This window comes from Drosophila persimilis, unplaced genomic scaffold, assembly GCF_003286085.1.
Source record: "Drosophila persimilis strain 14011-0111.01,24,50 unplaced genomic scaffold, DperRS2 tig00000124-arrow-pilon, whole genome shotgun sequence".
NCBI lineage: Eukaryota > Metazoa > Arthropoda > Insecta > Diptera > Drosophilidae > Drosophila > Drosophila persimilis.
In genome coordinates, this window is record NW_020825294.1 from 5,706,005 (window position 1) to 5,977,646 (window position 271,642).

The 271,642-nt window shown below is 42.1% G+C and overlaps 50 protein-coding genes, 1 long non-coding RNA gene, 1 other non-coding gene and 1 pseudogene across 72 annotated transcripts; 30 read left to right on the forward strand and 23 right to left on the reverse strand.

Moving 5' to 3' along the window:
• The first annotated feature begins 15,156 nt into the window (after window positions 1–15,156).
• On the forward strand, window positions 15,157–15,994 carry LOC6593951. The gene has a single exon (XM_002018601.2). The coding sequence runs from the start codon at window positions 15,254–15,256 to the stop codon at window positions 15,821–15,823; it is 570 nt and encodes a 189-aa protein (XP_002018637.1). The 5' UTR covers window positions 15,157–15,253; the 3' UTR covers window positions 15,824–15,994.
• Window positions 15,995–20,883: 4,889 nt separating this feature from the next.
• On the forward strand, window positions 20,884–22,066 carry LOC6593950. The gene has a single exon (XM_026987456.1). It carries the CDS (start codon window positions 20,957–20,959, stop codon window positions 21,932–21,934), a length of 978 nt encoding a protein of 325 aa, XP_026843257.1. The 5' UTR covers window positions 20,884–20,956; the 3' UTR covers window positions 21,935–22,066.
• On the reverse strand, window positions 22,004–22,947 carry LOC6593711 (mitochondrial import inner membrane translocase subunit Tim21). The gene is made up of 3 exons (XM_002018599.2): window positions 22,814–22,947; window positions 22,337–22,752; window positions 22,004–22,274 (listed from the first exon to the last, which is right to left on the reverse strand). The coding sequence occupies exons 1-3, from the start codon at window positions 22,941–22,943 to the stop codon at window positions 22,092–22,094; spliced, it is 729 nt and encodes a 242-aa protein (XP_002018635.1). The 5' UTR covers window positions 22,944–22,947; the 3' UTR covers window positions 22,004–22,091.
• A 655-nt stretch (window positions 22,948–23,602) lies between these two features.
• Window positions 23,603–24,465, forward strand: LOC6593710 (thioredoxin domain-containing protein 17). The gene is made up of 3 exons (XM_002018598.2): window positions 23,603–23,893; window positions 23,973–24,054; window positions 24,227–24,465. Exons 1-3 carry the CDS (start codon window positions 23,749–23,751, stop codon window positions 24,378–24,380), a joined length of 381 nt encoding a protein of 126 aa, XP_002018634.2. The 5' UTR covers window positions 23,603–23,748; the 3' UTR covers window positions 24,381–24,465.
• Window positions 24,390–26,983, reverse strand: LOC6593709 (vacuolar protein sorting-associated protein 52 homolog). The gene is made up of 7 exons (XM_002018597.2): window positions 26,687–26,983; window positions 26,022–26,623; window positions 25,731–25,946; window positions 25,511–25,666; window positions 25,335–25,453; window positions 25,153–25,273; window positions 24,390–25,088 (listed from the first exon to the last, which is right to left on the reverse strand). Exons 1-7 carry the CDS (start codon window positions 26,838–26,840, stop codon window positions 24,459–24,461), a joined length of 1,998 nt encoding a protein of 665 aa, XP_002018633.1. The 5' UTR covers window positions 26,841–26,983; the 3' UTR covers window positions 24,390–24,458.
• A 263-nt stretch (window positions 26,984–27,246) lies between these two features.
• LOC6593708 (putative elongator complex protein 4) lies at window positions 27,247–28,775 on the forward strand. The gene has a single exon (XM_026987345.1). The coding sequence runs from the start codon at window positions 27,297–27,299 to the stop codon at window positions 28,671–28,673; it is 1,377 nt and encodes a 458-aa protein (XP_026843146.1). The 5' UTR covers window positions 27,247–27,296; the 3' UTR covers window positions 28,674–28,775.
• A 144-nt stretch (window positions 28,776–28,919) lies between these two features.
• On the forward strand, window positions 28,920–39,189 carry LOC6593706. Its single transcript, XM_002018594.2, has 7 exons — window positions 28,920–29,634; window positions 35,594–35,880; window positions 35,949–36,767; window positions 36,832–36,995; window positions 37,058–38,247; window positions 38,307–38,578; window positions 38,652–39,189. The coding sequence occupies exons 1-7, from the start codon at window positions 28,920–28,922 to the stop codon at window positions 39,066–39,068; spliced, it is 3,864 nt and encodes a 1,287-aa protein (XP_002018630.1). The 3' UTR covers window positions 39,069–39,189.
• Window positions 29,767–30,644, forward strand: LOC113565577 (cytochrome c oxidase assembly protein COX11, mitochondrial). The gene has a single exon (XM_026988006.1). The coding sequence runs from the start codon at window positions 29,853–29,855 to the stop codon at window positions 30,588–30,590; it is 738 nt and encodes a 245-aa protein (XP_026843807.1). The 5' UTR covers window positions 29,767–29,852; the 3' UTR covers window positions 30,591–30,644.
• Window positions 31,255–33,975, forward strand: LOC113565576 (glycosyltransferase 25 family member). The gene is made up of 2 exons (XM_026988005.1): window positions 31,255–31,702; window positions 31,760–33,975. Exons 1-2 carry the CDS (start codon window positions 31,491–31,493, stop codon window positions 33,426–33,428), a joined length of 1,881 nt encoding a protein of 626 aa, XP_026843806.1. The 5' UTR covers window positions 31,255–31,490; the 3' UTR covers window positions 33,429–33,975.
• On the reverse strand, window positions 33,883–35,450 carry LOC6593707 (ubiquinone biosynthesis monooxygenase COQ6, mitochondrial). Its single transcript, XM_002018595.2, has one exon. It carries the CDS (start codon window positions 35,422–35,424, stop codon window positions 34,006–34,008), a length of 1,419 nt encoding a protein of 472 aa, XP_002018631.1. The 5' UTR covers window positions 35,425–35,450; the 3' UTR covers window positions 33,883–34,005.
• On the reverse strand, window positions 39,127–40,153 carry LOC6593705. The gene is made up of 2 exons (XM_002018593.2): window positions 39,928–40,153; window positions 39,127–39,876 (listed from the first exon to the last, which is right to left on the reverse strand). Exons 1-2 carry the CDS (start codon window positions 40,130–40,132, stop codon window positions 39,191–39,193), a joined length of 891 nt encoding a protein of 296 aa, XP_002018629.1. The 5' UTR covers window positions 40,133–40,153; the 3' UTR covers window positions 39,127–39,190.
• Window positions 40,154–40,790: 637 nt separating this feature from the next.
• Window positions 40,791–42,649, reverse strand: LOC6593704 (glycoprotein endo-alpha-1,2-mannosidase). Its single transcript, XM_002018592.2, has 3 exons — window positions 41,555–42,649; window positions 41,274–41,502; window positions 40,791–41,200 (listed from the first exon to the last, which is right to left on the reverse strand). The coding sequence occupies exons 1-3, from the start codon at window positions 42,514–42,516 to the stop codon at window positions 40,928–40,930; spliced, it is 1,464 nt and encodes a 487-aa protein (XP_002018628.1). The 5' UTR covers window positions 42,517–42,649; the 3' UTR covers window positions 40,791–40,927.
• A 155-nt stretch (window positions 42,650–42,804) lies between these two features.
• Window positions 42,805–45,382, reverse strand: LOC6593703 (ATP-dependent RNA helicase WM6). Its single transcript, XM_026987153.1, has 7 exons — window positions 45,128–45,382; window positions 44,844–45,067; window positions 44,593–44,776; window positions 44,406–44,524; window positions 43,529–43,660; window positions 43,035–43,437; window positions 42,805–42,975 (listed from the first exon to the last, which is right to left on the reverse strand). Exons 1-7 carry the CDS (start codon window positions 45,324–45,326, stop codon window positions 42,962–42,964), a joined length of 1,275 nt encoding a protein of 424 aa, XP_026842954.1. The 5' UTR covers window positions 45,327–45,382; the 3' UTR covers window positions 42,805–42,961.
• A 728-nt stretch (window positions 45,383–46,110) lies between these two features.
• On the forward strand, window positions 46,111–49,453 carry LOC6593702 (lamin Dm0). Of its 2 annotated transcripts, XM_026987555.1 has the most exons (3): window positions 46,111–46,173; window positions 46,782–47,239; window positions 47,328–49,453. In XM_026987555.1, exons 2-3 carry the CDS (start codon window positions 46,789–46,791, stop codon window positions 48,728–48,730), a joined length of 1,854 nt encoding a protein of 617 aa, XP_026843356.1. In that variant the 5' UTR covers window positions 46,111–46,173; window positions 46,782–46,788; the 3' UTR covers window positions 48,731–49,453. The 2 variants fall into 2 exon arrangements, with proteins under 2 accessions (XP_026843356.1, XP_002018626.2); XM_002018590.2 differs by lacking the exon at window positions 46,111–46,173 and having other exon boundaries at window positions 46,702–47,239.
• A 1,867-nt stretch (window positions 49,454–51,320) lies between these two features.
• Window positions 51,321–54,163, forward strand: LOC6593677 (glucosamine-6-phosphate isomerase). The gene is made up of 5 exons (XM_026987344.1): window positions 51,321–51,494; window positions 51,856–51,960; window positions 52,029–52,156; window positions 52,218–52,759; window positions 53,919–54,163. The coding sequence occupies exons 2-5, from the start codon at window positions 51,863–51,865 to the stop codon at window positions 53,967–53,969; spliced, it is 819 nt and encodes a 272-aa protein (XP_026843145.1). The 5' UTR covers window positions 51,321–51,494; window positions 51,856–51,862; the 3' UTR covers window positions 53,970–54,163.
• A 97-nt stretch (window positions 54,164–54,260) lies between these two features.
• LOC6593676 lies at window positions 54,261–55,232 on the reverse strand. The gene has a single exon (XM_002018587.1). The coding sequence runs from the start codon at window positions 55,230–55,232 to the stop codon at window positions 54,261–54,263; it is 972 nt and encodes a 323-aa protein (XP_002018623.1).
• Window positions 55,233–55,868: 636 nt separating this feature from the next.
• LOC6593672 (protein MCM10 homolog) lies at window positions 55,869–84,624 on the reverse strand. 3 transcript variants are annotated; one of them, XM_026987694.1, is made up of 3 exons: window positions 83,415–84,624; window positions 82,167–83,348; window positions 55,869–55,922 (listed from the first exon to the last, which is right to left on the reverse strand). In XM_026987694.1, exons 1-2 carry the CDS (start codon window positions 84,568–84,570, stop codon window positions 82,177–82,179), a joined length of 2,328 nt encoding a protein of 775 aa, XP_026843495.1. In that variant the 5' UTR covers window positions 84,571–84,624; the 3' UTR covers window positions 55,869–55,922; window positions 82,167–82,176. The 3 variants fall into 3 exon arrangements, with proteins under 3 accessions (XP_026843495.1, XP_026843494.1, XP_002018619.1); XM_026987693.1 differs by lacking the exon at window positions 55,869–55,922 and adding an exon at window positions 64,035–64,169; XM_002018583.2 differs by lacking the exon at window positions 55,869–55,922 and having other exon boundaries at window positions 81,468–83,348.
• On the forward strand, window positions 56,603–57,875 carry LOC6593675. The gene is made up of 2 exons (XM_002018586.2): window positions 56,603–56,637; window positions 56,716–57,875. The coding sequence occupies exons 1-2, from the start codon at window positions 56,603–56,605 to the stop codon at window positions 57,431–57,433; spliced, it is 753 nt and encodes a 250-aa protein (XP_002018622.2). The 3' UTR covers window positions 57,434–57,875.
• On the forward strand, window positions 60,155–61,180 carry LOC6593674 (annotated as a pseudogene).
• Window positions 62,474–81,314, forward strand: LOC6593673. 2 transcript variants are annotated; one of them, XM_026987692.1, is made up of 7 exons: window positions 62,474–62,557; window positions 66,702–67,163; window positions 75,295–76,064; window positions 77,707–77,872; window positions 77,934–79,663; window positions 79,884–80,024; window positions 80,082–81,314. In XM_026987692.1, the coding sequence occupies exons 2-7, from the start codon at window positions 67,079–67,081 to the stop codon at window positions 80,934–80,936; spliced, it is 3,747 nt and encodes a 1,248-aa protein (XP_026843493.1). In that variant the 5' UTR covers window positions 62,474–62,557; window positions 66,702–67,078; the 3' UTR covers window positions 80,937–81,314. The 2 variants fall into 2 exon arrangements, with proteins under 2 accessions (XP_026843493.1, XP_026843492.1); XM_026987691.1 differs by lacking the exon at window positions 62,474–62,557 and adding an exon at window positions 64,728–65,172 and having other exon boundaries at window positions 66,774–67,163.
• Window positions 84,625–86,610: 1,986 nt separating the features above from the next.
• Window positions 86,611–90,158, forward strand: LOC6593671 (GMP synthase [glutamine-hydrolyzing]). Its single transcript, XM_026987492.1, has 10 exons — window positions 86,611–86,687; window positions 86,874–86,981; window positions 87,046–87,350; window positions 87,579–87,879; window positions 87,949–88,045; window positions 88,108–88,477; window positions 88,537–88,729; window positions 88,789–89,190; window positions 89,279–89,470; window positions 89,547–90,158. Exons 1-10 carry the CDS (start codon window positions 86,655–86,657, stop codon window positions 89,646–89,648), a joined length of 2,103 nt encoding a protein of 700 aa, XP_026843293.1. The 5' UTR covers window positions 86,611–86,654; the 3' UTR covers window positions 89,649–90,158.
• Window positions 87,383–87,519, forward strand: LOC113565584. The gene has a single exon (XR_003408694.1).
• A 354-nt stretch (window positions 90,159–90,512) lies between the features above and the next one.
• On the reverse strand, window positions 90,513–91,648 carry LOC6593670. Of its 2 annotated transcripts, XM_026987624.1 has the most exons (3): window positions 91,176–91,648; window positions 90,884–91,118; window positions 90,513–90,814 (listed from the first exon to the last, which is right to left on the reverse strand). In XM_026987624.1, the coding sequence occupies exons 1-2, from the start codon at window positions 91,608–91,610 to the stop codon at window positions 90,933–90,935; spliced, it is 621 nt and encodes a 206-aa protein (XP_026843425.1). In that variant the 5' UTR covers window positions 91,611–91,648; the 3' UTR covers window positions 90,513–90,814; window positions 90,884–90,932. The 2 variants fall into 2 exon arrangements, with proteins under 2 accessions (XP_026843425.1, XP_002018617.1); XM_002018581.2 differs by having other exon boundaries at window positions 90,513–91,118.
• Window positions 91,649–92,210: 562 nt separating this feature from the next.
• LOC6593669 (probable aconitate hydratase, mitochondrial) lies at window positions 92,211–96,850 on the reverse strand. Its single transcript, XM_002018580.2, has 4 exons — window positions 96,725–96,850; window positions 93,304–94,941; window positions 92,734–93,237; window positions 92,211–92,669 (listed from the first exon to the last, which is right to left on the reverse strand). The coding sequence occupies exons 1-4, from the start codon at window positions 96,755–96,757 to the stop codon at window positions 92,478–92,480; spliced, it is 2,367 nt and encodes a 788-aa protein (XP_002018616.1). The 5' UTR covers window positions 96,758–96,850; the 3' UTR covers window positions 92,211–92,477.
• Window positions 96,851–97,315: 465 nt separating this feature from the next.
• Window positions 97,316–98,959, forward strand: LOC6593668 (phospholipase D3). The gene is made up of 2 exons (XM_026987703.1): window positions 97,316–98,542; window positions 98,597–98,959. The coding sequence occupies exons 1-2, from the start codon at window positions 97,316–97,318 to the stop codon at window positions 98,864–98,866; spliced, it is 1,497 nt and encodes a 498-aa protein (XP_026843504.1). The 3' UTR covers window positions 98,867–98,959.
• A 45-nt stretch (window positions 98,960–99,004) lies between these two features.
• Window positions 99,005–99,565, forward strand: LOC6593667 (NADH dehydrogenase [ubiquinone] 1 alpha subcomplex assembly factor 2). The gene has a single exon (XM_002018578.2). The coding sequence runs from the start codon at window positions 99,026–99,028 to the stop codon at window positions 99,479–99,481; it is 456 nt and encodes a 151-aa protein (XP_002018614.1). The 5' UTR covers window positions 99,005–99,025; the 3' UTR covers window positions 99,482–99,565.
• Window positions 99,508–101,934, reverse strand: LOC6593402 (nucleolar complex protein 2 homolog). Its single transcript, XM_002018577.2, has 2 exons — window positions 100,890–101,934; window positions 99,508–100,818 (listed from the first exon to the last, which is right to left on the reverse strand). The coding sequence occupies exons 1-2, from the start codon at window positions 101,928–101,930 to the stop codon at window positions 99,550–99,552; spliced, it is 2,310 nt and encodes a 769-aa protein (XP_002018613.1). The 5' UTR covers window positions 101,931–101,934; the 3' UTR covers window positions 99,508–99,549.
• Window positions 101,935–102,399: 465 nt separating this feature from the next.
• On the forward strand, window positions 102,400–104,739 carry LOC6593401 (exonuclease mut-7 homolog). 3 transcript variants are annotated; one of them, XR_003408568.1, is made up of 4 exons: window positions 102,400–103,222; window positions 103,285–104,270; window positions 104,347–104,600; window positions 104,663–104,739. XR_003408568.1 is itself a non-coding variant. In XM_002018576.2 (3 exons), the coding sequence occupies exons 1-3, from the start codon at window positions 102,465–102,467 to the stop codon at window positions 104,478–104,480; spliced, it is 1,878 nt and encodes a 625-aa protein (XP_002018612.1). In that variant the 5' UTR covers window positions 102,400–102,464; the 3' UTR covers window positions 104,481–104,739. The 3 variants fall into 3 exon arrangements, 1 of the variants encoding a protein (XP_002018612.1); XR_003408567.1 differs by having other exon boundaries at window positions 104,668–104,739; XM_002018576.2 differs by having other exon boundaries at window positions 104,347–104,739.
• Window positions 104,740–104,812: 73 nt separating this feature from the next.
• On the reverse strand, window positions 104,813–106,574 carry LOC6593400 (phospholipase D3). Its single transcript, XM_002018575.2, has 2 exons — window positions 105,265–106,574; window positions 104,813–105,206 (listed from the first exon to the last, which is right to left on the reverse strand). The coding sequence occupies exons 1-2, from the start codon at window positions 106,477–106,479 to the stop codon at window positions 104,946–104,948; spliced, it is 1,476 nt and encodes a 491-aa protein (XP_002018611.1). The 5' UTR covers window positions 106,480–106,574; the 3' UTR covers window positions 104,813–104,945.
• A 141-nt stretch (window positions 106,575–106,715) lies between these two features.
• On the forward strand, window positions 106,716–107,904 carry LOC6593399 (ubiquinone biosynthesis O-methyltransferase). Its single transcript, XM_026987145.1, has 4 exons — window positions 106,716–106,792; window positions 106,857–107,036; window positions 107,096–107,628; window positions 107,698–107,904. Exons 1-4 carry the CDS (start codon window positions 106,764–106,766, stop codon window positions 107,814–107,816), a joined length of 861 nt encoding a protein of 286 aa, XP_026842946.1. The 5' UTR covers window positions 106,716–106,763; the 3' UTR covers window positions 107,817–107,904.
• On the reverse strand, window positions 107,842–108,418 carry LOC6593398 (M-phase phosphoprotein 6). Its single transcript, XM_002018573.2, has one exon. It carries the CDS (start codon window positions 108,378–108,380, stop codon window positions 107,901–107,903), a length of 480 nt encoding a protein of 159 aa, XP_002018609.1. The 5' UTR covers window positions 108,381–108,418; the 3' UTR covers window positions 107,842–107,900.
• Window positions 108,419–108,637: 219 nt separating this feature from the next.
• On the forward strand, window positions 108,638–110,319 carry LOC6593397. Of its 2 annotated transcripts, XM_026987668.1 has the most exons (3): window positions 108,638–109,371; window positions 109,484–110,090; window positions 110,152–110,319. In XM_026987668.1, the coding sequence occupies exons 2-3, from the start codon at window positions 109,488–109,490 to the stop codon at window positions 110,308–110,310; spliced, it is 762 nt and encodes a 253-aa protein (XP_026843469.1). In that variant the 5' UTR covers window positions 108,638–109,371; window positions 109,484–109,487; the 3' UTR covers window positions 110,311–110,319. The 2 variants fall into 2 exon arrangements, with proteins under 2 accessions (XP_026843469.1, XP_026843468.1); XM_026987667.1 differs by having other exon boundaries at window positions 108,638–110,090.
• A 525-nt stretch (window positions 110,320–110,844) lies between these two features.
• LOC6593396 (transcription factor E2F2) lies at window positions 110,845–112,491 on the forward strand. Its single transcript, XM_026987501.1, has 5 exons — window positions 110,845–111,231; window positions 111,291–111,400; window positions 111,461–111,719; window positions 111,791–112,130; window positions 112,200–112,491. The coding sequence occupies exons 1-5, from the start codon at window positions 110,920–110,922 to the stop codon at window positions 112,301–112,303; spliced, it is 1,125 nt and encodes a 374-aa protein (XP_026843302.1). The 5' UTR covers window positions 110,845–110,919; the 3' UTR covers window positions 112,304–112,491.
• Window positions 112,492–114,259: 1,768 nt separating this feature from the next.
• Window positions 114,260–119,642, forward strand: LOC113565498. 2 transcript variants are annotated; one of them, XM_026987706.1, is made up of 12 exons: window positions 114,260–114,419; window positions 114,479–114,568; window positions 114,628–114,786; window positions 114,845–114,958; window positions 115,001–115,111; window positions 115,177–115,338; window positions 115,398–115,490; window positions 115,550–115,702; window positions 116,348–116,416; window positions 116,476–116,604; window positions 116,676–116,954; window positions 117,018–119,642. In XM_026987706.1, exons 1-12 carry the CDS (start codon window positions 114,294–114,296, stop codon window positions 119,049–119,051), a joined length of 3,519 nt encoding a protein of 1,172 aa, XP_026843507.1. In that variant the 5' UTR covers window positions 114,260–114,293; the 3' UTR covers window positions 119,052–119,642. The 2 variants fall into 2 exon arrangements, with proteins under 2 accessions (XP_026843507.1, XP_026843508.1); XM_026987707.1 differs by having other exon boundaries at window positions 115,019–115,111; window positions 116,676–116,960.
• A 72-nt stretch (window positions 119,643–119,714) lies between these two features.
• On the reverse strand, window positions 119,715–121,650 carry LOC6593393 (probable ATP-dependent RNA helicase DDX47). The gene is made up of 3 exons (XM_002018569.2): window positions 121,391–121,650; window positions 121,071–121,329; window positions 119,715–120,873 (listed from the first exon to the last, which is right to left on the reverse strand). The coding sequence occupies exons 1-3, from the start codon at window positions 121,610–121,612 to the stop codon at window positions 119,798–119,800; spliced, it is 1,557 nt and encodes a 518-aa protein (XP_002018605.1). The 5' UTR covers window positions 121,613–121,650; the 3' UTR covers window positions 119,715–119,797.
• Window positions 121,651–122,211: 561 nt separating this feature from the next.
• On the reverse strand, window positions 122,212–123,550 carry LOC6593392. Its single transcript, XM_002018568.2, has one exon. It carries the CDS (start codon window positions 123,492–123,494, stop codon window positions 122,274–122,276), a length of 1,221 nt encoding a protein of 406 aa, XP_002018604.2. The 5' UTR covers window positions 123,495–123,550; the 3' UTR covers window positions 122,212–122,273.
• A 240-nt stretch (window positions 123,551–123,790) lies between these two features.
• Window positions 123,791–131,778, forward strand: LOC6593465 (intersectin-1). Of its 3 annotated transcripts, none has more exons than XM_002018567.2 (12): window positions 123,791–123,808; window positions 124,059–124,567; window positions 124,704–125,111; window positions 125,183–125,616; window positions 125,680–125,953; window positions 126,017–126,164; window positions 126,224–126,487; window positions 126,557–127,483; window positions 127,666–127,941; window positions 128,028–128,301; window positions 128,370–128,543; window positions 131,561–131,778. In XM_002018567.2, exons 2-12 carry the CDS (start codon window positions 124,404–124,406, stop codon window positions 131,677–131,679), a joined length of 3,462 nt encoding a protein of 1,153 aa, XP_002018603.2. In that variant the 5' UTR covers window positions 123,791–123,808; window positions 124,059–124,403; the 3' UTR covers window positions 131,680–131,778. The 3 variants fall into 3 exon arrangements, with proteins under 3 accessions (XP_002018603.2, XP_026843071.1, XP_026843072.1); XM_026987270.1 differs by lacking the exon at window positions 131,561–131,778 and adding an exon at window positions 129,079–129,534; XM_026987271.1 differs by lacking the exon at window positions 127,666–127,941.
• A 1,975-nt stretch (window positions 131,779–133,753) lies between these two features.
• On the reverse strand, window positions 133,754–156,771 carry LOC6593464 (sodium/hydrogen exchanger 3). Of its 10 annotated transcripts, none has more exons than XM_026987262.1 (19): window positions 156,351–156,771; window positions 154,080–154,320; window positions 151,474–151,737; window positions 149,112–149,311; window positions 148,713–148,972; window positions 148,433–148,650; window positions 148,081–148,373; window positions 147,893–148,018; window positions 147,430–147,587; window positions 146,909–147,044; window positions 146,313–146,327; window positions 144,694–144,750; window positions 144,483–144,569; window positions 144,333–144,414; window positions 143,358–143,480; window positions 142,343–142,552; window positions 139,605–139,817; window positions 138,679–139,060; window positions 133,754–134,511 (listed from the first exon to the last, which is right to left on the reverse strand). In XM_026987262.1, exons 1-19 carry the CDS (start codon window positions 156,753–156,755, stop codon window positions 134,001–134,003), a joined length of 3,981 nt encoding a protein of 1,326 aa, XP_026843063.1. In that variant the 5' UTR covers window positions 156,756–156,771; the 3' UTR covers window positions 133,754–134,000. The 10 variants fall into 10 exon arrangements, with proteins under 10 accessions (XP_026843063.1, XP_026843062.1, XP_026843064.1 ...); XM_026987261.1 differs by having other exon boundaries at window positions 143,358–143,450; window positions 147,400–147,587; XM_026987263.1 differs by lacking the exon at window positions 146,313–146,327 and having other exon boundaries at window positions 133,755–134,511; window positions 143,358–143,450.
• A 1,821-nt stretch (window positions 156,772–158,592) lies between these two features.
• Window positions 158,593–158,865, forward strand: LOC113565397. Its single transcript, XR_003408578.1, has 2 exons — window positions 158,593–158,671; window positions 158,736–158,865. It is a non-coding gene; the product is annotated as an uncharacterized LOC113565397 (long non-coding RNA).
• An 11,918-nt stretch (window positions 158,866–170,783) lies between these two features.
• LOC113565396 lies at window positions 170,784–171,242 on the reverse strand. The gene has a single exon (XM_026987272.1). It carries the CDS (start codon window positions 171,199–171,201, stop codon window positions 171,070–171,072), a length of 132 nt encoding a protein of 43 aa, XP_026843073.1. The 5' UTR covers window positions 171,202–171,242; the 3' UTR covers window positions 170,784–171,069.
• Window positions 171,243–171,616: 374 nt separating this feature from the next.
• Window positions 171,617–173,466, reverse strand: LOC6593463 (malectin). The gene has a single exon (XM_002018565.2). It carries the CDS (start codon window positions 173,196–173,198, stop codon window positions 172,062–172,064), a length of 1,137 nt encoding a protein of 378 aa, XP_002018601.1. The 5' UTR covers window positions 173,199–173,466; the 3' UTR covers window positions 171,617–172,061.
• Window positions 173,467–174,562: 1,096 nt separating this feature from the next.
• LOC6593461 (WD repeat-containing protein 75) lies at window positions 174,563–182,868 on the forward strand. Its single transcript, XM_002018563.2, has 7 exons — window positions 174,563–174,764; window positions 174,822–175,202; window positions 175,269–175,923; window positions 175,982–176,160; window positions 176,215–177,374; window positions 177,430–177,803; window positions 182,399–182,868. Exons 1-7 carry the CDS (start codon window positions 174,673–174,675, stop codon window positions 182,756–182,758), a joined length of 3,201 nt encoding a protein of 1,066 aa, XP_002018599.2. The 5' UTR covers window positions 174,563–174,672; the 3' UTR covers window positions 182,759–182,868.
• Window positions 178,238–180,683, reverse strand: LOC6593462. The gene is made up of 2 exons (XM_002018564.2): window positions 180,285–180,683; window positions 178,238–178,615 (listed from the first exon to the last, which is right to left on the reverse strand). Exons 1-2 carry the CDS (start codon window positions 180,375–180,377, stop codon window positions 178,472–178,474), a joined length of 237 nt encoding a protein of 78 aa, XP_002018600.1. The 5' UTR covers window positions 180,378–180,683; the 3' UTR covers window positions 178,238–178,471.
• A 648-nt stretch (window positions 182,869–183,516) lies between the features above and the next one.
• Window positions 183,517–185,402, reverse strand: LOC6593460. Its single transcript, XM_026987910.1, has 3 exons — window positions 185,368–185,402; window positions 183,756–183,981; window positions 183,517–183,683 (listed from the first exon to the last, which is right to left on the reverse strand). The coding sequence occupies exons 1-3, from the start codon at window positions 185,379–185,381 to the stop codon at window positions 183,591–183,593; spliced, it is 333 nt and encodes a 110-aa protein (XP_026843711.1). The 5' UTR covers window positions 185,382–185,402; the 3' UTR covers window positions 183,517–183,590.
• A 3,675-nt stretch (window positions 185,403–189,077) lies between these two features.
• On the reverse strand, window positions 189,078–190,413 carry LOC6593459. Its single transcript, XM_002018561.2, has one exon. It carries the CDS (start codon window positions 190,396–190,398, stop codon window positions 189,118–189,120), a length of 1,281 nt encoding a protein of 426 aa, XP_002018597.1. The 5' UTR covers window positions 190,399–190,413; the 3' UTR covers window positions 189,078–189,117.
• Window positions 190,414–191,362: 949 nt separating this feature from the next.
• Window positions 191,363–193,284, forward strand: LOC6593458 (sodium channel protein Nach). The gene is made up of 7 exons (XM_002018560.2): window positions 191,363–191,572; window positions 191,644–191,770; window positions 191,822–192,106; window positions 192,166–192,253; window positions 192,435–192,520; window positions 192,577–193,058; window positions 193,117–193,284. Exons 1-7 carry the CDS (start codon window positions 191,410–191,412, stop codon window positions 193,248–193,250), a joined length of 1,365 nt encoding a protein of 454 aa, XP_002018596.1. The 5' UTR covers window positions 191,363–191,409; the 3' UTR covers window positions 193,251–193,284.
• A 447-nt stretch (window positions 193,285–193,731) lies between these two features.
• Window positions 193,732–195,767, forward strand: LOC6593457. Its single transcript, XM_002018559.2, has 3 exons — window positions 193,732–193,983; window positions 194,553–194,694; window positions 194,755–195,767. Exons 1-3 carry the CDS (start codon window positions 193,837–193,839, stop codon window positions 195,636–195,638), a joined length of 1,173 nt encoding a protein of 390 aa, XP_002018595.1. The 5' UTR covers window positions 193,732–193,836; the 3' UTR covers window positions 195,639–195,767.
• A 50-nt stretch (window positions 195,768–195,817) lies between these two features.
• Window positions 195,818–197,457, forward strand: LOC6593415. Its single transcript, XM_002018558.2, has 3 exons — window positions 195,818–196,398; window positions 196,459–196,733; window positions 196,793–197,457. The coding sequence occupies exons 1-3, from the start codon at window positions 196,044–196,046 to the stop codon at window positions 197,444–197,446; spliced, it is 1,284 nt and encodes a 427-aa protein (XP_002018594.1). The 5' UTR covers window positions 195,818–196,043; the 3' UTR covers window positions 197,447–197,457.
• Window positions 197,458–197,896: 439 nt separating this feature from the next.
• On the forward strand, window positions 197,897–199,377 carry LOC6593414. Its single transcript, XM_002018557.2, has 3 exons — window positions 197,897–198,235; window positions 198,301–198,569; window positions 198,624–199,377. Exons 1-3 carry the CDS (start codon window positions 197,920–197,922, stop codon window positions 199,284–199,286), a joined length of 1,248 nt encoding a protein of 415 aa, XP_002018593.1. The 5' UTR covers window positions 197,897–197,919; the 3' UTR covers window positions 199,287–199,377.
• Window positions 199,378–199,598: 221 nt separating this feature from the next.
• LOC6593413 lies at window positions 199,599–206,403 on the reverse strand. The gene is made up of 8 exons (XM_026987305.1): window positions 206,083–206,403; window positions 203,015–203,160; window positions 202,658–202,944; window positions 202,455–202,592; window positions 201,955–202,109; window positions 201,212–201,878; window positions 200,523–200,621; window positions 199,599–200,454 (listed from the first exon to the last, which is right to left on the reverse strand). Exons 1-8 carry the CDS (start codon window positions 206,094–206,096, stop codon window positions 199,906–199,908), a joined length of 2,055 nt encoding a protein of 684 aa, XP_026843106.1. The 5' UTR covers window positions 206,097–206,403; the 3' UTR covers window positions 199,599–199,905.
• A 6,803-nt stretch (window positions 206,404–213,206) lies between these two features.
• On the forward strand, window positions 213,207–232,714 carry LOC6593370 (estradiol 17-beta-dehydrogenase 11). The gene is made up of 8 exons (XM_002018555.2): window positions 213,207–213,722; window positions 224,587–224,740; window positions 224,799–224,923; window positions 230,225–230,335; window positions 230,421–230,546; window positions 230,629–230,750; window positions 230,852–230,968; window positions 232,365–232,714. The coding sequence occupies exons 1-8, from the start codon at window positions 213,477–213,479 to the stop codon at window positions 232,639–232,641; spliced, it is 1,278 nt and encodes a 425-aa protein (XP_002018591.1). The 5' UTR covers window positions 213,207–213,476; the 3' UTR covers window positions 232,642–232,714.
• Window positions 232,715–233,670: 956 nt separating this feature from the next.
• LOC6593369 (integrin beta-nu) lies at window positions 233,671–239,210 on the reverse strand. Its single transcript, XM_002018554.2, has 6 exons — window positions 239,114–239,210; window positions 238,967–239,043; window positions 238,178–238,367; window positions 235,780–236,530; window positions 235,524–235,719; window positions 233,671–235,463 (listed from the first exon to the last, which is right to left on the reverse strand). Exons 1-6 carry the CDS (start codon window positions 239,154–239,156, stop codon window positions 234,363–234,365), a joined length of 2,358 nt encoding a protein of 785 aa, XP_002018590.2. The 5' UTR covers window positions 239,157–239,210; the 3' UTR covers window positions 233,671–234,362.
• Window positions 239,211–239,871: 661 nt separating this feature from the next.
• LOC113565541 lies at window positions 239,872–240,338 on the forward strand. Its single transcript, XM_026987843.1, has 2 exons — window positions 239,872–240,050; window positions 240,099–240,338. Exons 1-2 carry the CDS (start codon window positions 239,901–239,903, stop codon window positions 240,312–240,314), a joined length of 366 nt encoding a protein of 121 aa, XP_026843644.1. The 5' UTR covers window positions 239,872–239,900; the 3' UTR covers window positions 240,315–240,338.
• The last annotated feature ends 31,304 nt before the right edge of the window (window positions 240,339–271,642 follow it).

The following is a 271,642-nucleotide window of genomic DNA, read 5'->3' on the forward strand; positions in this document are numbered from 1 at the left end:
CGTTCGCAGAAATTGATTTTTAAACCGCTTTCAAAGCCATAAAAAGCCCATTCCCTTCCATTCGCATACAAAGTCTGAAAATCGGCGAAATTTATTCCCAAATTTAAATGGTTTTGGCTTACTGATTCGTAGAACATTTGCTAATAGATTTTTAGTATATTTTATTCAGAGAAAGAAAGAGAAAATATTTTATTACCTAAAGGTATACCGCAATCATGGACAGTCATTGTTGAATAAAATCTTGGAATAATAGGTTTTTCAGATCGTCTTAATACAAAGAAACTGCTGAGAACAGTAAACTATGGCGTTGAACAAGTAAAGCAAGAAACATGCGAAATAGTAGAGCAGAAAGAATACACGAACAAATAATTAAAATGTGCGTGTGAGCACGTCGCAATTTCAGGAATCTCAATCACAAGAGGCTCGAGACTAACAAAAAATAAAAATTACACTCTTTAACAGAACTCCACTCTATTCCATCATTCCATTGATCATATTTTGGATCCCCAAAAATATCTCCGATATACTTATCCAAAGTATAGTCCAAAAAAATTTAAAAAATCACTTAAATTCCGAAAAGAAACCAGTTTCCAGGCCAGAAAGTGCCAGGCCAAAGTGTTATCCGAGCGATCGACTCAGACACCAGCACAGACAATCGTGGAGATCGAACAGCCGATATTTTAACACAATATCAAATTACGATCAAACAGGGGAAGCGGAATACGAGGGCACACATATGTACGTTGAGCATCCAAAGCGGCCTTTAATCAATATCAACTAGTTAGCGTTCATTTCAATACGTTTTATGATTATTAATATTATATGATTATTTTCAGCTTGATTATCGCTTTGTTCGGAATCGGAATCGGAATCCCAATCCAAATCGAATCCAGACAACACACGCTCCCCACAACCCATGCATATTATATCGCTTGGATGGAAACAGCAACGACAGAGATGAGGAGGAGAATATATCAAGAGTCATTAGAATTGTCAACGCATAAATTAATTGCTCGTAAAGTGGCAAAGTTATGGATATTGTATCAGTTTTTGTCTCTCCAGGTCTCTGTCTATTTTTTCCATTATTATATTTATTAATCTGGGTGAAAGGGATTGTGTCCGACAGACCCTTCGATACTATTTGTATGATTATTATTATTACATTTTTCAATAAGTGCAACACTTCTTTTTCTTATTTCATTGACTGAATGGGAAACGCGCTGGTATTTTGAAATTTATTGCCTTTGTTCGAACCATTTCTGCGCTAAACACATGTCTTTTGTGCCATTTGATATGCGGAAAGATTGCCAATTGAGACGCACATAAATTAGCTGTGTTCTACATATCTAATTAAGTAATCTGAAAACTGGAATTCCGATTAAACTGGATTGGCCATCAATGGCATTCAATGTTATGATCTGTCAAAGAAAGGCGATACGCAAATGAATTCCATGAGAATATGATTGAAAGATGATGGCAATGAATTGTTAAATAGGTAAGGAGATGCCATTAAATGAGATAGAATTGAGTTATAGAAGCGATCGAATGGCAAAGCATCTTAAAGATGAATATCGAAAGCGGGTTATGAATGAATTTTAATTTTGATTTAAAGGGGCAACCATCATTTGACCTTTCAATCACCGGACATTTGACACGAATGACGCCATGGAGCCACTCAATTGCTCACTAAGTCCCCATTTCAACACATTATCGGTAGTGTTGGAAAACAGACAATTTTCTTCACGTCACTAATCAAGATAATTGCACAACAATTTTCAATGCTGGCAATTACGATTTCACGCGCATTTTGCCACGCACAATTTGAACCATCTTCAAGACTCTCTAAGATGTTTGTTGGCCAAAACACGAGTTGCTGCCAACAGTGGCAGCTGCATTCGACATGGCCTTGGCTGGGCAACCGAAAAAAATGCAGCGTTAAATGTTCAAATTTATGGAATTTTGATTAGCCTGGAGAGTGTCTGTCTGGCTTTGAGTTTTGAGGCAGCTCCAATTAGTGGCACGCCGGCGGAGTGATGCAGATGGAGATGGTTCAATCGGGGGGCTTCAACACAAATTTACGAAATTACATTTCAATTATTTTTGCTATTTTATTTCTCACTGCCAGACAGACCAGAAAAAAAAGGGAGACGGCGTTCATCACACCTACTTTCTGGCACTGATAATTGTGCATAATTCAAGGGGTTTATGCCGCACTTTCCAGTCGGCAGTCGCCAGTCGACAGTCGACAGTCTCCGGTCTGCCTGTCAGAGTCCCAGTCCCAGTCGAGTCTTTCCTGACTGTCCAACACGTGCAACATGCCAGCAGACAGCAGCCAGCAGACAGCAGCCAGCATCTCTGCTGAATCTGTGGCACACAAATTAGCTTCGTGCTTAATGATTGCGTAAATGGTTGCAGGAATGCGTGTAGTTAATGCCATTAACTTGGTAGCACAGCTCCAGTGCCTGGAGCTCCATCCTGATCCCAAGTGCGAAATATTTTCACTTTTTAGATTATGAAATTAAAAAAAAAAAAAAACAAAAACGAATTCCTGAAATTTCTTAAATATTCATTTCGCAAATCAAATTCTAACCTGCGCGCCCACCTTTTAAATTATTTTGCGACACGCATATCCCTCGAATAACTTCTCGAAAGAATACCTCACGAAATACCTGGCTCTGGCTCTTCTTTTTATATAAATTAGCTGTAAGGTGCCTATATGTCTGCCATAAAAACGAAAAGCCATCAGCATTGACCCAGTCGCCAGTTGCCTGGACCCGTCATCAGTCCCTGGCCCAGACATATTGAAAATTAAAGCGAGCGCACGTTTAGCCCCTGGCTGCTGCCAACCCAAGAACCCGAACCCGAACCCGAGCCAGAACCAGAGACGGAGACGGAGACAGCGTCATAAACTTCAACTGGAAGGGAATGAAGCACTTTGCAGATCATTGATCATCATCACACAGACCCAGAGATCGAGAGAGAGGGAGAGACAGAGATCCAGCGACGCTGAGATCGGGCGAGGAAGACCCAAAAGAAATTGTGATTATGATTCATAAGCGTCTCTGTCTCTGACTTTGGCTCTTCTCAGTTCGCTTCGGTTCGGTTCATTTTGAATCTGTTGTGATCTGTTTTGGGGGTTTTCGAAAATTACCGGAATTACTTTTTCCCTCCTCGTTTTTTTTGGTTTTGTGGCCTCCAGCAACGGCCAACACCTTAGAATTGGTTGGCGTGTCTGTTGCGGTGTTCTTTTCTTGTTTTTTAGATAAATGAATTTGCGCTACTTCAAGCGGCTGCCGTGCAGATACAGATACTCGCAGCATACCCGGATCACGGGTCTGGGTCGCCCTCTGTCTCGGCTATCAACAGCAGCCACTGCGACTGCAATCCGTCAGTGGCTCTGATTGAAGCACTCGCCCCAGACTGGACCCAAACGCCGAGCCCAGAAACCCCAAACTCAAACTCGAACGATCCCTGGCTGCAATTATACCGAAAAACCATCCATAATTATAGAGCGGCAACATATTTCGAAGTTAACACTTTCGTAGCATGGCTTTGGGAACTTGGCTGCAGGCAAATTTTATTGATGCATCACAATTTAATGTGCACTTGGTCCAGAGCTCTCTGACTTTCTGAGGGATCGACATCGCATGGGATCGGATCGGATCGCAGCGGATCGCATCGGATCGCTGGTCAGATCATCATCAGACTGGCCCAGACCCAGACCCAGAGCCTCGGGAATGTATAGTAATTTTTTAATAAACATTTTTGGTTTTCTTTTGGTTTTCATGTTGTTGATTGGTATCTCGTGGAACTAAGAGAGTGTGTGTTTGTCAAGGCACGCAAGTATATCGGCTCTTTATATAAGAAATTGAGGTTATGTTTTGGACCAATTGAGGTTAAGTTGAAACACGAAATATGTGTGTCAGAATTGGAATCAATTTTGGAGAGTGTGATTGATGAATTGGATGGGATATTGTGGTTAAAGGGTATGAAAGTGGATGAAAGTGGCAGGAACGCGTTTAACAGAGATTCATTTTTAATGTTTGATTATATTATAAAAATGTATATTATATTTAAACTGAAATGAATATAAGGGTGTTCGTTATTTAAGCAAAAAACTGAATAAGTAACTTATTTTCACGCGGTCGTTTACGTATTCTTTTGAAACTAAATACTACAGGTGTATTATGTCATGAATCAGTTGAAGTTTGGAATAGGGAAGCTCATGAGGATAATCGATGGATCAGGGGAGTGTAAGGCCGATTGGTATTGACTGAATGAAAGGTGGGCCTTTTAAAAGATGATACAGAGCTGCTACCAGAAAACTGCAATATGACATTCCTTAAAAAAGTTATTTAATTCAAAGAAGAAGTTCTTTCTTTTATGATTAAAAAATTTCAAAAATTATGAGATGTACCAATCATTCTACTGATTCCCTATAAATCAATCTTTGAATCAATCTTCAGGCATCTATTCTGGACCTTTTAAAGCATTAGTCAACTTTTAGTCAGGTTAATAAATAATGGCAATATTTACATACATAAACCTTTACAAAAACCCATTTAAAAATCCTCCCACAATAATATTTTTGTAACCATAACTTTGGCAGCATATTTATGCCAGGACAAATCACACACCACCAACAATCCCAAAATTATTATACACATTTTTTCAACCTCAACCAGGAATAAAAAAAGAATGTAATCAAATTTGTTTTTACCAACAATCAGAAACGCCAAAAAAAAAACTCTTTATCAACAGACAATACACTGAGAAAAATAAGTTTGTTTTAGGGATATTATATGGCAAATACTTTTAACAGGAAGTCCATCCTTTCTTCGTACAATTGCGACTTCTTGGTTTTTTATAAAATAATAGATAAATGATGATGATTTTTATCAAAAATATTAAAGAAAAGATTGGAAATTTAATTACTATATATATTAATTCAAAGAAGTTTCCATTTTACTATCAATTTATGGATCCCTTTGGATAGCTAGAAACTTTAGTTGAAATGACTTGAATTTTTTGCTAGTGTATGAATAAAAGAGTAGTATGTGAAACTGGGGGCATGCGGGCAAAACCACAACAACTCATTATTTTGCATATCACACATATTTTGACATGGCCATAACCGAGAACAAATAAATTGCAGCCAATCAGGTTAGGGGCTGCCTGCCACCAATGACCACCACCGCAGTGGTTCCACAATTCTCTGGGTCATAAATCCCAGCCATGTTCAATAATTCAGTGCCCGGAAATTTGCTTCCCCACACATCCCCTGCCATCCTCTACGAGCGAGCTCTACCCAGCTATACCCCCAAGAAGCAGAAGAAGTTGGTTATACAAATACAAATCAACCGCGGAAAAAAACGCGTAAAAATCTGTGAGGAAATTTATGAGGCAAATAACAACGGGAGATGACAAGGGCCAACACAGCAGAGGCCAGTGGTCAGGAACCACCTACAGTTCAATTTGTTTCGACCTGGTTATGGGGGGAGCACCTCCGAATGCTTTATTTCACTTTGAGTTCCCTCTTTTTCTGGTCTTCTGGTCAGTTGTAGAGTGCACTCTACACACACACACACACAGAGAGAGACACACAGAAAAAATGGTGATAAATATTTGCGTTTCATTTGTGCCTTGTGGTAGGAAGATATATAAATAATATTCGCACGATATATGTCCCCTTGGCAGGAAGATTCCGAGTGTAAAGCGGAAAGCGGTATGGTGTGTGTCTGCGCAGGCGCGAAACCGACTAAACTGGCGCCCCCGGGCAATACTACGAGTATCTCTTGTGTGCCTCTCTCGCCTCTTTAACCTCGACGTGGGCGCCGCATTCAAAAAATGAACAAAAACCACAGAGCCTGGTTACGAAAAGTCGAAGCTTAAGATACTCTGAAATGGGAAAAGATGAATATTGATCTTTCCTACTTATAACCTTTATTGGAGCTGTCGAACCCATGATAAAGAAACATAAGTAGCAAACAATTCATTAAATTTCGTAGGAATATCCTTTTACTTGGTCCCAAATAATCTTCACTGAGATATACTCCTCTTAGAGACGAGATCATTCTTATGAGAGTTCCTAATATTAAGATGTCAAAAGAGGCTGATAGACAGAGGATTTATGTATGTACTCTTTACGTCCGATACTGATATATTTTCCTCAAGTTGTCATACCCTTTCGAAGAGCACAAAAAGCAAAAACTTTATGTGCGGAATTTTCATATTGGCTTGGCCCCCAAACACCGAATCCGCAACTCCCGAGTCCGTTCCGTTCCAGTGTTTGCTCCAACTTGATATATGCGCTGCCTGCTCATAAAAATGTCAAAAAATTGTGTGTTGCATACAGGGCTTTGTGTCGTACACCATGGCACCTTCGGGATCTGCGGTCACAGAGCCAGATCCAGAGCCAGAGCCAGAGTGAGCTGCGCATGCGCGAATATTTCGCTTTAATTGGCAAGCAGCAAAGGAAAAGCAGCAAAAAAAGAAATACTATAGGAATATGCCCAGCTCTCGGGGCACCTCCAACGATGACGCTAAATGTGCCAAGCACACGCACCCATAGGTGGGCCCCGAGACCCGGGAACCTGGCTCAGACTCTACTTGGGATCGGGATCGGAATCGGAATGGGTACCCGGTTTGTTTAGCGCTTTAAGCGCATTTAATGTGACACAGAACGAACAGGATAACGACGACGACAGCAGGCGCAGCCTCTCGGCAGCACGTGACACAAAGGTGGATGTGGATGAGGTAGTGGTAGTGGTAGTGGACAGACCGGCAGGCGCATGCGTGCCAAAAGCAAATTTCACGCAAATCAAAATGTCATAAATTTGTGGCTTATCCCCTTGGGTCCAGCCCTCACCCTCACCCTCGCCCCTCCCCACCCCTTCAGGCAACCCTCTCTAGTGCTATATATTTATAATGAAAATGATACGACTGCGCATTTCTGATATTTCTAGAAGAAAGAGAGGGAGACGCACGCAGAACGAGGGAACGAAGGAGCGAAGAGAGAGAGAGGAAGAACAAGCGAATGACAAGTGTTAAATTGGCGCGCGAATTTCAACATGTCGTCGCCGGATCTAACAAAGACAACAACAGCAACGAGCATCCAAAGAGGCGAGTGGAAGGGGGACAGCCAGAGTGGCATGCCATATGTGGGTGTGGACTTCCAGAGACGATTATGATTGCCAGTGGGTACATCTCTACTTTGTGTGCGTCCAACAACATTGTAATCAAAGGGGGCAACCAATGGTTGAAGTTCCCATGAATATAAAACATATCTACCTGAAACGATCTCGGTAGATGGTATTCTGACGGAAGTAAAAATTCCTCTTTAAATACCTCTTAGGTCTAAACAACATAAACATAACTCAGACCACAAATAATTTTTAAATTCTGTAAAAGAATGACATTTTGCGACAAAATAGCAATATTTCAATGTACTTTACACGTGATAAAAATAAGGTTGTAAGCCTTCCTCATAGATATTGCAATGTACCGCCAAAATATTTTTGAAAAATTCAATAACCGCGATTTTGTTACTGCGAATTTTCATAATTTTTACTAGGAATAAGCAGCTTTCAGACCATCTATAAAAATGAATGAATTGAAGAGAGAATCATGCAACCTGCTACAGAGTTTTCGATTTGTGTCGATAGAGTAGATATACCTGAAGATACAGCGATCCAAAAAAAAGTTTTTTAGATGTTAGTTCTTTAGAGGCAATAATTAGCTAATAATCATTAAAATTATCCAAAGAGTGTCAAAGGTACCAACACACACCTTTCCCCTACTTTCTAAGCAGACTTCATTTCATCCTATCCAGCATTCAAGTTTCTTGATAATCCCAAAAGCAGATACCCTCACAATATGAAAGCACAACCATATGCTATCCATAAACTATAGCCCACTTCTAATACTATTCGGTGGCGGCTGTTTAGCCCCCTCCGATGGCTTCTACTTAGGCAGACACGTACTGTACCTTCTGCGTAAGGAATTACCCCATTAACAATTTAACAGCCTCCATTTGGGGCACAACTGCTACGCTCCAGTGTGTCCGTGTCCGTGTGTGTGCCTGAGAGTGTGAACGCATTTGGTATTGGCAACATGGCAATTGCACATTAACGACATAACACCGTTATAACGGCAGCACACCTCATCGCCACAATCCCAATCCCCCACAAACCGTGGCTCCACTATCGCACTGATTACGCTGATTATGCATATTGATCGGGAAGTGCCGTGGGCACGTCCCAGTCATCAATCGGGAGAGCTTAGTTCCTCCAATTAGTGTGAAATTACATGGACACTGTGCTCTTAGGCCGCTTGTTCGAGAGCCAAAGAAAGACCTGCCTCCGATTGATTTTCCAAACATTTTTGACAGCCCACCAATCGTAAATATCTCCTCCGTCCCGAGTCCGGCGCTATAAATGCTAATGAGAGAGGAGGCACATACTCGTACGAGTATATATTATTACTTTTCGGTTATGTCGGGCCTTCTCTCGTATAACATTCATTGCTTTACGGCCATTTCAACACATACATCCTGCGGGGTCACCCAGCGGGTGCAACATTCTCCACTGAAATATGTATATAAAAAAAAAACCCAACTTAAAATTTGTTGGTGGGGGGAGATCACACAACAATGCCGTTTTAATTTCGGCGTTTGGCCCAAGGATTCATGTTGCTTTTTTTATACGCTAGCAGCTCATCCATGAAGAGAACTCTTGAAGTGGTTCCGAAATTTGTTGGCCTTTTTTTTATGGGTTTCTGTGAGTCTTTGAGCTATTTGATATTTTTCTTCACACTTTCCGCCTCTAATGTTTTTTTCTCTCTCGTGCATATTTTATCACATATTTCTGTGGTCATAACTATTCGTTTTCTTTCTTCGGGCTGCTCTTAATGTTTTCCACACTTCTAGGGCCGTTTATGATGGATATTATAAATTCATTGATTGGGCTTTATGATCGCCATTCGAATAGATCGGAGATATGGCATCAGACTGGCTTCTTTTCAGTCTAACAAAAAGATTGGAATAATCATGGAAATATTTAATTTAGTCATTTTTAGAATGGAATTTTTCAGTTCGACGAGGGCCCCGTTGGCTGAGCTCTTTGTTTGTTTAACTTATAAATATTTCGAATATACAGATACGTATATCCCTGTGACTCACCCATCGATGATGATTCTCATGTATCGACATCATTTATTATACAAATCTTCCCCTGCAACCTGCCACAAAAGTGGAAAAGAATTTCCCACCCACACCAGAGATCCAGAGAGACCACGTCAAACCGCATGGAACAAAATGCAATTGATATTCCGTTGTACATATCAATTTGCCACACACTCGGAGGACATTTATTATATGCCTATATGTGATTAATATGTCCACCAATTCCACCCTTGGGCTGCAGCCTGAGCTCGAGCCCAGGGCCAACCCCTATGGTCGTTGGATGCACAAATCCCCAGAGGACAAATATCAATAATTGGCGTAACAAGTGCCAATTTTATGCCCACAATTTTTGGGCACAAGTAAAGTGAAATAAACCTAATCAACCGCATAGCGTTTTTCCAAGATTTTCCCATCGTTAAAATGGGACAGGCCAGAAAAAGGTTCTCACAAAGAAAAGTGAGCAAAAGTTTTCGCAAATTTTCCAAACAAATTAATTTTCACTCAGCTGCAGGTACCCCAACAAATACAAAAAAAAAACAAAGCACTCCTTCTAGTATCCCCAGAGAGACAGTCCTCCTCCCTTGTGGAAAAAGTTGAAAAAGTTCAACCCTGTAGCTCATCAATTAAAATTTAACCATCCTGAAAGTTTCCTTCGTTCTTCCGTTTCGTTCATCAGAATATTAAGGATAATTACATTTTAATCATCTTTATTGCTCTTTCACAAGTTTACTGTTATGTACACGTCGGTATACACATACATATATATATATGTACAGATACATAGGTACATGTGCCACAACAATTAGGGGTTGGCCAGCCAATGCGGTTGGGCTTTTTATGGGCCAGCAAAAAAAAACCCCCACAAAATAAAAAGAAGAAGAGCTCACCGAGGTCCAAGCAGACCGCAGACATTTTTCAGAAACGGTAGCAACCACAAAATTTCATAAAGTTTTCGGTTATTTTTTTACCATCGTGTGCGCTTCATCAATTGGTAATGAGTGGAGTAAAGTGGTTACTGGCTGGAGAGCTGGAGAGCTGCAGAGATGGAGGACTTTAAAGGGAGACCCTGTCTCTCTGACTCTGGATCCGACTCGTACCAGCTGTTGTCATTTACTGTGGAGCTGTTTGAACGTTGAACTCGTCGGTCGCCGGTCACTTGAGTCACATTCCATTTAATTTGAGTTGAATTCAATTTGGTGAAACTTTTCGGGCCGGGCAGATGGGTTGGGCAAAAGGAAAATGAATTAACTGGCAAGAAAAAATGCAATAAAGGAAAGTTTAAAGATAATTTAGGAAATATACTCCATGGAATACTGATAAAGTACTCAATAGAGTTTTATTTTAAGGAGTTTCTTAACTTTTGGAGTCTCTTGGAGAGCAATATTTCTAGGTTAGAAGAAGAATTTTCCTTATAATCCCTTATTTTGATTGGTTGGAGGTTGATATTACTTACTCGAGAGTAACAGAGTCTTGACACTCACCGAGAATATGGCCGACAACGGCAAAAAGTAGAAGTCCTTCTTCTCGCGTTCAAGTTCGATCCAAATATCAAATATTCCGCTCATCCGAAAGTGCTGATTGGACAAAGAATGTCTCAATAGAACTGTGATCTGCAATACCGCTGAAGCGATATCGGAAGCGATACCCTGTTGGCCCCTCGGCGCTCTCCCTTGGCTGTTCTCAGCCACGCTGTTCTACGTAAATAGGGATACCCAATGGTAGATTAGGTCTTCCAATACCTATGCTATTAAATATTTCGTAATTTGTAAAGCGTTCGAGAGGGAGATTCTTGGATTCATATTTACAAGTCTTCTAAATTTACGATTCTTTCGGAGATCCATAAATAGGCAGCATAAACTAATCAATATAAAATCGATGCCCGTATATGGCAGTGCTCTAACGATGAATTGCAATTGAACAATTTTTGGAAGAGCCGAGGGAATCGTCTTGCAACTCATCCTTATCTCCCAGGAGCTGCTGTGGCAGTGGCTGCTGCTCAATACACAAAAATTGAAATCAATTAAAATGACAACAAAAGTGGCCATAAATACTCATGTCCAGTTGCGCTGCTTTTTATGGGTTTGCCGATGCTGTTGCTGTTGCTGTTGCTGTTGGTGTTGCTGTTGCCATTGCAGCCTTTGGTCACTCTGGCAAATCTAATGAAGATTTACTTTAGGCCATAACACACATGGTGGAGGCGGCAGCGAGGCGCTTAAGTGGCAGCAGCAGAGACATGGTTAGAGACCGGCGCAGTGGCAGGGACTGGGGGAGCCTCGTGGCCATTTATTTGGAATTTTACATTTTACAGCACGCCGTCCGAGTGTGGGAGGCCCTGGTGTGGCAGATAGAGATGCGTGCTCACCGAACGTTGCACCAGCAGCAGGGGAAACAGCAACAACAAGCAATTATAAGCGTTGTACACACAGCAATCCCCAACAGCTCATCCCCTCCAGCTTATACAGAATCACACTGGGCAGAAAACTTTCGTATAAACTGGAGAACATGTTCAAAAAATCAAGAATACATTGTTACGAAGTTATGATGAAGTCTAACAGCAATTCATAAAACTCTCTTTCCATAACTTTCGATACTTAGAAATGCTGTAAATATATTTCTATAGCTTTACCAAATAAGAGCTCTCATATTTTTAAAACTGGAACAAGAACACTTTTCCTAGATAATTGACGGAACAACAGTCATTGTAACGACTTTGAAACAATGTCATTATCATACAAATTGGTTCCCAATTTGAATATTCTATGTCATATATGTCCCAATGAACCAACAAAGACAATTGTTGACGACGGTTCGTAATTGACACTCACAGAGAAAATGGCAGACAACACCAAGAAGTACATCAAGCATTTACTTCCGCTTTCTTCCTTTGTCTCCCTTCCGGTAAGATCCAAAAATTGCGATATTCCGCTCAACCGAAAGTGCTGCTTTGTACTTTCAGCGGGGAAGAATGTATTCTGTTCCAAGAGAGATAAATCGCATCGTTTTCCCCAAGATAAGATTATTATTCGCTCTCTTACCAATTCCTATTCCCAACTTTTGGTGGCCTCTTTTTCTCACAGTGCAACCAATTCCAATTCGAATCTCTGGCAGCAATTTCTAACAGTGGCAATAGCTTTGGCGACAGTCCCACCGAAATGCTTCCAGGGCTTGGTTGTGGGTGTGGGTTTTGTGTGTCTGGGGCTAAGGCTGGGGGCGTGGCAGCATATGGCCATGGCCAACCATTGCCATTGCAACACATAAAGTTCGATTTGTCGTTGGCGTTGCTGCTGCTGCTGCTGCTGTTGGCTGGTCCTGGATTTATGTGCGCTATATGCGGTTATAAATTCCAAATACATGAACGACTCCTCTTGGCCAGATCTACGGGTATGCGCCAAATTGCAGCAGCAGCGGCGGCAGCAGCAACAATACCATCGACAGTGGCAATAGCAATAGCAATGGCAGGAACACCAGTGACAGAGTTTTCTTTTTAGAATCGTAATCGGCTGTGCCAATCGGTTTGTGTGCATTCCTGGACTTTCTCATAATGATACCGTGTTTTGAACAAAGATATATCAATGGAAAGGAACGAGCAGTGATATAATCTAGAACAGCAAGCTAGGTCTTTCATGGACAAATTATGATCATTTATAAAGGTATTTATCAAAGCATGGCAATAAGCATTTGAAACCTAAAGAAAGTTTCAAGATCTAATCTTAGCTCCATTAAATCTCCGAAAACAAGAGACAGTAGAAGGGAGATTTCTTGTTAATTTAAGTTTACATCCGCTTCGTTCCTTTGTCTCACAATCGAGTGGGAGACAAATATTGACTATTCCACTCATCCGAAAGTGCTGATTGGTGCTATGGACAAAGAATGTCCCCGTTTGTTAAGCGCTCAAATTAAACCATGAGTCTCCAGATTAAAAACTGTTCCTAAAGTCCCACCGCACATTCAATTCATGTTTCCAAATGACATTATTAGAAGCAACAAAAATGGTTAACAGTACTACGGAAAATGGTGAACAAAACTAACATAATTTTGTATCTATTTAAATATAATCAAATTCTCTCCATATCTCCTCCAACTTATAACCTATAGGGTACGCCCTAAATCGACTCCCTACGCTGCTAAATCTTCTCTTATGTTTTCAATTAGAGCAACTACAACAATCTGAAGCCGGAACAGCATTGGGGACAGAGCAACGAACAAACACACTAGAAAATGGCAAGTGATTCTTCTAAATTGCTTCACTGCCCAATTATTTCAATTTCGAGTGAGGCGGAGGCTAAGCCAAAACCACCAGCACCACCAGCAGCTTCCGGATGAGACCGGGGACCAACCCTAACCCTAGGCCACTTCCAGCCACTTTCGTGGTGGTGGTCGTCGTATTGTCGTTATTTTGGGTTCCTTGGCCCATAAATCAGTTTGCTGCCTTTTTAATCCATTTTAATTGCTGTTCGTTGGTCAGACACTATGAATGTCGCAGGACGACTGGCATAAGGATATACATAGTTTCCATTTCTCTTGTTGTAACTATTCTCGTTATTGTTGCTACTGTTGTTTTCAAGGCGATTAAGAGAGCTGGAACACGTATCGCAGATGAATCTTCGTGCTTTATCCTAAGCGCTTTTTGGCCATTATAAACGTTGTACGCAGTCCGAAAAGGATTTACCTTTATGTCTTTGTCTGCCAATTGGCGAAATGTGTTTCAATTTTAGAGACTTTAAGGTGGAAAATTTCACAAATTTGTGTGTTTTAAAGAAAGATAAGATGTCTAAAGTGTTCAGAGATTCTTTAGTATATTGGTTCAAACCCTGTTTCTGCTGTTTCTCCGAAAGAGTGTTTTTCGAATGCATTCCATTCCATTTCATAACGGACATAAATGCAGCATAATTGCGGCTGGCACACCTCCTTTTTTTGGCTACACCTAACCGCAAGTCCGCCTTATCCTTCCACAAAAAATTCAAATTAATAATTACAACCCAACAAAAAAAAACAATTAAAGTAGGGCTTACCACAGGGGAACCCAAAATGGATCGATCCCATCTGCCCGTCAGGAAAAGGTGAGAAAAGTATTACATGCAATTAGCCAAACAAAAAATTAAACGGAACCAAATGTTAAACGGAACCAAAAGTGGTTTTCGAAAACCGCAAAATTACAGGCATCTGTTTAAATGGTTTTTTGCCGCTCTTAAGAGAAATACGAGTATATGGACAGGCCATCTCTATAGGGAATGTGGGTCAGAAACTGTTAGATCATTCCAGGACAATGCTTATCAGGCGATGGCTCTCGAGAGAATCGTTTAGAAAGTGTCGCCTGTCGCTGGTGCCGCTGCTGTTGCTGTCTCTGTCCCCTGCCTCTTCGGAGCTGTCACTCTTCCAACTTTAACAGGTGCACACTGGGGGGGGCGGGGGAAAGTAACCAGCTAAATTACAACGCCAACAAAAAAACTCAACCAAATACGAGGAAAAAAATCTGAAAAAAAGAGCTGGACAAAAAATGGAAATGAAAACTGCAAGCCACGAAACAAATGCGGATAACAAACTGTCAAAGTTGTACGCTTATTACAAGCAACATGGCCAGCGAAAAAAGAGATGAAGCAACTGGACCCTGTTCGTATTCGTATGACAGAGTGTCGCCCAATGGACTGTGGTGGCAGGTTCCAGGGACCACGACTCTGTACACAGTTTTGGTCGACGCCAGTGCCCCAGCGGGAAGCGCCTGCTGCTTTTGTGGGTGTACTCCATAAATATGGTGTGTCTTTTATTTTATTTAGTCTTCTAAGAAAAGTAAAGTGCTCTTGTTGGTGTTTCATCATCTGGTCTGCAACTTCCTTCCCTTTAGTATCTACATATTCCCGATATGCTCAAAACTCCCAGGCTTTCCGGGCATTCCGAAGCTTTTATATCTCTGATTTCTCTGGTTTGGCTTTGCCTTAACAGTCAGTAACAGTAAAACGATTTGGCTAATACAAAATTGTCCGTGCACACTAAAAAATCCGTAGCAAACCTCTTAAGGCGAAGGAAAATCCGAAAGGACTATGCGACAAGTTCTCTCTGGAAGGAGTGGTAACAATGCTAGTGATCGACGCCCTGTTCAATAGCCTGCTGGTGGTCAGCTCCGGCTATGCCATGTACACCTTGCATCCGACGAAAACCCCGTACGCCTATGGGGTGGCAACCCTTAGTCTGATACACGGACTGCTGGGCGTGGGGCGGGCCGCTTGCAACGATCACGACGAGTGCAATCGGGTGCGACTGATCACATCGGGTGTCATGGAGATTGCTCCGCTGCCACTGGTCAACATCGAACTGTACCTGAAGTCGAATCCCAGTCTGGCCTTTGCCCACAGCTTCTTTTTGGTGCCGCTTGCCTTCGATATAGTGGCCAAAATGACCGATACCGAGGACATCTCCACGGAGTCGCTCAAGGAGCTTACACTCTTGGGCAACCTGGTCTCACTGCTCTTCCTGGGCGTCAATCAGTCGAACAATATGTACGGAGCCATTGCCACTGTGGCCTTTGCGGCCCGCTACGGATCCTTGATAATCGATCACTACTGGGAAGGACGCGGATCTGACTTCAGGCTGTTGGCCAATTCCCTTTTCATTGTATTGATGACCCTCACCTTGTCGGCCAAGTAAAGAGGGATCCTTCCATCCATCAAATTATCAATCAGCATCTAAATTCTAAAAGTCTCCCTCATCTCTAACATATTAAACTATCTAAAAAAAATGCCAGAAAAATTATATTTTTAACCTTTATCAAGCCAACACCTGGGAAATGCCCATATATAGATGTAAGGACTAGAATCATCAAGTTAGTAGACACTATTAGAGCTGGTTATATAGCCATAGCTATAAAAATGTTTCAGGCTACAAATTAATAAGTTTAGAGATCCAAATATATATCTCATGGGTTCGAAAATGTTTCTGTGTCTCTGTTATCCACATTTTAAAACCATAGAGTATTAGGAGAAAATATTTCGAATAGTCAAACTCTCAAATCAAAATGGATTATCCCCTTACAATAGAAAAGCCTTTCGAGTGAGTAAGTTGTAAACTTTCAACAGATATGGCGTGATTACAGTTGCCTGCAGCTAGTACTCGGCAATTTTCATTTATGAAATGAGAATTCTGAACATAAAACGAAAGGAAGGAAAAACCCACACAAGTGTAGAGACAGAGACAGAGGGAAAGACAGTAACTTTTCTCGAGCTCATCAAAATATGCTTTTCCACACGGACACACACACAAAATGGCGACAAAACGACACACACGCACCAAAAGAACATTAACTCACGCACACCAAAACAGCGAGAGAGAGATAGAGAGAGAAAGAGAAAGCTGAGGAAAAATGAGTCCCATGTCTTTCATTAAAACTTTCGGCAAATTATCGGGTAACATATGCTTGCGGCTTGATTGTCAAATATAGTTCAGGAAAGGAAAGACAAGCAACGGAAACGAAACGAAACGAAAGGAAAGGAAAGGCAAGGAACCCACCAACTGTCTGTGCCACCCATGCCACATGCCACATGCCACATACAGATGTACCTACATACGAGTATGTACGAGTATATTCGAGTGTGCCACACATTTCCACTTGAGTGTTATAAGGGGAATTTCTCTCTATATACCCGCAGACCCAGACAGAGACATGAACTCTGTATAAATATTAGAGCAACTTCAACACAGACTCCATACGTTGTGTGTTTCCCTTTGATTTCCTCTGGGACGTCGAGCTAAGGGAGAGACAAAAAGCTTAAGGGAAAGCGGTTACATTTCCCCTTTTTTATTCCAGCATCCAATAAAAGAGGGGTTGGCCCGGCCCAAGTCCCCACCGAAAAGAATGTAAATCCGCGCAGGCGTTGTAATAATTTGTCGTTGAGCAACTTTTCAGCTTGGAATGTTGAATGCTCGTTGGGTTTTTGGTGAGTTATTTTATGAGAAGAAATAATACAATAGCTATCTGATCGGTTGGTTGTTTGAAGGATTGGTACACAATATCTGTTGAGGGCAGTCCCATATCACTAAAATGTAGCGGACCATAGTATCTTCTTGAAATCAATCCTATGCAAATTTTTTTAGTTGCTAACTGGGAATCAGGACTTCCATTGACAGTTGATGGAAACTGTATGGAAATATGTGGTCTAGAGGATAGCATGTAGAATATATCAAATGGCAATAACATGTGCTTAAGTACAGCAGGATAATTGAGGATAATTTTCTTAAAAAGTTGGCGGAGAATTTACTCAAGAGTATTTGAACAATAAATTATCGAAAAACAAGCCTTTGACATTAGAACTTACGAGATTTGTAATCATCTTAATCGCCTTAAAAACGGCAGTGCAAAGTCGGATGACTATATCTCACATAAATGTAGCCATCGAACAACATAAAGAACAATTTATCAAGTATTTTCCACAGCTTTAGATCCCAAAGTAGTGTTTCCTTAGTGTAGATTTTGATCAAATCGATATAATTGTAAGATATATATGTATATACCATAAGAAAGATGCTATATACCCTTTTTGGGAACCAACTTAACAGCCTTCCCAAGGAGTGACTAGCTCCTGCCCCGAACTGGACCACCTTCCACTCCAACACGTGGGCGCTCTGCCGCTCAGTTAGTTTGCCTTGGCGGCAGTCATTAGTAGTCCTATGTTAATTTGGTGAGCCTAATAAACTGCTACTTTTTGCCAGCACCCCCCCACACCCGTATCCCACCTGGCGCGCGGGCCCCAACCAACAGTCTCCATCCCTTACAGCCATTACTCTGCCACCAGCCTCCACCTCCCTATCCTCCTCCTACTATTACTCCTCCTGCTCCTGCTTCTGGTGGCGCTGTGCGAATTTGCCACTTCAACAGCTCCTTGGTGGCAACACGGTCACGTACGCGAAACGAGTGAAAGCTGAAATTTCGTTGAAAAAGGATATATGGGCCCAGAGCTGGCATTGTCCTGGGGCCGTGAGCAGAATTCCAACTAAAACCGTATCTGTATCCGTGTGTCCGTGGGGCTGTGTGTATTCTCTCCGTCTGTCTGCCCGCCATCTTGGCTTTTCCGCTTTTTCTTTTTCTTTCGCGTTTTCTTTTTATTTTTCTGTAAAATGGCGTGGCAATGTGCGGGAGACGCCAAAAAGTTCGTATGGCAAAAGAGAAAAATGCAGAAAAATTATTGATTTTTTTGTTGGTAGCTGTTCTTCATACGCGGATTTCATCCTTAAGCTGCTTAAAGCCTCGAAGGATGCTCGGAGGATGTATGGAGGGACCTGCTGCCAGGCGGAATCAGTCAAACTAATTTCAGTACCACTCTGTCCAACTGTCAAAGAGCTGTATGTACCTGTCAAATCGGGATATATAATTTTATTTATTCATCGTTCGGCTGCCAACTCGTACATTATTTTCATAGTTGTGACACGGCATGCCCATCACTTTTTACCCACACGTTTTTAATATTCACAGAAAAGCACATGTCACAACAAAAGTCAAAGAACAAATCAGAAAAACTTCTGCCCATCCTCCCCCCCGTCATGTCACGCTGCCGCAGGTGAAGTGAGGAATACAGCCATCAAATTTTCAGAACTTCATTGGAAACTTTCGAAGGTGACAAGTGACGTTGGTGGTAGGTGGGGAAGGACTTCATTAGAAGCACTGTTCTGCGAGAAAATCTCAAAGGAATCCAGTCTTTTTATAAAAATCTATTAAAGAAAATCATTGTAAAAGCCCAAAAGATTACTAGAGGTAGATAAATGGCTAGATTGATTTATAATTGTGGCAAGTCTTATATCCTTATCATACAAATTGTAAAAAATACAAAAAATAAACAAGCCCATCCATTTTGCACTCCATTTTTATATATAAAGATATCCTAAATATTTGGAAGTGATGCTGATGATCAATAAAATCTCCGAAAAGCAAAGAAAAAACCCGAAAAACCACTATTCCCCAAACTGTTTCACTGATTACCCGTACTGAAACTCACCAGCCAAAGACACACACGATGATCCCCGGTCATCCGAACAAACAACCAGTGGAACGTTCTGCAGGATCACGCATCACAGATAGATTCGAATCATTGAGAGGATGGATTCAGGAAAGCCTAGTCTCCCTGATAGTCATTTTCTGAAGATCGTGAAATATATAAAGTTCTCTTAGATAAACTACCTCTCAATACACCCCACGTTCCTGAGCATCCAGAGCGAAGGTGACTAGCAGGAGATGAAGATGAAGGAGGCTAAAACACATTCGATCTGCACACCATCACTTCATCACAAGTGAATTTCAATAATTTTCATGCATTTTTACTTAATTTTGCATCAATTTGTGGGTCATTCATTGTGGGTCTGAAAATCAAAAATTTCTCTTACTCTTTTTATACAAAATCGCCAAAAAGTTCCACTATGCGATGTTTGGAAAATTGTGCCAAACATTGCATTAACTTTCTCGTAATATTTTTAACCATTTTGTTTCTTGCCTTTAACACTCTTTTTGGTCGTCTGCACTTGTCTTTATATGGTCTTTTTTGAGGGCTCCGCTTTCAACACTCTTTAAAATAAGCGCATTAAATGCAAAGCTGCAACTTCCGATTTTTATGCGGTGCACACGAAAGCACTCCGGGGCACCATCGAGGGAAGGGCAATGCTCGAAACCAGTTGTCGGTCTTAATTATGAGCAAATGTTGGTCAAGTTATGCGACCGTTCTTTATTTATTCCTTTTGCTCCTTTTTTGCAGGTTCACTTTTCATTTTATTCAAAGCTGAAGCTCGAAGGCGGCCTCGTATCGAAATCCTATAATTATGTGCAATCAATACTTTTTCAGCATCGGCTTAAAGCCGGAACGGATGTGCCCTGGACCAAGGCATCAGCTTGAGCCTCGACTGGAGTCTGCTGGAGGAGGGTTCCGCAGAGTCTGAAAAGGCCATGGCTAATAGAGCGATTCTGCAGTCTTTTTTACAGCGAAGGGGTTTCCTAATGCGGAAGCAGTTTTCCATTGTTTAAAGTTGAACGATACCAAAAACGAATGCTGTATAGCTTATCAGAACAGGTGGAGAAGATTCAATAATTCTTAGACTGTTTAGGCTAAAAGTCTGTTAACCAGTTTCCAATTTAAATATTTACTTATTCCTCACATTTTTAGACCATCTTTTGCATTTTCAAATAATTTTTAGACCATTTGTCAGCGCTACAGGACATGTAAATGTAAAATATACATCATATATGTAGATACATGTCACACGCGACTTTCATGTGAGAAAACCAAAGACCAATAATTAAAATAAAATATTAATGTGCACAATTGTCCTAAGTGGAAGTTTAACGCGCGTGTATCCATATATATTATTTTTAGCAAGAAGATTTGTTTGCAGGAAAACAAGAAGTGTAGACAAAATGCATGTAAAATGTCAAATCACAATGTCGCCAGGTGGCGTCTTGTCCATCAGAGATGTAAGTATCGCGTATACAGTTTCAACTGAATTTTAAATCTTCGTAAATTGTTTATGTTTTGTTTCACTTGTTTATCATGCTTAAAGCTTTAAAGCATCAAAATATCGCTGCAATTGTAAAAAAAAAAAGAGTTTCCTTCGCTTTCATTTCAGTTTCATAACGAATCAACCCGGTTGAAGGCCTACTACGATTATATGTGTACGTGTGGCACCAAGGCAACGAAGCAACACACACAACAATAATTGCACACAACAAAGCAGATGACAAGTGTCAAAGTGAGGCAGCAAGTGAAAAGAGAGAAATTCGAAACGGGTGAAAAGTTGTAATCCAAAATGAGATTCATTCCGCTCCATACGACCAACACGGCGATCGTGTACAAGAATTCGCTGTGCTCGTTCGCCTCGCTACTGGTCCTGGCCTTCATCGCGCTGTCGGTGATGCTGCCCGTTCTGCTGGTCTCCCTGCTCAGCCCGTACTCGGGCATATCCGAGTCTCGGGTGCTGTACGAGCAGCCCAATGTGGCTTACAACTACCAGTACATATTCGTGGGCAGCACGGAGCCTGGAGTGGATGGCGAGCCAGAATCGTTGGTCGCGTGCAGCAGCTTCAGCTATTTCAATGCTCAAATGAGACCCCACACTAACAGCTGCTCCGCCAGCAAGTACTGGACAGAGGACGTGGACTATGATACGGTCACGGATCGGGCACACTTCCAGCTGGAACTACAGGATGTTCCAGCACGCCTGATGCACTTTGATCTGGTGCTCTTCTTCGACGCTCATCTGCAGCACAAGTGCGATCTGTCGCCGCCTTCGGTCCTGGCCTATCAGCTGCAGTTGCCGCCGTCAGGACGCTTTCGTAATGGTCGCATCCAACTCAAGGGTGAGCTGCAGCTAAAGCAATACGTAGAGTTCACCTGCCCCTTTCCGGGGCGCGACATCAAGACCAAGTTTCGTCCCGTCCATGTGGAGACGAACGCCAGCTATGCGGACATGTCACAGTATAAAATAGAGTCACTGATGGCTCAGATAAAAGCAAATCCAGCCTACTTCCAGTTGTCCATCGAGGAGACCTACTACCGGCCAACGTCGCCACGCCTGAATCGCCTCAGCATCGAGCTGGAGCTGGATGTGCTGCAGGTGCCAGGACGCTATCATCTGAGCATTTGGGAGCGCCTCGGACAGTTCTGGCTGTACTTTGCCTCGTTCTTTGGCATTTCATTCTACATCGTGAACAAGGTGAAGGACTTTCTTTTTGGGCGCCACATCATCCGCTCCTGGGAGATCATACCGTGGAAGAAGCTCTACTGACACGAGTCGGGCGCCATTCTGGAAATGGACAACTTCTCGATTGGCGAATGAGGACTGCTATACCACAACTGGGGTTTTCCAATGGGATTTTCATTGTCAGTCAAAAAATAAATACAACAACTAAACAGAGAATTTAAGTGCAGTGAAGAATAATCAACTATTTGTCCTGACTATTGGACAAAAGGGCCAGACTTCCAAACGATGAAGAAGATGTGGCAGGGGTAGTCTCTGGCTCGGGAATAGAATCAAGGGCGCGATTGTCTTCCAGCACGATAGTGGTTCGGGGATAATGATCCAATTGCACAAACAAATAACGATATTCCAGTTTACCTGTACAAGACTGTGGAAAAGATGGATTTTCATATAAATAGAAATAAATTAATTGTTATAAATAGATCTTACCCTTCTCGATTCCAGTTGCACGGTGGCACGGTTCCTTAGTCCTTGAACATAAAACTGCATCCTCATATGTGGTTTTCCCTGTCGCTCGTAGCTCGAGTGCGCCACATGCTGACGACGTCCGCGTCGCGATGTCTCGCCAAAGCCTTTGATGGGAGCTCCAATGGCATCCTGAACACGTGGATCATCAACCACACGTTTCAGGGCATCGGCATAGATATTGTTAGGACTTTCACTAGAGAAGAGCTCGCGGAAAATAGCATAAAACATGATGCCGGTCACACCCAGACCTGCCACAATTATCGCCGTATAGCTGGCCGTCTTTGTGTTCTCCTTGATCTTCTCACCAATGGGCCGTACATTTGTGGAGACATCGGCGCCACCCTTTGACTGTTGTAGGGCGCCGCCTCGACCACTGCCTGGATGCATGAACAGGGGATTAATTAATGTGAAGATAACTGTATTTAATAAAGTACAAACCGCGCGACGCTTCCTGTCGCAGGCAGGGGCTCATATGCAGCGTGGCCGCACATTGCAGGCGCGCCACTGCTTTGGGCAGTAAGTTCTGCCTATGGAAGAATAGGTTGCGCAATAAAGCTAATCGCGACATTGTTTGAACCAAAATCAATGGCCAAAAGAGTAAATAATAGCAGTTTTATAAGAATGAATAATTAACAACAGCTGTTATTCCTATCGATACATCGATAACGTTGTGACACTCGACATCTCTAGAAATTCGAATCGTTTCTACATTTAAACATTTGTTTAAACCTTATTTGACAAAAAATGCAATACAAGGGAGTATTTAATATTAGCCAATTGTGTAGAAAATGTATTTATATATCGAATAAAACTATGTGTTCACTATTGGGGGCACTAGCTAGCGAGTAATATTAAGCCGAATATAAAAATCGAGGAATATGATTTTCGATCATGAACAGATATTAACCCATTGCTGACCAGTGGGTTTTAAAAAGCGCTTCACGAAAATTAAGAATTGAAGAATTTTATCGGAGATTACATAGGTGAAAGATATCGTGATGTTTTGCTTAAGTAAAGATAAAGGATAGGATGGGCCTATAAGAGAATGTATTATTATTCTTACATGTATTATATTATTATATTATACTCCGAGGATTAACTCAAGTTATTATACTGTTTAAATAAAGGGGGCTTAAGTGGGCTAAGTATATCAGCAGGCCCTGCAATAAAATTTATAGAAGAAAAAGTAGTACAAATACAAACTCATATTTGCTAAATTGACTTTAGTATAAAGTTCGTATAAGAGCCGTACCGTGACTTTTGAAAGCCAGTTATTATAAAAGTGCCCCATCACGTCGGTCACACAGTTGTTCGGTCGCCTAATCAGACGCACATACGCGGTCGGTGTTAATAAAGCGGATCCCAATAAAATTATGGTCGTCACACACAACGTGAAGGGTTTTGAGGAGTTCTCCAAGAAAATGGAGGAGCTGGAGACTGGAAACAATGCAGTGCATGTGTTGTTCAGCGGCGGCAAGGACGAGAACGGCGAGAGCTGGTGTCCATACTGTGTCAAGGGTGAGTCAGCCCCTTTGTGGTTTTCCCCCGACTATCCAATTACTTTATTCATTCCCAAACGACGCAACTTTTATTGCAGCTGAGCCGGTGATACACGATGCTTTGAAGAAGGCCCCCGACAATTCGCACTTTGTGCATGTGGATGTGGGAGAGCGCGCCTAGTAAGTATATAGTGTGATGAAATAAAATATTCTAAGTGCCGCCCAGAACATTCACGATAAAAGCAATTACCGGCTTATCGCTGATCGATTTTTATGAGGGTCATTGGCACTTGAGTTGCCTTATCGTCATCCAGCGTAAACAATAAACTAATTCGAATTCTTATTCGTTTAGCTGGAAGGATTTGAACTGTCCCTTCCGCAAGGATCCCAATACACACTTGATTTTCTTGCCCACGCTGCTCCGCTGGAAGCAGCCACAGCGTCTGGATGGCGAGCGCTGCTCCAACAAGGACCTTGTCGAAATGATGTTCGAAGACGAGGATTAAACGGAGTACTTACAATTTTGACTTATATATTTTAGAACACGCATACATACATACAACACTGATTAAAGGCGCCTCCTCTCAGTAATTACTCTTGTACTTTTTGATTTCCACCATCACCACATGGATGTTAGTCAACTGTGCGCGCGCGTTTGGCGTGAGGAGCTTGTGGAAGCGATGATAGTATTGCACTAGACTGGCCAGAGCCAGCTGCAGCAGCTGAGATCCTGTCAGCAGCGAGGGGAATGACAAAAGTACTTCGCGATTAAGTTCCTCCAGCGATTTCTTCCAGTTGGCCGAGAAGCTGGCCACCAGAGCAAGGCTGCGACGCTCCTGCTTGCGCAACTCATCCATCTGCTCCTTCTCAAAAAAGTGCTCGCACTCCTTGACAAACTGTATGATGCCCCCAAAGTGCGGGGCCAGTATTTCCTCCACATACTCGTTGCTACGGGCATTCAGCTGCTCGCGGAAGGCCTCTGCCTCCTTGGAGTTGTCGCGCGTGTGCTCCATCAGCACGCCCAGGACCAGGTCATAGTTGTTAATGAGATAAATGAGCTGATCCTTGCGGGTGGGAAATATGGCAGCCATGCGCAAAATGAAACACTCCACCTCATTCTGCAGCTCCAGCAGCAGCCTGCTAACCAGCTCGTTGGGAAAATGCTCCGAGATTCCCACAATGGCGGCACTAAACTCCGCATAGCGTCGGGTTATCTGCAAGGCAAACGGGTTGTTGATTGTGATATGGCATAATCATTAATCAGATTATAAGGTATACATAGTGCGGTCCCAACTCCTTGTTGAACTTGGTGGGATCACAGTCATGGATGCTCTGTATGTTTAGGCGGAAAACATGCTCTAATCGTGGCCAGATAACCGATTGCAGCGAGTCCCAATATCTGTTGGGAATCTATGATTAAATCGGTATCTATGTAGATATGCCCAAAAGATAAAACTCACTTATCGAGGGCGGGCACACAGCGCTTGTGGCACATCAGTTGATAGCGGAATATCAAATGGATGCAAAGAAACATGGCTATGGTGTCGTAGCAGTCGTGTATGGACGTCTCCAGGGTTTTCTACGCGATCGCAAAATAAACATTAATTCCTTTAAGAGTATAGCGGACTTTACTTACAATCATCAGAGTCAAAGTTTTGCCCATTATCTGATTGAATAAATCCTGCGCTTGGCTGCCACGCACCATGAAGAATTCGGTCACAAATAGATACTCCCGACAGGCATTGTCCACCAGCGCATATTGCTCGGAACGAAACAGAGCCTCTACTGTGTACTGCAAATAAAAATCATCTTGGATATCAAGGTCTACCATACCATGGAGCATTCACAAATCTCACGCGATTCTTTAGCTGGGCATGCGGAACTATGATGGGAGCCTCCAGCTGCTGGTTAAGTATGTCTCCCCGCTTGCCAATTGTAAAGATGGTGCTCTTGTGCTTTAGGCTGGTGGTCTTGGAGAACAATCCTTTGGAGGCATTGTCTTCAATGCCCATCAGATCGTCCTTGGTGCAGGATTCCTCGAATTTGAGACTGGTCAAGCGGGTGGAATAACTCTGCAAAAATCCATGGGTTCGGATTAGGTTTGCAAACTACGATCTCTTGAATCTCTTGAATTAAATGAAGCCTACCTTAAAATAACTATAGTAAATCTTGCCCATGGTATCGATATACTCGCTGCATATCTCCTGGGCCACGTGCCGCTCATTGGACAGAATGAATTCGAAGAAGAATTTATGCTTGAGCATGGCATTCTGTGGTATCTGATAGTTGGTCATGGGCTTGCGGAACTTGTAGATTTGCTCAAGCAGATAGCTGCGGATCTTTGTCATGGCCTTCAGTCGCAGCTTGTGCAGGACATCGCTCACATCGCTGGTGGACTTGGACTCCTTGAAGCTGAGCTCCTTCACCAGGGACAGCTTGTGATTCAGCACGTTCAGTTGACTGCTGAAATCACGTTCCGTGACCGGAGTCTCCATGATGATGGTTATCATCTCCTCGGACACGGCCATGTCCTCAATAAACTGCGACAGCTGTGCCTTCACCGACTGTCGGTTGGTCAACTGCAACGACATGGAGACGGATTTCCGTTGCAACTGGGTAATTTCGGTGCTGATGTTGTTCAGCACGCTCTGGAAGCTCATTAGCATGTTCTCCATACGTTCAAGCACATCGTCGCAGTCGTTTATCTGATTGTGCAGATTCGCAATGTTCTGGGACTCGGCGATGTAATCTAAATGTTGAAAGAACCCACTAAAGTTTGTTGTAATTGTGGAATTGTATCACCAATACCCACCCTCAATGGATTTATTCTCCACTTCCTTGAATTCCTTTTCAATCTGACGGGAGTACTGGCGCAGATCGGTGGTGTTTTTCAGTATTTCCCGAACTTCTTCATTGTCCAACTGCTCTGTCATCTGAGGCGACGCCACTTCCGAGTGCGTGGCCATGGCCTGGCTTTTAAACGTATTTAGCAATTTAGCAACTCAACGCTATTCAGCGTTTGTTTATGATTTTGGGCTTTCCAATCCAGTGTGACCACGGCGGCTGCTGATCATAAAATCGATAAACGGTCTTTTCTCAGCTGATTTTAGCCCGATATACAAGTTTTGAAATTGATAAAAAGAACTTTATGCATATTCTTTTTCCTTTATTTTCCTATAACTATGTCATCAAATTGGAATTTGTAAACTTTTGCAATCAAACAGCTGGTTTCGGTACCGATATACCTCGAAGAATACCCTTACTGCAATAGTGTCGTCACAAATGCATCCGCACACAAAACAAACAGCTGAGAGAGCGTCTATCGATACTATTAAACTTGCAGGAGTACCCCTACCGGCTGCACAAGTTTACGCGAAGAGAAGCTAAAAAAGAAGGTTAATTCTGATTGTACAAAAGAAAAGATGACCAGCTTTCGCAAACGCAACGTGCAAAAGCCCATCCCGGGCACTCGCACCAGCCCCCACACCGCCCAGATAATAACATCGAGCGGTAATCCGTATCTTGACGTGGTAATCGGCGGCGGCCTGCCCGTGGGCTCCATTTGCCTGATTGAAGAGGATCGCTTCATGACCCATGCCAAAGTGCTGGCCAAGTACTTCCTGGCCGAGGGCGTGCTCTCCAAGCAGGAAATATTTCTCGGCAGTCTGGACGATATCCCCGCCGAGATGTTGCGTCGTCTGCCCCGGCCCCTGACCGAAGTGGAGCAGCGCGAGGAGCAGATAGCCAGTGAGCAGACGGGCGAGACAGGCGAGAATGGGCTAAGGATTGCATGGCGCTACAATGATTTACCGTTGGTGAGCTCGGAGCATGCCACGGCCAAGATTGGACATCATTTCAATCTGATGGAGCAGATGGACTCGCGAATGCTGTACTATGCCAACACCGTCATTTGGGATGATAGCCACAAAGACAACTGGATTGGTGACGGCGAACTATCCAAGAGCAGCTCTCCATCCATCTCCATGGATCAGCAGCCCATGGCCGAGGCTATGGGCGAGGAGGATTCGACGGCTGTCGAACCCGAAGCCAATGTTGAGGCCGATGCCGATGGTGATATAAAACCCTTGGACAATAACGCCACCACTGCAGCTACCGATAGCACTGCCAACAACACCGCCACCGTAACGACCAACACGAAAACGGGCAGCCAGCCAGCCGTTTGGCCCCAGAATGTCTTCCATAATACGCGTTACGGCGGACTCCTCAACGATATTCAACAGCAGCTGCGCGACGAGAGCTTCATCACCGGCACCAAGAAGCATCTCTGCCGCGTTTGCCTCACCTCGCTGGGCTCACCCTTGTGGTACGACGATAACTTTGGTGAGGATCTGCTCAAGTTTCTGACCCTGCTCATGGCCAGCGTGCGCAACTGCAACTCAGTTTGCCTTATAACAATGCCAATGCATCTGATTGCCAAGTACGATGCCAGTCTAGTGCCCAAGATACGTCAACTGGTGGACTATGCCATCGAACTGGAGTCGTTTGCCGGCTCCGAGAGGGAAACGCACCCGGCCTTTAAGGAGTACAGCGGCCTGCTCCATCTGCACAAGATGTCGGCCCTAAACACCCTGGCCGTGCATATGCCGGAAACCACGGATCTGGCCTTCAAATTGCGCCGCAAGAAGTTCGTTATCGAGCGCTTCCATCTGCCGCCAGAGCTGCAGGAGTCGCCTGCCAATCCACAGTCTGCGCTGGCTGCTGATGATATTATGGCCTCGCCCAAGTGCGGGTCCAACGTGTTGATCAATTCCAATGCCTCCGCCTCGTTGGATTTCTAGCTGTCAATGGTTGCTACGCACACTGCAGTGGAATTAGAAATTAAGTATGTATCCACAAAACAACAAAATTGCATAATAATAAGCCAAGTAATTGCATTAATATATCAACTCTGCATTTTTCCTCCCACTTTGAATGTCAACCGCCTGCATCTGTGTGTGCTCGATACCTTTCGTTTCGATAGCCATCAGCATCTGTTTCGTCGCTGTATCGACTATCGATAGTGACAATAGCAGAAAAATGTAAACATGTCCGAGTTGAATCGTATTTTTAGTGATTTAAGAGAGAATTATGTTCCCGGCCTGCAGTGGGTCGATGTGGAGGAGTGGCTGTACGGCGAGATAGCAAGTCCGGATGAGGGCAATGAGCGCGGCCGCGAGTTCTGGTCGCTGCCAATATGGAGCCGCCAGGAACAAATGCAACAACAACTGCAGACGCTACGCGAATTGGCGGGCGTCATACGGTCTTTGCGCGACGACGAAGGCAGTATATCCACCAACAGTTATAGCAATACCCACGACAACTGGTCAAACATTATAAGTTTCTCTCCGGCCAGTGCATATCTCGCGTACATCTACACTGTCGTGAGCTTGTCCATTCCGCCCGCCCATATACTGGAGGCAGCTCCTGACGTGCTCAATCAGAACCTCAACCTGCAGCTTTCCCTGAATGCGGCCAGCACGTACCTGCTGACGCTTACCATTCCGGGAGCCAAGCGCTATGCTATCTTTGACGAGGACGTCATCGAGCAAGTGCTGAAGCTGTTCGTCCTGCTGGAGCAGAATGCGGACCGCAGCGTTTTTGCAGACACCATCTGGATGCACTTTCTGACGATGTGCGATGACCTGAAGCTGGTCTTCCGCTATGTACATTTCAAGGAGCATGTCAAGATAAGGGACAAGATAATCCGCTGCCTCCTACAGATTCTCTACATGAATTTCCAAAAGGGCTATCAGAATTCTCGTAAGTTCAAAACATAAATTTAAGTCCAATATTGCCGTTTTTGCCGATGAGCGCCAAATGACTATCGATAGTTGTGATAGCTGGTGCCAAACAGCTGATAGAACTTTGTGTGTACACACTGAAACGTATCAAGTGCCTAGGAAGATTATACAAACAGTGGGTTTTAGATGAAAACAACTAGGATTTACTCATTGTACAGACCGGACGAATAGTTTCAAATGCTGCGCACCCTTTTCGCCGTGCGTGGTCAGTGCCAGCAGCTGCTGAGGAGAACATTCACCCCCCATTGCAGTGGCCAACGACCACAACAGCTCTTGCAATGCCGCATCCGGATGAAATCCACCGATTCTCCCGGCGAGGCAGCGCGAAAGCTACGACTCAAGAGTACCTTGTACTACATCACAGCCGGAGGGGTTCTCATTATGGGCCTGAGCTATGCGGCCGTGCCGCTGTACAGCATTTTCTGCCAGGCCTATAGCTACGGAGGAACGACATCGCAGGGCCACGACGCCGAAAAGGTGGAGCATATGGTGAAGGTGAACGATCGTGTGCTCAAAATACGCTTCAATGCGGACATTGGCTCCTCCATGCGCTGGAACTTCAAGCCGCAGCAGTACGAGATCAAAGTGGCACCCGGCGAGACCGCCCTGGCCTTCTACACGGCCAGAAATCCCACGGACAAGGCCGTGATTGGCATAAGCACCTACAATGTGATCCCCTTCGAGGCTGGCGCGTATTTCAACAAAATCCAATGCTTCTGCTTCGAGGAGCAACAGCTAAATCCTCACGAGGAGGTGGACATGCCCGTCTTTTTCTACATTGACCCCGAAATAACCCAAGATCCGGCGCTAGAGCATTGTGACACCATCACCCTGTCGTATACGTTCTTTGAGGCCAAAGAGGGTCTGAAACTGAACTTCCCCAGCTATGCCAAGCCTCATACGGCGGCTGCCTAGTGAAAGTTTTTCATCCCTTTGTTAATAAGCAATAAATATTTGTTACGTTCTGTATTTACTATTTTTTAGTGCACTACAACAGCTGTGGTCAGATTTATTGATCAGATAAATGAATGATGAAAATTAGAACAAAACTAACTAAGAACGATCCACACATGTGATCACACGTGTTACTACTAATTAGAGGAAAGCTATTTTAGTACCTCAGCAGTGGAATTCTAATCCAAGCATAAGACCCTAAACAGCTCATGCAAAGAAATACTTGATCTACAAAGCCAAAGGAAGAATGGTGTAAAGTTTCTAGGGGATCTAATAGAAACTGATAACTTAATGCGGCTCCAAAATTCGGATTTGAGTACAAAGTAATAAATATCTTATAGAAAGAATTAGACCGGAGGAAAGTCCGATTATGCTATGGAGCCATTGTATAAAGTTTTCCATCAAAATCACACCATGTTTGTGACTAAGATTAGTCAAAGAAGATACTAGACTATCCGATGTTGGGGATATTTAATTTGCATTCCACTGATGTTATACGGTGTTCTGTACAGAAGAGAAGTATTCTAAAAACGGATGAACTAGTAAGATATAGCTTACTTCTTGCTGGTCAGGAATCCTGTGTACATTCAAAATTCCAACGAGCCTCAAACAGCTGTTGCTGCAGTTTGAGAGCGATAGATATGTTATCGCCAGAGCGCGTCATATGGCGGCTGTGCTGGAGGAGGAGGAGGAGGCTGAATGCTGGGACATTTAACGCTCGTCGTTTATAAATAGATTAAAGAACTCTTATTCTCCAGCATCAGTTCGAATCGAGCAGACGCTGCTTCCGTTGTGTGGCAGATAGTGCCTGTGCGTGTGACCTCCTTGAACCGACAATGTGTGGCATGTAATGACGTGGAAATGTTGAAGAAGCAAGTGTTTTTTGGCATCCTCCTGATTTGTGCCTTTGTGTGCATCTACGGCGAGGATGAGGATGAGAAAGAGGCTCAAGATGAGTATCAGCCCCCGACAGTGCTTGTGGCACTGCTGGTTCGCAACAAGGCGCACATTCTGCCCATGTTCCTCAGTTACTTGGAGCAGCAGGACTATCCCAAGGATCGCATAGCCTTTTGGTAAGGACAATACAACGTTTGAAGGAGTCTCTCTGTCTCAACTATTTGTTATCCCAGGCTACGGTGTGATCACAGCAGCGATGACAGCATTGACCTGCTGAAGCAGTGGCTGAAACACTCAGGAGATCTCTATCACAGCGTGAACTACGCCTTTGACAGCGATGGGCCGCATGGCTATCAGAACGAGAGCTCGCCTTACGACTGGACGGTGTCGCGTTTCAAGCATGTGATTGCCCTGAAAGAGGAGGCATTCACATATGCCCGCGATATTTGGGCTGACTTTGTGTTTTTTCTCGACGCTGATGTCTTGCTAACATCGCAGCAGGCACTGCGTACGCTCACGGCACTGAGGCTGCCAATTGTGGCACCCATGCTGCTGTCTGAGAGCTTGTACTCGAACTTCTGGTGTGGCATGACGGAGGAGTACTACTACCAGCGTACCGACGAGTACAAGGAGATCTATCATGTGAAAAAGCAGGGCAGCTTTCCGGTCCCCATGGTCCACACTGCTGTTCTCGTGGACATGAACCACAAGGGTTCCCGTAATCTCACCTTTGATCGCCAACGTTTGCGGGACATACAGCAGAGCAACCAACAGCTGGATCAGCCTCTCTACGAAGGCCCTGCGGATGATATCATTGTGTTTGCCATGTCTGCCAACAGCTCGGGCATTCCCCTACATGTCTGCAATGAACTGACCTTTGGGTACATCCTGCAGCCGCTGGAACCCGGTGACACCCTGGAGCAGGACCTGCAAATGCTATTAAACATCAGAGCCAGCATGGTTAGCGATTTGGGTGCGGTGCCCCCAGTCCTGGAGTACTTTCAGCCTCTGATCAAGACGCCCGAGAAGACAAAGCTGACCCTCGATCACATATTCATGATCAATCTGGAACGACGGCCGGAGAGGCGTCAAAAGATGGAGAATATGTTTGAGGAAATCGGCCTGCAGGTGGAACACTTTCCCGCCGTCGATGGCAAAGAACTGAATGCGGATCGTGTGCAGGAGATGGGCATACGATTCCTTCCCGGCTACGAGGATCCCTACCATCATCGAGCCATGACCATGGGCGAGATTGGCTGCTTCCTCAGCCACTACCGCATCTGGGTGCGAATGGTGCAGCTCGAGCTAAAGGAAGTGCTCATCCTCGAAGACGACATACGTTTCGATCCGTACTTCCGGGCCAATGCCGTGCGTGTACTGAATCAGGCAAGGAGCGTGGTGGAGTACGATCTCATCTACTTCGGACGCAAGCGTCTCAAGGAAGAGAGCGAACCGTGGGTAGCCGATGCCGATAGTCTCGTCCATGCTGGCTATTCCTACTGGACCCTCGGCTATGTCCTCTCTCTCCAGGGCGCCCTGAAACTGCTTGCTGCCAAGCCACTCGAGAAGCTAATACCCGTTGATGAGTTCCTGCCGGTGATGTTTGATCGCCATCCCAACAAGACCTGGACCGCTGCCTTCAAGAAGCGCGACCTCATCGCCTTGAGTGCCGCCCCCTTGCTGCTCTATCCCATACACTACACAGGCGAATCAGGCTACATTTCGGACACGGAGGACTCCCAGCAGATAAATGTGCAAACCACTGAAGGTGTGGCGCGTCTGAAGAGCGATCGCGAGCAAGTGTTTGTGAAGAAAGGCGACGACGGCATACTCGAGCAGCAGTTGAAAATGGGCGAGAGTTTGTCCAATGTACTGCCAGGCAAAACTCACCAAGAGCTCTAAGAAGAAGACGGAAAAAGCTCTCTAATGAATTTCCCAAGAATTTTAGCATGCCAAATGTTTGTAGATTAAGTTATCCTTAAAGAGAAAAGCCAAAAACGTGCCTTAAAACGTATCCTCCACCAACAGAAAACTATTCCGCAACGAATGATCAAAAATTAGTTTTAAGACTTTGTTCTGCTCTCTAGATAAATTCTGTGGACTTAAAAACGCGTATAATCAGAACAATTAATTAGTACTTTCAGCCAACTGTTCCCACATGATGCTCGATACGCAAAAGTGTATGTTGTAAAAGAGAATCCCATAGAATTGAAAAACGAACAAAAGTCGTTTGTTTTAAAAACATTCCGAGAAAGAGAATGAACAGATAGAACCCACAAAAGCAATTATCCAACAAATTAATACCTAATTATTTGCACAAAGTATATATACATATTACTAAAGAAAACCATTGACATAGCTCTTAAGGAGTGTTTTCTAAACTGACCATGGACTCCATTAACTCGATTTTATTTCGTACTATAAAAACTGTAAACGCTTAAAATTTAAATTCCCCTTGGCGCTTGGCGTCTTCATTTATTTAACCCATGGCCCCCTTCATGAACAGGTTCTTGATGGGTGGTAAATTCTGTGTGAGTTGGACTCCCAGACTTCGCAGCAGGACCACGGGACTGAACTCGGTGGAATAGAGCGCGTGCAATCCATGGACGCCCAGCATTATGGGCACATTCTTGGCCAGGCATTTGCGCTCGTACTTGATGAGATGCTGCTTATCGCCCAGCTTAAAACCAGCATAGGCGCCGGCGGCCAGAGACTCCACGAGATAGCGCACATCACTGAAGCCCAGATTGACGCCTTGGCCGGCCAGGGGATGGACCCGATGCGCGGCATCGCCCACTAGAGCGGCACCACTGCACACATACGAGGAGGCATGCAAAAAGCCCAGCGGAAAGGTAGCTCGCGACCCATCCTTAACGGCGCACACTCGGGGCGGATATTGCAGCTGGTTCTGCGTGGCCTGCTGGCCGAAAAATGAGTTGAGCGCCTGCACAGCCTTGTCAGCCAGCTCCACGCGGGCATACTGACGGCAGAAGGCTTCGTTCAAGGCATCCACAAACTCTGCCGGCGGTAGGTCCTTAAGATGCTTGGCCTGCGACACTGTTGTGCTCCACACCAGGGAACTGAGTTTTTCGTTCAGCGGAAGCAGAGCCACAGGTCCATTGGGCAGGAAACGCTGCCAGGCCACAGAGTTATCGCAGACATCGTCGCCCAGCTCCAGAGTGGCCACCAGGCCCATGCGATCGTAGTTCATCGAGAACACATCCACTCCCATTTCCTTGCGCACAATGGAGTTGGCTCCGTCGGCCCCAATGAGCAGTTCGCACGAGAAGGAGCGTCCATCCTGTAGCTGAAGCTCGGAGTGGCTTCCACTGGTATCCTTCGGCAAACGCACACACTCGATCCTGGCTTTATTTAGGATCTGGACATTGGCTGCCTCTCGGACGCGAGCATATACCGCATCGAGGATCAGATCATTCTCGATGATGCAGGCCACATCGCTTGCAAAATTGTCGTGCTGGAACTGGATAAGTGCATCGCTGTTGGACTCCCAGACCTGCATCTGCTTCACGGGCTTGTAGCGGGCCGCCTCAATATGCGACCAGGCGCCAATCGACTTGAACAGTTCTATGGAGTTCCTGTTGATGGCCGACACGCGGTTCTGGTACGGACCACTGGCATCGAATCCCTTAAATTCACCAGCTCCCTCCAGCAGCAACACCCTCTTATCCGCCAGTGTGTCATTCTTGGCCAGAGCTGCCGCCAAGGTGGTGCCCACTAGACCGCCGCCTCCAATGATGATATCAAAGTGTTCCGATCCCGGCGTTGTCGTTGTTGTTGGGGCATTTGTGGTCGCTGTCGTGGACAGAAGACGTGCCACAACGCACCGCAGCTGCCCTTTGGATGCCGCCCCTCCATTGTGCAGAAATAAGCTTAACATGAGTTCTGCAAACAAACAAATTGTTGATAATTTCGCAATTATTTAAGTTATTTCCTGCCTTTAGTTTTTTACGGCGAGGTGGAAACTCTTTGTCTTGAATGTTGACAGCTCTGCGAATGTCAGCTGTTTTGTTATCGATTACTTATTTAAATTTGTTAACGCTTTTTAGGTGCTCCTGCACTGCACGCGAAATGCTACGAACTATTTGGCGAAATAACCAACGAGCACAATGGCGACGTCTATGACACACTGCATTTATTAATGCGGCAATCGTTCCCCATGCACATATTCACGGACAGTCCGCAGAACATTGGCAGCGGACGACGGGCCGGGCCCATGCAGACTGGCGAGCACATATCTGATTGGTTTATTCAGCTCATAGACAAATATCCCGACATATTAGCCCAAATATTGCACGTCTATATTAAGTGTGTGGTGTCCAATCCCCTAAAGGCGGTAAGTAGATCAGATTAAAACCAAATTCAACGAAACGACTAAAATTGCGTTTGTTTTGCATTTTGCAGTGGAAAGCTAGTGATGAGAAGATTGCTATTGGCTATGCGGCCAAATACGACAGAATTCTCTATGCCAAATGCAATAAGTCATGTGCAGATTTCCTCTTGGAAGCCGTTAAAGCAGACGATGCGGTGGGCATCCAAACCCGTGCCCTAGATCTTATTGAACGCTTCCTGCTCCAACAAACCGAAGTCGAGTGGAGCATTTTTCGCCACGAGGTGTCCAAGGTTCCGCGAGAAGTCCGCCTGCTGCAGGAAGTGATACGTTGCCTCAACGACAGAACCTTCAGCGTGCGCCGGAAGGCCTGTCAAGTGCTAATTTCGGCGCTGAAGCAGGGATCGCCTAGGACTACCAAAATACTACAAGAGAGCATCCGTTTCGTTCAGTTCGATGCCACTGATGTGGAGACCCTGGCCGAGCCGTCTGCTGAACAGCATGAGCTGCGCTTCGAGAAGCCGGCCATTGTGCAGGGTGCCTACAGTTTCGAGGGCTATGAACAACTGGAGGCAGAGGTCAAGAATCTCCCCAAAATAGTCTACGAGCGCTTCCTGGATGCAGACAACGGTTTGGCCCGTACCTCGGGCATAGCTCTGCTCGAACGCTTGGTGCTGGTAAATCCTTTGATCATCTACAATACGAATTTCGTGCGAGAAACCTCCCTGTTGGCAGTGGACGGACTGGCCTCTGTGCGAAAAGCGGCTCTGGAATTAATGCAAACCCTCCTGGAGGCCTATTCCAATTGTTTCGCTTTGATTTGTGTGTATTGTCGCATTTGGGCATGTCTGCTTGGCGACGAGGATGTGGCTCTGCAAAAGCTAGCCATTCAGGTAAGAGAAATCCCCTAAATAAACCATAGGTTCGGTTCCCCTATAGATGTTCGTTTCTTTGCAGAGTTTCGATAAAATAGTGCTTAAGAACATCCAACCGATGGAGTATTCGAATGAACCAAAGCATTTTATGCCATGGCGTATTGTTAATACGCTGATGATGACGCAGCCCCGAGCCTATCTGCAGGAGCGATTTGCTATGCTTTTGGAGAGGGAGACTATCGTCACGTAAGAAAGTGGCTGCTCTAAGAAAATGTACTAGAATTTAAGGCATCTTCCATTCCTTACAGAACTAAGCTGGTAAATATAATCATATCGCATTTATCCACATCAACGGACACGGATGCCTGGGCCCTGTTGCTACTGCTCTCCAGCCGCATCACCAACAACATGGATGCCCTGATTGTACTTTTCAACGGCCTCTCCTCGTACAACATGAAGGCCAACCAAGTGCTGGCCCTGCAGCTGATCATTTGCTGTCTGTCCAACTTCTCCAAGCCGGCGTTGAATCAGCTCTTTCAGCGTCTACTCGAGGCCTTGCGAACGGGCAATATTTGGCTGGGTCTCATTTCGAGTGCTGTGAATCTGATCAATCAAATCCATCATTTGTCCGACAGTCAAGGGCCGTCCGCTGAATCGGATGCCCCTCCAAACTGGCAGCTGACATTGCTGGATGATCTCACGGAGGGCATCTTGGAGAGCGCCAACAATTTTCAGCATGAGCATACGCGTTTGCAGTGCCTGTTGGGCGCGTACACGGAAATACTGGTAATGCTGCCGCAGACGGTAGACACTCGCATCAAGGAGATCGTATTCAAGTACCTGCGAGAGTGCACCAAGCTGAAGGAGTCTGGGTTCGACACGGATAACGAACGCATGACCAACTGGATGATCGTGATAGCTGGACGTCTGTGTCTGCGAGAGCATCGTCTGGCCAGCGAGGTGTCGGAGCTCTATCAGACCATATTAACCAAGAACGACCGGCCGCAAATTATCAATACAACCCTCATAGCCATCAATGATCTGGGGAAGAAGCATCCGAACATATTGGAGCGAAATTTCCAGTGTATTCTAGCCAAAATGCACTCAAAGTATGCGATGACACGGGTGCGAACATTCCGCTGTGTGAAGGACGTGATTCTCTCGGGCATCATTAAGCTAAAAGGACCCATTCTCATTTCCATGCTGGCCGCCCTGGTTGACGACAGCGCTGAGGTGGCCCGAGAGGCGGATGCATTCTTCATTCGCTACAAACGGCTGTACGACAAGACAGTGTTTGTTCATTGCCTCAGAGAATCTCCGTTCTATCTCAATGGCCAGCCCTATCTGAAGGGTGTGGATCCGATTAACAAACGCTACCAGTCGCCGCTGAAGGGTGCCAAGATGGTAAAAAGCCGCAGACTGCTCTATAACCACATTATGTCCACGATAGATGAACACACGCTGCTGCTGTACTTTGGACAACTTAAGCTGCTGGCGGGTAAGCTGAAGGTAGCTGTGTGTGTCTCTCATTTAACCCTGGTGTTTCTTTCTATTCAGAGAAAAGCAAGGATGAAGCATTTGTGAGTGCCCCCGGCGCCTTGGCCGTGGTCCAGGACATCCTCTTCATTATGCGTCGCATTTGCTACCTCACCAAGGGTAAAGGCAGACAGCAAGGTGCCCGTCCTGATGGTGAGAATAGCGATGAAGGAGAACAGGAATCAGAGGCACCAGCACCTGCCCCCAATCCTTCAACATCATCAGCAGGAGCAGCTGCTGGGGCACCCCCAGCGAGAGGACGTGGACGTCAACGTGTCGACTTGGATGAGCCAGTGAGCCAGATTTTGATTTAGAAATCAGCATTAAATTATTATAGTTCCTCATCATATATATTTCCGTATGCAGCTCAAACAATTGGAACGTTGTCTGCGTTATGTGGAGGAAACATATAGCAACCTTCAATCGGTAATGAGCCCCGAACTTCAGCATTCCTTTGACAACTTGTGCCAGGCTTTGGCAATGCGCTTTCCCAGCTACATTGACTTTGCCCAGCCGGCAAAGTTCTGGCAAAAGTATCGCTCTTCGAAGCCAACCAAGACACGAGCCAAACAACGCAGGCGGCGCGCTGCGGACGATGAGGCTGAGGCCGATACAGAGGAGGAGGATGATGCGGCCGAGGCCGAAGGAGAAAGCGACAGTGACAATGAACTGCCATTGGAGCGGCACAGGGACACACCAGCAACCGGATCGAGTCGGGCGCAGCGTAGGAACAGCTGCGACAACCTCGTAACGGAGCTGATATTTCAGCCGCCCGACTGGTAGCTTAGAGCAAAGTTTTGGCCACCACAAAGCACCCATAACGATGATTGACTTTGTTCAATTCTTAATTAATATTTCATTTTATAAATTTGATAATTGTAAATACAATCATTTCCCAAACGTTTCTATTCCGCCTTCTTGCCACAGGAGGTATCGTAAATGAGCTGCAAGCCCTTGAAGAATTCGCTGAGGACCAGTTGGCCCACCTGGATATCACTCAATCCCAGCTGCTCCGCCTCTGTGGCCTGGATCAGCATGCACTCGAGCAGTGTCGTATTGACGGGCTGTATGAACAGATTGAGTTCCTTGCTTTTCGTCTCTTCCGTGTTCTCCTTCTCTGCCTCCGTTACCTCGCAACTGGGCGAGGAGACGATAACTGAAGACTGAGGCGGAGAGCCACACCATGCCTGGCTCTCAGGCATGCTCTGGCTCATCAACCTGTCCTGATCGGGACGAAACTTGGGAACGACATGATGACGAGGTTCATTTGTTAGCTGCTTCAACTGATGCTGTGGCTGTGGCATTTGGATTAAAACCGGCTCTTGGGGCATTCCACGTGGTTTGTCGGGCAGCAGTTTCATGGGCGTGGGCTTCGGGACAATACGTACTCCTAATGGGATGATGGGCTGATCTCCAGGCTGGTTTCTTTTACCCTGTACGATGACCTTGGACGGCGTTGTAGGTGCCGGCTTTAGGCCAACCTTCAGGACGCCAGCCTCGACTTTGGCAGCCACTGCGCTAGCACGTTGCCGTCTGGAGTTCTTTGGCAGATTGTCGGTAACAAGCGGACGCTCCACCGAGTTTTTGCAATCTGAGTGATAGAGTGAAAATATATTGTGGAAAAAGGGATTGACTGACTTACCAACACATTTGCAAAACTCATGGCAAATCCTCATGGACTGATAGCAGTCGCAGTAATTCTTAATGCACGAGGTACGCTTGCACGCACATCCCTTGATGGTGGACTCCTTCGGTGTCTTTGGTGTCCGAGGCTGGCGACGTCCTGCAGCTGTTTTTACCGGGGCAGCTATAACTCTTGTTGTGAGCGCACTTGGAAATGGATTCATTTTGCAAAATCTTTAATTTATAAGCACCACAAAATGGAGTTTCTATAGCTGCTGTCAAGGAACGATGGGAATGGAACAGTTGACAGCTTTAATGACAGTCTTAATGACAGGACAAAAACAGGGACATGAAACATTCCATATCGGATATTCGCTTCCGTTTCAATTTCCTGAGAGCCATCGATAGCGGATAGCGGGAAATATCAGGTATCAACATGCTGCCCATAAAAATAAATAATAATTTATATTATAATCATTTTGTTGGCACTAAACTATTAAAGCTTAGATAAAGTAATTTAATTATATATTTTTACTGGTAGTAAAGTTAAAATTTGTCAAGTACCAATTGTTTAACAAGTGTTTTAGTATATATCCGATATAACATAGATAATTGGTTTTCATTCATTTGATTTCTATATAATATGGCATGGCATTATGTTATGATATTGTTGTTCCATCATCATTCGTTCATCCTCTTATTATTGTTACAATAATCGAAAGCTAATAAAGTTTCCAAAAAATGTGTGGCTCTAGCTATGGATATAATTTGAGCATAGTCTCGTACTAATGTTAACCACTCACTACTTAAAGATATATTGCTTGATCTCTCTCTATATATCTATATATCATATATATATATATATATGTAATAGTTGACCGATATATGGCTGTATTTATTTTTTTAGTTTGGAAAGTAATTGTGTGGCCTGCAATCTATAGATATATTGCTTCTAAAGTAAATACCGACTTTGCACTAGTATTATCCATATATGGAAGATTTCATTGTGTGGAACCTCTCTAGCAAATTGTCCCATTGAGGAGCTCGTAACAGTTCTGGGGCGATGCGGGGGCAGCTGCTGCAGCCGCCTCCTGACGTGTCTTTAGAAAATTACCGACCCAGTGGGCCGTCAGATCCAAATACTTGGTCCTCGAACCAGGATTGTAGTCCAGGAAGCCGGCACGCGGCATCACCTCCTCAATCTGGCTGCCATCGGGCCAATTGTTATAGCTGGCTACATTGATGAAGCCCACATGATTGAGTATAGCCGTACGCCAGGCCACGCCATAATACTGAGACGAAAGGAACATATTACAATATATGTATATAGGCTCAAAGAAGAGATCTCGTTCTCCTCCCACTTACGCGTCCATTGCTGCGATGCCTCTGTATATCCCCATGGCGGGGGAATTTATTTCTTTCCGCAAACCCGGGACCCACTGTCGGCACAAACATCATTTTGTATGACTGGGCATACGATTTCAGATACGACCAGTTCTTCCAGGTGCTGGCGAATACAGCTCCATTGCTGGGCAGTTTGCTGTAGAAGCCATCGAAGCAGAGGCGACGCATCACATCCGCATGACTCTTGAGTCTATAGAGAGGATTCAAATTCAGCATGTAACTGGAACAGGACATACTCTCACCTTATGTGCCCTATAAAGAAACCATCCAGCACTCGCCGCAGTCCGTCGGGATCCACTTGCGACGGTGTCCGACATAGCAGTCGTCCCAGGCTGTCGCTCAGCTTGTAGGCATTGCTCACATACAGAACGGGCATGGCGGCCCCACGCGACTGACTCCACACCCGATAGAAGCCAGGTAGGCTGGCGAAGCCGGCAATCTCCTGCAACTGCTGGCGCACATACTCCACACTTTGATTCCCGGCCACGCTCAGTTCAAAGGTAACGGTCAGATTGTGCTGCGGGGCCAGGTCAATGATCTGATGGAGAAGGGTCGTCTCCGCCGGCTTGCCCGTGAAGCTGAGGATGAGCACGCCAATGCCGCAACTACGGATGTTCTCAAAGTGCTGTGAGAGCAGCGACACGCTGGGCTTGTACAGACCCAAAGCCGGATAGAAGGCAGTGTTGAGTATTCGCACCGCCTTGGGTGTCGTCGTCAGGGGCATATCATTCGGATGCTCAGCGGGCGGTGGCTTCTTGGACTTGTACCAGGGCACTGGGGCCGTGTAGAATATGTGCACGGCCGTGGTTGCCACCTCCAGGGTGGTACGCGACTGCTCCGCCTCGTGGTCGTGCTGCTGTTGCTGCTTTATCTGGTCCAGTCGGTTCTGTATGATGCGCGCCTTGATCTTATGTTCGTCGTACTTTTCCGGCACAATCACACCATTCTCCCTCTGCGGCTGCAGCAGACCCACCGCCGCCACAGGCGGCTGCTTTTGCTCCTGCAACGGCTGCTGCTGCTGTTGGTGCTTGTCACCAGGCCGATATGCCCGTGCAATAAATCGTTCGTCCAGCAGCAGCTCGATGGCAGCATTGCGGCCAGTGGAGCCCAGCACAATGATGGTGATTACGAGCAGACCCACAATCGCCAGCAGCAGCACAATCTTCACCTTGCGTCGGGTTTTCACATACTTTTTCAGCAGCATTTTCGTTTGCCATGTGCATTTTTATCCTCACATTCTGTTTGGGGTCGCGTTTGGCCTGCCTGATGTTTTCGTCCTTCCGTTTCACTGCTGCTGCTGCTTGATTTTTCACACCCAGCCCCTGCCCAATAGCAGCAGCAGCCGGAAGCTCCATAGCCATTGCGCATGTCCTGACAAAAACGGACACTCGCTCGCTTGCAAACTATTCCAGTGCTGCAGCCTGTTCCGGCTTTCGATTTCGACGGGAATGTTTTTGTGCAGACAGGAATACATAAGTGGAACACACATCGATTAGTGTACGTCAAAACAAAGTCTGAAAGGTTTTTTTTTATTTAGTTATAAAGTAGAGTTTTATAAAAGATGGGGTTTTAGGGTTATTTGTATCTATTCAATGTGCATTTTTTTGTATTTTGGGTATCCGTGGTATCCCCATGCACTTTAAAATGTTCTAGCGTCCCTCAACTGGAAAGGAAAAGGATAGTCATTAGATTTCAATAAATAAGGATAATGCTGTGTCTTACTGTATGTGGACAGGTCAATCTCCTCCGGCAGCTCACTAATGTTGACATCGAAACGATCCTGTACTTCGTTAAGTATCTTCGCATCGTTATCGTCCGAGACAAAGGTAATGGCCAGACCCTTGGTACCGAAACGACCCGCACGGGCAACACGATGCAGATAGGTGTCGGAGTCCTCGGGCATATCATAGTTGAACACAATGTTCACACGTTCAATGTCCATGCCGCGGCCAAACAGATTGGTGGCCACCAAAATGCGCTTTTGGAAATCCTTGAATTGCTGATACCGATTCAACCGTTCCTCCTGTGTCATGCCGCGATGGATTCCAATGGCTGGGAAATTCTGCTCGGTCAGCAGCATCGCCAGGGCCACACAACGTTGTACCGACTTGACAAAAATAACCACCTTTACGGAATGGGTGTGTAAATAACCTCAAGAAGTGTGAGCATCGGGGGGAAATATGAATCAAAGGGAGGGGCGATTCGTTGCGTTTTACCTGGTTGAACTCGAGCACATCGAGCAACTCGAACAGCTTCTTGTTCTTCTCGTTCTCCTTGAGATTAACGTAGTGCTGCTGCAGGCCATGCAGAGTCAGCTTGGCCTCATCGTCGACGTACACCTCCATGGGCTAGATATCGGAAATAGATTGTGGCGCAGCACATTTTGAAAGGGAAACGATTAGGGGATATGAAAAGAAATACAACTAAAACTAGGCTCGCCTCAAAACATACAACAAATATGTTTAGAAATTTCTACATACGGCCACGCTACCACCATATCTCATCAACTAGTAGTACTCTGGACCGTGCCGGGACTGCTCCCGAAGACATAGATAGATATTCAATCAATCAATCAATCACTCTGCGGCGTGAAGTGAAGTGTGCAGCTTGCAGTTGAGCGGCATTCGCATAGTCTCTCATCTTAACCAGTCCACGGCTGTTGCTCTCATTTGTTTTTTCTCTGTTCTTGTTATATTGGTTTTCGCTTTTCCGTTTCGTTGGTCGTTAAATCATTGCGATTGGGTGTATGATGTGTGTCGCGGATTGCAGGTTGCATATGTGGTATTTGTTATATTTCGTTTACGTTTGCATTCAACGCGTTTAACCATTTAGAAAATGGTTTCTGGCAGTCATTCGTCTAACATTTCTTTGGGTTTTAGTTATGCTCAAGCGAGCCGTTTACGTTTGGGGGAGTTTACGCGTTTAACCATTTACAAATATGGTGTGGTGGCTTATGTAGCAATTGTGGAGGAGGGTGTACCGGATACGTATCGATACTGAATAGAGTTTACAAAAATAATAACTAATTGTCGTGATAGCAGTGGATGCGAGGAGAAGTACGAGCAGTTGGGTTATGAACACGTTGATATTTACATCTTGCATAAACTTTTTGCACACGGGACGTATGTCCTTGCTCAATGTGGCAGAGAACATCATCACTTGCTTTCCGTGGGGTGAGCTACGGAAAATTTCCTGCACATCCCTGCGCATATCTGAGGGGAGGGAAAAAATAGTCAGCAAAAATTTAAGATCAGGGATTGGGAACTTGTAGAAAACGTACCTAGCTGCTCCAGCATCTTGTCGCACTCGTCGAGTACAAAATGCTTCAAATGCTTCAGATTCAGTTTCTTGTTCCGTATCAGGGCCAGAATGCGACCGGGTGTGCCGACCACGATATGAGGAGTGCCGCTCTTGAGGGTCTCCTCGTCCTTTTGTATGGCCAAACCGCCAAAGAAGACAGCCACCTAGCGCCACCAAAATAACAACATTCAAAAGATGTGCCATTTTAAATGGTCATCAAAGCAAACATACCTTGACTGTGGGCATATACTTGGAGAAACGCTCATACTCCTTGCTAATCTGGAATGCCAGCTCGCGTGTGTGACACATGACCAACACATGACAGGTGTTGTTGTCGGCGGGCTCGAGCTGCTGCAGCGTGGCGAGCACGAAGACAGCCGTCTTGCCCATACCTGACTTGGCCTGACAGAGAATATCCATGCCGAGTACAGCCTGCGGAATGCACTCGTGCTGAACTGCAATTGCGTGTGCATATTGTAAAAAACTGTACCGGGCAAAAGGCAGGGAGTACTTACCTTCGGATGGATGCTCAAAACCACAGTCGACAATGGCACGCAAAATTTCTGGTTTCAGCAGAAAATCACGGAAGCCAGAACTGTGTATGGAGACGTAAGTGCCCTTGACATCTTTCTTTGGCGCCTCCTGGTTCTCGACCGCAGTGGTCTCAGTCTGCTCCTCATCCTCGTAGTCGAGAAGATCGTCATTATCGGCCATTTTTGTTTTAGTTTGAGCTTTACTTTACGTCGCCTAATACAGATTGGTTGCAAATGCTGCGGAAAAATCAATCGAAAAGATTCGTGTAAATTACATGTGTTTTTTCTGTACGAAAAAATGCCGCTTTTTGCGGGACCGGTGCCGGCGTACCATCCGCCATCTTGTTTTTCCGCCAATCATGTCAATTCTGTTGCAAAATATCGCGAAATACCTCAACTTTGCACACTTCCCATTTACAGTAAACACATTGCAATCTCGACTCACCTATTTCACACAAATACTCGCTCTGAAGTTTAGTTTTTAAGTAATTTTCTGACAACAATAAAAAAACCTTTAACGTGACGCAGAGATGAGTGTGACCGCAGATTTATCGTTAAAATATACCGTCTGACCCTTATAAATATACCGAAACATACCGTCGCATTAAAAAAAATATACCGTAAATATACTGACGAATTAGTTCTATTTTACATATTCCTCGTTTTTGATATTCCGTCGAATATTACTAGCTATATAGAACATTTAGCCATGCCATCATAATTTTATCCGATTAGTGAATCAATTTTCTACAAGATATGCGTATTTTAGGGTCTTCTTGTTATTAGATTGTGTCTAAAACAAGGTTCAAGTAAAAAATGTCTACAAAATGTAAAATAACATGATCGGTAACAGAGCTGGTACTATCGGTGTCTTTCCAAAAATACCCTCTGGAAATGCGGTTATCGGTAGCCACAACGATAGTTTTTCTATCAATCGACCAATTTCAAGTTCACGGGCCGCGTTTTTCCTGCAGCGAAATAATTTAATTTTCCAATTTGTGCATATTTTGTTCTGTACTAATTCACACGTAAGTCAGCTACTTTACTTCCGCAACCTGCAACATGTAAATTTGGTCGAAGTACAACGTTAATCAGACAAATCGGGTTGTGAAAAGTGCACGGCATTTTCACTCAAAATCGAAATCCCCCCCGCTTGCATCTGCAGCAAAATGCCGCAAATATTGAATGAAAATCGCCATATTGCTGAAAACCTTTTAATGCGTTACGAGCCGTACAGCGGGCTTAAATAAAGAGGGAATAAGTGCAATGGGTTAAATTCATGTTTGGCAGCCGCACCCCCACGCCCATAAACAAACGCCGACAAAACCACTCACTCCATTTTTTTTCGTCCGCTTTAGTACAGTCGACTGAGTGAAAACATGAGTGTCGGTGAGAGCGGGAGAGAGTGTGAGAAAACTAGTTCCCTCTCTGCCTCTTTTGAGTTGTTTGTTATTTCGAGATTTCTGTGTGCTGTTTGGAATTTTATCAGTGCTCTCTTTACTGCTTTTGTCGTTCGTTCCGCGCAAAAGTTCAACAAATAGGAAATAAAACAGCTGAAAGCATACGCTAACAGCATATTGAGGTCGTGATCCGGTCCCAGACGAACTCACGTGTTTCTTGTTTTCCATTTTAACAGCGCAAAAATGTCGAGCAAAACCCGACGTGCTAGCGCCGCCACGCCGCAGCCCGGCAGCACCTCGACCCCACTGCCGCCCAATGTGGGACCCGTGCCTCAGCAGCAGCAGCAGGCCTCGAGCCCACTCAGTCCCACACGGCACTCCCGCGTGGCTGAGAAGGTGGAGCTGCAGAATCTGAACGACCGCCTGGCCACCTACATTGATCGCGTTCGCAACTTGGAGACGGAGAACACTCGCCTCACCATCGAGGTGCAGACCAGCCGCGACACCACCACCCGGGAGACGACGAACCTCAAGAACATCTACGAGGGCGAGCTGGTCGAGACGCGCCGTATGCTAGATGAGATGGCACGGGACAAGGCCCGCGCTGAGATCGATCTCAAGCGGATATGGGAGGAGAACGAAGAGCTCAAGGCCAATTTGAACAAGTTGAACAAGGAGTGCAGCACGGCCGAGGGTGAGTTTCCAGCAACCGCAGCTGCAGTAGCAGCAGCAGTATCTTTAAATTGAATCTAATCAATACCATCCCTCCATTCCATACGCAGGCAATGCCCGCATGTACGAGTCGCGTGCCAATGAGCTGAGCAACAAATACAACCAGGCCGCTGCCGAACGGAAGAAGGCTATTGATGATCTGAAGGAGGCGCTCAAGGAGTTGGAGCGGCTACGCAAGCAGTTTGATGAGGCGCGCAAGAACCTGGAGTCTGAGACCCTGACTCGCGTCGACCTGGAGAACACCATCCAGAGCCTGCGCGAGGAGCTCTCCTTCAAGGACCAGATTCATGTGCAGGAGATCAACGACTCGCGTCGCCTGCGGCAGACGGAGTATAGCGAGATCGACGGCCGCCTTTCGTCCGAGTACGATGCCAAGCTCAAGCAATCTCTGCAGGATCTGCGTGCCCAGTACGAGGAACAGATGCGCATCAATCGCGATGACATCGAGAGCCTGTACGAAGACAAGATCCGCCGCTTGCAGGAGACCGCTGCTCGTACCAACAACTCCACGCACAAGTCCATCGAGGAGCAGCGCACCACTCGTGTGCGCATTGACGGGCTTAATGCCAAGATCAGCGATCTGGAGCAGACTAATTCAATGCTGAACGGACGCATACGCGAGCTGGAGCATCAGCTGGATAACGATCGCGAGCGTCACAGCCAGGAAGTGGCCATGCTCGAGAGGGAGCTCATCCGCTTGCGGGACGAGATGACCCAGCAGCTGCAGGAGTACCAAGACCTCATGGACATCAAGGTTTCGTTGGATTTGGAAATTGCCGCCTACGACAAGCTACTTATGGGCGAGGAGCATCGCCTGAACATAACACCGTCCAACACGGCCACCGTTCAGTCCTTCAGTCAATCGCTTCGCAGCAGCACCCGCGCTACGCCGTCGCGCCGCACACCATCTGGTGCGCTGAAGCGCAAGCGCACTTTTGTGGACGAGTCGGAGGATCGCAGCGTCTCGGACTACTATGTGTCGGCCAGTGCCAAGGGTAATATTGAAATTAAGGAAATCGATCCGGAGGGCAAGTTCGTGAAGATCTTCAACAAGGGCAACGAAGAGGTGGCCATCGGCGGCTGGCAGCTGCAGCGCATAGTAAACGAGAGTGGGCCATCGAACACGTACAAGTTCCATCGCTCCGTGAAGATCGACGCGAATGCATATGTGACTGTATGGTCGGTGGACAGCAAAGCCTCGCACGAGCCGCCCACCAACATTGTGATGAAGCAACAAAAGTGGATAACCGGCGACAACACCAAGACGATTCTGCTGAATATTGACGGCGAGACTGTGGCCAATTTGGATCGCATCAAGCGGATTGTTTCCACCCATGTTTCCTCTTCCCGTCAGAGTCGCCGTCGCAGTATCAGCGCGGTCGATGGCAACGAGCAGCTCTACCACCAGCAGGGTGATCCCCTGCAGTCCGCCGAGAAGTGCGCCATTATGTAATCTTTCGCGCGAAAGCACACGGATTTATCTATCATACAGACAGAAAAACACCGCAGCAGCACACACACACAAACACACAGAGACAGATTTGTAGTAATACTAAGTTATTTTTTGTGGCCCGTGTCGCCGATAATTGAAACAAAAAACATTTGTGTTGATCTGCTCCACCAGCCATGAGAGCGATAATCCATCGTCTTCGTCAGAATACACCAAACCCAATCCTATCCACGTTTACCGTTTCCATTACATATGTTTCCCTTTTATAACATTTCGCTTTAATTTCCCTTTTTAATGTTTCTAAATTTCATGTTCTGTGTGCTCCCCTTTGTTCAAAGACATTCATTAACTACTTTTTGTAAGCTTTATTTGGTATATATGGACCGATCGATATCACTCTTGTATACCATCTAGAACATACATGCATAAAACACACTTTTTGTATTTGAATTTGTGCCATGAAGAACATTGAAGATATTGGTAAGAAGACAATATGTTCGATGGACTTGGGCGCACTCTTCTTTCTCCATAAGCAATTCAAGTAGATATTTAAGGAAACGCTAACAAGAAAAACAACAACAACGAGCAAAAATTGCATAAACCAGAGGAATACCAAGATGCTCCTGACAACAGAAATATTTATTTAAGTATTTTTTGTACAATCCGCATAAAATACAATATTACTTTATATACTATAGAACAGATAATACATACGAAAAATGACAAGAAGCCCGGCAATATATATATATTTTTAAACATATAGATACCCCCAGATCCGGGTCCAGACTCAACCGACGCTTTCTCCCAGGCCCAGACCGGTTCTATTGGGCTTCCTGCAGCCGATTCTAGAACAAGAATCACATTTACCAGGAAAAAAACAATACAATAATTAAAAGCAACACCAACAAAAATGTACAACTACAACAAGAAAAAACCGTACGGCTAAGCGATGCGTTGCATTTTCTATGGCTGGGGCGTGGTCGCCCCTAAAAATGTATCATCGCCGCGACGCAGCAAAAACTATTTTAAAAGAAAAGATGAGAAGAAACGTGCAGAACGGAACGTAAAATATAAGTACATTTATGTTTATGTATGTAATTTCTATTTGATAAAACAACAAAAATAAAGAAAAACCATGTTTATTGATCAACATGTATGGGTATTAACTTGTGAGTAAGGCATTTCTCATATGTATAAGCTTTGAAGTCGGGGAAAAAGTCTGTAAATCTGCTCATTAGATGAAAAAAAGATTGTACAAATCATACAATACATATGGTGTGTCCCATTAAGAGTATAATATTCCTGTGAAACCTGGCAAAATGTTGTGGATATATCTTAACTTTCGCTGCTTTTGTTATGGGAACTTAAGTTTATATAGATCAGATAGGCGAATACAGACCATTCTGTAGTTTAATAGCATATAACTTAAAGCGTTTTCTCATATTAAACTAGTTTTCTTCAAATCGTTGCCATGGAATATATGTAATTGAATAAAACGAATGGACTTTTTAGAGCAGTATCGAAAAATAGTTTGCGTTAAGTATCTTTTAAAACTGTGGTATGGACATAGTACATATTATGTACTAAATACTATCTATGGTTAAGTACACGATCCTTCAAACTCTTATAGTGAATCTATATATTTTCCTGTGTAACAATTCCTCAACAAAAAAATAAATGAAGAAACTGCTATTAAACTTATATAAACTATATGATCTATCTCTCATATGTGTAGGGTACGCATTTCAATTTCTCATTTGGGCCCTTCTTTCGTCATCTCTTTTGTATGTTCATTCGCCGTGACGAATTATTTTTGGAATTTGAATTCCTATGTCGAACGGGCGATGTGGTAATCGAGGTGTCACTCAAAAATATGTATAATTGAGTGAATTATCGGTAGATTAAATAACGCTTTGATGTCATTGGGCGTGAGCGCAATTGCTAATGAATATATGTATTTATATTAATTTAAATACGAGTTTTTTTCATGCGGCGATCGATTTAAATAATGTGTGTATTCGACAACCCTGAATAAACACTCAAACACAAGCCACTCAAAACTGACAGAGAGAGAAAGAGTTCATTAAACTGCATAGAGTTTTCTGGAGTCACGCTGCTGCTCTCTCCTGAAACGAAAAAATGAGTCGTAATTTTGAATGGGCTATAAAAAAAGGTAGGACAACAGGCAAAAACGTCAAGGTATATAGGCAAAAGGTGGATTTTATCTTGCTTGCGTTGTACTTTCCGGGCCTATTCGCCCACTGTCCATACCCTCATTTCCTCCCAATATGTAGCAAATGAGTAGTTGCCATGTAATAAATGAGAAAATTCAAAAAACACAATGAAGGTTCGTGTGTTGGGGTCATTAAACTGAATGTAGGAGGGGTGAGGGAGAGGGGGAGCTGACGTTTCACAAAGGGAAAACCGATGACCGATGAACTGCGATAACAGAAAGTATCTCAAGGTTGCTGCAAATTCTTTTGTTTTCGTTGCAATTATGCCTGTACTTCCCTTTATCAGCCAAGCCAGAGAGCGCCGGAGTAGCAACCGCAAACACAGGCTAATCGCCGCTCAAACGCAATGCATAAATTGGCAGCCAAATTAAAGCGGCAGGCACCAGTCTCGCACCAGACAGACCCGCTCCAAGTTCGACGCCTGCCCGGCACTGTCAAGCACCCGCAGAATATATACAGATATAGATACGCCTCTATTTGAGCAGTAATAAGCATTTAATAGGCAGCTGTTTGCAGTAACGACCGATTCGGAGGTGAGTGAGTGTCCGTGAAACTCAAGTGCAGCCAGGTTTCAAAGTGAGAATGAAAGTGCTTTGTGTATGTGTGTGGGGCCAGCTCCATAAATGGGTTAATCATCGGACTGGCTTATCAGTTTCATTGAACTATTCAAAAACAATCTTTACAGCCTCGCCCTCCCCTCTCTCAATCTTAATCCTGGCCAGTGTTACCAGCCGTGTTGTTTGGGGTTTTAATGCGATAAGTGATCGTTATCAATTGTTTTCAAACCCCGTATGAGATTGTTTGTCGCTTCATTTTATTCCATATGGTGTTACAGACAGTAATACATATTTCGACCTAAAAAATTGCTTAAAATTCTCTTGAAAATTATTTCAGCTAAAATATGAGATTGGTTATATTGGAAACGAGCCAATCGGTTGGCAAGTGGGCAGCCAAGTATGTGATGAAGCGCATCAATGACTTCCAGCCGGGTCCGAACAGGTAAGAGGGGTGTTCAGATTTGACATCATTCGAGTATGACAGTTAACGATATGATCTCTCATTTGCAGATACTTTGTACTGGGCCTGCCTACTGGCTCTACCCCGCTGGGAATGTACAAGGAGCTCATTGAATTCCACAAGCAGGGAAAGGTCTCCTTTCAGTATGTAAAGACCTTCAACATGGATGAGTACGTGGGTGAGTCTTCGCAGATGCTGACAGGGAATCAAATAAACCTAAATACGCTATCCCATCACAGGTCTCCCCAGAGATCACCAGGAGAGCTATCACTTCTTTATGTGGCACAACTTCTTCAAGCACATTGATATAGAACCACAAAATGTCCATATATTGAATGGAAATGCTCCCGATCTGGTGGCCGAGTGCAACAAGTTCGAAGAGCAGATCAAGGAGGCCGGCGGCGTGGAGCTGTTTATTGGCGGCATTGGTCCTGATGGTCACATCGCCTTCAATGAGCCGGGATCGTCGCTGGTCTCACGTACGCGTGTGAAGACCCTGGCGCAGGATACGCTGGAAGCGAATGCCCGGTTCTTCGACAACGACATGAGCAAGGTGCCCAAGCAGGCTCTCACAGTTGGCGTTGGCACTGTGATGGACTCTAAGGAGGTGATGATTCTCATTACGGGCGCCCACAAAGCCTTTGCCCTGTACAAGGCCATCGAGGAGGGCGTCAACCATATGTGGACGGTCAGCGCCTTCCAGCAGCATGCCAACACACTGATGATCTGCGACGAGGATGCCACGCTGGAGCTGCGTGTCAAGACTGTGAAGTACTTCAAGGTATGCCCGCCCTCGACCCTATCTTCTGTAGAAACTTTCGCCTAGATTGGTATGAGGGAAGACGATAAAGGTGCTGGGATTGTTAACCCATTTAGAGGCGCTTGCACTAGTTATCTTTGTACAGTTTGTTTTTGGTTACATATAAGGGCTTTAATGGTTGCAGTTTTACGAGTAAACGAGCTGATTAAATTAAGTAAACAGAACTTTGTTAATGCCTATCTGGCCTCCCACTTCCACTTCCACCATTCGATTTGACAATTTCACAGGGCATTCTTCGAGATATAAACGAAGGCGCCGCCATACAGGATGGTTTCAAAAACTGAGATATAAGTAAAGTATCGCCCCCGATATCCACTTAGATTCAACACTGTATTTACATTTAATTTAGTTAAAATTATGCAATTTTTGTAATGCTTGCCGCAAATTCTAGATGATTAAGCAAAATGAAATATAAGACTGCGACATTGGGAATATAATATAGTCAGGAGGCTCAAAATTGCCAAAGAGATGCAAAAATTAATTCCTTAATGAATATTATATAAACCTGACTGCAGCGGAAATGTGCTTAAGAGATGGAAAATCGGAGAAAAAACTGACCCTCACTGATGATCGTTTTCAAATATTTCAAATTTAGGATTTTAATCGAAGACTGGACCTCCAATATTCTGTATAAATTCATAACATCCAGAAAATAAGTACTTGTAAACACTTTTCATGATGCAGATGCTGTAAGTATCAATGCTTTCAGATTGTTGAGCAAAATGCACAAAAACTTGGACAATAACAAAAATAAAAATCCCAAAATCCAACAGAAATGTAAATCAAAAGAACTAAATTAATAAAACTAGTATATACATGGAAAATCGTTTTCTGAACATATTTTTGGCTGTTATAAATCTGTTAGAATAAATGGTCCTTATAATCAATAATTAAATATGATCTTATATGATATGTTATGAAGTCAATCTTACAATTAATATAAGCACAAAAATGTAGGCAATCTTAAAGGCAAAAATACGAGTTTTAAGCAAACAATTTTTAAAACTCTAAAGATCTAAGTTAGAAATTACATGTTATAAGAATTCATACGTTGGGGCAAAATAATAGACGTTTTTACACAAATTCTATAACTAATTTCACATATTAAACATATTTACAGAGCCTGATGGATGTGCATTCCAAGTTAATAGAGCAACAGAAGACGACGTAACCTTCGAACCTTCATTCCTTTTAGGAGGAATTATATTTGGACAGGATCTACAAAAAAGATCAACATTTTATCAACTTGCTTAGACATTTAAGATGAAACTAAAATCTGTAAAAGTTTAACTGCCGTGTAAATTGTCCAGAAATCTGTAATCTGTTTTTTTTTTATGTATTCCTAATTATTTTTAAAATTTTTTAACAAATCATGCATTATATATAAAGTTTATACAAAAGAAATGAGACCTAGTGGAAGAAGCGTGGCTATGCCAATTGCTCGTAGTACGATTCTATCTGCTCAACGCCGACACAGTATCTGTTTGTCGGTGCAGACGAACTCCTCGTGATCCTCGATGAGGCGAAACAGTTCCTTCGCATAGAAAATCGAGCGAACCGACTCCTCCAAAATGAGCTGATGGTTCTGGACGGCGCGACGCACCTGTTCGTGTATGAACATTTCCTCCAAACGCTTGGCTCGCTGCGTGAGCCGACAGGCCTCATTGTTTCTCAGCCTCACCTGTCCGGATGTAAGACGGCACTCCACGGCAGGCTGATGGCGGGCCGCATTGTTGTGGTAGCTGCAGATGTCGCTGATGACGCTTGCGTTCACATTGAAGATGCCCTCAGCGGCACTTATCACGGTCTGGCAGACGGCCGGCGAGCAAACCATCTCGCGCTTCAGGTTCTCGCAGATCATTTGCTGGAGCACCGTCTGGCGGGCGGGCCTCAGGAAGCCACGACGTATGTGTCGCCGTCCGATCTTCTCGCGCATTGGACGAAAGCTGAAAACCTGGGTGCCCCAGACCTTGCCGCGCACCGGCTTTGTGGTCTTGCGTCCACATCTTGGCTCCCGGAACAGTTGTCGCTTCACCCGCTTCAGGCTCTCGATCTTCTTGGTGATCCGCTCTGGCTGCAGACAACTGTCCACCTGGTGCCACAGCTCTCGAGGCGTGGCCAGCGAGGCACTCGAGGAACCCCAGTACAGCTTGTGAACCAGACCGTTCATCAGATACAGCTGACGGATGCACTCGTTGAGGAAGCTCCTCTTGGTGGGGCTCTGGAAGTTGGGCGGATTGTTCAGGATATAGTGATCCCGCTTGTAAACGACACAATAGCCAAAGCCGTTCTCTCCACACAGGACGCCTGGACGCTGGTACACAATCAACTGCTGGTCCTTATAGTCAATCGGAGAGTTGAATATGAAGATCTGATTGTGCGCCTCATTGGGCGTGCGGTACATCAGCAATTGCTTGGTCTGCGCTTTGTCCATGGCCGATAAGAGTTGATAAACGAGTGATGTGGCTGTGATCACGCACTGGGGCTTATATATGTCGGCTAGGACTTCGGCAGGTAGCCAGATAGGACCACTCTAATGACCTGCCCACTTGTCAATCCTGTCGTGTCATGATACCAATGTGAGGTCAGGCATAGCTCTTTTGGGGTATTCCCAAAACAGGGTATTCTTATCTGTAAATTTAGGGTTCTTAGTTTTCAATTTACCTGATGTTTGCAGATATTTTTGGGATGCTCAGATGGGTGTATGTGATCGCTGTATTGTAAGACAATTTGCATTCCTTTTAGGGCGTTAGTATCTATACGGCAATAGTTTCAGCCAGCAGGTTGCAGAAAGTCACATCTGAAAATATCAAAAACCTAAGAAGCAGAACAAATTAAAGCTAACGAATGCTGCCGCATCGGAGTCGCCATCGCTTAAATTTGTTATTTTACAGAAAAGTTTAATTTCGTGTGAATCTGTTGGACTGTTCACATTTTGAAGTTTGGCCAATTTTATTGTAGTTTCAAATACGAATAGGTGCTTATCTTTATTTCTTTATAATTTATGTATAAAAACAGACTAAAAGGAGTTATGTATAATAACACTAAAGCGTTATAATATTAACGTCACTAGAGACTGAAGACGGTTACCAACATTCATTGCGATTCGACTCAAATCGATATGCTGCGAACAAGAGCAAAGAATTGAAATATTCATATTCAGAATTGTCAATCGTTCTCCGGCTTTCGAAAACCGAAAAGTGGGTGTTTTGGTTTTCGCAAACCGTAGGATTCTTAAATCGTAACATAATCCGAATGCAAAACAAAAATTACATATGTATTTAACTAAAATATTTAAATTTCCAAACAAAATACAGATTTGTTCATCAAGTGAAATACTGCAAAACAATTTGGTGAAACACTATCGATAATTTTTATAAATTATAAGCTTTTTGTCTTAATACTAGATCCAAATCGAACATCTAATATAAGCTAAGATATACATTGAAATTGAAGTCAAACAGCTCTCTTAATTTTGTCAATTGGGTATTTTTAAGCAATGTAAAAGCAGAAACACTCTTTGTTGGCCAAGTGTTTAGTGTCTATAAGAGTTCCAAGCCCCAAGTCTACTATCATTAGTGGTCAGAACCAGCACGTGCCTTTTCTTTCAGGTAAAAGCTACACGAAACAAAATCCCAACTATCTGAACTGAATCAGGCTCAGGTAGGTGGACTTAATTTTGGGTAAGTTTGCAAGAAAGGATTTAATGTTGTTATGGATCGCCACAGGCTTATGTAATTGCATTTTGTCAACGATAGTAATCCGTGCCAGGTGTTGACCATAAAACATCGACCAAGACAGGACATGAAAGAAAGCGATACCATAGAGAAGAAACGCAGGTAAAGCTCGAGTGATCTAGGCTCAGGTAAGAAAATCTTTACGGATGCTTTTGAAATATAAAACTGAGTGAGCATCAGTTGCAGCTGTCACAAACATATTAACCAGCAAATCAGCAACAACATGGGCAACAGTATCGATCGCAAGGTATCACCCACGCCCACTCCCAGCCCCATCGAGACCATCAAGCCGAAAGAGCAAGAACAAGTCGTGGAACAGCAGCCGGAGGCGCCAAAGCTTGATACCAATCTGCCTCTGCAACTGTTCTGCTATCGCCAGCAGTTGCCGGCCAAGAACCATCATACGATGAAGTGGGCCACAGCCAAGCTTCTGCTCACAGAGGAGCTGCTCAAGCTCCAGCAGACCCATCGTCCCAGGGCTCCCCGCTGTCCCTGGGAAAACTATGAGGCGACGATGCTAACGGACGAGGAGGATGCCGATGGCAACCAGGAGAACAGAGCTCCCAACAATGATGACCTCTCCCGAGAGCTGACCACTTTAAAGAGCTATCGCATGGAATTGCGGGAAACCATCCTCAAGGTGGCCCACAAAAAGAAGACCAAGACCTCGCAGAAGAAACTGAAGCGTCTGAATCGCCGCACCCTGATCTCCTCGAAGAAGCCCAGCAACAAGGCGAAGGAGCCACATAAGCCTCTATATAATGAATGGCTCCTGGGCGAAGACGAGCCGGAAAGCCCCCTACAAGCAGACTCACTGCAAGATGGGAGTCCCGTGATGGTGGACCTCCCTGCAGCATCAGCAAGGGACTCCCTCGCATCTGGGGGTCATCCCCATTGACTGAGATCCCCTACCTGATCGAACTGAAAATAACCCCCCTAGATTTAGTTCACTTAGCTAATTTTGTCGTTACATTAATTCTAATTGTACATATACTGTTTTTATTTCCATTAAATTAAACCCAATCTGCAAACGCCTCCTATTTGGCCAACTGACTGGATGGTCAATGCTGCTCCCGAGTCCAGACTCGGGACTGGCCCAAATCAAAGTTCAATGCGCCCGCCTCCAGCATCACTTTTTTGCTTGTTTTGTTCGCCTCCCTGTCCCTGGCTGCCCATTTAAGCCAACCAACGTATTGAATAATTAAGCTGCCTCGATTGCGGCCGGCCCGTAATTGATTGCGACGACTTCCGCATCCGTGTCCTGTCTCCTGTGGCTGCTCCTGTGTATGCTCCCCAGTATGTAATTCGGGATCCTGCTCTGCCTTGCCTTGGGGCTGGTTTCTATAAGAACATTTTTAGGTTGATATTTAATTCTTCCTTTGAGAATAAAGCTGGAGTCCAGTTCTTGGATGTTCTGGTAGTTCTTCTGTATTTATTAAAGTGTCTTTCTCCACGGAAATCTTTATTAAAAGGCGAAATGAGTGATACAAAACTGATTGAACCTCGCTTAAACCTCGCGTAGAAAACCACTCCAGAATGTACATTTCTTCTCCATAATGTATACTCTAAATCTTCTAAGACAATTGTCAGTTACAAATGTAACCCAAACAATACACGCACATATTTCATTATAGTATTGTATATCCCCTAAATCTGCTCTGACAATGGTCTTTCTGTGATAAACTGCCACAAACCATTTCAGCACTTTCCTAATCTAATCTTTTGACTAATTAAATTTAGGAAAAAATACGAGTAGCTCTCCCAAATGCAGGGGGAAAAGCGTCGCCGTCGTCGTAGTCGTAGCTCAACCCAAATAAATGATTGTGGGTCATGCAACTGCGCTGGCAATTACCAACTGAAGTTGGAGGGATATTTATGTTGCCCCAAGGGGCAGCAGCAGCAGCAGCACTTTGAACTTGTCCCAGAAACGTGCCAAAAAGTTGCACCACTTGCATTTGGAGCAATTAAAAAGTGCGAAGCAATTATCGCATATTAACATGGTGTAATATTTAATAAAAATAATTATGGGCCAGGCCCAGGTTAGCCTGGATCCGGAGTTGGAGTTGGGGAGGCACACGCACTCCGCATACGCAGACATCTGCAGACGCGATGCGACGCCATCCCATCCTGACACAAATTCCCTTTCAACTTACATAACAAGCTCTCCGCAACCATCGGATCCAAATGGCACCCAAACGGGGGCGCCCGCTGCAATTTGGAATTCCTTGCAACGCATCAAAGCGCAAAACCAAATTGTGACATGTCCTGCCACCATTTCCACTTCCATTGCATCCCCACAAACAATGCCCTGCCCCATCGAGTCGGGGAACAAAAGAAGTGGCACATACCACACGATGGCCCTTTCGGGTGCCACCACCCTTTATAGAAGGAGCCAGGACTAGGACCAGGTCCCCTGTTATGCCACTTCCACGCATGTGTAGCGGGGTGTTAATTGCGGACTAAGCGGGAACTCCTAAGAATTTCTTCTTTAATTAAATTTTTTTCATATAAATGTAGAAAAATATTTTATTAATTGCTAACATTTTTAGCAGCGCCTTCTAGGAATTGCAATCTCTCGCATTTGCTTCCTAGAGAGGGTTTTGCAACCCTTAAGGGCTTGCGCTTTCCTTCCCATCTTGAGGCAATTTGTTAATGGTTGATGGTGTGACTAATTCGAGAGTTTGAATTTCAAAAAAAAGCAATGGTCATAAATTATTTATAAAAAAAATAAACCATGCCTGAAGCAACCACCAAAATTTGATTTGATTGTGGGGAATTTAGATGAGGATGGTATGACGTTGTGGCAAGCAAGTTCGGGTATATCCCATCGAAGAGTAAGACAAATCACGCACAAAGCTCAATTCCCAACAGTAATACGTGTATTCTTTGGTGGGGAGTGTATTCTTAGTTTTGGGACAATTATTCTTGAAGTAATTCGATGCAAATAGGACCTTTAAATATTTTTTTAAGAATATTGTTCAAGTAGCATGACCTGGGACTTTAGTTAAAGTTCTCAGAAAAATCCTTTGAAGATTTATGACTTTTTAAAAATTTTAGAGGATTATTAACTTATTATGGCCATGGTCATGGTCCCAGCATATACATGGCTCTAATACATATATAGAGTGTTTTCCATTACAATTTCAAAATTAAAAATAATTGTATTTGATTCATTACATATATTGCAATTCATGATAGATATGTGCATACAACGACAGTGACTTTACTATCATTTTCAAAATTGGGGAAAGCGAAATACTCCTGCTGTTTAGTTGGAATTAAACTGATCCACAAAGTAGGCTCTATCTAAGAAAATACAAATGAAAATTTGCCAAAGCCAGTAAGTCATTCACTCAGATTGGATCCACTTCAAACAAAGCCGTATCGTTTCGGAATATATTCGTAGTAAACATATCCCCAAAGTAGGCTCTATTCGAAATGAAAATTTTCGAAACCCAGTAGGTCATACCATTTCAAGCGAAGCCATATCGTTTCATGAGAATTTTCTCATTCAGTTTTCGAGTCTCACCAAATTCATATGTTCTGTTTTCGCTCTGTAAAAACAAAAAATTATCAAAATTAAAAAAAAAATTTTGTATATTCAGTCTGATCTGTAGTTCTGTGAAATACTTTTCATCTTTCGTAAACCCAATCATTTTGTTGGCACTTTTTCGAAACGACACACTACAGAAGACTGAAGGGATCCATAACCATCCCACACCGTTGAAGAAGAGACCGAAGATACAGTAACAGATATTTTCCGTGCAAGGAAAAGCAGCGAAGCAGCCGCCAAGATGACTGAGAATATTGTGTGCCACAAGTGCAACCAGGCCATCACCAAGCGGATGGTCACTGCCTTGGGCAAGACCTGGCATCCGGAGCACTTCCTCTGCCGCCACTGCGAGCAGCCGATCGACGATGCCGCCTTCAACATCCAGGACGGAGAGCCCGTCTGCACCAAGTGCTTCATCGAGCGTTATACCCACACCTGTGCCGGCTGCAAGAAGCCGATCCTAGAGCGCACCATCGTCGCCATGGGCGAGAACTGGCACGAGGAATGCTTCTGCTGTGGCGGCGCCTGCAAGAAGCCGCTGTCCAACCAGCCCTTCTTTGAGCGGGGAGGCAAGGCCTACTGCAAGCAGGACTACGAGAACCTCTTCGCCGACAAGTGTGCCAAGTGCGAGCAGCCGATCACCACCAGCGCCATCGTCGCCATGAACGTCAAGTGGCACCACGACTGCTTCCGATGCAACCGCTGCAGCAATCCTATTACCACACCGAACTTCACCGTCGAAGGGGGCCAGCCTATCTGTCCCGCCTGCGACTGATTCCCGATCCTTGCATTCCTCACCGGCGCATGGATGTTTGCTGGCATCCAACCTGTGGCTCACAACTTAAACCACCAACAAACAGGATTGAAATACAACACCAATCACCGTCACCCTCAGCAATTGTTATTGCTGCTGTAAGCATTTATAATTCGATGTTCGTTTCAGAGTTGAACAATCGGATGTTATAAATGCTTGCATTTTCACACTCGACGCCGTTGTTGGCAGTCAACCACGGAATACATTTGCTGCCAACCTTCAACCTAAACCACACCCAAAAGTACACTACACTGAATAAAGAACCAAAAACAACACGACTCAAATGAAGTTTTAATAACTCACGACGATCTATAGAGCTTAAGTATTGACTACTCAAAAGAGTAATATTCCTCCTAGTAATTTTAATATTCCAGATCTCTCGGTTCATATTTTCGTACCTGTACATGAAGAACAAATTGACAGCTTTTTTCTAAATTAAATCAAATCGAAGTCTCTCTCGAGGCATACTTTGTGAGAATACAATTTGTAAAAAATCTCTTTTAGGCGAATTACATCTTGGAAACAAATATTTTCCAATTCATGGAAACAAGCGATTATCCTACAACTGTTGGGGTTTGCTGTAGAATGAGACAACTTTGAAATTCAATTTGAAATAACTTCTGCGCGTAGATCTGACTCATTTTTTAATTTGACCGAGTGATAATGTGGACATTCTTTGTCCATAGCACCAATCAGCACTTTCGGATGAGCGAAATATTCAATATCTGGCTCGCACTCGAATGCAAGACGAAGAAACAAAGCGGGTGGAAGAAAATTAAAAAAAAGGCAAATAAAACCATCACAGAATTTTAACTTCCAGACATTCAAGAATCTTCTACATCCCCAAGCGAGCTCTAAGAAAGTAATATATGAAAATACTTTTAAATAAAGAAAAAAACTCTATTCTCTTCTCAGAGCTATAGCCAATCTATGATCTATGCAAACAACATAATCTTAATTACAATTCAGCCATTGAAAATTCTTTGAGACTGAAATATTTGCTCTCAACCAACAGTTCCCACAAATGAGGGGTGAGGGACCCATCATCGCGATAAGAGCGAACGAAGAAACCCTTTCCCAATTGTGGGCAAATATTTGCAGAAGCTCCCTCCGTTCAAAGAAGCTGCTGCACTGGCACTCGCACGTCAAGGAAAGTGCTTGACACGAGATCATATTTCCAAAGGTAGCTCTCCCACACACACCCTGATATGGGAATCCAAATGAAATCATCGCGAGGGCAACTGCAGCACACATGATTATCTCATGTTCATGTCCACTATCACTCGGGAGTTAGTAGGAGGATGGGCATGAGGATGATTACAGCTAAACAGCAGAGGCAGCAACAGTGCCGAGGAAATATGGAAATGGAAAATTCTACGAGGGTGGTTCCACGCCGAAACCTGATGAAAAACCACATCGGCCCAAAACCCGATGCGCTGTCGTCGTTGCAACAGCAACAGCAGTTTCTCGGTCGGATTTCTGTGGTGTTTTTGCGGCTTTGGAGTCGCCTGGCTGCCGGTTTCGGTTTCATTGGTCCGACAAGGCGCGTGCGAAGCGGTTCAGTGGCTCAGCGTTTAAGCGGTTTCTTATAGCGCTACTAACTAGCTCTAACCCGTCATACGTTCGGTTGGAAAACTCTGGCAAAACGCGAAAAGGTGGCTAATTAATCGCCTTGTTAAACTGTCCAATAAATAATTGTCATTCCATGCCATAGGGGAAACTGTCAAGCCACACAGTGATTAAGGAGTCTGAGCAAATCTTTATTTTTTGGGACTGCAGCCGCTGCCTGCACCTGCAAGGCATCCATAAATTGAAAATCAAGATCGTGTTTTCGTGTGTTGCTCAAGCAGAGTCTATGTTTTTTTTGGTTTAATTGTGGCCAGAGTTTCCTTCTTTGGATTTTTGTTCAATGGACTGATGTCTCAATAAAAAGTTGTGAACATTTTTATATGGATAATGTTGATTAAGATTTGTGGATTTGTGGAAAATGTGAGAGAGAATAATTAGGAATTTATCCAAGTTGAAGAATCTACTACTAAATTGGTGAAACGTCACTAATTATGGGTATTTTTCAACGAATTTCAATCAATTTCAAATTATTTCAATCCAATGCCAGTCGAAATATTTACAGGAAAATACAAAAATATATGGTCCAGAGTCCTCCAGCGATTTGTTGGTCATTATATGTTCATGTCCGTTTATTTGCCTTTGTCCTAGGAAGGAAGACATTATTTTATACGTAATTTATATTTAGTTTCCGAATGAGCTGACACTGACCTTAGTAATGGTCCTTAGTAATGGTGTGCATTCCAAGTCTCTTCAGTGGAGCTATCCTGAGGATCTTACCCGAAAACCTTCTTCAGATGTTCTCGGGCGTCCACCTAGGACTCTGATCCCCGTCTCTGCTTCTCTAGGGCCTCTATCTTTAACCGGTCCTCTGAAGACTTGAATTCGTAGATTAATGTCGCCCAAAGCTTCCCCTGATTCTTCACTTTTCCTTTCCCTATAAAATCTTTGTTATATCTTAGAGCTTTCAGGGAAGTTTTCTTTGGGGTACTACCTGCCATGCCTCGAGTATATTCAAATTAATGCAGACCTTTAGCTGAAATAGATGATTGATTGACACTGCAAAAATGTTTCATGCTCCTCAAAGAACTGCCCCAAGGGCGCTTTATTGTTGGTTGGGATATGATCAATTTTCTATACAGTGGATCTCAACTTGGCAATTTTTTGTACATTTTGTAAAGTAAAAACACGTTTCAAAGTGAGTTATTTCTGTTCGTAATTTGTGATTTATTATTTTTCTTTGGATTTATACTTTGCATCCTCTTTCTTGACCAGAATAGCCTAAGCTTTATTGATTTTCATTAGGTTCCATTTTATTATCTACTATAAAAAACCTAGGTAGTCCAAGAAATTATTTCTCCACTTAGAAAACATAAACGGATGCTTAATGCACGTTTAGAAATTTACTACACCGTAAAAATGGCATAAAAAATACAATTTTTGGTTAATAAAAATACTTGTGCAATCCATCAATTGAATAATACCGATGTTGATGGTTTTAGAGACCTGTCAGTACACTTGCGAAAAGCTTATTAAAATGTGAATATATGCATATTTCTCACATACACGCATTCAATCATAAAAACATATAATTATAAAATTGCTTCTAATTACATTAGTGACAGAATATTAATTGAAAATTTATGCAAATTTCAAGCGATTCCAACAAGTGGCCAAGTACTCGGATCTCGGATCTCGGATCTGGAAACACAAACAATAAGATCAATTACGCGAGTTGAATGTGTTTGCTGATACAGTTTCTATTGTTGGCCGATTCTGGGCAAACATCACGCATACGCCACCTGAACAGAAAGCTGACATTCCTGAACCCTTTTTCGTGGAAGCGAAACGTGAACCAGCCACCAAGAATTCTAAGCTCGCACAAAGGCCAAGCACATGCCATATTGTGGATGCTAAAATCGAATTCTTCTTATACCCCGTTATTCTTAGAGTAGAAGGGTATGTTGGATTCGCTCAGATGTACTATATGCTAAACAAGCAGAAGGAGGCGTGTCCAACATCAGAAGCGATCGACGAGACGATCTTGCAATGTCTCTCAGTCCGTATGTGGCTTTGGGTCTGTAGAAAAGCGCTATATGTCCTGTATAGTCGTACACTCCAAAAGATCCCGCGAGAGTAGATCGAGAGACCACTTGGGCAGTCATTTATAGAGGTCTATGCCAAGCCTTTAACTTCCGATTTACCTAAACTATAAACGATACGGTTTCTTGGCTGGTTTTTCATAAAGATCATTTGCTACTTAGGAAAACACACAAATGATGGGTATCCGATAGTCGGAACATCGAATGTAGCCAATGACAGCAACGACAATGAAGAGACACCAGCGGGGCAGGGCAATCAGAGGCAGACACAGTCAGGGGCACACAGCGAAGAGCCTCCACAGTCGTACTTTGACTTTTGCGTGTGCCGGTCGACGCTTCGTCGGTCGTTGGTCGTTGGTCGTGGTCGTCGGTGGTGGATCGTTAGTCGGATGGTTACCGCCAGTTCTGAATAAATTTTTATGGTCATTTGCCTTTTTCGGCGCAACAGGATGGCACGGGACGCACCTTAAAAATGCGCCAAAGTATTCGATGCGCTGCGCTGCGGTTTGGCTTAGTCTTTCTAACCTTTAATTGGAAAAATCGCAGGCATAACTGCCGCCTGACATGGGACTCTAAAATTGGCAACTCTCCGGCTGCGTGGAGTACGTGGAGTGAGTGGGGACTGAATGGATTGGAGTGGAGTGGAGTGGAGTGTTTTGTGTGTGCAATGCTTAAAGCCTCTTTGTGTCAGTCTTGTGTCATTAGCATCCACAGACTGCACCGTGCACCGTGCACCGTGCTCCGAGTGTGTCAAAAGATTTGAACTTTAAAGTGCTCAGGTGCTGGAAGTGCTTAGACAGACAGAGAGACAGACGTATAGGCACTCTGACAGTCAGTCAGTTGGTCGGTGGGTCTGTGTCTCTCTGCGTGTACGAATTGCTTATCATGTTGTTTGACTTTGAGCCTCTTTTGAATTATGCGTGCTATCTGCCATTGCCATTCCCCGCAGTCTGCCCTTCTGGGCGCGTAATTCATGCCACAATTGTCTCTCTTTTGGGTTCTTTTTATCACACCTGCTGTGAATCGCTGGATACTCGTACCACACACACACTCACACTATACTCCTATATCGCAGAGTTCATAGTGTAGAGTGTAGACTGGAGAGGAGCACGACGAGTACACGTACTTCCACTTCCACTTTGTTTTGCTCTTTTCATGGCACGTCCTCTCCAAGTGTTTGCCTTGGTACTTGCATAGAATTCGTTAGTTATGGTTTACCTCATGGCTCGGTGTATAGTTTTTTTGTTTTTGGTCTTTTTTCAAGTATCAAATTGACTGGCGCTTGCCCTGCTCTCAGACAATGTTTTTGTATAGGTTGATAGTTTACCTATGAGAAAAAAGTTTCCCTATTGCTAATCCTACAATCTTCTTCTCAGTAGAGTCCTCTCTCTTTTCATGGACAAACTGAAACCCATAGGGCATCAAACGCCTAAAACCCTCGTCCGAAAGGGTATACAGCGACAACACTTGAAGTAATTGCAAAAGTCCGTCGCGTCGTCACAAATTATTCTCCCCCAAATAATAATTAAACAGAATTCTACCATTTAAAAACCAATTGAGCCGCCGTCGAAACCGAATCGCTGTGAAATGAATTGGCAAAAAAAAGAATAACAATAAGAACAAAACGACGAAACTTGTGGGTGTCTGAGGTTGACCTTAGAATACCCATAAGAAGAAACGAAAAATGTGCAAAATAATTCGTAAATAATGGCAACAAATACAAGAGCAGTCAAGCATATAATCTCCTGAGCTGGCGCTGGGCCAAAAATAGAAATCGAATACTATTTAATAACAATATCAATAATATTGTAATCCCAAACACAGAAATCAAATTCAAAGCTCATTTTTAATTGCAATAATCAGGAATTCATAGACCCCGCGGCTCTCGTGAATTTCCTACGGCATTAAGTGTATGATAAATTGATAAATTTATAAGGGGTTCGGGGGGAGAGTAGTAGGGTTAAGAGCAATGGCAGTGTGGGCGCCGCTATCAATAAAAAGAATTTTATTAATAATAGAGCAGCCCGAAAAAAAACAACTGTTGGTGTTGTACTACGGAGTGTCTTCCACACTTATGGTTCATGACTTTTTTTCCGTTCTATCTTTTTCATATTTTCCTGTTCTGTTTTAGTCACATTTCGCACATTAATTGATAAATGCTGCTTATCAATTTGTGATCAAAGTAATTAAGTTCGCCCTGCAGTCGTCGTCATTGAAGGAACACTAAAGAAAGAAAAAACTCAAGAAAAACCCAACAAAAAAACTGCGCTCAAAATGTGTAAATGTGTAACGTGTGGACGGAGTGCTGCCCCAAACAACATAATTGTCAATGGAATTAGCAATTAAATGAACAAAGAACCAACAAATAAACAGCAAACAATTTGCTGAGTGCCTGGGCACGCAGCAACATCAAAAAAAGAGCAACAACTCCACTCACAGCAGGAGCAACAAGAACAGCCACAACAAAAGATAAGCATCAGCTGATCTGATCGGAGAGAATCTTCAAAGATGGCGAACAAATGGCTTGCCGTTAGCTGGGCCATCGTTCTCTCTCTGCTGATAAGTGTCATACTGCAGCAGCACACCTGTTTGGGTAAGTGTGTGACACCCAAAATATAATGGTTTTTATGTTTTGTAATTGTTATACAAATGTTTGATCATATGGTAATTTAAATAGCTTCGGGGGCTGTTAGATATGGGTTTTGAGGTAGCTGATGAATAGAGAATTGACTTGATAAGAGTTGGAGTACTATATAATACTGTTCCATTATGAGAGGCAATTACTAATTTGTAAAGAAATTCGTCTAATGCCTGCATCTATAATTTGTTGATCCTTAAAAATTAGTTTTAAGAGAGTTATGAGAAGGATAGTCCCATATTTAAGAAATTAAGCAAAAACAATATTCTATATACTATAGAACAACAATAATAACTCCCAAATTACCCAATTTTTGTCCGCAAGTTTCCACTTGTACAAAAATTATGTATGTATATATCATACAAATTTGAAGAATTCGTAGCTATTGAGGTTTGTATTTAAATAAGGATTTAATAGAAGTTCTCCTTATTGGAAAAAAATAAATTTTAGAAAGGAAATGTTTTTAATTAGACGAATTTAGGTGTGCTTTTTTGTACGATTTGCTTTTGATGTTCGATACGTGTTAGGCTTTCAAATGGTTTCGGCCTGCTACGAGGAATGCTAAGAGAGAAATTGTAGCTTACTTACAATTCAATTATTTCTATGAGAATGGCTAATCTATTAAGTCATTAAGAGCAGTCATCAAAATGTGTTAAGCTGGTAAATTAGGAATACATGTGTATATAAATAAATATTTATTTTATATATTATATAGATATAAACTCAGTCAGGGTCGATTTGTAAAACAATGGCATTGCAATACGACTCGCAAAAATGGGTTTTCATCAGATAACAGACGAGTTTTTGTGATGTTTTGTATTGTAGATCTTTGCTCGAGATAAACCATCGGGTCGTTCTAGCAATGATGTACGAACACCTGTATCTTGGAGACTTTATTAGATGGGAGTATTTACTGTTCAGACTTCTGCGATACTTACAAAGATAATACCTATTGAAAGTTTCGTCTTACTCCATTAAAACATTGAGAAATATTGGTAAAACATTGCGGTATTTTATGGAGTCAGAATAAACAGAAGATTCAATGCAATCAAAGTATCTGGTTTGTATTTTCTTATCTTCTTACTCGAATTGTTCAAATAAACCCGAAGTGTCTCATATTCCAATAGTGCCTATACTTTTCCCAGTTGTATTGTGTTTGCTTTGTAGAACATTCATTGTTAATTGCTTGGGACATTTAACCTGCTGCTCATCTAATCGACTTATCATAGCCATTAGGTAAACATTAACCCCCTCTACTGGGCCTGGGCAAATAAAGAGCTCATAAATGGCAATTACACTAATTTGCATCGAGTGGCAGTGAACAAATCTCACAGATAACTTAAACTCAAACAGTCCGTGGACGCACCGTGGGAATGCAGCCGAAGATATGGGGACCGTTTATGACCTCAACATAAAGGGGGATAGCGTTCGGTTCTGTTCTTTTATGTGGTTTATGATGCACTGCTTAGGGTTTAATTATATGCCCAAGCTTTCGTTCTATGAGGGCAGCTCTATCACAGGTGTGAACTGACGTTTGACTTCGCAGACAGCTTTGACATAGCCGTAAGCGATACGTACATATGTATGTGAAGGTGGGGATGGCTGACGGACCGGGCCTGACTGACGGTGATGGACTGGACTGGCCCCTGGGGGCGCTACATCAAACCGGAGTATGACGGGCAAGGCTAGTGAGACAGCACACGCCCAAAAAATTATTTCATCACGCAGGCGAAGACATATCAAATTTTATACCCACTGTCCATACGTTTTTTTGGGGGTTGACCACAGCTGACACGCGGCGAGAGAGAGACTCTGTTCTTCTCTGCACTTTGTCTCTGTCAAGTTGAATGCACTGTATGCATGGTGGCGACGGGGACTCCTTCATCAGTCGGACAGTCAGTCCAGTTCTGTCCAGGCTGCCAGTGTGTCTTTCAGTCAGGTTAAAGGTGTCGAAATGCCTGCCAGCTGTCGCTGTCGCTATCGCTGTCGCTATCGCTGGAGCTGTACCCTCGCGGAACTCTCATGAATTCATGTGCAATCAATTAAGTCAATAGGTGTGTGCCCCTGTTCGTTTGGTTTTATTGTGCTCCGAAGTTTGCTTCCAATTTTTGCTCACTCTGCGAGGCATTTAAGTGGTTCGCAGGTCGGGGCTCCGCCAGGGGCTCTTTCATGACTTCAATTAAACTATTTGATGTAATAACTGTCTTTAAGTTTCAGCTGTTCAAAAGCACAAACTTGTCTTACGAAAAGAATTCAATTGAATATATAAATAGATTCTTGAAAGTATTTTAGAATCACACCCATGTTTTTGTGTACTCTCTAAGAGCAGGAATGAATTATAAATCCTTCATGAACTTACATTTGAGAACTCTTAACTAAAGTAAGAAATCCCTAGGGGTAGAGCTCTTTACTACCTTAAATCTCTTGTATTCTCAGGTCTCCTTAAAATCTATGAAAAATCTCAAATTACCTCACGTTCCACTCAAATTTTGCAAATTATTTGTAATTTTACTCACAGAAAGATATTGTGCTTAGATTTACGAGCGAGCTTGACACATTTATCAGACACTCAAGGCTGTTCTGTTTGTCTTGTCTTACAGTTTTGCATACAAATAATAACGAAACGAAAAACGAATAAACGAAAACCCATTTGCAGTTATGAGATCTGTCTGCCACTGTGTGTCCGCACCCAGATCCAAGGAATGAATCGACTCTTTTTCTGCGACAGAATTCCACTCAATAATGCATTCCCATTCAGTTGTGCACTACCTCCTACTCTCCTACTCCTCCTTCGAGTGGGTGTCTGCAAATCTGCATTCATTTATTCGATTTCTCTCTTTATTGGCTCGCTTTCCTGTGGGATGCGAATACAGTACAGTGCTTGACATGCGTATAGCTCTTAGCTGGAATAATTGTGGGTTTTATTAATTAGCATACATTTAAAGAGCCCAAAACTAGCGGTGACTTTGACTAATGTGCCCCATGGTGACAGGAGCAATTAGAGTGGCCGCCCATCGATCACCCCCAGAGGGTCACAATTTTCGGTGTGTTTGTGTGTGTGTCACAGTTTCTTGTACGCGGGTGTCTGAGGGGTTTTTTTTTTGTTGAGTCCCATAGACAAAGTCTTTCAAGTTATTTTCTGAAGTTTTAGTGGGTTTGGCGGCTTCTTGTCTGCATTTATTCTGCAATTTCCCTTTTTTCCTTCTAGCTTCTATCTGCTATCTGTGCTTTTCTTTGTGGCAAACTGAAAAAGGAAAACTTTAAAGCCAAAACTACAGCTAAATCAATAAAAACAAATTGCTTTTGTCGAGCATTACCCTGTATTTAGACGGCATAGATGAGGAAAGGGTCTCTAAGGTTAATAACTAGCAAATGATACCTGGGAATTTTTGTGATTTAATTTTGGGAAGATTGAAGAACAGTTTCTTTGAAATAGGAACATTTTTTCCTCTTTTTTTTATTGGCAGAGTATACAATCTTCGCTAATTAACACCTCCACTCTCCTTACATATGAATCCATGTACATGGACATTTTTCTTCCCTAGCTTTTTATTCAATTTGCTTTGGCTCTGTCAGCGACTACATTTCAGAGACAGTACCCCGGACAGGAAATAGAAAAAACATTCAAAGACACTTCCACAGACAACTGCCATCTAGTGAAAGTGGAGAGGAAAACGGAACGAATTTAATAATGCGAATCCACTGCAGCCAGACAATAGCCAAAGCCAAAGATTGGCCAATGCCAGCTGCAGCAACAGCAGTCAGTGCCAAGCCAAATACGAGTGGAAACCAAGTCTGGCATACGAGACGTATGAGTAATGAAAAAAACAATGCAACAGACACTGTGGCAAGAATGGGGCAGGAAAAGTTACAGGAAAAACTAAAACCCTGACAAAGACAAAGTTTTTCATTACGCAGCAGCAGACAAAACATAATGCGAGACGGATGCTGTGGAACACTGAATTTTCCACACACAAAATGAGTCACGCGAAAACACCCAAACAAAAACAGTGAACTCTGTAAACAGTTAAAGGCGGGCCTATAACTACATATACATATGTTAAACATATCGAAATTATGATATTATAATGATTTTATGATACGAAAAGATATGGACAAAACTACTGCCATATACGCTCCGGCAGACGCCGCTAATATTATACGACTCGACATTGTCTGAACACTTTATTTTATAATTATTATTTTGGATTCATTATGTATATTTATTCAAAAAAATCAAGAATAATAATTATAATAATAATTATTCATTAAAAATCGAAAATAATAATTATTTAATAAAAATCAAGAATAATAATTATAATAATAATTATTCAATAAAAATCAAAAATAATAATTAATTAATAAAAATCATTCAATAAAAATCAAGAATAATAAATATTCAATAAAAATCAAAAATAATAATTATATAATAAATGTTTTGATCCAAAAATAATAATTATTCAATAAAAATCAAGAATAGTTTAAGTATTTAATTGGAAACGCCTGCCACTATTCCACCCAGCCTTGTACCCCACGATTACCGGATATAAAAAACAGGGCAATAAACTCTGGTGGGAGGATGGCAGCAGAGTAACCAAGAGTAACCAGGATCAGGTGGGGGTACGAGGCAGGAAGCCAACAGGCAAACAACTGTCGACCTAATTCGATGCAAAGTCAATTAATTCGGGCAGATTAATTAGTTTATTCGAAACTAGTTGACATTCCGTCCACACCGGGCTCGGCCGCACCTCATTTAGTAGAGTCTCAGTTACAGTTCTACGCTGGGCATTACCTTTACCGTTAACGCTCGTTTGGCAGGCCATCCAAGTTCAGGTACAGGTACAGGCCGAACTAATGGCCGTTGTCATGGCCCTCGTCCCGTCTCATCAATTGTTGACAATGCTGTCATTAACGCGACCAAAGGCGTCTAGGTCCAATCACCCCCCAGTGGAGTCTACCTCCCGCTCCGGGATCATCCTATGTTGTCCGCCTCCCTTTTCGAGCCATGTTTTATCAACTGTCGGTTCGAGTTTTTAATGCGCCATTCGCTCGCTTTTTAACTGTCCTCATGATAGATAACCTAATAGTCGTAGTCCTTCCCTGTTTACGTCCTTTTCGCTCTGTGGTCTCTCGCTCTCCTTCTGTTTTACGGTTGTTGACTTTTGGTCAGGGTTTTTTCTGGGTGAGTCTCTCTTTTTTTAGCACCATTTTCCGCCCACTTGCCGCTGGGAACCTGGACCCTGGGGACTGGATGAGGTCAAGTTGAGCTCACATTGAGAACTGATTGGGAGAAATCGTTGGGAAGTTGTGGCTTTTAAAGCTGTATTTAAAGGGTATTTAATGCTGGATTAAAACTTTTCAGTTATGGTGAAGATTAAATGATAATGGGGACACCCTCACAGAAAGGCACTTGGAGATTTACTTATAACCCAAGAACTGGGCCCAAAAGCATATTATTAATTGGTTTTTTACAGATAGATTCTGAAAGAATTCTTAAGGATTGCACGAAATGTTATCTCTTTTATATTCATTCAATATATTCAGGGACTGAAACTTCAAGGTGGTCCCAAACGCGAACTAGAACGCGGCAAGGGCCGCGGCTCTACTTTTATAACCGGTACTCATTACAAATACAGTGAAATACACTTGAAACAGCGTGATATCATAGGAGTCTTGATACAAAATTTGGTTATATTAGCTCTTAAAGTCTCTGAGATCTAGGCGCTCATCAAGACACACAGACAAGGCTATATCGACTCGGCTATTGATCCTGATCAGGAATATATTTATATTATCCATATAATAATCTTCCATCAGGGTGTTACACGCACATAAAATATACCTAGGCTCGACGAGTACCGGGTATCAAAAATTATTAGCGCCATTTCTAATTAAAATTTTTCTCCATACGCTTTTTTGTAAGCACCTAATGTTTTCCCAAAACATCAGACGAAATCCTTAGGAAGAAATTATGGAGAAAATATTATATTTTTCCGAATCCGCACAATCACTGATCGGTTCTTTGGATAAGTTATCTGTCACCAAACCTGTCTAAAATTGCAATCATCTCCCCCTTATTGCTATATCCTTAACCAACCTCTATGCTCCGTTCTTTGGTTTGGAAACTTCTTTTGGCAATGGTAATCACGATTGCCCCCCACCAAAGTACCAGGTATGCCTCACACCTCATAGAGGGGGAAGTGCAAACAGAGGAATAAATAAAAGTGCCGCTAATTGGATGGCCATAAGCCAACGCTAAAGCCAAAGCCACCGCCACCAGCGGCCGCACTAAATGCCTGTCATAATTATGGGAAGGCTTTCGAGAGGTAAATCAAATAGACGGACCCCGCCACAGTCCCCAACCATTCTATACATTCCGGGGGTAGTGGGCGCTGTGCCTGCTCTGACTTAACAACGATGTGGGGGAAATGTGGTCTCCAGGACACACACACACATATTTTATAAATAATATAAAATGTGTTCATTACAATTGTTGACGTTCAGGCATGCGAAAAATGCTGATAAAATATGTAGATGAAGCCGGGGGCGAGTCGGAGTACACGAGCGCGCATTTATAATGACATTTTAAATGCTTCCAACGAGCGTGTCCTTGGCGCCCGCCAAAAAGGGGACACCACCCGAGCAAGAAAGGACACGCACCCACTCACCCACACAAATACTCGTATTATATATATTAATGCTGTCAGCGTTTTTAATGAAATACGCGTATGTGGAGGGGACAGAGAAAAGGGTGCGTGAAGGGCGATGGGGGAAGAGTGAGGAGTCCCTAACAGGATTATGCGGCCATCCCATTCCATCGATCCCTGGCCAAATGGCGGCGCCAGTCCTGTTTATGTGGCGCTGCGAACCGTTTTGCCGATGATTAAGTACCAAGTGCTTCACTTTGCAAGGAATCCCAGTGAGTAGGAAGGAATTGGATGATGATGCTTGTGCACACTAATCAAGATCTTTCAAGGATAAGTAGGAAATATTGCTTAAACGAATTATGAGCGGATTGAGGAAGCCCCAAAGGAGTCAGAGTTCATTTTGAAAAGTTATTAAAGTTTTAGAAATATGTTTAAAGTGGATTTAAGACAAATTCAAGCAATTTGTTCAACAAAAATAATTTATTGATTCATATAATTAACAGATCAGATAAGAAAAATGAGAACGTGTATATCAAATGTGAATATGATTGTTGATCAATCAATTCCTATTCTACACACCCAATAAATCTGTGAAATTTCCATGGCAAGCGTTCAACTGTTTACTCTGTATATTATGCTGTTCGACCAACCCATACCCCATCCCCCATCCTGTTCGAACCATAACATTACAAGAACTAGGACTCCCTTTCCCCCACACTTATGTTGTTCCGAATTCTGTGGCATAAAATTGGGCGTTGAAGAGGCACAAATTTGTAACCAATTATACTTGGGGTGCTATTGTGTGTGTTTTTTTCCGGGCCCGAAATAAAGCGTTATCGTTATCACAAAATCAATACGCAACTTGATGACGCCGACACTTCCATTCGAGGAATAGGAACAGAGCAAAGGGCCGGAAGGCCAGAGGGCCAGGAGGAGGAGGTCTGATAACCCATATGCTAATAACTAATATCTGTATTATATTTATTTATTATAACGCTTGTATTGGACTCGCAGCGGACTCGTATGCAAACACACGACCGCAAAACAGCCAGCGACAACAATCGTGTGTCATTAGGAGAGAAATCTTATCATATTACGCATACGCCCTGTCCTGTTCGATTTGGTAGATAGGTTAGACCAGGGGTAGGGATGGGGGTAGGGGGGTGGGTTCTCCACCTCTATTGAGGTCACAGCCGGCTTATTAAACCAAATAATTTGAATGGATTTGATGACGAGTGTCTGGGTCTGTCTCCTGCACTGATGCCAACCCCCAGGAAAATAAATAATTTTATTTTAGTGGTGGGAACCCTCTTCCATTGAGTGGGTCAATTGTGGACCAACCACTTGTGGACGGACTTCCCTTTCCCCTTCACAAAATCCCCCATGATGCCATCCACATTAACTTGATGCTTTTCTGCCTCTCTCTCTCTCGTTGACAGCCAGCGATGTTTACTTTCCCAGCACATCCGTGAAATTCAATCTGCCCATCAACGAGGAGTCGGAGAGCATCTTCTCGAAGATACCACTGGCCCAGTTCCAAGTGCTGCGCCTGGAGGACAACCAGCTGGCCAGCGACTACATCTACAGCCTCGAGCAGAATCCCCTGCTCCGCATCAATGCCAGCTCCGGCGAGGTCTACATGCGCACCGACTACCAGCCGCTGAATTCGAGTGCCAAATATGTGGTGACGGCTTTTCCCAGGGATCAGCCGGAGGGCCAACTGCTGCCCGTGTCCCACCTGACCATGGAGGTGACACCACAGGCGCTGGAGGAGTACTGCTCGGAGCTGGAGCACATTTGCTTCTGGAGTAGGGCAGACTACAGTATCTCCGAGTCGTCACAGAGCCAGCGCGGAAGAACCTTCGAGCCCGTCCTGATTGGTGCCCTCAACTCAAGGGCTGCCAAGTACCTGTGCCCGCACCGCACTCTCGAGTACTCGCTGACGGCGGGCAGCTCCCACTTTGTCCTCAAGCAGAACCGTCTGTACACCAGGCACCCACTCGACCACGATGAACTGAATGGATTGATGGCCCGTGCGGGCCAGCTGCAGGCCAGGATCAGTTGCACCGTCAAGCTGTCGGCGCTGGAGCAGCGCAAGTTCTCTCGGAGCTTTGACATCAAACTGCTGGATCGCAACGACAATGGACCGCAGCTGCAGGAGCGCGACTCCCGGTTTAACTTTTACCTGGATCAGCCCTACTTTCAGGCGGTAAGTAAGGGTTGGTGGATGGACAGAGACAGAGACAGAACCAGACCTGGCCCAGACAATCGTCTGCCGGCTGTCTGGTCTGACTCTGGGTGCGGGCTTATTGAATTCGTCCATGATGAACGCCCCGCAGACACGCAACAGAACCAAAGACCCTGCCAAAGAAAGACCCTGCCATTATTTGGCCATTACCGCGTCGCGTCTGGCTCTGGTTCTGGTTCCACAAGTTCCGTCCTGTCTGGGGCTGTCTAATAGATGGAGTTCCTTCTCCCACTACTTTATCATATGTTGCCATTAAAAACGCGTAACGTTTATGGGCTTTTATGATTGGAGCATGACAGCCCAGGAAAGGAACAGGCCAAGACACAGAAACGGGCACGAGGTGGGAGTCTCTTAAAGCTGCCACAGAACTTTGCCATAGCCGCAGTAAATTATGTTGTCATGTACGAACGGAGCCAAGCCTATCCCCAAGGATCTGCTGCAAAGTGTGTCAGGTTCTGCTGCTGATAGTGCCGGCTGCTCCTGCTCGAGTAATTGGCTCTGCACTAAAGTTTTAGCCATTACAAATTGCCTTAGGTGCTGTGTGGTGCTTTTCATTTAAATTATGTCCACAAAATAATAGACATTTTATTTTATTTCGAGGAAATTGCTGGCGACATGTCCTACAATGCACGGGAATAAAACTGATGTGTGTTGTGTGAGGTGTGGCCCGAGGCTTTATATGTGTGTCGCCTGGATTGGCCACAAAAAGAGCTCTGGGTTATAGGAAGGCTTCCTACTAGTAGATGCATTAGGCACAAGAATACAGAGTGCACAAAGTTGAAAAATCTCTGTAAAATTGGTTTCCACGGAAGGTGTTGCTTCTAAGAATCTGTCTGTTTGAAAGTCTGCCAGTGAAAGGTATCACTGTAAATGGAATTAATTTATTAGAATCGTTACAAAAAGTATTCGAGAGTATTTACTACCTCCACAACTCTCTCTCACCTTAGAACATACTATAGGAGGGAGTCTAACATATCATTTCCGTTCGCATTATTAATATCGAATCCATTTAACTAATATTTGTTTTAGTAAATGGACTTAGAAGCCTCAATTCTCATACACTGAAGCTTGAAATTAGCTCAGTTTATGATATCATCTGAGAGACAATCCTAATTAATGCACTTTATAGCATTGGCGGGATGTAGTAGGTGATGGATTGCCTTAGGGTCAGAGTCACTCCTCTTCAGCTTAGGTGAGAGTTCCGCCTTCTTCTTCCCACATACCAAAACCCAACCCAACCAAGAGCTCCCTTATTATTACAATTCAAATACATGTAATTCCCATACATCCTAACATCCTATCCTAATAAACCGCCATTCGACCGTACGCCTAACCCCATTGCAAGCACCTTGCTAATGTGCTGAGACCCCTTGAGACCCATTTATGTGGACAGGGCAGGGAACCACGCAGCAGGATTGTCAGATCCCCAAGGTCCCAGAAACCCTTGCCTGACCTTGGGCACAAATTAAAATGCAGGATAATCACCAAGAGCATATCCTTGGAGGGCTGCAGAGCGCTGCAATTTGTCAAGTGGAATTTAATTAGCGTTGGTCAGTAAATGCTAATGAAGCAAGCGCTAACGAAGCTCCCTTTTCCCCAACAGAACGAGGCGGTGGGCGAGAAAATCATCTACGTGGACAAGGACACGCTGGCGGCCAATCAGAATCTGGGCTATGCGATACACAACGACACCAACGACCTGCTCCGGCCGGACTGTCATGCCTACGAGGCGGATCACACGGGCAGGCCGCACACCATTGTCAGCTGCCGTAAGTAGAGGCGGATACAGACCGATATAACCGATATAGAATTTCCGATTGCTCCTTGCAGAGCTCCGCTTTTCGCGTGGTGGGGTCCTGCGGCAGACGCCCTACTGCTGCGTACTGGAGGCCAGAGATGTGACCATCAAAATGGAGAATGTAGCCATGTCGGCCTCGGCTCACATCTGTCTGCATGTGGATCTCACACAACTGCACAACAGCGACCAGGAGCATCCACAGGCACTGCCATTGCGCGGGCGTCAGCAACGCATCTTCGAGAGCGTCGGCGAAACGTTGCACACGGATGGTTTCGGCCGATCCCAAGGCCTTGTGAGCGTCGATTTCGAGAAGGACGTGTTTGTGTATCGATCCGCAGCGTCCTTCTACAGGGTGACACAGCCGGAGAGTTTCCTGGAGCTGATGCGGGCGCGTTCCGTTCGCTTTGACATTGTCGAGGATCGGAGCGGTGCCTTCGGCATCACCCCCATGTCGGGTATTGTCTATGTGAAGCATCCCCCAGCCCTCGAGCAGGCGCCAGAGACGATATATTTCGTGAATGTGACCTGGCTGGACCAGGAGCGCCTCTCGCATGCGTTTGTGATCAATGTGCATTTGGTGGAGGGCAGACCGGAGAATGCCAGCTGCGAACTGAAGATCAAGTCGCGTTCGCAGACCTGTGCCCAGATCAAATACCAGTCGCAGTGCACCAAGTTCTGCGGCCTGGCCACCAACGGGGGACCGTGCACGTGGCGCGGCTCGAGCTCGGCCATGTTCGGGCGAAACTATGGATCCTGTGTGCCCCAGGCCCGATACTGTCCCGATCATGTGTGCGATCCGCTGGAGGAACTCAATCCGTATGCCTGTCCGCAAGACTGCACTCCCGCGGGCAAGATCGTGGGGCCACACACCAGCAATGAGAACAGGCGGGGTATCCTCAGTGGCTCGGGTACGTGCATCTGCGAGGATAACGGCAAGTGCTCCTGTGCCCCGATGGATGATGAGCCCAAGGCAAAACGTCCGCGGAAACGAAAGAACGAGACAGACACAGAGTTGACGGGACCCACAGTGGCTGCCACGCCCCTGCAGAGAGATACAGACGCCCTGCAGGATCCTCTGCTCTTGGGGGTGCTTAATGTGGCTGGATTCGAATGCAATCGATCCTGCATGCTGATCGTAATCAGTTGCCCACTGCTGTTCGTTCTTCTGCTGCTCTGCCTGCTCCTCACCCAGCGGAAGATGCTCCAACGTCGCCTGGGCAAGCAATCGATGACGCCATCGTCCAAACAGGGTCTGCCCGAGTCGGCCGACGGAGACCTGCCACTGATGCCGCTGCAGAGCGGGTTTAAGTTCGAGAGCGCCGACACCAAGTGGGAGTTTCCGCGTGGCCAACTCGAACTGGACACCGTCCTGGGCGAGGGTGAGTTCGGGCAGGTTCTCAAGGGATATGCCACCGAGATTGCCGGCCTACCAGGCGTCACCACGGTGGCCGTCAAGATGCTCAAGAAGGGCGCCAATTCGGTCGAGTACATGGCCCTGCTTTCGGAGTTTCAACTGCTGCAGGAGGTCTCCCATCCGAATGTCATCAAGCTACTGGGCGCCTGCACTCAATCCTCAGAGGCGCCACTACTCATCATCGAGTACGCCCGCTATGGCTCGCTGCGGAGCTATCTCCGACTCAGCCGCAAGATCGAGTGCGCTGGAGTCGATTTCAGCGACGGCGTGGAACCCGTCAATGTCAAGATGGTGCTCACCTTTGCCTGGCAGATCTGCAAAGGGATGGCATACCTCACTGAGCTAAAGGTAGGTTCCAAAAGTTGAATATTTGTATACCCGATACTGCCAGAAGGAAGCCGGTATATCGCGAGCAAAATTGAGAGAGATCCCGGTCTGCTTTGGTTGTCCTTACAAAATCACTCCGCATTAGCAATTGACTGAGTATCGGATATAAAAGTATAGCCGCTCACAACGTACCAATTATTTACTTAATCATACCCTGTTTGACTTATATTCTATTCTGCAGCTGGTTCACCGGGATTTGGCGGCACGAAATGTGCTCCTGGCTGATGGCAAGATCTGCAAGATCTCGGATTTCGGTCTGACTCGAGATGTCTACGAGGATGATGCCTATTTAAAACGATCTCGAGATCGAGTGCCCGTCAAGGTGAGTTCAAACAATAATGGTATCTCCTATCATGAAAATATCCTCGCCCCTGTATAGTGGATGGCTCCAGAATCTCTGGCAGATCATGTGTACACCACCAAATCGGATGTTTGGGCCTTTGGCGTACTTTGCTGGGAGCTGATCACGCTGGGTGCCTCTCCCTATCCGGGCATAGCTCCGCAGAATCTCTGGTCGCTGCTGAAGACAGGATATCGCATGGAACGGCCTGATAACTGCTCCGAGGCTGTGTACTCCATTTTGCGCACCTGCTGGGCGGATGAGGCCAATGCCCGACCCTCCTTTAAATTTCTAGCAGCCGAATTTGAGAAATTGCTGGGCAACAATGCCAAATATATAGAGATGGAAACGAGTGCCGTATCCAATCCGATGTACTGCGGCGACGAGGCAGCCTTGATGCCAGAGGAAGGCCTGGGCGAACCCGACTCCCTGCAGCATTTATGGTCACCGCCAAAGATAACCTACGATGTCCAGGATCTGGCCAATAGTCGCGACCAGTCCGTGGTCGAGATGCAGGCGGCAGCTGCTGCTCCACCCGGCTATGATCTTCCGCGTCCCCTGATCGATACCAGCACCACGGAGCAGGTGCTGCGGTATGAGAACGATCTACGCTTTCCGCTCAACATACGTAAGTCCAGCTGTGCACCAAGCTACAGCAACATGACCAGCGGTGGTTCCCCAGCCACCGCGCTGCCCCACTATGCTGTTCCCGTAAAGCGGGGACGATCGTATCTGGACATGACCAACCATAGCCTGATACCAGACAATCTGGATAACCGAGACTTCGAGAAGCATCTCTCCAAGACGATTTCGTTCCGTTTCTCCAGCTTGCTAAATCTCAAAGAGTGCGTGGAGACGACCCACCAAGGACAGCAGGCTGAGGATGCCGTCTAGAGGAAGTTCTTCCGGTCTAACTTTCGTATCTCCGTATCTGTGTATACTTTTACATTCCCATGAGTTCTGAATATGTTTCTTGTCTTATCAGCGCCTGTCTTTCAGTTCAAATTGTTTGTTAAATAGTTTTAGTTTTACTTTTAGTCTCGTAGCTTTATTCTGATGCCAAAAAAAGTAAAAATTTAACAGGAATCGAATTCGTTTTCGAATACTCCCCAATGCATTTAAAGGAGCAGCCTAAGATCACCTAATTCTATAGAGTATTTCCACCTGTATGGCAAACTCTAATCAAATTATGGGTAATCAAAACCCTCTATGCTGTCTTGAACAAAAAAATATATCATTTAATCTCTGCCTAAACAATGCCAATGAAATCTACATACGCTTCTTGCTGCAAACCAAAAAAGCGTTTGATTAGTTTTAAGATACTATTTTAGTCCATTTTGTACAAACTTAATAATAGTATATTGTCCATTGTATATCTGCTAAGGAGCTTAAGATTATACCTCTTCTGGGAGTGATACAAAAGTGTCTTCAAACGGAATTTGTATTCCAAACATAAGAGAAAGAATTTTCTTCATATAAAATGTCCTTAAAGCAGCTGTGGTCACGTCACGTCTATTCTTCGAGAGCTCAAACAAATAAGGAAGAATGCAAGGGAATGCTTGAGAATGCAAAAACAAAATACATGCATGTGCGCTAACGAAACTGAGACCGAGAATCCAAAAACAAAATATGTACAAACTGTGTGCTTAAGAGAATTTTTGCTGTTTGTGCTAGATTGCTCCCAGATTTAAAAAGTGTGCTCCATCGCTGCTTTAAAATATTAATTTACATTTGATCCATTTTCATGGTCAAGTTATTCAAAGAGTTCCCTTATTGAAGCTTAAGCTCAGCTTATGAATGGGGGGGTCTTAGCAATCGTGTCATAACACATGTTTAAAAAATTATTATATTCATTTAGGTCATTAACCATCATAGAACCATACAATTTATTCCAATTAAGGGTACGCTTGGTACTGCTAGAGAATGCCCAAATATTCCAGCACCAAAACCACCAAACAATCTCACACATTCGCATTTAAATATTTAGCTATTGAAACCTTTGTACTTATTTATCTACGAATCATTTAAGGGACTGTAAATAATTGTACGTATTGCATAAAATCTAATCTAATATTTATGTAAAACTTCCAAATAAAACAACTAAATCGTATGCGCAAAACTCACATAATATTTATCACTCCTCCGCGGGTACCAGGAGATTGAGACTGGCGCTGCTGGCTACGCTGCCAAGGAAGGTCTCCTCGTCGCCACGCACCGAGAGGGACTCCCGGCCAGTGCAGACCTTCTTCTCCCGTATCATTGCCGCCCGCTCCCAGCGCGAACCCTTGCAGCTTTTGCAGCTCTGCTTAGGCAACTTAAAGACGGTGGTGGTGCGATTGCCGCAATCCTTACATTGAAAGAATCGCTTCTCGGCATCGACTACCTTCAGGGGATGCCTCTCCTGCTTACAGCGATCGGCCGCCGAGAAGGCGGTGTACTTGCACTGCTGGCAGATGACCGCCTTGCAGGGCATTTTGAAGGTACCTAGCATTTTCTCTTCCATGGCCTCCTTGCGTTCGAGCTTGTTGAAGTATTCCTCCTGGGCCTCGCGCTCACGCATCTCCACCAGATTCGTATGCGACGACGTGGCCGCCATTATCCGCTCGATACGCGACTTGCGCATCAGCTCGCGCTCGTCCTCGTCGATCTTTTGCCTCTTGGCGCTGGTGGAAAACTTTTCGTTTAGGTCATCGATGGCTCGCCGCTTGCCCGTCTCTGAGCCGCGAGTGGAGTTTGGATTGACTTTCTCCAGCGGCTTCTTTTTCAGCAGGGCAGCCGCTCTCAGCTTTGCGCTCGCCGCTTGTCGAGCACCGATGTTGACCTCAAGGCTGAAATTCTCGCTGCCAGAAAGTTTGGGCGTCAAGTTGGCATCAAAGGAGAATCCGCGATTCTTGAACTTGTCCGGCACGCTGCTGGGGGTAGTTGGTGTCCCGGGGGTTGGTGTAGCTTTAGCTGTGGGTGTGCCCGGGGCGACTCCACCGAGGACATTGCCTTTGGACTCCTTCTCGAATCGATCGTTTTCAGCTTTCAACAGACGCACTCGCTCGAGATCTTGAAGCCTTTGCTTTGAAGAAGCCTCAACACCCCCGGCCATCCTGGATACGGGACCACCTCGTTCTGCGTACGGCACATTCTGTGGTGTGTCGGTCCGAGGCTTCGCGACATGGTCAACGGTGTGGGCAAAAGGCGAAACATCATAGCCAGCCAGCTTGCTCAGACGATCGCGTTCCTTAGCGATAAGCTTTGAGCTTTTCTTGGCCGGAACGGCCGTGAACGATTGTCCTCCATAGAAGACCTCCGTTTTGCCTAGGAAGGCATGAATGGATTAGAACAGTCCAAGTATTGACAATGGCAGCTGCACTTGCTACTTACCCAGCACTTTGTTGCGCAGCTCGTTTAGACCACGTCCCGCGGTGGCCGATTGCAATTCCGAGCGCCTGGACATCTTTCCATATTCAGCCTTCACGTGGAACACACAATAATCGCATTCGGACAGATTGACAATGGCTGTGCACTTGTCTCCGTTCTTCTTGTTTGCCCGACAGGTGCCCAGATCCTTGGACTGACCAAGGATCATAACCTTGTGCGACGAGTCGATGGAGAGGCAGGCCACATCGCTACTGCCTGCCCGCCTTTCAAATATGGTTGGATTGAGCACAGCCAGGCACATGCCCTCGGCAGTTTTCCACAGCGTCTTGTGGGCCTCCTTGAAGAGAAATATGGAAACCGTCTTGACCTCGCCGCGCAGGTCCGACAGCTTCCAAGTGGAGTATGGATCACCTTTCTTCGTGTTCTTCACAGGCTGCTTCGAGACCAAGGCGCCAGCCAAGACCCAATCCTTGGCCAGATCGCCCTGCTCTATGTGATATGCCACGCCCGAGAATGGCACAGCCTTACGTCCCCCCATGCGCTCCTGCAGCAATGTGCTGGAGATCAGCGGATTGATCATCCGCAATCCGAACACGGGATCCGTATAGACCGCCGAGACTGGTTGCTGTGGAGTGGAGGGATTGGAGGCGGCTGCTGACACTGGCCTTTGAAATGTACTGCTCGCCGGGCCCTGCCGCTTTATGGGATTGTGTGGATTCTTGAGCGGCTGCGGCGTTGAGCTAATAAACTTGGTGGTCTTGATGTCTTGATCCACCTCCCGCGCCACCTTCGACTCGTGGGCGCTTTCCCGCTGCTGTTTGAGCGTCTTGTTGATATCAGTGCCATATTCGTTGTACTTCCTTTCTAAGAAGTTCTTCACTTCCTCGTCATCGGATGAATCGAGCTCCGGCTCTTTGGGCGTGGCCTTGTCATCTGCCGTTGATTTTGCGGCGGGCTTCACGGTCTTCTCAAAGCTGAACGCATTGGCGAAACTGCTGTCTTCCCGCAGCCGTGGTGCGGCAGCTACCGATTTTGCTGCTGGTGTTGGTGCTGTCTCTGCATTATCGTTTTCCGCCTCGCCCAGCAGTTTTTCCAGTGCCAATATCTCGTCTTCCTCATCGATGCTAAGGTCTGGCTTTGATACATTTGCTGGACTCATTTGATTTGGTCTGCCTACTATGCAATCACGTTATTTATAAAAACTTTCTGAAAAATTCCAAAACGAGCGCAAACTAAACACTTTTGGCGGGCTAAGTGTGGCTGCAACACGCTCACGCTGAAATACCAAAAAAAAATACTGTGTCAGTACAGCTGTCACGATGCAGATGCAGTTGTTTTTTTACTACTAGATTTTAAACAAAATTTGATTCCTTTCCGTAATAAACACAATAATTCGTTTTCATATATGGAGCACACACAAAATTTAACGTTATTTTTACTGTAACTTAATTTAATAGGGCAAATCAGTACGTTTGGTGTGAATATTTGCGAAAATCCAGGTATATTTTTGCACTCAAGATCCGGTCATACTGCTCGTCAAATAAGTCATCTTTCGGCGTGAAATCACGAAAAAAAATTGCGAAAATTGCAAAAAACACAAGCAAAAGCGGCCCGAAATCGTTGCCGTCAAAGGGCCCGAGCCTGTGAGAATCGTTTAAAGTACATTTGCGGCGCGAACGCTGTCCAGAAAAGAGAAAAAGTACAAAAAGAGTGCATGAAAAAAAACAGGGGACCGCTAACAACGGATCTCTCACCTAGTGTTTAGGAATAAAGTTTTCCACTAATTTCCCCCACCCCACCTGATCATTAGTGACTTCCTGGGCCACGACTCTGCGACGACGACATTGAGCAGGTAAGGATCCCAGCCCTGTCCCCATCTACCGCTTTTGTCACACTCCACCGAGCGCACCTTCAATTATTACCATGCGGCGCAGCATTTGCTTTTGGTCCCACCACCTACACGACGCCCATTGCCCACACCACACCTCTCTCCTCCAGTGCATGTGCAATCTCCGCTTTAACCACATCGCCAAGCCAGGCCATGCTATTACATTGCCCATTTTCAAGCAGATTTATTTGCAAACATCTTTCTCGTGGCCATTTTGTGGTTATAAGCGCCGCTTCAGGCGGTGGCGGGCCTACCTCTGCCGTGTGTGTCGTCTCCATACCTCACGTGTGCTTGTGTGTGCTTGCGCGTGAGCATGTGTCTGTGAGTGAGGGCCTGTGCATTATATTAAGTTACAATTCAGCCACGAGGTTGTTGTTGTTGCTGCTGCTTCTTGATAACCTTTTGCATGTTGGCCTTATCAAATGTATTCCAGCGAGAGCTTTGTCTCTGTCTCTGGAGAAGAACAGCAGCACTCGGCTTACATCACAGCAGTAGCAGCAGCAGCCGCAGCCGCAACCAAGTGACCTAATGCTGCACCACCTTTGGCCCCAAGGAGTATAGTTTGGTAGGGGGGATGGGGACAGGGCTAAAGACGCAGAGTTGCCAGAGAATAATAACAAAAAAAAAAAATCAAAAGATTTTCGATTGGCGATGATTGCAGTTTCGCTTTTTCACATTTTTTTGCACACACATTTTCCCTGCGCATATTTTCTTTTGCTCTTGCCATTCATCGGCATATTGCCCCACTCCCTGTTTTTCGTTCTACCTCGCCCCTGTCAACCCAGTTTCCTCTCTCTCTCTAGTGCTCACTCACTCGCTCACTCTTGCTCTTCCTCTATTACGCTCTTTCGGCATTTTTGCGTTCTGCATGTCATCTGTCGCGGTCAGCAGGCGGGCCACCCCCTCCTCGCTTCCTGCTCCTCCTGCTGCTGGGGGCCAGTGTATAAGTTTTTATTTGAAACATAGGAACAAAAAGATATATATATATATAATCAGATTGCCGTGTCATCCATATCCGCCACTGCCCCATCACCAGCTGCTGGAGGAGTGAAAATCATTTAGTAGACTAGCGACGCCTCTTGCTTTGTTTGTTTTCTGCCTTGGAGTTTCCACTCGACACTCCACACACCATACTCCGCACTGCACTGCACTGCACCCGTCCACTCGATGCCCCACTCATAAATTCTGTGCACTTTTCACTTTTCCATAAACCGGGCTGGCCCTGCCTCTGATGGTAGAAAATGAATGGAAATGTTTGTTGTCTATCGTAGAATTGTGTCGTGTCTGTGTCGAGTCTCTCCCTTCTCTCTGTTGGATGCACTGCGTCGCGTCTGCCCTGGCTTTCTGCATGTTGAATGTTTCTACGAGTGCTCCACAAGCTATTACCGGTATGTGAGCGTCTCTTCTAGCCCCTAGCCCCAACTCCCAGCCCGCTTGCAACCTTGTAGCCTCTGCTTCGATTACAGCCTCAGATCTGGTGCATATAAAGTGCCCAGGGCAATGCTAACCCAGTGATAGTCGAGATCTGATAATCACATCGAACACTTCTTCCAATCCTCTTTTCCATTTTACAGTGCTGCAACGATAAAGAAATGAATTCAGGCATATTTCTGGGCACAGCGGAGAACGGCCTGCGGCACGATAAGATTGTTATACTAGATGCGGGAGCACAGTACGGCAAGGTAAGAGTCAAGACATTGCTTTGTTCCACCTTCCGTACTCAAAATATTTCTTGTTGCTTTACAGGTTATCGATCGCAAGGTGCGGGAACTGCTCGTGGAGTCGGATATACTGCCCCTAGATACACCAGCGGCAACGATACGGAATAATGGCTATCGGGGCATCATCATATCCGGCGGTCCCAATTCCGTGTATGCCGAGGATGCGCCCACGTACGATCCGGATCTGTTTAAGCTGAAAATTCCCATGCTCGGAATTTGCTATGGCATGCAGCTAATCAACAAAGAGTTTGGCGGCAGCGTTCTCAAGACGGACGTCCGGGAAGATGGCCAACAGAACATTGAGATTGAGACCTCGTGCCCGCTGTTCAGGTGAGCGAAAGCCTAGAGAAACTCCCAATCCGATGGCAGCAAAAAGAAAGTGTTCAAATCGATTAAGCTTAATTGAATGCTGATACAATGCTGCCAGAATAATCTTTTAAGCCAAGAACAGTTCAGTTTAGAGCAGTCTATAAACTGATCTACACGTGGCCTAACAATAACTACCATTTACTGTAGATTTTGTTTCTTTTATTAATGTGGATATCCGTTTTCTTACAGCCGCCTCAGTCGCACACAGTCCGTACTGCTCACCCACGGGGACAGCGTGGAGCGAGTGGGCGAGAAGCTAAAGGTGGGGGGTTGGTCAACGAACCGCATCGTCACGGCCATCTACAGCGAGGTGTTGCGCATCTATGGAGTCCAGTTCCATCCAGAGGTGGATCTAACCATCAATGGCAAACAGATGCTATCAAATTTCCTCTATGAAATCTGCGAACTAACGCCAAACTTCACAATGGGCAGCAGGAAGGAGGAGTGCATACGGTACATACGAGAGAAAGTGGGCAGTAATAAAGTCTTGGTAGGTTGTCCATACCTTAAAGAATCATTTAAACCGTAATCCCCAATTGAAATGTCTTGCTATTTGCAGCTCTTGGTCAGTGGCGGTGTGGATTCGAGTGTATGTGCAGCCTTGTTGCGCCGTGCCCTATACCCTAATCAAATAATTGCCGTGCATGTAGATAATGGTAGGCATAATCATTCGTTTAAAAGATAAACTCAATGGAATATATATTTATCCAATGCACAGGTTTCATGCGCAAGAACGAAAGTGAAAAGGTGGAGCGTTCGTTGCGCGAAATTGGCATCGATTTGATAGTGCGAAAGGAATGCTATACGTTCCTCAAGGGCACCACGCAAGTGAAGCGACCCGGCCAGTATTCGGTCGTTGAGACGCCCATGCTCTGCCAGACCTACAACCCCGAGGAGAAGCGCAAGATAATTGGTGATATATTCGTAAAGGTGACCAACGATGTGGTGGCCTTTCTGAAACTCAAACCCGAAGAAGTTATGCTCGCCCAGGGCACCCTCAGGCCGGATCTAATTGAGTCTGCATCGAATATGGTCAGCACGAATGCAGAAACAATCAAAACGCATCACAATGACACGGATCTGATTAGGTTAGATCTCTACACCTGATCCTTTAACATCACGTAACAATCGGAAACCCTTTTTGCAGAGAACTCCGCAATGCGGGACGCGTCGTAGAGCCTTTGTGCGACTTTCACAAGGATGAGGTACGAGATCTGGGCAATGATCTGGGTCTGCCACCAGAGCTAGTCGAGCGACAACCCTTCCCAGGTCCCGGTCTGGCCATCCGCGTTCTGTGTGCCGAGGAGGCTTACATGGAGAAGGACTATTCAGAGACTCAGGCAAGTACCAGCCGCTCAATCAACACTCGATCACAATAGCTAATGCATTTTTTTTATAGGTAATTGTGCGTGTTATTGTGGACTATAAAAACAAACTGCAGAAGAACCATGCGCTCATAAATCGAGTGACGGGCGCCACCAGTGAGGCCGAACAAATAGAGCTACTGCGCATCTCTGCCAACTCAACGATCCAGGCTACCCTGCTGCCCATCCGGTCTGTGGGTGTGCAAGGCGACAAACGCAGCTACAGCTACGTGGTGGGGCTGTCTACGAGTCAAGAGCCCAACTGGATGGACCTGCTCTTCCTAGCAAAGATCATACCGCGTATTTTGCATAATGTCAATAGGGTATGCTATATCTTTGGGGAGCCCGTTCAGTATCTGGTCACGGACATAACGCACACAACCCTCAATACGGTGGTGTTGTCGCAGCTCCGGCAAGCCGATGCCATTGCAAATGAGGTACGAGAATCCACAATCCATAATATCCGGATTATATGATTTTAGATTATATTATATTATATTATATTATATAATTTTATATTTTTAGATTATCATGCAAGCGGGCTTGTACAGGAAAATCTCACAGATGCCTGTCGTTCTGATACCCGTGCACTTTGATCGCGATCCCATCAATAGGACGCCCTCCTGCAGAAGATCGGTGGTTCTGCGTCCCTTCATAACGAACGATTTTATGACTGGAGTGCCGGCTGTGCCTGGATCAGTGCAACTGCCATTGCAAGTAAGTGTGGGATCTTTACATACTCGAACTCTTGATCTGCAATACAGGATTGATTTGTATACTTGTTCTTTAATAGGTCCTTAATCAAATGGTGCGCGACATAACCAAGCTGGATGGAATCTCGCGGGTACTCTACGACTTGACCGCCAAGCCGCCGGGTACCACTGAGTGGGAATGATGCGCTCAAACCAAATCTTTCAACAGCCATTTCATAGAAATAGAGGAAACAATAACAGCACCAGAGAGGAGCAGCAGTTGCAGCCGTACTATGCGGGAGCTTCAGAGTAGGAAAAAAGCAAATGATCGATCGAACGATCCGGTTTTGCCCCCTGAGGCAAAGCGACGCTTGGTAGCTGATCCCGACACCGATCCTGATACTGATCCTCCCCCGATAGAGAGCTGCCTTTAAGAGAGAAACGTGAAACGAGCGGAGAGTAACTGAAGCGTAAATACAACTATATAGTTCCCGCTTTTGAAACAACAACAAATCAGGTTCTTAATATCGATAATTGTTTGTAATTAATGCGGAATTAAGCAAAACAAAAAGGAAAGGCAAACTGTTTGCCCCACCCCCCCCTAAAAAATACTAATTATGTACATTTGCATGTTTTCTTCCTTTTATGAAAAGGAAATGCCTCTCCCCTCCTCTAACAAAAAAAAAAAAAACACGTAAAACAAAACAATTAAATTACGCATTTTTAGTTATATACATAAAGAAATATATATGATATATATATAGATATGATATATATATTCGTACAGATATTAAATAAATACAAAATGGTCCCAGTTCTGAAAGTTGTAACAGCAGTGTGTTCCGAGGCAAAAGAAAGGCATGTGTTTGCAAAACAGAAAACGAAAAATATAAATAAAACAAACAAATTGTAAGAATATAGAAACAAGAAATATTATATGGTAAGCTAAAATTATGAATTGTTATAAAAACGTCTATATTTAAAGAATGGCAAAAACACCAGAAACAACAATAAAAAAACCCCGATTACGATGATACAAGAAAAATGTAATAAAACGAAAAAGCGATTTACATGCGTTTTATATTTAATCATGGCACCGCTGACAGTCCTTTCCCTGCTTTGGTCCTATGGTGAGGCTGGAGACTAGTTACTCTATTTAATAAATTTATATTTTCCAAATAATAATGTATTAAGATCCCATCCAAAACTATTTTCAAAACCGGCAGAGATTTCTATAAGTTGTACTGCAATGCTCTTTGAAGTTGTCGAAAATCTCAGCTTCATCATCATCATCGTAAATGGCGTAGGTACTAATAGAGGCCCGCAGACTAATCCCACTATTGTGGGATTTCTGTTCCCTGGCTTGGTCCTATGGGTAGGTTGGAAAGTCACCATTCTTTAAGCAGTCTTTTTTTGTTCCTGTTGCCGAAACCGAAACCTCTTTCAAGCTTTTGTCAAGTTGACATTCTATTCTTGTATCCCTGGTCCTATGTGTAGGCTGGCAATTCTCTTTCTTGTAGCAATGTTTGCACCTTGCGAAAGGCCTCGGGACTGAGTACATAAGGTGAGCACTTGTTCCTTAGGTTTTCCAATGCCTTCAGCTTGCGGGCATACGATGTCAGACCTGTACTGTCAGACAACAGCATGAAGCATTCCGATCTACGTGGAGTGGACTATAGGAAGAATATTCTGACTTATTCAATTGTAAAAAAGAATTCGTTCCAACTTACAGTCTTTGTGCAAAAGGGAGATTTACACCATTTTCTGTCAAACATGTGATTTAAGAACTGCATTTTATCCCCGTATTGCAGTTTCGGTGCCACATCTATATCCGGTTGGAACTTGGCCGCCTGCTGTTGTATACGCTCCAGTTCGACACTATAGCGTAGCTTGTACATCAAGTTCTTCCATTGCTCGGCATCTGAGCCTTTCTTCATCTTTCCGGCAATCTCCTGCCAGACCTTCTCCCTCAAGGGTAAATTGAAAAAATCCGTATGGCATTGATGCCACAGGCATTCGTGGTCTTTATACAGAGCAATCAGCTTGAGATATTTCATCATTCTACGCGTGAGCTCTGGAGACTTCACAGTTATAGGTGAGGCGGTTGGTTCGATAGGTGCGGATGTGATTCTCTTGGGAGCACCAACATGTCGATGACAACTCATTTTTCGGGTTGGGAATTTTGACTATTGCTAAAAATAAATCGAAAAAAAACTAAATAAAATCTATATCTAATCCATCTATAAAAGAAAACATATTTGTATTTTGACATATATAGTTTTTTTTCGATAATGTTGTTTAAAGTCTATAACCTTTTGTACTTTCAACGACTCTTAAATAACGCTTTATTATACAAATCAAAAATTAAAAGTTTTTAAGAAAAATCAAAAGGTTTAAAAAACTTTTCCAAAAAATACTAGCCGTGAAATTCGAACCATTCTTGCTATTATGCTTTATTTTCCAATAGTTTATAATAATATCAACTCTCTGGTACCTTCTTAAATCGTATAATTGATACAATTAGTTAATCCTGTGTGAATAAAGTTTAGTCAAGGACAGGGGATGCGATTATGATGATTATTGTCCGATTTCGGGTTCAAATAAAAGAGTCAGTTCAATACGTATATTTACTTTAAGTTTTATTCGCACTTCATCGTCTTCATAGTCGTCGCAATCTGCAGATCTGCTCAGACAAGTTCGCAAAACATAATCAAAATCGATATCGAAGGAAACATTGCAAAGCAAGAATTACAAAATAATAATAGTAATAATAATAATAGATGTTTGTATAATTATAAGTATGTATATAAAACTCTCTCTAATTCTCGCTCGGTTACATGTTCATTCACTTTTTAAAATAGCACAAAAATCTATAAACAATTTGAAAAAAAATTGAATAACAATACCATAAACTTGATTGCTTGCGTTGTGTGTCTGAGTATGTGTCTACACCTATCTGGTATCTGATAGGATCGGGTAAACAGAATCGTTTTGGATACGGGGGGATCTTAAGTAAGTTCAAGGTGCGCCATTTATTGGGCGGCCAGCTCCTTCATGCGGTTGAGAGCGCTACCAGCCTTGAACCATCCAATCTGCAGGTCGTTCAATGTGTGATTTAGCTTGATCTTATCGACCTTGTCGCCGTTCTTGATCTCGCAATCGACGGGCTTGCCGGGCGCCAGGTCGTTCAAATTGACCAGGGAAATCTTGCTTGTGGGTTGGATCTATTAAAAAAACAGATCTTGATTATTTTTGGCACTTCAAATCGAATGGATAAGCCCCTCATACCTTATCGTAATCAGCGGCATTGGCAAAGGTCAGTGGCAGGAGACCCTGCTTCTTCAGGTTGGTCTCGTGGATACGGGCAAAGGACTTGACAATGATGGCACGGCCACCAAGATGACGTGGCTCCAGAGCGGCATGCTCGCGGGACGAACCCTCGCCGTAGTTCTCATCACCGACGGCCACCCACTTGACATTGTTGGCCTTGTAGTCGCGAGCCACATCGGGTACACCGCCCCAGGAGCCATTGCGCTGGTTCTTGATGTTGTTCATCTCATTATTCTCTGCATTAGTGGCTCCAATGAACATGTTGTTGGAGATGTTGTCCAAATGGCCGCGATACTTCAGCCAGGGACCAGCCGCCGAGATGTGATCAGTGGTGCACTTTCCCTTGACCTTGATCAGCACGGTAAGATCGGTCAGATCCTGGCCGTTCCACTTGTCGAAGGGCTCCAGAAGTTGCAGGCGCTGCGACTTGGGATCCACAGCAACCGAAACAGAGTCGCCAGTCTGTGAGAAAACATGAAAATGTAAAGGAAATACCAAACGGGCACAGAAATCTCAATGGATACTCACTTTTGGGGGAGCGGTGTAGGTATCCTGACCGGGATCGAAACCCTTGGCGGGCAACTCATCACCGAACGGGGCCTTCAACTTGAACTTCTTGCCATCGGAGCCGGTAAGTTCATCCGTCAACGGATTAAAGTCCAAACGACCGGCAATCGACAGGGCGGTGACCAGCTCGGGACTGGTCACAAAGCAATGGGTGGCCGCATTGGCATCGTTACGTCCGGTAAAGTTACGGTTATACGACGTGACAATGGTGTTCTTTTCGCCCTTCTTCACATCCTGACGATCCCACTGGCCAATGCAGGGCCCGCAGGCGTTGGCCAGCACAGTACCGCCGAATTTGTCGAACACCTCCGAGATTCCATCTCGCTCAATGGTGGCACGGATCTGTTCCGAGCCGGGGGTCACATTGAAAGGTATCTTCGACTTGATGCCATGGGCCATGGCATCCTTGGCAATGCTGGCGCAACGGCCCATATCCTCGTATGAGGAGTTCGTGCAGGAGCCAATCAGACCCACACGAATGTCCATGGGGTAGCCGTTCTTCTTGGAGTTCTCCCCAAGCTTGCTGATGGGATGGCCCAGATCGGGGGTGAACGGGCCATTCACATGCGGCTCCAGGGTATCCAGATTGATCTCAATCAGCTCATCGTATTCGCAGTTCTTGTCAGCCGTCAAAATCTTTGACTGGAACTTCTGGGCCTCGGCGGCAATGCCAGCACGTCCGGTGGACTTCAGGTAATCGCCCATGCGCTTGTTGAACGGGAACAGCGAAGTGGTGGCACCGATCTCAGCACCCATGTTGCAGATGGTGGCCATTCCCGTGCAGGAGATGTGGTCAACGCCCTTGCCGTGGTACTCAATGATGGCACCAGTGCCGCCCTTAACGGTCAGAATGTCGGCCACCTTCAGGATCACGTCCTTGGGGGACGTCCACCCACTGATCTTGCCCGTGAGATGGACACCAATCACCTTGGGGCACTTGAGCTCCCAGGGAATGTCGGCCATCACATCGACGGCATCTGCGCCACCCACTCCAATGCAGAGTCCACCCAGACCGCCGCCATTGGGGGTGTGGGAGTCAGTGCCGATCATGAGGAGGCCGGGGAAGGCGTAGTTCTCCAGAATGATCTGATGAATGATACCGCTGCCTGGCTTCCAGAAGCCCAGCCCATACTTGGCGCAGGTGCTGGCCAGGAAATCGTAGACCTCGCGATTCAGATCCTTGGCGCGGGCCAAATCCTTAACGCCACCAACCTGCGCTTCGATCAAGTGATCGCAATGCACCGTCGAGGGCACGGCCACTCGCTTCAGGCCGGACGAGATGAACTGCAGCAGAGCCATCTGGGCAGTGGCATCCTGCATGGCCACGCGATCGGGACGCAGGCGCAGATACGAGGTGCCGCGCTCAATATCCTGATTGGCGGGATCATCCAAATGCGAGTACAGCACCTTCTCCGACAGCGTCAGCGGGCGATTGAGGCGACTGCGAACCACATCCAGTCGCTGGTTCAGCTTCTCGTACGGCAGGAAGACGTCCGAGTCGAACTTGGACAGGGCAACCTTCGAGGCCGAGTAGCAGGAGGCATGGAACTGGCGCACCATCGCTGTTTCACTGACAACATTTTTGCCCAGCCTGCACACCTGAAAAACCAGATCAAGATCGTACATCGTATAATTAGCACATATTCTCACTAAAGTCAACAACCGGGACAGTACAGTGCAGCCTCCATCCGTCTGCTTTCTCTACCGACTGGTTTATTATCAAATCGTTTGGTTGGGGGGGACACTGTGCTTGTTTCTTTTTTGATGGATTCGTTTAGAGCGTAATAAACACTAGATTAACATGTCACGGGCCCTCTCAACATTAATTTGATTGAAGCCGCGTTATCAAGGAAATGTCTAAATCGTAATTAAGAGCCTATATTAGATAGGTGCTTGATAAGGGTTTGATCTACTAAATACAGTAGAAGCTATAGTCGATCATCAATTTGTGGCTTCATGCAGACGACAAGTATACTGTTGTTGTACAATTCTCGAGAATTCTCTTGTTCAGCATTCGCTTGTGCGTCTCGAGTTGAGCATAAAGATGCCGCGTCAATAACAGGTTAAAATATAATATATTATAGCATCAAAATTAGCTCAAACTATTGCCACTTTCCAATGCAAACGTATTTTCTCATGTAACCAGCTTTACAAGAGGCTCAAGAATTAAAATATCTCAACTCTATCGTTATATCGTATCGATAATCCCGCGATCGTTCCGCTGTCGCGTAATGTTTGGGGAATTGTTAATTATATTTTGGAAAAATTCACATGCACAATGTAGCTGCAAGTATATCTTGAAAATCTAAAAAGTGTATGCTATTAACTGCTCGTTATGTGGACAGCTGATTGTATATTCCAGATATACATACTCATCTACATGCATACACACATATACACATTTGCATAAGAGTCACGGGTTTTGCTACTATATTTTATATTGTGCAAAATTATTAAGATCAATGAACTGGCACAATGAATCTATTAAATCATACACATTTATATACAAATAATGATAAGCTTTTAAGAAATATATACATATGTAGTTATGTACTAGATAAAAATGTATATTTATCAGATAAACGAATGATAAATCATTTCAATATATGTAATCCAATTTACATATAAAAGTAAATATCACCCGATTAATTTGTACATTGTTGCAACATTCTAGAAACCAAAAGAAAGCCAAACAAAATCGAAACTGCAATGCAATTACGTCGACAAATAGGGTCATTAACTTGTTGGCAAGCCACAGACAGTACAGAACACCGTACAGTGAAGCCTTTGCAAAAAACCATTGGCGAGCGCGTGATACAATTGCTAAGAAACATTTAATTGAAGCTATATTTAGTTGTAGGCATTATCTTGAATGTAAGTAAACCTGTCACAGATAAGACGGACCGACCGGACCCAAGATATATGCTAGCGAATCTCCTGGTTAAATAACCCACGGCAGGCAGCGCAACTATTATGTAAATGCAAATTATAATAGATCCAAAATGGTGTTAATTGAAATGCACCGCCCACTGATGCACCAGCCTTTTCCAACCAAGAGATGCGTTTGTAGCTTAGCCATGGAGTAGGAACGGCAGGGGATAGGAGGGAACGGATGGGAATCACTATCACAATGTACCTCGGTGTTAGGTAACAACTTTTGATTTCGTTTTTAGGTTAGAAAAGAACTGAGCAAAAATATTGGCCACTTTTCCCCATCCTAAGATCCTGCACATGAATACGCATGATTTTTCACGTATTTTTTTGTTATTGCACTGTTCCTCCAGTCTTGATAAAATTTGATTGGGGTGTACGTAGGTTTAGGTTTCTATTGGAAATTCGCACGATAGGCAGGCAGAACACAAACGCGCGGCAATCAACGTACCTGTGCCTGGGCACTCATTAGTCTCGCAGCCATTATTTCGCGTTTATTTGCCTAATATGCAAGTACGTAGAGAACACGTCGAGATTTGATTACAGCACAAAAAGTTCCAAGTTCAAGCCCAGCCGCGTATCAAAATTTTCAGCCCTCTCAGCCGGAAGATTTTAACACAACAGAAAACAGACTGCGAACCGCGGATGCAGTGGGGGTCCCGCCAGTGTGCGAGAGTTCCACCCACTTAACCCACATTTATTTAAACAGGTGACAAACTTTAGTTAAACCGTGGAAAATAATACTTCTTGCAAATTATTCTTGTAGATTCATCCTTTTCGTTACTTCGAAAAAAATTACCACGATATTTTTCACCTGAACTTCGGTAAAATTCTTCAACCTTCATCTCTTTGTTGGAGTGTATTTTAATACCCACTGGTCGACAATGGGTTAATCGTACGCTCGCTGGTGCTACCCATTACTGGCCCGTTTGTTTGCGTAGGCGGGCGGCCCATTTCTAACAACTGTGCGAATAATAAATAAGTAAAACACTGGGAAACATGTTTGTTGAAGCGCAGTCAGAGTCAGCCAGGGACAAGCGCCATGTCAGAGCGTCGTGGGGTTCAGGACATACCCGTGGACTACCAGCCAGTGGCCACACAAGCAGATCACATTCCATCAACCTCATCCTGCTGCAGGCGGCCAAACTGCAATATTGTCGCGCGAGATGAGCGAGAAGTGTGCTGCTGTGGTCACGGGTACATCATACCAGTTTTCATACTGTTCGTTCTTGTGCTGATAGTCCTGCTGTTGCCTTGGGAGACCTTCCACCGCAACGAGGGGGCAGACGCAAGCACCCCTGGCCCAGTTGCGGCCGCGTTTCCATGCCAACTCCAGCTGGTGGAGAGCCTGCCCACAGGCCTCAACTACAGCGGCGGCAACCACCCTCAGTTGATGGTGATGACCCTCAGTACGTTCGAGGCCTGGCAGCTGCTGCTGGGCAAGGCAAAGACCTCTGTGGACATTGCCGCACCCTACTGGACGCTACGCGGTGTCGGTGTCAATGACAGCAGCAGCACTCAGCATGGGGATCAGCTCTTTCAGCGCCTGCTCTCCAACGGCGATGCGGGTAGGCCGAAACTGCGCATACGAATCGCCCTGAACCGCAGCCAGGAGAGTATCTGGCATGCGGACGCCAGGATCTTCTCCAACTACGGGGCTGCCGATGTGGTGGCAGTTGAGCGGCTGCGCGGAAATTTTTGGATTGTGGATGGACAGCACTTCTACCTAGGCAGCGCCAACATGGACTGGCGATCGCTGAGCCAGCGCAAGGAAATGGGTGTTTTGGGGCAAAACTGTCCCCATCTGACCCGTGATCTGGGGAAGATTTTCAAGGCCTATTGGTACTTGGGCAGCAACGATATGCCCAGCTACTGGCCCTGGATCTATCACACGCACATCAATCAGCGGCGACCATTGCTGCTAAATGTGAACATGAATTACACAATGCACGCCTACATCTCCAGTTCACCGCCTCCGCTGGCGGCCTCAGGGCGTGCGCATGAACTAGATGCCGTCCTTAATGCCATCGACAAGGCGACGGAACTCGTCTGCATTGCTTTGGTGGACTATTATCCATTATTGAGGCACGAAAGCCAGGTAGAATATTGGCCGCTTATAGATAATGCTCTGCGCAAGGCTGCCGTCGAAAGAGGAGTGGTCATCAAACTGCTCATATCCTGGTGGAAGTATTCCGATCCAAGCGAAGATCACTTTCTACGCTCGCTGCAGGCCCTCTCCCAGCTGAGGGAAGAAGTCGACATAGAAATTGTGGGTGAGGCATAAAATTGACATCAGCATGAACTTATCTTTCTCATTTTGCAGCGCCGCTTTGTGGTTCCCACCACAGAGGCTCACGAAAAGATCGCCCACGGACGTGTCAGTCATAATTCCTACATGGTCACGGAGGATGTCGTCTATATTGGAACCTCCAGCTGGTCGGGGGAGCAATTCACTTACTCGGCTGGTGTGGGACTAGTCCTCCACGACATGGTATACAATAACAAAAGTCTTCGCACAGATTTATTAGCTGTTTTCCATCGAGATTGGTTTAGTCCGTTTTCGCTGCCACTGAAGCACAATTTTCGGATTTAAATACGTCCGCCTTACCTCAGGCAGTTTGCAGCACTGCCCAGTCCAACAGCTGATAATGTCATAACAAAAGTAGGACCTAACCTAAAAATTCCTTCACCCAAATCTCAATTTAATTTTACTTTCAAATTTGAATAAAAACAAAACAAATCAAAAAGCAGCATGGCCCAGAAGCCGACGCGTGATATATTTGGTATTATTTTTAAAAACTTTTGGAATTCGTTGCGACCGCGCCAATTCCGCGGCAACTACATTGGAGAGGATTATTTCGGCAACAAATACTTTGAGATTCCGGCAAACCCCGCGATTGGAAAGCGCAAATCCTCGCGTTGGTTTGAGCCGGCAGACAAGGATGCGTTCGATCAAGAATTAACCGCCGAATGGGAGGCCTGGTTGCGGGGACGTCGTGAAGAACCCCCGACGCGTGAGGAGCTGGTGAAAAATCTACAAATTATGGACATGAAAAAGCGAAACGCGGCCGAGCTGGATGCCACCTATGCAAAGGCCAAGGATGAGAAAGCAATGCCGAAGCAGGTGGAGGGCCAAACCATTGGCACGTTTCCCAAGTACAAAGACTACGAATTCATACCGGGACGGGATCCACCAGAGAAGAAGTAGCTTAGGGAAGGGATACATATTTTAAATGAATTTAATGTGTAAATATATTAATTATATAGTTTAATGCTCTACCAATCATTCAAATCCAAGTCCTTAACTATGTCAACAGCCGCCCCGGCCTCGTCATAATCATCGACAGCTGCCTCCTCCGTTGGCTCTGGAATAACAGCCTTTGACTTTTGGGACTTCGCCACCTTGATCTTTTTCTGCTTGGGCTGCTCAACTTCCGACTCGTCATCATCGTCGTCATCCATTGGGATGTGCGGACCACCCTCATCATCCTCAGAGTCGGAGGGGAACAGCTCCAGCTCGCCGTTTTCGTTGCGCACGGGCACTCCCGTCTTGGCCGCTGGCCGCTTCAGCTTCGGCACAGCGTAGTCTGAGTTGATCTCGTCCGTTTGAGCCGCCTGGCGTCGTTTCTTTGTCTCGTGTGTCTTCAGCCAGCTGGCATAATAGATATCCAAGGGTGTGCGCTTCAGCCGCAGCTGCTGCTCCCAGGCGGCCACAGCCTGGGCATCCTTCAGGTCAAAGGTGACGGTGCTCTTGCTGCGCTGTTGCTCAACGAACTTGCTACTCTCCTGGATCTTGTCGAGCAACTGTTTGAGCTTTCGCGTGTAATTGGAATTGCGACACTCCTTGAGATAAGCCTTGATGGCCATCACGGCCGGCACAACCAAGTCGCTAAAGGCCAGCGAGGCCGACTCGTGAGCGAGATATTCCAACAGCAAGGCACACACCTGCTCGATGACCTCATCGCGGAAGCCATTCTCCGCCAGCTGGCCCTTGTTCAGCCTGAGGACGCAGGTGAACTGCAACGGCTTCATGGACACCGTCGAGTGTTTGCGATTGAAGGTGTTGCTGCGCAGCACCTCCACAATCAACGGCAGCACCGGTACATAAGTCTGCGTCTCCTTGGCCACAGAAATCAGTGTCTGCAGGCAGTGGAAGCGCAATGGGAAGTACTGAGCCGTCGGTATCAAGCGGATCACTCCCGTGGCAATGGTGACCAATGGATAGACCAGAGGCTGCAGCTGCGGCTTGTTGGTGCTGGCGCCTAGCAAATCCGCCCACAAACGTAGGGAATTAATGAACTGCCAGTTGTACACGGCCTGGAAGCTGTCCTTCTTTTTCAAAATCACCGCATTGCGCAGGTGAATGGCCAGCTGGCGGATGTAGAGGAACGCATGCTGATAGCTCACGTTCAAGTCCAAGGCGAACATCTCTACCAGGGAGCGGCGCATAAAGTTGATGCCCGGCAATGTGTTGGGGGAGACAAACTTGGAGTTGCGCACGTAGGCCAAGTACATGGCCTTCAGGACATGGTTCAGCATTGTCCCCTGGAAGACAGAGAGAGATAGAGAGTATTATTTTCCAATTCAGTCCGGTGAGAAGGGGTTTCTGTACGTACTTGTTGGTTCCGGGTAATCTTCAGGATGCAGAGAAAGGCCAGCACGCGAACAGTTTCATCGCCCGTGGCCCAGAGCACAATCAAACGCTTCAGTATGGTCTTGCCCAGGGCCGTGAAGGGGGCGACCATGCCAGCCATCTGATGCAGATGCTTGAGCAGCACGCCCAGTATATTTGCGCTCGATACCTGCTCCACGAGGCGTATCAGATCGGTGAGGTAGTAGCGCAGGCAGCCGCGCACCTTGACCCACTTTTTGTGCTTGTGCAGCGGCAGGCTGCTGTTGGGCCTCACGCCCAGCACTCGGATAATGGCCGGCTGCAAGTGGAGCACGCACAGCTGGATGACGCCATTGAAGGAGGCTGCTCCGACGACTTTAAAGGCGGCAGCATTCGGCTGGTTCTCGCCGCCGTCTGCCCCATCAGCGGAGATGCTGGCCAGGGCCGAGTTGAAGGCCTGGATCACTTTGCGCACAATGTCAATGGATACGTTGGTCTGACCCAGCTGCTGTTCCCACTGACGCAACAGGTTCAGGGTGACCTTTTGAGTCCCTCCGACAGCAGCAGCTTCATCCTCGCCCTCCTCCTCAAAGTCGCTCTCATCACTCGCCACAGCCAGATCGTCACTGGGCTTGTGGTACTTTTCCTCGTTCTCCTCGTCGTCCCCACTGTCACTGTCGGCGTCCTTTTGCGCCACCGCTTCCTTCTCATCTTCGTCCTCGTCTTCCTCGTCGCTATCCAGCAAATTGAAATCCAGCAGCTTCTTGTCATTCGTCTTGAGAAACTCGTAGAACTCGGGATCTATCTGCTTAAGACCCTCCAGATCCTCTTTGTGTGATTTCTTCGACCCCTTCTTTGCGGGCTTTACATTTTTTGAAGCCACCAATGGTTTCTGCTTGGATTTCTTTGCAATAACCTTTTCATCTTTGAGCTTTTCTGCTTTTTTCGCAACTGTCTTTTTGTTGGTCTCTTGTTTGGGCTGTTTTTTACTGATGCCAGCCTTGGGTTTGCCAAAGGATTTCACTTTCTTCGCTGCCACCTTCATTTTTGAGAGCACAACTAAAACAAAATGCACGTGTGCCGCCTATTCGGAGCTGCCACCTGCCACAAAAGAGTGCTGCCATCGTTTTGTAAAAAGTAAAGCCAAATGGCGTATCTATTTTAAGCTATGCTTTTTCTAGCTATAATAAATATTGTTCAACCATTGCAAACGTGTCCTAGAAACCAAAAACTTTCTTGCTATATTAGCAATGAATCAATCTATGTAAAAAAATCTAAATCGGTAAGTTGGTTAAAAAGATATAGCGGTTTGACTTTTGAAAATTGTTGAAACTATTCAGTTGAGCGGCACTGTATAAGTCAAGAGCATTTGTTCCTTCCGCTGAAAACTAAAAATAAAGTTAAATGAATTAATTTAAAAAATAAGCTAAATTGCCATATCTATTTACTGTTGGGGTAATTTCGACAGAGTTGGCAGCGCTTTTTTTTCTTTTTGCTCTGCAACTCGGCGAGTGGCAGGCAAAAATTTCGCGAAATTGCAATTTGCAACTTGGGCCAAACTTACTGGCCCACCGCAAAGATGGCTAAGAAAATGTACAATGCTATTCCCGCCGGCTTCGAGGACGACGAGGATACACTGGAAGACTACATGATAAATTTGAAAATAAAGCGCTTGGAGAACATCACAACAGGTGCTGGAATTAATGGAACAAACTTTGATGCCACCCTGGACGCTGAAGCACAGGAGTTCTTTACGGTGTTTCGCGAAAAATGGAACATGTACAGCAAGAACAAGTCGCCCCACCTGGGCCGGGACCTCGGCAATGAACTGAAGGACCACAAAGAGCCGCTGCTGCTGGCCCTCAAGATCTTTGCCAATTGTCCCGACTGCAGCAACATAAAGCCGAAAAGCCTGTCACACTTTGTGCTGGACACAGTGTGCAAGCTGCACATGGATTATCCGCAGCTTGTTTGTGATCAGAACACCAGCATGATAGCGTTTAATTTCGTCAAGACCTCGGGTTTGCTCTCACTCAACAATGCCATAATCGAGACGTACCGCCTGCATCAGATACGCAATCTCCTGCTGCCAAAGCTGCGCGAGATGCTGGACTCTGGCCTGTACAAGGAGGTGGCTCAGTGGGCCATCAGCTTGCAGGTGGCAAACGAATTTGATATGCTGGAGCTGGCGTTTCCACTGATTGCACAGGAGAAGCTGCCGCTGGTCGAAGAGTACCTGGAGCAAGCGATAGCACAACGTCAGCCGCTTGTTAAGTTTCTTGACTCGCTGCTGCACAAAGATAAGTCGGTCTTTGAACTCTGCGAGCCCATTCTGAAGTGCGTAATGCCGTCCCATCCCGCCCCTTGAAACACTCAAGTAATCCGCATTTATCTTACAGCCGCTACAAGAACGTTAAGATCTCGCATAATGTCCTGAGCTATCGCCCCATGTCGAAGATGGTGGCGCGTCTGGCCAAGAAGTACGGCTTCGACGAAGGCGTCACGCCGAACTACAAGTTCACAAAAACCTGCGGCTACTTGCATTATCTGTTCCGCGAGTACGAGAAGTCGCGTATAAATCAGGCCAGCTTTCGGGAGATGGTTAGCGTGCATGCCTCCGATTATGCTCTCCAGGTGGACTTTGTCAAGTATGTGGCGGGGGCACAAGATTCACGCAACGAAGCTGTATACTGGTACAAAGAGTTTAAGCTAAATCCCAAGGATTGTCCGCACGACATTCTATCGCGGATCTCACGCGGCATCGACGAAGAAGAAGCGCCCCAAGCCCCTGATGATAATGGGGCCACATCTTCGGCCACCGGCTGTGATATGTACCTGACCATGGATTTGGCAGACGATTGCCTCATCACCGTGGACACGGCCACACAATTCGACCTTATGCTTGGCCATCTGCAGCGCGAACATATCATCTACATGGACTCGGAGTGGGTGCAGAATGTGTGCGGGGAGAGCCAGCTCTGTCTGCTGCAGATTGCCACCGTGCGCAATGTCTACCTGATCGATTGCCTGGCCAGGCAGAGCATCACAGCGGATCATTGGCGTGCCCTCGGAGCGGATGTATTCAACAACATGAACATCCTGAAGGTGGGCTTCTCCATGTACAGCGACTTGACGGTGTTGCAGCGCTCGCTCCCGCTGCAATTGCGCTTACAGTTGTCACATCATTATCTGGATCTGCGCACCCTTTGGCTGGAGTTGAAGAAGCAACGCTATGCCATTAGGCTGCCATTTGGTAATGTGAATCGTGCCGGGGATGCCCTATCGGATCTGTCGCTGGTGTGCTTGGGCAAGAAGTTGAACAAGTCAAATCAATGCTCGAATTGGGCCAATCGTCCGCTGCGTCGCGAGCAGATATTGTATGCAGGTAAGTCGTCTACCAGGTCGGGGGAACTGAATCTTCTGTTGAATCAGAAAATAATAATTACCAAATCCCTCTGCAGCCATCGATGCGCGTTGTCTGATGCTTATATACAACACATTGCTGAATCGCGTGCCCAACATCAGTACGGCGATAGACAAGAGTATTGCTAGCAACAATTTCCTGAAACGCGGCGGCAATGCCAATGTCAAGTGATGCGATTTGGATACGGATACCTCTCAGCCCTTGTCTGGTGATTCTCCTTGAAGCAATATAATGCCACCAAAAACACACACAAAGGCATGTTTGTTTCCCCTTACCCCTACCCTCTTAATCGTAAGTTCAATGTTAAAGTTGAAGAGTATTTAAAGTAAGTTTAATGGCAACTCCTTATTAAGTGTAGTCTTTACGAAAATCGGAAAATCAAAAGTAGCAACCCCTGAAGGACGGAATATTATTAATCTAATTTTTTCTGTTTTTGTAAATACTTTGTAATCTCAATTCTCATTCCTTTTCTAATAATTTGAATTCTTTTTTACTTTTTCCTGTTATACGAAAACGAATTTTTTATTGTATTTTACATAAAAATATAATCAAAAAAGTGAATACATAATACATTGAATAAAACTGAATAATAAGCAGAGGTTCCTAGTTTCCAGGCTTCAGCAAACTAACAGCTCTCTATTCTAACTCATGGGCATATGGACTGTTCCAATCTCTCTCAAACACATTCCTTAGGTCGCTGCGCAGCGTTTGGGTGTGCTCCGTTTCGTGGGTTTCCCTGAGCACCAGGCCAATGCCGGCGGTGTCGGTGAAGTAGTCGCCGGACCAGTTGGATGTGCCTATGTAGGCCACTCTATCGGTGACCATATACTTGTTGTGATTCACCCGACCATAGGGTATCTTCTCTTGATCCGCATCTGTGGGCACAATGAAACGACGCTGGAATACAAAATAAAATTATTTTTAATTTCTGTAAGTTCCATTATTTTTAACTTACAATTTGTATATCGATTTTATCCTTTTTTGAGCTGAGATCCTGTAGTGATTTGAGATATTTATTCTCACTGGGATTCGAATGCTTCCACCAGGAGATGAGCAGCTTTACGGACACACCCCGCTCCACGGCCGCCCGGCGCAGGGCATCATCGATGTACGGCCAATACTTGGGATGCTGGCCATAAATGATCAGCGGATAGTAGTCCATAACAGCAATGTTCACATATGTAATGGCCGAATCGATGGTGCTTAGGATGGCCTCCAGGTCGCCGGTGCGACCTTTAGCAGAGATTGGGGGCGGCGAACTGGACAAAAATCCCTCCATCGTTGTGTTCTGGTTCACATTTAGGATCATGGGTGACTGGAGATTGTAATGCGTGAAATAATCAGGGCCCCAGTATGGGATTTTTGCATCTGTACTCTTTCCCAAACACCAATACGCTTTGAATATCAGGGCCACATCTCGGGTGAGCTGTGGACAGTTCTGGGCCAGAATACCCATCTCCTTGACCTGTGTTAGTGCCCGCCAGTCCATGTTGGCGCTGCCCAGATAGAAATGCTGTTCATCCACGATCCAAAGTTTCGTGTGCAAGACCCCGCCTCCAAAGTACTTGGGAAATGAGAGGGTGACCACTTCGGCAGCTCCATTGCTGGCCAGCAGCTTGGTGTCTTCATTGGGCGACACACTGGAGGGTTCACTTTGTGCTATGCGAATATCCAGCCTGGGCGTTTTACCGCCACCGTTTCCGTTGGCCAGGAAGCGCCTGAAGATCTCATCGCCCGGCTGAGTGCTGCTGTCGTTCACGCCCGGCGTGTCCTGGGCACGCATGGTCCAGTAAAAGGAGGCAATGTCCAGGGACTCTTTGGCGCTGTCCAGCAGTTGCTGCCAGGCCTCAAAGGTGCTCAAGAACCGTGGACTGCCCTCGGAGTAGTTGAGTCCGATGGGTATGGACTCCACCAGCTGAATATTGCAGTCATACTTAGTAGAATCGTACTTATTTCCGCTGCCTTTCAGGTGCTGTAGTCGTGGACGTGGCTGGAAGAACGAGGAGCCAAAGAAGAGTAGCATGAACAGCGACACCATTAGCAATTGCACTGCCGGGGGATTTGCAGCCTCTTGTTGTTGTTGTCTGTTGTCTCCTGTAGTGACGGCAGCGGTGGCGGCCGCATTTTCCACATCTTCCTCGTTATGCAGCGGCTTATATTGCTGCGGCATTTTTAGATCGGATCGGTGGACAAAAAAATCCTAAATGATCGCCGATTAGTAATAGCCACACACCTGCTTTGTTATCTATATCGATAATACGCAGGTGATAATGCCTTTTCTCGCTCTCTTGAATTGAAGAATTGCAAAGAAAGAACCAAACCACCTGAAATCACAATCAAGAAAGCTTCAAGTCACAAAGAGAATGTGAAGCGGAGAGAGAGAGACAGAGAGAGGAGAATGAGAGAGCACAAAATCAGCTGTTCACTTTGTTTTTTTGTTCTTGAACCAAAATAATGCTGCGAAATTATATTTTTCCAAATAGGTAAATATGTTTATTATACTGTTAATGTTTCATTATACTTTACTATTCAATTTTTTAATCACAGCAAGTTGCGACAGACGCTGGCCAATGTTTTGGCCAGATGCAACAGCAGCAGCAGCGGCGGTGGCGGTGCAACAATCGATGCCGACACCAAACGTGAGGTGCAGCACCACGAGAATCATGCCGCAGATTGGTGGAACCAGAACGGGTCAATGGAAGCCTTGCATGCCCTAAATGAGATACGGTAAGTGGATGCAATTTCCTGAATTTTCTACCGAGTTCAAAGTTCTAAATTCTGCACAGTGTTCCTTTCATACGCGATGGCATCGTTGCGCGCGGCAATGTGAAGCCTCATTACGTAAATACCACAAAGGTATTGAAGGGACAGCGGCTGCTGGAAGTCGGCTGTGGTGGGGGCCTGCTGACAGAGCAGCTTGCGCGCCTGGGGGCCCAGGTTACCGGCATAGATTTGGCCGAGAAGCTCATTGCCGCCGCTCGGGATCATTTGACGGAGCTTAGCCCGGAGCTGTGCAGCAACGTGAAGTACAAAATGGAGCCGGTCGATCAGCATGCCAAATCAAACTGCGAGCGATATGATGCCGTCATAGTATCCGAGGTACTGGAGCACGTGGACGATAAAGTGGCGTTGCTGGAAGCGTGTGTGCGTAGCCTTAGACCAGGCGGTTCCATATTTATCACCACGTTGAACAAAACTCTACCTATGTGGGTGGCCGGAGTGGTCTTGAGCGAGTATGTACTGAATCTGGTGCCCAAGGGCACGCATCATTGGGAAAAGATGATTTCCCCACTGGATGTTCAGCGCATATTGGACACGAGTAAGTAGCAATAATTAGCTGCAAAGTAACACTTCCACGTGTTCATGTCCTGTCTTTAACGTCCCCTAGTGAACTGTCAGACCGTGCTGGTTAATGGCAGCACCTACGACTTCTGGCGCAACACTTGGCGCTGGATAAACACTACCCAAATGTGCTACGCTCTGCAGGCTGTGAAGGAATCGGATTGAAATCATAATATATTTAAGATAACTAAAATTAAGTATCTATGTAACAACTAAGAAGGTTAAAGCATGATTAAACTAAGGCTGCGCTCAATCGTCGTCTTCGTCGCGAGGTCTCTTGAACTGTGGCTTTTGTTGCCTTTGGTTATTGCCTCCTTGCTTCCGCTTGAGGTTGTTCTTCGTGCTAAACTTCTTGGACATGTTACTGGCGACACTGGGCGCCTTGTTGGTGTAGTACGCCTTGGCCATTTCCTGGTCGGAGACCTCCTTGGGCTGTTCGGGTTTCACTTTACCGAGCTTTTGGGCCATCTCCTGTTCCATAAGCAGCTCAAGGTCCGGATTCATGCCGCGAAAACTGAGACGACCATCTATGAGGCCAGCGCAAATCGTATAGCTGGGCTCGATGATAAAGTTGGAATTGGAGTTCAACATTTTCTCGTTGATTTCGTTCGAGTACAGTGCCCGACTCTGCTCGTCGTCGTCTTCCTTGTCCACCTTCACTTTGGTGCGCTGCATGAATTTCATGTCCAGGACACCACGCGAGAGTCTCGGCTTAATTTTCGACGGCATTTTATCAATTTAAATGTTAAACCTAAATAGAATGTTTCGTGCACGTTGTTCCTTCCACGAATGTGAGAACAAAACAAACGAAGAGCTCGTGCTAGTGTTGTGAAACGTCTGTCAGAAATGAGAAAACGTGGCGGGCCTGACATTCAAATTATATTGAGAGTATAAAATTCAATCTTTGTTTTGGCTCTTACTTGAAATCAAAAATTATAATAATATAGCTATATAATAACTATGCCTTTTCCCTCCAAGCGATACCCCCATGATCGCATGCAGTATTTGGAAAATATATTTTCTCACAAAGGAAATCTTATCACCATGATACGCTTCTACGCCGGACACGAGTGTCTGTGGAACAAACTGCATGATGAATACTCTAACCTAAGCAAAAGACATCAACTTTGGACCTGGATAGCGAAACAGTTCGGCCCGAACGTGTCGGGATATGAAGTTGAATGTGTAATGAAGAATTTGCGTAGAGAAGCTTTGGACGAGTTTAGACGCATTGAAGCATGTAAAAAGAGGGGTGGTCTCTGTGGAAAGCCGTCCTTTGACCTTTTAGATGAATTCCTGTTCTTGTTGCCGCAGCAAGTGAAAGTTGAGAGCACGGCTCCTGCAAAAGCTCCTGCATATAACATGCAACCCAGTCGCCCAGTACTGCAACCTGATTCCGGTGCATTTGAAGACTCTGAAAGCCTGCAATTCTCTGACGAAGTCAGTGACTCTGTAGACTCTGCCAATCCCGATGTTGATGCTATCACTACATTTCTAAGCTCTGGCTCTGGTGAAGATTCCGATGCCGATTTGGATGAATTCTGCCATGAACTAAGGCAAGAACTGGGTCAGCTCCCTGCAGATGCTTGCTTGAAAGCACAAAATAAGATACTTTTTATCATGCACGAGTGCCGAGTAAAGCATAAACCTGCTCAAAAGAAACCGACTTGTATGTTGAAGAAATTCGTCCGTTGGAATTTGCCCTAGACTATAACACGTGGTGTGTACACTGTACAGGTTTGAAAAATTCCAGTTTCAAAATTAATTTTGTGGAAATATGTTGTCATGTCAAACTCCGGCTTTATTGGATTAATCAAAAAGAATTATCACAGCTTGATGAATATTTTCTCGACAAGTGGCTCCTCATCCGATTCAGACGCCGGGTCGTCGCCTCGTCGTCTGAATGCATTCAATGTGACAATCAGTCGAAGAGCCAAATTCCATACATTGCTGTCGCAAAAGGATACGGTGACGAAGCTGATAAATCTATATCGTCAGAATGAATGCCTCTGGAATCCAAGCTGTCCCGATTACAAGAGTGCCGAGTACCAGGAGAAGGTGTGGAAGGATATTGCCTCCGCCATAGATACAAATATGCCGGTTGTTCCAGTCAAACGAAAAGTGCATGTTCTACGTGATCAATGGGAAGCAGCCGGAAGGAAGGAGTTGCCGATGCCTAAGCTCTTTGATTACCCAGACTTTGGTTTCCTCACCCACGCGGTGGCGGAGACAGCAGCGTCTGCTGTTGAACAGCTAACAAACATCCAGGTGGTCGAATTAGATCGCATAGATTCTGGTAGTGAGGCAATGCAAGCAGATCTTACGGACTTTGCAGAATCATCCAACAGAAATACCAGCAACACGGAACAAACAGTGGCCCTACTTCCATCAGAATATATAATATCCAATAAGGGCCAGCATATTGCCAATCTTTGCGAGGTTATAATTCTTATTTTAAACTCTATTTTGACTTCACTAGCTAATGCCATTTTCCCCACAGGTAATTCGAATAGATTTGGAGCAAATCCATGATGAATTTTTTTTTGAAGCAAAGTGGAAAATCCTTGATGTACTACGTGATGCGCAGCTAAAACAGCTGCAACGGTTGCAGGAGGGTCAAAAAACCAAATTAGATGATGCAGATTCAACAACTATATAGAAACAAATACACAAATATAAGAAAATTTCATATTTTTTCGTGTTTTAATTCGAGCTTAGAGTTGGAAAATACGACATGTACCTGTACAGACTGTACACACATGTACAAAATACGAATAAATCGAAATGGAAGACCGTGCCGCCAACTTTGAGGAACTGCAGCGAAGGCCAGCGGAATCTGGGAACCTTGGCCAACTGCTAAGCAGCACTCGCTTGTCTTCGATCGACACAAACGCATAAACGATCTACTAGTACGTTTTCAGATTTTGTTTCTATTGTAAAAGTAAATTAAATTTATTCTAAAATGTACAACAAAGGGCAACAGCATGTATTTCGGTATTTACGGTATATTTTGAAGATGAGACCGTATATTTCGGTATATTTCTGCAATGCGTGTCATTTTGCAGCACTATGCAAAAGTCAGAATAGAGTAGAATGAAAAAAGTGACATAAATGGCGGAAAATTTTGCTCAAGCGCCAACATTTGTATTTAATTGAGATTTTTCGTAATAGGCAATCATTGTTTGTTGTTTAAACGCGTGTCAAATCCAGTGCAACCACTTTTATAGTTACCAAATACGGAACAAAGACTTCCATTAGAACGCGTGCCATGTACAAGCGTAAATCTTCAAGTATTGTATTAAGGGACAGCGCGGGCCCGGGCTCTGCCCTCAAAATGAAGAACAACAACGCCAAAGGTTCTGTTAGCAATGTGGACACGGATGAGGCGATGACGATAAAGGCGTATGAGAATGAGACCGTTCAAATGGACATGTCTCAAGACCATCAGGAGCAACAGCCGCTAAAATCGCCCTCTCAATCCCATCCAGTTCAGCAGCGCTCTGTGGGCTCGCTCGTCTTATTAACTCAAAAATTTGTGCAGCTCATGAAGTCCAATGGTGGGTCCATTGATCTGAAAGAGGTGTGTCTTCAGCTATTTCTAGTCGATCAATTTTTTTTATCGCTTTTGCATTACTTTAGGCCACGAAAATCTTAGATGTGCAGAAGCGTCGTATTTACGATATAACTAATGTGTTAGAGGGCATTGGCCTGATCGATAAAGGCAGACACTGTTCCCTAGTGCGCTGGCGGTAAGTGTTCTCCTCGTTGGTGGCTTCCAATTGTTCTATTTTGTATTTGGTTCGCAACAGCGGAGGGGGGTTCAACAATGCCAAGGACCAAGAGGAGTACGATGTCGCTCGTGAGGGTACCAATAATCTGAAGAAGGAGGAAGAAGACCTGGACATGCAGCTAGAGTATGCGCAACGGAATTTGCGATATGTAATGCAAGATCCAACAAATCTCTCATATGCCTATCTAACGCGGGACGATCTCCTGCAAATATATGCTGATGACTCCGTCTTCACCATACCCAATTACGACGAAGAGGTGGAGATCCAGCGCAGTGATGTAAGCCAATTTTCAGAACGTAGTTAATCAAAGTCGAAATGCTAGATTCATCCACTTCCGAAAAAAAACAGAACGAACTCCGCGTTTCCCTGGATAATGGCAGCACCATTGATATACGGCTGGTCACAAACCAGGGAAAGAGTACAACAAATCCAAACGATGCTGACGGTTTCTTTGACTATCGCCGCTTGGACACCCCATCTCCATCGACCTCGTCCCGATCCAGCGAAGATGGCACCGGTCCCACGAGCACTGGAAACGTCATCACTGACGAGCATACGTACTCATGCAATCCCGATCTAAAGGAGGAGATGAAGCTGCTGGAAAACGAACTCACTGCGAAAATAATCTTTCAAAATTACATGACTGGCCACTCGCTGCGAAGGTTCTATCCCGATGATCCCAATTTAGGTTGGTTGTTCATTTCTCTTCGGCTGCTCCGAGACCGAATAATATGTTATTTTTTCTCTTTTCTAACAGAAAATCCCCCACTGGTCCAACTGAACCCGCCACATGATGACTTCAACTTTGTCTTGAAAAGTGACGAAGGCATCTGTGAACTCTTTGACGTACAATGCTCTTAGCTGCTGGACGGACGGGACTTACAACGACTTTGTAACGATTGTAATGGGCCGAGTGCGTTGTGCAAATATTTATGATTAGTACAATTTGACCTTTTGATTTCTTTTATAGAAGTAGAAATTTTAACTAGCTTAATTCCATGTATTTTTGGCAGACTAACAACAAACCAATAAATTTGTAGGCACACGCATACATTCATTCTTGAAAAGAATGTGTGGTGGTTTATACATACCTTTTATATTTATGTACATAATACTATTCATTCATCATTTATTAAAGATTCTCTCGATATTTTGTGTACTGTTCTCGCCCTGGGTTCTGCTGCGCTGCAATATTTTGCAATGCCCGCAGCAAACAGCATATTTGTTTAAAGGCAGCGGCAGACACGAGGAACTTTTTTTGTCAATTAATTCAATTTTCAGCGCAATTTCCCACACCCGCAACACTGTTTTGGGCGTAGATTTTATGAGTTTTAATTTTAAAATCCGCGGACTTGCCCATGAAATAGACGGTCTGACTCGCAGAAATATACGGAAAATACGTCACTTATTTCCAAGTATACCGTAAATATACTGACGAATTATTTGTATTCAAGTTCTATCATATTCCTCGTTTTTGATATTCGGTTTAATATTACTGGCTAGCTAAGACCCTAAGCTCTCTACTCATAATTTTGCCCGATTGATAAATCAATTTCCTAAAGGGATGTCTAAATTTAACCTATTTTTACTGGATTTTTTATAACATAAGGCTTAAGTAAAAATGTTGCACAATAATTTCCACTATATTAATGTCTTTACACTTTTGGAAAAAACTATGAAAAGTATAACATTTGCAGGGTGTGTGAGCTAGAGCAAGGTACCATCAACCGCCCCAGATTTGCTGTATCTTGTTTTAAACAAACAACATATTGTTCAAAATAGTGAAAGATCTAGCGCTTAAGTAATTTTGAAACATGGCAACTACACAGGGATGATATTCGCCCAGAGGCACCTGACGGTCAAGAAAAGTATCATCAGCAAAATTATCCGATACTTCTTAGGTGTACGCTGGTACCATCACTAACCATACAGTATATACTGTTAATACCAGAATATACCAACTAACAGGAATTCGTCGTAATAACCGGTTGATAACGGTATATTTTTAAAATGAGAAGGTATATTTTTTGTATTTCTGATCATCGACAGTATATTTGCCAGAGAGAATCAGTGATGTAAGTTTGAATGAAAGCATCGATGTCGATGTCCATCGATGTTGGATTGATACATCGGATTGATTCTTCGATGTATGACCGATTCAAAACTTTCCCATTTGATTATAAAACGAATATTCAACAAAGGAAAAGTTAAACTTGAGCTTTCATAGCAGTCTTTTACATATCATAGGACTAAACGGAAAAATATTTAACATAAAAGAAATGATTATGCTTTCATAGCAGTCTTTTACATATCATTGTAGATCAGGGATAACTAATATTTCAAATAAGTACTTTTGGCCAATGCTTTGCAAAAACCAAAATGGGACTTAGTCGCGCAGGTGAAAGTCTATTACGTTTTCGACTTAATATGCTCGCAGCCGCTGAGTACACCCGTTCAGAGGGTACGGAAGATGCCATTAACGTCAAAAATTGCATTGTATAATTTTGTATAAATTAGGATAGGTACTTTTCATACCGTACCAAAAATACGAAGGATTGCTTTTCAATGAGGCAGGCATTGCTGTGTTTGCCGCTTACAGGTGACAAATGCGCAATGATTTGAAATCAAGCGATCGATGTTTTGCAAAACATCGATGCAAAAATACCGGAAAACATCGGTAAACATCGGCAAAAAAACATCGATTCACGATGCATCGATGTATTTTTACATCACTAGAGAGAATGGCTTCTTGAACATAACGGCACTTGATTGGTGATAAAAAAAATTAGGTTTAATTTTCACGTGCGTTTAAAACATAAAAAAACTGAATGTAATAAGATCTGTAACAAAAATGAGAGAAGAGCAGAACTTGAGACTATGGCGGCAGATGAAGAAGAAACATGGCGCAGACAGATTATCAAAGCACGAATGGAAGATCTTACGCGCAGACTTCCTAAGGAGTTGGAACACACTAACAGTTAAGTGAAAATAAATACTATTTATTGAATTGCTATTAATATATATATCTCTTTTCAGTTCGATAAGTTTTCTAAAGATCAATTGGCCGAAGCTACTTTGCGCGAAGAACTGCAAGAGACGACTCGGGCGTACTCTGGCCTTGAAAAAGCAAGAAACATAACAAATGCTGATTGACTAAATAATAACATATTACTTACATCGTTCAGGGACTTGCATCGCGTCTATCAACGCGTAGACGAAGCACTAAACTTGAGACCAACCCGATAGCAACTTCTGAAGGATCTATTCCGCCTGCTCACGAGAACACTGGCTCATCACAGCGTAAGCCCAGTTCGCTTCCTTTGGTCCTCCTTGGGCTTGAAAAGGTGAGAAAAAATATATATGCCGATTGAATTATGTTAACATATAATTTGTATCGTATAGGACCAAACGCAATCATCAAAGCCAAGCCGCAGCGCGGTCAAAGCTCGGACAAAACCAGTAGCAACGCCTGACAAATTAATTGCGCTTCCTCGAGAGCCCACTAGCCTTGAAAATGTAAGAAAACTGATAACAGAAATCCAAATAGCTATTAATTAGGTAATTTATATCGTAAAGGGTGACCAATCGCGATTATTGAATCGTAGACCCAATTCCAGAGGTACACCAAAACTGGCACCGACTACTGACGGACACATTGAGCTTGAAACAGTAAGAAACATGATAAATACTGATTGAATAGCTAAGCTATTAACGTATCATTTATATCGTGCAAGGGGGACCAAAAGCGATCATCAAAGGCTAGCCAAAGCAGAGTTAAAACTGAGGTTAAATTGTCAGCGATCTCTGACGGCTCTGTTCCGCCTACTCAGGAAATCACTGGCTCATCAAAGCGTAAACCCATGTCGCTTCTTCTGGACCACTCGGAGCCTGAAAGCGTAAGAAACATTATTGATACTGAGTGAATAGGTATTAATACAGAATTTATGTCGTACAGACGGACCAATCGCAATTGTTGAATTGCAGGCCCAGTTCCAGGCCTAGACCAAAACTGGCACCGACTTCTGACGGACACATTGAGCTGGAAAAAGTAAAAAACATGATAAGTACTGATTGAATAGCTACTGAGATATCATTTATATCGTGCAGAGAGACAAAAAGCGAGCACCCAAGCCTACACAAAACCCGAAACACAAAAAATTCATGAGTGAGGTAAAATCGGCAGCGATTTTGTACAGCTCTATTCCGCCTCAGGAGCACACTGGCTCTTCACTTCCTCTAGACCGTGCTGGCACTGAAAAGGTAAGAAACAAAATCAATAATGATTTGATTGGTATCAAAATATAATTTGTATTCTTCTGGGGAACAAATCGCAAGGTAACAATGTAAGAAACATAATAGATATAGAAAATATATTGAACAGGTATTAGGTAAGATTGAGGCGGGACTTAGGCCGTGTTCGTTCCATTGTGGTCCCGCTGTGTTAACTGAAAATCCTTGGAGACTGTTAAGTGATTATTTGTTAGCTGCTACTCCCACTTGAAAGCTTCTGCAGTGATCCGGGAACCTGAGAGAATGCCTAAAATTCAGCTAATCACAGTAGATGGTGAGGATGTAAAGGGGCCCGTCGGGGCCATTCGTCTCTGTGAGGGATGCTTATATTGAAGCAGGTATTCGTGTACTTCCTTGAAACGCAGTAGTTGTACATTAGAATAGATGAGTGATCAAAGTGCTGAGATGCCCATTGATCTGAGTATCTTGAACGTATTGCAGACATTTCTTTCCCCTTTCCTGATACGTCAAGGCTTTGTAGGCATAAAATGCCATTTTTGGGGTGATGCAGAGAGCTCCACTGATGCTGATGCTCGACTGTTCGCTGAATTTTGTCTAGCGTTTAAGTGATCCTCTTAGTTGGACGCAGTTGTAATTATAATTTATATCGCTTAGGGAGAAAAATCGCAGTCACCAAAGCATATAACGAGTTTGCTTCCTCTGGATTTACTTGGGACTGAAAAGGTAAAAAACATAATCAATAATGATTGAACAGGTATTTATATAACATATGTATCGATCAGGGGGATCAATCAGGATCATCAAAGCATACCTCTGTTAAACCACGGACAAAATCGCCGGCGACTCCTGACGGAGATATTCCGCCATCGACTCTTAAAGGATCTATTCCGTCCAGCCCTGTACTTGAAGAGGTATGAAACACAACTTATTTTGATTTAGTAGCGCCATATGCAAATATTCTGGTATACTTTTTATCGTTCAGGCGGACTTTTCGTGTTCATGGAAGCTTACAAAGTCTCGTAAACAGCGCGATCGCATCTTAGAAAGGCAACGTGAAGATGTCGAAAACTTCCTTGATGATGTGCCCTTGTCGGAATTGCGGAAGCACGTAACCAAAACAAATGGGACTGAAACTGAGGGAAAAAATAATAAAACCATAGAAAACAATAGCCCCTCAAAGTCTCCAGTTAAGCGTAAACCAGCAGACACCATACCAATCCCACTGCAGCCAATCAAGAGAAGGAGACAAACACATGTTCCAGTAAAAGTTGTACGCTGTATTTTGGAATATATACATCCTAATAGATTTTTTTTGTTGCCACAGATTAGCCACCATTTGGAGAGCGTTCCTTTCATGCCTAAGATTGAAATGGTTCCTGCTCCTACCGATTTAAGCACTGACATATTGGAGGAATCTGCAGAGATAGGGATAGCTGTGCGAAAGATCCAAGAGCTCATGGATTTAGAAAAGGAAGCAGAAATAGTGGACGATGATCCGGAGTTCGTCGAGAGTCCCATAACGGCGTGCTGTACTGACAAAAAGATCGATTTAAGCCACGAGAACAATGTAGAGCACACTGAGATAATGACTCTTTTCGAATTGGGTGATGAAGGCGATCGTACACCTGAAATAGATCGTTGCCTGAAAATCTTTACCACTAAAACGCCAAGTGAAATCGACGATCAACTGGCCGTCACAACGGAGTTCTTCGAACGGTTGCCAAATTCGTCCAAATTCGATTTAGAAAAGGCGGACCTCATGGAGGAGGAGGAGGAGGTCCTTGACTATGAAGAGGATGGAGACGTGGACGATGATGTCTTGTCGGTTACGGCGACATCTTGGGATGACATGGAGGAGGAGGAAAAACAACCAGAGCCCTCAGAAGCTTCATTGAGAAATTTTCGTATACCTCGACTTACCAAAGAAATACTCCAGTCGCAGCCGAAAATAATGTGCTCGCTGTACAACAATGAGGCACTCAACGAAAAGGAACAAGAGGAGCCACAGAGGCGGACATTAAAGCAACGGAAATCATCATGGTCTGCTACATCTACACCATCTGCTTCACCATTCGTGCTCGCCCAACATGTATTGCCTCCTCTAGCATTGGCGTCTGCTCTACCATTGGAGGCTACCCCAATAATCCAGCCGCTGTGCGACCAGGGGCAGAACATATTTGGCCACAACGCGAATCCAGTGGCTCCAGCTATAACTTTGGCGCCGCCTCCAGCTGCAGTACGCACTCCAACAATACACACGCTTAACGAAAAAGCACAGAGGAAGATAAAGGGAATTTCACTTGCGCAAACTCAATATTCAGTGCCTCCTTCAGCTCTATCTATAGCGCCGTCTCGAACTTTAGTACGTAGTCCACTAGTAAATTCGACAAACGACCAGGAAGGGAGAAAGATTCATGTGAATTCACTTGCACAAAACATATATACAGCGCCTTCTCCAGCTTCAGTCGCACAAACGCTATATTCAGCGCCTCCTCAAACCATAAGTCCCCGACAGGATAACCGAACATTGACGATGCAGCAGGCTGCAACAGTAACGCCATCGCTTGGCAATCCACGTACCCAGGCAATTACTGCTCGGCATGTGATCGAACCCGTACCGAAATTTGATGCACCTTATCGTTCAACTGCTGCGACTATGCAAACTATTCGTACGGACAGGACCAAGTGGTTTAGTGATGAGTACTGGATGTTGAATTTGTTTGGAGTCAAGTGCTTGGAAAATCTAGACGATGTGTGCAGCGCCCAAAGCTGTAATCATACATTCACCGACATCGGAGAGTTAAGCCGGAAACTGATGAGACTGGATGTGGATAGCCTGTTATTCACATATCAACAAATGCTAATGCGTTGGCAACGTCTCTTCCTGACATTCGCTCCGGTTTATGTTGATATATTTGAAGCTAAAAATCTGCAGAACGACTTGCTGCACTTGCTGATGGATTGTCGATTGTACAAGTCACTTTGTGCTTCCATTATTAATAAAGCCTTTACTGCCTTGAAAAACATGGGCTTGGAAACGCAGGCCACACTATGCATTATGGAATACCTATGGATGCCTCGTAAAGCGCACAACTTTACGGAAACGACGTTAACAATATTAAAAGTTCTTGGATCCTCTAATTGGTACAACTATACTGATAAAATGGTAGAACTATGCCAGATATATGGGTTCAGTTTACCAACTGAGGTATTATTAACCATTCTCTCGGCGGCCAACGAGAGACACGAATTGAAAAGCGAGGCAGTAAAGTTCTTTTTGGTCATGGGTGTGGCCCCTGAGGAATTGAGAGAAGAGCTGACGGCTGCTATCAAGCTATTTGCGGAAAAAGATAATTAATTCTTATGCTGTTGATCAGCAGAATCCAACCCAAATGAAGATGTATTTAGGTTCGGAATTATAACATCCCATCGGACTTGGTATCATTACGACGGTAATGATATTAAAACTCAAATTTAGAAATTTACAAACATGTTTGTATTACGAACACTATGATAATTAAATAAAACAGGACATAAGAAAATAGGTGTGTACTTACAATATTTCCTGCTTTCAGTTGTTCACTTTTTTCTTGCCGACAGTTCCTACCTATTACCTATGGATCCCCAGTAAAGCGCATGAGTTCAAGTAAATGACTATAACAATGTTTCGAGTTGTAACTGGTACGATTATACTGATAGAATTTGAATAGAATACTGGCAGAATTTTGCCAGACACAATGGTTCTCTTTACCAACTGAGATATGGAGAACCATTCTTTCGTCGCTCATGCGAATCGACCCTGGGGCGAAAATGCGAGAGCTGAAGGCAGAGTTTATCAAGCTTGGATTCAATGAAGCCCTTAATAGAAAGAAGCCTCACTTCATACGGCGACATACTCTTGAGCCCTTCTTACGCTCCCTGAGAGCTAAATGCAACTGAAGAGATCGCTGTTCAAAATGTAGGAATTACGTCTTGGCCACCGCCAAACAATATATACAGAAAATAAAAAGATTGTCTTGCGTACAAATAGATTATTTTCTTGTATTCCGAATTGTATGACAATTAAATAAAACGGGGCTTAAATATGTATAAATTACTGTATTATTATCTTTTCTGCTTTCCCTTGTTCCAGTTTTTCTTGGCAAAGGGTTTCTTGCCCTTACCCCCACCCCCATTGGCCATTGGCTTCATGCGCTTTCGCGCGCCCGCAAAGTGCTCTGAATCATCGTGATTGTCCCCCCCACGCTTGTGACCCCTGCCGCCCTTGGTGTCCTCAAGATCTTTCAGCTCCAGCTTCGCCGTACGCTGAGCCTCAGCCACACGCTCCTGCAGGGCCATCACCTCGTCCTCCTCACACTTGTAGAGCGGCAGCTGTTTGCCCAGCAGATGCTCGATTCGCTGATACAGCTCGATATCATATTGGCTGACAATGGTGATGGCCTTGCCCGAGCGGCCCGCTCGAGCTGTACGCCCCACTCGATGAATGTAGTCCTTGCTGTGGGTGGGTATGTCAAAGTTCACGACCACATCGACATGCGGAATGTCCAGGCCACGTGAAGCCACGTCTGTGGAGATTAGAATGGAGCGATTCTTGGCCTTGAATTTGTTGAGCGCCGCCAGACGCTTGTTCTGCGACATTTGCCCATGCAGGGGAATGGCGGCCAGTCCCAGGGCTCGCAGCATTAGGGCGGTCTTCACAGTGTTGTTGCAGGTGCTGCAGAAAATCATGAAGCTATTGCCGGCCAGCTCGTTGAGTATGTGAACTAGATATACATCCTTGTACTTGACGGGTATGAAAAGGTACGATTGCTGCAGCTGCTCTACGGTCTGATACTTGTTAGAGACCTCCACTTTGACGGGATCTTTCAATGAAGCCCTCTGAAGCTTCTTAACTTTCTTGGTCATTGTGGCACTGAACAGGAATGTGCGACGTTCACGTGGCAATACCTTTAGTATTTTGTCGAGCTCCACCTCAAAATCCATGTTAAGAATTCGATCTGCCTCGTCCATGACCAAATATTTGATGGCCTTCAAATTGAAGCCCTTCATGTTCTCCAAGTGGTCTACCAGACGGCCCGGTGTGGCAATGATTATGTGCGGTTTCTTGGCTAGCTGCAGGCCCTGTGCAACCATGTCCATGCCACCCACAACCACACAGCATTTAATGCCAATTCCGCTGCCTGTAAGAAACAAAAACTTGCATGAGATATGAGTTCATAAGAGAATTAGTTCAGTGGCTGTAGCCGGTGTGCTCAGAGGTAGTGACGAATAAATAAAATAATAATTTCATGGCTTCGTTAAACAACAAAATCAAAACTGGTTTAACATCATTGTGCAAAAGGAAAGATCTATAGTCTAGCACTAGCTGACCACTTACCAAGCGCCTCGAACTGTTCGCCTATTTGGAAGGCCAATTCACGTGTGGGCGTTAGCACTAGCGCGAAATACCGCTGCGGGCTCTCCAGTAGCGCATGCAAAATGGGCAGAGCAAAGGCTCCCGTCTTGCCAGAGCCCGTTTCGGCCAGGCCGATCACATCCTTGCCTTGAAGTGCCACTGGTATCGCCTCTCTTTGGATTTTGGATGGTGCCTTCCATTTCAGTTCATCACATGCCTGGCACAGCGTGTCGTTCAGACCCTGTGGACCGATCAATCGTTAAATACAACCAATTCAAGGCGCGGGGTTTACGGTAACATACAAGGTCCTTCCATGTCAACTTTTGATCCTCAGTTGGTGCAGCAGTGTCCGACTCGGAGCCACTTGCTGCGGGCTCGTCCTCGTCCTCGCTATCTACTTCGTTGACATCATTTTCGTTGTCCGACTCCTCATTCTGGTCTTCCCCCTCCTCCTCTTCTCCACTAAGCTCTTCCTCGTCACTGGTCTGCAACTGCGCTTGCTCGTCTTCTGAAGTTTCCGACATTTTGTTAAAAAATTTTCATGGTGCAGATATACCAGTCCACGCACGTGGTCGCCGTCTCGTATATCGATAAGATATCGAGCTTAGCCCACTTAACCCCCCTCTACTTAAACAGTTTAACCACTTGAGGTAAATGGCGGAATATATTACTGATTGCAAATTCTTCTTGTAGATCCGTGCCATCTTTCCTCTGAATTAAAAAATGTATATCTATATTAAATATTATTAATATGGGGTGGGATATTAAAATACCCCTTTGGTTTACAATGGGTTAATCGTTCTCGGTCAAGGATTGGAAACCATATTCCTCGATTTTGATATTCCGTGGAATAATACTAGCTAGATAGAACATTTAGCCATGCCCACATTATTTTATTAAATTAATGAGTAAATTTTCCACTTAACTGGTTCAATTCAAATACTTGCTTTTATTGGATTTTACATAAGCAAGGTTTTAATGGAAAAGGTAAACAAAAAATTCGTAAGAGAGTAATCGTTCCCATTGATTAATTCTTTTACATATGAAAATGTATCCTGATCCCGATACACAATCTCGTCAAAGATAAGACTAACGCATTTTTCAAAGTTAAAGTTTGACAGTTATTATTTATTATAATGAGAAATTTACTTAAAACATTAAGCAATTGCGGTATCATTTGAGAAATTACATGGCCACCTGATGGGCATCGACGACCAACTCATCCCCATGCGATGGCGGACCGTCTCCCTCCCACAGCTCCTGCAAGGACCCGATGTACTCTTCAAATTCGTTTGCGTTGAAATTGTGGGTTACAGAAACTCCTAGGACGTACTTGTGGTACGGGCAATTGAGATGGTAGACGTACTTGCGAGGTTTGGTTACTGGCAACCGATGCACCTTCATGTGATTCAAATAGCGGTCACGGTCCCCATTGAAAGAGTCGGCCATGGCGACGTAGGACATGGCATCGGTAAGGATCGATTCTGTTGTAGGATCCGTGTTGAAGGCGAGCAGAATGGGGTCTGCCGAGAAAAGGTGAGCCTTGTCCGGGTGCGTGTAACCGTCGCGAAGTGTCCACAGGAAGACTATCGGCATTAGATTGAATCTTACGCAGTTCATTAGGCGACCCAGATGCTTCATGCGTTCGTCACGCGCCAGGTTCATCCAGCGCAGGACCAGAAAGAAGACCTCTATTTCGGAGTTAACTCCGATAGTGTTGCGCATGAGTAGGTTTTCCAGGTCATCAACTGAGAGCTCGGTGAAATATTTGCTTCCCACGAGCGCTAGGAAGTAATTGCGAATCCTTCCATTCATCGCATTGCATAAATCACGAAGTTCCGGGTATGCCTTTGCCTTGCGAAACACCATAAAGGCGGCCTTTTCGCGCAGACTATTGGAGGCCAGCACCTCCCAACATTTGGGTTCAAGTAGGCCAATCTTCAGGTACTTTGCGACCTGGAGTGTTTCCACCACGTCGCTGCTGCTGGGCGGCTTCTGGAGGCGCATCCATTCGTAGGCGCACTTGAAACCTCTGGCCGGCACTTCACTTGGCGAAAAGTTAAAGCTGGAGGCACGCCAGTCGCATCTCGCGAACCACACCGAATAGCACTTGACAAGGTTTGGTATGCAGTAAAACCGACTCCCCTCGATATTCACCTCCAATGTGGCCCCTGCGTTGTCTCTCACCTGTTCGGCGAGTATTTCGGAGATCGGCTTCTTGTGCGGTAATGTTCCCACGTAAATAGGATTATCCTGCAGGGGCAAGAAGTTGAAGAGGGAGCGTTGGGGAACCGTCTGCTCTCCCAAGCTCCCGTATTCCTCGGGAGAGATCAACCAGCAGTGAGTATCCTTGGTTCCAGCAGTAGGCTTCTGCTCTCCTAAGGCAGAACTGGTCACATCTGACATCTGCGAGATGGTTGTCTGGTCGGTGCTGGACTTAGTTTTAATTTCATTATTTAATTCAGACATTTTTGTTTGGTTTTGATCGTTCGATTTCAATTAATATTTTTCGGTTATTGAATATAGACATATAAGAATTTATTGGTATTGAGATTTTTAAAAATTAAACGTAATATATCGGTATTTTTGTGCGATAAACGGCACTTTTAGACGTATTTTACAGCACTGCTTGATAAATTTGATGGTCACACTGATTCCTACTATTGATTGAAACAAAAATTTACGCAAATATAACAGGAATTTTTTTATTCCAATGAAAAGTAAGAAAGCCCTGTAAAGTTCCATTGAGTGTGTGGTGGTGTCGGCATATAATGAGAAATGCAAGTGCATCATTAATTCCGAGTAGCGGTTACCTGTCGATTTTCTGTGCAGTGAAAACGCCTACCAATGCAAAAATCTGAAAGCCCTTGCATTTACTTTCATATCTCGGCCGCTGTCGCTGATCTAGTTTTGAACTGTTTTCCAGTGTATAGACTACGTGTGTTTCTAACATTAAGAATTGCATTTCAGGTAAAGCATAAAATCCATTGTGAAAAATTGTGGGGTGGTGGGAGCAAAAGCAGTCGCAAACGGATACGATACTCAATAGGCCATAGTAAAGAGAGCGAAAGGCAAGAGCATGACATGTATTTGATGTGTACTCAGCAGCGGCCGAAGAGAGCGCACTAAGCACACGCACACAACTATACACACTTGTGTGGGAGTCGCAAGAAATATATACACACACACACACACACACATACGGAAGGAAACTGGGATACAACACCGAAAAAAAGGAAAGGACGGACGGACGGAAGGAAGGAAGGAAGAACAGAACCTGTGCGTAAATTAGAATAAATCGCGAATCGCAACGAAATGAATCCAGCGGTTGATGCGTGGGCGGTGACCCAGCGGGAGAAGCTCAAGTACCAGGAGCAGTTCAAAGGCCTCCAGCCCCAGGCGGGTTTCATCACGGGCGCCCAGGCGAAGGGATTCTTCCTGCAGTCTCAGCTACCGCCGTTGATCTTGGGCCAAATCTGGTGAGTGGAACGGAGTGTAATGACTCACTGGCGCGTCGGCTATCAATCGCTTCGACAGCCACGCCAAGGCGTCCGTGCTGATAACAGCTATTTTGTTTACATATTTGCTTTCCCGTCGTTTCTTCATTTCCTGTAGGGCACTGGCCGACACGGATTCCGATGGCAAGATGAACATCAATGAGTTCAGCATAGCATGCAAGCTGATAAATCTGAAGCTGCGCGGCATGGAGGTACCCAAAGCACTGCCCCCCACGTTGCTAGCCTCGCTCACCGATGGTCAGAAAACGCCCACAATGACGCCACGTGGCTCCACGAGCTCCATGAGTCCACTCGATCCGCTAAAGGGCATTTTGGCTGCCCCAGTTTCACTTCCTGTGGCCGCACCTGTCGCCGTGCCCGTTGCTCCGGTGGCTGTTGTGCCAGCAGCAGCAGCAGCAGTGCTCGTCTCGCCACCGGGAATACCGGCTGGGCCCACGCCGCCCTCCAGCAATCCACCTAGCCGCCATATGTCCATTTCGGAACGGGCGCCATCCATCGAATCGCCGTAAGACCCAACAACGAACCTATACCAACAGGGCTGCCAGTAATCTAAGAAACTTCTTTTCCGTCTCACAGTCAGGCGGAGTGGGCTGTACAGGCTGGCCAGAAGCGCAAATACACGCAGGTATTTAATGCCAATGACCGCACCCGTTCTGGCTACTTGACTGGCGCGCAGGCGCGCAGTGTCCTGGTGCAGAGCAAACTACCGCAGGTGACGCTGGCCCAGATCTGGACACTCTCGGACGTCGATGGCGATGGGCGACTAAGCTGCGAGGAGTTCATCCTAGCCATGTTCCTCTGCGAGAAAGCCATGGCCGGCGAAAAGATACCTGTAACTCTGCCCTTGGACTGGGTGCCGCCCAACTTGCGCAAGATGAAATCGCGTCCGGGTTCGGTTTCGGGTGTGGTCTCGCGACCAGGCTCACAGCCCGCCTCCCGGCATGCGTCTGTTTCGTCCCAGGGCGGTGTGGCTGCAGGCGATGCCGATCCACTGGCCGGCTTACCGCAAAGTAAGTCCCGAGAAAGTCTCTTAGATTTGACTTCAATAATTGCCAATCCATTTCCATTCATAGCTTCGTTCGAGGACAAGCGCAAGGAGAACTATGTCAAAGGCCAGGCAGAGCTCGACCGCAGGCGAAAGGTCATTGAGGATCAGCAGCGCAAGGAGCGTGAGGAACGCGAGCGTAAGGAACGCGAGGAGGCGGACAGGCGCGAGAAGGCTCGCCTCGAGGCGGAGCGCAAGCAGCAGGAGGAATTGGAGCGCCAGCTACAGCGTCAGCGTGAAATTGAAATGGAAAAGGAGGACCAACGAAAGCGAGAGCTGGAGGCCAAAGAAGCAGCCAGAAAGTAAGATCTGTCTCAAGTCTGTGCCCATCCTCATTTTACTCTCTTTTTTTGTTTGCTTGACAGGGAGCTAGAAAAGCAGCGCCAGCAGGAATGGGAGCAAGCGCGAATTGCCGAAATGAATGCACAGAAGCAACGTGAACAAGAGCGTGTCCTCAAACAGAAGGCACACAACACTCAGCTTAACGTGGAGCTGAGCACGCTAAACGAAAAGGTTGTTGTGTTTGGGGTACTGTTGCATACGAAAAGAGTATTTATTTTCTTGGCTTACAGATAAAGGACTTGTCGCAGAGGATTTGCGACACTCGCGCTGGCGTCACCAATGTCAAGTCTGTCATCGATGGGATGCGCACGCAGCGGGACACTTCCATGAGCGAAATGGCCCAACTGAAGACGCGCATCAAGGAGCAGAATGCCAAACTAATGCAGCTTACCCAGGAGCGGGCCAAATGGGATGCTAAGAGCAAGTCTAGTGGTGCTGCCATGGGCGGTGAGGCGCAGCAGGAGCAGCTAAATGCTGCCTTTGCCCATAAGCAGGTGAGTTTTTGCATAGCAGCATTCATGTGCAATAAATAACATTAAATATGTTTTCCGTTGGATGCGTAGCTGCTGATAAATCAGATCAAAGACAAGGTGGAAAATATTGGCAAGGAAATCGAGTCAAAGAAGGAGGACATCAACTCGAACGACCTGCAGATGACGGAGGTAAAAGACGAACTCTCCGCTCTGCTCGCCAAATGCGAGGAACTCTACAAGGAGTACGATGTGGAGCGCACATCAGTGTTGGAATTGAAGTACAATCGCAAGAACGAGGTGACAGCCACTGCGGCTTGGGACACGGGCGCCTCTGGCGGAGGCTGGGGCGAGCCTGACATAGCGGCCACCGCCGACCCGTATGGTGGCCTAACCAATGACACTAGCGCTGTTATAGCACCAGCTGTGGATCTGAGTGGACCAGCGCCAGAGGGTTTCGCTAAATATCGCGCCGTCTATGAATTCAATGCCCGCAATGCCGAGGAGATTACATTCGTGCCGGGTGACCTCATCCTGGTTCCACTCGAGCAGAATGCCGAACCGGGCTGGCTGGCTGGGGAGATCAATGGCCACACCGGCTGGTTTCCCGAGTCCTATGTTGAGAAGCTGGAGGAAGAAGAAGGCGTCGCCGCTGTGGCTTCAGCCATCGAGCCAGCGGTGGTCGAAGAGACGGCACCAGCAGCATCTGTAAATCCGTATCCGGCAGATACTTACAATGACAATATCAATGTGGCTCCCGCATTGGACGCTGACCTGGCCTCCGCTGGCTCCGACATCGAGTACTACATAGCCGCATATCCTTATGAATCAGCCGAGGACGGAGACCTGAGCTTTGGAGCCGGTGAAATGGTGATGGTTATCAAGAAAGAGGGCGAATGGTGGACGGGCACCATTGGCAATCGTACCGGCATGTTCCCCTCGAACTATGTGCAGAAGGCTGACGTGGGCACAGCGGCGAATGTTGCGGCAGACGCAGCAGTGACTGACTCGGTCGATCAGGTGAGTAGAGTAGCTGGCACACCTGTAGGATAGACACTACTGCAAAAAAAAAAAACGGAAGCTGTGTGTACACCCCTCCAGAGTAGAGTCGTGTGTTAACCAATCATGTTCATCTACTAATCCAATGCTTTTCATGTGCTGTGTCCCTTTGCCACCGTCATATTTGTGCACTCGCTACCCAGGAGGCTACACTAAACGGCAACTCTGCCTACGCTGCTCAAGCTGAAACATATGCGTTGCCACAGCACGAGCAGCTGCAGGAAGAGGTACCACTAACAGAGCAGCTGGAGCAGCAGCAGCCCACAGTCCAGCTGGCAGAGCAGACTGCCGCGGCGGAGGAGGCGCACGAAGACCTAGACACTGAAGTTTCCCAGATCAATACACAGTCCAAGACACAAAGCAGCGAACCGGCCGAGAGCTATAGCCGACCCATGTCACGCACCTCTTCCATGACACCCGTAAATAGTTGACACAGCTTGTTGTTGCCTCCCTTTTGCAGCGTCCGTAACTAATCTTACCTTCATCTTATCGCGCGGTCTTCTAGGGCATGCGGGCCAAACGATCGGAGATTGCACAAGTGATTGCGCCGTACGAAGCCACCAGTACCGAACAGCTGTCGCTGACGCGCGGCCAGCTGATCATGATCCGCAAGAAGACCGACTCTGGCTGGTGGGAGGGAGAACTGCAGGCTAAAGGCAGGCGCAGACAGATCGGTTGGTTCCCGGCTACCTACGTGAAGGTGCTGCAAGGCGGTCGCAACAGCGGACGCAACACCCCTGTCTCGGGAAGTCGCATTGAGATGACAGAACAAATCTTGGGTTGGTTTGAACAACGTAAATCTCGCTGTGGACGTACGCATAACTCCCCCACTCTCATTCTATTGCAGATAAGGTAATTTCTCTCTATCCGTACAAAGCACAAAACGACGATGAGCTCTCATTCGAGAAGGACGACATCATCAGTGTGTTGGGCCGCGACGAGCCGGAATGGTGGCGCGGAGAGCTGAACGGCCTCTCCGGTCTGTTTCCCAGCAACTATGTGGGTCCCTTTGTGACGTCCGGTAAGACAGCGAAAGTGAATGGCACCACAAAGCAGTGAATCTCCCGAAACCCAGACACCCCACAACATCCTATGCTCTCTATGCGACACATTCCACACTCGACAGTCCACATATACATATATCTTATGATTTATTGATTTCGAATAAGCAATGCCAATTTGGTTCTCGTTATGCCTTCATTCAAGAGAAATACCATACCTTCTTATTATGTTTAGTTATAATTTGTTGCAATATTTTCGACATGTATGTATATCTATTTGTTAATTGTGATTATTTAGTTTTTAGTGCTGATATTTATAACTAAGTTGAGCGATGGCTGCCTCTCTATTTCTCTCTCTCTCTCTCCATATTGTTTAGCCAATCTAATTATGCCTAGTAGTCCGTTTATTTGTGCATTTTGTATTTATTTAGTCTACATATTTATATCCTTATACTTTTATCCCCAATATGTGTACATATATACTACAAGCAAACTAATTAAATGCAATTCTGGTTCCAATTATAATCCCCTCTCTTCATGCTGCATTCGAAACAGGAAACGTATAACGAGACATTGGCTTTGGCCTGTAAGCGGCATAACGCATTCGCTTAAACACAAAGAAACAAATCTACAAACACACACGATCCCCTGCTGGGAATCGGCGATAATGTTAAGATCACCACAGATTATACATAATCATTATGCAGCATATTCATACGCCTAAGAGATGGCTGTCCTCCCATAAGATGCATTCACAATAATCTCAAATCTAAAAATCTGTTTGTATTCGTCGCTCTTTTGGGCATGTGTTTGGGGTGTTCTTTAGATAGACGCTCCGTCATTGGGTCAAACATTGCAATTAGCTAAATTTCAGCTCTATCTCTATTCCTGTCATGTTCATATTCAATTAAACGAAAGATACAACCGAATTCAAGTAAGAAAACTCATTGTTAATGGATATACTTACACGTAACATAATCTGCATTTGGAAATCCGAAAAACATATTGATATCAAATCACAATTACAATTAAAATTTCGTTGTACTAGGTGTGTGTGTTTATCAAAAAAAAAAAACAAAAACAAAAACTAAAACAATATAATTAAAGAGTTTTTTTCGCCCCCAAAAAGCTACAACACTTATGCATATACTCGTAGAACGTATATAACGATGGTTTTCTGTGTTTTCCAATAATATCCGTATTTAATTGTACATATACATATATTTGCTGTAAAAGTAATGCGAGAGAAAGAGCAAACCAAGAGGTAATACCCAGCAAAAATAGGTGGAAAATAATTATTGTTAACTAAATATTAAGCATTGATGACCGACCATTCATTCTCTTGTACTCGTAATCGTATCGTATCGAAAGGAAAACTATGGAAATATTAAAGCTAATGACGTAGGAGACGAGGAAGGTAGGGAAAATCGAGTAGCCGAGGCTTACGGGCAACAGTATTGATAATATTAATGAGATATGATATGTTTAAAGAAAGGCCTATCCTATGTTTATGTTTGATGTGTAATCTAACTGATTTTTATTTCTAATTTAAGCGCTTCTATCAACTGCCATAATTGTATTTATTTACTGTCTATTGTCTAATTGATAAATGTTGAAATTGTTTGCCGCTAATGCTGGAAGTACGAGTATCTGTAGTGTCGGATTGGGACCGTACCGTACCGGACCGGTCCGGATGGGATGTATAAATTGAGTATGTACAAAAGCCTATATAGAGAAATTGATACATACATACATACGTATTACAACAAGCCGGTATATAGAGCTATGTTACGCTGTTCGAATCTGTTTAATGCTAGTTACAATTAGTCTCTATATCACACACACATACACACACAAACCAAACATATATCTATGCTATCTCATACTTGCATACATGTGATGTAATGATGATGAAGCACTGTCGAATGCCTTTCAAAAAGATAACCAAAAAATCACCTTACATGGATTAATCTTAATCGTAACTTGTTATTGCATACAACAAAACTATTTATGCGCCTATAGCTCTATTAAAAAAAAAAACAAAAAAGTAATGAAAAAAACAAAAAGCAAACGTTATCAGCCCATAGACGCCCGATCAGCAGACGGACAACCAAGGGGTTCACGATGCACGATCCACTGATCGGCGGTTCTTTTGGGCAAAATTCTATGGCATACAAAAAACATAAACATAAAAAACATAAACGTATTTATGTAGCTAATGTTGGGTTGATTATTGATTCTACACTACATATACATACGAGCATATGTACGAGTACTAATAAATTTAAATGAACCACAAAACTAAGCATATACATACATACATACATACATACTATATATATATATACTACTATATATAGAGCAAGTACATACTACAATTTCTTTAGAACGAAACTAACAAAATGATGTTAATTGAGATGCATACATTCCCCCACACACTACATACCGACACACACACACCATGGCATACATATAATGCTCATATAAAAGCGTATTTGTTTAATCGTTACGAGAGTTAATTAATGTGAACAAATTAAAGAGGAATAGTTATCAAGGAGTTGGAAAACCAATCAATCCGCCACACACACGGAGAACAAATTCTAGACGCATTTTGCACACTCACCTACCACTGAGAGACTCACTTTAAATGCGAAATGGTGACCATCGATATATATTTACCTATATACAAACAAAACCAACCAAAATCTATATAACGGAAGTGTTTCCATCTTCAGCATATAGTACATATACATACACACATACATATATATAAAGCGAATTCTGCAAGAAATGCAAAACTAACGAGCAAAAGAAATACCATACAAAATATTGAAATATATCAGTTTCGAAAAATAATTAGAAAAAAACAAAAACCAAAAAAGTAACAAGAAAACAACAAAAAAGCATTACAATTAAATTATGGAAAAAAAAACAAAAATTCAACATATTTGGTGCAATAAATGTATAAACGGAACTTCAAACAAAATTAAACATTTTGCTTTTATTTAAAACTATATCGAATGCTTCTGTCCCGCAGGGATCCAGAGTTCAAGTTGCAGGCCCAGTAAAAGCGCAAGTCGTCTGGCCTTGCAGCGGCTGTGGCGGTGGATTACAATCTGCAGGGTACCATACAATCGATCCTCAGCTCCCAGCTAATGGACCAGTCCATGCTCTGGTGGACAGTGCCAATCATCGAATGGAGCGTCTAGTGCTGCCCAAGCAACGAGATAATGCTCTAGATTCACCGATTAAATAATAGGCTTTCTTTCTTAATGATTTGTTCATTAGTTTTATTTTTATTAAAATTGTCTTATAGCTTATTTAAAATCAGTTTAACAATTTACAATTCTGTTTTGTTTTCAGTTTCCGCATGGGTGTTGCTAAATTTTGAATTATTTATTAGTTTGCAGTTTGTATCCGTTTTGAAATATGCACAACTTAAGGCCTACAGTATGAAAATTGCAAACGTTTTTTTGGTATTAATCAATTTATTTATATGATTCTAACTCCTATGTATGCTCTGCTCTCAAGCAAGTAAGTAATTTATTTATGGGCCAGCGTCTTTTATATAAATTCCCAATGACACAATCCGCTAATAATTGAATAACTTTATTGGTTGGCAGATTGTGAACAAGTCAAGTTTATATAGAAAACCTGGTCATAATGTAACACAGCTCTGATTTTATTTTTTGTTTGTTAGTTTTTTTTTCATAATTTTTCCTTTTCAGATTTATTGAAATGACAATTTCCAGGGGACAAGTAGTTTTTCTCCATCTGGCTGGTTATTGTCTTTCAGTTCGAAATCAAAATGCACATTAAAACGAATATTACAAAATCTATGCAGTAGACAGAAGTTGGAACTTAAGCAGATCTCTTTGTCTGTATCTCTATCTCAATTTCAATCTCAATCAAGACACGATCTGATCTAGCGTGCATATTCAGAAGGCAATTTCTTGGATAAAAAAAAACATAATACCAACTAATTGTATTGTAGGCAGACAATTAAATTATAGTTTGGTACAGGGCGCGTTGCACATGAATTACAAAATATACATACATATATATAGTATTTTATATTAGTAGGAGGTTCCATGTCATTCTTACTCCCTGTAGGAGTTCCACCCCAGATGTATACAGACGAAAATATTTGTTGGTAGGTAGGTTTCGTTCCCGATCCTGGTGATTGGCTGCTACTCGTGTATTTGTTTCTAGTTGGCTCTTTCTGATCTGCTCTGTTCTGTTCTATATACCTCAGCATATTGAATATTTAACTATGTATTTCTTAGTGATTACTTTACTTGGGTTTGAGCATCTAAATCTTCGTCATTCGCTTGCCCCAATCCTAGTCATACATACACTCAGTGTCCACACTCTTAAAAATCGTTCACAAAACACTCTCGCGTAATTTCTCGTAATTTTAGTTATCTTTATCATTATCGTTCGTAAATGTTTACAAAAATAATTTATAAATTACATAACTCTTGCCATTTAGCATTCCACTATTAGTTAATCGTTTTGTGTATATATTTATACATATTGTATAGTTTTGGGCCAACAGATCAGCCACTATCCCAAACGAAACGAAGTTACTAATGCACTAAACTTTTATTCCCAAAGAGTAATTCTTTAATTTGTAGTAACATCCCATCGATAATTCTTGGTATTGACTCTGCGGCTATACAGAAATAAGGTGTTACGCATAGAACTAAGGCTAAAATTGAACTAAACTCTGCGGATCACTAAATTCATATCGAACTAAGTGCGCGCTTAAGTACCGATCTGTGTCTGTACCTGTATCTGAATCAGAATTTACATAATTGTAGTAGTAGTACATTTTCGCTAAACTAAAACACAACGAAATCAACGTTTGTCAATGAACTTTGGCTACGCTTCGTTTAATTATTACACAATTCATATTCTTGCTATTTGGAACACATCAGCTGTAATCACTAAAGTATATAATATAAATATCGGTTCTATATATGTACTAAGTATGCATGTTCACGGTACAATAATTATAACAATTGCTCGAGACTAAACACTAAACACAAACTGGAAGTGTACCCACCTTTCGGGTATCTCCAAAGAATGAAAACCTTAAGAAGCGACTTAAACGAGGAAACAAGAATAAATCAATTTGTGGCTCAAATTTCGTTCTATGATATATACATTCCAATTTCATTAATTTTTCTTTTACTTTTCTTTATCTAATTTTCTGTCTGATTTGTTGTTTTTATTATTTATAAAGCTTTTTGTTTTAAACCGTTTTCGGGGAAACTATTTTGCAACGTTTTGTCAACTTTATGCTTAAAATTAATCCATATAAATGTATATCCCTTCATCATCATATCGTAGATTGCAGATTGCAGATTGCAGACCCCTAGTAGAACATCTCGTACTTGAACAGACTCCTCGAACGGCTAAGACGCCTCCTCCACATCGGCCACATCGGCCACATCGCCCTCGGTGCTTGACACTCAAATGATGCTCTCGTCGTTGTTCCGTGTCAGTCGAATGCTCGTCGTCGTCGTCTTGGTGGTGGGCTCTGAACCCGAGTCAGGACTCGATCCTAGTCGTCGACCCACATCGTGGTGCCGTGGCGTGGCCGGCGTTGTAAAGGTGGTGACCACAATATTCTCGTCGTCATACAAATCAAAATCCTCGTCCTCATCGTCATCCTCCTCCTCCTCATCAGAGTCCGAGTCGGTGTCCTCATAGTCCAGCAAGGCCGTGGTCACCTGGTTCTTTCTACCAGGCACACCCACTGCCGAGCCACCAACCGCTCCCGCGTTCATACGTCGGATCTGGGTGCGTGGCGTTGCCCCAAGGCGCGGCAGAAGAGGCTCCCGACCACTGTGCATGAGGCGCTCGCTGTTGGCTCCGTTGGCGGCTGTCAGAGGAGCACCCTCCCAGTCGTCGGTGTCCGCAGGCTCGCAGAGAGACTTCGAGTGTCCGTGTTGGTACGTTGATTCCTCGGGTATTGTGTCTCTGTTGTGGTGGTTGTGTTTTGTGTGCGGTTTTGTTGTTGTTGGTTTGTTGGTTGGTGTTGGAGGTGGTGACGGTCGATGGGTGGTGGATGATGTGAAGAGAAGGCGTAGAAAGTTAATGTCAAAGTTGTGATCAATTTTGGCTGATGAACTGATTTGGGGGTTTCAGGTTTTTGGGCTTTGATTTAGTAAATGTTGGGCATGAGTCTAAGTCTAATTATAGTACGAGTAGGGTTTTAAATAATTTCTAGTTGAAAAGAAACTTAAGACTTAATTTAAAAGCACAGAATAATAAAAGGTTGTTTAATAAATACATATTTATGTATATTTATTTTGAGCACTACAAAAAGCAAATTAAAATGGAACAGAAAATGGGAGTTCGGGTACAAGAGCAAGCGCAGAAGGAAGACGACGGTGTTTAAGGCACAGTATAGCAGTTACGATAGGGGTACTCTACAATTTACAATTATCTAAATTCTATCATAAATACAATACAATTTCTTAAGAGATTTATGTACATCATGAGAGAAGAACCAGTCTGTTCGGCGTCTATTTATCGATTTTTTTAAGAAATATCATCGTTAGTGATTAGCACAGTATGTTAGACTGCATTTGTTTTTAGTGGTTTTATTTAATGATTAGTTATTGTAGGAGTTAGTGGGTGTCAGATCACGTGTCCTCTACTTTTAGTAGAACGATTATAAGTTTTTGTCTAATACTTACACATAATTCGTGTGATTAAAGCCCATAACAGATACACTTTGGTTTTAGGTGTGTGTTTTTTGTTTTTAATTTTTCTACGGATGTTATCACAGGTGCTCGACTGTATAACAGTCTGGTGTCTGTGTGCATGGGTGTGTCTGGGTCTGTGTGTGTGCTATAGAACGGTTTTTGGGTGGATTTAGTGGATGCTGTGATTTAGCTAACGGAAAGTGCTTTGGCTTTGGCTCTACCTCTAGCTCTGTGCTCGGTTTCGGTTTTGGGCTATTCGGACTCAATTGACACGGCGCTAAAAATAATAATTTTTCATAAAATCGTTTACCAATTCATTGGCGTTCAATTATTTCTTATATTTCGACCTTAGTTTAGTTACTTGGTTTTTATTTATTTATTTATTTTTTTTTGTTGGGAATCATCACAAAACAAAGAAACACAGCAGCACAGCAGACAATCGTGTGAACATTTAGTTGAAGTAATTTCCTTCAGTGTCTTTTTGTTGGTTTGTTAATGGTTAAGAAATTGCATTGCATTTAGTTGGGGTTAGCTTTTTTTGGGGTGGGGATTAAGGCAAGGATTAGGTCGAAAGCTGGACGGGAATTCGGATACACAAGTTGTTTATAATTTATATACAAACAATGTTATACACATATTAGATTCAACACACAGAAACATATAAAACATACAGAGAAAGCGTGCAAATGAAAATTCTAAAATTGAAATCAAGAAATAAAATCAAACCTGTTAAAACTAGTATACAAGAGTATACGGGTATAAGAGTACTAGTATACGAGATGTAATAACGGTGAAACGGTTGAACAAAATTTTACGGCTATTATATAGACAGTTGACAGACTGCCATACAACATATATTCAGCTGAGCCAGTTTTGCACTGTTATACAACTGGTATACGACTAATCTGCAGCTGTTATACAATTGTAAAACAATTTTAGCTTCCGTGTAGCCGTTATACATAAAAGGTTATACGACTGTTATACAACTGTTATACGAAAATAAACTGAAATTAACACAATAGCACATTTTGGACTACCTCAGCAGCCCAGCATAATTTTTCGAAATCAGAAAGTGCATGGATGCAAAATAGATCGGATCCATCCAATTGAAACAACTTCCTATATATATATATATACATACAGAATATATACTATATACAGTGGGGATAAATTGAGGAGAAATTGGAGGGGGGCCAGCTTAGATCGGGAGGGGTGTATGTGTACGAGTGCTGTGATTGAAGCTTCTGCCAATTGCAAAGGGAATGGTGCCCCACAGAATCGATTAGATACATGTTTACCAATTCCATTTGGGATTAGATATTTGAGATGAGAAAGATTGCTATCAAAGTTCAGCCTACGGATAGAAGGGATATCTGACTGTTACTCTACAATGATATGCACTGATCTGTGGGCTTTATATACAGTATATAAAGATAGTGTTTGTTAGTATATATGTATGTAGTATATACTAGTATATGCGATAGTTAGACTGAGTCTCTCATGGTTCACAGAGACAGAAAATTCGATTAATGGCCGGTTTGGTTTGCGCTTTAGACATTTTGATATCATTACTATATCATTCGATTACTCATTACTTGGGATAGTAGTATGTGGCGCTACTCTCTGATGTGGTGGAGGTGGGCGTGGAGCTTGACGCGCTCCCTGTTGTGCTGTCTGTTGGATTGTTGGAGGTGTTGTTCTTGTTCTTGGAGGTGGATGTAGTTATTGTTGTTGTTGTTGATGGTGTTGTTGGAACTGTTGTTGTTGTTGTTGTTGTTGAAGTAGAAGGTCGAGTAGAAGTACAAGGAGGTGGAGGAGAAGGAGTTGCTGTGATCTTGGCTGATTCTAGTAAAGTAGCGGCTCCCGGACTAATATGCAAAATTCTACTGGGTCTGCGTCCAGTTACAATTAGTCTGTAAAATAATCATCAACGATAGATAGACACAGGACACAGCACACAGTTGCACAACAGCACAACACATACGCACACACATACAAATGTTTGTTTGGTTGTTGTTGGTGAGTGCGAGCAATATTTTTGGAAATTTTAATAGCAAATGTAATTAAAAAGTTTCAACAACTTTGCTATGCCTTCGCCGGAAGAACAGGGTGCAAAAAATACCATGGCAGTGGAAACACTTATGAATAGAATACAAAATAATTATGATTTATTTTGGGAACCCTCTGCGATATTTAAAAAAATAATTCAATACGAATTGCAGATTTTTTTTTTAAAAGACTTAAATTTTGTGTTTTTGTTTCACCAATGGAATAAATCTTGGCAAATAAAATTCTTTTCAATTCTTCCAACTCTATTAATTGGTCAACAATTTAGTTGGAATAAAAATATACATCTTGAGTATTCAAAAAAAAATCATTTGAATTTGCTCCTGGGAAATAAAAATGTATTTTAATGGGAAGTAGGCGATTTTCTCGTGGATTTGGGAATTGGAATTCTGTACATTTCTTCTAAAAAATAAAAAACAATAAAGCCATATAGGGAAAGGGTTGCTAACAATTTTATGGAACACAAATTAAAAATGTTCCTGAAGGCGAACCGTTATTTGCCTTTTTTGAGAAATTTAAAAAAATCAAAATTGAAAATTAGGTTTTTGAAATGAAAATGCTTTTGGTACACATTTTTTTTCGTTAAGGCACAAAATCAATTTAAAATACCAGAAAGTCTGAGCTTGATTTCTCCATGACAGAAAAAAACATTACAATGCTGGAAGAAGACGACTTAATACAATTTGGAAGGGGAAATTGAACAATTTCTGTAGTTTTTGATTTCAAATATTATTTTTAAACAACTTTTGGTTTGAAAAAGCGTAAAAAAATATTTAATTTTTTTTTTAAATCGGAAATAGAAAAATCATTAAAAACAATTTACAAAGTGCAGTCTTAAATTTTTAAAAATTGCATTGAAGCTATTACATGCTCCAAAGACAATGAATTTTAGGTTCTGCATGTTTAAAAAACACGAAAGTATTTGTTTAGTTCAGTCTTTTGATGTTTTATTTAATTAAATATTTACAGAAAAATCTACACAGATCTAATTGAAGCATAGAAAAATAAAGTGAAGCAAGCTACGGATTAATGTAAAAATGTAGACAAAAATCAAATTGGTTTAGGTATTAGTAAAGAAAGAATATTAAGAAGCTAAAAGAAATATACAAGCGCCATAGTAAAACAAAATCGTACTGAAATGGGTCCCACAATGCGGAATAGTATAATCAGTTAAGACATTCTTTTTGTTTCCAATTAAAACACACATATAAGACCCATTTTAAACGATATCAGCCATGATATTATACAAAACAAGACAGTTGATGAGATATATGTATGTACAATGTACATATCTACACAAAATCAATGGAACAACACAGACATATTCGTGAATATTTGGTGTCTGACCAAAAAGAAGAGTGGAACTTACCCGGTGAGCTCCAGCATGGAGCCGCGACGGACATTTCGCCGATGGCTGGCGGTGACTGGAAACGGGCCGGAGTGTCCATCCGGACCCAGTTGGTGGTGGGGGACCATGCCACCGCTGGCGCCGCCGCCCAGTGAACCCGACGATATCGACTGGGAGCGCTTGTCCAGGCGCGGATTGTGCATGGACGTGGAGGGGGCTGTGCTTAGGGCCGCACCTGGGGGACACATCATGGTAGACGAAGGCACAACCATGGGATCACCGCTGGCAGTGGCGTCCACGGCACCGGTGCTGCCGATGCCAATGCTGCCGCCCTTGGAACTGGAACTCTCACGCCGAAAGAGACCTATGACGGACTTGGGCTGTTTAGGCTTGTTTATACCACCTTTTTGTTGGGTCAGTTCGGATCAGTTTTTGGATCGGTTTCGGATCAGTTTTACAACGAGTTTTTACATGGTGTGGTGGCAAGTGTAGGTGTTTTTTTTTTTTGGTGGTGGTGTGGAGCGTGGAAGTGGGGCAACAGTTACCGAAGGAAAACAATGCGGGAAAAGAGAGAAAGAAAAAACAAAGTTAAGGAAAAATCACATGAAAAATCAACAAATACATTAAACACACAAAAACTAGGGTGGTGTAATGGATTTTTCTTTCCGATTTCAGTAGAATTTTTGATGGTGCTTTTAAAGGAAACAAGTAAACCATATATATACACACGTACTGATAGATAGGACCGATATATACAGATCTGATTCGAGGAATAGCAGCCTCCTTGTAAAAGCCAATTTACAATCAAATCAAATGAGGACATAAGAAGAACGACCCCTCAATAACCGTTTGGTCTTTAGTTTTCAGTTTTCAGATTTGTGTATGTATTCCCCCCATTAAGAGATTCCCGGAAGGATCGTTTAAAGATCTATTACTTTATACATTACCTAGGAATGTTGCGCTTGGAGAATTGTAGGCCAAGTACTCCTTGTTCGAGGCCCAGGCGGGAAACTCGTTCTGCTGCACTGCATCCGTGCATTCTTCCCCGCCGCGCTTCCACGGCAGCTGCGATTCGGTGGCCGTGGGCGTGGCCACGCGTCGTTCTCCATCCGATTCGCGGGACAGATTCCGATCCTCCTCGGGTATGGGATGTTCGGCCACTAGATCACAAAAGAAAAGGCGGTGAAAAATGCAAATAGGTTTCGAAGTCGGACAGATCTATTGGGAAGTCTTTGCTCGGGCATGCAGCATACAGTTTATACACTGCATCGATCGCATTTAGAGATTTTTTTCTGTTTTGGGTGGTCCAATTCGATCGGTAGATATATCGTTCAATGGAATCGAAACAAAAGCGCAGTTGATGGGAGGAGGAACACGAGTCACATGGGTTTAAAAGACAAACAAAGTGCGCCGAACTTAGGTACAAGAAGTAAATAATAATATATCGAATAAAATTATAAGAATTCCCTATAACAAACAGAGTTTCGAAACCACCACTAAAACATATGGAACAATCTTCAATAGTAAAATATTTCTATTTTGTCAATTTATATGCTTCTGAACTGCGATATTTCTCATCCAAGATTTGATTTAAATCAATAAATGCTTTCAAGATATCAATTTAAAGTTCCCTACTATTAATAGAGTTTTATTTTTTGATCTATCTATCCATAAAAAGGGAAATCACATGAATTTCCGATACCCAAGGCGATATGGATAGGTCTGTCTGTCCGTATGTCTGTTTATCAGTTCTCACCTTGTTCGAAGCGACTATAAAGAAAATACATTTGAAGATACAATAAATCAGTAAACGCAGGATCAAAAAAAAATGATCACATCTACTCGATTGCAGAAAAACGTCGCGATTGGTTAATTTGTATAGCCAGAACGAATAAAATACGTAGAAGCACACCTATCGTTTGGCTCTTTGAACACCTGGCTTTCGGACACTATCAATGCATATTTTAAGTCAGATTAAGTTTCAATATATATATGTACATTGTACATATATGTATGTAGAAACGGACTAATGGCTGTTTTAGTTTTGCAGTACGTGTTCCTCTTTATGATTGTGATTTGGTTTTCTTGGAAAACATCACATACAAAAATAAACTAAATTAGTGGTCAATCAATTTTGCTGGTATAACAAAAACATGATTTAGGACCCGATCTCTACACTAACTATAAATACAACACAGCACATTAAGATCTACCTACACTGTCCCAAAGGAAATAATCACATAAGGACCTGTTCACTTTACCCCAAGTATCCATTAAATTTACCTAACTCCATTTTTAAATAAAAATTAAATTAATACTAAAAAAGTAAAAAATAAGCAAGAAATTTCGTCATGCACAAAAATGCCATGCTTTGCTTTGATGGTTCTTCTTTTTTCAGTTTAGTTCTTTTTTCATTTTAAAAGTGTTTTTAAAATTATTATTTTTTTGGTAAGAATTTGCAGATAAAATGCATGAAATTTGGGCTTTTGGCAAAAGGCAACTTTCAATTTCATTCGTGGTCTAGAATTTACTACCAATCAATCAATCGAGTTTCAATCAATGGAAATTGCCGCTACAAGAAATTTTACAATTTTATGTTAGCGACGCACGAAACACAATGGTAATGACAGCTATTTTGAGATGGGTTTCTGGACTACATCTAAGTAACACTTAACATGGGTTACAATTTCCGATAACAAATCAAAGGATTAGAATGTACTGAAGTTAAACGAAAATAAAAGGTACAGATTAGGCACTAAATATAAATCGTTAAACTCAATCAAAAATAGTTATCAAATCGCGCAAAGTGCTGAGCACAGATGTAAAAGATGCCGTACTAAGCTCGTGGCACTATATAAACGAGCATTGGATACATGACTGGCATTATACGAGTATTATAGGAATTATGAGTCGAGTTGAGTTTAAAGTACACATAATGTTGGTAATGTACGAATGTATTTTGTGTGTGTATTTTTAGTTGAATGGTAGATACGCTTTGGATATATCAAAACTGGTAAGGAAATACATTCTGTTTCGGAAAAAAGCGGAAGATTTGGTCTATAAAGAATGCTATAAAGAATATTCGAATAGATATACGTACAATACGTATCAATTCTGGAACAAGTTTAGTTATAGTTATGAAGGAATTCCTGATATATTACATCAGGTAAGTGGCATAATTTTGTTTAATAGAAGGAATTATATGAAATATCGTTACGAATAATCACAGTTTGCAAGCTTCAATATCTTATTCCATACTGTCTGATTACTTCCTGATCATTTCTTAGCTCTAAGGCATATTATGGGTATATTTTCATTGTAGAAGGAACATTTACATACATATGTACATATATCCCTAAATTAAAGGAATGTATTTCTTTGGATTTGGGATCTAAAGAGTACAGTATATTGTACAAGAAGGAAAATGTACATTAAAATATCTTTCAGGAATGGAATCTATACAGGATCTTCCCTTACTTCCGTTCACTACTGATTCATGAATGATATACAAGGATAACTCTAATGTAATAAGGAACTATATATCTAAGCATGTTTGATGAGCGAGAGGAGTGCATGACTTATGCTGTTCTATACAGCATTCAATGTTTATTCGGTTTGTTTCAAAATTCGGTATGGATTGATGATGATCTGGTTCTGAATCTGAATCTGGATGATAATCTTTTACCAATGCTCTGGTATGAACGATCCCGTCGCCAGGGCAATATCAATTCAGCCGCTGTGGGTCCAACTGGATCCGGCGAGTCTAACTCGGAGTCGGGATCATCGGCCTTCGGGGCATAATGCTGTACGACGATGCGCGCCTTGGAGGCATCAAAACCGGGCAGGTTTTGTATATGTGCTATCAGGGAATTGTTATTCGCGCGATCCGAGTCAGCTAATCGTGTGTATCGATTTACATATTGATATATATATTTTTTGCAACATGTTTTTTGCGCCCAGCAATAGATTTTTTGCAACAGGTTTGTGTTTTCGAAATAATTTGGGAAGGCATAAAACAAGAAAAAAAATATATAGAAAGTTCGTTGTTATAGCTTTTATTAGGTGATTTTCATTTAAAACTGTAGGAGGATAAACACATATGCACAATAAAAATAAAAACAAAAAAAAAACAAGGAAAATGGAAAATGAAATCATCAAAAGGGCTAGCAGAACTTTCTCCAATGGGGAAACAAAACAAATTGCAATAATCTTTGGTTGAAATGAATGGCTTAATCAAAAAATCAATCATATATATTTACCTACGTAAACCTTGTGCTACTTTACTCAAACTATTCGATTGGATAGGTGTGTTTTAATCGTAGTATCGTTTATGTACAAAAACTGTTTAAAACCTTTTGAAGATTTCTTTCATTTTTTCACAACAGAAAACAGAAAATATTATTTAAAATTATGGCATTTTTGTGTGAACAAAACAAAAAACATAGGGTCGAGTCGAACAAGGATAAACAAGGTAAATATCAGATATCGCCATATGACTGCTGATAGAAAAAACGACGTTGGTTCACAGTAAGGAGGAAAGGAAGTGTCGAAACAGTGTCGATATAGAGACAGAGGCTATGTGTCACAGCGCCTCTCAACTCAAAAGATTAGTAACGAAATCAAAGTTAAGTATTCAAGAAATATGGAAGTATATATACGATCGTTCGTATACTTTATATAGATCGTTAAACATTACTTACGTGATGATTTGGCTGTGAAGGTCAGGCCGTCATCCCAATCGTCGCTGGCGCCAACAACATTGATCTCGTTCGGATTCTGTTGGCTCTCCTCGGCTGTTTCATTAAGTACATTGTTAATATAGTCTTTTGAATGTTTTCAGTTCGGGTTAAACATAATAAATGAGGGCACAGGCAGAGGCAGTAGTGTGGAGTGTGTTTATGCAGTTTTAGTTACAGATTTTTTGGTTTTTTTTTTTCGGCCAATTGTGTGTGTAGGATTGGGTGTTTGCAGCATCATTTTGGATGGTTGGAAAGGCAATGCAGGGAAGAAAGAGAATATTTTGGGATGGGAAAATCAATTAGTTGCCAATTTTTCGGAAAATTATTTAAAATATATGTCACATAAAATGAAAATGGTACGAGTATGGGTATAAGTATTGGGGGAGAGCTTGTAAGGTTTTTATCTTTGATTTAAACCAACGAAACCAAAACCCTGCGTCATGAATACGCAATGTATTTTGTTTTTGTAGTTGTAAAGCATTACAGCATTAGATTAGAGGTGCAAACCTCAATTGGGTTCAAAGACTTGCCCAATGCTTATTTTAACCTTAGAAAAACTCCCTTTCATGCACAAACTTTTAATTAAGAAAATAAATTATATAAATCGTTTTTAGCAGGGTGTTTCAATAAAAAAGAAGGAATATGACTTTCTAGATATGGACAGCGCTTGATTATTTTTTAATTTATTACAAATATTTTCAGTTTCAAGGCTGTGTAAAACTAAAGAAGATAAATCTACATGAGATTTTTTTCTACGAAAAACTTTTGATCTGGGAACAGAGAGATCTGCTCCGATTTAATTAGTTTGTTTGTTTGTTGCTGATTTGATATCGTTTCATTTACCTATTTCTAATCTACGATATTTGTTAAGTGAATTGTGAGAATGTCTTTTTCTGTAAGATTTTTTTCGTGAATGGTTTGAACTCGAACTCGTACCATTGGAGAGCTGCTTGGTGGTGCCGTTCTGTTGGAAATCATGGAACGACACATGATTCTGCTTCACATTCTCCTTGGGTTCCTGCGAGGTGCAAAAGAATATCCATTAATATGTGCTAAACAATATATAATTTATACGCATTTACTAACCTTATTGTTAGCACCACGTTTGCTGCGCTTGTGATGTTTGCGGTCATTGAACATCCTTCGGAAATTCATTTGCATTTTGTAATTGACCTGAAAGAGAGAGGGTTTCCCATGAGCTGTCCTTCCGTATAAGTGATCCAGAAATTGGAAACGCAATATAATTTGTTGTGTGTGTTCTGATTGCTTTCTTGCTGATGAGACAACCGCGACTCACCTGTGTGGACAAATCTCTGTCATCTACTGCGTGTCGGCTATAACTAAGACGACGGTGCTGTAAGAACATTGATGGAATGCAAATTAGGTTTCGAAATCATAAAAATGCCAGGCAACGAAGTGATGTAGTTAGACAAAGTTTTTCAGTTGCAATTAAGGACAAGTATATATAGTATTGTAGATATATATGTATGTATATATAAAGTACGATTAATTTGTCTGGATAACTAGCAGAAACATGAACGGAGCAAGTGTAAAACGACTTTCCATAACATTTGTACAGCTTATGAGTAGAGATTAACATAGATCGAGTGCTTGTGTCTAGTACGGACTAACATTTTTGTGGCTCTTCGGCTAACCGAAGTCTAGTTTTTCTAGGATATATATTGTAAGTACTATATATATGAGAGAGCACAACAATTATTGGACAGACAACATGTATATTGGATGGTGTGTATATTTAGTTTTTGTTGGAATAAAGTGTAAAAGAATTTAATGCAAATATAACAAACTAAAGTGCTTAGAAAGGGTAGTTCTGAAGAGGGGAAAACAAAAGAAAGCCAAGGGGGGAGCTAAGCATTAAGAGAGTAGGGAAAAAGCTACAAAATCATATCAAAAAGATTTTAATAAATATATTTCAGGACAAAAAAACTAAGATTTAGGTTGAATATTCTAAAAGAAAGTTAAATTACTTAAGGAAATTTGTGTTCGAGTATTTTTGTAAGTGTCAACATTAACTTTTACGATACGAAACATTTACATTAGATATTTATATATTACTTTATTTAAAAGAATTCTTTGTGTGATCTGTTATTCTTTTCTACAGTTTTGGAAATATAATACATTTCATTTCTTCCCCTATTTTTTGGAGACTTTTGGGAAATGCTTTTGAATGTGTTCACTTATCGCAAAGCTCCAACTTTTTGGAATCCTAAAAATTTGGAAGTATGATTGCTGGTCTCATTTTTCCAAAACGTGTGAGGATACAGAGAATTCTATCCTTTTATTTTTTATAAGTTAGAAATATAATATGTTAAGGGGTAGAAACTATCAATCTTAAACTGGTATATTTTGGTATATTCTCTGTTTTATGGTCTCTACACGATATTCATGTTGTTGTTTTTTTTTTTTAATTTATGGGATTGTCTTGCAGATGACATGTATTTTGTTTTTGCATTCTCGGCCATTCTGTTTTTCACATTGGGAGCCAATGCCCAACGACACATGGCATATGAGTGCATACACGGCATGTATATCCTAATAAAATAATCAATCATATTCCCCTGTCTATTCGAAATTTCTATTTGCTTTTCAGGTAATGCATATTAATGGGCGGATTTAAGCATTGCCTTTTGTTAATTAAATAATTCAATTAATAGTATGAGATCATATTAGAGAACACCAATTAGAGAACATTTAGAAAAGTAGATTACGAGATTAAAGTTTTTGTTGGTTGCAATCAAAGAGATACAGAGACACACACAGCACAGAAGGAACGTGTAACACTTAACAAAGTTTTTGAGTTTCATAGTTAATCCGAAACGAAGTTTATATCAAAAATCAATCAAGAAACAGATCAAATCAAATAGAACTAAAACCAATTAACCAATTTATTCGTACCATTTGTATTGAGGCCTTTATCGAAAATATATATCGACAATAAATCGATAGTTTATCGAAATGTATTATTATTATTTTTGGGTTTATTTTTTATAAGCACACGAAAGCGGATTTTGGATTTATTTTGCAACCGTTGTCGAGAAGTTGATGTTGAGTAATCGAAACAACGGGAGAGAAATTAAATAAACGATTAATCACAAATATATCTATAGATGTATATAATATATAGTATATATGTATATAGTCGGCGGATTGAGGCTATATAGAGCTAGAAAGCATAGAGTGTCTCAAAAACTAAATGCCCAAAAGTACAAAGAACAGAAAAGCCGAAGGTGAAGAAGTTACAGTAGACCTCTTGGCATATAGAGATGCTTCAGTGAATAACTAGCAGAGATACAGATAGACAGAGAGAGAGAGAACGAAGAAGTGGTGACAGATAGATTGACAGATAGAGTCAAAAACTCTTTGGGCTGGTGGTGTGCTAAACTTTTACGCTATATAGAAAATCCAACCAAAAGAAAAGTGACTGCAAAATTGAGGAACGAAACTGAAAAAAATGGATATTCTAATCGATTCCGTTTTCGAATAATACATACCCTTCTATAAGGCTTCAGCTCTTCGGCCAACAGATGATGGATCCTGGCATCAGTCAGATCCTTCTTGGATGGATTATAGTCCAGCTCAGCCATGTCCAGGTTTCGACATGTATTGTCTAGATTTGTTAGACTGGGACTGCAAAAGCACACCATGACATTAATATATGTTATCAATATAATAACAAGACAAGCTAGAGATCAGTTCTAAAAGTTTCAAGAAGAGTAAATCATACGAGTGGTTAAACGAATTTCAGATCAACAGATCTATATATAGACGTGTAGTAATGTTGTTGGGTTTTGGTTTGGTTAGTGGCCGGATTAAATAGAACTAAAGTTTTGTGCAGAGTTTCATGCTACTTCTACAACAGATAGATTTGAGTTTCAGTTCGTACTGCATGCAGATCGATCGTTAGATCGATTGGTGTGAATACAGACATATCATATTGAGAGCATCGGCTTAGCGTGCCGGATTCAATCCAAAATTCGTTTACCATGTGGTATATATGGTTGGCGGTGCCCACCTGACACCAATATAGTTATTGGTATAGTTCCTAAACAAAGCGCTCATCGACTCGGTGCCAGTCATTTGGCCAATTGTGGAGGGATTTCGTCGCATCACCTCCATGGCATCGCGCATCGTTAGCTTCGAGTACGTCTCAATGATCTTCGGTTCGGCTCCCTGAAGGTGTAAGGAAGGTGGAAAGGAATGGATATATTTGAGTATTTTAATCCCTCAAAAGGATTACAAATAATAATTCGCTTAACACTAAGCCTCTGCATCGCCTTCGTACAGACGTCGAAGGTTTATGGTCGTCGTCCTTCGGTCTATAGGCTTTGGCTTATTCCTATTCAAATGCTTCTCATAGTTTTGCATGGGTATATGATCCAATAGATGCAATTCATGCACTTCCTGTGTGGCAGGATTCAGGGGATGTGTTTTGTTTTATCCTCAGCTTTTGTTTCCTACGAACAACCAAATCTCACCTTCAGATCCCTTATAATCAGTGGGCGTATAAAGCGATTGTCGAAACGCTTGAATTTATCACGCACATTATAGTTGCCCGTCTTGCCCACAATATCCTCAATGCCTGCCATCAAATGATCCATAAACTGGAACGCAAAAGTCAACAATAAGTCTCAAAATATCTATTACTGCTATAAAGAAGCATTACCCTCTCGTGTATACGCTCATTCATGGTGGGTTTACGCTTATTTGCACGCTTCACATTCAGTATGCTGACCAGCGGCTTGATGGTGATGCCTTGCAGGAAGACGGTAAAGTAGATCACAGCTATGGTGGTGGTCACAAACATGTTCTTCTGCTTGACCACGTTCTCATCGACCAGTAGGACCAGGGCAAAGGCCACAGCGCCACGCAGGCCGCCATACGACATCACGAACTGGTCCACACGCGACAGCTTGTGCAGACGGAAGCGATTGGCAATGGCTGTCAGAAGGATGACACCTAAAAGAAGGAGAGTTCAATATGCATTTGGTGCGCAAATAAACCATAGATATACCCACCTAACACCCGAAACACAGAGCAGAAGGTAATGGTTAGGACCACAAACCATGTATTCCATACATGCATATTGTTGACCGTGGCTACGCCTAGGAACATAAAGATAATGGTCTCCGCCGAACTGGATAACATCTTTAAAGCATATTTCACGGTTGTGTGCGACTTTTGGGATATATTCGACTCTACGTAGTTCTTCATTGTAATCCCACAGAAGGTAATCCTTTGGAAATAAAAGACATTTGAATGATATATCACACATTTCATGCTATATTTTATACTTACGCCAATATGCCACTCATATGAAAGATTTCCGCATTCAGATATGCCAGATAGGCCATCACAAAGATGAATATGGGTTCAATTACACGCACATGATCCGTGAAACGTGTCACCAGACCCGTCAGGAAGCCCCAAATGACGCCTATAGCTGTGCCACCCAGGGCCACAATGAAGAAGGAACCGCAACCACTAAATATATCCTGGGGTATCACATTGTCCAAGCCAATGGTCGTGTAACCCTCCATCATGTGGTACATGACAACCTGTACGGGGAGAGGGAGGAGCAGAATGGAAAACCAAGTTAAGCTGTTGCATCCATTAAGCATGTCAAGCGGCTGTTGACTTAATTGACTCGACATCCGTGGACCATCCATCCGTCAATCAATAACGTTCTTTGCTTACCGTAACGGCATCGTTCAGCAGGGACTCGCCAAAGACAACAATGTACAGGATCTCATTGACGTGTATCTCCTCGAATACGGCCAGCACAGCCACCGGATCCACGGCGGATATCAGCGAGGTAAACAGGAAGATATCCATCAGTCCAGGCGTCTGGCTCTCCCCATAGATGCCGGTCAATCCGCAGGCATACAGTGCACCGCCTGCATAGAGAGAAATCAGAAAAAAGTTGAGGATGAGAGGATGCCTTCACGTAATTTATTTTCTAGCCCATCAATTCCTGGGACTTAATTAGAGATTGTCTCCACCCATTGCAGGGCCAATAGAGTGCAGTTCGTGTGTGACATTGACATTGAACTACTACTTGTACGAGTAGTATCTCGAAGTTACTCAAGTCAATTGATAGACGAGCTCTTCCGCCAGTAATTTAATTTGTAACTACGCAAAATGATTGTTTGCTATGGCTATTTGTTCAATGTTCTTAAGTGGACAGATACGGATACTCGAGAAGGTGATATACAATGGCAGCTACTATATTTGAGCTCTTTCAGAGGTGTTTAGTTGATGTTCTTCCAAGAATTCGATGAATGGAATGCTACAGAGATGAGCTACCGTTGTGGTCAGCAATTTGAGAGGTGGAAACGGGGTCACCAATAAGCATTTTGTTGTACATCAAATATACGACTATATGTACTTAAACTCTATTGATTTAATTGGATTCCTAGAAGTTTGCCTTATTATGATGCTGATTTCAGGCCTAAGCCTACAAAACGACAGAGAGGAACTGCTGTATGACGCGACACGCTTGTTTACTTTTTATTGTTGTACCCACTATCGATATTTGTCGGTTTAGACACTCTTGATTTCGAAGTTTAATTATATTTAAAGATATTTGAAATTCCTTACGTAATCATTCTACAACTCTTCGACGGCACTGTGGTGGGCTTATGTTCAACTTTACAATAATACTGGATGTCCAGAGTTCGAGTCTTACTCATTTATTCAGGGCTTAAAACATTCCCTAAACAAATACCAGAAAGTGTTCCTTATTTATCTTACAAATATTTCTATATCCCCTTTAATACTTCCTACATTAAAAGCTCAACTTCATAGAGAACATAACACTCTTCGAGAGCCCTAAAATAATCTAGTTTTTCCCAGATACGATAAAATAGTTTGAATATCAGAATGAAGCTTAAGCTCCCAACTGAATAAATGATTCATGAAATGGGAATTTTTCAAATGAAGTGCGATAGACACTCGCACTCGTTCGCGTATATTCACTGTGATGTTCTCGCTCGCATTCGTATGTAATCCAATTTGCTAAACATAAGTAATTGCCATCTAGGGCTGGGTATGTGGTAAGGGTAAGGGTAAGGGTAAGGGTAAGGGTATGGGGATCGGGTTGTTGAATGGTATTGTTTGAGGCAACTCAAGCGTGTATCCCCCGGCATCCGTTTTGGCGGTGTCGGTCGTTCATCTAACTGGCGTCTGTCCACTCCCCCTTTGTATCACTTGAAACATTGTTTGCTATCCACATCAATCGCATGTTTTGTTACACTTTGTGTAAATCACATCTAAGCGCTCTTCTCGTTACAAGCTATATCCAATGCCACGCCTCCTCCCCTGACTGTCATTTGTCTGTCTGGCAATGTCTGTTCGCGTGCCACAAAATTTATACAGGGCGGAGAATCGAATCATTCATACATTGTCTCGTCGCAGCTTTGTTTCAATCATCTCCATTCACATGATTCATGATTTACTTTGCTCATCTGTATCATGTGTCTAATTGGTGGCTGTGTCTATAGCTGGGGTGTTACCTGCCACCTTTTTTGTCACCTTTTTTTGTCTAATTGTCTAACTTGTTGACCAAAATGGTTATTTTGTTTGTGTTTCTAATTGTCGGCCGGATTTTGTTGTTTCAATATACAACAATTTTATTTGAGAGGTGCGTCAATATTGTACATTTCACAGGACATTCGGTTTGAGGGGTTCTATGATTGCTAAGCACTTTTTAAATCGGGGTCACCAATAGCTCTAGGCTCAGAAATTTAAATACAATTTTATATGAAAAAGATTTAGTTGAATATCCCAATTATTGATTATTTTGTAGGAGCTGAGCAACCAACCCAGCCCCTCGATGACCACACTTTCCACAACCAAAACAAACACGACATTAAACCCACAAATTAAATACATCCATTGACCGATAGTGCCAGTAGTTGATGGACATAGATGGATGGGATTACGGAGAGCATGGAACACAGCCATCTACCCGCCACCTTTATTTATCAAGCCATCAACTATAGGACAAAGAAAGAACGCTATCTGGATCATGTTTCAGTCTGAGACCCACCCCACTCACCGATTGTGGCTATATTGAAGATGGTTCCGACAACGGCCATCAGTAGGATGGTTCCGAGGTTGTCGAAGAACAATCGATTGGGCATAAAGTACCCCGCATCTAGGATAATCGGTGGCAGCATATAGAAGAAGAACGTGTTGGGGGTCAACGGAGAGACGGCCACATCGGTGCAGAAATACAGGACTACTCCGATGACCACGCCCACGACAATCAGTAGACATGATTCCGGAAATATTAGATGCAGTTTGGGCGTCATATGGAAACCTGAAAGTGTGAAAAAATAAAATAAGGAAATATGAAAATTATTACCAAAACATAAACAGGCAGTTGTGCAACGCAATTGATGGTGGATACACATATATGTACATATATATAAATATATTTGGAGGCATGGGGCAGTCGGGTATGCAAAACTATTTCCATTAATTACGAAACGCTAAAGTTTTCTATCTGCTGTTGGGTTTTCTGTCTGTGTGGCGGCGGCTATAAAAGCCAAACCACATTTCCATTTCAATGATGGAAAATTTGCATGCAATTTGTAGCAGAACGCTTTTCTTTATCCTGTGGGCTATGTTAACCTTTAACCTATCTAGGAGTACATATTCTTTATTGCCTTTACTAGTCTGTTTTCTTATCCCTTACAATTCGAGTTCAAGGGCAAATAAGAAAAGAAGCGAGCCAGTGAGCCAATACTGAATCATCGTTCCTATAAAATGAACCTATATGATGTATGTATTCGTATATATAAATACTATTGAAAGTCTCACTGGGAGAGAGCTATTGGTGGAAAGAACAGTCTAGGGAAAGTCATTAATAACTGAAGTTTTGCATAGTTCCAAGGCTAGTTTGATTCCCATATAATTCAATTATTCTATTGGGTAAGAAATGCTTTCTTTCTCTTTGTTTTAAAAAAAGAGCAATCGGAAGTAAGACGCATGATATATTGGCGGGAGATGTTTTATTTAGAAAAACTAATCAGTTGGCAGGCGGATCGATCTGGAAATGTCCCACCTATCCGTTCTTCTGTCTGTCTGTCTATTCGTTTGAAGGTTTCTCTGTCTTTACGCTCACAAGAACACCTACATACTCGTCGATCTCGCAGACCATCACAGCTTAGGCTACCACATTTGCTAGAGATTCTAAAATTACTCAAAAAATAATCTAGTTTATGGTAGATTTCTGCATAGAAAACATTTTTGGTTCCATTAACAGGAAGTAAACGCAGATAGCCATTTGCTATAAATGTGTTATGCCTCGTATTGCCATCTATTTTTGGTCTCCTGAGGGTCCTTGGCCGCTTATTCAATTTCAGAAGCTGCAGCATAAGCGATTTCCCACTTGAAAATATAAATTGAAATGGAAACACGCCCAAAACGGCCAGGCGTCCTTGATGGCGGAAATGGATTTTCTCGCTTGGCTTTCGACAAGGTTTAGGGCCAGGGCCATGGCCAGGACCACCGACAGAGATATAAACGCATATGTCCAGAGCCTGACATTGAATGCATATTGAGGAAAAAGAGGCCTCCAAAAATATGTGCAAGTCTCAAGAGAGTGCCGGCCGAATCGTTTAAATTATTGATGCAACCTCGGGGCCAGTTGTTGCTCTGGGGCAGGGCCAAGGTCAAGGCCCCGCTTGTGGCACAACAAACGTGTGGGCTGCCGCCTGATGATGGCTGGACGCCATCAGCTTATGCAACGTCCTTCGGCCAGGACACAGACACGCGCGCCCCGACTTGCCGTAAATCTGCATGAACGAAGGCATCGCGTTGCTAGGAATTACATAAACCATATTGATTTTGTCCTGGCAGCAGCAACAGCAGCAGCAGGAAAGGAAAATCACGCCCACACTTGAGCAGGAAAAAGGCTTACGGCAGCTGGAAAAACGTACATTTCCATGATAATCCAATGGGGGATTTTTCACCTAATTGGCATGCAATTCAAAAGAACTGCAGCACCACACCCCACTTTCAAGTACTTTCAGAGCGTGTATCCCAATCTTTTCAGTTGAGGGCTTAGTATCCTTATCTTTATCTTTATAATGTATTTTCATGAAAACAAAAGTTGCTTTTCACTTGAAACATTGCGTCATGTGCGTCATGGGATTCATAAAAATATTATAAATAATTGCAAATATTTGCTACTGCGTCTGGCAGTGGAAGACCATCTCTCGTGGGGATTGAGATTGCCGCCACACTTTTCACTAGGATTGCACTTGCGATCTTGAGATGATTTTATTTTGGACAGGGCTTAAGTACAGCAAACGATAAGGGTGATATTTTTTAAAATAAAAGTCTTACTGGGAGACAGATGATGGTGGCAAGAGAGATCGCGAGGCTGTGGCACCTGTCTTTGAGTTCTATATATTCCGTATGACTTAATGTTCATGTTACTAGTAAAAGTCTCTCTCATCCCTTAATAATCCCTAAGTTTCCACTGTTGCTAAAATTTTCAAACCACTGCATATCTTTACCTTGAGATAAATTCATTTCTCATAATCGAAAGGACATAAGGACAAGATAAAACCTAAAGAAAAAATCGAATTCTATGTGCTGTGAACCCTTCTACTACTTCTACCAATTTTGACTGTGTAAATGCCTTTTACTTACCGATTTTGGCTATACTAGCCGAGAGTATCCACACTCCAATGATGAACGGTGTCTTGACATGACCAAAGTCAACCTGGGAGAGCGGATACCGCTCTATCTTCTGATGTTCTCCACCTCCACCATCTTCTTCGTCTGCTTTCATCTCCAAGACAGTCGGCTCCTCCAGGGATTCCGCCCGTGGTGCTTTCACAGGCGGCGCTGTGGCATCTTCGCCTCCTGCTGTCGCTGCTGTCTCTGCCAGCTGTGGATACACAATGATTCAGATATTGGGGGGAGTTTATAACTGGCCAACAAAAACCAACATCAAATATTTGACAGGGCATTTAATGTGAGGAAAATCAGGTCCAGAATAAACATAAATCAAGTGAGGATTAACCATGGCGAGCACGGCGGAGCACTCGGCTTTAGCCGTGAGTTTGGGTAACGTTTAGCAGCACGCCAACGGAAAATTACAATCATTTTCATTAATGGACCGCCCGAACGCCGAACAGAACTCTGAATTTTCGTGAATGAATAGAACCGAAACCTAATGTCTATGCATAAATTACGGCATTCAGGCCGCTGAAAATGTTGATCTAGGTCAGTGAGTGAGCGAGTCTTAACAAGAAGGCTAGCCATCTATGGAATCTCGTATGGGGATATGTCACACAGATTCAATGAATATCGCACTAGGGTATACAGAATTAAGGTTAATCATTTGGCCTGCAAATGAAAGTTGTTTGAGAGATACACAGATACATATATGCGAGTATCTCTTCAACTTCAATGCGTAGATGACGTCAAGAAACTTTGCTAATTAATGGTTGGCTTCTCGCAATGTGGTTTAGTGGGTTTCAACAAATCGAATTTCAATTGTCAATGTCTATTTATAGAGCCATAAGGGCAATAAGGAAATGTTTGCCACTACGATAGAGCTAGACAGAGAGACAAATCGATGTGAAGTCTCACTGGAATAGAGCTGGACAGACAGACAGATAAATGTGACGTCAATCGATCAAAAGGGGGCTTACGATAAGGTACTCCTTAGCTATCTCCCAGTCATGTGAGCTATTGAAAGCTGTCATCCCCTAGAAGACAAGCGCAGAAATAGTTTGGCGATTTATCTCTCAGAAAAATTGATGGAAAACTTACAAACCCATCAAAATAAATTTTCCATGAATCGTATTATCTTTTTTTCTATTTGCGTATTGAAGTATTTATACATATAGACACATCGCACAATTCCATCTCCCACTCCTCCCCATTGACATGTTTATGAGCTAATTTAACAGACGGAAAACGGCATGAAGCGAGTATTGTGTAAATATTTTGTCAGTTTTTGTAGACTCAAATGCACTTCAATGATAACCAATCATCAACTGCAAATTGCAATTGCATTCGGAGTGGAATTTCTCATCTCTAGATCTATTCTGTCGAATTGTCATCAAAAATATTTTCCCATCATCAAAACATTGCGGCGTCTTTCATTCGGACATCACTAATTGGCTTTATTACCGTGCCTTTTTTATGATATTCGGGAGGGACTGCCAACTGGTTGTAGATTGACTCTCTTTTTTAAATCTTAGAGACTATAGGAGCTAGTGCAACCAGATTTCGTATGCAGAATGGCATCTATGGCATCCACAATTTTGAAAAAATGCCAAGACTGTAAAGGCAGAATCATTAAGAATAAACATATCTTCCCGGTTGCAAAAGCACTTTACGATCGGAACATTATTATAGCCAGAATGAACAAAATTAGCAGAAGCGCACCTCTGGTTGGGCTCTTTGAACACCTGGCTTTCGGACACTATAAATGCTAGAGCAATGAGCTTTGGAATCCATATTACTATTTACCCTAAATGCTATTCTAAACATTCAGATTTGTTATAAGTACATGTTTCTTTGGTTATTTACTAACTAAACTTCGAAATTGTGTATTTGAACAGCTTTAAATCTATGTACTTAAATGTTACAAGCATTAGAATACCTGGTATTCCCATTACTTCTCAATTTAAGCGTATATAAAGAACTTTAAAGCTTTCAAAAGAAAGTTCTCTATTCCCAAGCACATGCTTTTCTCAACTCCGGATATAATATTTATCCGATCGTAATGATTTTTGGATAATGGCTTATATATTTTGCCTACCAAAACTACAGCTAAATCGTTAAATTAGTAAATGTGGTATTTAAGTTCCATCAGTTTTTAAAAGACACGATATCAATAGTTTTTCCTCTACACCGACTAAACATTTTCCTCTCCCACCGAAACAGTGTGCAATTTGTACTCACATTTACTTGGGTGACAGCGTCTCCATCGCCTGCAGAGGCCACGCCCACACTGGCACTGGTGTTGGGGCGTGCCAGAGCGGTGCCCGCCAGCAGACAGAAGATGGCGCAAAGGACCAGCATCCTTCGGTCCAAAAGGCCGCCACCACCACCACTGCAGTGTGGCATCCGTCGCCTCCTCTGATTTAATGTGCTGCAGGTAGTTCTCATCGGTGGTTGTTCATTATTTGTTGGATCAGCTAATTCTATCCGGTGCCTGTGTCTGGCTGTGGTTTCATCTCTAATCTCTATAGCACCATTCAAGGGACCTTCCCTTCTGCTGCTCCAGCAGGCGCGTCTGGCCAGATTCATTTGCTGTTGCAGTGCTGGCGTGGCACTGTCATAGTCCTGTTCCGTAAGGCTGGTCATTGTGTTGCCACCTTAAGGATATCCTGTGGGTTTCTGGGGGGTTGCTTCCAGGCTCAATTGGGCTACTCCATAGGCATAGGCATAGGTTCTTGGTTACTCCTTAAAGCCTCCTTCTTGTTCGCTTAGTTTCTGCAAGGAAAGAGTTAACAAATATTGAATTATTTTTTTGGATTTTTTCTTAATTTTTGTTATCACTCCCTTACACACGCCGGTCGACCGACCTTCCACAATAACCAATCGAAACTGGATTGAACCCACACATTTCACTAACCATGAAGACTGTGTGCATCATCTACAGATCATCTGTAGATCTATTGGTGTTTACTCAGTCGAAAATCCATGCCATAATTCACACTTTAATCGATCGACTTTAGAGTCCCTTTCTTATCAGGTGAAGCTCTCTTTTTGGCTTTTTTGAAGCAGGTGCAAACACAAATGTGCTAAAATCTAAAGCTGAAATACCAATCCAATCTGTGGCTGCGGCACGTGATTTTCCACAATTTCCGAGCCAGCACCCACACACAATCGAGTACAACCCGATTCGAGTAGGTGTGTAATATATAGCGGCGGATCAATCATTCACACTTGATAATGATGGAATCTTTTACATACAGTGTTTCGAAGGTCAATGTAATAAATATTTTGGGTTTGTTTTCGTTTTTTAGTTTTTATAGATTTTTGTATGAATCAGAAAGGGAAATAATTGAAATAATTCTGAATTGATTATTTTTGGTGAGGGATTTGTTTTCTATAGTGTCTAGCGCACAAAATCGTATTGATCAGAAGTTTAAAAGCTTTTAGGAAGATATTGGGGCAATTTCAGAGTGGATTTCGATTCGAATTACGATTAAGGTTCATCATGGACCAGATTTAATTATAATAAATTTCTAGGAAAGTATCTATATTTATATTTTTCATTAACGTAATCCCTAGAACCATCTACAACATTCGTCCATTTGTAAATGATTTTGAAACCCAGGTTTAGCTGAAACTCGTAATCATTCGATCAAAGTTAAATACTAATAGCTCTTGTTTATTTCCAACGTTAATTTGATATTAAATCCAGTGGCTATTGTTAGCCCTTCTGATTAACATAATTCACATATAAAAATTAGCAAAGATTTGGCAACACAGATGATAAGTATCTTGCGGTAAGTATCCCCACCTTCTGCTCTACAGACAATATTTGTTTTTCGAACTGGATAGATCCAGTGCACTTAGCGCCATGCGAAATTAGTCTCTTGGTTAATACCCGGAGTAAATATGGCCAGCAATAAACCAGAAGCAGAAGCAAACAGAAGACGAACAGCCCGACATTCAGGTGCCCAGAGCCCATGTTGGTAGTCGGCGGAATTTAGATTGCGGTTCCCTGCTTCGGCCAACCGCGATAAGAACTGATTTCAATTACTATTTGCAAAAATTATATGATCCGGTATTAAGCCTTATCTATCAAGTGCGCGCTCCCCGACTGCGAGTGCGACTGCGACAACCAGATAAAGCCTCGGTCCTCGAATTAAATTAAATAATTCTACTCTACACATGTTGCAATCAAGTGGATGATGGATGTCCTTATCCTCTCGCTATCATCTGGCATATCATTCCGAGGTTGATGTGGAGATACTCGTACTTTTATACGATTCGCTGTACAAATTTCCCTTAAGCGAATGGCCATTGCCCGTCATGCGTAAGCGTTGGATGTAACATTTTAGTGGAACATCATCCAGGAATGTAAATTAAATCCCCACATGAACTCTCAATAATCGATAATCAATTCCTTCAAAGTCTTTGGCCGCGTCTCAGGATGTTAATTTCCTCAAAATTTTCACGGAGAACGTGACCGCAATTCTCTATTGATGGCACTGCCTGAAAATTATTCTTCTTCACCCGAGGCTATCCGAATGTAAATTGAGTGGAAGGTTTGTAATACTCCCAAGAATATAAATGATAATGATTAATGCAGGGCTTTCTATTCGATATTAGATATAATTGTGCTGCTACTGGAACCGTGGTACAAAAGGACTTTCCACATGGAGGCAATCCAGAGTCTGTTTGTACAGAGTTTTATATACATATTTCTCACATTTGTTCAATTAAAATTGATGACCAAAGAGTGATGCCCGCTGTTTTCTCATAATAGGAATCATATTTCTTTACCTCCTATCAAATTGATCTTTACATTCCTTAGAGCCTGTCCGTCCTACCCCAAGCCGCACACGACTATTACTCAACTTCAAAAATTGATTTGAACCACTAACCCCATTTGTTGCAAACTGATGATTAGATTAGCAGCAGACATAAAGACACACAGACAAGCTATTTTCAAGTTCAGTGACTCTGATTAAAGACCGTTTAACCAACAAACCGGTATTAACTGCCGCTTTGGTTGTAATCGAAGAAGCGTTAACATAAATTCTTTGGATTAAATCGAGGTAAAATAAATTAGGCAAGCAGTTTTAATTAATAGCTTGAGAGAACTCTAACAAAACATAACAGTGGATGAAATTTGCGATTCAAGTAGCCACAATTAGGGATAGATTACTTAATAGTGGAATTTAATTGGGGATCAATGGAAATGAGGACAATAGCAAATGAGCACGTGTTTTCATAGACTTTTTAGGGGAATATGAGTATATAGTCCAAAGTTTCTGTTACTCTAACTATCACCCAGATAATCACTTTAAATATATCATAGAATAGAATAGAATATCTCTATCCACTGTAGGTGAAATCATTTCACCTCCCGAGTCGCACATCGCACGGCCCGAGGAAATCCTTGGAAATCAAGCAGCAAGTGCGCCACCATTTAATTGATTTCTTCGCACATCGCCCCGGAAAATGTGTTAATATTTAATTTGAGTTTACTTTATGGACCGAACCCTTGATCCCCCTCTTCCGCTTTGATACTCGGCGATTGATTCCGCTCTCGCTCTCTGTTTCTTTATCACCTCTCTGTTTACTTTGCCCCGCAAAGAGTGCGACTAAATATTTGAGGTAAGGATTTTCTACCAGCAGCAGAGTTCAAGTTTAGCCAGCGGAAAATATTGTATAATTTCAAAGGTCAAACGAATATTTGTATGTAAGTCTAGTATATATTCATGAATATAACCAATTGGGCAGCAATGTGAATATAATGGATATGGCATGATATATATTTTGGCCAGGGACCAAGTTTGTCTGTCTGTCTGTCTGACGCTCACGTAAAGACTGTTTGCAAATGAAACAGAAAATATTGAATTATGGCAAACAACAAATATATATTCATTTTTGGGGGTTGCATTTTGATGGGACTGTACCTGGAGCGGTGGGAAACAAAGTGACATTACAGGTATAGATCCATGTTTTTGTCGAGGCTGTACCAGGAACTGTCCAGAGCATTATTTGATGGGACTTTGGCAGAAACTGTGCTTATCTTTAAAGAGTAAGAATTTAATTTCATGTTAAGCATTGTAACTTTTGTAGAGTAAGAACCTGATTTGCCTTACCAGAAAAGACACCATTACAATCGATCCGAATCGGTCACCGGTTAAAGCCCGAAATGGAAATGATTCGCCATCCCCATTCCCTAACCAAAAACTCCATTCGTTTTGACCAAGTTGTTTTTTTTTTGGCTTGAACCTTGCCCTAAAGCTTCTGAGGTTTGTCGTTACGCTTTCTGCATCGCCTAATCGATAGGAAAATGCCCCACACACTTGTACACAAAATGGTTAAATGGAAAAATGCCATCGCTGCTAGCAGGGCGAATCACACACATTATTTATAAACAAATCAAATGCTCAATTGATTTATGAAAAATGCAACCGGTAAGAACCCACTATTACCGGTTCCAAGCGATTATCCAGAGACCAGAGAGAACATAGAAGAACACAACAACAGAACATCAACACACATGAATACTTTAGGAACTTGGCAGGAAAACTGAATGAGTGCATGCGGCTAGCAGTTTAATTTAAGTTGGAAAAATACGGTAAAACGTTTTCCACATGCGAAAAGACCTTCTCATAGGATATACACAGATGTGCATGGGCAGCACTCGCATATGTACATTTATCCGTGGATGCCAACTTGAATAATGACTGTTTACGACTGAACAAAAGTTCCATTGTCTAGGCGCCATCGGTTTCTGGTTCCCTGAGGCGTGTTCCGGCAAAAATAGTTTTTCAAATAACATTTTATTCCATTATTTGTTTTCTGAATGAATGAATGAATGCCGAAGCATGTCCCATCAGAGGCAAGTGGCTTATTTGATGATCATTATCACCCAACCTGCTGAAACAGGTGAATTTTGTTTTGTAAACTTACGTTCCGTAGAGGTAATAAATATTTACGAGTATTCCTCTTTTCTCTTTGTAGTGTAATGTTTATCAGATTTTTGATATTAAGTCATTTATACTACTAGACAGGTAGCACGAATTCACACTTTTCAATAAGTAGAAAATCGAAACATCCAAGGGTATCCACCTGACAGGGTGGCATTTTGATGGGACTGTACCAGGAATGGAATGGATAGAAACTGAGTTGCAGGAGTAAGGAATTGCCATAGATATGTGGTTTTTTTTATTTTAATTGAAAAGTTACTAATATATATTGGATATGATTACATACAAAATGTTTAAAAGTTTATATCTAATATTTTCTTACAAGTTTTAAGATTTAAAATTTTTGGAGGTATGATTTATGATTTATTTCTATTTTTTTCTAGAATCAATTATTTCATTTTATTTATTTGTTTAATTTTATTATTTTTAATTTTGTTACTAACAAATTTAATAAATTGTGTCTCCTCTTCTTAAGAGACTAAGCATAAATTTACTTTTACATTTTCCTCTACCTTTATCACACCAGGTCCTTTAGGTCTTTTTACATCATAAGAAAACATTACACATGAAATCCTTAAACCTGCTCTTAACCATGTAATCTTGAGACATGTGCAGGATAAATTCAGAGAGAGAGATACAAAAAGTATTCAGAGAGAAAGCAGAAGTATTCTGCCATTGGCAGACCTTCCAAATAATAAATGTTCATCAGCATAAAGCCAAGAGCATAAAAAAGAGTTGCCAAAAAGAAAATTTACATACATATGTATGTGTCGCGGATGGATGACAAACCTAAAGAGAAAACCCAACATAAATGAGAGGCAGAGAACCCAAATAAGAAACAAGAATCAAGGCAAAGCGAAGCAGAGCCAGTGTGGGTATGCTTTTCAGTGTACGGACGTTTTAGATACCCTTTCACAACCAAAACGTTTATTAGATTATGGAAATGCAACGAATGTGTATCCGTTCGCTTATGGGTATATTTGTACAACGAAACAACTTCATTCTGCATTCTTCAGTCTGCAAACTTTATAGAATGCTCGAAACTGAAAGCTAAAAAACTCATAGAAACCGATGGATCTAGATGATCTCGACTTATGTTGAAACCTATAATATCCTCTCTGCTAGGGTATCTACAAATCATTTTGCGGTTTTTTGCGACAAATTTGTGACTGGGACGTGGTTTGAGTGACTGACTGTCTGACAGGCGCCGGATGAGAGGGCGGCCGATCCAAAAAAAAACTTGTATCAGAAATGGCATTGAAATTGTCAGTTGTTGGGGTTTCATTCACTCTTTGTTGTATTTCTATAGGAATATATAAGTACATATGTACATATATCAGTCGTCGCGAGGGGTAGGCGCCATGGCAGCAGACGATAAGGCATTAGAATCCCCCTAACTGGGATTTCAGAGGAAATATTGATTCGAGAAAGAACATTAGAAAAGGAATTTGATTTCCCTTCAAGTTTTAATGTTCTTAAATTGAGTATTAATAGCTTTTACTATCGTCATAATCACACCGCTTAACGACAACTTTGGTTTTTATCTAGCAAACCAAATTTCAAAGAAGTTTTCTAACATTATGACTGCATTCTGATAAAAATATTCCGGTCAGCCCCAAACCAACTGGACCGTAATTAAAAGCTTTAAAATCGATTTGGCATGAACAATTTTCTACGTTGTTCGTTTTTCCCCAAATTGGATTTTTAGCTAAAAGCCTTTTTGGGCTGGTTTCTACACTTGAGATATTGCTCAACTGATTACAAGGAATAAATAATAATTGGGAATAGAAATGGCAGCCCAGCCCCAAAAAGTCATTACACTGATTGTGGTCAAGGCCTCCCCCTGTCGATGATGTCAACACTCTCAATCATAAATCAAAATTCAGTTGTTTTGTTGCAAAAGGGAAACCTGTCAAATATTATCAGGTGGAAAAGGTCGTAAATTTCCACGAGTTTCATGGTTAAAGGGGGACTTTCTACAGGTATTGAAAATGTTTCCCGACTTTCTAAGAATAGCAGAACCGTCCGAGAACTGTAAGAAACTTTCATATATAGTTATAGTCATTCCCATGAAAAACGAACACTCAGAGAACTCTCTGTGTCACCTCTGTAAATATCATACCACCTTTACGACAATGCCACTGACCATCAGCACCTCCATTCTCGTAAGTACATACATGGTCTTAATTAATGAGCAACCACATAAGATAACAAAATGAACAGAGTTTCCATAAGAGTTTCATTTAGAAACTACATTTGTTTATTGGTTGATCGATGTGGCGGTATCTGTGTGGTTTACTCCTATCTAAATTTATTGGCAAATTGATAATAAAATCAAATTGATTGACGATTTAATTCCGATAATATATATTTTGATATGCTCGTCTCTCTCTGTCTCTTCCCACAATCGTGGTACGAGTATATATATATTTATCTATTACATATGTATTTTACTTTTTATTTATATAAGTACATATGTTCACATAAGAATACGTGCCTATAAATATTTATTCATGTGCACCGCTGCTGTTGGTTGAGAGGGGGTCGCCCAATCGAGACAAACTTGTTTTGTAACGATGTTAAAGCAACGGCTTTTTGCCGATAGTGGGCTACTGGAGATTGAGTCATAAAAATTCTCATTAAAAATTGTATTAAAACTATTAGAGTATTATATGACCTATAAGAAGAATACCCTTGAAAGAATATTATCGAGAAAGATTGTTTCAAATCTTTTCCTAGTCTCAGGAACCTTTTTTACAAGAAATACTATGTAATCAAGATGAAAATAATCACGAGTGATAATTATGAACTCATGTTGTAATATTGAATGAGTTTTCATTCAGGGTTTTACAATTTCTTGCACAGATTAAGGAAATTATTACTTCAATAATATTGAAAATAATTCAAGATTAAAAACTTCTTACAAATAAATACATCACTAATAAAAACAAAGACAGTGGTCCTAAGAGCCTCGTTCCTATATCGAGTCTATATAACCATGTTTAAAAGTTTAATTTTATACAAAACTAGTCTCTCAATTTAATATAGTTTCATATAGTACTACAAAAGAAGGAATTACCCGCAACTGATGCTCGATATCAGATGTATCTTTGCTTTATGCATGATTCGGTCCAAGCAATAACAGATAACTATATTCTACCCCTATTGAGTGCAGATCGTTCCAAAATTAACCTCGAATTCGTCATGATCTCTTGACAGAGGGTATAGCAAATGTAAATAACAGAAAATAAAGAGAGAAAACCCAGATTAGAATGGCCTCGCTCTCGGATTTCAGCGGATCTTTGGCTCTGGGTGAAAAGATGCTGGAGAGATGACTCAGCAGTCAAACATTGAATTACCAAACGAGCCACATGGGTGACTGAAGTACAGAAGAGAGAAGAGAAGGCGTATGTATACGGTTGGTTTCTACGAAAATGTCATGTTGTCATGCGTTATCTGCTTGGTAACAGCATAAGGCAGAATAACCGAAACTATCGGAACAGAACCGAAGCATCGTATACCCTTTGCAGATCGATACCATGGTATCTACTATATATTCGATTCCAATAACTAAAGAAAAACATTCCGACCTTCGGTGTTCGCTTGACTATAGGGGACTTTCACTGTAGTTATTGTAGGAAATGCTAGGTGCTTGTCAAAAATGTAGGCCAACGATTGGTATACCTTCTGCAAAGGGTACGAAAACAGCAAATATTATGCACAGTGGCAGAAAGAACTGTATGAACTACCAAAATATATGTCATCTGTATAGTATCTGAGGAAATGTATCTGATGAAAACGGAGGATTGCTTCTGAGCTCTGGCGATGGTGCAAATGAGGTCGTACATCGACTTTTGTCAGCCACTATGCCGTACATATTTCGGAATGCGAAACGGGAACAGCAACAGCAACAACGCTAGACAGAAGTAACAACAAAAGTAGAGCAATTCGGTGAGCGGGGGTGAGAAGATGGAGAAGAGAAAACAAGCGGGAAAAGCAGAGCAGAACAGAGCCGGGCCACGCAGCACCAGCGGCAGCCGGCAACAGACTCAAAATAAACTCAAGTGCACTTTTGGTAAGAAAATTTCAACACGAACAAAAAACTACAGAAAGCGCTTTGCTTGGAAAAAGAAAAATTATAAAAGATGGCTAAAAATACGCAGATATATGTACATATTTCCTACACGTCCGCTGCCTTGATTTCCACTTTATCTACGCACGTTTTTCCACTGTGGTTCCCTTTACTTTACCGCTAGGTTTCGAAGTCGACAGCGACAACAGCAACAGCAACAACAGCCAAAACAAATCAGCCGGCAGCTGTTCTGCCGTTTCTGTTATTTTCTTTTGCACCCCCTCTCGCACCATTAGGACGCAAACACTCTCTCTTTGGCTAGACCAAAGAAGGGTATATTAAATGGAAGGTTTGGCAAGAAATATCACATATTCCATATCCAATAGTTTTTTGTCTTAAATGTTGATTAGAAGACTTTTTTAGTGGATGAGATAACACCAAAATAGGACCACATAACATCTAGAAACTGGCTTGACTTCTACATAGAGGATGACTTCTCGCGCTGTCTCACCTTATATACAATATTCCTTGGTTCAGGCTTTCCCTTGAATTTGTTTTGATTTTTGATTCAGCTTCGATATTGCGATACACGTTTTTAACAATTTCTTCCCGCCAGCAACAAAAATGTTTTATTAATACAAACAAAAAACACTGCCTCTGAAGGGGCCGCGGGTGGAAAAGGGCGCGCACAATTTATACACAAACCACAAACACACACGAGCGAGCGTACCGTAAAACACACAGCTTGCTACTCATTTACATATACACATCACGTACAGGTATGTAAGTGTATTTTATTCATTTTCGAATATTTTTCAAATAAATTGAGTACCAAATTGGCAAACCAAAGACAAAATCGGACCGCTGCTTGCTTGCTCCGCCGGCCGTGGAAAAATTAAAACTGCCTCATGAAATCTAAATACAAATTCGAAAAATCCACTGCTACAGCGACATTTCCAGCTGTTGGGAGAGTCTAACAGAGCGCGGGTCTGTTAAGCCAGAGAACAGAGGAAAACACAGCCGGCAACCAAGGTGTATCAGAACAGGGTGGGGCATTGCTAAAGAGCGCTCTCACGGATGCTGTTTCTGTGTGTCGCAGTATTTAAATATTTTCATGAAACTGCAACGTGAGTTTCAAAAACAGACCAAATGTGCGATGAAATATTGCGTGCCACCGTTAAAGAACTTCGTTTGGATTTCTTGGAACTGTTCCTTAAAAAGCTCAACTTTCAAAATGTATAACTGCTATGCTGACTGGCGGGGTTTGACAGTTTTTTATTGGTTTGGTTGGTTCTGAATTCCCAATTCTTTTGCTGTTTTGCTTTTGACAGCGTCTAACAGAGAGCTGTTAAGAGGTCTGCTTCTGTTAATATAAATAACAGACGTCAACCAAGGTGTATTAAATCAGGGTAAGAAATTTCCAGACAGATCTCTTTTACACGTTGTATGGATTTATTATGGATTAATATGCTGAATTCGAATAAAATATGTATGTGCATACAACTTCACATTTCACAAATTCTGCAACCGAATTGACTAGTATCTGTGGCAAATAGGTATCCGGTCATTGGAGGCAGAGAAGCTCAACACATTTTTAATTGGTTCTGGGATATGACAGGCAATTTCTGAATTCACATTCCTTTTGTAATTCCTTTCCAATTTTGTCGGGTTAATGAAAATGTATGCGGTATAATTGAGCAAACAGACGAACCGGACCGCAAGGGACAGAAGAGTTTTCTGCAGTTTAAATTGATTTTTTTTTGTGTGCATAACAAGGCACGAGCGTGGGCATGGGTTGGGTCCTGTGGCAAGGATAACAACACGTTTGCCATTCCCTTGTAATTGCAAGCCTGTGTGCTGCTGCTCCGGCTGCACTTGGTTGGCAAACATTTCAATAAAGTAGTAGGGTTCGTGGCATTTCCATATCGATCGGTTGGTTGGCTACCGCCATTCGCCAGCAGCCATCTGTCTAGGAGAAGTACCTCCCACCCACTCGTATTACGTAGCATCCAGCAGTGTACACTCAGTGCTCTGGTGGTCACATTATCCTTGTACTTGAACGATTTGCAGGCTAAGTGCACATAATTGAATGCTAAGGACAATCCACTGCAGGTTCTCTTTTTACGACATTGCGTCGTCCGTCTCCGCCAGCATTGATTGGGCGCTCCTAACGACTATTTTATGAATGAAGAAAAAGGGAATTGCTACCATTATGGTTAGTATATCATTTTGCTAATGATTTCCAGCATTGACAATGCGAAAATAATACTGATTAGATTGATTTTTGGTTGAGTGAGTTTTCCTGGGGGAAACCAATCATACTGGTAAATGTTGGCGGAACCTTTGACAAACGTCTCGTTAACTTCTAGGGCGTCAAACTGACAGTTGAGATAGTAGGCCTTGATCAGCACCTCATTAGTGGAGTAGTTTATTATTAATTAGTATTATTGTAATAGCCGAACAACAAATGAGTCTGCGGACTCCGTCGCGCTGCCTGCGCTGAGGGCAGTCATTAGTTTCAGTCAGTGAAAAATATAACTGCATTGGGATTCGCTCGGTCCTTCAGATAGATAGCCACGTTGAAGTCATTCTGATGTTTATCCAAAAAGTTGAGATCCTCGTTTTGGTGAGTTGAAGAAATCAATGCTCTGTGTTTGCTATTTTCTTTCTTCGCCCTTCCAGTCAATTGTGCGCCCCCCTGGCGCTTTGATTTCGGCACCCATCGTATAAGAGTGGTTCTATGTCTAGTATGTCTTGATCAGCACTCGAAGGAACTTCAAACTTTGCAAATGGTTTGGAATCGCCCTGGTTTTGCTTATAGCCTTCATCCCGGATCCTCTCACGCTCATCGAAGACCTCATTGGACTGGGTCTAATTTGAAATACAGACAAAACATAACCAACACATTTGTAACACATAAAATACAGACAAAAGCCTTGAATTACACTTTTACACACTCCTGGAATTGCCAAACAAATAACAAATATTATAGATTGTACCAAAAATACATATTTTATAATGTTTATATGCCATTCATTGTGTTTACACGTATGTATATCTTAGGGGGCTCTTTCTTAAGCAGACATTTGCCGTGGAGAAAGATAAGCATTTCAAACTTTGGTATCAAACTATCATCAAGGGACCTTCCATCTGTACCGCCCATGTTCCCCCATTATGCTCGGCTCGAGACACACAAGCAAATGCTAATAATAATGACTGGGTGAACTGGTTTCTTATGGATATCTGAAGTATTTTCAGGACATTTTCCCCATAATTAAAGACTTTATTATTATGCGCATTCTGCCAAACAATTTTTATGCTACAATATTCAATTCACAAATAAAAACCATTTCTATTAAAATTTCACAAAAAATTAGTTGAAATTTTCCTGTGCACAGGGAAAAACAATGGGAATTGCTGGCGCTTCGATAAAGTGTAATGGAAATACCCCAAAGAACCTCAAAGTCAAACGAAAAGGAAAAGAAAGACCACCACAAAAGCAACAAAAACTTTTTTGGAAAAGTTTTGGCCTTCAAGAAGGCTCTCTCTCAAAGAGGAGCAAATCCATACTTCAGGTTCATTAGACTTGAATGCAAAGTGTGCGTGCGGCTTAAACTTTCAGCTGAAAAACATCATGATAATAATAACAATGTCCCGAAAACCAAACCCCCAGCACTGCGGGAGGCACTGCTGCGGCGGGCCATTATGTAAGCGTCAGGCGTTGCTCAAGGACAAACGAACACACACACAGCACAACCGAAGGATAGCAAAGCGCCAACAGGAGACGGACGTACAAATCAGGCGTCTTCTCCCCCTCAAAACCATCACATATATCCACCAGACAGTTGAGAAACGGGGCCCACTCACCCTAATAGCAAATGGAATACTACAACGATTTTATTACATATTACACTTTTGCAATGACCATGGAGGAAGGATACCAAATGGACATTGGAGGAGCACCACGCAGCAGCAGCAGCAGAAGCAGCATTTGTAAATCAGGGGAAAAAAACAAACTTGTAGCATTAGAACGTTTGGGGCGTGACAGCTAGACAATACTTATGGCTTTGCCGCAGTGGCAGAAGAAACAGAACAGAATGACTGCCAAAAACTAATAATCCGAATGACAGTAAACTCCATTTGCCACGGAAACAGGAAACTAACATTTCTAGATGGGGAAAGCTACTTGTATTTACAGTGAAAGAAGTCTTTGGTAGACAGGGAACCCTGTTATTCTAAAAGTCCGAGATATTGCAGATAGCAATAAGGGGATGTTTTCGCAACAGAGAACTTTGACTGTATTTATTTATGAGTAATATTTGTGAATGGGCTTATTGTTTATGATGGATATTCCGCCTTTAAGAAGTAGAGCAATCTAATACAAGATTTTTATGATTTTTTTCCATACACAAGATAGACTTTAGAATTTACAGATCATACAAGAAGTTAGTCCCTAAATTCCTTAACTTCCGGTACTAATGATTAAAGAACTGAAGCTTTTATCTTCTTCTGTCTGACTGACTGCTTAATATGGATTAAAGGATTTCGATTGTCAATTGTATCCCCCCCTTGTATGTCAAGTTCATTTCGGTCGAAGGTCAGCCAGCAAAAGATTTTTTTTGGGCTTCGATGCCATTGTCCACATGACAAAACAAAGTTATTTACTTGGACAGGCGGCAGTTGGAAGGAACAACAATAATGGTACAAACATGGAGTCCTGCGGCTCATTTATCATTATATAAAGAACACACGCACACACACTGAAAGCTCATACAAAAACCAAAGCATACTTTTGAGCGTTTGATGCAGCTGCGTCTGCGAGACGCCGTTATTATTGTTATTGCAGTAGCAGTAGCAGCAGCAGCAGTAGCAGAGGCAGTGACAGAGTCTGGACAAGAGGCAGAGACAATAGCAGGATACAAAAACCGGGGCAGAGAGAGACAGCAGAGATGCAGTAGCAGATACAGCACAACAGAAGCAGTGGCAGAGGCCGGGTAAAAGGCAGCAATGTGTGACGTAAAAACGACGTCGACATTGGTGTCCGGCATTGTCAACTTATTTTTGTTTAGCGTAGGTACCGTTACGAGTACCAGTGGGTGGCGCTTCAGTTACATGCGCATTCGGTAGGAAAACATCTGTTTGCCGATTGACGTGGGAGAGAGAGAGAGCAACACAAAACCAGAGAGAGTGTAAGTTGTATTGAAGGTAGGGTGAAGCTCTCTCCGTATTTGTTTGTGTGTGTGTAAACGTGGCAAGCCAGAGACACAATGGAAATCAAACAATAGACATCGTGAGAGCGGCAATGCCTCACCTTATATAAATATGTCTTGAGAGAGCGCAATTGACAAGCAGAGAGGGAGACATCCTTCTTTTTTACCGATGACGGGTTGTTTTTTTTTCTTTAAGGGTACCATTGGTTTTGGACCTTTAGGATTTATGCCTTTGCAGGAGCTTATTAGATGCCACAGTTTAAACAAGATTTATGGCCACCTATTATGCAATTAGGGACCTGAGCACCTGTCTAGACCAAACAATTCTTTTTCTTACATAAGGATGAGAGAGCAGGGAAAAGCATGTTACTTACCGTTAATATTTTAGAGTTTCTCACAGACACACCTAATATACATATATTTATTAAAATATTTCTAGGTTTCCTAAGCCGGTAATTTATCAGTTATGTTCAACTCTCTGATATTCTTGAGTTATGGTTTTTCTTTAAACTCTACTTTTTACGGTCTTATAGTACTAACATAATGGGATTCTCAATTTTAATAGCACTATGTAATACACTTACACACACAAAAACACACACGCACAGCCCGATATTTGTTATTGGATGAGGAAGGAAGGGAGTGGGGGAGGCAACGGGGCAACACGAAGGACAGGAGCGACAGTCCGGCAGAGCAGGGCGACGGCCTGCTCCTGCTTAAAGCGAACGCTTCAGCACATTCAAGATTTGCATTAGATTTGCCGTTTTCATATAAACAGCAACCAATTTGATGTGATTTTTGTGGAAATTTGTGTACTTGCTGAAGAACTGGCGCGTGGACATTTTCATTGCCAATTCGATGGAGATGGAGCCACGGCGCACTGATGACTGAATTTTCTCTTTCGTTATCCTTCCGCAAGTTTCCTATCGATATCGATATAGGCGCAATGATGCAAAATAGTCGTTTCCACTGGCAGCCTCAGGTTACTGCGTCTGGAGAATAGCTGATATGTGTGTTTAATGACTAGGAAAGTACCCAAATTTTGGAAAACAACAAAATTATGGAATACGGCTGGTAAATGGAGGAAAGATATGCTTAATGATAATATTGTTTGTTATTTTCAGACAGGATGTCTGCCAGGGATGATATATCTAGCTCGATAGCTATCAGTGTTGAGCAATAGGTTCGAAATTGGAACCAGTAATTAACTGACAAACGTGACGTCACAGAAATTGCAAACTAAAAATGAACCACAATATTGGATTATAACAAACAAGGTTGATTCTTTATTTCATTTCGATTCAAAAATTAAACAGTTTTCAAGCAAAACTGCCATAAAACCGCTTAGAATTTGTGCGCACATTTCTCCATAGAACAACACCGACTAAAATTTAAGTTAAGTTTGGAAGAATCGAGTTACAATATGTTTAAGTACACTCAGCCTGGAACGGCAGTAGTCAAAAAAAGGAACACATATGCACGGACTTAGGTTTATAGAGAGAAACGATATATGGGGAGAGGAGGCGGAGATCTGTGCGTCTTGTGGCAAATGCAAAGGAAAAAGAGGATGGGAAAGGAGGGAAAGGGGGGTCTCTAGGGTATGCCTAACGTACAAACTAAACGATAAGTATACAATTAAGTCTTTTATCAAAATCACAAAAAGCAATAAATCAAACAGGCCGAGGCACCAAGATCGTTCCCATGGGGATCACAGCTTGCACAGGCAGAAAAGCAGCGGTATGAAAGCTCCGATGGCGATAAACACTGGAAGCAATATGGAAGAGTCATCCATCGAATATGGATTGGGTTGACGTGGTCCGCTGAACGCACGTTTCGAGTCGGGCGTCTGTGATTGGGATTGCTCTTGGCGTTGTTGTTGCTGCTGCTGCTGGGGCTGCTGTGGTGGCTGTTGTTGTTGATGATGATGATTCTGGTGTTGGTGCTGTTGCTGTGGTGGTGGTGGTGGTGCATGCTGCTCGATCATGTCCTCTTCCTCCAGCTCATCCAGATCGTCTAGGTCCTCGTCATCCTCGTCTATTTCGTCTCGTTGAGTGCGTACCACACGCTCCTGCTGTCCCTGATTGGGCTTCTCGGGTCCAATCCTGGTGCTGGCTTCCGATGTGGGAATTTGGCTAATGTCTCCTTTGAGCAGGGCAAAGGCATTGATCTTGGGATTGTCCAGGGCACCCTTGATGAAGTCCAGCCGCAGCTGGCCGTTCCTCACATCCGATACTTCGCCCAAGTAGTGCAGTCGCCCGTTGTTGATCTTGAAGTAAACAATCTCATCGTGGGCCGAGCCACGACCCACCTGCTCGTAGATGTCCAGCTGTCTGATGACCGTATGCTTGCGATTCAGCAGCACATCGAACACCTTGCGCCCGGGGGCATCGAAGTACACCTCGCAGAACTTCATTATCAGCGCATAATCACCGTCGCCGTCGGTGGGGAAGTCGTAGCCAAAGGTCGTCGTGTGGTAGCGCTCCGTGCGATACAGCATCTCGTCATGCTCGTGCGTTCGTCCAATCATCAGCAGATGCTTGCCGTAGTCCGAGGCAATGCCCACATTCTTTAGTGGATCCGCCTCGTAGGTAATGCCATTGCGGTCCGTGTGCTCTTCTCCGCCGGCATTCACTGCGTACACAACCTTAAGAGGATCGGCGGCGGCCATACTGAGGCAGCAGCAGCCGATGAGCAAAAGCAGCACCACGACCGGCTGCAGGGGCTGCCCTCCTCTGCATCCAGTACTACTATTACTACTTGCCCGCAAGTAGTCTCCACCATTGCATGCTACGTTGCACATGTTCTCAGTCGTTTTTGTTGTTGTTAATTTGAGTTTCTTCTTCATGTTGATTTTTTGTGGCTGCCGCAGGTGCGGTTCTTTTTTTGGGGGCGTCCACTCGTTGCGTGCCGTTGAGTTCTTAGCTCCGATCCCTTACTTCACAGTGGATGTACGGCCAATTGATCCATTAACAATATATTTTTATATATTGCAGCCTTCGTGTGCCAGGGGGTTGCGCAGTAGTGCCACACCAGCGGCTAACCACACCATTCGCGGTATTACAAATATTGGCAAAAGACACTTGCTCCGATCTAAGCCACTAATAGCTTATCCTGTACTATTAATTTGCAAAAATTTTAGCAAAATTAATAATTTTATTTCTGTCGACTCGTGTGACCAGTGAACTGACTTATCGTTAAAATATACCGTCCGACCCTCAGAAATATACCAAAATATACCATCTCATTTGAAAAATATACCGTAAATATACTGACAAATTCAAGTTATATTTTACATATTACTCGGTTTTGATATTCCGTGCAATATTACTAGCTATATAGAATATTTAGACATGCCCACATCATTTTATACGATTTATGAATCAATTTTGTACTTAACTGGTTTATTCTAAATACTTGCTTTTATAGGATCTTGTCTAAAAAAAGGTTTTAGCGAAATAGGTCAAAACAAAAAAACGAAAGAGTAGTTCAAATAGTAGTAGTTCTTAAATAATAAATAAAGTAGTTCTACCCTGCAGTAGTGAGAGGTGTTCCACAATTAAGCAGTTATGTGGTTCAAATGACCTTTGATTGACCAGTAACAATAATTATATGCCGTCGTAGAGATGATTATAACCTAATATGTACTTTCTTTTATATTTATTACATGTTTTGCAGAAACATATTAATGTTTATCTCAGCACATTTCCAGGGCTGCAATATGAAAAACACTTTGCAGCACTGCTTTTTAGTTTACTTTCGCTAAAAAGACCGGGAGTATTCAAATAATTGTGCCGTAATTAAACATTTTACAAATTAAAACGAAAACAGTTAATCAAATGAAATAAATATATAATAAAATGCAATACTTAATTCATATTATAAATTATGGAAGGCTTTTACATAGTTTTTAACAACTGAATTATCATAAATGTTAGCCCTAGAGTTGCATGCCTCATGTAAATGTTTGAAATCCATTTGAATTTGTATATGTATATTTGACTATAACGTTTAAATAAGCTTAAATATTTAAATTGATCGTCAATGCTTTATATATTAGCACATTTAAGATAAATATAATGAAATTAAACATTTTAGCGCGCCAACAGCTGGTTCCAAAACACGAGTGCTTAACATCTGCACACAACCGCTTTACAACACTAATCCTATCCGCTACACGTGCATTGGCTGTGATGGAACTTTTGTTCGAAAATAAATCAGAAAAAGGAGTTTTAGTTGCATAAAATAAGTATACTTAGACTGCATATCCAGTGCTCAAGCACTATAGAGTAGGCTAGCATCCGGAACATCGCCAGACAGCCATGAATTTCGAGGAAGAAGACCAACTAGAGCTGCACTACTTGGCTGGCGGTAACATTGTGGAACATCCGCCCGTCTTTTCACCTGATGGAAGGTTAGTAAAAGTCAGCGAAAGACCTTTCAAGTTCTTACCACAAATGTCCCCCCTTAGATTCATCTTTGTGCGATGCGGCCCAAAGGTTCAGGTCTATGTGACCAGCACGGGCGAGCTAACCCGCGTCCTGGACGATGCCACGGCGCCGCTGATTAGCCTGGAGCTGGACCAGAAGCAGCCAGAGCTGCTCCTGGGCTGCACCAGCACAGGCAAATTGCTGCGTTGGAACTGGCGGGCGGGCGTCCTCAAAACAATGGTGCATCTAAAATTGGCAGATTTTCAAGTCTTAACCTGCAACCTATTGAATCTGTACCGGGGCGGCGACACCGCCTGCGCCTTTGTGACAGTCAAGCGGAAGAGTGGCAAGCAGATCGACTGGTTTGTGGTCAACACAAACACGGGAGATAAAATTGCGGTCAAATGTGGCCTCAAATTGAAGTGAGTTTTGGGTTTTAAATTCAGAAAATCTCTGTGAATCTTTCTAATTTGTTTGTCTTTTCACAGACTGCGAACACCCGTAGTGGATGTGGGAAAGGGCGAGTTCAAGTACATAATCTTGGCCCAGGGTTTCTATGTGTATTTTATCAACTATGAGACCTGGAACTTTTGTCGCTACAAGAACGCCAACCAGAACCCCATTAGGTGTGTACGTATAAGTCCCAGCGAGGAGGTGGTAGCCACGGCCGACTCAGTGGGACGAATTTTTGTCTGGCGGCAGTTTGACAAGCAAGAAACCATGACCAATACCCTGTTCCATTGGCATCACACGGAGGTGACCAGCCTGGCCTTCTCACCATCTGGTGCCACGCTCTACAGCGGTGGTCATGAGACAGTGCTGGTCAAGTGGCCCTTGGACAGGCCCGAGGAGCGGAAATACCTGCCGCGCATGGCCAGCGCCATACGCCATATTGTGGTGAGCGCTGACAATGAGCATGTACTCGTCTGCACCGAGGATAATGCCATACAGCTGCTCGGAGGGAGCAATAGCATCATCAAGTCTACGGTACAGCATTTTACATACGACGTAAAGGATCAGACGGGCAGGAGCAAGTTCCCTTTGGGTTTGTGCCTCAATCCACGTACCAATACGTTGGTACTCAATGGGAGAGCCGGACACTTGCAGTTCTATTCGGCGTACACCAAGAATTTGCTCTACAATGTGAGTCTTAGCTTCCTATCTTGTGTGCCTAATTCTTTAGTTGCTTCTTTATTGACAGCTTCGCGTGGTGGACAATAACATACACAGCCATGAGGATAGCTTGATTGTGTACAATACGCGTGTGACACGTGCCGCATTCAACATCAATTGGATGGCCACTGGCGAGGTGTACAATGATTTGGAAAACTTTCCCGAAGTGCGTCTCAAGTTCTGGCAATACAATGAAAAGCTACAGAGGTACCCAAAACCAAAAACAATGTTTATCCACAACTAAAACATAAACATTTATAGCTACATTCTCAACACGGACATTAATCTGCCGCATGAGCAGGGCTTTAAGGCCATCATCTTCTCCAATCAATTCCAAGTGGACAATTTGCGTTGCGCCACTGCGGGCAAGGATAATGTGATCAAAGTGTGGGGCATCACCGACTCGGAGAACATCTACAGGCGCGGCATTATGTGGAGCTGCTTGGCCCAGACGAGCTACAGGAATCTGCCCATTGGTTCCATTTGCTTCTCCCAAGATGGTTCTCTGCTGGCCGTGGGTTATGGCAACATTTTGGCCCTCTACGATGCCAGGAATCCGACCCAGCCCCTACACTCTCTCAGCTGTCCGCCAGGTCTAGACGGTGTATTGTCCAAGGCCCAGCTGCGTCTGGCAAAAACGACGCTGAATGGAGCCCGCAACGAGATCGTCCAACAGCGGCAGCAACTGTGGGCCATCTTGAAGACACTGTGTAGCAGTGACGACAAGACGTTGGTGCAGCAAGCCAAGGATCTGATTATGGGTACCCCAGTGAAAGGGAATCAGGTGAAGGAGCTCGAGGCCGACAGCAAAGAGTCTGTGTTCACGCACATCATGAAAATGTCCGAGCTGGCGCTCCACCAGAAACTGCAGCTGCTGCGACGCTTTGGAATCGAGTGCAGTGTGCCCCCCGCCTGCCAGAAACAGCTGATGGAGTACCTGCAGCGGTGTGTCGTGCGGCCAGAGTCAGCCAGAGTGCGTCTCAGGAAACTCGATGCTCGATTGCATCGCCTGCACACGAGGCATCGCTACAAGGCCAAGCATCGGCTGGATCAGCTAAGCAAGCGGCGACAGAGTTATGAGCATCTGGTGCAAACAGATGTCTTGGCTCTGTTCAGCATCCTCAAGCTGGATGACAACACCATACCGAAGCAGCCGCCGGCCAAGCGGAGGCATCTGCACACGACACCACCCAAGAGAATACCCTCCAAGGCGGCGCCCATGCAGGGACTGGCACAGATATCGCATGTGCAATTTGGAGCTGGCGCTCAGGGGCATCTGGTGGCAGTGTGCACGGAGTCGCGAGTGTTGATTTGGAACCTGCTGACGCTGCGCCTCCAGGCGGGTCTCAAGCTATCGGTGCGGCAATTGGCCTTCGATCCACTGACCAATCTGATCGCCGTCATCACAAAAAGTGACGAATGTGAGTTGCGAATGGCAAAAGTAGGTCTCTTTATATTATCAATCGTTCCTTGCAGTGCATGTATTCCAGCCGAATGTACCGCTGCCGCTCTACCAGCGCAGGAATCTGCCCAAAACCTATGGCCTGGCCTGGCTGCCACGGCGCCAGCCGAAACAGAACTCCATTAATGTGGACTGGCAGGCGCAGTCCACTCTGCTGATGCTCACCCAAACGCAGGAGATTGCATACCTGGCGGCGCCCGGCCAGAGTCCAACGGATGATGCCCCAGCACCGATCAGCTTTGCCCAGACGCCCGCCGTCACCGAGAACCTGCTAACGCATGCAACCTTTGGTATTCATGTGAGGCAACAAAAGAAGGAACTGGAGGCCCTCGAGACCACTAGTGGGCCCCTGATAGTGGGTCGGGGCGAGCATAGTGCCGTCAGTGCGGTAAGTTTTATTGTATTTGCAAACGAATTTAAATGTGCCTAAATACGAGTAAGAGTAAGCGAGATATCGGGTCAACATTGAGGAAGCAACCTCTTATAGGATTTGGGAGATATTGGACCCAGCAAAGTGCTTAAAAGCCTTCAACATACAGGGTTCTTCCACAAAATCGCAGTCAGAAGGAGGTCACTCTAAAAGAAGGCTTCATTAGCCTCGAAAGTCGAAAAAGACCCATTAGATGTGTGGGCATGTCTCAAAGTCAGATAACTGTTGTGGTTTATTGTGTACCACTCAAAATTGATGAATTTAGCCTTAAAAGTAGTTGACTTAGATATGGATATACATATATCATATTCATTATCTTTTTCTATTGTCTTAGTTTTGGTGAAATCTGGAGAGAATTGTCTCGTTCAAAAACTATTTTAAAGTTTATAGGCTTATGTATGAACAGTTCTCAAAGTTATTGTTTTTATTGAAACCTTACGCATCTATGAAGTACAATGGGTTAGACGTATCTTAAGTTTATAATTAATTTGTTTTCGTATATAGTTTAGTATGGTTTAACTTTGGTCTGGGTATAAAAATCTCCTTTTTGTGGCTATATATTAGCTCAATTGCTCAGTCGTTTAAAGAGTATTGACGATGATTGTCTTGTCTTGGATCGATTCCCTTTACTTCTTCTTTCGCTTGAGGACATCGCCCAGCCGCGGCGCCGTTGGTACACGCAAGTGGCGACAGCGACGCATCATCAAGACGTCGTGCTTGAAGTAGCGCAGACAATGCCATTGGGGCACCTTGGGCATCAGCTGTTGGTGCTGTGGAAGACATTTATATATGAGTTTCGGAAGAACAGAAAATGTACTTATGTACTATTTTGAATAGCTTTAACGGAGTCTTTTATAATTATATGCTAGCAAAAAGGTTGTCAAAGTTGTTTGATCTACGTCTGAAACATCTATTGAACTATTGTTACTATGTTGCCTCCTTTACCTTTTTGTTCTCCCCCACGGGGGCACCCTTTAATCTTTCTGTTATGTGATGTTCTTTTGTGTCGTCTGCTGGTCTCAATTTGAATAATTTCCATTGAGATTTATAACGACATCTACTCGAAAGTGGGTTTTATTTTTGGACGCGCCTTTCAATTGGTTTTGTTTAGGAATTTTTGTAAATCATGCGCAATAATCATCAGCCGCCTAGTAACTGAATAATAATGAGATTTTTGTAGTCTCGTGCATTGAAAAGATCTAATGATACGATTCCTAACAGATCCCATTTTGAGTAGAATATTCTTGAATAATCATCAGAGAACTTTTCCATTTGTTTTATTTGGGAATTCCTCATTTTTTTGTTGGTCTTTGATCACTTTTCCAAAGATCATCCATCTATGGAACAATCAGTTGTTATTTATATAATTATTAATCACTTTGTTTATTCTACCAAAGGTCAAGTCTGCAGAGACAGGGAGACATTGATAAGGTTGATCCACAATCCTCGAAATTTTGTATAAACTGCTTTGTCTACTATATTCGTACAGATGTTGTCTACTTCATTACCTCCGGCTATATATAGTTACAGAGATTAACAACACACGACGTAAACGTGTACAATGACTGTATTTTTATACCCTTTGAAGAGAGTGTTGTACTTTCGGCAAGGGGTTGGAAAACCTTCAAGGTGGGAAGAAGTATTTTTAGATCAGCAGCAATCTGTTTGTTTCTATGCCAGCCAAAAGTTTCTCAGTTTTATAGCTATCTGGTTGCAACTTTGCTCAGATCATCTTATAGCTGGATTTCGAACCGCCCAGATCCGGAAGCTATATCATTCAGCTGACATCTACATTTCAGATGAGTATATCAAATTTCTGATAAAACGAGTACATATTTTCATATATTCCTGATTTTTAAAGAAAACCCAATACATTTCCCCTACTTTTGGTGGAATATTATTTTTCACATCTTAAAAATAGAACTTACAGCGTAATCGTTCTGGAATCTCATATAGCTTGATGTTTAAAGCTACCCTTTAATTCTTGTTTATTATGTCTCATGTTTTAATTAGAAAGCAATCTTTTAATTAAGACTGCAGTTTATTATTTCTTGAGAAAATGTTCAACGCCCACTATTCATTAGAAGGGGGTTGCACTTCCGCACTTGCCGCACATTGGGTTGCATTTACCACCCACCCAGAAGATTTTCAGTGAAGTCATTGCCCCAAAAAGATGCCCTCTTCTGCTGCCCCTATATATAAGACCCCTGCTGTACTTCTCCTAAATGTATGCATCCTGCAGTTGAACTGAACTTTTCCTTCTTTCTCCTATTCTTCGAATAGGGGTCGGCCCCTTTTTTGTACTGTACTCCTTTTGTTTTCTTAGCCATTCCCTAAATAGTCTCCCCTTCTGCGCTGCTTTACTCCTTTATTTTTCTCCTCTTTCCTATAAATGTGGGCTTTGCTGCGCCCCCCACAACTCCTTTGGCTCGCACTCACCTCATTCACAATTGGCACGGGTCCAGCATGGGCGCCGATGGCGACGAGTGCAAGGCACAGCATGGAAATGACAGCATAAAAGTTGGGCCACATTTTCGCCGTTTATTTTTGGTGACTCTTCCTCTACTTCCCAATCCAATCCAATCCAATCCACTCTACTCCACTCCGTTCACTCTCTCTTGGTGTAAATTGTTGTTTAATTGGATCGTAAATTGTTTAATAAGAATCGACGCGTTATTGTCAGCTGCTGCAGTTGCTGATGAGGAGGACAAATAAGCCTCTTGAGGGGGGCTTGCGCTTTGAACTTTTTTGTGTTCAATTTTATTTCCGTAAACTTTAGCGGCACGCGCTTCCGCTTGCGCTCTCTTTCTCTTGAACTTGCTCCGGCTCCCTTGTTGTTTGAAATACAACGGTAAAGTGTAAACTTGTCGGCGAAGCACTTCGACATTTATACTCGGCATGGCCGGGCACGAGCACCAGGCCAGCCGCTTCGTGCGTGCTCCGCTCTCATAATTCTAACGGAACGAAAGCCCCGCTCGTGGCTCGTAAAGTTCGTTTTGTTATTGGTTGCGAATCGCTCGCTCTTTACTGCCTGTTTCTTTCTCTTAAGCTCCGGCGGTGGCTATTGTGAATGGGAAGTGCAGTCGTGCCGATGCAAGCCCTCTTTTGGACAGTGGAAAATAAAATTGATATGGTGTTCTTTACGCTAAAGACCTAGTATTTATATTTAATCCCATTAACATATATATTTATAATATTTTAAATGCCTATATCAAAATGGCCACTGAAATCTGAGGTTTCTAGTTTCCCTCAATCCAGGTTCTATTGACCATTTGCTTCAGCTTCCGATTGAAGAAAACTTTACTTTAGGGAAGAAAAAATTATAGGAACTCTGAACATAAGCTTAAAATCTGAACATTCCGAGTCAGCATTCTATTCTTTTTAACCACAGTATATATAGTGGTCCCACAACCAGTTATTGTTATCTTTGTCCCACTGTGCTTTCAATTACGCTCTCCCTCGTTCTCTCCTCGCGCTCCTCTCTTTTCTCTCGGACTTCGTTACTCAATATGTTGTTTATGCGTAGGGCAGCAGCATGGCATGGCCATTGCGTGCTTTTGACACTTTACTTTTGTTTTTCTGTAAGTATTTTCCTGGCCAAAAAATGTACGTAATTGGGATCGCTTTTCTAGACTGTGTAAATAGTAAATTTCCGCAAGTCTGTTGCTAGGTGTAATAATAATATCTTGTGTGCGGGCCTGGCACTTGCCTTAATTATATTTAGGCATTACCATTATTTTTCCCAGAGTTTTTCTAGTTTAAGTCGGTTCAAGCTTGTGGAAAGCTGAAAGTCAGCTCAATTTGTATACTCTAGCTGGGTTATCGCCGCCGAGTCATGTATTGAGTCACAAATGATTGTTTGCTTCCTGCCGATTTTATTCTTTAATTAATTTGAGGGAAAACAACTTGATATTGTGCAATTACAATTGACAGTTGGTCACATGTTTGCACATCGACTGTTTTTGTTCAAACAATTTTGCATTAAAGTGGAGCAACAAATGGCCAAGTGGATGGCCAAGCGCATGCGCGAAGGTTAAACGACAATCCACTCGAGGGCTTGAGCAGTTTATTAATGCGCCGCACAAACCCCAGGCAATGACAGACGATCAAACCAATACAAGACGGGAAGTAAGGTGTTTTTAGTCGAAGAGTTAGATACCCTGGCGGACTTATCGTGGCACATACATGTGGATATATGCATAGGAAGATATGTGGCATAGTGACCTGATCTTCAAACTTATGCTATTGGGCGGTAATGGCTGATGTTAATACTCAATCAAGAAAATAACTATGTCTTTGACAGTGCCGTGGATTGCATTACAAACCTCTGCTGTGAATCATAATACCCCTCTGAGGTGTACAATAATCATGTGATTAACATTGTTGAGCGAGGCTTGGGTCTCGGTGCTGAGACTGGGACTACGACTGAACTTGAACCGCAATCGCGACACCCGAAAAAACCGAAAAATAATAACAACGCACACCACTAAAACACACTTTGTTGTGAACTTCAGCAAGGTCAATGCCAATTAATGTTCATTTCGCTATTACAGTTTGTCAATCTGTCCGCCCACACGATGCCTGCCATGAGCCTGATCTGCGGCGAGTTTGTCAAGTCGCTGCTGATTCCGGCGGACGCAACCTCGCGGGTTACCGCTGCTGCAGCAGCAGCAGAGACCAATGGTGCCACCATCAATGGCAACGGACTGTCCCACGAGGACAGCGACGTAGAAGATGAAAACGATGCCCAGCAAGAAGCCACTTTAATAGTCCGCAAGGCATTGCTGGAGCGGAATGCCGAGCTGGAGGAGGAGCTGCAGCCCCTGGGAACGGATTTGGTGGACCAACAGGCCCTTGACCATCGATTGAAGCTCATCACGGGGCTGAAAAAACAATTGAGGTTATCAATTTAGACAAAATCCCTATATAGTTGTTTAAAAAAAAATTCTATAAAGTTTTTCTATATTTTTTTAGGGCAAAACGATTATTGATATAATACAAAAGTCATTTGTGCACAAAGGAAGTTTTTGTTTATTTTATGACCGGTTTGTTTTCTGGTGGGTTGCGAGGATATTCAAGCTATACACATCTGAGATATATGTAGGTATCACAACGAGCCGCTTATCTAAAACGCGAAGTCTCACCAAATACCTTGTACTAATTATAATTTTAGACTTCTAGGCTTTTATATTTTTGAATTCCATGGAAGCCTACTGTCCAATAGCCATGGCAGAGTGGATTTGCTATACATACAGCCGTCTAGACAACATATTTATCGAGGAATATGTATAAATAATATAAATATAAATAATCTATAGATGATCTAGATATGATAATATCCAAACGATCATCTCTTAGCTCTTAATTGCTCTTTTGAAGCGATACGAAGCACTAAGGACAATGAATTTACCATGACATTCATACATATATGTATAAGCGTATATGAATATATCGTTTTATATGCAATCTATAGAGGTATGGAGTTCTACAAAATTATCAACAAATTGTGGTAACTGAAGCAGTGCAAAGTTTCTTCTAAAACTAAAAGAAAATATTTTTAAACTCTTATCCATTAAATCTGTAAGAATTTAATCTATAAAGAGTTTCAGTATCCAATGGAACATCAAAAGCATTTAACCACCATTAAATTAATCAAATTTTGTGTCCGTTTTGTTCCTAAACTAATGACTGCGATTGTTTATTTTCATATGGTGTACATAACATAATTTGATAAATGCAAAATATTTAAAAGAAACGCCGGCGTGGTATCAGACCGGCATGAGATAACACATTATAAATTTCCATGCGTGGAATTTTCTCAGCCTGACGATCATAGACCTGAAAGAAATGAAATTCCATTTAGATGAGAAAATTATTTCATCATGGGATTTTGTAGGTGATGAAACGTACCACCTCTTCGCCAGGACCAAACCAACTGGATCTGGCCAAAGCATCCCTGACTCTGGGTGTCTTGTAGAAGGGATTCTGGAACTGTTGTGGAAGGGTCTGCTCCCAAGCGGCATTCTCCACGACGGCAATGTGTGCGAGATCCCGTTGAGGCTGGGGACGTCCCTCGATCAGCATTGAGATACCCACGACAATGGCCACCGACCAGATAAGGCGACGGGGCAGGCACCTTGACGAAGAGTTGGTGAGAAGAAGAGTTGAATTGAGTTCACTATACCACATCCACTTGCTCGACTTAAATTATTATTATGATGATCATTACATAATTGTGGCGTGCATATAATATTACAAGTTTCCGCCTGTCACGCATTCACACACACACCGCCACACGCATGTTCCCCCAAGAGCTCTCCCCAGTCCAGTCCACGCCTAAATGACCGGCTTTTCACTGCTCTCCCAGTCCCAGTCTCAGTCTCAGTCCCAGTACCAGTGCCGGGACAACTTGTTGGCCAAGTCAGCTGACTGTTGGCTGTGTCTTTCAGTCTCTGACTCCAACTCCCGACTCCGTCTGTGGCAGTTTCTATTTCTCTGTTGCAGTTGCAGTTGCAGTTGGGTTGTCATGTGGCCAGTCATTTCCTAGATGTCGCGTGCTGCGTGGAGGTAAAAAATCTCTGCTTTTGCCAATCGTCATTCGGTGGCTAGTTGGTTCGTTCGTTTCGTCCCAGTTTGGTGGCAAAAAGATCCCTGATCTTTGCTTTTAATTGGATAACCGGCAGTGACGCCGCTCTTGTTGCACCGCTTGCCCCTTGGTGATGTATGTTTTGGACTTGATATTGCCACCGGCGGCACTGGCATTTTCAATGTGCCTGTTTTCTGGCCGCCCTTTGCTTTTTGGCCAAGTCATGATTGGCTGCCGTTGTGCCTGAGCCAAAGGCTTGGCTGGACCTCTACGATTTCCATACTCGTACGAAAGGGGGAAAATTGTATGATGCAATAGCATGCAAATCACTTGAATTACAATGGTACGGCTAGCCATCAGATATTCGAGTATCTATAACTGATCTTTTTTTTCCATGGGGATATTTCATGTGAAACTATTCGCTTGAGATGTTTTGGATAATGTAATTCAAATGTATTCAAATTTTTATATGTGGATGTTTATACTAATTTAAGGCTGATCTAAGGCAGTTCCATTGGAAAAAAAATTATTCATATAAATTCTTCTCAATAGATCTGTCAACTAGTTATCATTAAGTATTAATATTCGTAACATGTACTAATAAAATGGGAGCGTAATTCATTCTTTAAGGAACCATAGTGTTAAGTATACCCTCTTAAAGTATTATTTGAAGATACATACAAATCTCAGGCAAAAGTCATCTCCCTATTACGATACGACTTGAGTTCCATCTCATAACATTTCAAAACTAAAGGGTTCTTTGGGTTTCTCCCTAGTTAATCCAAGAAATCTACAAAGCATAGCTAAATATATTCCAAAAGTTAACAGAAACGAGATCACAACCTTGAACCACATGGTCGATCCTTCGACAACATTTCCTTTCCACCTATTACATCTCCCTGTCTTGTGTACATTCCAGTTCACTGACCCACCTACCGATCGCCAACCATTTTGGCTTCTTGGTCACACCCAACTGATGTCCCATGACTTGGGCGGGTTGCATTTCGCTTTCGGTTGGCAGCCCGACCATCGGACGGACCCCAACCGTCTTATGCAATTCTGGCGTTTTGCGAATGCGCAAAAGACGCCAGCGAAACACTCTCCTCCACAACCTCCCCAAAAATGTGCTGGTATTTTCAGGTTTTCATGCTTATTTTGTGTACGCCACTCAATTGTTGTTGTTACTGGGCACAGAGACTGGGCCGGAGACGGAGACGGGGACGGGGACAGCTACTTACATACTGCAACTACGCTTTGTGGCTGTCTCCGTCCCGTTCCAGGTCTCAGTCTCCATCACCCATCAGCCGTCTCACACCGTCTCCGTCTCCGTGTCTGTGTCTGATTAGGTCAATGGAATCCAATTGGCGTCAGCGTCCGAGAGTCGTTGCAGTTTTCGCTTTTTTACATATGTACGTACAGTCGTACGTAGTCGTCTCTTCATTCCATTCCATTCCAACATTCCAAATTTGGGTCATGTGGTTAATTGACAAAGATTGACGTATTGTTAGTATTGTTATTCTACAGAGTCCACAAATTTGTTTATATTTTGCATACAATGAGGAAATATGCTCACGCATCTGTTACAATTTTCATTCTTACAAATCGGTAGCGGGTATTCAGATAGAACAGGGGATTACAAAATCGAAAGCGTACAAAAAGGGGGTTGTGTAGGAAAAGTACTGAAAGCGGGTCATTGAAAGGAAATTTCATCTACAAATTGCTTGGAATTTCTGATCCAATTTTTCTATTTCTTCAGACTTGAAGGGAACATGGAATGGGGATGTGGAAGCATAGGTACTGTACCTGTACCCAACGATGATTGTCAATGAAAGATAAGGTTTTTGGAAGTGGGGTCTACTACAATCTACGTTCAGGGTTTCAGTGGAGGAAGCATCGAAACCGCAAAAATGAGGTTGTGTTGGCTGGAAATAATGTACTTAATTAATAGAAACGAATAATCGGAACCGGTCAAATAGTTTTGACTCTGGTAATGGTAATGGGAACGAGGCATCGGAAGCACACATTATAGGAATTGTTGGAATGGTTTCAGTTTCTGATTCAGTTTTAATTTCCCCAAAGGTGACGGTGATGGGATAAGCGAAAGGGAAAATAGGAACTGTTGAAATGGGCTTGGAGATGAAATCTACTGCTGCTATGGAATGGAATGAACCAGTCTTCATTCCTCAAAACAGCAACATTTACGGAAATGGGAACGTTGAACGAAGAATCGTAACCGTACAAATGAGGTTGGGTCATGCAGAGCCGTGTACCGTGATGACAGATAGTGAGAGGGGAACCTTGATGCGAAACTTGAGCCAAAAAAATAGTCTGCACTCAACAACAACGCTCATTACACGTTTTCGCCGCTGACTGAAGCAGGCGATCGTTAAGTTTTGAAAGTGTGAAACTCTTTAAACCGTTTCAAGGTTGTCGCAGTTGAGGATGCTTTTTTTTTGCTGATGCCGCTGCTGGTTTTATGCACATCTCATTTCCCCATGAAAATTTTAATTAAAGGTCGTGTAATACATGTTCTTCTTTCAAATATGTCTTAGGCGAGGCCCTTAAAATGTGATGAAAGGGTCATTAAAGGTGTTTTTAATTAGTTAATGTAATAGTTAGTAAATTTATTTATTACTGGGTGTAATGATGCTGGTAAGAGATTTCATATATTGGGTACAAAACTATACAGAAACCTCTGTAATATCGTCTTATTTATTTCACTCTTTTCTTTTTATTGAATTTTCATGAATAAATTGCATTTTATTTTTAAAATTAGTATTCCGAAAGGTGCAATTAAAAGTTGCATCATTATGTTTTCACTTTCGATTGACTTGAATCCAAAACTGTGTCAACTTTTTTAGTCCACGAAGCACGATCGGTTAACTGCCTCCCTGACACCACGCCCCCACTTCAACACTTTATGGTCAATATTGATGGACAATCGTTGTGGATCATATTTATTAGCCGAATGGCGTAACGGGGCTGGGCAGCACCTGCTTTTGGCCATTTGTTTTGGCCTCTTTTGTTGGCCTTTCTGTCTGGGTCTTCACATCGTTTAATTGAAAACGCTGTGTGCCATGACAATCGGAATAATTGTTTTCGGTTATTGCATTAATATTATTATAATTTTTTTGAGGTTTGCAGTGCTTTAAGTTTCGGTATTTTTGTTCATTTTTTTTTTGCTGCTTTGTTAAGAAAACGTGACCGTTAAACGAAATTATCTGTCAAGTGCAGCATATTTTCAGCTCGAATCTTTTTTTGTTGTCTAATTTTATGGTTTTTGGTTTAACTTCTTTTGTTAGTATAGTAACGACTTTTTTAGTATAGTTGTTGGCGGTTTGTGATAGGTCAAAGTTGTTTATGGTTTGGGTTTTTTCTGTCACACACTTTTTAATGTAGGTCTCTGGGTGGCCACCGGAACGAATCATTGAGTTTTTTCGGTTTATAAATTATGGCATGCTGATGGGATCATCGCCTTAGTGTATATTGAATGATTGTGCAATTATGATTTCGCATAGTCTTAGAAAATGGCAGTAGGTTTAAGATGCTAGGTATTTGAAAATATACAAAATATCAAGGATGGAATTTATAAAGTTTAATTTTGGTTAAAATTCTTAATTGCTTACAAATTTATTTCATTGATTAATTCTAATGAATTTCCGAAATATTTACATATTTTGAAAATTGGCTTTATTTTAAAAGGTTTTTTATTGGTTTTTTTTTTCAATTTTTATGGTTTTTCATTAATGTTTTTTAGTTTAAGGGGGATTACCCCTTTTTTGATTATTTTATGAGACATATGTATATAATGTATATCATTGTATTTAAAGGAGTTTTAATGGAGCTCCTTATTCAAATTTTATACAGGTTTTGTGCGGTTGATATTTGTAGTAGTTAGATAATTTTATTAAATATTGAACTTTGTGTTTTTTTCCCGATTCCAGATGTACCAATACATTTATGTACATATACATATGTAGGGGTTTAGCTTGATTTCTAAGGAGTTTGAATATAATAAATAATTCATTGAAATCATTTATTATGCTCGGATAATTATAGCCTGAGTGGTAGAGTTTTGTTTTGGTATTAAATGCAATATTAAAGTTTATTACACTTTTTTATTAAATTGCATAGTTCCATCAGTTCAATAAATTTTTTATTTATTAACACCACCAATCGACCATTAAGGTTATGCAACAATCTTTCGCACATTGAATTATTTATCATGTAAAATAACTATTTTTTTCAAGACTACATATTTGACACCTGATTACGCTCTTCACCAAACTCACATTTTGTATATGTCTATGACTTGATTTTTTTCAAAAATTAGCAAAACTATTTAAAGTTTAAGTGCTTTATTTAAGCATCAGGCGGTTAGGTTTCAAAGAGAGCCCGAACCAGCAGTTGTGGGATTGAACGCGGCCAATTGGCAACTGAATTGAAGTTTGCCGCCAGAAAGCCACGAACTGAAACTGCGAGTGCTACTGCGTCTGGTACTGGTACTACCAGTAGGTAGTGGCCGAAAGCCGAAGATCGGTTTGTTGGCTTGGCAGGTTTTGGACACTGCTCGAAAGTTTTTCAAACAAAAAGAAGAAAGCTAAATGACAACGAAAACTCAACGAAGCATGAGCTGAAAAGCTGAGCAAGGTTTTTGGGGTTTCTATATTTAGATAATTACTAACTTTAATTTCTTTCTTTCAATACAAAATTGTCCACAAAATCTTCAATCATGTCTGTCAGGCGGGTTCTGTACAGCTCATCCGTGTCGAAGGCCTCCTGGCAGATCTCTATGCGACGATTGCTGAAGAACTCAGTGAATCCATCCTCAGAGCCGGTCAACTTTTGCGTAGACGATGGCGGCAGCATCACCATATGACAAAAGAGACAGCTCTCGATGAGGCCCACACTGCGGAACTCCTCCACAGACTGATAGAAAGAATCCTCGGGTATAAAACGAGCTATATCCAGGCCCGCTCGCTTGAGAAACTCGCTCATGAATCGGTAATACTCCGCCAAAAGTTCATCGAGATGAGCGGCCCGGAATTGACTAGTTGTTGGTATTGTAAGGACGGTGAGCACATCCAGTGCTGGTGGTGCATATCGAGCCAGCTGGAAGTCCACGATGCGGCATTGCAGTGGGGTCTCGCCATATTTTCCATACTGGAACATTATGTTGTTGGCCCACAGATCGCCATGAAGCAGGGTATTCTGATATTTATCGGATGTCCTGATGGCCTCGAAAATGTACAGCATTCGATCGGTGAAGTTATCCAAAATGTAGTCCATCTTCGATTGGTATTTGGGCATCGTTTTGATGATTTTCTTAAACACCGAACAGCATTTGTGGAAGTTCACAATCCGCAAATGATCTGGCTTCTTGTTGCTGGGATATGCATTCTCGACAACGGCAAGGGGCTGGGATTGGGGCAGCCTCTTACCCGTACGAGCCTCCTGGATGATGGAACCCGCATGCACGGCGGCCAGGGTCTTCAGGCAGCAGTGGAGCTGCTCATAGTTCATTAGACCATCCCGCCCGGTTCCCATGCGGTAGCCCTGATCTGCAAGGTTCTCGAAAACCAGCAGATTCTTATCGGCATAGTAGCACCTGGGTGCCACCTGAGCGCAGGCCTTCTCCAGCTCGGGCAGGACATTCTTGTACACGGCAATCTCCTTTTCGAACACACCGAAGTCCTCCAGGTACTCCATGCGCGAGGCATTACCCTCGGGGGCAGCCTTCACAAAGAATCTTAGCTTTATTGCCGCCTCTGCATTGTGCAGCTGTACCGTGACCTGCAGATAGAAATGACTTCCTAGATATCCGGCTGGTGCCTCCGATGTGGGCTTTAATTGATAGCTGACTATATCGAATCCCAGATGGGAGCTGCTGTCATCTTGATCTTGATCAAGGTATCGCTGGCACAAGCCGCGAATCTGGTTGGGACTCAACTCCAGTGCCGTCGCCATGTCGATGTCAACTGTTGGGCGATCTGTTCGCGGCTACAACGTTTTATATTGGCTCAACAATTTGCGACTTTCTCTCTACTAGTCTGTTGTAAATTCTCCCAAGATAGCGCCACGGCTAATAGATAAGATTATGGCATCCAAATGCCTTAAAGGAAGCCCATTTACTTTATTTGCTCTTGGCCTAGACTGAAGCAATTAAGGGTCACACTTTGGTGGTGTGAAAGTCAGGGAAACGTGCCATGGAAAAGTGCTTTGGGAAAACTTATAAAATGTTACTCACATTTAACACTATTACATATTATAATACAATTTTTAGTAATTTCCATCAATTTCCATTGATATTTAAAAAAAGTTGTGAGTTGAACTTCTTTGTTAAGTATACACTCAGAGAAAAATGACATAGTAAAATGAAATACAACTATATATAAATGAAATATTCGGTTTTTAAATAAAAACAGTAAAATTAAATAGAATTCTCTTCGACGTAAATAAATACTAAATATGTAGCGAGAGAAGCGAGTGAGCCGGGGGCTGGCGCGTTAAATAAATAAAACACGGCCTTTATTTAATCTCAATACAAACAAAATTTTAAATAAATAATTCATATATTCTAGTCTATATACCTAGGTGTAAAAGTAATTTTTCTCGGCGTGTATACACACACTTTTCTAAGAGATTAAAACACTTAAACACAAAACACTCACGCTTCCCCGTTGGCAACTAATTGTTTAAAGTGGGGATTGGATTTATGATGTAGGATGTAGACCCGATGGAAGCCCGCTTATCAAGTAAACTGCGAGCTAAGCCATTGTTGATGTGAGTCAAACAAATTTGTGCCACTCAAAGAGCAGGCAGGTGCGTGTGTCGGGGCTGGGAAAAAAAACACCTGATAGATACCCCATCAAGATGGATAGATCGAATGAACAGGAGTCATTAGCAAGGGACACCGTGCTCCGTTCCGGTTCACTTACAATCAGTTTCAGTTTAGAGTTCATAGAAAAACGTGCCGCCATGAGGTTCAGTCGAAGTATAGAGGAATATCTGTCGAACTCTACCCTACATGGCGCCAGATTCATAGTGGACAAGGATGCCAGTTGGCTGGAGCGAATCTTTTGGGTCATTTGCCTGGTGGTCTCGTGGTACGCCTCCTGGTTGCTTATCAAAGCGTCGCTAAGTGAGTCGCCTACAGATCACGACACAGATAAGATGGTTCGGATTTACGGGGCATTTTGTGATACCTTTCAGGTGCCTTTGAGAATAATGCCATTAGCTTTGTGGTGGAGAGCTCGTATCGCGATTGGAATACAAATTTTCCAGCCATCATAGTGTGTGAATCGAAGAATATGGATCGCATACAGGAGGTGGCTGAACAGTAAGTAAAAACCGTATCAGCGAATTGTCCTTAAAGTCCCCAACTTCTCAGACTCTGGGGCGCTGATCATGACTTTACCTTGGAGGAGGTACTCAGTGAGATTGCCTTCTTCCGGGGCGAATCCTATCACACGGTCCACGAGTGCAGTGGCGAGGAGTCCACGGCCTCCTGTTTCTACTCGAACTTTTCGTACTATGCCCAGCTGGTGAGGAGCAGCTGTGTGGACTCCATCAGTAATTGTGAGTGGAACAACAAGCCCTTCGAATGCTGCAAGTACTTCCATCGCATGGAAACAGAGCTGGGCATATGCTATGCCATCAATTCTCTCCAGGCTGGGTGAGTGTGAGTCTTTCCAATGAATATGCTTTCTTCTCACAAAAGATGCATCATTGCAGAAAGAACAAGGGCCCCAAGCTGAATATGTATTCGAATCGTTATACTGGACCTGGAACACTCACAATGGAATTGCATACGGAAGCTACAGTGAGTTCTATAATCTTTATGAAGAAAGAACAGTTCATAGAACTTGCCTCATAAAGATTATTTCGTTATTACAAAAGAGTTCACTATGTACCTAAAAGTCGGCTCATTTTCTCTTAAACAAAAGCAGGAACTTTAGGCATTCGAAATTTAATCCAAACGTCTGTGCCATCTCTTTGATCAGGTCTTCATATTGGGCAACGAAGAAGTTCCCACTTTGGTCACGCCGAAAACGGATTTTCTAGTCGTGGGTCCCTATATATCCTTCACGTAGGTCTTCCTTATGATCCCAAGATAACTCTTTATACAAAATTTAAACTCCTTAGACGCTATATCTCTAAGCGTGACATTGAAAACGATGAGGAGATCCGTCAGACGAGCGTCTATCAGCGTAATTGCCGTTTTGCCGATGAGAATATTCTGGGTGTCCACAATTATTATAGCTATAGTGCCTGCACGGTTCAGTGCCGCAAGGATCGCCAGATGGAGCTGTGCAACTGCTCCAGTCATCTGTCCCCCAACTCGCCCGACTGGCAGCTCTGCAATATGGATGGTCTCGAGTGCCTCAACAGGAACTATGAGGATCTTTCGGTGATCATTGCCAAATGGTCGAAGCGTCGTGGTCGCAAGGGTCTGGTCTGCGATTGTCTGCCCTCTTGCACCGAGGTGGATATAACTACAGTGTCTGACAGCAAGGACAACATGGTGGGGGAGCAGAATCCCGTCTCCCGCATTGAGGTGGGCCTCATAGAGCTGCCCACGGAGCGGTACAAGAGGAATTTAGTGCGTGGCAAATTGGATTTGGTGGGTGAGTGGAATCACCAGAGAAATTCGTAGGTTTTCTGTTAAATCTGGTTTAATTCTAGTGTCCATTGGTGGTACAACAGGATTATTTGTGGGGGCCAGTCTGCTTAGCTTCGTGGAGATCTTTTACTACATCACTATTCGTCCTTATACTACTTATATGGATGATCGTTTGAAACGTATGGTTTTTGATTAAGTATGCTGGTTGTATTACAAGTATTTTCCACAAGTTCAATCATCATCTTCTCGTTTTAAATTATAAAATATAATTAAAGTTATTAATAAATCTGGAGATCCCAAAATTAGCGACAAATGATGTCTGATTTTTGATAAGGATATTTGGAAACTAATTAGAAATGTGGATTGATGGGTCTAGAGGAACATAGATAAATAGATAGATGTGTAGATGCGTATGGAATCTAAATCCATTTCTGTGTGCCTCTTCTTTGAATTCATGTACACAAAATTGTTTACTTTCTTTCCGCATATTCCTAATTTATCTTAGTGCTCCGTATAGCAACAGCAAACACACCCACTTACCTATATCTTATCGTATAGATCTCTAAATCGTTTGCAGTGCATATGCACCGCCAAGATCTGTGCATGCAAATTTCTTGCTAAAAGAAAATAAAAACTGAGTAGAATTCTATTTTCGCTTAGTTGCTTACGACCGTCAGATGCTGCCACATTCTGCCGAGTGAAAATTTTCGGAAAAGCGTGCTCGAGAGAGAGAGAGAGAGAGAAAGAGAGGAACATCAAACAAGATATTACGTATACGCAATATGCTGCTCAGCCGCCTCGAATGTGTGAAAATATTGGAAAATATAACAAATTGCGAGAGCAAGCTGTTGGACTATCAGGTGGTTCGAGATGACACTGCAGTTGGGTATCTGGGGGATTACTATGCACTGACTATAAGCTACTGCAACGTGAGTATCTGTATCTGTATCTCAACGAGACATTGTTGCCTTGGCAATCAGTGCAGAATGATATCAACTTTGTGTCCATATGTTTGTTTGTATAGTTTAGCTTGCAAGTTTGTATCCATATATAAAAATTATAGTATAAAACTGTACATTATTTGAGGTGAGAAAAAGAAAAATTATGGAAAACTTGATATTTTCTTTTAAGAACTTCCAAAAAGGTTTCAAAAGAGTTACTTAGGATTAAATGAGTAGATAAATAGATAGATCAATTATCTATTAATATATTCATTTTCATATCTATATCTTACTAGGTATTGGAAAGATAAGCTAAAATACCCATCAACCTCTGATAATGAACCTTTATGTAGAATAAAACGTGTAATGTAAATGTAAATTACATGACATGACATAATACATACAAGTTTTTACTTTAAATTTACATTTCATTGCATACTCTTGTGCATATATTTTTGGTACTCAGTGGAATATCCACAGATATATACTTATCTGATAGATAGATATGTGTAGATAGTTCTGTATATATATTATAGCTAAACGGATTTTTATTTCAGGTTGAACGAGAGGAAATCTGCCAAAAAGCGCAGCTTTTCATCAAAACCCTGCCCCTAAAAAGCGCCGAAGTGGCCAAGGAGGCTATATTTCGTAAAGAGACATGGTTCTACGAGACAATGCTAAGCAAAATGCAGCAATACTGTGAGTAAAATCAAAAACTAAATTAAAAAACCAATGGAATATAGCTAGAGTTCCCTTTAGCCAAGCTCAAATGGAGTCCCTTTTGTTACTTCACTCGACCCGATCTACTGGTCCTCGAGGACATAAAACTAAAGGGATATCGGGCAGTGGAAGCCACTCAACTGACTGAGAATCACCTGCATCAACTGATGCGTTCCGTGGCAGCTTTTCATGCCGCCAGTCTGATTTACGAGCATCAGACCAAAGTGAATATTGGGGAAGCCTATGGCGATCAATTGCTGGAGGTAACAGTTGCCTCGGAGATAGCCTGGTTTACTACTGGCCTCTCCGCGGTGCTGGCTGCCGTACGAAGTCTTCCCCAGTATCAGGGAGACAGGGAACTCAATTTCATTGACAACCAACTGCTGGCGATCATGGAAGGCATCTATGAGCAGGCAAAGCCTTCAATCAAGTACAGGAATGTGCTCTGTCATCGCGATCTTTGGGTGGGAAATACCTTCTATCCACGCGAAGAAATCGGGGCCGCTCTCCTTGTAGACTTTCAGACCTGTCGGTACACTCCGCCTGCACAGGATCTAGGCTTTAGTTTGTACATGAATCTCACATCAGCGTGTCGAAGGCAAATGGAAAAGACCTGCATTGATGTGTACTACAATAATTTGGTGGAGAATCTCTCAGAGTTTGGCCTCCAGGCAGAGCTCCTGTTGTCCAAATCAGAGCTCCTGGAATCCTTTGAGGAGTTTCGCTTATTTGGGATTGTCTATCGCGCTGTTGCGGCCACCATCATCAAGGTGCCAGCCGCCTTTGTGACCAATGACTTCAAGTATGTGGATCGCAGTGGAGTGATTTTGGGGTATATGGAAACCAACCAAGAGTTCAGGTCCTATATGGAGGAGTGCTGTGTGGACGTCATGAACTTGGCCTTGGACAGGGCAAACATGTGAGAGAGAGTCTGATAAGGATGAGTTCTATGCGCTGTGCCGGCATACGATAAGAAAATGATTATAAATATCAACCAAGTGGAAAATATACTATGATCGAAATGGGTATACTCTAACAGGAGGAAAATTAAACATATCTGAATGAATTTTATAAAGAGCTACTCGTTATACGATTACAATTTTAAGGTTCTAGCGAAGAGAGTATCTAATGCACAGAGATCAGCGACTAGAATGTGGAATACCCCTAGTCATCTACGACTCTTGATTGCAAACGATCTTTACCCCTGTTTTATAGAGTATTTTCGTCAATATAAACTCTGCAACACAATCGAAATCAAATCAGTTTGAGACCAAATCCCGAAGCGAACATTACCTATCGCTGGGAAATCTATATCATTATCTATCAATATGAGTACAGACGACTACAAACCGGTGCTCACGCGACAAAATCGCTTGGAATTGTTTACGTTGGAAGAGTGTCAAGAGATTTTGGTGAATTTATTGGCCGATAAGCAGCAGCATGGGGTCCTAAAACACTTTAAAATAGTGCCAGCCTCAGAGCACGTTGGTTTTCTCGGAGAATACTACCATTTGGAGCTCAAATACCAGCTGCAAGATGTGAAAGAAGAGCAGACCACACGACTGTTCGTCAAGTCGGTGATCTTTCAAAATGCCAACATGGAATACTATATGGAGAAAATGGGTCTGATCAAGAAGGAGAGCAAGCTCTATGAGCTGCTGCTCAATGAGCTCAAGAAGTTCTGTAAGTCTTAACAGTCCAAGAAAAAGTGAAAGAGTAATATCTATAGCTATAGGTTCACAGCTCCTCATGTGTGGTGCACCAAATGCTATTTCACACGCAATGATCTCTTCGTGATGCAGAATGTCGAGGATATGGGTTATGTGGCCCTTCCGTCGGGCACGCGCTTTCTCAGTGAGGATCAGTTGGGTCCCATCCTGAAGACTTTGGCCACCCTTCATGCTAGTAGCGTGGCCTATGAGCGACAGCAAGGACAAACTATCGGCGTTCAGCTGAGGGAGTGGCTCAAAGAAGTATCCGTTGATCCGGATGTAGAATGGTATACCGCTGGTCTAAGGGTGAGCTTATGGATACAGAGATATTTCACTCCCCAAATAAACGTATACTAATTTTCAAGGCCGTTCTGGCGGTGGCTGCCACTCATCCCGATGTCCGCAACGATGTCAGGTTCCAGGAGTATATAGCAAAGGAACTGCCCCGTCGCTTGGACAGTGTCTATTATATGGTCAATCCCTCGCCAGTTCACAGGAATGTCTTCGTTCATCGGGATGCCTGGGGTGCCAATGTTTTCTATCACAAGGAGCGGCCGCTGGAGGAGCGCTCTGTCCTGGTGGACTTCCAGTTGTGTCGATATTCCCCGCCAGCCATGGACTTCCATTTGGTTAGCTATCTCAATCTAGAGCCAGCCAATCGTAGGGAAATGATTGGTCGCTTGGTAAATCTCTACTACGAAACATTGGCGGAAGAACTCAAGACAATGGGCATCGATCCCAGTCAAGAGCAGCTGAGTCGCGAGGAGTTTGAACAATCTCTCAAGGATTTTGCCCTGTTTGGGGTCACGTACAACTGCATAGCAGCCACAATACTCCGCCTGCCCGACAACTACCTGAAGAGCCTTAAGGATCAACGACCAGCGGACTTTCATCGCTTCTGTAATATCGATCGTACACCCGATGTTCTCAGTCTGATGAACGATCATCAAGACTTTGCCGATTATATGTATGAATGTGTGGGGGATTTGTTGGCACTGACATATCATAAACGAAACTGATTAAAATGGAATTGTCTCACTATCTTTGCTGTTCACCTGGTAACACTAGGGTTCGTATCACTACGGGGTACCGCTGGCTCTCTCACTCTCTTTCTCTTTGAGAGGTTATCTTATCGCTGAAAATTGTACTTCACGGTTCTCATATTTGAGGTAGATTCCTTTGTTGTTGGATTTAATATGGGATTGAATCTGATACTGGCATAGAAACATATAAAGACAGAGTCTCTGTATAAAGCTTAAAGAGATGTAAATGATGGTTTCCATAAATTATTCTACCTCTGTTTAATGAATCCTTTTGCAGTATCCAAGGGTATTATCTCAAAATACGTGTATGATAAGAAATATTATCTGTAAGACTCCCAAAAAAAAGATAGCAGTTCCAAATTCATTGCTTTGTCTGTTAGACATTTTCCAGCCGAAAACCATTCATTCTATCTTTGAAAGCCAAAGAGACAATAGTTCAGACATTCCCAATGGATCTACTCAGCCCCGAAGAATGTCTGCTCATAGCTCAGAGGACACTGAAAGAAAAGGATAAATCAAACCTTATACTCTTGGACTCCCAGCTAGAGGCTGGCTCCAACGAGCTCATGGGTTACATGGGGGAGTACTACAAATTGAGATTGACGGTGGAAGACACTGCAGATAAGGAGAAACATAATCTGGATTATTTTATCAAAAGTTTGCCGCGTAAAAACGAACCGCAACGTGCAGAGTGCGAGCGCAAGGGGGTATTCCGCAAGGAATCAGCCATTTACACAGAAATACTACCAAATGTACAAAAATATGGTGAGAACGTTTAGTGTGGAAATGTGTGAAGCCAAATGAGATAACTGGGATTATTCATATCGTAGCCACAAAGAAGCTCTTTCCAAAATGCTTCTACAGTCGTAATGATATCATAGTCCTGGAAGATCTAACCCAGGAATATCGACATCTCAATGCCTCGGAGAGCTATACCCTGGAGCACTACAAACTGGTACTCGAACATTTGGCGGAGGTACATGCCGCCAGCATAGCCTGGGAGGAAAAGGACCAAGTCAACATTTGCGAGCGCTTCAAGGATGTGCTGATTGAGCTGCACTTGAGCATGGATAACTCTTGGTTCACGACTGGACTGAAAGTAAGCATCCTTCATACCGTTTAGAGGTAGTTCATATTTTAGAGCATCCCACAGGCAATTGTCTTCCTGGCCGCCAGACATCCCCAATATCAAACAGAGGAATATCAGAGTTTCATCAACAATAAACTGTACAATCTACTGACCAAATCAGAGGAACTGGTGACCCCCTCTCTGACCATAAGGAATGTCCTGTGCCATCGGGATACCTGGGATCGGAATATCTTCTTTCGATTTGGGACTGAATCATCCGCTCTGCCCAGTGCCTGTTGTATTGTGGACTTTCAGCTGGCAAAATACTGTTCCCCCACTCTCGATGTCCTCTTCCTGCTGTACATTGTGGCCTCGGCAAGTGTGCGGCGGGAGATCTATGACGAGTGCCTGGACCACTATCACCTTGCTCTGCAATCTCACTTAACTCGTCTGGGACTGGATGGCGAACTCATTACGCGGGAAAACTTTTTGGGGGAATGCCAACGCACTCGTCTGGCTGCTCTGATCATTTGGGCCCTCACCGAACCCCAAACCAAGATGTCGTCCAGCGTTTCGAATCGACTACGCTCGGAGGAGCCCGAGAAGTTTGACTATTATCTCAACACCGATCGCAGTGAGATGCTGCTGCGGGTGATGAAGCTTCAGCCCGGCTACGAGCAGACTATAATGTCACCCGTCAAGGAGCTTGTGGATTATCTCATCGAAAACGAACACTTGTATGCCTAGAAATGTCGGTCTTATCGTACTGTGATCTTGAGATAAAGAAGTGTATTTCGATTTGCGATGTATCATACCTGTAGTGCTTCCAACTCAAGATAGAAATACGATAAATGTTGGAAAAAAGTTCATTTTGGTATTTATATTTTTTTTTATACATCCAAAATTAAAGGGGTCGATCAGGGAACAAGGCCGCAATTTAACCGATTTGTGCCACACTTAGGTGCTCTGATCACCCCCTTTTTAAATTCCTCCAGAGTAATCCCTGTTCTTGGTGAATTGTTGGTTTATCTAAAGAAGAACAAAGATATCCTCAAGCCATGAAGGTAGTTGAAAATTGCATTTTATTTGTAAAGAGAGTTGCCTAACTAAGACATATACTGTAAGTAGATTTTGACATTGAATCGATCTAGCTAGAAAAGTCAGGCATTATGGCTCGCAGCTTGAAGATCATCTCGGAGATCCTCAAAGCATTTTATATTAGTATATATATTCCATCGAAATATCGAAGGAGGCTGGGAGGCTAATCAGTCCAACAATCCTCGCCAGCATCGCCATCCTCCTCGTCGAAGTCGCGGACATTGAAATCCTCGTGGAACAAGTCCTCGCCCTCCGACGACTCCGACTGTCATCTATGGCCATTGATGCGTTGCGGCAGACTGACCACCCCCACACCCTTGGGAGGCCTGGGTATCCGAATACTGGTCGATGGTCCCGGTCCACCACTCGAGCCGGATGCACTCGATGCCGTGGTCTTGCCCGAAACACTAGGAATCAGCTGGGCATTCATCATGGACGTGTGCTCGAAGCAATTGCAGCAAAACCTATCGCATCGCACCACCATTATAAGTCCAGCCACCAGCCAGATGACCAGACCAGGCCAGGAATGAACCGCACAGCCGCTGAACAGTATAACACCCAGCAGCAGCGACATGCCGCAGAGCACGGGACTCACATTGATCACACTGCCCGTGTACTTGGGTATAAAGCCCATTATTATGGCCACAATTAACACCCCAATGGCTCCGGTAAAGGCCGCTGGTGGCCAGTGCATCTGGAGTCCTGCCACACACAGAGCAATCCCCAAGGCAATGACCACCAAAGCGAAGATGGTCACCCGCCACGAGCTGACAGTGGGCACACGAACGCTGCGTTCCAAGGGTCCTGCTGTGGTTACCTGTTAGCACGGATGAGAGGGAGATTTGTCAGGGAAACCAAATAGCATGGATTGACAAAGGATATTACCTTAATCTTCTCCCGATATTCATCCACAATGGCATCAATATCCGTTGAGGTATCCGAATCGCTTTTGTCGAACTTGTCGGGGTATTCAAAGTCCGATGGCTGGAAAGAATAATACCAGGAAAAACAAATTTAAAACTTGATTATACAGTCTATTAAATAATCGGTATAAACTATAACTTATAAACTTTTTACTACAGAAACTCTATACTGCAGTGTTGAATAATAAACGTAACGATACTTTTTGGTACACCGGGCTACCTTGGGAGATATATCCTTAAATATGTGGATTCTACGAGTATTTTCATTTAACCATAACATTTAAAAACCATAGTATGGGATTTATATGATGTCAGTACCAAGATGTTGCTAGATTCTTGGGACCGACTCAGCTACGTTGCTTGGTTATGAGACAGAACAAAAATATAATAACAAATAACAATAGATCTTGCGCAGAGACTGGGACCGTGAATCGAGTCCAAGCATCGCTCTCGAATTTTGTATTTTGTTGCTGGATTCGGAGGAACGACTTATCTGTCAGAAGCATTCAGAAGAGATGGATAGCCCATAGCTCATTAAGTCTATAGCCATATAGCCCTATAGACAGATGTACGGCAAAGGAGTAGGAATCGTTCCTTCATTCAATAAACCCGTTTACTCATTTGCTATTCCGTATATAGCAGGCGACTCACCGGTGGTTCTCCATCCGAAAGAATGGTGGACTCCACATCCCTGCCCTCCCGCTGCGGACATGGCGATGTTGGCTCCCCAAGGAGTAACCACTCCTTCTCCACTTCCTGTTTATTCCTTGGCTTCGTCTTGGGCTTTTTCAGGCCGCTGTGCTTGGCCAGACTGATGTTCCACAGACTGCGTTTGAGGCGACTCGAGCTGGAGGTGGCCGCACTGCTGCAGCTGCTGCTCTTGGCAATGGGCGCCGTGGAGAGGCGACTGTACGACAGTGAGGACTCGCTGCTGGGATGCATGAACTTGGGCCTGTAGGGGGTGTACAGCAGATAGAAGGCACGCAGGAATCCAGCACCAATGTGGCTGGCGGCCAGGGTATAGCTGAGATGCTGCAGGGGACAGGCAAAGGCCAGCATGGCGCACAGGCTTCCGGCAATAAAAACAGCCAGCACGGGATTGCCACTCTCCGAGCTCTCGTAGCTGATTTGCTTGGAGAGTATGCGCCACTCGGAGGTGGCCAGACGCACCACAATCCCATATAGCTCTGGGAAGAGTTCCAGAAAGGCAGCCGAACTGGTGAGGAGGAGCATGCAGGCGGAGGCAGGCACCAGCTTATGGAAGCCACTCTCATCGAGGATGTTAAACAGAGGCACAGCCACGTACTCCTCACGTGCTCTATGTGGAAAGAGAGAGAGAGAGTGAGGATTAGTTGATGGTTAGACTATGCTAATCTTTTGTTGGATGTACTCACTTAAAGTGCACCACTGTGGATAGACATACGGCTGTCAGGAGTAGGGAAACACTGACCAGAGCTGTGATCAAGCTGGACGTATACCGTCCACTCCGATGCTGTTGCGGCCAATCGCTGGGAAACGTATACGTTAGCAGGGCAGCGGACAGAAAAACCTATAAAGAGGCAACACCACTAGTTAGGAGATCCATTTATTAGCCAAATAATTCCGCTCAACACCCAAGAGTCCGCAACAATTGTTCCTTCACCTCTGGCAAAGCCTTTTTTTACTATCTGACTGGTTGGATAAACGAAAAACCCGAACGCGCCACTACGTGTCATAATCAAAAGCCCGTATCCTGTGGCTTCGTCACGCAATTGCTTCCAGTCACGACACCGAAAATCGATAAAACAAAAGGAAAACACAGAACAGAGCGACTGCTGGCATAGTGCACTGACCCAGTAACACAGCCAGAAGCAGAGTGGGGCGGGGGCAGGGGAGGGGTATAGTATCCACTTACACTGCTAACGCCATCGGGCTGAAAGTAGCTATCCGTCGACCAGGCCAACAAATCACCACGCCACCAGCCAACGGCACTGAGGATTGCATTCAAGCCAAACATCCCAAGTGTCAGGATGAGGCTGAAGGCCTTGGAGTGCTGTGAATTTATATAGTAATGTAGTGAGTGTGCCTGATATACGGCGTAGAATGGGGAGCACTTACCACCAGACCAAGCATGAACATTCCAGTGACTAGAAAAACAACGGAAACACCTAGGACATCCGGCCAGGGCTCGTTCGCAGGTGCATTCCGGCCCAAAATGAGTATCCTGGCCAAGCCTCCAGTCATGGCATCCAGACAGGCACTCAGTGTCCTTGCCAGCGCTGCGCAGGCACACATGGCCGCCAAGGCATCCAGCCAGATGGCCAGAAAAAGGCTGCCATGGTCAAATTTGTTGGTGGCCCGAACATAAGGCATTTGTAGGCTCCTCAGACTCGTCTTAATGACGACTTTGAAAGCAAAAAAAAAAACATTGAATTTAATCTGAACAACAGTCTCAACAGTGGACTCGTCTCTCACGTGAAAATATCCCATAAAGAGTCGCCAGCCAGACGCCAAAGAGCATACTCGTTGCAGAGGCCTCATTGTAGACAATTAAATAGGAGACGATGGAGGTACCCAGGGCCAGGCGGGCCCCACCGCCACTGCAGAGGGCGTCCAGCAGGCTGCAAGGATAAAGCACAGGCCGTTAAGTCAGCAAATTAAATGTAATTGCCAGAAGTCTTCCCAGAATGAATACAAAATTGTGCAAATTAGGAGCGGCTTTACCTTCTCTTAAGGTGGATTTACATATCTTGTGGTGTAAATTAGTGTTTGTGGTCTGTAAACGAAATATCCTTAGAGCTTTAGAGCTTTAGACATGGCAGCATTTTAAATGGTCTTTAAAATGGTTATTTCGTTTGGAACATTTTTACGTAGATGTGGGTAACACATAGAAGGAAGCGTTTTTGGCCCGATAAAGTATATATATTCTTTATCATCATCAGTAGCCAAATCCATATAGCTATATCTGTCTGTCCGTCGATACGTCCGTTTTGTTTATTTATTATTATAAGAGCTAGAGCAACCAAATTTTGTATGCAGACTCCTTTGATGTTACAGAAAAGATGATGAACGAAGTGAATGAACATAACTAACGGTCGTGTCTATGTGTTTCCGAACTCTCATGACAAGTTTTATCAAATTGAGAGAGATCGCGGTCTGCTTCTTCCCTTTTCCGAACAGCGATACCAAATACAACAAGAGAGAGCAGTCGACCTATACAAATATATTGTATGTATAGGCTACAATTCATCAGATTACATATATACATACAGAGTATCGCATATATCAGGGGCCGTTTCAGGAATTTATATCAACTCGTTTCAGGAATTGTTTGCCTTTTTTTGATCATTATACAAAATAAATTCCATTTCTAAATTATTTTTGTTTTTTTCTATATTAAAGTTCCACGAATTTCACGTATGAACATGTACATGTATGTATGTATCATCCACCAGTACAACTTGTATTTCGTCATACCAATCGAATCTATATACATACATATGCATGGTTAGGGGTTCCCCCATTAGTGTGCCGTTCGACCGCCTGAAATCCCACATATGCAAAGACCGAAAGACAGACACATACATATGTATATAGATAGATAGATAGAAAGGCAGACAATCGGGAAAATTGAGTGCAACGGGGGTGATGTGGTATTTATAGATTATTTGTTTACTTTGGCATACGTTTGCACTACTTGCGGTTAAGCAGTGACAAAATAGAGCAACGAGCTATAAATAGAAAGCGAAAAATGTACCAATGGATTACAGTGTAAGTGAGGGAACACGAAATGGTCAGTACTGTCATTAAATTCGAATAACCCTCAATCCCACAAAGGCCACACAATCACTCCTCCTCTCCTCAGAAACCCACACTATCGACACCCCACACAACCGCCTCCTAACAATCGCTCCTTTCCTTAGAAGACCGCATCAGAGCCCGAAAAAAACTTCTCCTTTTGCCAGCAGAAGCCAAGGATACTATTAGCAGCCAGTCATGTAATTAGGATAATCGGGCTGCTTAAAATATGCACGAAATGTACATATAATTACAATCAACACAAAATTGGCAAAGGAGAGCAGTTTGGGGATCCAGGGGTCTCCGAGGGAGTATCAATTTCCATGGCATAATGGCACGAGTATATGCTGCCCGGGACAGCGACACAGCAAGCCAATGAGTCATGGCTGCTGAGGGTGCAAGGGGTCTCCGGGAGCAAACAGTTTCCAGTTTCCTTTCTCACAACTCATCTCCCTCCATCCCCTTTCTGCTAATTTCGAACACATTTTCCTACATTTTTCCCTCCTCATCAGCTAGACGCCAAGAAATTACTAGGCACATATTTGCATTGCTCTTTCGCTTCCTTTTTTGCTCTGTGTATCTATGTGGTTGTGTGGTTGTGGTTTAGCAGGCACTTCTCCTTGTGTGTCTTCCATTCTGTTTGCTCAACCACAAAAGTCATGTCCAGGCAAAGATGACAGAGCCGTCACCTCACATTGCTTAATCAACGGAAATTTGACACTTGGTTTACAATTTCAAGGCTAGAATATTCTTTCTTGACGAAATTTACATTAAATTAATAAAGTTAAAGCTTAATTGCGATTATTTTATAAGCTTAGATTCTTAATAAACATCATGTCAAGTCATTACACATTTCTTCAAATTGTTTTCACCAAAAAAAGGTTGAGTTTCAATCTAAAAATGGAAGTACTCTATGAATATTATTGTCAAATGAACTAATCATTAGATGAGCGTGGAAATGGAAAATATTCAACTTTTCAGAGGTCTCTTTTTGGTCTCTTTGTGGTGCCGCTCTCGACAGAGTTTACAAACAATCGATATGAGAACAGGAAACAACAGAATTTAGCTGAAACCCCATTGGAACCTTTGGACCAGAAACTCGGTTTCTATATTAATTGAAACCTAATCTGCTAGTGTACCCTAAAAGCTAGCATAAATAATTGAAAGCCAGGTGTTCAAACATCTTTTATTCTTTCTGGCTATAATAATGTATCAAGCAGGTTATACCTATTTTATACTCCAAATAAAATATTAGTTGATATTCATGAGCCAAAGAATATAAAAGTAGCCTTAAAAATATAACTTCGCAAAAGAAAAAGGTCAAGTGTGAAATTAAAGATGAGTAAACATATTTTAATAATTTATAAAACCATCTCTGAATTTCCATATGTTTCAAGAGCCAAGAAACCCCCACATGTGTACCATCAAGTATGCGCACTGTGGGATTCAAGGCAACATCGAGAGTAGCCCTAGATAAAGGCGAAACCCTTTGCCAGCCAGCTCGACGCCGAAAGCACAAAAACAAAAAAAAAGAAGAAAAACCAAAGACAATGCTAAGGAAAACCCACACACGTGGCAATCAAAATCAATTTATTGATTGCACGACAAATACCAGTCAGTGGATAAGTCGTAATACTATTCAAATATGACTCTCTGTATGGGCGGCTATGGTCTGTGCCCTATCTATATCGTGTACGAATACTATATGGTAATAGATATGGATATGGATATGAGGGGTATCCTACCTGCCACTCGACATTGCCGTCGTTGTGGTTGTTCTGGCTGTTCGTATCGCTCCGTTGGTTTCCGTTTTTGCTGGCAATCGGCCAGACTTAAATTGTAATTTGCTGATGCACTTTCTTGATAGTGGAGGGCATTTTTAGAATCAAGCTAAAGCTATGGTCAGCCGAACTTTGATTCGCTTGGGCACTTTGACACTTGACTTTTCACCATTGATTTTGAGAGGATATGAACATTGGCCCTTAATTAGCCAGGGCCGACGGTTTTTAGCTCCTTGACACGTAACCTGGGCAACAATCGACAACCCAACCACGACGTGACCTACAAGAACCGTTCGCCCAAATTGGCAGCAAGCCACTGAATGCTCACTTGAAGCTTTTCCCCCATGGTATTTCCCAGAAAGCTTTTACCCGAATTGGATGCACAGCTGTGGCCGATTCGGATTCGGATTGAGTACTGTCCTGCGCACTGAAGATTGTTTACGTTTACAGTTGGTTGGGCCTTGCTTTTTGCTCTTTGGTGGCGACACCGAGACTCTGAACATGAGGTTTGGTGTTGGGGAATCTCTCTATGGGGGCGAAGTAGGGTCATTGCTTTTGATGCTCCTCAAGTGGCGGCCCAAGTGCAATCTTTTTGCATAGTTAATGGATGGTTTTTTTATGCATTTCCCTTAGTTGCTTTTTCGGTGTTTCCTTGAGAAGTTTAATTTGGTTGAAACTTGTGAAATTTTCCTAATAAAGGGAACAATGATATAAGCATTAATTTTGTCAATTTAAAGAGATTTAATACCATTAAATGAACATTAATAATAAAGTAAAACTAAATATGTTTAAATGCGTGGACAAAAATGGCTATATTCAATCAAATTCGAGTAAAGACATGAATTTATAGTCTCAAATTCCTTTTAGAAATCTTATAAATATTTAATTGTTTCTATATTGAGAAATTACTTATGTTAGAATGATTATTTTAAGAAACGAGAAGTTCTGGTTTGATATCCACTTAAAACCTTGTTTCTGAGGCTGTTTGTGTACAAACAAAAATATATATATAAATATTAAACAAAATTGAATGCAGGTATTAAACTTCGATGGGCTTCGAAACTGATTCTTAACACATAGATTATTAGTATTATTTCCCTCAATTTGTAATACAATTCCCAATTCTTAAAGCCTCTCCTGGGAATGATTGGAATTCTGTTTGTTTTGCCCAATGAAAGCCAAAGAATATCTTCTCCAAAGCTGCTAAATCTGGCATTTGTCTGGCAAATCGACCTTGACTTATCGAGGCTCTGTGCAAATAACACCCCCGAGTTGTGCTAAAATTTGAAATAAACAAACAAAAATGATGTTCGTACAATATGGCAGAAACCTTGTGGTAATCAGGGGGGCAAACATATAGATAAAACATAGAATCAAATGAAATCGAATCGAATAGAATCGAGAGTATTCTACAGCTGCGCCAGTGAAAGGATAAACCAGTCTCCATTTATCTAGAACGAAACGAGTTTCAGAGGCAATCAAACGGAATACAATGGTCATAGCCAGACACGTAAAAGCCAAAAACACTATCGAAATTTATAACAAACCATTTAACTTGAACGTGTCCACTACAGTGGAGTGTCATTCTGCCAGCTCTGGACTTGGATTTGAATGGGCATCATTTGGAGTAGCTGCTGTTTTTAGAGGCTGCCGTCAGCACTCATCAAATCAACGACTCCAAAAGTCCGACCTTCCGCACAACTTTAGACGGCACTCTTTCAACCGTCTGGTGTGGGATAAATTTGTCAGTTGTTTGGCCTTTTTACTTATGATTTGTTTAGTAATTCAATTAAAAATACATTTACCGGTCTCATTTGAGGGTCTCACAAAGGCTAACTTGTCGGGTCTATAAATAATATTTTTTGGGGAAATGCATGGATATTTTAAGCCAGCAAGAGATTTATCTGTGATTTATTTAACCAAGAAATCAACACATCTGCTGTCCAAGCCCTAGATATGAGTTTCCCTACAACATTTTACAACTGTCTGCGGGTATGACAAATGTTTGCCCATAAGACTTTAGAGCGCTTATGTTAATTGAAATCAAAGGCAGAAACAATATAATCAAAATTCAATGTCATGCCAGCCTCACACATATGTATTTTCTTCATTATTAGAGGTGTTTTTTGTTTGTTTTGTTTTGAGGCTTTGGGAATGTGGCCCAATCAAATCGGAAGTTGTTGGTCAGGTTCCACAGAAGTTTTATGAAAAAGAACCACTAAGATTGGGTTTTTTTTGATCTGGGAGGGCTATGATATTGTTGTAATATGAAGATGTATGGATTTTTGGATCTAGATATGACAAGCCACTCCTCAAAATTGGATTAATATCGTTTTTAGGGTGTTTTCAATTTACATAATTTGAATCTTCAGACTGTTTTAGAGTTCTCAAATACAAAGTAGAATAACAATTATTCAATCCAGTTTTCTACTTCAACATTTTTTTGGTTCTAATAATGACTAGACAGTCTGAAAAGTTGACTAGACGGTGATTAGAATTTGCATAAATTAAAGCTGGAAAGAATATTAATAGCAATGCCACATACATATTATAGTCTATGCATTCTCTCGTCTTGCAATCTTCCTTAAAGTTTCTTGGGAGATCAAATTTAGTATGTGTTTAAAAAGCTTATCATATGAATATAATTATATGCACATTATATATACACACAATTATATACAGACTACTCAATACTGGTATGATCAACTTTTGATTTCTTTTTTTGCTTTACCAGAATTTTACTTTATTCTCCTCCACCAAATATAACTTAAATGTATGAAATCTATTCAAATTATATATATTCACTTTTCAACACTAGACTCCTAATACTAGATTTCTTCAAATCCTGTTTGAAACTTATTTTCATTTCCTCCTACCAAAAAAAGGCTTAACTACAGTCCACAAAGATAGAAGAGCCCCAAAGAATGGAGCCACACTGTGCTCCAAACCACAACGCAATACCACCCCAAGCAAAATTATGTTATGCTCAAAGAGAATCGCCCCATGCGTTTCAAATCTTCAAATAACCAAGAAACTTCAAACAGAACGCAAAGTAGAAAAACGCAATTCGAGTAAGTTCCAATTAGCACGTCGCAAATGGAGATTTTAAAGAGTGTCTGGCAAATGTTTACGGTAGCTGCGATGACCTTGAAAGTGCTAGGAGATTTGCCAATAATTATCGTGCTCCTTATTATTGTCCAAATAAATCATAATTAATAACTCGTGTGTGTGTTGCCCAGGCAGTTCTAATCAAATGGGCCATCATCATCAGCACAGAAATTAAACTTTAGGAAACCAAATGAAAGACATATACATCTGCACAAAAGACATATATGTATACATAAGTCCACAAGTCCACAGTAATAAAACACGTTGAAAACACGTTCGTTTCTCGGACCTCTGGCCGGAAGTTAGTTGGTAGATCGGTAGATCGAAACGAGAATTCTATGGGGGGCTCTCAGAGATCTTAGAGGTAAGGAAGTAAAATAGGTTAATGCTTGTATCGCCGCGGCGCCTAGCGACTTAGCGGCCTGGCCGTCTTCCAACTGAGTTACGTTCATGCTGGGGCCTGCTGGTTCTAACGGGTTTTTCAGCGAAGGCTACCCGTTGATTCATTTGCGATTGTCTTGGCCAATCTCCGTGTTTATGGATTAGACAGAGTTCAGCATATTTTCGGCGTTCGGTCAACAGGGCACGAGGTTAAATTTTCGAAAAAGGAAATAACAATTTTTGTTGAGCTTTGGACATGTGCCTCCACCACCACCTGCCACCTGCCCAATTTTTATAGCATAGAACAAATACCATTCGTAGAATATTGTTATTTTTTTTGCTTGGCCATAATTATTGCGGAAATTGTCGAGCGATGAATTGTGGTTCTGTTGTTGAACAGTCATTTGGAGTTTGGTTTTTTTTTTTATAACTAAAAATGCTTCTCATTTTTGTTTTGATTTGCCTTTGAAGACAGCTCCCTTGGGCCTCATGTTCTGTAGCAAGTATTCCGCGCATAGGAGTGAACATTCTTTTGGGAACTATATTTCTTTAAAGAACATCTCTATTATTCAGAAGTATTTACATATATGTTTTGCTGAATATTAGGAGGAGGAGGAGATTTTTCAATGTATATTTTTGAAAATTTGTATTACTATTTTATTATTATTATTTTTAGTGTTACAGTTACTCTGGTTACAAATTTGTGTACAATAATTACCCACAGTTATTATTTTTTAATAGTCCCTAGAGGGGTTGCAAAATTCCAAAACACTATTAAATGAATGCAACTGAAATTTAAAACATTTAAGTAAAGCTCTTAGAATTTATAAGTTAAGAAAAATTAATATCTGAATTTTAATGATTTATTTCTATTTATTTTATTTGTTCGATTTCTAACGACAATTAGTGTTTACGTTACGTTACGTTGATTACGTTTTCTAGCAGACGATAACTCTGTTCAACATCTGTTCGCTTCTTCTCTTTCCCATTTCTCTCTCTTTCCTTGAAATTTTGCCAAGCAACCACCAAAGCAAATTCGAAGCAACAGCTGACTGGCACTCTCTCTCTCCCGCCTTTTTGTGTTCCTTGTTCTGCTAGCTTCCCACTGCGCAGGCGACCGAAACGTCAGAAAAGCCACAAAGGCAACGCAAAAAGCAGTCGAAAGATATAAATAAGCGAAAAGCTAAAATAAAACGAGACAGACACAAAAAGAATGCCCGAAAGTCATACGTAAAACGATTAGCATATTTTGGTAATTAATTCAATCGATTAGGCGATGCCGGCTAAACCGTAACTTCAACGATCAACCAATACATAAACGCATTACTTTTTTGTGTAAATAAAATGTGAATAAAATCAATTGAACAACGAATATTGTGTACCAAAAGACCGAAACGAGAGTGAAAGAAATTGATTCCATGTGTGGTGTTTTTTTTTGTGTTGTGCAAAGTTTGGAATTGGCCTTAAACATTTTTATAGGTTTTTTGACCCATAGCGAGCGCCAGCGCCAGCCAATCTTCTTGTTAAAAATGCAAATCAAAATCTAGAAAACGCACGTACACGAAACAAACGATATCAAAATCGAATCAAAATCAACCACAAATTTGCGTATTATTATTATGCAATCCGAAGATGTGACGAAATCTTTAAGAATGGCCAACAAATATAATTTCAATCAATTAACATAACCTGTTTTTATGCAAAAAGAAACAACAACAACCAAAGAGCAAAGTACATTGAGAGAGCGGCGGCGAAAGAGAACCATGCTGCGGCAAAACAAGGAGCGACAGAGAGAGGATAACTGGATCCAGGGTGTATAAATATGCCTTCACGAAACCCAAAAATTTAACATTTAAGCAAATTTATGTGCTGTCCGACTTTCTTCTTGTGTCGGGCAAATGCGATTTATAAAATACATGCATATGTCAGCATCAGCAGACGCAGATTTTGAGGGGAAAGTGAGCAAGAGTATAAGAAGTTGAGGCCCCATAGTACGATTGTTATAATGACCATGTGATTAATGCCGGCATTTCACTTTCAATTTCACTCTTCTCCCCTCCCCCATCACTTAACAGTGTGGTCGGTGTGCAACAGAGCTTTTACAGACTGAATACGACACTGTAATGCTTCTAGTTTACATTACATTCTGTTATACATACAAATGTATGTAGTTCTATCAAGCTATGATTCACCATATTCAGGGTTCGACAATGCAATCAATCAATAAATTTAAAGAATAGTGATAAAGAATAAGTAGCAAGAATAAGTAGTATTATTTTCGTCTTTTCTTTTTCGTCAGCTTTGAAAGCAGTTGAGGAGGAAGTCGAAGCTCTGGAACAGCCACCTACATATTTACATTACAGGCTTTAGATAATGTTAGCATGATCTTTACATGTGTAGTATTTTTCTTATCAGATCACAGTTGATCTCGTTAAGAGTTTATGTAGTAAACGAGAGGCAAAAAATCCAATTCTAAATATATACATACGTGAGAAAAATACCCAAGAGCGCACCTGTTAGATTCTGAGGTATTTTTAAATATACATATACATATGTGTGTATATTACCACACCTTTCTCATAAGTAATTTTAGTGAATGACTAATTATAATATCACTTGAAGCTTGCCATAATTCATGTATAATGTCTCATAAAAGGGCTGGGTCAAATTTCAATTCTCTTTAATGGGAATGCACTCAAGTAATTGCATTTTTATGCTTAAAAAACGGATCTTAAAGTTAATTAGTATTCTCCGGGGCTCCGTTCCGTCCTTCTAATGCAACTGTTGACAGCAGATATATAAACGCTGGTCTACTGCACTTTAGCAGCATAAATCTCAATTAATTTTCATGTCCAATGAGAAACAATTAGGCAAACTGCAAACCAAAGCAAAAGCCAGCAACAATAACAGTAATTTACACATAAACCAAAGCGAAATAAATGAATAGCGAAAAGCGAAACGCAGCTTAAAGCAACATAAGAATGAAAAGAAACAACAACAAACAGAAAACAAGAGGAAGATTAGGCTTGGGCGCCGAAGCTTTTGATACCCTAAAAGATTGATCGTTTTAAATACGAGAAAGTACTACCTATGGACTATTGATAGAGTATTGATTATAGGGCTTAATGTATATTGTGTTTATTTAATAGAAATAAAGCTCGAAAAGTAAAGCCTAGTTTGTGTAGAAACAGATATGTGGATAGAAATGGCTATATAGACTTGATCCTCTAATGTATATACTGGATATATATAAGGATGAATGCTCTTCCATCTTTATTGTCAAAGATCACCATTTCAAAAGCGTCATATACCCCTGGCTAGCGTAGGGTATAACAAGCAGCTCAAATTGAAGCTCTGACGCTGACGCCGAAGCTTCAGCTGAAGCTCAATGACGTCACAGTCAGAGACGCGAGACGAGACGAAAGCTGAGCTTGAGCAGCGTTCGGTTCGGCTGGCAGAGCGTGAGCGAACGGTAAGCAGCGCCGTCAGCTTCAGCTCCACAGCTCCCCAGCTCCAGCTTCGAAGTCAGCGTCAACGCCAACGTCGTATATCCAATAGCGCGCCAAAATAAGAAGTCGAAATTCATTCCTTTCGAGCACCACAACGTTCAAATTCGTTTGCTACGCTCTCGAGAGCGGACGTGCCGTGCGGACAATATCCAAAAAACCTCAGAGCTCCAAAAAAAATATACAAGAAATACACCACAAAAGCTGTCTTTGCGGTTGCGTTTCGTTTGCATTTAAATTACGGAAAAAATTACGAAAAAGCCTAAAAATTATAACCATTTCAAAATCGTATAGTGTCTTGTTTCAGAGTGAACTAAATCTAACAAAAATAATCCAATATAAAAGTGCACAAATCTGTGAAAAATGGTGAAGAACAATAACAATCTAATGGCTGAAGATCTACCCAATGGCAATGGTCTGGCGAATGGAAATGCAAATGGACATGGTATCCCCAATGGACATGGCCTGTCCAATGGCAATGGTGTGGTCCATGGCCAGGAACCAGTAGCACCTCCTGCCACTGGCTGGCGTCAGACCCTATGGAATAGCTGGGATGCCTTTGCGGATGTGGCCTGGTTCATCATCTGCTGCGTGGGATTCATTCTTCAGGTGGGTTCCATACACATCTTCTTCAGATCCATAACCCTCAATGCCAGACAGACCAACTTTTGTGTGCCTATAACATTGCCGGAGGGCAAAACCTTCTGAATCTCGGACGCTTTTGTTTACAACTGATTAATTAACAACAAATGAAGGTTAGATTTTAGAGACTGAAGCAACAGATAGCCGACGTTTTTGTGGTAGGCAGTATTATGTGTCAATAGATGTTAGATTTTCATCTCTGTTTGATTGGATTGTTTTTTAATGGCAGCCTCAGATTGATAGAAAAAACTACTCAGATATTATTTAAAACCTGTTGGAATTATACAGAAATACTTTATTCTACTCTGGAGCAACAATGTAGTATTTTCCAGTAGTAGTTGGATTAAATAAGAACATATCTACAGCTACACGAATAAAAAACTGATCTAGACAACTATGGAGCTGATAGTGCTACCTGTTATTCATAACAGAAATGATCATGCCCCCCGCAAAGGTATTAAGAGACTTAAATGCCATTTGTTTCTACCGCTTAAAGGAATTAAATAATTCACCTTCGTGTTTTGAATGTTTTGGTTGATTAGCAACATTGTGTGATTTACCTTCAACCATTCAGAAAATGTGTCAATGCTGTCAGAAATATACAGAACCCCAACTCAAGTTTTGCATTGCGTGCAAATATAATGAACGACAACATTTAAGTTATTTAATTAACTGCCGAAAAGGATGCCTCTCAGGCAACCTGTGTGATAAATGGCCAAAAGTAATGGCCAATGCCGATGGCAGCACGTGTGACGTTTAATTGGGGCCATGAAAGAGATTTAAAGCATTAAGATCAGGCGGAGACAAGTTTTCAGATGGTATCTGGCTGTGATGCGATGGGATGGCTGTCGCTGGGAGGAGGGAAAAGGCAGTTGAGGGACGGCCCCAAGATGATGTAAAACCAGACCGCGAACGATGTGAAGTTATTGAGTGAGATAATTTATTTTGATTCACGAATATACATATTTTGAGATAATATAATCAAAGAAGAGCACACAGCAAATGAATTACAGTTTTTGAGGTGGAAAGGGGGATGCAGTTATGGTTTATAACTTAATTTTAGTTGAGTTATGCATTTTTGAGGTTTATTTGAATACATAAAAAAATTAGGGACTATGCAGAACAGGGATATTTTTTATAGTTGTTTTATAAGTTTAAGCAATCAAGGATACCATCTGTGAAGAATTTTCTATTCTAAAGTAAAGATATGCTGAAGAGATCGAAAAGAAAATAGAAGATAGATAGAGAACGATAGTATGTAAGAGGTGCTGCGCTTTCTTTGAATACATTTAAACTCTCCTTTTTGCTGCTAAGCTACTCTGTGTGAGAGAGAGAAAAATCGTTAGGTAGAGGAGTCAGTCACGCTTTGTTATTCAGTAATAAATCCCCATATAAAAGAGGTTCTAAAAGAAAACAAAGGATATATGATTGAAGAGAAACTCATTTCACATATAAATATAATCTAATCTGTTGTATGAAAACTATAAAAATCCCTCAGAATAGATTATATAAAACCTATAAATTACAACACAAGTTCTAGACCACATTGGAAAATTCTGTAGAAATCTGAAAAGAAATTATTGGCAAAAAATTCAATGAATTTGCATCGCCAGCAATTATAGGTAATAAATAATTGATCATAAACTATCGCGTGTGGAATTAATCATTAATCAAATTCAAACTAAAAAATATGCAAAAAACGGCGTGAACAACAACAACTTAACCTGTCTTGAGATAAGTTTTAGTCTAGTCATAGACTAAGCCTCAGCCAATGACTTAATTAATTGCCTTCAAAACGGCCAAGTGAGTTGGCAAAATATCTAAAAAAAATGTTCAAATCAGCCATCAAATGATTGAACTACCCTCAAGAGGGGATCCCAAAGGAATTTTCAAATTTTAGACCTAAAATTGAGAGATAGGCAAAAAAAAAAGCGTCTGGCAGCTGACACGCTAAGTGGTTTTTAAATAAAACGCACAACCAAACAAAACAAAACAAAGCGAAAATAAAATAAAAACAATTTCAATTTCGTTGCATAAGACTCCTCCGGGTGTTGTGGTAATTATATTTTCACTTTACCGCAAAAACCAAACCGAAAACCCAACGAGAGACCTTTTGTGTGTGTCGCTTTGAGCTAGAGAAAGATATGATCGTGAAATGTGTGGCACGAATGTAGTCCCAATCCAGTCCCCCAAGCCATCTCTAACCGTATCGTTTGGATCATTGTGCATGGAACTGCATAGCAAATGGCGCGGGGGGTGGTCTGGGGGTTACTGAAACAAGTGACATTTGCATGCCAAATGCAAAAACCCGACGCTCATTACCTGAGCAGCAGCAGCAGCACCAGCAGCAGCAGCGCTGAGGAGCGTCTCTAAAAGCCAACTAAATTTGCATTTCAATTTACTTGATTTGTAAAACCATACAGGGGCTTTACACGACAATGATTCTCGCATCTGACAGGGTTGAGTGAGCTGTCGTTTGGAATACCGTGGATTTTTCAGAAGGAGTGGTATACCATATCATCAGATAATTCGATCTATTCCTCACCTTTTTAGGCTTTCTTTCGCTCCTATTCGAAATACATCACTTTATCTGTTAAGATCCCTTCGTATCGAATAAATATTACCTCTCGAAATAAGTCCCAAAGGAATTTCTATGGAATAGTGAAATTTCCATAAGGCGGATCCCATATGAATTCGCCTACCAACCGAGGTGCGCTTCCGCATGACAGTTGAATAGCTTGGAGAGTTTATCTTTACTTTTAGGTATATGATTAAGGGAAATCTCCACAGTCTCTAAAAATATCATTCCCAAAATCCAAAAGCGAATCCGCCTCGTTGCAAATTCATTGAGGCTTTACACAATGACAATTCCGCGAGGCTTGATAGATGGCTGGAAATTTGCAAATTACCCATGGATGGCTGTGATCAAACTAGCAATCGTTGAGCTATCATGGGCATGGTATAGGTATCGATAGGGTATTATTAGGTGGATTTATGTCATTGCATTCTCTAGCATTTTTTTCTGCTTTTCGAACAAAAGACTTGGGCAACAAACTTGTGCCGAAAGTTCCACCTACAAAATGATTGGCCAGAAAGGGGGAAGAGAGTGAGTGGCATTATAACTTTGGGGCGAGTAATGAGCCAAGTCGGAGGGGGCACAGACAGCTGTTGTTGCCACCACGGCGGCGTCCACCTCTGCTGCTGATGCTGCCGACTGCGACTGCGTTTGGCTTGTTGACCTAGTTCAACTTTTGCATTTTGCCGGCATTTTGTGGTGTCAGCCACTTGGGCCACTTGGAGAGCCTGTTTTTATTAGCCACCGCTTGGGCTAGCCGCAAGCCCACACAGACACATGTGCTCGGGCGCACGTATACTTGTGGCGGTGACTGTGTGCGCCAGCAGTCACCGCGATTTCGCGGGCATTCATTTGCCTCTGTGTGTGTGTGTGTGTGTGTGGATGGATGTGCAAACGCAATTGAAATTGAAAGTGTTTGTTGTTGGGGCGGGGATGATGCGTTGTCTTACACATACCACAGCCTCCCAGCCAAAAGCTAACACCATTTGCTGGCTCCAAAGCCGAAGCCGCAGCCGGTTGCAGGTTCATAACCCGCATGCGGCCTTGTGCTTTCAGCCATGTTACGGCTGCGCCATGTGGCTGTCTGTCTGGCTTTTTGAAAAATGGGTTATGGGGCGGGTGTGCCTTGTCAAAGACTACATAATATCTATAAAGTAATAAAAAGTCTGTCTGAGATGGCTATCAAAATGTGAGTAATCATTTTTACCGAAAAGCTGAGGAAATTCATAGAAAATCTGTGGGAATGAATCTGAAAAGAACACTTTTAATGGGTAATAATATAAATAAAATTGACATTTTGGTCGTTAAAAATCACTAAAAAAATAACTAAGAGTTCTTTTGTTTTGCACATTTTATGTAGGAATATTTTCTAAGAATTAAAAAAATTAAATACTATAAAGTACTATAAACACTGACACTTGTTTGTAATTCTTGAATGATTGGTCACATTCCATTCAATGCCACGTTTTCTAAAGTGTCGGTCATAAATTGTGGTTTATTACGAGTATTCAGGTTTTTTTTTTCTCACAAGCAAGGTTACACTTAGACAAGCAAATATACCCTGTAAATCGGTACGTTGATATGCAATGAGTGGCTATGCAATTATTGGACACCATCAGAAGGCCGTTTAGCACAGATTTATATTCCTTCTTGGAATATAAAAGATTTCCTGGTTTTTTTTTCAAGGTTTACATCGTTTGATCTAGGAAAAACTAAACATAATACTAGTATGCTTGGAAGAAACACATTTGAATCCACTGTAAGACCCTTTCTAAAACCATTATGCTAATGGAAAACTATTATACATACATTCTCTTAATAACCTCAATAGTCTGCATATCCGGGTATAATAATATACCGGGACGTGTGTCGCGACCTTCAACCCTCTGGAATACTTGTCATCTATAAAACACATGCCTTTAATTTTATGACCGATTGATATATTCAATTATATTCTATACCTATTAATTCAATTATATATGTATCATATTCAATTGCGGTTTCTTTGTGCCATTAATCACTCAAGGGGCTTTGAGCGCTTAAATTCTATTCCATGCCATGAAAAATGGATGCCAACGACTTGTCAGTTCTTTAAGCTAATGCCGAAAGCACTTTTGTCATGCCACCAGCTAATCACTCGACGTATCCGTTTGCATATCCAGGTGGCAGGCACCTTAACACATATCCGTTGTGGCTTGCCTGACAAATTGCCACTCGAAACACTCGAAGCACTCGAAACACTCGAAAGATTGCAGTGGCAGCCACTCGCTTCGCTCAGATCGCATAGAACTTGATTGGATCTGGCTCAAAAGTCTATTCATAAGTAAGGCACGGCCATACACTGTCAGAAATCGATATGGGGACGCTAATTTTTGCACAGAGGCGTAAATGAAAATTGCCATTCGAAGGCCGCACAGGCCGGCGGGGCGGCAATCGATGACAGAGACCACCCGCCTGCAATAAATCAAACCGAGTAGCGACGGAGAGCCACGGAGAGCGGTGCTGGCTGTAAGCCAAACAAAACTTAAAGTGCAAAATCATTGGCCAATTGGCTAAAAGTGTTTCAAGTGTACGAGTGCCGCCGAGTGTGTGGGGAGAGAGAGAGAGGGAGAGATGCAACGGGCAATAGTTTTTGTTGGGGGTTCAATTTCAGGTTTATGATTATATTTTGTTTCTATTTTTTTTTTCACTGGCTGTGGCTATTGCAACTGTTTGTGGCAAAGAAGGTCACTCATACTCAGGGAGTGGGCAGGCAGGCTGCAAGCCGGCCACGGCACGTTGCAACACACACACACGCACACACACACTGGCTGGCGCTTACAATGTTTTGTGGCAAGTTCGTGCCTATAGTTTTTTGTTTGCCGTTTGAGCCACACTCGAACAAATACTCGGCCTGCTCAAGATTCACTCGAGATTTTTGATACTCTGCCTTCTTGGAGAGGGTATTTATGGTGGGTCTATCTATTCAAGACATACTCGGAGGATTCGGAGATGGGGATAGGGATTAGAAGGAACAGATATGGCTGAATTTCTTAAGCTACGATTTATGCATTAAATTATCATATATTAAAACCAAGAAACGATTGTCTGAAAAAGCCTAATGGCTCCTATATATCATCGATTTTTGCCATATTCTTGGTTGCTTTTACACTTTGTTCCAGGAGATATCCTTACCCAGTGGATTAGCTAAATTTATGGCTATAATCTTACTAAAATAGCTATTTTTAAAGCTCTTAAGATTCCCAGAGAACAGCGTCAAGTACAGCTCAAATTTGACCCTTATATTAGCTAGTACAAGCTGTTAAAATATAAATTTGTATGACTGTTAATCAACGTCCAAGGTTAAATGGTCTTTGAATGATCGCCCAAGCAGCAAGAGCATACAAAATTCGTTGCAGGCAGTCATTTTGTTCCACTCCACTCATAAAGTGACCAAAATTGGAGCCTATTTGGAGGCAGGTGCGAGTCTGTAGAGTGTGTAGTGCTTTGGGGTTGGGCAAGAGGCTGTTGCCTGCTGCTGCTGCCTCGTATTCAGTTTCACTTTCAGCTGGCTCTAGAACCGCAGTGCAACGCTGGCAAGGCAGACAAGGCAGACCATGCAGGCGGCCACTTCAGGTTGTTGATATTTTTTCGCAATTCTCATTGGAATCGGGGAACCGACACAGAGACATCAGGGAGCAGTAGAGAAACAAGTTTGTACCATTTGCTTTTGTCTTCTTAGTGGTAGGCACCAGGCAAACATTTGATTACCAGGCTAACGATACTAAACACTACACACACTGCCAGTGATGATGATGATGATGATGATGTGCCGGCTTTAACGCCTTAGAAGTTGCTTCCGCGACAGCCGGCCATTTGGTAGTTTGTGTACCTTTTGCCATTTTGCATATTTTTACATTGATTTTTTTGCAATCCACAAAGCCAGAGAGGGGATTTGTTGCTGCCCAAAGGGGAAGAAGAACCCACGTTAATTAAGATCCCAAGCCGCACACTAATGAGCCAAACACTCAAAATACTTGGGCAACTTGTGCCACTGAGCAATTGAGTGTGTTTTTATGCGAATGCCAATGATGTTTGCTAGATTTTACTTCATTAAAGGTAAAGGTTTGCGGTATTTGGATGGATGGTTGGATTTTTGAAGCACAGATACTTTAAGAGGTTGTTTAATGGAGATAAAACAATTAGAATCTAATGCTTTGAATGCACATTTTGAACAGATAATTAAGAATAAAGAACAATAGACAAAAAATTCAGTTAGAAATGACATCAAAGCTAGCACGCCTAGGGGGAAACCTCCAATGGGTTTCAGATTCCCTGAGAGCCCTCTTTGAGAAGGGTTTGCTTTGATTCGACGGAAGAGCCATGGGCCCTTGTACTCAATCCCTGTAGCACGTAGACTAAAATCGTTCATATCAAAATTGTAATTATAGAACATCAAATCTTTGGAGGCTTTTACGAGAACGTTTTCGGGTCACTCTCCTTAAGAACGGGTAACTATTTGAGCCCAAGCTGGGGCATTCTGTGGGTACCTGGCAGCAGCTTCCTCCAGACTATATCCCGAGTTGTCTCCATGTGTCTATGGATTTTCATCTCTCTCTTCCATGGCCCCTATGCTAGTGGTATCGAAGGGGGATTTGTTGAACCATCGGTTTCTTGTGGAATACTCACTGTTCCGAGGTGCCCCACAGGCAGTGTAGCGGTCTCTCCTTCGTTCAAGGGTGCCCACTTCCTCCGGACGATATTCTGGAATCATTTCAGCCCTATACTGTCCTGCGTTGAGACCCCAGAACTACAGAACTTTCAGTCTTCTAGATTAACTTGAGAGCTTATACCGAACTTATGGAAATTTCGTATGCTCTTGGATCCAAAAGATCTCTAAATCTTGCTGTGGAAATCCAACCTTTAAAGTCTGATGGAAAATTTCCAATTATTTTAAATAAAATATAGAATTGAACCTTCAGAAAAAGCCACATTAATTATAAACCAAAGCTCAATAATTGATTGCTTTCATTTTCCAGCCCTTTCAAGGCCAAGTTTGAGATTAAAATTCCATTTCCCACTGACAGAGACCTTCCAAAAAAATTCCAAATCGATTCAAAGTCAGTGCATCGAAGTTCAAGCCGATTTGATTTGGTTTTCCGGCAGTCTTACAAAAGTTCAATGCGTTGGGGACCTTGACAATCAACAAGAGACACAGACAGACAGACAGACGGACACAAGAGAGACACAGACCAATAAACCCCAACATAATGCTGACGAGGCAGTTTTCATAGATCCCAGACCCAGACCCAGACAGAGACGCAAACGATTTGTAAGAAAACAAACCGAAAAACCAGCCCAAAAAATTCTCAAACAACAAAACGTGTCTGCAAAATTTACATTTATGTGAACAAAAAGCTGCCACAAAAAAAGTTTCCATGATCTGGCTGCCTCAAATCTTTCTCTCATTCTTTTTGCCATATGAATTCGTTTTCGATTTGCATTTATGTATTTTTCGGTGTATCTTGCTATAAAGAAATCGTTGCTCTTATTATGTTGATTATCGTATTATGTATAAATTATAATTGTGCGCTTCCTGTCCGCTGAGTTGCATGTTAAATTATGTGACAAAATGTCTGTCAACGGGATGGCAGCAGCAGCAGCAGCAGCAGAGCAACAGGAAAATAATGGGACGGCAGCTGAAACATACCAAAAGCCACTCATCATCATTGTTGTGTGCAACATGCCTTCCTTTTGATTAATTTTTTGTATAATTTATGATACGTTGTTTCTGGGGGGGGGGGGGGGGTAGGAAAACTTTGCTACTTGCAAGAAAGAGTGCTACTCGTAAGGTGGAGGAATTCGACGAAAAGATACCTAGTAATTGGAATGATGAATGAGTTCTGGAAAGATCTTCAGAGATGGGGGAGCTATAAGTGGGATGGAGGGGTATTTATTGGAAGGAAACTACTTTCTTTGGCTCTTAAAGATGGCTCCTTCAACGAGAGGAGATTATTTGGTTTATAAGAACACGCTAAACGACACCAAGTCTAGTGTAATCTTTTCAAGCTTAATTTTCGTAAGAATGTTCCTATTTTTCATATTTGTAAGTCTCTATTTTGACTGTTATACTTATCCAAGTCCAATGATTCTTGGTATGTTGGTAGATGTTCGATCTAAACAGAATTCTAAAAAATTTTAGCTTCATATCTCTAAGACTTATACCCCTTAAATTGGAAGGTTAGTTACTATCCAGCACATCTTATGAATAGTCTTCTGAATGCTGCCAAAAAGAACTATCCATAAATTACTATCATTATTCCGCATATAGGTATATACTTTATAGATCTGTTAGTGATAACTATAGATATAAATCAACCAAATATAAGTATACCCTATGTATTCAAAAACTGCTGGGTGTACGATAAAAAAGCACATTGTTGCGACACATTCATTGTTAATGTCAAAATAATTGGACACGCTTGCCAGGCTCGGACCCAGACCCCAGTCCACAGTCCCCAGATCCCCTCAGACCTGGGCCCCTGCCCAGGGCGCTGCCCAAAACCCCAGCCATGCCCCCTGCCCAAAGGCCAGGGGCCGCCCTAAGCGGATGAGGCGAATTTGCGGGCAACAAGTTCGCGTGTGGCATGAAAATTGATGGGACGCTTGCAACACAGAAAGTGCTACTGTGCTGCCGCCACCAGCACAAAAAAAAAAACATGTTAAATATTAAGTTCGTTGCTTGAGTCTTTTGTTTCGTCTGTTTTCCTCTGTTTGCCGCATTTTTTGCTTTTTTATGGCCACAACTGGAGGCGTGATAGCCATAAATTTTGACAGCTTATTGACACTAAATTGACATAAAAAATGTTGCAAATTTTACATCAAAATATATACGATCCCATATATGTTTCAATTAATTGTGGGACACCCGCCTCCCACAATGGTTTTTCTTTCTTTTGGCTTAGTTTTTTCTGTCGTTGTTGTGGCCTATTAACATGCACTCGTCAATTGGCCCGAACAAATGCTCGGAGGCTATTTACAATTTTACACTTTATTTGGGTTTCCTTTTCTGGTGCTTTGGGTTTTTTTATGTAAACTTTAAATGGGGTAAACATTTGGGCGCACGCGTGACTTGGTTATTCGGTTCGAGAGCATATAGGAAATGAAATGGAATGAAAGGAAAGGAAAACAAAAGACTTGGGCAATAACAAAAGGCATTTGAACATTTATAGAGCATTTTTTTTGTTGATTTATGGTTGCTTTTTTATACATATTTGACTGGGGAAATTGCTTATAAATATTTAATTGGAATGTCTGATAGTAGAAGGAGATTAGAATGGGGAAAGAAGTCTATAAAGAATTTATTATATTAAGCGAAAACCTAATATGGGCTGAGGAAGGAAGAGCAAAGAGGAAACATACAGTGACTAAAATATATATATTTGTGCATTAATCTAAGTACTTGGATGCCCCTAATGAGATATACCGCCAAGAGCATTTGTTGCAGCATATTTATTTTGGGGCTGAGGTACAATAGCCAATACTAGTACTATAGCCCTTATTGTAGACATATAACTACCTCAATTGACACTAATAAATGTTCTACAAGTTTGGCATCTATTCATTAAAGTAGTTGTTCAGGGGAGCTGCCTGCAAAGAGTGTTGAAAACCACGATCCTCGCTTTGTATTGGAGTTCTTTAAAAGTAGAAAATGTTAGGGCTTCCTACTCTCTAATAGAATTCCTTAAAAACCATCAGAAGTACCGCTTTCTTTCATATAAAATTTGTGCTTGATTATTTCACAGAATAAACTAATTTTGGAACCATACGAACAATCAATCATCAATCAATCGATTAGATCTGAAGGAAAATAACATTTTACTGAGAAATGAACAAAACTTTTTATCATTCTTTGCTAATCATTCTTTCGTAGTCTGATTATAGTATTTAATTGCAATAATTTCTGTCTTAGGGCTTTCATTTAACCAAAAGGTTGTACAGGGCTTAAATGTCGCGCGTCATGCGTTAGCGCCCCTCGGTTGCTTTGCGAAACAGGCTTAAAACTTATGCAAATTTTTCTATTATATATGAAAAAACAACTGCCTTAGGAAACATAGCTCTAGAGAGAGGTTTCTGTTGTATTCTTTTGTATTGAAAATTATTGTATAAATAATGAACCATCTGGCATTCGATTCATTAAAACCCTTCCTTAACACTTACTTCCAGTAATTATAGCCTTAACCTAATTAAAATCCACTTCCCTTTTACTTATTGCAGGACCTGTACTACATTGTCTTTGGCTATCCCGAAAAGGAGCTGAAGACAGACATTGCCCTGATCACCGGTGGTGGCAATGGCCTGGGTCGCCTGCTGGCCGAGAGGCTCGGAAAGATGGGCACCAAAGTCATTATCTGGGACATCAATAAGAAGGGTAAGTCTCCGGCCCCACACTTGTAGCAATAATAATTTGATAATAATATCATTTGCAGGCATTGCGGAAACCGTTGAGATCGTCGAAGAGGCGGGCGGCTACTGCAAGGGCTATGTGGTCGATATATCGAAGAAGGAAGAGGTCTATAAGGCGGCCGATGTCATCAGAGAAGAAGTCGGTGATGTAAGTATTACAAAAGACAGAAAGAAAGGGAGAGAGAGGAACGGATCGGAACGGAACGGAATGGAGGATCCGTGCCGCAATTGAAGCATAAAAGTCGAGTAATTACTGTTTACAGTCGAGCGCCTAATGTGGCATCAGACTGGTCCCCATATAATTGTTTGTTGAGGGGCGTTTAATGGCCTGTCTTCTTGGCCAGAACACAGAACGCAGAGCGGAGAACCCTTCTCCTCCTCAAAAAACAAAACACATGTAAGACGGTGCCGCTGCCACACCCCGTTGCAACACATTTATGCATATTCATGTCATAAATTTAAACCGAAGTCGGAGGGGGGCAAAAAAAAAAGGGGCAAAAATGTATATGCATGAGCGCATCGTCATCGTAGCGGCAACCTTGAGAAATTGTTGCACATTACACAAACTTAAAAAAAAAGCAAAAACTAGAAAGAAAGGCTTATTGCCAGAGTCGAGGCTTGAGATACTCTGGCGGAATGATTTTGTGGAAAATGTGCCGGAATTTTGTTTAGGGAAAAGGCTTTTCTAATTCATTAATGTCTTGAGAATGGAGAAACAAAAGTGTTATATCTCCAAAATAGCGTCTTATGAATCTATGTAAAATTTTTCCTCCTAAAATATGTCCTACGACCGATCATTCCTATGATTCCTAGGTGATTTGTGCATGAAAACATAAAATATTACTCGGAATAAATGTTTTTTGTCTAAGATTAAAAATAAACATAATATGGTGCTCCTAAATATTTTTTTATCAACGATTTTTCTATGAAAAAATTCTTCTATATTGCCTTCGATGTACTGGTACATACTCTGTAAAATCTAAGACTAATTTCCACACTATTTATTTGGTATTTGGCAAATATCCATAAGGAATAACATGGCCTATCTTCATGGCATGGCAACCTTTGGGTTAAACTAAAGCTACCCCCTTTGTATAGAGTGTACGAACACCAAAGAGAAGGTACGAAACGCTCAAAAGAAGTAGCCAGGTCCGGTCCCGGTCCCGGTGCCGGTCCTCTGCAAACTGGTTGCCACCAGCTCTCCAACGTATTCGCATTCGCATTCGATCTGCTCATTTATCACAATCTGGGGCAGTCTCAAGCCCATGCCCATCCGAAGCCCAGTGCCCAGTGCCCAGGCCTGCCACAATGTGGCTGCTACTGCATCGGAGACTGCTACTTTTGCCACTTTGCTGCATTCAAATTAATTGCAGGCGGCACGAGTAGCAACATTTTTGCTGCTGCTAATTGCAACTCCTCCTCTGCCACTCTGCCACTCCGCAAAAATATTACTGCCACAAAATGTGACGGCGAACCTTTGTTCCGCTAAGCTCTTGTGACTTTTAACATTTTTATTCAGAAGTCAGACATATTTCTCGTTGTCTTTTGTTTGCTAATTATTTTGGTTTTATTTGCTTTATTTATTTGTTGTTTCAATTAGAACCTGTACGAGTTTATGGGGAGTGCGGGTATTTGATGTACCAATACTCATATCCGAGAAGCTTTGCTAATGAGGTTTTGCTACAGTCAAGTCAAGGCTGAAGCAATCCGTTAATTAGAAAAGAAGGAATTTATTCAATGAACAAATAATGTTAAAGGGCATAAAGAATATCTTTGATCTTGGTTGACTTGCGGCTTGGAATTTATTGGAATTTTCAAGTAAATTTTGAAGGTTATAGAAGCTTAGATTTGTATCTTCAAATGAATTTCAATTATTGGTACGATCTTAACTTTAATTTTAAAATTTGCTAATAATGAAAATTTCATATATTTAGATCGGTTTTCCGCTTTATAAACAAGAATATCCAATATTAAAAAAGATAGGCAATAAGGACACAGAACTACCATTACCGACATTTTTTTTGTGCTTTTGTAACCCCTTTTTACGAGTACGAATATCACTATAATAGAGGTAGCGGTGGAAAGAAAGCGAGAGAGAAATATAGAGGGTGAGCTGCTAAGCTACTCTGTGAAAGATTGCCATGGGAAAGTTTTTTCTTCATTCTGACTTTAAAAATCCGATAAAATTCAAATTCTACAATCTGGTAAATGATATATTTATGTAGAATTCTGTTCTTTCGGTTTTCTCGTATCTTTAAAATTATAGAAAATTCCATATACATATATAAAAGTATCCGTGATGTGACTACAGTCTCCAATGATGTATCTATATAATTTACTAAACTAAAGCATTTAGAACATAGAAATGATCTAGAAGACACGCAGTCATTATTAAATAAGATTGTCCCCTAAATACTAGTACTTTACTCTTCCAGCATTTAGAAAAATGCAAAAAACAATATTTTTTTTTATTTTCTACACTTTATATTCGTTGTATAATTGCTCCAAAATCGTTTGTACAACCATTTAATGGCATAACAACCAGCATTTAAGAGATTTTTCATGCATGGCCAGTGTCCGATTTCCAAATAAATGTTTACCGAACTGACACAAGTTCAAAGTAGCAAAACCCCCAAATAAACGCCAAAAAAATGTTGAAAAATGATTAAAATTATATAAAAAATTCAAGCATAAAAATGCCAACAAACCACTAGAACGAAAAGAAAATTAAACAAAGAGTTATATAATGACAGCCCCAAAAAGCGTTGAACCTGAAAGTCACAAAAAAAAGAAGAAAAAGAAGATGGAAACAAACAGTAGCAGAAAGAGCAGCAAAAAAAAAAGCAAAACAAGTGGAAAAGAAGTGAAGGATAGATGGGAAATCCGAAGCTTATGATACACTTGGAAGATAATAATCAAGGATTATTAAAAAGTAAATACTAAAAAATACTACAAATAAAATATAAATCTATCTATATTGTTAAGAAATGTTTTGGGTTGTGGTCGAGCGAACCGAAAGTGAAGGAGGATTACCGGAGTATAAAATAAAATACAGTGCGGCGAAAGGTTGGGAAGCCCCTTAGGGATTAGTGGATCTGGAAAGTCATCTTGATGACAGAATTCCGATTGCAAAAATGTTCACGATTTTACTTAAAAATATATGAACATATACAAAGATACAAGGATAGTAAGACTGGAGTTTGAAAGCGTAATAGATATCTCCACAAAGACATGGGTTCCCTTCCCTACTTTCCAGGATATAGTAGAACGATTTCGATGTAATTTAATGGATTTCTGTTTGGTGGAAAGGCGAAGAATGTTACGCGCGGATCCCATGCACAAACGCAGACCGAGGGGTGCTGCCGCATGACGCGCATCTCCTTTTTACATTAAAAACATTAGAATCTGTAGTTTCAATCGTTTTATTGCTTTATCATTAGAAAAAAGGAGATTTTTCCAACCAAAAACATAATTTCCCGTGACAGAACAATCCTTTAGTGATCTGATCTTAGTGGCTCTCCAAAATGAGGTTCTATTTAATGTTACTTAAGAACAACAACATATATAACCTGTATGCAGATTCCGAATTGGTATTACAAGCATATAACCCTTGGAAAGTGTATCAAATACACAGCATTCAGGCTAGGCTGTCATGCGTTATACAGATGACGCGTAGCTTTTGTTGGCGTTTTTTTTTTGTTTTCAAACTTTTATTGTTGTTTTTTTTTCTGTAGAGTTTTGGTGTTGTTTTTTTTTTAGTTTTACTACGAGCAATGCTTGGATCTGTCTGAAATATTACATTTCATATTTTTTAATGACCTGGCGATGTTGTTGGACTTTTTGTTGCCTTAATTATGCGAGTTGTTGTTGTTTCTGTGGCTGTTTGTATCTTAATGCACGCCTCGTTAAATGTTTTTGCCCGGTTACAGCAAGAAGATTTGAAATCGCTCATACGCAATGTATGACCCACGGCCCGGCACGGCACGGCCCTGCCCCACACTCGTATTTGCACTTGAACCCGCCCTCAAAATCGGATCATTATGGTTGTGCACTGCACTTGTTGTTAACTTATTTAACCAGCGGCAAAAACAGCAATCATATGCTACTCTACTACTCTACGATTACGATTACGAGCAGATGGTTAACTACTTAGGGAGCGAGGCGGCGCGACCGGACGGAAACGGGGACGGATGTCGGCCAGACAGAGGCTGGCATTAAAGTCTGTTTTCTTTCAAGCATTTTACATTATTCGCAACTGGACCTTGACATGGCTCAACTTTTGTTGAATGATTTCACTTGCTTAAATTACATTTTAATTAGCATTTTATTCGAAACTAAATTTGGTAATTGGCAAATATCGCAAATGTGCAAGAGAAACTTCAAAGCTAGCCAAGAATTTAATTTAATTTACTTAAAACAAAAGATTCTTCGCTTCTAGAAGATAGAATTTATAGCCAAAAACTCCCCATTTCTTGTGCAAGATTTTCCTAAATTTATTTATATATTTGTTAAGACTTCTCTCAATGCATACTTCATTCAGTCTTAGAACCGAAAATATCCAATTATAATTGGCTTATACTGTAATTATAGAAGCTTGATGTTCTGCTTTTGATTGAACCTTCAAAACGTTGCATGTTTTTGGTTGTCATCGAACTTCAACGATTTGAAGGCCATTTGGTGGTTTTTTCAGCGGTTCTAAAATCTTCTTAGGCTTTGAAGCGTGTACAAAAAAATATCAATGAATGTGCCGACTTAAGTGGTTTTAAGGCTTTAATTTTTCCATAAGAAATAATAAAGAAAATTCATGTTTATTTTAGTGTTTTAAGTTTTTTATGAAATATAAATAATTTTTGTGATTTTACACATGGAATTCCTCTATTTCTCTCATTTCTCAACATAAAGTTTCCAAAATTTATTCCCAAAGATTCATTGATTATAGAACTGGGTTCTTGATGCTCGTTTAATAGGTAGCTGAAGCCAGATAGCCAGAAATTAAAGCACATATTCAGGAATTTAAAAAAAGATTGACTGTTAAGAAACTGTATTAAAATTCAATAATAAATCAAGAAATAATGAATGATATCGGTTAGAAATTCTATGCCATTTTCCTTAGCTGTTTTTTAGTCAAGTTTTTACTCAAAAACTCGTATTAGTTTCTTAGGTTGTAGATCTCTAAAAGTATTTCCTAACCAACCTCAAACTCGGACAATAAATAATGTAACTAATGTCCATTCGAAGCCCCCAAATCTAAGACCCGTCAAGGCCACCAAGATACATGCATACGTATGTCTAGATAGCCAAACAAGTTGAGAATATTTACTCGTTTTTCGGCACAGACAAATATTGCGAAATATGCAAAATTGTAGGCTAAAGTTTTTCCATTAATTAAATGTTTTTCCATTAGTTAAAACTCACACATGTTTGGCTTGTTTCGTGTTGTATCTTTCAGATTACTTTGCTGATCAACAATGCGGGCGTTGTCTCTGGCCTGCATCTACTGGATACACCTGATCATCTGATTGAGCGCTCGTTCAATGTGAATGTTATGGCACACTTTTGGGTGAGTTGAACAAACAGCCGGACAGGTTGAAGAATGTGAGACCATGATACATGATGCATGATACATGATATTGAAATTCCTATAGACGACAAAAGCGTTTCTGCCCAAAATGATTGAGAATGATCGAGGACACATTGCCACAATTGCCTCGCTGGCCGGCCATGTGGGCATTAGCAAATTGGTCGATTACTGTGCCAGTAAATTTGCTGCGGTAAGTGTTTCGCAAATCTCTCCTGCCCTCCCCATGCGCCATGCCACTGTCTTGACGGTCTCGACGGTCTCGATAATTACAGGTTGGCTTCGATGAAGCACTGCGGCTGGAGCTGGAAGTCCTTGGCCATACGAACATACGAACCACCTGCATTTGTCCGTTCTTCATTCAGGCGACTGGCATGTTCGACGATGTGAATGCCAGGTGAGTGCCATGCTTAATCTCTCTCTCTCTCTCTCTTTCTGTGGAGGGACTGGCTCTCTGGAACTCTGACACTGACATTTTGACTTGCTAAATGATTACAGATGGGTCCCCACTTTGAATCCCAACGATGTGGCCGATCGTGTCATTTCTGCCATCAGGAAGAACGAGAAGCTTGCCGTAATACCTGGCTTCCTGAAGGCCCTGCTCTCACTCAAATGGTGAGTAAACAAATGGGTTCTCCATTTAAATTAAACACAATCATTTCGCCCCCCTTCCTCCACGTAATTAGGCGCCATAATGCTTGTAAGGGGTCTTGTTCTGCCCTAATGGGTGCTCATCAAAGTGAAATACTTGACTTGAATATATTCATTTGAATTTAATTTTGGGTTTGTGGTGTACGAGCGCATTTTACAGTGGGGAAATTCATGTGGGGATCTGTATGTTATGGATGGAATGCAGGTGTTGTCTCTGTCATTGGTTTCATTTTCTTTAAGGGATTTTCTAATAGAAGTTAAGGAAGTCTAAAGAGGGCCAATTCTTATATGAAAGATATGTTCGAGAAGGACCAGAGATACTCTTGTTCATGTTTTGGTACTTCTAAGGAACTTTCTTGATGTATTTTCTGCAGTTTATAGTTTTAATTTAATTTAGAAACCTATCTTAGGTTTTTATTTTATAGACTTGCCATTTGGTGACCCCGATTCTACATAAAAAGACTTATTTGCTTGCATACATAGCGTCACCAAAGATTAATAAATCATTGGGCTTCTTTATGCTTTCACTTATTTAAAAGTATAATTATATTACTTTTCTGAATTTTAAGAAGTGGTGACCCCGTTTCATTCCTGCTTAGAGTCATATTTAAGCGGCATTCTTACAAATCTTTCAAAGTAAAATAAATCACTGTTTATACGTTGATTTTATAGATGGTTTTTGTGTCCATAAAGCCAGAGTTCTTCTCTTTTTGCTTTTGGTGACCCCATTTAATTGATCAGGAAAGTACTTGCTAAAAGCATTACCATTAATTATTCAAATACATCTAGGACTTCCCAGTTCTTGGGTATTTACAAAACCAAACATCTTCCCCTTAATAAAGTCTGAAACCAAATTTGATACCTCATTATATAAAAGGTCACCAAGTCAAGAAACTTCCTCGGGTTGACCTACTTTCTTATCCCAGTTAGAGTCTTGAATCTACAAGTTTCCTTTTTATTTGTGTTATCTCACGGCTAGCCATAAGTCATGTTTCCCCAAATAGCTTCCACTTTGGACTTTAAACAGAAAGTTTTTGTCTTTGTTTATCCCCCATTAAAAAGTAAGGATTCCAATTCCAAATTCAAAGCATGTCCGTGTCCTACCCCTCCTGTGAAAAATATGATAGAAATCCCAACCTATTTAGTAACTGCTCACTCATCTACCCACCCTTCAAGGGGCACCCCACACCCATGCCGCTGGACTTTGCGCCTGCACCCCACCCCCCAAACGTAACAACGTAACATTACCATGCCTAATGGTCTCGCTTTAATGTGTTTCTCTTTAATAATGCATATTATTTACCTTTACCTGAACTCTCTTTCATTCTCTGTGTGTGTTTGTGTTCGTTCATTTTTGCAGGACCTTCCCCTGGGGCTGTGTGGGTGGTTTGCTGCGACGCCTAGTGCCCGATGCCTCGCCCCAAGGTCTGCCCAGCTCCATTGGTGCCACCGCCACCGCCACTTCTGCCTCTGCCTCTGCCTCGCCAGTGAACGCCAAGTCAAAGTCTAGTATTGCCACAACCACCGCCGCGGATATGGCCGCCCTGGATGCGGAGCTGAGCAGCGTTACCCTGCCGGCGAAGCCACCCTCGATGCTGATCCAGCGTACACCTTCGCTGGGGGAGCGAGTCCTCTAAACAGGGAATCCACAGAGTACCCCAGAAGCCCACAACACAACCCCCTCCTCCGCCAAATCCAAGTTTTTTTTTGCCTGTTGTGTGTGCATTTTATGAGCGTTACCGCGTTATGGAGTTACGAGCATGTGTAATTGAATTTTGTGTTTTTGGCATTTTTCCGGGCGCACCTCCACGCGGGCCGAAAACGTTGGTCTACGGTTTTTCGGGGATTGTGGGTTTGAGGTTTGAGGGTTGAGGCGAGGAAAGAACCATTTACTAAATCTAAGCTACAAATCTAGTGATATTACATTTAGTTAAAGCGTGAAAGATAGAGAGGTAGTAGTATACTGACGGGGGAGTGAAAGCGTTTAGCCTTAATTAATTGAATTGTATTTTTGTATAAACCACATCTATAAGAACCTTATATGTACTACAACACATATGTAAATGTCCAGGCAGTCGTCTAAGAATACTTTAAGATAATACTTTGTTTTGCATTTTCCGTTTTGCCGTAGTCATTCTTGAGTTAAGTTTTCGCCCTCTTAAGCCATTAATTCTTAAAAGAAAAATACTTTTGCTAAATTCTGAAAAACTTTAAATGAAAGATTAAACACTTGTTGGAACACTGTTTTTTTTGTTTAGCCAATAATTATTATCTAAAGATGTATCAAATTAATTCTATAAAATATTTACTTTAAACAACAAAAAATTATTAAAAAAAACAAAAAAAAAGTTTTGATTTTTTGTTGGAAAGAGCTTTCAAAATACAGCCTAAATGGTAAGAACGGGGATTTTTGGTAAGGTACCAACGAAAATTCCTATGGCCAAATAATGGTAAAGCTATTGATACTGATTTTAATAAATGATTCTTACTTAGTTTTAAAGTTAAAACCCAAGAATCAAAGATTTGGATCAATAGCAAATTAAAGGAAAAGGCTTTTATTTATTTTTAATTTAATTTTTTAATTTATTTATTCGTTTGTGACGAGTGACGAGTCGTACACAAAATAATCTAATCATTTTTCGAAAAACAACATTCGTATTACATATTTTCGTGGCTTCAGGAGAGCGATCAGTCAATTAAAATTCAATTTTCTTATTTCTAACTAAAGTTTTGTTCTATAATTTTGCCTTCTTTTGATAAATTTGAGGATTGAAGATTTTTTTATGAATTATGGTTTTGTTTATGTATTTTTTATTGTTAAACAATTTTATTTTATGTTTTTTAGAGGTCGTGATTCTTTTCCTTCACAAATTGGTCCTGGAACTTTCATAGCTTCAGTTTACGGTCTGGGAAATATATGAATTTTTTATAGGGTTTCTTTTCTTCAAAATTTTCACTCTAGAAACTCTGCAAAAGTCGAAGAAAGACCTTTTCTTGTGCTTTTATATTTTATTTATATAGATTAATTATTTGGCCGTTGTTTAAGGTATCGTTTATGTCTATAAATAGATGTCAACGGTGCAGATAATTATCTGTTTAAAAGTTGGGGTCAAACCATGAGAAGGGCCTATGGATACGAAAGGTTTTTGTGTACTATTTGTAGAGTAGTGGATGCGAATGATCCTTGAACACAACGAATGGTACTTAGAAATATATAAAGCTATAAAAACCTATGATCTATCTATACTTAAGAACCCCTGACTCTTTAGAACGAGGCTTTGCACTTCACATATGATCCTCTGAGCCAAAAGAGGCCTTAAAAAAAAACCCTTAACTAAAGACATCGATCGATGATCGATCAACTGGCAAATGGATTCTCATCAAACTTGGTACTCAATGCCTTCGGTACTACATAGCGACCCACGGGATCGCGGTAAAGGGGATTCTCCTGGCTGACACGCTTGGCCCACTCCTCCTCGAAGCGGGCATACTCGCGGGCATCCTTCCTTCGGATGCACCAAATGAAAAGGAATATCAACAGCAGGCCGATCAGCAGCGTGAACCCCGAAATGAACCCGAACAGAGCCACATAGTCGAGGGGTTCGCAGTCCGTGGCCTGGATCGAAAGATAGTTGGCATGATCGATCACCTGATAGCCAAAGTAGCTGTCACACTGGATGCCATGCTTATTGACGATCCGCACCAGACAGCGGACATCCGCCTCCAGTTCGGCCACAAAGGAGTAGGTGAAGCGCTCCTGGCTGTCGAGGCTCGTGCAGATCTCACTCAGATTGTCGCACGCCCCCATGCCCTGCCGCTGCTCGATCAGGCAGGTGACACACGGCTCGTAGAACTGGCACAGTTTGTTGTCCTTCTCGGGATCGATCTCGCAGAACTTCCCCAGGAAGGGGTCATCGCAGCTGCACTCGCCGCAGTCGCAGGTTCCGCGCTGGGAGCACAGCTCGCCCGTGGGTCCCAGACAGGCGTCGGTATCCTCCTTGCAATTGCACCGATTGCCCGACCATCCGTACTTGCAGACGCACTTGCCACAGTAGCAATCGGCCCGATCCTCATCACAGTCCTGGCACTCCCGACACTCGCAGTAGTCTCCCGTATAGCCAGGATCACAGTTGCAGCTGCCACAATCGCACTCGCCACGATTGGAGCACACCTGTGCGGACCGGCCACCATCGTCTGGGTTGGGTTCACGGCACTGCAGCAGCAATGCCTCGTTGGTGGTGATATTGGTGTGGTCGGTGGGGCACATGCAATAGGTACCCGTCCAGCCCTCGTCGCAGACGCACATGCCGCAGTAGAGGTAGCCTTGATCCAAGCACTGAAAGCGTCCTTCCTCGCTCTGGGGCTCGGCCTCCTCCTGGCACGGACACGGACGCTGCAGCTCCACGTCCAGTTCCATGTACTCATTGAGAGAGGTCTCCTCTACTCGGATTTTATGCGTCTAAAATGGTGGAAGGTTAGACAGATCTTGAGCGAGAGTTTATAGGGCTGTTCTACTTACAAGAACCCCATTCGGGGGATACTCCTTGAGTGTGACATTCACATAGAATTCGATCTCCTTGCCCAGGCTCAGATTGTTGCAGTAATTCCGCTTCCTTAGCGTCGGGAACTGTCCGGCACAATCCGTATAGTACTCCAAGTGGATAAAGTCCGGACTGTTGTCATCGAATTGAGTGCGCTTGATCAGGCTCTCGTAGCTAGAGAAATCAAAAGAAATTATCAATCAATTTAGAAGGGTATCAATCCCCTTTACCAACCTCTTCTTAATCAATTCCAATATATTCGATGAATCCGCACTGAGTATATCCACATAGCTGATCTCCTTCATCAGGGCACTCAATTCCCGGTAGGTGCTGACCACCTCCTTTGTCACGGCAAAGATCACGTTGATCTTGCGCCTCAGAAGCTCTCTATAGACCTCCTCCAATGAGGGATAATCGTACTCCAAGGAACCCGTATACTCGCCCGCTCTATTCAGATGACACTGACGATCATTCCGCTCAATGATGCCCGCCAGGAGACCATCGCCGGCCAAGTGCATAAACCCATCGGTGACAAGGATCACCACTTTGCGGGCCTGCTGCTGCCAACCGATCTCCTTGGGACAGACAATCACCTGCATCAGAGCATCCAGTCCGCCCTCCAGATTATCCAGATTCCCGGTGATCTTGCTGCCCGCCACTGCGGCTGTAAATGCTCGAATATCTTCGGTTAGCGAGAGCTGATGCCGATACCCGTAGGTGGGCTCGCAGACGGCCCCCACGAGGGCGCACGGATTCTCCTTGAATTGAGGCAGTACCATCGGCATCGTGGGCTTGTCCGCGAACGAGCCGAACCCCAAACGATAGTTTTCCGTGAGATTGCGCAGTGTCTGGGTTAGTTGTGTGCCCAGTTCCTCGAGCGTTTCCTTGTCGTCGCGCATTGTCCAGGTCAGGTCCATGAGGACATAAAGGTCGAGTGGATTGTTGCGTGCCGTTCGATACCGCAGCTTGATGCTTTGCGTGTTCCCTAGAGAGACAGGACAGCAAAGGTTATAGCTACTATAGATTATAGCCACAGGTTTATGAGCTGTTTTACGAGCTGCCACATCTGCATAAATACTCGTAAAAACAAGCAGGAGGAGGGCTCGGGTCTGCTCTAGATTCCCTTTCATTACTACTTGGACTGGTTAACACCCCTGGGATAAATGGCTGTCTTCCTTGTAATCCTTGAGCGTGTAATTTTCGACCGATACCTAATTGAAGCACTTCACAAATGTATTTCTGAAGCAGACTTCATTCGATCCCAAAAATAAACGATGTTAATGGCTTTTCAATTGGTTCTTTTGCGCAGCTGGGCCACAATCCTTTAATCGGTGCCCTCAAGAACCCTAATTGAAATGCAAATGGCAGCTCATTTAATATTCCTCGATGGGTTTTTATTCCCTTCTTTCAAGGCAATTCATAAAGGTATATTTAAATTTGATCGGGAATTCTTGGACTTTATGTGAAGTCATTTCGAGGGCATTGAGATATTTCGGAGATAATTGAGTTGAGCTGCAGGAGACCTTCTTTTTCCTATAGGAGAAACAATTTCTAAAGAGAAAAATTAGACTAAAAATACACAAAGAACCTTTCGAAACCCCTGCAATATCTAAACTTTAGGGCTTGCTTTATGGATTTATACAGAAACAAGGCTATCGGAAAATCGCAGAAAGCCCTAGGAGTTGTAAGGATCCACAGAGTACGAAACTATATACATAGTCTCATAGTACCCATTGAACCTAACACCCATGCAGATAATTATATATGTATGTATAGTTCTCAGTGAAGGATTCAAATTCTGTGTAAATACCATCAAAATGATCTATCAAAGGTACATATATGGGTGCTGGTGGATTTGGAAACTAATTTTTAGAAAGTTGCTCTTAAATTTGTTCTTAGCCATTAAAAGGTTAGAAGGATATAGGAATTATAGAAATAGAAAGACAGGATCTGTACAATATATCAGTTCCATAAAGTGCAGGAATAATTATGATACCACTCCCGCAAAAACCGTATATGTATTCGGTTATTTTCTAAATAAATGAAAGTTTGTTCAACAAGCGAGTCTGATCTACCTTCATCGGCTCGTAGTTACTCTTTATAAGAAATTATCTTTTAGTTCAGATTTGCACTCCCCCTCCCAAACCTATCTAAATGGGATTTTGCTAATCCTTTACTTAGCGCCTCTCATGCCACCACTCGACAATTAACAGTTCACTGAACCCAAGGCGAAGAGAGTGAGTGAGTGAGCTTATGAGGGAGAGTGACAGCGAGGGAGAGGAGAGATTTATTCCCACGCCTAATACTCAAACAAACACCCAGCCCCCGTGTTCAGCGTGAGAGAGAGAGGGAGAGAGGGAGAGATGTGACAACCACAAAATGCTGATAAGAGAAGCAGGAACACAAAACAAACTGTTCAAAATGATGTGGAACAAATCGGCAAAGCAAACACAGCTCGCAGACGAAACGAGTGCGAAGGAGAGGCAGAAGAGTGACACAATTGATAGAGCCGTAAAGAAGGGAGCTACCAAAACACAACAGCGGAAAACTGTTCGCTGTTACATTTGATAAATTATTGGATAAGATAACCACCACCATCACCACATGGGCACACTCATACGCTCATATGCACCTTTGACCAGCTTGAGGTATGCCCGCTGCGGCGTCACCTGAACCGCTTGATCATCGCTCGTCTGGTAGTCCTTGAGGGGACGCTCCTGCAGTAGATCGAGCACCGGCTGGTTCTCGTAGATCTCATTTTCGCTGCAGTTGAACTTCAGGAGTTGGGAGCGCGCGAAACAGCGCCAGCGCACCTGATAGGCCTGTCATAATGAGAGAGGGAGAGAGAGAATTAGTACACAGGAAAAAATCCATAGGTGATTGGTGTAATTCTTCAAATGCTTGACTACAATCCCACCAATTAAACGTTCTAGGGTATCGAATTGATCGAATTGCATTTGCTGTACAACATTTTCCATGAGTGAATGACATCATTTGAATAAAATGAAACAAGTTAAGTACTTTTAACAGATATTGACTCATGTCCTATAGGAAGCCACAGAGTATTCGTCGTTTCATTTTGTTTTGATTGTCTTGAAAAAGACCCACAGATTACCGGCAGTAGTTAACAGCTGATGTGATAGGGTAAAGAAATACTATTCCAAATATGTTGGTTTTTGGTTTCTCAAGTGGTATTTCGGATCAATAAAGATTTGCGATAACCAATCAATACCATTGGGGACGGGAAGTCTACTAAATTTGATTGCCTTGAATGGGTTATTGATCACATTCATTCTCGTTTCAAACTACACAAATTTGATCAGTAAATATCAAACACTGTCTGCTCCTCCACAGCTCTCCCAGTGTTGGGGTTAAATCTATGTTGATTTGAGGAGGGGCTGTTGAATTTTGAATGGCTCACCTTGTCCGTACACCAGGCACAATCCAGGTGGGCGCCCAGGCATCTCTCACAGCTGTCCGCATGCATGCATTGCTCATCTACCCCCATCCAAGAGAGAGCCAAAGAGTTAAAGAGAGTGCAGGTGGGAGTTATGTAACGGTAACGAACCAATCGAAACAGCTGTGATCTTCGTAGGCATCAATGAGAGCATCGCGGCAATCAGCAGCAGCGCCAACAAAAAAACACCTTGACCGCTGACTAACGGCATGTTTTTTTTTCGCACTTAATTAAAATTTCCCGCAAATTTTCCAAAAAGTAAAAAAAAACCAGAAAACAACCGTTCGGCGACAAAAGCAAACCGCAACTAATATTTTCCCCCTCTACGAAAAGCTTTCAGTTTTCAGTTGAGCTTCTAGTATTATCTTATCGTGTGTGAAAGAGAGAGAGAGAGAGAGAGTGATGGATGGAGGGGTGCCTGGCGGGGAAAGGGAGTGACAAATGTGACAAATTATTAAATATATCAGAAAATGGCACCTCAAAGAGTAGAGACGATTAGAAGAGAGCTAGTGTTGTACCTGTCAATAGAAGAGGTCGCTCTCTTTTCTCAGGAGTAAGAGAGCGAATTAATAGTAATTAAAGTCTTCTGATCAGCTGATCCAATCAGCTGGTTGGAGGGATAATGGCTGCCATCCTTTTGAAAAGCGAAGAACATTGGTTCCACAGCAAGATATAACAAATCATTTTTCGTCACCCCGAGAAAGAGATTCTTCAAGAATGCTGGGTACTAAAAATCAAAGCATTCCAAAACAGTCTTTGATTTTTCCATCAATTCTGGTAGCTTAGTTTTACTCATTCGTTCCGATCAGTTCCGTTCGTTACGTAAAGTGATTTTTGTCGCACACAAATAGAAAAAATTTTTCCAGTAATAAAATCTAAATTCTCTTGAAAGTTCATTATGGAACACAACCGAAATACTGCTCGCACCATTGCTCGCGCTAAAAAGGTTAAAAACCAGAATGGTCAACTGATTTTACAAGCAATATTGAACTTGGACAGGATGTGCACGTACGCAGATATTGTGGAGCAGCTGCTCATTCGCGTGAATGTGAGTGTTCCCATAGTCGTTGTATGCTCTATAATTTTTGTTCCGCAGCGTTCGAGTTTTAAACCTTACATTTTGCATGCAATTGCCGTTATACTGAAAGAGGCAGTGCGCTTTGGCTTTATACAGAAGTTGGGTGGCCGGTACTGCGTCATGTTCAACCCAGTCTCGGAGGCCCCGAAAATCCGAGGGAAACGAACCCAAAAGCGTGCAGAGGAGTCTTCTAATATCGTAGTACCCATTAATGTATCAGTAAAAACTAAGTAAACTATCAAAATTCTCAATGATAAAGCAGTTTTATATTCAAACTTTCGCGCTCTGGTCTAGCGCGTTTAAACGTAATTTTAGACGGCATATTTACGGTATATTATGAAAATGAGACCGTATATTTCGGTATTTATTTGAATCGGTAATACTCGGTTGACGGACAGGGCCAGACTCATGTGCCGAGAAAACTTCAGCATGTCCCGCAACATGGGTGCAACATTCTGCATACCCTAGGGAAAAGGATATTATAGAAATTAAAGTTTTGGTCATCTCAGGCTCCAATAATATGTTATTTTTGTATATTACTTTTTAAAAACAGTTGCGAAAACAGTATCCTCATGGTAAATTAAAGAACATACACCGATTGATAAGCAACAAGTCTTCAAATACCAGCAACATTGCCGTGTCAACATTGCGACTGTTTTTGCTGAACCTTGTTTTAGTCAAAATATAATAAATGGGAGAACTTAAATGTAGTACATGTTGAAGAATATTTATTCATCAATGGCATAAAACTATGTGGACATTATTCAACGGAATATCAAAATTGAGCAATTGGAACGATTGGTCTCTTTTGTTGTTTTTGTTTGACCGTTTTTGGTAAAACCGTTTTTTAGACAAAATCGAATAAAAGCAAATGTTTAAAATAACAGAATCAAGAAGAAAATTGATTTATTAATCGGATTAAATTATGTGGGTTGGGCTAAACGTTCTATATAGCTGGTAATATTCCGCGGAATATCAAAATCGAGGAAGTATGATGGAACTTGTATAATTCGTCAGTATATTGACGGTATATTTTAAAACTGAGGCGGTATATTTTGGTATATTTCGGTAGGTATATTTTATCGATACGCCAGCGGTCACACTTTACAGTCTCTCCGAAACACGCTCTCCCGACTGGCTTTTTGTTGTTTTTCAACACAGTCTCTTCGAAAATTTTCTCGGTGACGGTTGTTCCGCGGCCGCTTGGGTTTTGTTTATATTTTTGACGCGGAAAATCGTATCGTCAATCCGGTTGGGAAATCCCCCAAATGTTTATTAAATAATATTAATATTAAGACAAGAAATTGAGAAGAATCTTCCTCTTGTCTGTGCGTGTGTGTTTGTGTTTGGCATCTATATACGGTGAGTGTAAGAAAGAGAGGTAAATAAAAGAGTAATTGCAAAGGCAAAGTGCGGCAAAAAAGTTGTAAGGTGAAGAAAAGTCATTAATAAAAGGAAAGCAATATCCAAAAAAAGTGCAAATACATCATGTAACAACAAAGAGAAAATGTAACAAGAAACGTGGATATAAAACAGCAGAAATTACAGCAAATATAAAATACCTACTACAATGAAATTACAACAAAGTAAATAGCAATCAAAGGAGACGAAAAAGGAATTTTTTTTGTGTACTACAACGTCTGCCGCGCCGCTTGTTGTTGCTGGTTGCTGGTTGTTGGTGTGCCTGTCGCTGCCTGTCCGCTGCGGCGGCCAACTCTTGTTGTTGGTGTTTTTTTCTAGCGCTGGACTTCGGATGCTGCGACGCTGCTGCACTGCTTGTCCGGCCCGGCGATTTTCCTAGCTGTGGACCGCAGCTGCTGCTTCTATTAGCCGTGGACTGCGACGCTTTGTCTGTTATTAGCTCTGCCGACGGCGGCTGCTGCTTATATTAGCTCTAGAATGCGACGCCGAGACCTCTGCTAGCCCTGTCTGCGACTCCAGCTACTGCGACGCGGCTGCCTCTGCCAGCTTTGAATTCTATCAGGATTTTTGTACCTGTCTTGACTTGGCTTTTGTTCAACATTGTTTCTGTGCGTGTATGTGTACAAGTGTCTGTTGGCGTGTAAGAAAGGAAAATAAGCGAAAAGAGAAACAAAAACAATTGCTGAAAGTGAAAAGTTTAATTTACTAAACAAGCGACGTTGGCAGAGGGCAGACGGTCGGCCGGGCAGCGCTGTCGCCCGCACTCTCACTCTCAGAAAGCGTTGTCTAGGCAGCGCTGCTACGCGAGTCTCACGCGGATTTAAGGCGTTGAGGGCCACCCACTCACACTCTTAAATACGCAGCGTCGTGCGTTTGCTTGTGCGCTGGTGTGTGTGTGTGTGTGTTTGCCTATTTTTTCGCCATGTCCACTGCACACGCTGTTTCGTGTTGGATTATTGGATTATAACGGGAAGAGGCACAACAACAGGAGAGGAGTACTAAAGCCTGATAAGAGAGGCAGTCTCGTCTCAGTCCTTCGTCTAAGCGGAAGAGAGTGAGGAAAGAGCAGTACGGATTCAGTCCCGCAAATTAAACGGAAGAGAGGACGCACAGGTGTTTTTAGGCAGCTCTGCTGCGAAGAGCAGTTCTGCCAAGCAGAAAAGGAGACAGCAACTGCGAAAGAGAAAGAACCGAACGGTAAGTCCAAACAATTTCATAATTAAAAAATAAAATAAGCAACTTACGCGGACCGAAATGCCTTCCCGTTTCATAATTAAAAGTAACTTCAACTGTTTATGCCCTCGCTGTTTTGTATCTCTTTCTATCTCCCTTTCCTTTGCACATTGAAACCATTTATTCTAATGACGCTTTTTGGCCGATTCTAATCTGCTGCACATAAATTTGTGGCCCCAACTTTGGGTGATTTATGGCCTGTCGATGGTCGTCGCCGAAAGCCAGGCCCCAGACCTCAGACACACAGATCCCAGATCCCAGACCCAAAGAGAGAAAAAGAGAGAGAGACCCCCGCCCCGGCCACAGCAGGACAGACTGGTGCCACGCCGTCGGTCGGTCGGTCGTCGCCGTTCGCCGTTCGTCGTCGTCGTCGTCGTCGTCGTCCCTGAGCTAATGTACGCGTCTCTTCAGATGCCGCGGATTAGATAAAAATTCTCAATTTATGCGTTGCGCCAGTTGCCAATTGCATGTCTCCCGCCCATGCCCCAAAAATAGAGTGAAGGAAAACAAAAACAAGAAAGGCAGAAACTTTTGATACACTTGTGGATCCTATGGTTTTTATGAGATATTCATTCAAATTTTATTTAAATTGATGACAAAATTAAGAAAAAAAAATAGATGTTTGTTTTTCCCTCAAAGTCCAAAGAATGGAAGAAACTTTAGATAAACGTGGAGATCCATCGATTCTAATATTAATAGAAATTTATGGAAGGAACCATAGATTGAATTTTCATTTGATTACTTGCAAAAGATGGGTTTTCTAATTGATTTTTCCTCCAACACCTTCTCAATAAGCCCCATACCCTGCCTTTAAGAGTATTCCGAATGGAAAAAATACTTGTCGCCAAATGGCATAGATATAGTGCCTGCCTGCCGCCTTTCTCCAACTCCAACTCCTACTCCGAGTCCTATTGCTTTTCCTCCAATTCCAAAGTCCAGTTCCCAAAGTCCAGGTCTTAGTGCCAGTCTATCATTGGAAATCATGTGCCAGCGATAAGAAATTATAGAGAGGAGCCCCAGCCAGAGAGCCCTGGTCATAATTTACGTGATTTGACTATCTAATGTACTCCGCTATCCATCTCTTTTCCATGCCTACATAGAAGTATATGGAAGAAGACGAGGAGAGAGTAGGCCAAGAGAAGAGAGCCTAAAGGAAGAGCAGGAGGAGACGGAGGAGGGACCTCTGCACTAAATGAGAAAGAATTAGGTGGCGAAAAATGTAATGGAAGTCCAAAAGAATGCTAATGGATGGAATGGACGGTGGGGGAGACAGGCAAAACTTTGGAACAGAACTTTCGGAAGGAAAGTATTTCCTAAATATTTAGTCGAGGAGCCATTGGGGGTGGAGGTTTTTCCAGAGACACGAAATGTTGCACAAAAAAATATTTAATGAAGATGAATTTTAATTTTGATTTTTATTTTTTGTTTTTTTTTGATTTGAAGATTTTTTTGAATGGGGAATTCGGGAGGAACTTTCTTATTAAATGAGATATATTTCTGCAGTAAATTTGTGATTTTTAAGTTGAAAAATATATCGAAATCATTTCAAAATCAGATCCGGAAATGTTTTACCACTCTTCACAGCTAGAACTTTTTTTCCAAGGTCTTGGGGATATTTCAAAAGTATATTTTACAGAAAATAAACTCTTAAATACAAAAAACTAATCTCCAACGTTTAAAATAAACTAATCTTTAAAATCACAAAAATTAATCCCTAAAATCCATAAAAAATGGTTATTATTTGGCTTCAATTTCTTGATTTTTTTTTTGGTAAAATCGTAAATTCCCAAGATAAACAAAGGAAAACTTCTAGCTACCACATTTTCCCTCTACAGTTTTCCCATACATTTCCCCTTAGCCTTTGTCCAGTTTTTCCTCAGGTTGGGATTTGTGTGCTTGAAAATCTGTACCATTTTGACATTTATTGTTTTTAATAGTTCTGGAGAGTAGGCTTAGGGCCAGCATTTCCTTAGCCCTACTCTCTGGGGTCTCTCGCTTTAGCTCTCTCTTGTTTTTTATGACACATCCTCACGAACGATAAAAATCTTTACGGCCAAACGTCGGGTACTTTTGGTACTACATGAATATGGGATGGGAATGGGATGGGATGGGATGGGTTGGGTGTTCAATAAGCGACAAAAAGGTAGGGAGATGGACGGAACCCCACCTCATAAACTGGGAAAGTGTCATAAAAATTAGTCAAGAAATCACGCTTGACGTTCCGTTCCCCCTTTCATTTGTTCTTTCTTTCCGATTCTTTTCGGTTCTTTCGGTCGCTTGTTCTCCGACACATTTGTATGCTAATGAGAGAGGGACAGGGACACACAGAGAGAGAGAGAGAGAGAGAGAGGTGCTTCCGGCGGCTATAGAGTACCTTTCTGTAGGAGGAGGATCTATCAGACCTTTGACGAGGGTCCTCTCCGGCATGCCCGAGATTTCAGTCTTGCATATCAAAGTATCTGCTGGATAAAGGATTTCTGTCTGAAAGTAGATTATGCCCGCCCCGCCCCTAAATTGAATTATAATTTCAAACAGACGTAAGAGCATTCTCTGTTGTGTCTAAAGTTGTTTCGGATTAAGAGGTCTTAACCCCGGAACGAGAGGGATTCCCGTTGACTGAGCCTGGAATACTTTTTTGTTAAGGGATTCCCTACGATTGAGGCATAAAGCGAGAGCTTGATTTTCTGATGTGAAATGTATTTTGAGTGAATGAACGTCTTGTTTTCTTGTTGCTGGGATCAACAGGCGTGTGGCTATAAACATTTGAACTCTTGGAACCCAAAGATCTTAAGCGCTAGAGCCTTGAACTTTGTTTCAATCCACTTCTGGGGGGTTTATTTTTAAACAATTTTCGTGTTTTCTATATAGCTAGAAATTTTTGGGTGTAATTGAAACATGTTTATAATCCACAAATTGTAAGATTTCGAGTTTACATTTGATTGGAATACAGATCGATATCCAATAGTTAGGATCTACAAAATTATATTGTAATTGAATGATTCTAGAATTCTATATGGAATATGAATGTGAATATGAATATGAATATGGATATCTATAGAAATGCCAAAATTCATTATGATTGAATGTTTAATACAGAAATTATGGTTAAATATTTATATGAAATATACAAATATATAAAATATATAAATATCAATATATATCTTTTTTTTTTGTTTAAAGCTATTTCTGTTTTACTTTTTATACTTTTTATCGTTTATCGTTTGAAAAACCATATATTGGGTTAAAGGGGGTTAATGCAGGGATTATCCTAGTACTTTATGGATATTTTTATAGGGATCTACATGGTTTTACATTAAATTTCTTGGATATATGGATGCATATGGTATTTATGTTCCTTATTTCTAGAAATTATTACTTTTAAATATCCAACAATATATCGGCTTTCATCGGATTATTTGTATTATTTATATCTATGGATCTATTCTATAAAAAATGTCCCTTCGAATTAGTCTTAACGTCCGCATTCCTGGACATAAAGTCCTGATTTCTGATACCTAATTCTATTTTTAAATCCTTTTCATTGCCCTTTTTTCCGGCTGTTGCCAGCGCTTGTCTTTTTTCTGATTTCTGCTTTTTCCCACCACCAAAAAAAAAAATTGTTTTGGTTTTTTCATTTAATCTATAAATAACATTTTGCTTGGTTTTTTTTTTTTATCAATTTCCTTTACCGAATGTTTAGCCCTAAGTGCAGACAACCCCTAACCCCCTCTCTTTCTGTTATTTTTCTCTTCCATTTCCATTAAATTGCCTTCCTTTAACGGCCTTATCCCTGAGTTCTGTCCCGAGAATTCTATTTCTGACTGTGTGTGTGATATCGTTTTCGGGGCTAATAACAAAGATATCTCCTATAATAACAGAAGAAGAAACAACAACAAAAAAACACAACGAAGGAGTGGGGGATAGCCCACGCACACAACCTTGAACCTTGAACCCCCGTCGCCGCCGCGTGGCACGGCCGCTCATTTCCGTTTGCGGGGACAAACAAAGGAAAAAAGATACGAGCAGGGACAGATACCACAGAAATGTCACAGAAAATCGTCAATAAATGAAGAGAGGCTCTGCCCTGGAAAATCATCGTCACTTTCCTCGTTAGCCAAAAAGGGGGGGAGGGGGAAAGGTCAGTCAAATTCATTGGAAATGCGAGAAAAAAACTAAAATCAAACAAAAGGAAACCAGCAGAATTTTAGACTAGAAAAAAAAGAAGAAATTTCTGCAAAAAAATGTTCTGTTCATTTATTTATTCAAATCCGAATTTGATTCTGGATATTTTTTCTCTTTGCAGTCAGAGAAAAATGGCATTTTAAATATCAAATATGTTAAATATTAAATGATATATTCGGCTCTTGAATACAAACATAGAGGAATTAAATAGAATTTTGAATAAATTTAGTTTTAGAATTGGAATGTTTTTTAAATACGGCCTTAATCTGAATCAATTAAAAAAATATAATATATTAAATGAATATATAGAAAATTGTATTTAAAAATGAAAATATATGATTTGAATATGAATAATATCGACTTTGAATATAATAAAATATTTTCATATTAATATATTAAATTAGTAGAAAATATATATATTTCGAAAGATAAAAATCTAAGTATGAAATATATATTTTTGTACATATAAAATGTATTTTCCTTTTTTTTTAATATAAAATGTAATTATTTTTTTTTTTAAATTTGAAATATAATTAGATGAAATATTTGTATAATTTATTATACATATATTATTGTCTATATTTATGTTAATTTATGTATATTATTAATTTGGTATAAATGGTAAAATATTAGAGAAAACTCTTTCTTTTAACAATTTTCACTCCCTTTAAAAATATATATTATTATTTTGTAAATCTGAATGCAAATATTCAATTCTCGGGGTGTTCCCCACTTTCTTCCGAGCTCTGTATTCCCTCTGTGGCAGTACTTTCTCACCAAATTATAGGCCTGGTCAAACAAACAGAAAGTCATTAAATTGCGGAAATCGGGTCACCAAAAAAGACCCAAAGAAACCAAACACAAAAAAAAAAAAACAAAAAAAAAATAGCCCCACGGAGAAAATTACAACTAAATTGTGAATTTATTTTCATTTAATTGCGTCTAAAATTACAAAACATTTCAGCAGCAGCAGAGCAGAGGCAGTGTCTCAAGAAATTATACATTTTAATGTTTTTGTCCCTCTTTTTGTGGAGTGGAATGATGATATACCTACTCCTCCTCCTCCCCCCGGCCCGCTAATCTTTTGTCTTCTTTTCTTCTGGGTTCCCCCACCCTCCGTACTCTTTTGTGGTCTCTTCTTTGAGATAATGATGATGATGTGACTCATTAACCTCAACGCATGACCCAAGCAAATTAGAACTACAACGAACTACACCGAAAAACTCCATTCAAAGATCTGGGAGCGAGAGAGAGAGAGAGACGTCACACCATTCCTTTACACTAGGCAGCAAATGAATACGAAGCAAAGAGAACAAAGGGAGGCGAAGAGAAGTGTAAAATACTTAGAGAAGGAATATAATGGAAAGGGAATTTGTAATTGAAGGAAGGAAAAGAAAGGAAAGGAATTTCTTATATCCAAACACAGGGCTCTTCGAAGAACGACCTCGAATCGAATGTATAACGTTTGAAGGGTATTTTTAATGATGAAAATGAAATTTTTGTTTGAGAAAATATTAAGAAAATATTAAGAGCGTTTTCCAGAAGCTCTTGGTCTACAAATTCTTCATTCGAATATAGTTTTATAAGTAAAAGTGCTCTGGGAGCACAATATGTGGATTTCTCATAGATTTATAGATCTTTTGGCATAAATTGCTATAAAATCCCAAGAGCCCAGGAGTCCAGAAAGTTTTTAGATCTTCTAAAGAGCCTTGAAAGCACAAATATGCATCTCTATATCCCATTAATCTATGGCCACATCCAGTATATTCTTTGTACCCAAAAAATACTCCATTCCATCAACAGTTTGTGCTTTAAAAATAAAAAACTAGTTAATTTCATGCTAATTTTCCTGCTAATTCCCCCTTAATTGATTCCCCACCAAATAATTGCAAGATTATCCACACGAATATCGTTTTTGTAGCCGTGTGTAATCTTTTTTTGAAGCACTTTATGAATGGTATGGATGGTACACACATAAATTTCTTTAGTGCGTCTGTCCGTCGGTCTCTGTCGCTTGTGTCGTTTGTCGTTTGTCGTCTGGCTGGGTCGTAAGTGTCTTTTTGAGGCCGACGGGTTTTATTGCTGCTTTTGCTGCTGCTGTTGACTTTGCTGCTGAGTCATCATATTTTGCCGCTGCTGAGACTCGGTGCTCGGAGTTTCGTCGGTTCTTCGTTTTGATGTTAGAAGAGGTTCACCCCTCAGCCCTAACCCCTAGCCCCCTCCCTGGAGACCGAAGTTCCAGTTCCAGTTTTACCAGCACTTAGAGCCTGCTGACATATTTGCCTTTGTAAAACTTAATGTTCCAGATAAATGTTCCCCATCCCCAATGCCCGTCCCCATTCCCATTCCCATTCCCGTTTCTGTCTCTCTTTTGTGGTTTGTTGCTGCTTAAAGTTTCGCACAACCGCCGTGCAAGTTAACGTACCCAATTCCATTGAGCTCTTATACGAGTTGTAAACAATCTTTGGTTTTCCAAAACGAAAACAATTTCAATCTTGGGCCTCCGCCTAATTGATTTCTAAGATGTACAATCTCAAGCGCCCCCGCCGCAATCCCATTCTTTGACACTCGCCTAAATGGAAAACCAATGTTTGCCCACACCCGGCTTCTCATAAACAATCTCACTCCCGGCTTTCTGCAGATCCTGCACTTTAGGCCTTTTACAGTTCTCTCTTTGGATGACGAAATCTAATACTCGGGATGGCGAAATCAATTGAAATGTTTATAGAAAAACGATTCCCGAAAGGGATCAACGATGCAAAGATCAGAAAGTTCAAAGCAGTCTTGATCCAGCAGCGACACCGCAAAGTCTAGCTAAATATTAAGATCGCGCAATCCCTTGGCCCGGAATTCCTTTGTGACCCTCTACTTAAATCTATATCAGTGAAGTTCGAAGTAAAATAAAAACTTTTTAAAAACACAATCCGCTACCGCAGTTGTTTAATTGGCGCCCAACGTGGGGCGACGTTGTCTAAAAAGCACCGAATGATAAAAGTGTTGCGTCGTGCCGAAACCCGAAGGACAATTAATTAATGGAATAAATCCTTCAAAATTAAAAACGCGGAGTGACTGTGTGATATAGATAAAAAAAAGTGAGATAAAAAGGAAACAAACCGGAGCTTAGGGTGTGCAAAAACAAATACAAATACAAATACAAATACAAATACAAATACAAATACAAATACAACGCAAAATACAAATAAAACAAAAAGCTAATCAAGGCAATTCGTAAATACAAAAAAAACCAAAGAAACCCAAAGTTTTTAAAAAAACAAAACCAACAAAACCGACAAAACCAAAATACAAAGAAAGTGAAACGATCAGCGAAGCCAAAGAAGGAAGACCCCCAGAAGACCCAGCTGAGCAAAGAAATTTAAGAAGGAAGACCCGTTCGAAGATCTGCCAAACTAAGAAGGACGACCCCTACCGGATATTTCGTGAGCAAGAGTTGTATTAATAAATATATAAGTTCAATTAGGATATATAAGATTATAAAAACTAACATATAAGAAAAATTAAAAGTGGATCAGCTAACTTTAGATTTTGAAAAACTAAAAATGATTAACTCTCAAGCAAGGACCGATCTCACAGCAGATCTGGTCAAACAATTGATAGCACTTCAAATTTCACAAGTACAAGAGCAAATTGTAAATTTAAAACAACAAATAGAAACTAAATCCGATCAGGTATCGGATTATCAGGCAGAAACAATAGACGAGACAATAAGAGACGACACCACATTGAAGGTAATAGAATCCCTACCAATTTTTAATGGTGGATTAAACCAATATGTAGGATGGAGGGAAGCTGCAGAAACTGCAGTGAAGTTATATAAGAAAGGAAGTAAGCAATATTATATTGCATTAACAATTTTGAGAAACAAAATAACAGGACCAGCACATGACGCACTGACCAACCACGGGACAGTTCTAAATTTTGATGCCATACTTTCACGGCTTGACTTTGTTTACAGTGACAAGAGACCTATTTACATAATAGAACAGGAATTAAGCGTTCTCCGACAAGGGAACCTTTCAATTATAGATTTCTATAACGAGGTTAACAAGAAAATGACCTTGTTAATAAATAAGACAATAATGACTCACGGAAAGGACAGTGAGATCACCAAGGAATCAAATAAAAAAATTAGAGACAATGCCTTACGCATTTTTGTCACTGGCCTAAACGGCGGCATTGCTGAAATCCTATTTTCATTGAATCCCCCAGATTTACCGAATGCCTTAGCAAAGGTACAGGAATTGCAATCTAATAACATTCGGGCCCAATTTGCCTACCAATTCAGCGGTCCCAGAAATTCAGGGAATAATAATTTTAATACCTTAAGATTCAACCAACGACAACCTAGGACTAACAGTTCACCATTCGACCAAAAAAGGGATTTGCAGAGGAATAACATGTCTTGGGGACAACCCTATTTCTTGGGTAATAGACAACAAAATCAGGCCCCAGAACCAATGGAGGTAGACGAATCTATACAAATCCGGAACCGACAGAACAGCAATCAATTCAGGGGAAATAATAACAATAGAAATTATCGGGAGAATACTAACGGTTATTTTAGGAGAAATAATAACAATTATAGCCAAGCCCAGCATTTTAGGGCAAACGTAGTCCCGAATAATCAGTCTAACGACAATCCAGCGCAGAAACGAAAACTAAACGAAATGTCGGAACAACCGGCTAATAAAGCAATGAGGATAAATAACATTGAGGAGGATCATTTTTTAGATCAGCCCCCGAAGTAGGTCTGCCCTACCTAAAAAGAGTAGACAAAAAAATAAACAGAGAATTAAAAGTTTTGATAGATACGGGAGCAACTTCCTGTTATATAAAAAAAGGAATTTACGACAATAAAAATGAATTACCAATCTATAAGAAAGTTGCTACAGTGAATGGGTTTTCAATAATTAAATATTTCCATAATATAACAATTTTCAACACAAAGCAAGTGTTTTATGAAATAGATGGAATGGAGGCAGATTTACTAATAGGATTTAACCTATTAAAGAAAATCGGAGCGGTTATTGATACAGGAAAGGGGACTTTAAGTTATAAAGACAATGAGGAGAAACTAATATATGACGAGGTCCTTTCTTTAAACAAATTAACCTTTATAGAAGGAAAAACCATCCTTCCGTTGAAGGAATATATAATAAAAAAATATTTTGAAGAAGAAAAAGAAATGAAAAGCGATTCAGTAAAGGTAGAAGGAAGTTTATATAGCTTGGGATCAAAAAATCCTGAGCACGCCGACGAAGAATTATCCGTCAATAGTTTGGGATTCAAATATCCTGAGCCCGCCGTCGTTGAATTATCCGACATCCAAAGTTTTAATAGTTTGGGATTAAAATATCCTGAGCACGCCGTCGTTGAATTATCCGACACTAAAAGTTCGAATAGTTTGGGATTAAAGAATCCTGAACACGCCGTCGTTGAATTATCCGACAATAAACAATTTAAAAGTTTGGGATGCAAAAATCCTGAACGCGCCGTCGTAGAAATATCCGACATTCAAAATTATGCAAATTCTGAATTGAAAAAAATGAAATTGTATAACACAATAACCTACAAAGAGGACAATTTAGAAAATCTCAGAGAGAAAATGGTATCTATCATCGAAGAAGACCATGCCAATATAAATTTACAGTTACCGTTCAGAACGGATATAAAAGGAGAGATTAACACTGAACACGATAGACCGGTATATGGCAAGCAGTATCCATACGCTTATTCGGTTAACGATTTCGTTAATAACGAAATAAGTAAAATGTTAGATGAAGGTATAATCAGACCTAGTAAAAGCCCATATAATTCACCGGTAATAGTAGTACCAAAGAAGGGAGTAAATGAGGACGGAACTCCTAAGCATAGATTAGTAATAGACTTTAAGAAACTTAATGAAAACACTATACCGGATAGATACCCTATGCAAGATCCTTCAGTAATCCTTGCCAATTTAGGTAAAGCGAAATATTTCTCGGCCATTGACTTAGAGTCAGGTTTCTATCAGATTTTAATGAGGGAATCAGATATTGAAAAAACATCTTTTTCCATAAATAACGGCAAATATGAATTTCTAAGAATGCCTATGGGATTGACGAACGCTCCCAGAATTTTCCAAAGGGCAATGGACGATATACTTAGAGAACAAGTTGGGAAAACTTGTCACGTTTATATGGACGATATAATAATATTTTCAAAAACTATAGAACAACATTATAAAGATCTAATTCATATAATTCAGATATTGCAAAACGCTAACATGAAAATTTCACTTGAAAAGTCTAAATTCTTTCAATTGGAAACCAAATTTCTGGGATACATTGTTTCCCAAAATATCATTAAAACAGATCCAGACAAAATCTCCACAATACAAAACTATCCAATTCCTAAAAATATCAGAGAGCTACGTAGCTTCTTAGGACTAACAGGGTATTACAGAAAATTTGTCCGAAATTATGCCACAATTGCCAAACCTTTAACAAAATATCTGAGCGGAGTAAATGGGAAAGTTTCACGAAGGGCATCCAAGAAAGCATTAATACAGCTGGATGAACCAGCAATTGGAGCATTTAATAATTTAAAGGACAGTTTAATAGCACATATTGAATTAGTACAACCAGATTACAATAAAAAATTCACATTAACCACAGATGCATCGGACATAGCAATAGGTGCAGTTTTGTCGCAAGATGGGAATCCCATAACATTTATTTCTAAAACTTTAAGTAAAACCGAGCAATTATATGCTACTAATAAAAAAGAATTATTAGCTATTGTATGGGCATTAAAAAATTTGCGAAATTATTTATACGGAGTGAGTGGAATTGAAATACATACAGATCACCAACCTTTGTCCTTTGCAATGTCGCAAAAAAATCCAAATGTTGAAATGAAACGTTGGTATTACTTCATAGAAAGTTTCACACCAAAAATCATTTATAAGCCAGGCTCAACTAACGTAGTAGCGGACGCGTTATCTCGGATTAAAATAAATCATATGACAGATAGTGATGTCGACCAGACAGAATCAGAATCAGACATAAATACTCAGCATTCAGCAGAGAGTAGTTTCGAAAACGTCATTCAAGAGACTAGCAAGCCTCTAAACCAATTTAAACAGCAGCTACTATTAGCGCAAGGGAGATTCACAGTTCATGAGTTAGTAAGAGTTTATGAAAATACCCGACATATTATTGAATTTGATACGGTTGACAATCTGCTAATCATTTTAAAAGAATTTATTCAGCCTCACTTAACCACAGGAATACACTGCACTTTAGAAGATTTATACCTTATCCAAAATAAGCTAAAGGAAAACTTCATAAATAAATTTCTCTTCACAAGAAAGTTCCTCCAAGATGTAGTAAATTCAGAAGATAAAGCTATAATTATAGAAGAAACACATTGCAGAGCCCATAGAGGACTAGACGAAAATTACAAACAAATAACTAAGCTGTATTATTGGCCAAACCTGCACAAAAAATTAAAAGAATATATAAAAAATTGTGAGATCTGTAACAAAAACAAATATCGGAGACACCCTGTAAAAATTCCAATTGGGGAAGCTCCCATTCCAGCAAAAGAAGGAGATCAATTACACTTAGACATATACTATGCCCAAAACCTAACATTCATAACTTGTATAGATTCTTATTCCAAATACTTGGTGGTCAAGGAAATTCAAAGTAAATTAAACATTGAAAATAAGGTAATGGAAATTTTACAACACTTTCCGTTAGCAACATCATTAATGACTGACAACGAACCAAGCTTTACTTCAGCACAATTTAGATCATTCATACAAAGAAGTAACTTAACTATTTATTATGCTGATCCCAGACACAGCACCTCAAATGGTCAGGTAGAAAGGGTACATTCCACACTAACAGAAATAGCGCGGTGCATCAAGGATGAACTAAATCTAACAGATTATTCAGAAATAATAATAAGGGCGGCACTGAAATATAACCTGACGATACATTCAACGACCAATCAAATGCCATATGACATATTGTATAACAAAATAGAACACAAACATAATCCAATATTACTTAAGGAAGCTCAGACCAAAATGCTTAAGATACATAACAAAGATAGAAGAGAAAAAGATTATAAAATAGGAGAAGTAGTCTATGAAAAGAAATTCGGGGAAAGAAATAAACTTCAATCCCGATACAAAAAGCAGGTAGTTAAGGAAAATCGACCGAATAAAATTATAATCAACAATAGAAACAGAATTATACATAAAGATAACATCAAATATTAAATATTTTTTCCAGAAAATGTATGCGAATATACTAATACTGACTTTTGTTATATTGACGACTGCGGAAGTAATTGACTATACGCATAGTGACTATCTATTGCTCAAAGACGACAGAGACGTTTACACTTATGAAACATACGCTGAACTTTTCCATATTACTAATTTGAGTTTTTATAGAGAGATAATTGATAAAGAATCCAAATATGTCAACAAATCAATTAATTCAGACGATGAGTGGGAAATATCAATGGACTTAAGTCTATTAAAATTAATGATTTCAGAATTAGTTCCAAAACGGAAAGAAAGGGGAATAAATGAATTAGGTACCATTTGGAAATGGATAGCAGGCAGCCCTGATCATGACGACTTTTTGAAAATACAAAATAAAGTAAATGAATTAACTGAAAATAATAATAAACAATTTGTAATAAATTCCAAATTTTTCAAAGAAATTGAATTGCTATCAAATTCATTAAAGAATGTCATCTTCAATGAAGAAACGATACTGAGAAAGCATCGTTTAAAATTAATAACTTTTGACCTACTAAATTTAGTTGATACCATAACCCTCTTAAAAGTAAACATTTTCAATACAAAAATTTTAAATAAAAACGAAATAGAGGACATTTATAAGCATGAAAAACATAATGTTGAACTGTCTGATCTGTTGGACATTGCAACGGTTAAAATAATTCGAAATGCAGATTTAATAATCATTTACATAAAATATCCTCAAATTAAAGATATTTGCAAGTTTTACCATGCAAGAGCCATCTCACAAAATGATGGAATGTTAGTTATAAGTGAAAAAGTTTGTGAATGTAAGGAGAAATACTATTTAATGAATAATTTTAAAAGTGAAACTTTTAACAATTACGCACAAATAAATTTAAAGAGTACCTGTTTCACCAATTTACTTAATGGCTTTAAAGCCAACTGCACTAAAAAAAGGGAAAAAAAACAAAGAAATAGACATCATTCAGGATGGTGCCATATTAGTTTCAGGCAAAAATATCGTAGACAATACTACTTTGTTAGGATCGTATCTCCTTATATTCAACAACACAATTGTAATAAATAATATAAGCCACATAAATGATAAGGGTAAAATTCTAAAATATATATCGCATCATAGATATAGCGATTTTGAATTAGTTGATTATATACAATCAAATGATAAGCAATTTTCTTTTGATAATGTTAATATTTTAAATCCCCTTATAACATTAGGTAATACGGCCTTACCATTAACAACATTATTTTTAATCATTTTGATATTGTTAATGTTATTTTACTTCTGCTATAAATTAACCAAATTTGTACTTATTAAATCAATAAGAATACCGTCAGAAGAAATAGTGGAAAGCAACATTCAAATACTGTCAGAAGAAATTAGAGCTCTATCAGAACTTCAAAATGTATCGGGACGAAACATTTAAGAATGGGGGGAGTTAACGTACCCAATTCCATTGAGCTCTTATACGAGTTGTAAACAATCTTTGGTTTTCCAAAACGAAAACAATTTCAATCTTGGGCCTCCGCCTAATTGATTTCTAAGATGTACAATCTCAAGCGCCCCCGCCGCAATCCCATTCTTTGACACTCGCCTAAATGGAAAACCAATGTTTGCCCACACCCGGCTTCTCATAAACAATCTCACTCCCGGCTTTCTGCAGATCCTGCACTTTAGGCCTTTTACAGTTCTCTCTTTGGATGACGAAATCTAATACTCGGGATGGCGAAATCAATTGAAATGTTTATAGAAAAACGATTCCCGAAAGGGATCAACGATGCAAAGATCAGAAAGTTCAAAGCAGTCTTGATCCAGCAGCGACACCGCAAAGTCTAGCTAAATATTAAGATCGCGCAATCCCTTGGCCCGGAATTCCTTTGTGACCCTCTACTTAAATCTATATCAGTGAAGTTCGAAGTAAAATAAAAACTTTTTAAAAACACAATCCGCTACCGCAGTTGTTTAATTTGCACGCGCTTAGCATTTAAATGAGAGACAAAATAAAGTTGCTGCTTAGAAAAAGCAGTGCAAAAAAAATACAGATCGAAGGAAGGAAGGTAACTGTTTTTATTGCTCTCCCTCGCTTGCTCTACCGCTCTCACTCTCCCTTCAACATCAGACCGATCGACAAAAAAATACGAATAGGTTTCTCCCCCCGCCTCCTGTGCTTCTTCTTACGCTGATGCTGACGCTGACTCTCGTTTGACAACTTTGCTTCCCCCCCCCCCCCCCTCGCCCACACGCATTTAAATTCATTTAAATCGCATTTATATGCAAGCAAAAGCAATGCAAATGTAAGAAAAAGCAACAACAAAGCACCGATCGTCCGTAAATATGTATGTTTCTTATCTGTGTTTCCCATCCTGTCTGCTGCTCCGACGCTGACTCTCCTCTCTCTCTCCCTCCCTCTGTCGTAGACTTTTTCGAACAATTGATGATTCAATTGGCTTTTGTGTGTGTGTTTTGGCCTTTGCCATTCCTTTTTTTTTTTTGTACATATATATTTTATTTGAAATTATTATTATTTATATTTTTTGTTGCAATTGCAAACGACAAATGGCACACCTTGCAAATGTTTTCAATTTCAGTTTGTGATTCAAGTTTCGGGTGCGACGAGGGGGCGAGGGCGAAGGCGAGTGGCGGTATTTTGTGTGCAATTCTTCTGCATTTCTGCAATCCGAAGCGTCTCCATTTCTCACGCTACAGGGTATGCAAAGGGTTCCAAAAGAGGTGTGATATCAAAGATATCAATCGGGATAGGTTTTTGTTGAGAGGAGCAATCTTTGGAGTCATGTTGGTCTTAAGAGATTTTAAATTGAATAAAAAATTGTACATAAATTAGATAAATGTAAAAAATTTAGTGATAATTTTTACAAAAACTGTATATAATGGTATTTTCTACCTAAATACCAAAAATCATTTAAATCTAATGAGAAAACCATAATTCTACTGCCGAGTATCTTTTCTGTTCAGTCTAAAACAAAAAGTGTCTTTTAGTTCATCTTTCTACCTTTATGATACCCTATAATTTCTGTATTTCAATAGATATCCCTTAGTCGTTATGCCAGGGCCATACATGGGTTTCATATTATTTTTTCTTTCGTTTGGTTTTGCAATATTTTTAGCATATTTTTTGAGTCATTCGTTAATGAGTCGCGTCTCTGGTTTTGGGGTCACGGCACGTAAAGGGAGTTTAATTGCATCTTAAACGATTCTTGGCCTCCAGTTTACAATGTTTTTTTTTTAGCTGCAGTTGCAGCTGCATTTGGCATCGACTTTGTGTGGCATCCACGCCTGCCCTACCCCTTCCCTTTCCCACCATCTTTCTATTTGTGTTTTCCCCCCACACGTGTGCGCATGTGTGTGTGTGTGTGCTTATTCTTGATTTGTTTATTTGTTTTTATGGTAAACATAAACCCCACAAGCGCCGTTATTCCCCACTTCTCTCTCTGCAACTTTTTAAGCCTGAAAATAATGTTTACAAACAGCGAAAGAAGTTCCTGCTGCATGTGGAAAATGGAAATTAATTAAGGCGCAAAATATTTGTGAAAACTGGGTTTATTTAAGGGTAATATTTTGTAGAGAATTTGAGCGATTAAAGTTCATAATTTATTCCAGGATATTTCTACTATGTTCCCAAATATTCCTCTAAAATCGTCTTCCCAAAAATCACCCTTTGTTGGAGTTTTCCTCGGAGTTTTTCCCTGGTCTTCCTATATTTTTATTTATTTCTTTGTTTTTTGTAGCTAACTTTTTTGTTTACTCGTACTTCACTCATCTGCTGGGCTGCCCTTCATTTCTGGTCTGTTTACACATGCAACCTGCCACATGCGGATCTCTTTTGTTTGTTCTACCTTGGGGTCCCATTTGTACAACTCTTTTCTCCCATTTTCCCGCCTCACACAATTCCATTTTTGTTGAGGCATTTCTTTTGTAAAACGTATCATAAAAATTGCTGCGGTTTCTACCCAAAATTATTATCCGCATTTTCCGCATTTGTTGTTATATATTTTTGGTTGAATTTTAATTACTACTGCAGTCATTTTGGGAGTTTTCTGAGGTTTCTTTTTCGTTTTGCTGGTTTTTTCAACTTTTTGTTGATCTTTTTTTTTTGTTTTATTTGCTCTTTTTTTGCCCATATATTTTCTTTTAATTTTTTAGTGCTTTTTTCTTAGTCTTTTCACCCTTTTTCTTTATTTTTTTCATTTTTAATTTTCAATAATTTCTTCTTGCCTTTTACAAGCTGTTTTAGGTTTTTTATAATAGTTTTATTTAGGTTTAATTTTTGTTTGTTTATTGCTGTAGTGCTGTTTATTTTTTATTGCTTATATATATATATTTTTTGTATTTTTTAAAATTTATTTTTGTTTTATTTTTCGCTCCTTTTTTCCGCCTATAGTGCGCCTTAATTACTGCGGAGAGTCCCACATGAGACCCAAAAATGAGGCAGCCGAATTCTACCCTATTTGTATTCACTTTCCTTGACTTTTCCCCCTCTGCATCCATCTCTCTCCCTCCATCCCTCTTGCTCTCTGGAGGCGATAATTATGGAGAAAATGAGAGAGCGCATGAAAGGGGAAAATGTGTGGAAAATGTGCAAAGTAAATCGTGTTAAAAAGAACTTATCATTTTCATTATGCCACTGGGCCAGGCCTCCCCCTTTGCTGCCACACTCTGCCGCATGCCTCATCAGTCCAGCTCCCCCTCTGCCCCCCCCCCTGCTGCAGCTTTTGCTGAATTTATTATTATTTAATTGCTGGCATTTTTTAATTATTGATCGAAACGGCAATTAAAATAAGGAATGGAAATCCATCCAAAGGTGATGCAAGGCAGGCGGCAGTCGGCAGGATGGAAATTCCCCTTCTCGCTGCCCTCCCCTGCCCTGCCCACCTGCCCTTCCCCCTGCTGCTGCTGCTGCAGAAGGAAAAGCAATTTCCGAATGAACCCCAAAGCACAAATTACATGCCAAAAACACAAGACAAACGTTTTTCCCCCCCACAAACTAAAACTGCACAAAAAAACGAAAGAAAACAAAAAACTGCAGTGAAAAAAAAACTCCATTGAAAAAAAAAGAAAAGAAAAACGAGTTGGAAAAATCAAGGGGAGGAGAAACAAAAAAAAATAGAAGAAAAGTAAATTAAGGCGCCTTTGACATACAAAATGCAATTTGCAAAAAGATTTTCACAAAAAAAAAAAAAAAACCAGAAAGAAAATGTAACTGCAGTGTGAGGGGAGACCTTCTAGGGAAGGTCCTGAGTTTTCGAAGAGTTTTACACTAGTTTTTTGGTAGTGAAAGTTGCAGTCTTTCAGAGCTGTTCTTTTGAGTGGAGATCGGTGCTTTTTTAGTAGGGTTTTAACAAAGATTTCAAGAGATTTTTCTAGTCTAGATTGGAGACTATTTGTTGAGTATTTTTGTTAACATTTTCCGCAGAGTTTTAGCCTTTTCCCAGCACAGTTTCAAAATTGTTTTAGTGATCTACGCTTTTTCGTGGAGTTTCATAGTTTTTAATGCAGATTTTTCTATTTTCCAACTATTTTAAATTAGAGTTTTACACTTTTTAAGCGATTCTCCAATTTTGTATATAGTATACCAATATTTTGGAACAGTTCTAACCATTTTCAATGGAGTTTTACTCTCAGTTTTTCCTTGATAATTCTACATTTCTTTTTTGAAGCTTATATTTCCTTTTCGGAGTGGTTATCTCTTTTTCCTCAAGTGTTTCCTTCTCCATAGATTTATCCTTTTTCCTTAGATGTATAGGTTTTCCTTAGATTTTCCCTCAAGTTTTGCATATAGTTTTTTTTTTTTTGCCTTTTTTCATGGCCTTCATAGCATTTTCAATTAGTTTTCTTCCATTTCCAGTAGAGGTTACCCGTTTCCATAGATATCTACTAGCATTTCCGAATGGTTTTCCATAGAGTATTGCCATTTCCCCCCGCAATAAAAGTGAAATGCATGTGGAAGGAAAATCAGAGGAAAAGAACGCCCAAAGGGAAAATCATAGGGAAAAAGAAAAGGAGCATAAAAAATGGAATTACGAGCAGTTTTATTTTAGTTTATCACACGGAATCGGCATCGGCATTGGAGTACGGAGACGGAGTCGGAGTCGACTCCTGGAGAAAAATGCGTCGTAGTGGTGGGGCAAAGTGCCGTCGAAAGGGAGAGAGAGAAAAGGTCCTGCAGAGGCGACACATCCATAAGATAGATGCATCAATCGGAAAGGCACAAGAAATGGCACAAAAATCGACGACGACGACGAGGACGACGAGGACTAGGACGAGGACGACTGTTTCGAGGACTTTGACAAGCGTAAAAGACACCCAGAATCCTGGCAGAAAGGACTCGTCTCTCTCTACTCCTGCCAAGCCCTGTCATGCCATGCCATGCCGCGTGTGTGTGTGTGTTTCTGTGTGGAAATCCTTTAAAAAGGCAATTTTGGGTAGCACTTAAATGCAGACAGGACTCTCTGGAAAGGAAGGAAGAAGGGAAAGCGCCAGGGTAGGACACGCGACGACTGCTTATGGATGGGACGGACAGACAGACAGACGTCCTTCTATTTCCTTCGAAGGGAGGCTGATTGAACGAGTGAGTGCCACCCACAGGACGCACACATCCTGCCGCATAACTAGTTGCCATTCGGAGAGTGGAACGGAACGTTTTGGTGTTGCCAAGGCATGTGGCATGCGTCTGCCGCTGAGGCAGCATAACTTTGCCACACAGACAAGCAGCGCAAACCTGCGAAAGTCTATGTGTGTATAACCTTGTACCTGGTGGTAGATGGAAGGCAGCAAGGGTATGCCCATGGCACGCAGAAGGAAGCGTTTCCAGAAGTCAGCTTTCAGCAGCAAAATGGGGTGCTAGAATTGTTCAAAAACCACTCCCATCGGATGATATTTGCAGACAAAATAATTATTCATCCCTAAACTATATGTTAAAGATTATTCTGCTATTATTCTGACATTTGTATAATCAAAATAAGTTAAAACCTACAAAAGACATCGTTCCTTAACCTATACTTGTGCAGATCTCTGGGACTATATGAGCCAGAGCTATGAATTTTGGTATTTAGACTTCTCTGAAGACCATCTAGTTGATGTTTGTTTCAAATTTGTGCCATCAACCCTTGAACCAAGAAAATCCTGTGACTTTCACAATTTCTAAAGATATCAAGATGAGCAGTATTATAGCCATAAATAATTTAAAACTATTTACTAAAAATCATTATAATCGGTAAAGTATTACAGACGCCACAGGAGATGTAGGGCCCTGCTATTTAAGGAATTTCCAGCAAAATCAGCGGGCGGCTACATCCTGCTGTTCTGTTACGTGGTACGCTCTGGCGTGCTGTCGTCCTGCTCTGTGTTTGTGCAATGATGACACAGGATGCCAGGACTTTAGCTCGAAGGAGAAGCAGAAGGAGAAGAGGTTGTGCCACATGCTGATGATGAAAGACGAACCCTCACTGGTGGGAATGAGAATGGAAATGGGGATGAGGATGTGGATGAGGCGTGCAACCAATATTTCCATCGAAGGAACCGAATCTCGTGTTCAAGCAGGAACAGGAGCGTATGCCTTTAATTAGACATAGATATGCGATGGTAAGGACTCTCTCACACACACTCCAAAGAGGATATCAAATCAGGTAGTTATATAATGTGCGGGGCAGGGAGGGGGGGAGTGTACCACTGTTACGAGATCCGACCTTCCTACTGCTGCACACATCCGCTCTGGCAAACGCATAAAATTGTGTCACAATAATTTTGCCACGCCTCGAAGCAAAAGGAGCAGCACCAGGACAGGGCCTCGGGCGGGAGGAGCTCAAGCAGAAGCAGCAGCAATCCCTGCCCTGCCTCTGCCTGGCCATCAATGCAACTGGCAGGAAGCGCAATTGGCAAGGATGTGGATGTGGCAGCGGATGGATGGGGCCGATGGGGCTGCCGATGCTGCTGCTGCGGGTGGTGCTGGTGTCCCGAAGGATGCGGGACTGTGGATTGCATAATTGCAATTAACACAGTTCTCTGGTTTTGCAACTAAAACAGTTAGTTCTGGCATTATTCCGAGCATAGTTGCGCACTGCCTTCGTGCTTTTGTTGTCCGTTAAGTGGGAATTTCTCAGAGAGAGGGGGAGAGCTACAGAGAGAGGGTTTCATGAAGCCAGAAGGACTACAGATGGGGGGGAATATGGTCCTTAACCCTGATTTTGTATACAAATCGGTTTGAGATTTTGTCTGTAGATCACGAAATTTATGTCAAGTTCCCATAATCGAGAGGATACAAGGCATGAAATAGAGAGAACATTCGGCAGGAGCTTCAACGTCGGCCTGGAATATTAAACAGTGCATTTGGAACAGTGGATCTATGGAACAGTGTAATCTGGAACATTGGTGAAATGGAAATATAAGAATAAAGCTACATATTTCGTTGAAAGACTTTAATTAGGGAATTGGAACAGTGAGACTTTGGAACAGTAACAAATTAACTGTAGATTTTGTAAAATGGAACAAGAGAACAGTGGAAATATGTGGAACTAGAACACCGAGACAATCAAAATGGAAGTGGAACATTAAAAAAGGAACTGAGCAGAAAGAGTGGAACTGAAACACTTGAATCATGACTCAGGACAGTGCAACGGTGAAAGGAAAAGTGGATTAGTTGGTTTTCGAAGTAAGTGGAACAATGGAATGACGAAAGCTTCATGTGGAACTGTGAAAATGGAAGATTCGAACATTATGCCCCTGGAACACTGGATTTTGTAACTATATCTGTGAAACTATGGCACTGAAACAGTGCATGTCAGTAACTAAATTCCCACCAGCTTGTCCTCTGGGTTGTCCCTCTTTCTGTCACTGCAATCCCTCTCTCATCCCTCATTGTGCACTCAAGTGTGCGGCACAACACTCAGGCACAAAGGATGAAAATTTCACACAAATTCTTATACGTGAATCCTTATGCGAGTACCTTCTGGGTCCCTGGATGTCCCGGTGGCATAATCGATGTGGCAACAGAGCAACAAAGAGGGGAACACTGCTCGCACCACAAAAAGAGCAACTAAATCAACGCCCTGTCGTCTGACAATACAAAAGGACATTTGCTGCAATGAATATGGAGAAAAAAAGGGGAACAGAAACATTGTGGAAACCATTTTTTTTCCTCCAACTGCACTCTCGAAGGCAAGCAGATTGCTGTACTACAGTGAGGATTCGCATGAATGAAAACAGAAGTGAAGTGAAGTGTTTACAAGCAGAACGAACCCACAGACACAGAGGGAGAAAAAGCCGTGTGGCATCATCAAAACGAATCAATTTGCTGTGGAAATTAGCCAGAAGCGAAAGCATAATCCTAGTTTTTTTTTTCGGGGTTGCAAGAAAATGTTCCTCAGGGATATTTGAGGTGGAGAGAAGTTTCGGAGGCAATATGGGAACTAGAACGCTTGTAAATGGGATGTCAATCGAAAACAATGGACTTCTGGCGACAGTCAAACATTCGAGAAGGTAGTTTATGAACTTTGAAAACATATTATGTGTAATGATGATTTTTGAAGGTGCAATAGAGTTTACTACTTTGAATTCTTAAGAATTTATACATGTCTTTTATCAAATAATGCTAAAACTCAAAGCTTTCCGTAATATGAGCTTGGAAAGCACTCAAAACCCACAAAACACGTCGTTCCTTAACCTATACTTCTTCAGATCTCTGGAACTATAAAACCTAGAGTTATGGAATCTGGTATTAAGACTTCTCTGAGGTCCATACAGATGATGTTTTTCGTAAATTTGTGGCATCAACTCAAAAGACCTCTTAAACCAAGAAAAACCTGTGACTCCCGCAATTCTATAGATATCAAGATGAGATTGGGTCGAATTAAAGCTATAGATATTATCAAACTGTTTACCAAAAATAATCATAATCGAAAAAGTATTTTTTCAACTTTCTACTAATTCAAATTTTTAACAATTTTCTGTAATGTTTTTTTCCGAATTTTCTATTCCATTTACTCTTTGATAAGTTTTCTTTAACAGTTACATTCGATAGCTCTTATAGAGCCCTCTCCCAGCCCATACATATCCCATGACAATCGGAAATCAACCATCAATACCCAACCATCAATGCAATAAAAACAGTTCTTTAAGGAACAGTTTTCAAAGTCGATTCAGATTTTCCAAGTAATAAATCGATTGAATTTTAAATATGTTAAGGGTCTAGCCTCCCTCCCCCCTCTGTAAACCCTTCCAACCCTCCACCCCCGATGATGGTTTGTTGTCATCGCCCGCTACAAGATTTTGTTCTTTTCTGCGGAAGACGGCAACAACTTGACTGTCTTTTGGTGATTTTTTGGCATGGATTTTCCCAGGAATTTCCTGCACCCTCTTTGTGGTTGAGTCGACCTGCCGGTTGGAGTACTCCTCCTCCCCTAGCAGCTACCCCTACACCGTTCTATCGCCCTTTCCTGCTCTCTCCTGCTCCTGTCTGCTCCTTCCTGCTCGTTTTGCCAGCAGAATTTCAGTCTAACGCGGAGCTTAAACATTGTACAATTTGCCCAATAACATGACACAGGCATGAAAATCAGCCAGGGCTGCCACCCCCGCCCCCTCTCGAGGGGGAACACCCCTGCGCGTGCTTGTTCCTGCTTGTGCGTCTCCTGCGTCTCCCCCAAGCTGGCTCCTTTCCTTCTTGCTGTCTCCTGCTTGCTTTTAAAATGTTGCAAGCAGTTTCTTTTCTTTGGTGGCAAAAACAAAAAACAAAAATTACACCAAAAATAAATGCAACAACAAAGAAGAGAGCAAGAATGGGATTTTTTAAGAGGCGAAGGCTTAGATACCCTTTGGAGATATATTTTGGGCCAATATAATATTTGGGGATATTGATGAAATGTTTTTGATTTATGGAAAAATTCTCTTCAGAAATAAATTAGAGAAGTTTTTCTTGGAAAAACTTAGGGCAAAATAATATATTGATACAATACATGGAACAAAATCAGAAACAGAAAAAAATATATTTAATATTTAAATTAAATTTTTCATACTGAAAATAAATATTTTCATATTTAAATTAGATATTTTCATATTTGAATTAAATATTTTCTCATTGTCCGTTAAGGAAAATTTAATTTATAAACCCAAAAATATTTGAATTATATATTTTTAAATTTATTTTGATTTCAAATTTCTATTAAATATTTAAAAATTTAAATTTCTAAAATTAAATATTTTGAAATGTAAATTATTAAAATCAAACATTTGCATATTTAAATGAAATATTCTTAAACTTAAATTTAGATTATATAAATATTAAAAAAAATTTTTTTTTTTATATGTAGATTAAATATGGGCCGTATTGACAAGACTTTTGCATACATTTCTTTTGTTGTTTATTTACGTTGTACATTTATATTTAATTTAATTATGAGTAAATTTAAAACCAGAATATTTAATTTTAATATGGGTGTCTTTCTTTCGGCTATGCCTCTTTTCTCTCAGTGTATGCTCGTACACTTTGTGGGCTAATTCCTTGCTTCTTTTTCGAATAACTGCACAAAATTAGCAAGCTCTCTGTTTTCAAGGGTATCAAAAAAAGCAGCAACAAAGAAAGCCCCATAGAAAAGTACAAAGTATGTACGTGAGTGTGCACCTGCCTGTGTGTGTGTGTGTGTGTTGTAGAAGAACGAATATTATTTTTTGGTATAAATGGCACATGAACACGAAATGATAGACGGACGCGGTCCCCTCCCTCCCGCCAGCAGCAGGAGAACGAACGGAACCCCCACACCCCCCGCCACCCACAGTAAGGGTATGAGCCAACGGTAACGGTAATAAGAACGAGCACACAAGAGAGTGAAAGAGAGCAGAGAGGAAGAGCTGAGAGGCAGTGAAGGAACGTCGTGTGATATATTTTATTTTTATTGATTATTCTTTTGACTACTGATTCGCTACGTTTACTCGTACACCCCCAGTAATCCACCTTCCATTCCTTTCTTTTCCCCATAGACCTACTCATAATCGTCCCCGTCCCCCTCCTACACCTCCTCCTACTCCTCCTGTCTGCCAGCTCACACACACACACTCTAACGCCTCCAAAGGCAGCAAAATAATACACAATTTTTGCTCCACTTGGAAATTGTTTCTTTTGCCGAGGGTCTACTTAAGAGGGTGTGATGTATCTGCGGGGGGAAGGCTGCAACATGACAAAGGGAAGGGTTTCGATAGAGGCCCTCAGTGCCTGGGTCCGTCCGAGGTCTAGGGGATTTACCCTTAAGTAAAAGGATACTCGATTTTGGCAGCAATAAGAAATACTTCCTTGAATCCCAAAAGTTAAGCAGTTTTCCCTGCTTTTTGGACTAAAATTATCCATTCTCAGGGGGGAAATAATCTCTGTGGATAGATTGATAGGTTTAAAAAAATATTTCTGTTCTTTTAATCTGCAATATTATAGCCGGAAATCCAAAGAAATTCTCTTGCGTTGAATTTTTTGTAAAGTATTAGGAATTCTGGCAATGAAAAATACTCGAAACTCTAAGGATCTGCATGAAAGAGGCTTTTAAAATGGTTCTGTAAATTCCAAAAGAGATTTTAATGAATTTTCCAGCCCTAACAGAAAGAGCTAATCAATTTTTCGTATACTTAGGATCTTCTTAGTCCCTAAAATAAATCCCTGCCTAGTAAATGGGTACTCCCCAGTCGAAATATCTTCTATATCCTGTTGGGGGCCCCAAAGAACACTCGAATGAAGCTCATATTTTATGGATATAGTGGTACTACCCCTCGGTTGGGGGCTGCGAATAGTGTGCGTGTGCGTGGGTGGCTCTCCTGCTCCCCTTTTCCCCCCTTCTGTTGTTGTCCTGCATTCACTTTTTTATAATGACAGCGTAAACAACGCGAAAAAGCAACAACAATGCTACAATTTTCATAATAAAGCATGGAAAAAAAAATAAGGAAAAATATGGAAGAAAAAGCTGGCAACAAGAAGAAAAGCAGAAAAAAACACCTTGACCCAAATGTGCGCCAGAGCCAGCGCCAGAGCCAACGCATGGAAATAGAATCCTTCTCAAATCCTTTTATTCTTACTATTTTTAATTTGTCTAAACATTTTCCCTGCCCGGCCCCCCCTCCCCCCGGCCAACATATGGGGCCCATAGAAAAAGGCTTTGTTTGCATTTTTTCGCCGAGTTCTGTGGCATAAACAACCCAGACAATCGCTTTATATGGCTCGTACAATCCCCCCCTCCCCCCGACATTATCCAAAAAATGCATACGCAAATTTATACACACCCAAAAACACACACATCCGAGAGATACTTTCGGAAAATTTGCGGGGGTGGGGGGCAGGGCGGAATATACTCCCTCCCCCAACGTGTACATGGAAGCATGTATGGAAATTTCACTCTAAAAAGGAAAAACATATATTTTATATTCACTGTCGTTTGTGGTTTTGCGAGTTCTTTTCTCGGTTCAGGATCCGGGTGTTCTCGGTTCTCGGTTCTCTGTTCTGGGTTTCTGGTTTTCCTCTCGCACAAAAAATGCATAAAATAATCTGAATAATAATAAACTTTTGCATTTGCTGTGAAATTTTACATTTTATTTTGATACCCTTTCAAAGAGAGAGACAGAGACAGAGAGAGAGAGAGAGAAAAAGAGAGTGTGGGCTTTCAATTTGGAAATGCTAGAGGGTTTCAGTGGCTCGAAAAAGTGGGAAAAACTGTTCACCAGAGAGAGATTTAAATTGGAAGGTATTTCGTTGAGAGAATATTTCGAATAAATTGTGGAATATTGATGGATTTGTGAAAAGAATTCTTAAATTTGCGCGCGAGAGAGAGAGAGAAAGAAACCCCGTAGAAGTGAGCAGCGATCACTCGCTTGGCGTGTATTTTGTTGTTGCATTCTCGGTCCCAAATCACCTTAAACCATCTGCTTGTGCGCTTTGGCTTTGCATTCGCCGTCTCTGGATTTTGTTTTTGCATTCTCGGGTTATTTTTTGTTGGCTTTTTTTTCGTTGCGGCCTCCTATCGAAGAGTAAATATCAGAGCAATCCTTTCCTGCCTTTGGCAACCATTTTTCTTGCATCTATTTTGTTCTTTTTAATTTATGGCATTTTCCCGCCAAAGGTTCTCCTCTAGATTTTAGCTTTAGCTGCATTTTGTGTGCAACTTTCACTTGAGGCATCTTTGAAGCTTCTTTACTGACATATTTTATGGACAGCAGCAGGCAGTCGCCACGCCACACGTGTGTGCGCCAGCTGAAAAGCTTTTTTCCAAGTTTTTAATTAAAGCGAAAGTGTCGAAAGGCATGCTGGGACAAGACAGGACATCCACAGGAGCCACGGTAGCCACGGGAGCATAACCAGGAGTGGGCGCTGTGGCAGGAACTCTGGAGCCTGCCACTTTTAGCTTTTGCAAATTGTTGCAGTTTATTTTATTTTATTTTATTTTATTTTTTCTTCCCACCCCCCTCCAGTTTTCTTTTCCGTTATTTAGTTTTCCGGGGCTGCTGATCGATAAACTTGGCAATTTTCGGTTGGCCGCTCGTTTGTTTGGTTCATCGCCTGCTAACTAGAAAACTTTTTATGGGCATGGCCTCGAAAGTTGCCTCTTTTTGTGGATGCCAGGACATTAATCAAGTTATATCCCTATGTGTGAAGCGGCGCAGCAGTGTGTGTGAGAGAGATAGTCGAGTGCGTACTAGGCTCAAAGGTTTCGATTTTGAAAAGATACATGTGCATGGAATGGCAAGTGAAATATGTATCTGTGGAATATTTGCAAGAGAAATTTATTTCCGGAAAGAAACGGAATGATTCTATTTTATTTTGATCTCATTTTGGTGATTTATCTGGGGAGATATTTTGCCGAAATCTTTGCAATTTGAAGGCATTATCTTAAAAGTCAAACCGATGCAAAAAATTGGAATCTGTGGGGAATGTGGGGAACCAGAGTAAGAAAATACGTGCCCGATTGGTTTAAGATGTAAAGATAGATTTTTAGGGAGGTGGAAAGATAGATGTCTCGATAGGTAGAAAGATATATCTCGGAATAGAAAGAAAGATAGATATCTGGATAGGTAGATAGATAGATAGATCTCTGGATAGGTAGATAGATAGATCTCTGGATAGGTCGATAGATAGATGGATATATATCTGGATAGGTAGATAAATATATCTGGCTAGGTACAAAGATAAATCTCTGTATATGTCAAAAGATAGATCTCTGGATAGTTCGAAAGATAGATCTCTGGCTAGGTAGATGGATAGATAGATAGACAGACAGATATATACATATCGCTCCCACATAAAGCGACCTATTGATGCAAGTCTCGGGACGCACAAGCGTTAAGAGAATACCCAAGAATTTTACAAAAACAACATACATGGCGTGTGCATGATGCGACAAATTGATGCTTAAAAGAAGATTATATATTTAGCTATGTTTATAGATGGAATAATCCTCCCATAAATCTCTAAATATTTTCTATCTATTCCCTTTCAATCATATTTCTCTCCTTTTTTCGTATGTTATGGAATTTCTTTCGCAAATATTCCATTATTCAAAACAATTAATGAATGCCAAACAAATCTGTATGCCGCATTGTCTGCCCTTCTGTTAAAAAAATTCACAATTCTTTTTATCAATTTCCACAATTTTAAGCCCTCATAAAATTTGCAATTTTAATGCGGACTGCTCCTAAACCCGAAACACCAATCCCCAAGCACAAAATCCAGCAATTTGTCAACAGCCCACGCAGCAAAAAGCAGCAAAGAAGAACCACATTTAACTCCCAAATTAGAAACTTGTCATTCCGATTAGCTTAAAAACATACAAAAATACGCAACAAAACTTGACTTTCGATGGGAGAGGGGGAACAGGTTTCCATCGAAAGGCGGGGGATTGCCTTTAAGGGCTTAAAAGCGGGACACAAAGGAGGGGGAGGAGGGGCGATAAAAAGGGATACGCCAAAAAGGATCTGGAGAGGAAAAAGGTCTGCAAAAGATATATGACACAACAATAACAGAAGACACAAAATATGGCAAAAGAAAACGAAATATTTTATTAAGAATACACCAGAAAGAAGTATTCAGTATTCAGGAACGACAGAGAAAGAAAAAGCAAACAAAAAACAATGGCAATTAATAATAATTAATGTTTTTATCTTTTTGTGCAGCGTTTGCGCTCTCTCTCTCTTTCTCTGTAAAATCCAGAGACAAACAGGAAACCCAACCCGAGAATCCGCTTCCAGTCCACACACTCCACTATCCTCTTCCTGCCCTCCACTCTGCACTCTGCACTCCTCTCCTCCACTCCTTTGTCGCTCTGTTTCCCCAGAGAGTCCCCGAAAGAGAGAGAGAGAGAGTTCTTTATTACATTTTTTTCCGCCCAACGTTGACTTAATTGATAATTGGAATTTCTTCCCCGTGCAATTTATTTACATACATTTTTC

Excerpts from the sequence above, each read along its gene's own strand:
- LOC6593951 (XM_002018601.2), top strand. The coding sequence starts at position 15,254 with ATGCTAGTGATCGACGCCCTGTTCAATAGCCTGCTGGTGGTCAGCTCC.
- LOC6593950 (XM_026987456.1), top strand. The coding sequence starts at position 20,957 with ATGAGATTCATTCCGCTCCATACGACCAACACGGCGATCGTGTACAAG.
- LOC6593711 (XM_002018599.2), bottom strand. The coding sequence starts at position 22,943 with ATGTCGCGATTAGCTTTATTGCGCAACCTATTCTTCCATAGGCAGAAC. Across the intron at positions 22,753-22,813 it reads GCGACAGGAAGCGTCGCGCG|GCAGTGGTCGAGGCGGCGCC; the intron begins GTTTGTACTTTA and ends TCATGCATCCAG. Across the intron at positions 22,275-22,336 it reads TGCAACTGGAATCGAGAAGG|TCTTGTACAGGTAAACTGGA; the intron begins GTAAGATCTATT and ends TCTTTTCCACAG.
- LOC6593710 (XM_002018598.2), top strand. The coding sequence starts at position 23,749 with ATGGTCGTCACACACAACGTGAAGGGTTTTGAGGAGTTCTCCAAGAAA. Across the intron at positions 23,894-23,972 it reads GTGTCCATACTGTGTCAAGG|CTGAGCCGGTGATACACGAT; the intron begins GTGAGTCAGCCC and ends CTTTTATTGCAG. Across the intron at positions 24,055-24,226 it reads GATGTGGGAGAGCGCGCCTA|CTGGAAGGATTTGAACTGTC; the intron begins GTAAGTATATAG and ends TTATTCGTTTAG.
- LOC6593709 (XM_002018597.2), bottom strand. The coding sequence starts at position 26,840 with ATGGCCACGCACTCGGAAGTGGCGTCGCCTCAGATGACAGAGCAGTTG. Across the intron at positions 25,947-26,021 it reads TTTACTATAGTTATTTTAAG|AGTTATTCCACCCGCTTGAC; the intron begins GTAGGCTTCATT and ends GGATTTTTGCAG. Across the intron at positions 25,667-25,730 it reads ATGCCCAGCTAAAGAATCGC|TACACAGTAGAGGCTCTGTT; the intron begins GTGAGATTTGTG and ends TTTTATTTGCAG.
- LOC6593708 (XM_026987345.1), top strand. The coding sequence starts at position 27,297 with ATGACCAGCTTTCGCAAACGCAACGTGCAAAAGCCCATCCCGGGCACT.
- LOC6593706 (XM_002018594.2), top strand. The coding sequence starts at position 28,920 with ATGTCCGAGTTGAATCGTATTTTTAGTGATTTAAGAGAGAATTATGTT. Across the intron at positions 35,881-35,948 it reads TGTCCAATCCCCTAAAGGCG|TGGAAAGCTAGTGATGAGAA; the intron begins GTAAGTAGATCA and ends TGCATTTTGCAG. Across the intron at positions 36,768-36,831 it reads TGCAAAAGCTAGCCATTCAG|AGTTTCGATAAAATAGTGCT; the intron begins GTAAGAGAAATC and ends GTTTCTTTGCAG.
- LOC113565577 (XM_026988006.1), top strand. The coding sequence starts at position 29,853 with ATGCTGCGCACCCTTTTCGCCGTGCGTGGTCAGTGCCAGCAGCTGCTG.
- LOC113565576 (XM_026988005.1), top strand. The coding sequence starts at position 31,491 with ATGTTGAAGAAGCAAGTGTTTTTTGGCATCCTCCTGATTTGTGCCTTT. Across the intron at positions 31,703-31,759 it reads AAGGATCGCATAGCCTTTTG|GCTACGGTGTGATCACAGCA; the intron begins GTAAGGACAATA and ends TTGTTATCCCAG.
- LOC6593707 (XM_002018595.2), bottom strand. The coding sequence starts at position 35,424 with ATGTTAAGCTTATTTCTGCACAATGGAGGGGCGGCATCCAAAGGGCAG.
- LOC6593705 (XM_002018593.2), bottom strand. The coding sequence starts at position 40,132 with ATGAATCCATTTCCAAGTGCGCTCACAACAAGAGTTATAGCTGCCCCG. Across the intron at positions 39,877-39,927 it reads TGAGTTTTGCAAATGTGTTG|ATTGCAAAAACTCGGTGGAG; the intron begins GTAAGTCAGTCA and ends TCTATCACTCAG.
- LOC6593704 (XM_002018592.2), bottom strand. The coding sequence starts at position 42,516 with ATGCTGCTGAAAAAGTATGTGAAAACCCGACGCAAGGTGAAGATTGTG. Across the intron at positions 41,503-41,554 it reads TTCTTTATAGGGCACATAAG|ACTCAAGAGTCATGCGGATG; the intron begins GTGAGAGTATGT and ends TCCTCTCTATAG. Across the intron at positions 41,201-41,273 it reads GGCATCGCAGCAATGGACGC|TATTATGGCGTGGCCTGGCG; the intron begins GTAAGTGGGAGG and ends CTTTCGTCTCAG.
- LOC6593703 (XM_026987153.1), bottom strand. The coding sequence starts at position 45,326 with ATGGCCGATAATGACGATCTTCTCGACTACGAGGATGAGGAGCAGACT. Across the intron at positions 45,068-45,127 it reads TTTTGAGCATCCATCCGAAG|TTCAGCACGAGTGCATTCCG; the intron begins GTAAGTACTCCC and ends ACGCAATTGCAG. Across the intron at positions 43,661-44,405 it reads GCAAAAAGTTTATGCAAGAT|CCCATGGAGGTGTACGTCGA; the intron begins GTAAATATCAAC and ends TCCGATATCTAG.
- LOC6593702 (XM_026987555.1), top strand. The coding sequence starts at position 46,789 with ATGTCGAGCAAAACCCGACGTGCTAGCGCCGCCACGCCGCAGCCCGGC. Across the intron at positions 47,240-47,327 it reads GGAGTGCAGCACGGCCGAGG|GCAATGCCCGCATGTACGAG; the intron begins GTGAGTTTCCAG and ends TTCCATACGCAG.
- LOC6593677 (XM_026987344.1), top strand. The coding sequence starts at position 51,863 with ATGAGATTGGTTATATTGGAAACGAGCCAATCGGTTGGCAAGTGGGCA. Across the intron at positions 51,961-52,028 it reads TTCCAGCCGGGTCCGAACAG|ATACTTTGTACTGGGCCTGC; the intron begins GTAAGAGGGGTG and ends TCTCATTTGCAG. Across the intron at positions 52,760-53,918 it reads AGACTGTGAAGTACTTCAAG|AGCCTGATGGATGTGCATTC; the intron begins GTATGCCCGCCC and ends ACATATTTACAG.
- LOC6593676 (XM_002018587.1), bottom strand. The coding sequence starts at position 55,232 with ATGGACAAAGCGCAGACCAAGCAATTGCTGATGTACCGCACGCCCAAT.
- LOC6593675 (XM_002018586.2), top strand. The coding sequence starts at position 56,603 with ATGAAAGAAAGCGATACCATAGAGAAGAAACGCAG. Across the intron at positions 56,638-56,715 it reads ACCATAGAGAAGAAACGCAG|TTGCAGCTGTCACAAACATA; the intron begins GTAAAGCTCGAG and ends AGTGAGCATCAG.
- LOC6593673 (XM_026987692.1), top strand. The coding sequence starts at position 67,079 with ATGGCGAACAAATGGCTTGCCGTTAGCTGGGCCATCGTTCTCTCTCTG. Across the intron at positions 76,065-77,706 it reads ATCAGCCCTACTTTCAGGCG|AACGAGGCGGTGGGCGAGAA; the intron begins GTAAGTAAGGGT and ends TTTCCCCAACAG. Across the intron at positions 80,025-80,081 it reads GAGATCGAGTGCCCGTCAAG|TGGATGGCTCCAGAATCTCT; the intron begins GTGAGTTCAAAC and ends GCCCCTGTATAG.
- LOC6593672 (XM_026987694.1), bottom strand. The coding sequence starts at position 84,570 with ATGAGTCCAGCAAATGTATCAAAGCCAGACCTTAGCATCGATGAGGAA. Across the intron at positions 83,349-83,414 it reads GCTGCGCAACAAAGTGCTGG|GCAAAACGGAGGTCTTCTAT; the intron begins GTAAGTAGCAAG and ends ATGCCTTCCTAG.
- LOC6593671 (XM_026987492.1), top strand. The coding sequence starts at position 86,655 with ATGTTTCTACGAGTGCTCCACAAGCTATTACCG. Across the intron at positions 86,688-86,873 it reads TGCTCCACAAGCTATTACCG|TGCTGCAACGATAAAGAAAT; the intron begins GTATGTGAGCGT and ends TCCATTTTACAG. Across the intron at positions 87,351-87,578 it reads ACCTCGTGCCCGCTGTTCAG|CCGCCTCAGTCGCACACAGT; the intron begins GTGAGCGAAAGC and ends GTTTTCTTACAG.
- LOC6593670 (XM_026987624.1), bottom strand. The coding sequence starts at position 91,610 with ATGAGTTGTCATCGACATGTTGGTGCTCCCAAGAGAATCACATCCGCA. Across the intron at positions 91,119-91,175 it reads CTCCCTTTTGCACAAAGACT|TCCACTCCACGTAGATCGGA; the intron begins GTAAGTTGGAAC and ends TTCTTCCTATAG.
- LOC6593669 (XM_002018580.2), bottom strand. The coding sequence starts at position 96,757 with ATGGCTGCGAGACTAATGAGTGCCCAGGCACAG. Across the intron at positions 94,942-96,724 it reads TAATGAGTGCCCAGGCACAG|GTGTGCAGGCTGGGCAAAAA; the intron begins GTACGTTGATTG and ends CTGGTTTTTCAG. Across the intron at positions 92,670-92,733 it reads ATGCCGCTGATTACGATAAG|ATCCAACCCACAAGCAAGAT; the intron begins GTATGAGGGGCT and ends TTTTTTTAATAG.
- LOC6593668 (XM_026987703.1), top strand. The coding sequence starts at position 97,316 with ATGTCAGAGCGTCGTGGGGTTCAGGACATACCCGTGGACTACCAGCCA. Across the intron at positions 98,543-98,596 it reads AAGAAGTCGACATAGAAATT|CGCCGCTTTGTGGTTCCCAC; the intron begins GTGGGTGAGGCA and ends CTCATTTTGCAG.
- LOC6593667 (XM_002018578.2), top strand. The coding sequence starts at position 99,026 with ATGGCCCAGAAGCCGACGCGTGATATATTTGGTATTATTTTTAAAAAC.
- LOC6593402 (XM_002018577.2), bottom strand. The coding sequence starts at position 101,930 with ATGAAGGTGGCAGCGAAGAAAGTGAAATCCTTTGGCAAACCCAAGGCT. Across the intron at positions 100,819-100,889 it reads AGATTACCCGGAACCAACAA|GGGACAATGCTGAACCATGT; the intron begins GTACGTACAGAA and ends TCTGTCTTCCAG.
- LOC6593401 (XM_002018576.2), top strand. The coding sequence starts at position 102,465 with ATGGCTAAGAAAATGTACAATGCTATTCCCGCCGGCTTCGAGGACGAC. Across the intron at positions 103,223-103,284 it reads CTCTGCGAGCCCATTCTGAA|CCGCTACAAGAACGTTAAGA; the intron begins GTGCGTAATGCC and ends TTTATCTTACAG. Across the intron at positions 104,271-104,346 it reads CGAGCAGATATTGTATGCAG|CCATCGATGCGCGTTGTCTG; the intron begins GTAAGTCGTCTA and ends ATCCCTCTGCAG.
- LOC6593400 (XM_002018575.2), bottom strand. The coding sequence starts at position 106,479 with ATGCCGCAGCAATATAAGCCGCTGCATAACGAGGAAGATGTGGAAAAT. Across the intron at positions 105,207-105,264 it reads ATAAAATCGATATACAAATT|CGTCGTTTCATTGTGCCCAC; the intron begins GTAAGTTAAAAA and ends TTTGTATTCCAG.
- LOC6593399 (XM_026987145.1), top strand. The coding sequence starts at position 106,764 with ATGCTGCGAAATTATATTTTTCCAAATAG. Across the intron at positions 106,793-106,856 it reads AATTATATTTTTCCAAATAG|CAAGTTGCGACAGACGCTGG; the intron begins GTAAATATGTTT and ends TTTTAATCACAG. Across the intron at positions 107,037-107,095 it reads CATGCCCTAAATGAGATACG|TGTTCCTTTCATACGCGATG; the intron begins GTAAGTGGATGC and ends AATTCTGCACAG.
- LOC6593398 (XM_002018573.2), bottom strand. The coding sequence starts at position 108,380 with ATGCCGTCGAAAATTAAGCCGAGACTCTCGCGTGGTGTCCTGGACATG.
- LOC6593397 (XM_026987667.1), top strand. The coding sequence starts at position 109,437 with ATGTCAAACTCCGGCTTTATTGGATTAATCAAAAAGAATTATCACAGC. Across the intron at positions 110,091-110,151 it reads ATATTGCCAATCTTTGCGAG|GTAATTCGAATAGATTTGGA; the intron begins GTTATAATTCTT and ends TTTTCCCCACAG.
- LOC6593396 (XM_026987501.1), top strand. The coding sequence starts at position 110,920 with ATGTACAAGCGTAAATCTTCAAGTATTGTATTAAGGGACAGCGCGGGC. Across the intron at positions 111,232-111,290 it reads GGTCCATTGATCTGAAAGAG|GCCACGAAAATCTTAGATGT; the intron begins GTGTGTCTTCAG and ends GCATTACTTTAG. Across the intron at positions 111,720-111,790 it reads TGGAGATCCAGCGCAGTGAT|AACGAACTCCGCGTTTCCCT; the intron begins GTAAGCCAATTT and ends GAAAAAAAACAG.
- LOC113565498 (XM_026987706.1), top strand. The coding sequence starts at position 114,294 with ATGAGAGAAGAGCAGAACTTGAGACTATGGCGGCAGATGAAGAAGAAA. Across the intron at positions 114,569-114,627 it reads CGTACTCTGGCCTTGAAAAA|GGACTTGCATCGCGTCTATC; the intron begins GCAAGAAACATA and ends TACATCGTTCAG. Across the intron at positions 114,787-114,844 it reads TCCTCCTTGGGCTTGAAAAG|GACCAAACGCAATCATCAAA; the intron begins GTGAGAAAAAAT and ends TGTATCGTATAG.
- LOC6593393 (XM_002018569.2), bottom strand. The coding sequence starts at position 121,612 with ATGTCGGAAACTTCAGAAGACGAGCAAGCGCAGTTGCAGACCAGTGAC. Across the intron at positions 121,330-121,390 it reads AGTTGACATGGAAGGACCTT|GGTCTGAACGACACGCTGTG; the intron begins GTATGTTACCGT and ends ATCGGTCCACAG. Across the intron at positions 120,874-121,070 it reads CGAACAGTTCGAGGCGCTTG|GCAGCGGAATTGGCATTAAA; the intron begins GTAAGTGGTCAG and ends TGTTTCTTACAG.
- LOC6593392 (XM_002018568.2), bottom strand. The coding sequence starts at position 123,494 with ATGTCAGATGTGACCAGTTCTGCCTTAGGAGAGCAGAAGCCTACTGCT.
- LOC6593465 (XM_002018567.2), top strand. The coding sequence starts at position 124,404 with ATGAATCCAGCGGTTGATGCGTGGGCGGTGACCCAGCGGGAGAAGCTC. Across the intron at positions 125,617-125,679 it reads ACTGGCCGGCTTACCGCAAA|CTTCGTTCGAGGACAAGCGC; the intron begins GTAAGTCCCGAG and ends TTCCATTCATAG. Across the intron at positions 128,302-128,369 it reads GATGACAGAACAAATCTTGG|ATAAGGTAATTTCTCTCTAT; the intron begins GTTGGTTTGAAC and ends ATTCTATTGCAG.
- LOC6593464 (XM_026987262.1), bottom strand. The coding sequence starts at position 156,755 with ATGACCAGCCTTACGGAACAGGACTATGACAGTGCCACGCCAGCACTG. Across the intron at positions 149,312-151,473 it reads CTTCAATATAGCCACAATCG|GCGGTGCACTGTATGCCTGC; the intron begins GTGAGTGGGGTG and ends CTCTCTATGCAG. Across the intron at positions 144,415-144,482 it reads AACGTGGTGCTAACAATAAG|GAACCCAAGGAGAATGTGAA; the intron begins GTTAGTAAATGC and ends TGCACCTCGCAG.
- LOC113565396 (XM_026987272.1), bottom strand. The coding sequence starts at position 171,201 with ATGAAAATGTCCACGCGCCAGTTCTTCAGCAAGTACACAAATTTCCAC.
- LOC6593463 (XM_002018565.2), bottom strand. The coding sequence starts at position 173,198 with ATGAAGAAGAAACTCAAATTAACAACAACAAAAACGACTGAGAACATG.
- LOC6593461 (XM_002018563.2), top strand. The coding sequence starts at position 174,673 with ATGAATTTCGAGGAAGAAGACCAACTAGAGCTGCACTACTTGGCTGGC. Across the intron at positions 175,203-175,268 it reads AAATGTGGCCTCAAATTGAA|ACTGCGAACACCCGTAGTGG; the intron begins GTGAGTTTTGGG and ends GTCTTTTCACAG. Across the intron at positions 177,804-182,398 it reads AGCATAGTGCCGTCAGTGCG|TTTGTCAATCTGTCCGCCCA; the intron begins GTAAGTTTTATT and ends TCGCTATTACAG.
- LOC6593462 (XM_002018564.2), bottom strand. The coding sequence starts at position 180,377 with ATGTGGCCCAACTTTTATGCTGTCATTTCCATGCTGTGCCTTGCACTC. Across the intron at positions 178,616-180,284 it reads CCGTGCCAATTGTGAATGAG|CACCAACAGCTGATGCCCAA; the intron begins GTGAGTGCGAGC and ends TGTCTTCCACAG.
- LOC6593460 (XM_026987910.1), bottom strand. Across the intron at positions 183,684-183,755 it reads TTGGTCCTGGCGAAGAGGTG|GTCTATGATCGTCAGGCTGA; the intron begins GTACGTTTCATC and ends CATTTCTTTCAG.
- LOC6593459 (XM_002018561.2), bottom strand. The coding sequence starts at position 190,398 with ATGGCGACGGCACTGGAGTTGAGTCCCAACCAGATTCGCGGCTTGTGC.
- LOC6593458 (XM_002018560.2), top strand. The coding sequence starts at position 191,410 with ATGAGGTTCAGTCGAAGTATAGAGGAATATCTGTCGAACTCTACCCTA. Across the intron at positions 191,771-191,821 it reads ATACAGGAGGTGGCTGAACA|ACTCTGGGGCGCTGATCATG; the intron begins GTAAGTAAAAAC and ends CCAACTTCTCAG. Across the intron at positions 192,521-192,576 it reads GGTCCCTATATATCCTTCAC|ACGCTATATCTCTAAGCGTG; the intron begins GTAGGTCTTCCT and ends TAAACTCCTTAG.
- LOC6593457 (XM_002018559.2), top strand. The coding sequence starts at position 193,837 with ATGCTGCTCAGCCGCCTCGAATGTGTGAAAATATTGGAAAATATAACA. Across the intron at positions 193,984-194,552 it reads TGACTATAAGCTACTGCAAC|GTTGAACGAGAGGAAATCTG; the intron begins GTGAGTATCTGT and ends TTTTTATTTCAG. Across the intron at positions 194,695-194,754 it reads AAGCAAAATGCAGCAATACT|CCAAGCTCAAATGGAGTCCC; the intron begins GTGAGTAAAATC and ends AGTTCCCTTTAG.
- LOC6593415 (XM_002018558.2), top strand. The coding sequence starts at position 196,044 with ATGAGTACAGACGACTACAAACCGGTGCTCACGCGACAAAATCGCTTG. Across the intron at positions 196,399-196,458 it reads CAATGAGCTCAAGAAGTTCT|CTCCTCATGTGTGGTGCACC; the intron begins GTAAGTCTTAAC and ends ATAGGTTCACAG. Across the intron at positions 196,734-196,792 it reads GGTATACCGCTGGTCTAAGG|GCCGTTCTGGCGGTGGCTGC; the intron begins GTGAGCTTATGG and ends CTAATTTTCAAG.
- LOC6593414 (XM_002018557.2), top strand. The coding sequence starts at position 197,920 with ATGGATCTACTCAGCCCCGAAGAATGTCTGCTCATAGCTCAGAGGACA. Across the intron at positions 198,236-198,300 it reads ACCAAATGTACAAAAATATG|CCACAAAGAAGCTCTTTCCA; the intron begins GTGAGAACGTTT and ends TTCATATCGTAG. Across the intron at positions 198,570-198,623 it reads GGTTCACGACTGGACTGAAA|GCAATTGTCTTCCTGGCCGC; the intron begins GTAAGCATCCTT and ends AGCATCCCACAG.
- LOC6593413 (XM_026987305.1), bottom strand. Across the intron at positions 202,945-203,014 it reads TCTTTATGGGATATTTTCAC|TCGTCATTAAGACGAGTCTG; the intron begins GTGAGAGACGAG and ends TTGCTTTCAAAG. Across the intron at positions 202,110-202,454 it reads AGCCCGATGGCGTTAGCAGT|GTTTTTCTGTCCGCTGCCCT; the intron begins GTAAGTGGATAC and ends GCCTCTTTATAG.
- LOC6593370 (XM_002018555.2), top strand. The coding sequence starts at position 213,477 with ATGGTGAAGAACAATAACAATCTAATGGCTGAAGATCTACCCAATGGC. Across the intron at positions 224,741-224,798 it reads CTGGGACATCAATAAGAAGG|GCATTGCGGAAACCGTTGAG; the intron begins GTAAGTCTCCGG and ends TATCATTTGCAG. Across the intron at positions 230,751-230,851 it reads TTCGACGATGTGAATGCCAG|ATGGGTCCCCACTTTGAATC; the intron begins GTGAGTGCCATG and ends AAATGATTACAG.
- LOC6593369 (XM_002018554.2), bottom strand. The coding sequence starts at position 239,156 with ATGCTCTCATTGATGCCTACGAAGATCACAGCTGTTTCGATTG. Across the intron at positions 239,044-239,113 it reads GATCACAGCTGTTTCGATTG|ATGAGCAATGCATGCATGCG; the intron begins GTTCGTTACCGT and ends GGATGGGGGTAG. Across the intron at positions 236,531-238,177 it reads ATACCTCAAGCTGGTCAAAG|GGAACACGCAAAGCATCAAG; the intron begins GTGCATATGAGC and ends CTGTCTCTCTAG.
- LOC113565541 (XM_026987843.1), top strand. The coding sequence starts at position 239,901 with ATGGAACACAACCGAAATACTGCTCGCACCATTGCTCGCGCTAAAAAG. Across the intron at positions 240,051-240,098 it reads AGCTGCTCATTCGCGTGAAT|CGTTCGAGTTTTAAACCTTA; the intron begins GTGAGTGTTCCC and ends TTTGTTCCGCAG.